Raw genomic sequence first — 243,793 nt, 5'->3', positions numbered from 1 at the left:
TAGCCTCCTCTCCCGGTTGCTTGGAGCTGTTAACACCGCCTCCCCGCCCCCCCATTCCAGCCCCACCAACCCCCACCGTCCCCGACGTCTTCTCCAGGTCGTTAGGGAAACTGGATAGTGTGTGTAAGACGAGCACGCTGCACCTCACCAGTTTCCTTATTTAACAGCATCTCCGTCAGCAATATTTTCCGTTCATTTAAATTCTCTCCGGCAGCCTAAAGAGGACTTTCGAAAGGATAGGTGCAGCAAAAAGAAAAGTTTCCCATTGTGTTTGAAGTGGGGGGGGGGGGGGGAATAAACTTAGTGTAAGCTTCAAAAGGTGCGACGCTGTGTTCCCGGCGCGATGTGGCGAGGCGGCGGATCAAGGGGTGGGGGGGCTGTGTGGGTATATTTAAAGCGGAGATTGATAGGTTCTTGATTAGTAAGCGCTTCAAAGGTTACAGGGAGAAGGCAGGAAAATGGGGTTGTGATGGAAAATAAATCAGCCATGTTGGAATGGTGGTGCAAAATCGATTGACCAAATTGCCTAAATTTGTTCCTATGAGACAGTTTCCGAGAACAACAGGCGTCCCTGGGCTAATTAAAAATGGTTAACAATGACTTTTCTGCACGGAGTCTCGCACTTAATGTCATTATGTTTATTTGTGGTGACTTTTTTAAACTTTATGTTAACTCCTGGTCGTCGGGTACTTTTCGGCTGGTGTAAGAAGCTAATTTTCATGGTCTACCCGGGGTATATGTCTGCCCATGAAAATAAACGTGAACTTGATAAAAATAACCATATTCACCCGAGATTCTGCAGAAGCTGTAAACCCAGAGCAACACACGGAGAATGCTGGAGGAACTCTTCAGATCAGGCAGCATCTATGGAGGGGAATAAAGAGCCGTCCTTTTGGGCGAAGGCCCTTCATTAGGTCCTTTTACATTGACAAAATAACTAGCTGGGTGGCAGATTACTAAACATTACAAGCTCTTCTGAAGTAACAGGAAGGTTAAATCATGTCCCAAGCTCTCTATAGACCTGAGAGAGGCTGGATAATGTATATTCAACACCAACCTGTCCACCTGCGGTATAAGACCCTAGAGATGTACGGGACTATATTGCATTTAATCGCACATACGAATCAGATATTATACCAACGTAAGAGCGACGATTCTATATATAACGGCGTGCCTGGCCATAAAAGGGTCTCTTGGGTGAGCAGGCACGCTTCATCCGAGGACTTATTTTGTTTTTTGCCAGCCAGAAGCCTGGCGGCTGCGGAAGCTAGACCCTCCTCTCAGTCTCCGACTCGACTTTCCCAACGCTCGGTGAGTTTATTTTCCCCCTTTTTGAATTTGACGAGGGGCAAAGTGAGAGCTGCAGACCACCCCAAAGAGGTGGTCAGAAATCCGCCTCTTTCCCAAACTCGGGTTGTATTACTGGTTCTCCGCTGCTCATCGTGCTGTTTTACCGCGCCTGTTGAACCTATTGCTTGTTTAACCGTTGCATTACAAGTGTACATAGACTACCTCGGAGACAAACGCGATGTTCCTATTTTGCAACATATTTGATTTTGATGTCGGCATCATGTAAGGAGCTTTCCCCGGGGGTTTGGCCAAGTGGCTTTTCCAAGTCTCCTTGGCATTCAGAGGGCGCTAAAAATATTCCCTGAGGCTCTCCATCTCTTGCGCCGTGCCCATGAGAGGCGAACTGGGGCGGCTCCGATTCACTGGTGGAGCCCTGTCAATTCTAGATCGGGGTGGGGGGGGGGGGATTGGGGTCGCGAGTTTGGCCGTGGCGGGGGCATGAGCAGGTAACCGGGGGCCAGGACTCTGGACAGCATTCCTTTATTACCTACCCATTGAAACCTCATTACCGCGACAATCCCGAGACACATTGCATTGGAACGGGGTCTGTACAAAGGCGACTCAGGTGGTCTAAAGGACGGTTAGTGTTTTATGGCTGTGAATGTGTCTTCTTCTCTGGTTCCCTCCTTTGCCGTTTATCCTCCCAGTTCATCAATGACAAAGACGTTTTCTATTGTGAAAGAGTCTCAACCGAAGGGCACAACCTCGGAATCGGCCTTTAGAAAAGAGATGAGCAAGAATTTCTTTCGCCAGAGGGGGCTGAATCTGTGGAATTCGTTGCACAAACGGCCATGGAGGCCAAATCATGGGGTATTTTTAAGTCGGAAGTTGATCATTTCTTGATTAGTAAGGGCGTCAAACGTTAGGAGAAGAAGGCAGAAGAATGGGGTTGAAAGAGATAATAAAGATGATGATTGGCGGAACAGACACACTAAGCCGAATAGCCTAATTCTGGTCCTATGTCTTATGGCCTTGTGGACAGGGTGTCTCCGGGTCATGCGACCTAAGAGGGAACATCATTAGATGCATATCATATTTTTTACTGAGTTAAGTATTGTATGTAATTAGTTTTGCTACAACAAGTGTATGGGACATTGGAAAAAAGTTGAATTTCCCCATGGGGATGAATAAAGTATCTATCTATCTATCTATCTATCTATCTATCTATCTATCTATCTATCTATCTATCTATCTATCTATCTATCTATCTATCCATCCATGTTGCTCCAGAGTAATGCTTGCTTTATGCGGTCGTCTCTGGAATGGGGGGTTTGATGTTCTCAGCTTTCCTGTCACCTTGTTCCCACCTTGTCCTGGAACTGGCTGCCAAAAGCAAAGACACACCCTCCTCTCGGGGAGGAGTTCGCCCTTCCTTGTAACTTCGTGCAACTCCTCCAACCTCTCGCTGGACCATGTTCACCTCGGTTCTCCTCCATAGAAGCTGTCGGAGCAGCTGAGTACTCTGCCAATTTGCGTTGATTTCGGATTCCCCGTCGCTGCGAATTTTTCCTTTGGGCCGTCTGTGTTATACAACTCCTGTGCTCTGTATTATTTATATTTTTAATTGCACGATGTCTTCTTTTGCACATAGGTTGTTTGGCAGGCTTTGTTATTTATGATTTTTCATGAACAATATTGTATTTCTTTATTTTCTTGTGAATGCCTGCAGAAAATGAATATCAGGGTAGTAAGTGGTGACAAATATGTACTTTGATGATAAACTTACATTGACTTTGAAAGCAAACAGTCAAGAGATCCAAACCTCTGCATTTCACTGTTGTGGGGAAATGGCCTGATGTGTATCAGAAATAGGAATGTGGGCCAAACAAGGACAAATAGAATTAGCTCAGATGGGAAATCCATAAGACATAGGAGCAGAATTAGGCCATTCAGCCTATCGAGCTTGATCTGCAATTCCATCATGGCTGAATTATTATCCCTTTCAACCACGTTCTCCTGCCTTCTCCCGATAACTTTTGACACTCTGACTGATCAAGAATCTAACATCCTCCCCTTTAAATATACCCAACAACTTGACCTCCACAGCCATCCATGGCAATGAATTCCAAAAATTCATCACTCTGTGGCTAAAGAAATTCCTCCTCATCTCTGTTCTAAAGGGGTATCTTTCTATTCTGGCCCTAGACTCTCCCATTATAGGAAACATCATCTCCACATATACTCCACGTAAATCTGCCATGATTTTCACTATTCAACAGGTTCCAATAAGATTCCCCCTCATTCTTCTAAACTCCAGTGGGTGTAGGCTCAAAACCATTAAGCACACCTCATACCTTGCATTCCCAGAACAATTATCTTGAACCTCCTCTGGACCCTCACTCCTTCTCTTTCTGCAAAATCTGGTCACCATGGATGAGTTGGGCTGAATGTTCTTGTGCTGTATGAATCCAAATCAATGCCAATCACCCATCTACACCAACTATTCATTTACACCAATCACCCAACCACCCACCCTCCCTGATTCAATCAACTTTCCCATCAACTTTCCCAAATTGCATCCTCATTCACACACTGGAGACAACTTACAGTGGCCAGTTAACCTTTCCAAGCTGCACAGAAACTTGGGGAATCGATGGGATAACAGCAAGAACATGTGAACTCTTAACGTACAGTGAATAAACTCTTCTCAAACTTCCAGCCAGGTTCAGGTGTCGATTATAACCAATGTTTTGATGACAAACTCTGCCATCTTCATCAGTGATGATGCCTGGGCATGTCCAGTTCAGTTATATTTATAAACCTTCCTGATAGGTTAGTCCTCATCCAGTCAGGTTTCAGCTCCCCAACCTTGTTTACAATCAAATTCCAATTCTTACTTAGAGCAAGACCTTTGTTTTTGTTAAAACGCAGACAGCATTTGAGGTCAGGATCAAACTAGGATTTCTAGAGTTGTGAGGCAGCACTATCCACTGTGTCACATGTGGGAGTCCCAGCTAAATGTTCACCATGAGATTGGCCTGTGCTTCATCTCATCCCATTTGACAGTGGCCTTACTTACCTATGGTGGTACCTGTGATGGGATCCTTGCATAGAATCGAATGGACTCCAGTGACTGGTTGCTGGGATTGGCTGGAACCAAGAATGCTCTGTCCAAGGAGGTGGTGGGAAGACATTCCCACAGCGGGTCAGAAACTCATAGACCAGCACTCAAGGCCTGGTGTCCTATTGTGTTTTAAACATTGTAATTGTACCTAGTTCAACCACCTACTGTGGCAGCTTGTTCTGTACAAACACCTCCCTCACTGTGGAAAAAGTTGCGCCTCAGGTCCCCTTTAAATATTTACCCTCTCACCCTGAACCTGTGCCCTCTGGGTTTAGACTCCCTTACACAGTGGAAAAGACTGTGGCCATGTACTCATCTATGTCCCTTATGATTTTGTAAACCTCTATCAGGTGATCACTCAGCCTCCTACACTCTAGGGAAAACAGTCCCAGCCTGTCCAGTCTCTCCTTATAACTCAAACCCTCCAATCCTGGTGGCATCCTTGTGAATCTGTTCTGCACCTTTTCCAGCTTAAATCCTTCCTATTAGAATGGTGACGAGAAATATACACACAATGCTCTTAGTGCATTCTCACCAATGACTTGTACAGCTGTAACATGACATACCAACTCTTGTACTTAGTGCCTTAACTGCTGAAGGCCTGCCTGCCACACTGTCTAATGTATCACCACTTACGTGGTACTATGTATCTACTCCTAGGTGCCTGTGTTTCCAGGGCCTCACCATTTACTCCGTAAGTCTTGTCCTGGCCAAAATGCAATGCCTCACACTCGTCTGAGTTAAATTCCATCTGCCACTTCTTGGCTCACTTTCCCAGTTCATCCAGCTCTTTTGTAATGTTAGATAACAGTCTTCACTGTCCATCACATCACCAACTTTTCTCACAAACCTGCGAATCGTTAACAATGTGGTTATCCAAATTTTTAATTTCGATGACGAATGACAGGCGACCCAACACTGATCACTGCAGCACCCAATTCAGGCCTTCAGTTTGATAAACAACTCTTCACTGATTCCTCTGATTCCTTCCACCAAGACAATTTTGTGTCCTTTCAGCCAGTTCACCCAGATTCAATGTGTCCTACTTTCTACACTAGCCTGCCATACAGAACCTTGTAGAAGGCCTTTCTAAAGTCCATGCAGACTTGATTACACCCTGCATTTGTCAGTACTCTTTATCAGCTAACATATTTTGTGCCTACATACCTACAAGAAGGATATCAATAAGGTTGCAAGAGTACAGAGAAAATTTACAAGGATGTTGCTGGGACTGGAGGACCTGAGTTATGCAAGGTTAGGACATAATTCCCTGGAGTGTAGAAGAATGAGAAGAGATTTGACAAAGGTATACAAAATTATGAGGGATATAGATAGGGTAAATGTATGCAGGCTTTTTTGCCATTGAGTTTGGACGAAACTAGAATTGGAGGCCATAGGTTAGGGGTCAAAGATGAAACATTTAAGTGACACTGTCATTCAGAGGATGATTTGAGTATGGAGCAAGCTGCTAGTGGAAGTGATGGATATGGGTTTACTTTAAGGGAAACTGTGGAATAGGTGCAGGTTGATGAGACTAGGCAGAATAACAGTTCAACATGAACTGGATGGGCTGAAGAGTCTTTTTCTGTGCTGTAGTATTCCATGACTATGATCTCTGAAAAATACTCAATCAAATTAATTCTCATTTGAGTGACATTCATCATCCCACCCACAAGTAAGGAAAATGATTGATACAGTAGAGTTTTGTGAATTTTTTTAACTCTTTGATGCTGATAATACTGGGGGAACATGTACCTCAAGAAATTCTTGAAGGAGACAAGGATTGTAGTTTTCACCGAAGTGAAGGAAGTAAGTATATGTGCCCCTATTAGTTAGTATAAATGTTAATTCAAATGCAATTTGTGTGTGACTGTGGCTGGGTTTGGAAGCAATGACTTAATTTAGATAATGATCTGAAGCTAGATAGATTGAATAAATTGACTTGTTAAGTTAATTGGGAATAGGTGTGTGTAGGGAAACTGTGTAGTGAGCTGGTATACTGGGGCAGCACTCTGAATGTTTGACCTTTGAAATGGAATGTTATTAGGGTAGTTCTGTCTCTGACCAATAATTGTGAGGATGGTGTTACCAATGAGAGGAGGGCCTGAGAGCTTAATCACTGTGTGTCTTCCAAGAAGTTGTTCCAGGCTGCTGACTTTGACTGATTTCTGGATGGTGGTAATTAGAGGTACACACTATCCTAGTGTGTGAAAAGTTTTGGAGCAGAGTGTGAGGCCTTAATCACATGAGGCTGCTTCTGAAACTCCTGACTTGTCTCTCCTAGGTAAGTTCGATTAATGGTCTTGAATAGTTGAGTACTGATAGGTACCTCTATCACAATAGAAGTGAGTGTTGTAAATGTGAACCCTCTTGTCCATGTTGGAAACATTGAGGAAGGAATTGGTGTAACCATAAATATGAGGCTGATAGACTGGGAATGAAGGAAAAAGCAATATCTTTTTCAAAGGGCTGAGATGTCTAATACTGGAGGGCATGCATTTAAGGAGAGGGAGTAATTTCAAAGGAGATGTGAGTGGTAACTTTTTTTTACATGGAGTGGTGGGTGCTTGGAATGTGCTGCCTGGGGTGATGGTAGAGTCAGATACATTAGTGACTTCTAAGATGTTTAGCTAGGTACATGAATGTGAAGAAAATGGAAGGATATAGATGTTGTGTAGGTAGAAAAGTTTAGTTAACCATTTGATTACTAATTTAACTGGCTTGGAATAACATAGTGAGCTGTAAGGTGTGTTCCTGTGCTGCAATGTTCTATGTTCTGTTTGAAGTGTTAACCTGTAAATTTCATTCTGTGAAGCTGGTGGGACAAGATGCTGCTTGTCTCCTCTCTGGACTGGCATATACTCTTTCCTCCCCTCCCCTTAAATCACTTAGCCTTGTTTAGTTGTTTTCTCCCTAGTGGGGGCAGCTCAGACAATTCCCTTTAGCCTGTTGCGCATCTCCCACTGTTCCAGCTCCCTGCAAACTGAAATTCAGCTCTTTCTCTGCCAGTAGTTATGAGTCTACCTGGACTGCTTTGGTTTAAATACAACAATTTTGAAATGAAGTTTCTCTGTGGAGAAGTTGCTGTGATGTTAATGCATTCAGAATGTTTCTGCAGCCACTTGTTTGGCCCAATCACTGGTTGTTCTGTTTCCTCACCCCTGCATTGCCAGTAAACATCTGTCTGAACTGCTGAGGCTTTGATGTTGAGCTGCCTTGTTTTCTTTAAAATAAGAATTGTGCAAGCTGGATGAAAAGACAGATGCTGTAGGTAATTCCTGAAGCTAGTGATGAAGACCTTATGGAGGTCACTTAGATTCCCATATAGTTGTCATAGCCTTGAAGAACATTTGGGGTGATGAGAAACCCATGGAGGTTGCTGCAGATGGTTTATTATTGTCACATGTATTGTACTGGTGGCTCCTTTAAATTCCTGGGTGTCACTATCTCAGAGGACCTGTCCTGGACCCATCATATAAATATTATTTGGAAGAAAGCATGACAGTGCCTCTACTTCCTCTGAAGCCTGTGGAAGCTTGGCATGGCATTGAAAAAGTTGGAAAACTTCTATGGATGTGTGGTGGAAAGTGTGTTGACTGGTGGCATCACACCTGATATGGTAACACCAATGCCTTTTGTGTGGAAAATCCTATGAAAGGTAGTGGATTTGGCCCAGTACATCATGGGTAAAACAGTCCCAACTATTGTGCACATCTACAGAAAATGTTGCTGTAGAAAAGCAGCATCCATCATCAAAGATCCTCACCACACAGGAAGGTTGAAATATCCATGGTCAATCCTGCCCAATGGAAGGCCTTGGCAACTAATGGTAGAAAGCTTTCAGACAGATCACTTCAAAACATACAATGTTAGTATGTCTGGTGCAGCACCTCCATTCCCTCCTGTAACTAGGTGAGTCTCTTTCACATCTAATCATTTTGGCATAAGATGTAGGGGCAGAATTAGGCTATTCCTTCATGACTGATTTGCCTCTCAACCTCATTCTCCAGCCACCTTCCCATAACCTTTGATACCCTGACTACTCAAGAACCAGTCAACTTTTGCCTTAAATATATCCAATGACTTGGCTTCTACAGCTAACTGTGACAATCAGTTCCACCTAATCTGTTTCCACCTAAAGAGGTGTCTTTCTATCAAGGCTGTGCCCTCTGGTCTTTGACACTCCCCATTATAGGAAACATCCTGTCCACATCCTTTTAATACTGGACCAATTTCAATGAGATCCCCCAAGCTCCTGATTCTTCTGCGCTCTAGTGAGTACAGTCTCAGAGTCCTCAATGCTACTCAAACATGAACCTTTAATTCCTGGGATCATTCTGGTATCCATGCTATATCTCAGGGAGTCCATCCTTGTCCAGGCTATGCATTTCTGAGATAACAGGAATATTCCTTACTCTGGTTCCCTGCTGTATTCACCACACCCCCTCTCCCACCAGTACAACAATGATGAGGATGTTTCTTGTAATGGAAAAGTCTAGGAACAAGAGGGCAAGCACTCAGAATAGAAGGATGTCCACTTGGAAGAAATGTGGCGGTATTTCTGTAGCTCCAAAAGATGGTGAATCTGTAGAATTCATTGCCACAGACTGCTATGGTGACCAAGTAATTTCTGTATATTTAAAGCAGAGGTTGATAATTGGTAAGTGTGTCATATTATGGGGAGAAGACAAGAGAATGGGATTGAGAGAAAATATGAATTATCCATTATAGAATGGTGGTGCAGACTTGATGGGCCAAATGGCCTCATTCTGCTCATGATTTATGGACTTATGAAGGGCACCAGGGCTCCTTCCTGTCTCCTGAAACATTTTGTCAACTGTGCTGTCAATCCTACTTTCACCCAGACCACCTCATCCATTCACTTTTGGGCACAGCTACTTTCCTGCAACCATCAAATTATGTTTCAGATGTCATTCACCTCCGCTTGTTCACATCTCCCTCTACCTGCCTCTGGCGCACCCCGCCCCCAGGCTGGTGATACTACTTTAGTCAGTTAACCCCTCCGGTTTCCACCCAAAAATTGAGCTTCCTCTTCTCTTTCTGATGCTTGCCCCTCTCTCTGTAATGTGAAACGTGTTTCCTTTGTATTTCTTCCAGCTCAGAAAGATTATCAAAATGAAAACATAACTTGGTTTTTCTCTCTCCTCAGATGCTGTCTGATTTGCTGAACATTTCCCACAATTTCTATTTACCTTTAAGCTTTAAACAATGTAGGAAAGGAACACTTTGCATCCATGTCAACCAGAACAATTTGTACATAAATGTGGAAGAATTATTGTTTAAATGATAGGGATCTTTGTTGCAAATATTGCATTCAACAGCAGAGAATCTTGTGAATTTTAGATGAAGTTCGAAAGAGTACAAAGATGCTGAGACTGGAGGACCTGGGTTATAAAGAAAGGTTAAATAGGACTTTATTCCTTGGAACATAGGAGATTGAGGAGATCTGATAGAGGTACAAAATTGAGGGATATAGATGGGGTAAATGCAAGCAGACTTTTGTCCACAGATGTCAGGTGGGACTTCAACTAGGGGTCATGGATTATGATGGATAGATATTTTATTGGTTCCAAAGGAATTAGTGTTACAGTAGCATTACAAGCTGCACAGATACAAATGTTAGAAGAGAAATAAGAAAGAATAAAAAATAAGTTACCTCATTTCCCTGGCTATAGGTTGACTCATTATAGAACCTAATGGTCAAGGGTATGAATGACCTCGTAGTGCTCTTTGGAGCAGCGCAGTTGTCTTAGTCTATTACTAAACTAGCTCCTCCGTTCAGCCAAGGTGGCATGCAGAGGGTGAGAAACATTGTCCAGAATTGCCAGGATTTTCCATAGGATCCTTTGTTCTATTGTAGCCTTCAGTGTATCCAATTTGACTCCTAGAACAGAGCTAGCCTTTCTAATCAGAATATTGAGCTTGTTGGTGTCACCCCATGTTGATGCCATTGCCCCAGCACACCAATGCATAGAAGATTGGACTGGTGATATATGAAGGAGAGGCCAAAGGACCTCGGTCTCCACAGGAATTAGAGGGTGAAAGGTGAGATGTTTAGGGGGAACATCAGGGAAAGCAACTGCACTCAGCAGGTCATGAGAGTGTGGAAGTGGTGCATGCAAGCTCAATTACAACATGTAAGAAGTTCAGATAGGTACATGGATGGTAGGGATATGGTCTGGCTGCAGGTCGATGGGAGTAGGCAGTTTAAATGATTTGGCACAGACTGGATGGCTGAAGGGCTTGTTCCTTGTACTGTATTTTTTGAGGACTCTAATATATGGATAACAGAGGAAAATGTAATCCTCAGATCTTTTGTTTTAAATTTATTGATTTTTCTCATTATTTCCATTTTCCTCCAGTGGAGAAGAGGCAATAGACTAGTGTTAACACTCTTCACAGCTTATCACAAGTAAAAAATGTACTTATCCATTTTATGTAGTAATGTAGCACAGTATCAAACCCTTCCAGCCCAAAGTACCCATGCCACCCATATGACCAATTAACCCACTAAACTTCATAGTTCAAGTTCAAAATAAATTTATCAAACCACAAGTCATTATTTATAACCCTGAAATCAATTTTCTTGGTCAGTCACAGTAACTACAAAGAAAAAGTGTACATTTTTGAAATACATGAGGAAGTTGGAACATGGGGAGAAGAAACACATTTATGAGATTTCCTACATCAATATTTGTTTTATTTTAAATTTTTTTATTAGTTTTTCAAAACATTTTTACAAAATTAAAAACCCCAAATCCCAGTGGGGACCATTAATACAGTGCAAGATTAAGCATACAATAACAATATGCTACAAACGAAGAGAATTTAACAAAAAAGCACCTAAATTAAAGACAAGTGAGCTTAGTGTCCTCCCCAATCCCCACAACACAAGAAAAAAACAACAACAACTCCAGACCAACCACCACACAGTATAAAGAGTATAAGTCCGGACAGTCAAACTCCCAGACTGTGAATACACTTAGTAACAGAGGATAATAATGCCTACTACCAGAAAAAGGGAGCTGAAAGCAAGGGACCGAAAAGAAGAAAAAAAAACCCTAGTCAAGAGGAAGGTTATGAAAGTATTCGATAAAAGGTCCCCAGACCTTATAGAATTTTAGATCCGAATTAAGAACTGAATAATGAATTTTTTCGAGGTCCAAGCAGGCCATAATGTCGTTAAGCCATTGTGCATGAGTGGGCGGGGCAACATCTCTCCAGCTGAGGAGGATCAAGCGTCTCACTAGGAGAGAGGCAAAGGATAGTATTCGGCATTTGGTCGGACCCAGACATAAATCTGTCTCGCCCCAAAAACCAAACAGAGCAATTAAGGGGTTAGGTTCTAGGTGCTGATTCAGAATACCCGATAATGTAGTGAAGACATCTTTCCAGAATTTCTCCAAGCTAGGACAGAACCAGTACATGTGGATGAGAGGGGCCACGCCCCTCTTGCATTTATCACAGAGCGGACTAATGCCAGGGTAGAATCGAGATAGTTTAGATTTAGACATATGGGCTCTATGTACAATCTTAAACTGTAAGAGGCAATGGCGAGCACAAAAGGAGGTTGAGTTAACCGATTTGAGAACTGAGTCCCAGCTCTCCTCGGATAAGGAGATATTTAAATCCTGCTCCCAGGCCATTTTAATTTTATCCACAGGGGCCCGTCGTAAGGCTGCTAGTTTATCTCGGATAATTGAAATTAAACCTTTACCTAGTGGATTAATGGAAAGAAATAGGTCCATAGCATTTTTCGCAGGCATTTCAGGAAAGTTAGGAATTAAAGGAGCAGTAAAGTGTCGGATTTGGAGATATCTGAAAAAGTGAGCGTTAGGCAGGTTGAACTTAACGGAGAGCTGCTGAAAAGAAGCGAAGCGATTATCAATGAAGAGATCTTCAAAATGTCTAATGCCCTTCCTGTACCAAACATGGAATGCTGAATCGTACGTAGTAGGTAAAAAAAGGTGATTATGTGCGACAGGGCTAGAAACGGAAAACCCCTGGAAACCATAGCATTTCCTGAACTGAGCCCATATACGCAAAGTGTGTCTGACCAGAGGATTAGCTATTGATCTGGGCAGACTGCTAGGGAGTGCAGAGCCAAGAAGTGCAGAGATAGATAATTCTTTAGTGGAGCTCAACTCCATTGCCACCCAGTTAGGGCACTCGGGTTGACCGTGGAAGAAAGACCAGAAGGCAGCACAACGTATATTAGCTGCCCAGTAATACTACATCAATATTAAAACTTAATATTTCACTTAATGTTGCATTATCTAGCTTTTTTATTTTTACAGCTCTTTTTCTGGTGTATTTTCACACTCCTTTTTCTCATGTTTCATTTCAAATTGTCACTGAAATTCTTCAGTTCTTTTTCAGCAATTAACCTTTACCTCTTCTCAAATCTCAAAGTTTCTTACTTTATTCCTTCCCCTCACATTGCCTTCCAGCTTGTCGTTGTCCTCCTCTTTCTTCCACCCCCCCCTCATCATTTGTCCTTTTCCTTTGCAATTCTAGTCTTTAGCTGGAATGCTGAGGGTGTTCTGGGTCACAGAAAATCCTGGAGTATGTTTTAAGTTGCCCTCAAGGAACTTACTGTTTTGGGTTCCTGTCTAAATCCTTCTGACTCAGAAGAAACTTTGCAGGAGATTGGGGTTGAGGAGGATAATAAATTATCCATCATGGAATGGTGGAGCAGACTCAATGAACTGAATTGCATGATTCTGCTCCTATGTCGTATGGCCACATGGTCTAAACTGCAGCTGACACTGTTTAAATGATTAACTGCAAAAGTACAATGACTTGTTTCAATAAATGTTAACAGCATGGAACAAGTGTTGAAAGATGAATTAAATATCCAGTATGTGTACCAGAATTTTCTATTACAATGTTTTCAATATCTTAATTTCAATAATTTAATTTTATTCCCTTTGTAGAATTGATTAAAGACACCTGATCACCATGGCAACAACGATCTTGCCTTTTTACCAGAAGAGGCATAAACATTATGGCTATGACTACCGCAGCACTGACAGAAGCCTCGTCACGCAGTACACTAGCAAAAGCAGCACAACTAAAAGGTGAGGAAGCAGGCTGCCATTCCCCTCTGGGACGGGACAGTGAAGGGGAGGGAGCAGGCTGCCATTCCCCTCTGGGACGGGACAGTGAAGGGGAGGGAGCAGGCTGCCATTCCCCTCTGGGATGGGACAGTGAAGGGGAGGGAGCAGGCTGCCATTCCCCTCTGGGACGGGACAGTGAAGGGGAGGGAGCAGGCTGCCATTCCCCTCTGGGATGGGACAGTGAAGGGGAGGGAGCAGGCTGCCATTCCCCTCTGGGACGGGACAGTGAAGGGGAGGGAGCAGGCTGCCATTCCCCTCTGGGATGGGACAGTGAAGGGGAGGGAGCAGGCTGCCATTCCCCTCTGGGACGGGACAGTGAAGGGGAGGGAGCAGGCTGCCATTCCCCTCTGGGACGGGACAGTGAAGGGGAGGGAGCAGGCTGCCATTCCCCTCTGGTATGGGACAGTGAAGGGGAGGGAGCAGGCTGCCATTCCCCTCTGGGACGGGACAGTGAAGGGGAGGGAGCAGGCTGCCATTCCCCTCTGGGACGGGACAGTGAAGGGGAGGGAGCAGGCTGCCATTCCCCTCTGGTATGGGACAGTGAAGGGGAGGGAGCAGGCTGCCATTCCCCTCTGGGACGGGACAGTGAAGGGGAGGGAGCAGGCTGCCATTCCCCTCTGGGACGGGACAGTGAAGGGGAGGGAGCAGGCTGCCATTCCCCTCTGGGACGGGACAGTGAAGGGGAGGGAGCAGGCTGCCATTCCCCTCTGGGACGGGACAGTGAAGGGGAGGGAGCAGGCTGCCATTCCCCTCTGGGACGGGACAGTGAAGGGGAGGGAGCAGGCTGCCATTCCCCTCTGGGACGGGACAGTGAAGGGGAGGGAGCAGGCTGCCATTCCCCTCTGGGATGGGACAGTGAAGGGGAGGGAGCAGGCTGCCATTCCCCTCTGGGACGGGACAGTGAAGGGGAGGGAGCAGGCTGCCATTCCCCTCTGGGATGGGACAGTAAAGGGGAGGGAGCAGGGTGACATTCCCCTCTGGGATGGGACAGTGAAGGGGAGGGAGCAGGCTGCCATTCCCCTCTGGGATGGGACAGTGAAGGGGAGGGAGCAGGCTGCCATTCCCCTCTGGGACGGGACAGTGAAGGGGAGGGAGCAGGCTGCCATTCCCCTCTGGAATGGGACAGTGAAGGGGAGGGAGCAGGCTGCCATTCCCCTCTGGGACGGGACAGTGAAGGGGAGGGAGCAGGCTGCCATTCCCCTCTGGAATGGGACAGTGAAGGGGAGGGAGCAGGCTGCCATTCCCCTCTGGGATGGGACAGTAAAGGGGAGGGAGCAGGGTGACATTCCCCTCTGGGATGGGACAGTGAAGGGGAGGGAGCAGGCTGCCATTCCCCTCTGGGATGGGACAGTGAAGGGGAGGGAGCAGGCTGCCATTCCCCTCTGGGACGGGACAGTGAAGGGGAGGGAGCAGGCTGCCATTCCCCTCTGGGACGGGACAGTGAAGGGGAGGGAGCAGGCTGCCATTCCCCTCTGGGACGGGACAGTGAAGGGGAGGGAGCAGGCTGCCATTCCCCTCTGGGATGGGACAGTGAAGGGGAGGGAGCAGGCTGCCATTCCCCTCTGGGACGGGACAGTGAAGGGGAGGGAGCAGGCTGCCATTCCCCTCTGGGATGGGACAGTGAAGGGGAGGGAGCAGGCTGCCATTCCCCTCTGGGACGGGACAGTGAAGGGGAGGGAGCAGGCTGCCATTCCCCTCTGGGACGGGACAGTGAAGGGGAGGGAGCAGGCTGCCATTCCCCTCTGGGACGGGACAGTGAAGGGGAGGGAGCAGGCTGCCATTCCCCTCTGGGATGGGACAGTGAAGGGGAGGGAGCAGGCTGCCATTCCCCTCTGGGACGGGACAGTGAAGGGGAGGGAGCAGGCTGCCATTCCCCTCTGGGATGGGACAGTGAAGGGGAGGGAGCAGGCTGCCATTCCCCTCTGGGACGGGACAGTGAAGGGGAGGGAGCAGGCTGCCATTCCCCTCTGGGACGGGACAGTGAAGGGGAGGGAGCAGGCTGCCATTCCCCTCTGGGACGGGACAGTGAAGGGGAGGGAGCAGGCTGCCATTCCCCTCTGGGATGGGACAGTGAAGGGGAGGGAGCAGGCTGCCATTCCCCTCTGGAATGGGACAGTGAAGGGGAGGGAGCAGGCTGCCATTCCCCTCTGGAATGGGACAGTGAAGGGGAGGGAGCAGGCTGCCATTCCCCTCTGGGACGGGACAGTGAAGGGGAGGGAGCAGGCTGCCATTCCCCTCTGGAATGGGACAGTGAAGGGGAGGGAGCAGGCTGCCATTCCCCTCTGGGATGAGACAGTGAAGGGGAGGGAGCAGGCTGCCATTCCCCTCTGGAATGGGACAGTGAAGGAGAGGGAACAGGGTGACATTCCCTCTGGGATGGGACAGTGAAGGGGAGGGAGCAGGCTGCCATTCCCCTCTGGAATGGGACAGTGAAGGGGAGGGAGCAGGCTACCATTCCCCTCTGGGATGGGACAGTGAAGGGGAGGGAGCAGGCTACCATTCCCCTCTGGGATGGGACAGTGAAGGGGAGGGAGCAGGCTGCCATTCCCCTCTGGGATGGGACAGTGAAGGGGAGGGAGCAGGCTGCCATTCCCCTCTGGGACGGGACAGTGAAGGGGAGGGAGCAGGCTACCATTCCCCTCTGGGACGGGACAGTGAAGGGGAGGGAGCAGGCTGCCATTCCCCTCTGGGACAGGACAGTGAAGGGGAGGGAGCAGGCTGCCATTCCCCTCTGGGATGGGACAGTGAAGGGGAGGGAGCAGGCTGCCATTCCCCTCTGGGATGGGACAGTGAAGGTGAGGGAGCAGGCTGCCATTCCCCTCTGGGATGGGACAGTGAAGGTGAGGGAGCAGGCTGCCATTCCCCTCTGGGATGGGACAGTGAAGGGGAGGGAGCAGGCTGCCATTCCCCTCTGGGACGGGACAGTGAAGGGGAGGGAGCAGGCTGCCATTCCCCTCTGGGATGAGACAGTGAAGGGGAGGGAGCAGGCTGCCATTCCCCTCTGGGACGGGACAGTGAAGGGGAGGGAGCAGGCTGCCATTCCCCTCTGGGACGGGACAGTGAAGGGGAGGGAGCAGGCTGCCATTCCCCTCTGGGACGGGACAGTGAAGGGGAGGGAGCAGGCTGCCATTCTCCTCTGGAATGGGACAATAAAGGAGAGGGAACAGGGTGACATTCCCTCTGGATGTTTCAATGAAGTCAAGGGAATGGAATGCTGTTCCCTTCAGGATGTTGCAGTAATGCAAAATATCAGCTGGTTTCAGAGCAGTTAATCTAACCAAGTTTTTGTCTGCATATAATTCATTCAGCAACAGACCTTTCAGCTCATGAAGTCTGTGCTGAACCTTTGTCTAAATTAAACAATTCCTTCTCGCTGCACATGATACATATCATCTAACAACCTCCTAAGGCTCTATCATGTCTGATTCTATTACCCTTAACAGCACATTCTAGGCATCCACAGCTCATGTAGTTTTTAAATGCATGTTGTGTACTATTAGATGCTTCCAATCTGGGAAAAGATATTGCCTGTCTACTCCACATCTTAGTCATTTGAACTTCTAACAGAACTCTCTAATTTTATAATATTCTGAATTTTTCGTGCCTGTTATTTCCTTTATTGCAGTAACATCCTCTTCTTTTGACTGTGCAGTTTTGGGATTTTACTTTTCCAGTAACTTGTTTGCTTGCATTTGTTTTTTTTTCTGCATTCTCCAATATTTATAGTCAAGAAAAATAGTTGAGAACTTTGATTTAACTGCACACGATTGTCTTGACCAAGAAATGCATTAATTCTTAATTTCCAGGCTTATGTTTGTTAGTCGTTAAAGGTTGTTGTCTGATTGAAATGTCTGAAGCACCTGTATAGGTGTAAATGATGCGTGAGTATAGTTTCAGTCCATGCAAGGCAGGTGAATTCCTCTGGACATTCCCAGAACTGTGATTGTCACCAATACAAATGTGGGACAGATATTTGCACATTGAACTTCCAAGATGTTCCCTTATTTACAGAAATTCCAAATAAAAAAAATAAAAACAAGAATTGGGTGTTGGTGCATTAGAAAGAATGAATTACAATTACATCTCCCAATTGGTAGAATCTTATCTGTGGGATGTGAGTTTTTTGTCTTGCACTATACTGAGGGCACAATAAATTTCACAACATGTATCAGGATAATAAGCTTGATTTGGGATTTGAACAATAGAATCTGTACAGGATCTATCTATTTTTCAATAATCATAACTTCAATACAAGAACAGAGAATCGCATCCTAGCTTCCAGACTACTCAAGGGTATGCGCAATCTGAACAGTGTCAATAGGATTGGAAATTATAAAAACACAACAGAGGCTGAGGGGTGACCTTGCAAAGGCTTGTAGAATCATGAGAGGCATAAATAAGGAGGATGGTTTCAGCCTATACCCCTGGGTAAGAGGGTACAGGATTAAAGTGAGATGGGAAGGAGTTAAAAGTGACCTGATGGGGAACTTCAGAAGGTAGTCAGTATGTGGACCTAGCTACCAGAGGAAGTGGTAAAGATTGGTATAATTCTGACATCAAAAAGACATTTCAACAGGCAAATGAATGGCAAAGTTTTTGAAAGCAACAAAACTGCAGATGATTGAAAATGAATCAACACCTCTGCTGGAGGAACTCGAGCATGGAATGGAGCAGCATGGAATGGGGGGGGGGGGGGGTGGTTAGAGAAGGAATTTTTAATGTTTCAAGTTGAAACCTAGTCTGGTGAGGGTTTTGACTGGGGTGATGGAATTAACAGTTCCTTTCTCCCGACATTTGCTTCTTGATCTGCATCTGGAGGGATACAGGCAATTAGTGCTAGCTTAAGTAGGCAAGTTGGGTGGAAAATCCTGTTTCTGCAGTATGACTGTTCTAAATAAGCTGGGGGGTGGGGGAATGGGTCAAATTCCCAAGTTGATCAGTATTTTCCAATGTGGACAGTTGGGTTGAGAGTTTTGGTTCACGTGAAACAATTTGAGACATACAATGGCAGAACAATGAGATGCTGATGGTCATTCCTGATGTTTGATGTCAACTGTTTTGGGGCCCCTAATCTCAAAAAGAATGTACTGTCATTGGAGGGAGTCTAAAGGACATTCACAGGGTGGAAGGGTTAACATTTGAGAAGCATTTGGCAGCTTTGGGCCTGAACTGACTGGAATTTGGAAGAATGCATGTGGTTCTCATTGAAACTAACCAAATGTTGAAAGGACTAGATAAGGTGGATGTGGAGAAGATGTTTCCTTTGGTGGGAGCATCCAGAACTGGAGGCACAGCCTCAAAATTGAGCGGTGACCTTTTAGAACTGAAGTAAAGAATTTTTTTTTAGCCAAGGGGTGGTGAAACTATGGAATGCCCTGCCACAGACTGTGGTGGAAGTTGATAGATTCCTGATTGTTGGGGCATCAAGTGAGATGGCGAGAGTGCAGGAGTAGGATCTGATATCGGCCATGATGAAATGGGGAGTGGACTCGATGAGCTGAATGGCCTAATTCTGTCCCCATGTCTAATGGTCTATGATCTTATTCTGAAACCTGTGGAGTGACAATTGCGGAAGATGTGTCAGTGTGTGGACTGGCCCCATCTGAAATGCCTTCTTCAGTTGTGCATCCCTGACCTTGAAGGATGTAATGGGCAAGAACATAACCTCGAGTGATACTGGGGTTAAATCATGAGAACATAGAGATCAATGTTGCTGCCTAAAAGATTCAAAGGGGGGAATAAATTGAAATGTAAGACTACTTAAATATTTGTGGTGGGGAGGAAGGTAGTGATAAAAGAAATGTTTGTGTTAGTGCAGACCAGATTTTCGTTGCAGTGAGTGTTCAGGAGTGAGATAAACATATTTCCTAAAGAATAGTACAGAGCAAATAAAGACCAACTTATTTCCTGAATGTCTGATAGTTAATTGAAATACTTGGAACTGCAATTTAGGAAGTTGCTGAGACTGGAGCATTAACAACATTGGACAGGTGCATGGGTAGGAAAGGTTTGGAGGGATATGGGCCAAATGCTGGCCAATAGGACTAGCTTAGATGCAAGCCTTTGACCAAATGACCTATTTTCATCTTGTATGACCTTGTAGTGACTCTGCTCCATGTCTACTCTCTGGCTTCTGTCCAAGCACCTCTGTCGTCTTCCTCATCTATCCATCAGTGTAATTTAATTTTTCTTTTTAAAAACTCCTTCCTGGGTCATCTCTTGCAGGACAGGCAGGCACATCACCACTCGGGTTGGTGGTTCCTTGAGATTCTCAGAACCTGTGCCTACTGTGCCTGAGAGATGGCTGTTTCATGCAGGGTGGTTTACCTTCACTGTTCCATTCAATCTTTGAAGTGCCATGGAGGCTTCTGCTGCCATTAATAGTACAATGGGAAACTGCTAACTTCTGTGGAATCAGTTACCCCAAAGGAGTGCATTAATGAATCTTGTAAGGGTGAAGAGGTAACTCACTCCACACTGGTGGGAAGGAGGTAGTGAGGGTGGTGGTGTGGGTGGGCACAATTACAGGATCTGCTCAGTCTCACATAAAATGCACCTTTATGGCTGTCAACAAACAGCATACTGAAGAAAAGTGCCACTGGCAATAAACTCCACTTCAAAATGAAAAGTTCAGCACATGGTATTAGAAGCACCATTCACAAGAAGGGAAGTACCCGTTCCTGAACCTGGTGGTGTGGGACTTCAGGCTTTTGTACCTCTTGCCTAATGGGAGCTGTGGGAAGAGAGCATGACCTGGATGGTGAGCATCTTTGGAAGTTGCCTCCTTGAGGCAGTGTCTCATATATATTACTGATGAATGGGATGTCCTTGTGAAGAATTGGACAGTCCACTGTGAGGGATGTTCCACCTACATTTGCTGATGTAGCTGAGATGTTGCTGCAATGTCTTTGCGGAGCAGATTGAGTGCCAGTGACAGACAGTTGAGTCACAGCCTCACAGCTCCCCAGATCCTGGTTTGATCTGACTTTTTTCTGTCTGGGTGGAGTTGGCATGTTCTTCCTGTGACCTCAGTACTTCACCCAGATGCTCCTGTTCCCTTGCACATTCCAATAACATGCAGGTTGGGTTAACTGGCTGCTGTAAACTGTCATAGAGCACTACAGCACAGAAATGGGCCTTGTGGCCCACCTAGTCTGTGCTGAGCCATTAATCTGCCTTGTCACATCAACCTGCACCCAGATCATAGTCCTCCATACCCTGCCCATCCATGTACCTATCCAAATTTCTAAGTGTTGAAATCGACCCTTCATCCACCACTTGCACTGGCAGCTCATTCCACATTCTTACCATCCACTGAGTGAAGAAGTTCACCTTCACGTTCCTCTTAAACTTTTCACCTTTCACCCTTAACCCATGACCTCTAGTTGTAGTCTCACCCAAACTCAGTGGAAAAAAATCTTGTTTCATTTACCCTATCTATACCCCTCATAATGTTGTATACCTATATCAAATCACCCTCAACTTCTACATGCTAGAGAATAAAGTGCAACCTATTTAATCTTTCCCTGTAGCTCAGGTCCTCCAAGTCCTGGCAGCATCCTTGTAAATTTTATTGATTTTTCTCTTTCAATCTTATTTACATCTTTCCTGTAGGTAGGTGACTGACACTGCACACAATACTTCAAATACTTCAAAAAATATCTTGTGCATAATGTCCCACCTCCTGTACACATACAATGATTTATGAAGGCCAATGTCCCAAAAGCTATCTTTATGACCCTGTCTGCGATGCTTCTTTTAAGGAATTATGGATTTGTATTCCCAAATCCCTCTGTTCTACAGCTCAATGTATAAGACCTACCCTGGCTGGGTGTCTCAAAGTGCAACAGCTCTCTTGTCTGCATTAAATTTCATGTAATATTTTTCAGCCCATTTTCCCAACTGATGCAGATCCCTCTGCAAGCTATGATGGCCTTCCTCACTTTCCACTACACCCCAATCTTGGTGCAATCTGCAAATTTGCTGATCCAGTTTACAACATTATCATCCAGATCATTGATATAGATGATAAACAACAATAGACCCAGCACTGATTCCTGCGGCACACCACTAGTTACAGGCCTCCAGTCAGAGCAGTTACAACTACTCTCTGGGTTCTTGTGTGAAACCAGTGTCTAATCCAATTTACTACCTCATCTTGAATGCCATGCATCTGAACCTTCTCAACCAACCTCACGTGTAGGACCTTGCTAAAGTCCATGTAGACAACATCTATTGCCATGCCTTCAACTTTTCTGGTAACTTCCTCAAAACTTTATAAGATTGGTTAGACATGACTTGCCTTCTACAAAACCATGTTAACTGTCCTTAATTGTTCTATTCAAATACTTTTATATCTGGTCCCTTAGAATACCTTCCAATAACTTCCCCACTACTGATGTCGGGTATGCTAGCCAATAAATTCCTGGCCTGTTCTTAGAGCCTTCCTTAAACAATGGTGTTACATACCCCGTAACTGGGTCACTTACCAGCAAAGATAGAGAGGTCCGTTGAAGTCTGATGGTACTATTTTTTAACAGTATTTATTGATAAAAATACACAAAATAATATCAATGCAAACATACAGATAATATACTTCATCAATACTAAATCTAAAAGCGCGGGTATAATAATAATCAATAAGAAATAGCTCTATCGTTGTCTAGGGGATAATGTATTGTCCGATGGAAATATAAAAGTCACTCAGTTCATTCAAGCTGCAGCTTTTTGGTTGGAGAGAAAGACGGGTTAAAACTTGCCCATTCCTTTTATGATATCAATCCTTTGAGAGTCATTGGGGGTTGATTTCCCCGTTGTTAGCTAAAAACCATTCTTCTGTGGTAAAGGGCCCACCGATTCCGGGGCAAATGGAAAAGGACGCATGTGGCCTTTCCACCAGTTTTTGCTATTACGGGATCGCTAGCGTTTCTTCTGGTGCGTCTAAAGGGGCTGTTCCTCAGACCCTCTTTTTATCCTGACTCACAGGGTCTCAGATGTCAATCAGGTTGGGATGATGCAATCCCTCCACCAACCCCCCCTCGGTTCATTGCCTGGGGGGGCTTCGATGCATTGTACAGTATTCGATACACTATCCCATCTCCAAGAGACAATAGCCGTTATCCATGGTTCCGCCTTTTGGAGGCCAGAACACATTCCAAACTCTGTGGATTCTGCATGTCTTTCTCTCATTTCCTGGGTTTCCTGAACTGACTTAATAGTGATCTTGCGATTCTCAAAAAGGAGGGGGCCACAGACGTAACAATGGAAAATTAGCTACTTTCCAATCCTCCAGCACCTCATGCACGGCTACGGGTGTTTGAAATATCTCTGCCAAGGCCTCACCAATTTCTCAATGAACCTCTTAACATGTTGTTAGGCCCTGTGGATTTATCCACTCCAATTTGCCTCAAGACTGCAAACACCACCTCTTCTGTCGTCTATATAGGGTCCATGATGTTGTTGCTGCTTTGCCTCAATATATAGGCTGGCTCCCAAGTATATACAGATAGGGGAGAAAATCCATTTGAGATCTTGCACAGAGCCCCCCATCTCTTTCAGCTTCATGAATAGATTAACCCTCTGATCTTCCAGAGGACCAATTTTGTCCTTTGACATCCTCTTACTCTTAATATATCTATTAAAACCCTTAGGATTCTCCTTCACCTGATAAAGCAGCTTCATGCCTTTTAGCTTTCCTGATTTCCTCTAAGTATTGCATTGCTTATACTCCTCAAGTACCTCATTTGTTCCTGCCTGCCTATACTTGCTATGCACTTCCTTTTTCTTAACCAGGGCCTCAATGTCTCTTAAACCAAGGTTCTCTACACCTATTATCCTTGCCCTTTATTCTGAGAGGAACATACAAACTCTATACTCTCAAAATTTCACTTTTGCAGGCCTCCTGTTTACCAAGATCACCTTTGCCACAAACAATCTGTCCCAATCCATTCTTGCTGTTCCTTTCTGATACCTTTCTCCAATTTAGAATCTCATCCTGAGGACCAAACCTAGCCTGTTCCATAACTACTATGAAATTAATGGTATTATGATCACAGATTCAGAGTGTTCCTCTACACAATCTTCTGTCACCTGCCCTGTTTCATTCACTAATAGAAGATCTTGTATCACACTCTCTAGTTGGGGCTGCTATGTACTGATTAAGGAAAGTTTTCCGATCACATTTGACAAACTTTCCTATCCAACCCTTTTACAATGTGGGGGTTTTAGTCAATATGTGGAAAGTTTAAAATCGCCTTCAATCACAATCTCAAATGAGCAAATCTGCAGTTGCTGGAAATCCAAGCAACACGCACAAAATGCTGGAGGAACTCAGCAGGCCAAGCAGCATCTATGGGGTGGGGTGTGGGAGTACAGTCGATGTTTTGGGCCGAAACCCTTTGGCAGATCTGGAGTAAAAAAGCTGAGAAGCAGATCAAAAGGTGGGGGGGAGAGAAACACCAGGCGGTAGGTGAAACTTGGAGGGGGAGAGATGAAGGAAAATGCTAGGAAGTTGATTGGTGAAAGACAGAAGGCCATGGAAGAAAGAAAACAGGAGAGGAGCACCAGTGAGAGGTGATCAGCAAGCAAGGAGGTAACATGAGAGAAAGACAAGGGGATGGAGGGGTTGGGAAATGGTGAAGGTGGGGAGGCATTATTGGAATTTTGAGAAATTGATGTTTGTGCCATTAGGTTGGAGGCTACCCAAACAAACATACAGTGTTGTTCCTCCAACCTAGGTGTGACTTCATCACGACAGTGGAGGAAGTCATGGATGTACATATCGGAATGGGAAGTGGAATTAAAATGGGTGCCCACTGGGAGACCCTGTTTGTTCTGGCAGACAGTGTGTAGATGCTCGGTGCAGTGGTCTCCCAATCTAAGTGGTCACACCAATATACAAGAGGCCACACCAGGAGCACCAAACACAGTACATTACCCCAACAGACTCACAGATGAAGTGTTGCCTCACCTGGAAGGACTGTTTGGGGCCCTGAATGGTGGTGAGGGAGGAGGTGTAGGGGCAGGTGTAGCACTTGTTCCATTTGCAAGTGTAAGTGCCAGGAGTGAGATCAGTGGGGACGGACGAAAGGGCAAGGGAGTTGCATAGGGTGTATCTTTGCAGAAAGCAAAGTTGGAGGGAGGGAGAGAATTATTTGCTGGATGCAGAAGCTGATCGGGTGGTAGGTGAGACCAAGAGGAAACCTATCCCTGGTAGCATGGTAGGAGGGTGGGGTAAGAGCAGACATGCATGAAATGGAAGATATGCAGTTGTGAGCAGCATTGCAGGAAGGGAAGCTTTCCTTTGTAAAAGGAGAACGTCTCCTTCGTTTTAGAATGAAAAGCCTCATTCTGAGAGCAGATGCAGTGGAGATGGAGGAATTGTGAGAAGGGGATGGCATTTTTTTCTTTTACAAGTAGCAGGGTGGGACAAGGTATAGCCCAGGTAGCTGTGAGACCATTGGTTTATAATGGATATCGGTGGATAAGCTGTCTCCAGGGGTAGAGACAGTGAGATCGGAGAAGGGAAGAATTTAAGGACAGGGTGGAAGCTGGAGGCAAAATGAATGAAATTGATGAGTTCAGCACGGGTGCAGGAAGCACCACCAATGCAGTCATCAATGTAGCGTAGGAAAAGTGGGGGATGGTCACCAGTGTAGGTTTGAAATATAGACTATTCTGCATAGCTGGGACTCGTGCAAGTACCCATAGCTACCCCTCTTGTTTGAAGGAAGTGGGAGGACCCAAAGGATAAATTATTTAAAGTGAGGACAAGCTCTCCAGTCTGTCCTGATTGAGCACTGCCATGACATTTTCCTTAACTATTAATGCCACTCCTCCCCTTTAATCCCTCCTGCTCTATCACACCTAAAACAATGGAACATTTGAGCTGCTAGTTCTGCCCCTCCTGCAGCTATCTCACTAATGGCCACAATAGCCATTAGTGCTGATCCATGGCCTAAGCTCATCTGCCTTTCCTACAGTGCTCCTTGCATTGAAATATACACTGCTCAGACATTAGTTGTGCCATGCTTGACCTTTTGATTTCTGACATTGTATATAGGCCTAATTTCATCTTTCCCCACAATCAATCCACTATCTGTTCTGGGGATTTAGTTCCCATACCCCTCCAGCTCTAGTTTTAAACCCCCTCCTGTGCAGCACTAACAAACCTTTCCACCAGGATATTAGTACACCCCCACCCCCCATTCAAGTGCAAACCATCCCTTCTGTACAGTTCTCACCTATCCTGGAAAAGAGCCCGATGATCCAAAAATCTGGAGCTCTCCCTACTGCACCATTTCCTTAGCGACATGTTAAGCTGTACGATCTTCCTGTTTTTTGCCTCACTAGCAGATGGTATGGGTAGCAATCCTGATATCAAACCCTAGAGTTCCTATCCTTTAACTTAGCAGCTAAGTCCCTGAGCTAACTTTGCAGGACCTTGTGACCCATCCTACCCATGTCATTGGTACCGATGTGGATCACAACCTCTGGCTACTCACCCTCCCACTTAAGAATGCTGTGGACTCGGTCTGAGACCTCCCTAATCCTGGTACCTAGGGGGCAACAAACCATCCAGAAATCTCACCCTCGTCCACAGGACCTACTTTGTTTCCCAATCAATGAATCCCCTATCTCTACAGCTCATCTCTTCTCCCCACTTCTCTTCTGAGCCATAGAGCCAAATTCAGTGCCAGATACCTGCTCGCTGTGACTTCTCCCTAGCACAAAGTGTACTGACTGCCCCCCGTTCCCTCATACATTTTAAACTCCCTCATACTGTCCCCAGCATGTTGATTTGGAGGGGTGAGGGAATAAAATGGGATTAAAACAGGGCAAGTGAGAATGGATGTTGATAGTCAGCACTCCCTTGATGGGCTGAAGGGCCTATTACCTTGCTCTGACTCTCCAACTCCAGTAGCCATCAGGCACACTTGTACAGTTTCACTGTGCTCTGATACCGTGTATGTGACCATAGTGTAGAAACAGAATAGGGCTATTTGGCCCATTATACCTGTTCCACTGTTCCATCTTGGCTTTTTACTCTCAATTCCATTCTCCTGCCTTCTCCATGTAACCCTTAATCCCTTTTCCAATGAAATCCCTATCAATTGTTGCTTCTGCAGGTTGTTGAGGCAATGAATTCCAAGTCCACGGCAGATTTCCTGCTTCAGTGGCACTGTCTGCAGATGGTGACCTTTAGGCAGTGGTTCATGAAGGTGCTCATTGAAGATTGCCATGAGGAAGTGGTGCTGTGGGATCTGACAAAGTAATCCTGCCTATGAGGTATCAGATGTTTTTGGCTACAGGCTACCACTGTCCTGTATCTCTGCTGTGGTTGCTGCTGGAATTGCTCAAGGCCTTCCAGCTGCACCCAGGTTCGACTGAAGCTTCTGTGAAATCTTGCATTCCACAGCCTTCCAATTCCTCAGCACATCACATGGACCCATTTACATAAATCAAAAAACAAATCCAAGCATCCCTCTAATTTGTACAATCAAAGTTTGCAAATAATTGGAGCTTTATTTGAGGAAAAACATTGGCTGCTTTGTCTCCCTTGACTGAATGATGACCAGTGTTGAACATGATAGTAAAAGTGTGAATTGGGCAAACATCTGATGTGGGAATATGGATAACCATTATGTTATTTACACTTGGTCAACATTGCACAGCAAAGAACCAGGTGCTACAGGGACATGCCTACCATCATGTGTCCATCTATACCAATCCCTTTTACCTGCACCTGTGTCTCAGTGAATCAAGTGCTGAAGTTGTGGTGGACCAGCTGCACCCACTGGTTTCACTATAAATCTATGTTATTGATCCACCATCAAAGGCATCCACCATCTAGGCCATGCTCTCTTTTCATTGCTGCCATTGAGAAGGAGGTACAGGAGCCTTGGGTCCCACACCACCCGCTTCAGGAACGGTTATTACCCCACAACCATCGGGCTCTTGAAGCAGTGTGGATATCTTCAGTCACCTCAACACTGAACTGATTCCACAACCTATGGACTGTCTCTCAAGGACTCAAACTCATATTCTCAGTATTTATTTACAATTCATTATTATTATTATTGATTTTTTTTGTATTTGTCGAGCTTGTCTTCATTTGTAAGTCTGTTGTTTGTCAGTCTTTGTGTGTAGCTTTTCATTGATCCTATTGTATAACTTATTGTGAAAGACCATGAGAAAACGAATCTCAGGGTAAAATGTGGTGATGTGCATACTTTAATAATAAATTTACTTTGAAATTAAATATGAAGTCAGCCTTTAATGTTTTATGTGCAAGGCTTCAAGAGGAGTTAAGCGCAAGAGGTCCTGTAATCGCAAATTGCAGGATTCCACTGAACAGCTACACAATTGAACCACAATGGGCTGAAAAAATGGCAGATGGAATTAATGCAGAAAAGTGTAAGATTTTGCACTTTAGCAGGACAAACCATTGTAGGACTTTCACAATGAGTGGTAGGTCATAGGGATCTGGGAATACATATCCATGATTCCTTGGAAGTGGTGTCATGGTGAGATAGGGTTATTTAGCGTATTGGCCTTCAAAAAAAAACGAAGTATTCAGTATCAGAGCTGGGATGATATGTTGAAGTTGTATGAGATGTTGCTGATGCCTAATTTGGAGTATTGTGTGCAGAATTGGTCACCTACCTATAGGAACGATGTCAATAAGATTGAAAATGTGCAGAGAAAATTGACAAGGAAGTTGTCAGGACTTGAGATATAGGGAAAGGTTGAATAAGTTAGGAGTTTACTCCTTGGTGTCGGAGAATGAGGGGAAATGTGGAGTATACAAAATTGAGGGGTATAGTTAGGGCAAATGCAAAAAGGCTTTTTCAACTGAGGTTGGTTGAGACTAGAGCTAGAGGTCATGGGTTAAGGGTGAAAAGTGAAATGTTTAAGTAGAACACAAGATGTCTGCTTCACTTAGAAGGTGATGAGTGTTAAATGACCAGCCAGTGGAAGTGGTGGATGTGGGTTCAATATCAATATTTGAGAAATTTAGATGGATACATGGATGGAAGGGGTATGAAGGGCACTGGTCTGGGAGCAAATTAATGGGACTAAGTAGATGAATAGTTTGCCACAGTCTGCATTGGCCAAATGACCTGTTTCTCCACTTTAGTGTTCTTTGACTCTAAATTGGGCCTCCAGTGATGTTGTCAAATGTCTCGGGAAAAGTCAGATGATTTTAAAGCAATGTGAAGTTAAGGAGAGTTTAATTTAACAGTTGACAAGTCTCTGGCAGAGAAAGGAATTGATGGATATGTTAGTAGGGAGAGCTGACATAAGCTGGACCATAAATGTTGTCGTTTACCAGTGGGGTTAGGATTTGGGGTTTTAGATTAGATGTTAAAGAGTATGTGATAATTTCACTATTGAATGTAATTGACTGAGAATTTACTTTCCTGAACATAATTGTACTTGGCACTATATAACCAGTGTACAATGCAGTTAGCTGCCAGAGAGAAGTTAAGGTAGTAACAATAATAATGACAATATTGACACTTGGACAGTATGTGGTAGGCAAGGTTTCTAGGTATGTGGATCAAAGTTGGGCAGATGAGACTAGCTTGGTGGGTAACTCGGTTGATATGGACCAGTTTGGCTGAAGTGTCTGTTTCTGAACTGTTAGTCTGACCTCCCAATGTGACAGATACATGACATGGAGTATGGAAGTCTAATTGGCAAGCAGTGCTTTGGAAACAACAAGATACAAGAAGTAAATAAAATAAATCTATATAATTGGTATTGTTTCATGGATGAGTGAGAAGCTGTGTCATGCATATATTGAGGTATTAAAAAGACAAGATTGAAAAAGTGTTGAAGTTAGAGTATGGTGCAGGTGGACAAGGGCCAAGGTGAGATGGATTGAGAGGTTAAGGGTTATTGATCAGGCATATGAGACCTGTTCAAGAGATAAAAGGTGTCCCTGTGTCTTGTAGAACACATTGAGAATGTGGAATCTGGGGGTGAAAAGAAAATTGGCTTCTGATTTCTTGGCATGCTTCCATTGCATAATGAACTGGGAACTGAGTGACATTCTAGAAGTACAGAAATATCAAAGCTATGTAAACTGACATAGTTTTTTTTGTAAGACATGAGTAAATAAGAGGTAGACCATATCTAGCTGTGGATAGTGACCACTATCCCTCTTGCGTCGGGAGATGCCAACTAGACTGCAAAGATAGCTTCTGAGGCTTGAGTTCTGACTTTTCTCTGAAATAGTCAAGGAATGAAATATCACAGCACTAGCCCCAGGTCAATTGTCAATGTCAGAAAGGCATCAATGATGCTTTCTTGTAGAGAATTGCTCCACTTTTCTATTCATCTGGAAAGTGAAAGATGTGGGAGCTGTGGCGGTCTGAAACTTAATTGCAGATCCAAGAATGCCTAACAGCCAATGATTGTCCTTGGAGCTCGATTAAATTCTGAAAAATTCAATTAATTTAATTTGCAGTGTAACACTTCTCAGGAATGGCACAACTGCTAGCCAATCTAATTAAATCATTCAAACTAATGAGAGCGTCATCTGATAACTGACTCCTGCATTGTGAAAGGAAGTCAGTGACATGCTGACAATGCAAACTCATCATTCAACCCATCTTCCATGCACAAGGTCCAAATACAAACAGTCTTTTCCTGAAACCCTTGTTTCTGCCTGACCTGATGAGTGTTTCCAGCATTCTTGATTGTTATTTCTGAATTCCAGTGTGTTTCTTTTTTTTCTTTTTCTTCAATCAATAAAGAGCAGTTAGGCTAAAATAATGAATAAAGATGAGATATGAAGATTGTATGTCATTGAGCTTTGTCTTCTGTGAGCTTATGGAACAGAAATATCAAACAGAATCCAGTCAACAGCAGATGTGCAATTACCATTGATGAGAACAGGAATAATTAGCGCATCACTGAAATGATTGGACAGCACGGTAGCAAAACAGCATAATGCCATTACAGCACCGGTGACCCCAGTACAATTCTCACTGCTGTCTCTAAGGAGTTTGTACGTTCTCCCAGTGACTGTATGGGTTTCCTTTGGGTGTTCCTGTTTCCTCCCATATTCCAAAGATGTATGGATTGCTAGGCTAATTGGTCACATGAATGTAATTGGGTGGTGCAGACCCATTGGACTGGAAGGGCCTGTTACCATGTTGTATCTCTCATTTAAAAAAAAGTAGATGTACCAATTCATCAGAAATAAATCACTGCAGTGAAATCAATATGCTGCAGATGTAATATTTTTGCAGCTGAGTGATACCAAAGCTAGAGTTTAAGGTATAATTAAAATTGATTACCCATGTAAAGTTTGAAGGACTATTTTAAAATAAAATGTGGGTGTTACATATATTAGTGTATTATATTGTAAGATAATGTGTAGCTTGTTATGATTGTCATAACCAGGCTGTTAGTGGAGATAATCTCCCACTACCTATTAAATGCTCCCAATGGTGTTTATCCCAAATAGCCTCTGACAACCATTTCCAGTTCTTGGTCTTCACACGTGGTTCAGCTACTAAACCCAGTGGAACAGTTTCTACTGATAGGAGAAGGGGCAAAGGCGGATTACTGGTGCCTTAAAACCGTCACTTTGGGCAGATGGGGCTCGCCAGCTATGGTTGGTAGCTCATCGAAAGGAAAAGAAAAGAGAAAGGAAACTCTGATCTCAAACCTCCACCCCCTTGCAGCTACACCCACTCATAGGGAAGGCTTCAGGGGTAAAGACAGAGGAAAAATCTGGAGCTGGAGTCCCTACAGTAGCCCTACATTGAGCTCGATGCTGACTGGCAACTCCTGCCACACTTGGTGCCAAACTATTGGTTTCTGCTGTTCCTTGGATTCATCAGCTGTGTGGAGAAGCAGCCTGCTGTATCGACAACAGCTTGCTCTCCCTATTACACTGCCCTGACTTGCATACTGGCTTGTATATCATGTAGACAGCTAGGATGTAATCCATGGTTGACCCTGGCCAATGGAGGTCCTCATAGATAACTGTAAAGCCTAAAGTTACAGGAAGTTTTAGGGGTGCATAAAACAGAACACAACCCAAGAATAGGATCTTTAACTCGTGATGTTGTACCAGACTAATAAACCATTGACTGGTGAGCAAGATGCCAATTTAAGTTAGCTCCTTCTAGCTGCACATAATTCCCATCCGTCCATTCCTTACATATTTATGTGTCTAGATGTCTCGAACAGCACTATTATACCTACCTCTGACACTGCATTCTAGACACCTACTGTATTCTTGTAAAAAAAAAAAGAAAGACCTTCCCCCCCCCCACCTCACCCCAAGTATATGCCTTTTTGTATTTTACATTTCTGCCCTTGGAATTATATTTCGAATGCCTCTTACAAACTTTGTCTGGTTTCCCCGGAGTCCCTGACATTGCTAGAGAAAGTAATCCCTTTGTCCAACCACTCCTTATATCTCGTACTTTAACCCATGCAGGAGAATCAGGTTTATTATCACTGGCATATATTGTGAATTTTTATTTTGTTTTGAGGCAACAGTACAGTGCAATACATAATAAAGAACTATAAATTACAATAAGAAATATATATTTAAAACTAAATTAAGTAAATATTGCAAAAAGAGAGCAAAAAGTTGTTTCATTTTGGTGAATCTCTTGTGCACCCTCTCCACAGCTTCCACATCATTCTGTAATGAGGCAATCAGAAATGCATGTGCACTAAGCAGAGGCTAACCTGTAATCTACAGAACTAGACAAAGACTTCAGTACTCTTGCAGTCAGCCCCCTGACAAATGAAGGCAAGCATGCTAAGGCTACCCTTGGCACCCTATCTACTTACTAGTTTAATTAACATGTGGGTGAAAGGGCCAGTTTCTGTGCTATATTGTTCTGTGTAACCAAGTGTGAATAGTAGAGGCTGAGGGTTTGAGAGAGAGGGCAATTATGGATGAGGAAGGAATGATGGAGGTAAGCAAAATTCTGAGCCACAGGTATGGTGGATAGCTGGGAACTTCTGTTACTTAAGTAATAGAGTGTCAGTGTGTGGTGAGCTTCTGTTCTCATTACTTTTCAGGGTTTGTGCATTTGTATCCAAGGTTCTGTTGCTGTTGGAATAGCACTGCACAGGATAGACCCTTTGGTCTCGGATGTTGTTCATCATTTTAGTAAAGTTAAAAACGTCAGAAGCTTAGAGGCTCCTTATTATTTTTAATGAATGTAACAGGTAGCACACATTTTTGTTGGAATTCACTTAGGAATGAATGAAAATGTATATTCACCTTGCAAGTTTAATTACTTGCAGTAGTCCTTATATGTTAACCCTTTCATTCCCAGGATTCCTGTTACCTGCACATGGTTCATATCTCTGCTCTATGTAAATTTGATGACACCACTGTTGGTAGCTTAATCAACAGTGGTGACAAATCAACACCTACAAGGGAGATTGAAAATCTGACTGAGTGGTGCCACAACAATAACCTCTCACTCAATGTTAGGAAGACCAAGGAGCTAATTATTGACTTCAGAAGGAGGGAATCAGAGGTCCGTGAGCTAGTTCTCATCAGGGGATCAGAAGTGGAGAGGATCAGCAACTTTAAGTTCCTCGGTGTTATCATTTCAGAGGATCTGTCATGGGTCTGGCATGTAACTGCCATTACGAAGAAAGCACAGCAGTGTCTCCACTTTCTTAAAAGTTTATGAAGATTCAGCATGTCATCTAAAACTTTGGCATACTTCTGTAGCTATGTGGTGGCAAGTACATTGACTGATTGCATCATGGCCTGATATGGAAACACCAGTGGCCTTTAATGGATATGGCTTAGTCCATCATGGGCAAAGTCCTCCCTACCACTGAGCTCAACTGCACAGAGCGCTCTCACAAGAAGGAGGCATCCATCCACATGGGGCTCCCCACCATCCAGGAATGCTCTCTTCTTGCTGCTGCCATCAGAAGGGAAGTTTAGGAACTTTGAACTGTTTCCACAACCTATGAACTCTCTTTCATGGACTCTTCATCTCATGTTCTTTATATTTATTTCTTATTTCTTCTTAAATTTTTTCTCTGCTCAAGCTATGTAGCCCTAATTGTTTAATGCTACTGTGTAGTAACTTTGGGATGATACCAGTTGTAGATATTACTATTGGGACAATGCATACCCTGTTTATGTTCCAAAGTCTTTCAATTTCTTCTTTTAATTCAGCATATATTTGGTGTTTTTCACTTGTTGATTTTTGTATGTCATGTGTGTTTGGAATGGCTATATCATTAAGAAAGTTGTTCCTGCTTATTTAACTTGTGATGTTATATCCGGACAGTTATTATGGACTGTCCTTCCTGTAATATTACTATATTTTTCTTTTTTGTATTTGCAGTTTGTTGTCTTTTGCAGGTTGATTGTTCGTCCATCCTGATGGGGACGGTCTCTCATTGATTCTATTGTTTTTCTTGTATTTACTGTGAATGCCAGCAAGAAAAAGAGTCTCAGGATTGTATATGGTGACATATGCGTGCAGTACTTCAAGAATAGATTTACATTGAATTATTTTTACTTTCATTTCCTGCCTAAGAGCCTCTTGAATGCCTCTTTTGTATTTGCCTTTGCCTGCACCACCACTTCCCAGGCACCCCCACATCTGTGTTTAAAAATAACTTGCTCTCATACCTACTTTAAACTTACCCCCCCCCCCCCAATTAATGTCCTCTGGTATTAGGCATTTCAATCCTGGGAAAAGATACCAAGCATTTCTACAGAAAATGCCTCACATAATTTTTATGGATTTGTCGGATCCCCCCTCAGCCTCTAGAGAAAACAACCCAACTTTGTCCAACCTCTCCTTATAGCCCATATCCTCTAATCCAGGTAGCATCATGGTGAATCTTTTCTGTACCCTTTCCAAAGCCTCCACATTCTTTTTATAATGGAGTGACCAGAACTGAATGCAGTACTCCAGATGTGGTCTAATACATTTCTGCGCATACTTGTGGTTATGATAAGATAGCAATGACATCAAGAATCTTTGATGGGTGAGTTTCTTCCACATTCCAAAGACATATATGTCAGTAGGTCACATGGTGTAACTGGGCAACATGTCCCTGTTGGGCTGGATGGGCCTGTTACTGAGCTGTATCTCAAAAGAAAAACAAATTCCTGTAGGTGGCTGTAAGGAGTTTGTACATTCTCCCATGACCGCCTTGCTTTCCTCTGGGTGCCCCGATTTCCTCTGATAGGTTGGGGTTAGTGAATTGTAGGTATACTATGTTGATGCTAGAGGTGTGGCAACACTTGCCGGCTGTCCCCAGCAAGCCTTCAGACTGTGTTGATCATTTACATAAACAACACATTTCACTGTTTTGATGTACACATGATAAATAAACTTGAATCCTCTCATAATCCTGTACCCTCTCTCACGTCACTGTCCCCTTGGCCTCCTCTGTAATAAGGAAGACAAACCCAGCCTAACCACTTCCCCTTCGTAACCAAAACACCTTCATCCCAGACAGTAGCCTGGGGATTCTGCTTTTCTGTGTGCTGGTGGACTGTGGTTTTATTAACAAAGATCAGGTTTGTTCTGTTTTAATTAAGGATGTGTTGGACCTTTATAATCCAATTCGGGATTAGATGTGTGACTTCCTACAGATCACGGAACTGTTTACCTTCTCCTTATCTTTCAGGTCTTTATCTGAACTTCGAGCATCTTCAGCTGCATCCCATACAGCCAAATTCAGTCCATGTGCCAAGAGGGTCTGCCATTACCCCATGGAAGAGGTTCCAGAATACACTGTGCCCCCATTTACAAGCAGGTACACCGGTGCATTGTAGAGACACAAGGGACTGCAGATTCTGCAATCTAGAGCAAATACATAATGTTGGAAGAACTCAAGGGGTCAAGATTAGGAGAATGGGCGAAGAAGTGGAAAATAGAACACAGTGTAGGGAAGTGTATTGTCATACACTTTGGCGGAAGGAATAAAGGAACAAAATCATGCAATTTGCACCTCTGGTTTCTGTACTCACTGCCCATTTTCTAAACGGGGAGCGAATCCATAAATCAGAGGTACAAAGGGACTTGGGAGTCCTCATGCAGGATTACCTAAAGGTTAACTTGCAGGCTGAGTTGGTGATAAGGAAGGCAAATCATCTTGAGGAGACTAGAATATAATACAAGGATATAATTCTAAGGCTTTAAAGGCATTGGTCAGACTGTATTTGGAGCATCGTGAACAGTTTTGGGCTCCTTATCTAAGAAAGGATGCACTGTTGTTGGAGAGAGTCCAGAGGAGGTTCACAAAAATTATCTTGGGATTGAAAGAGTTAATATATAAGGAACTTTTGGTGGTCCTGGGCTTGTATTCGCTGGACCTTAGAAAAATGAAGGGGATCTCATTGATACCTAGCGATTATTGCAAGGCCTGGATAGAGTGGACATAGATGTTTCCTATAGTGAGGGAATTTAGGACAAGAGGGCACAGCCAGAGAATATAAGGATGCCCCTTTAGAACAGAGATGAGAAGGAATTTCTTTTGGTAGAGGGTGGTGAATCTGCGGAATTCATTGCCACAGAGAGCTGTGGAAGCAAAGTCATTGGGTATATTTAAGGCAGGGATGGATAGGTTCCTGATTAGTAAGGGTGTTAAAGATTACGGGGGAAAGGCAGGAGAATGGGGTTTAGAAGGATAATAAATCCGCCATGGTTGAATGATGGAAAAGATTTGATGGGCTGAATGGCCTAATTCTGCTCCTATGTTTTAATGGGATCAGACATTTGGGTTAAGACCCTTCATCGGGACTGAACCCAGCTGGCTCTGATAGTGTGTTCTGTTTTGACAAGTTTGCTGTTGAAGACAACTCCACAATATCACATTGTGTCTAAGTTTGGTCTCAAAACTAGATCAATTCCTCATCTTCCATTCTTTGTACAATTTTAGAAATCTGTTTTAAGACAATGGTAGACTAATTTCTAACAAAAAGCATTTTTGGAGTGAACGTGGTTTTGTGAAGGAACTCATATTTGACAAATATTTGGAGGAATATGGATTATGTTCAGGCAGAGGGAGTTACTTTATACTGTGTCCAGCAAAGCCTCTTCCTGTGCTGTTCTATGTTGTAACTGTGTTATACTCTTGGGATTTCATTTACTGACCTGCTGAGTTCCTCCAGTATTTTGTTTTATAGTGCATTACATTAACACCCTGTGGAGATAACACACAGAACTTCCTACAATATTATTAAATGACTTAAAATGCATCCCATTCCTCACCCTGCCATGTTAGTAGACTGGTGCTCTGTTCTCCTGCACAGCCTCTTAACACATGCAAGGAAGCTCAATGACCTGCAGAGGTTGCACGAGTGCCAAGAAGTTTTCTCGGCAGCATCCTCCGCTAGGATCAACTGGGTGAAATGTTCCGGACTCATAGTGGGTCAGTGGCAGGTGGACTCCCTGCCGGAGGAAATGAGAGCTTTCGTGTAGAGCACCAGACGTCTTCTCTATCTGGGAGTCTACCTGAGTCCTTCTGGGGAGACCTGGCTGGCGAACTGGCAGGATCTGGAGACAAAAGTCATGGCCCAGCTGGGGCACTGGTCAGGCCTTCTCAGGGTGCTTTCCTATCGAGGCAGAGTGGTTGGTCATAAACCAGCTGGTGGCCTCCATGTTGTGGTACTGGATGGTCACCTTGGCCCCTCCTGCCCCTTTTGTTGCGAGAATGCAGAGGAAGTTAGTGGACGACTTCTGGGGCAATAGGAAACACTGGGTCTCCACAGTGGTCGAGTCTCCCAGTGGGAGAGGACGGACAGTCGCTGGTGTGTGTACGTACGCGACTGGCAGCTCTCTGCCTCAGGACCCTGCAGAGATTCCTGTACGCCGAGCACCCTCCCAGGTGGCACATGTTGGCGACGTTCTTCCTCTGGAGGGGCTGCTGTCTTCACGAAGATGTGCGGCTACCACCAGCAGGCGTCAGCCATGCTGCTTTGCGGAGCCTGTCCGGCTTCTCTCAGGACCTATTGAGAGTCTGGAACATGGTTGCCTCAGGCCAGGTATCCCCTCCTCTGGCAGAGGGCGGAGTCCTAGCCAGCCCTTGCCCTACCTCAACGGATGTGCGGACCAGCTCAGGCTGAGCTGCTTGTCGGGCCCAGGCCCCGCAACCTTATTCGAGAGCCAAGTCCACATAACTTGAGCCGTCTCTCCTCGACACCTACATCCCATTCAGGGATGCAAGTAGGAGGTATTTGTATGGGCTGCTGCTCCACACCCTCCACTTCCTTGCCCTTGTCCACCGTCCTGACACGCCATGGCTGTCAGTCTTTCCACCCTGGAGGTGAGGCGTGTCCCCACTGGAAGTCCCTTTATGAGGGGGTTCTTCCCATACACCTGGGGGATTTCGGCTGGAGGGTGCTGCATAGAGCGGTGCCCTGCAATAAGTTCTTTAATTTGTACATGGATCTCCCACCCACCTGTCATTTCTGCGGGCTGGAGGAGACTGTGTCCCACATGTACCTGGACTGTGCAAGGCTGCAGCCCCTTTTTGCGTATTTACGTGGGCTGCTTCTCGCCTTTTGGTTGCACTTTAGCCCACCCTATTTATATATGGTCATCCAGTAAGGAGGGGGGCATGGAGGGATGAGGATGTTAACTTGCTCCTGGGGCTGGCAAAAACAGCCATCTGTGGGTCTTGGAAATGGGTGGAGGGAGGATCTGCCCGGACAGACTGCCTGGCAATGTTTAGAGGGTATGTTCATGCTCGGGTAAATATTGAAAAGGAACACGTGCAGTCCACGGCGACCTTAGAGGCATTCCGGGACCGTTGGACTCCGCGGGGTGTAAATGCCATCATTGATAGAGATGGGAACATTTTGGTTTAATGTGTATTGTCTAGATGTAGTGAAGTCATTGTGTTAGTCACTGTCTTGTATATATTGTATAGCACCGATATTTGTAATAAATGAATTTTGTAAAAAAAAATAAGAACTTCTTTGAACCAGGACTGCAGTCAGGCACATTCCAAGCTTTGCTCACCAGTCCCCTATGGTCAGTGGGTAGTGCTCCCATGACCACATCGCCATGCTCCCATTGGGAAGAAGCACTGTGTTGTTCTGGTCACCTATCTACACAACACATATCAATAAGCTTGAAAGAGTACAGAGAAAATTTAAAGGATGTCACCAAGACTTGAGGACCTGGGTTATAGGGAAAGGTTAAATAGGTTAAGATTTTATTCCTTGGAGCGTAGGAGAATGAGGGGAGATCTTACAGAGGTATACAAAATTATGAGTGGTATAGATAGGATAAACGTAAGAAGGCTTTTTCTCATCAGGCTGGATGAGTCTTGAAGTAGGTTAAGGGTGAAATATGAAATGTTTAAGGGGAACATCTTCACTCAGAGGCTGGTGAGAGGGTGGAATGAACTGCCAGTGGAAGTGGTGGATGTGAGTTCATTTGAGAAGTTTGCGTAGGTACAGTATATGAATGGGAGAGGTATGGAGGGCTGTTATCAGGTGGTGGTGAAGTGGCAGCGTCATTGGACTTCAAGCCGTGTGGTCCCAGGTTCAAATCACTTTCCATCCATGCTGGTTGTATGTCAAACTAGCAACTTGGCCTTGTAGAACAAAACAGACAAAATGCTCAAGAAATGGCAGGGTTGCCGACCGATTGCCTCACAAGAAATGGAGAGGAATAACAAATAGAAAGCTATGTTCCAATGGGACAGTTTGATCAGCATGGGCCTAGGTGCTGTAGTGCTCCAAGACTCAATGACTCAGAAAAATAATTCTCTTTATTGTACTAGAAAGTTACTCTGCAGCAACTGCAATATTATTTCATAATTATTAAGTTCTTGCTTGAGAGTAAAAATTTCAGTTGTGTTTCTATGTTCAGTTATTTCATTAAGATCTCTGTCACTTAAGAAACTCTGTTAGGTCCACTAATCCACAGACACTGATGTGGGTCATGTTTATTTGGTTTGTATGCGACCAGTATATTTTTCTCATGTGTCAGAGAGTTCCTCTGACAAGATCCTTACATTGGCATGGCTTTGTTTTGGGCACATTACAGTTTAATCAGCTCAAAGAGATTAAGTCCTCAAGTGGCCACCTTGAGTTTGTTAGCAGAATAGAGTGACGGGTTGGTAGTGTGCCAGTTGTAAAATTAACCATAACTCACGCAGACAATACCAGACAATGGCAGTCGCAGCTTGTCAACAGCTTCAGGCTGGCTATCAGTAAAACAACAGATGAATGTTAATGGGAAAGTGTCAGGGTGATGCTCTGCTTAGGAAGCGATGCAGCTCTCGACCATTTCTGTTGAAACTGAACTTCACAAGGATTGACAAAAAGGTTCAGGAAAGTCTTGTTTGTTTTGTGATCGACAGAGAAGGTGAAGAGGAATCACCGAGGGTTAAAGCGAGATCCTTTCCATATGGCACCAAGCTCAGGGCCATGGAGGATGAGATTGCCAGGCTGAGCAGATCTGCTCATGAAAAAGTGGACATGATGGCTCTTAAAAGAATGGTGAGTCTTCCGAATGACCAGTCATTTGCAGCCTCATTTTCTGCATTGTAGTGTCGGGACAGAGATAATCCAGTTCAATATTTGGTGCCACAGTAGCATAGCAGTAAACGGGCTACTGTTACAGGTTGGGGTGTTGGAGTTAGGAGTTCATTTCCACCATCCTCTGTAAAACATTTGTATGTTCTTACCATGAGTGTATAAATTTCCTCCAGGTACTTTGGTTTCCTCCCACATTTCAAAGATTGATTAGTAGATGAATTGGTCATTGTAAATTGTCCTGTGATTACACTAGGGTTAAATCAATGGGATGCTGGACTGAGGGGCTTGTTGGGGTGGGAGGATCTGTTCTGTGTATCTCTAAAATAAAATAAAAATAACCATTACAGACATTTTAAAATATAAAATACTTCTCTTGGAATTTCTACCACAGGAAGAGGAGAGGACAGCGCTGCAGAGACACATCCGTGAGGACGTGGTATGCCGTGCTCCTGAATTCCTGGTCCGTTTACGGTCCCACACAGTCTGGGAGAACTCCTTTGTGAAATTGTTTTGTACTGTCCAAGGATTTCCGACGCCCCTGGTCAGATGGTAAGTGGTGGTGATCTTGAGTGTGGGACAAACAGATAGATGTGTCCTAACACCAGCACTGCTCTGTTCAATGCTGTAGGTGCTGGGCTGTGTGGTAGAGTGCTACACTCTCTCAGCAGATGCACCTGTACCTAAAGTGTTGTCAGCTGTAGTAAAATCAAAAGAGCAGGGAATTTCCAGAAGACAAGATTTTACAATCTGTATCCTTAAAGACATAGCTTCAAAAATATTTGGATGGAAAGTTTTTTGAGGGATATGGGGTGAATGCAGGCATGAGGGACTAGGTTAGATGGGCATCTTGGTCAGCATGGAACAGTTGGGCTGATGGGCCTGTTTCCATATTGTACAACTCTATGACTATAAAATGTCCACATTCCCTGCTGATACGTTGGCACAATAGTACAGCAGTTAGCATAACAATTTACAGCAGCAGGAATCTGGGTTTTATTCCCACTGCCATCTGGAAGGAGCTTGTTACATTCTTCCTGTGATTGCATGGGATTCCTCCAGGTGACCTGGTTTCTTCCCACATTCCAAAGACATGGGCTAGTGCTAATAAATAATAATAAGCATGCTATGTTGGAGCTGGAAGCATAGTGACACTTGCAGACTGCCTCCAACATATCCTCACACTCTGTTGCTCATTGATGCAAAAACAACACATTTCACTGTATATTTCGACATACATGTGTCAAATAAAACACCTGATCTGATCCATCTCTTTGACCATAACTCTTTTAGCCACAGTTCCCAGAACTTTCTCAGAAGGCTAAGCACACTTGCTATGTCCCCATTGACCCTAACCAGTTTTTACTCAATGCACCATCCTATCCAGATACCTCATGGTTTGGAATGACATTTGCTCTGTCCAAATTTGCAAGAAATTGCTGAGGATTATGGACACAGCTCAGTCTCTCTGCATGGGTTCCATCTACACTTCCCATTGCCTCAGGAAGGCAGCCAACATATTCCAGGACCCCTCATCTCTATCATTTCCTCCTCAACCACCCCTTCCCCATCTGGCAGAAGATAAAAAGCTTGAAAACATGTACCATCAAGGACAGCTTCTGTCCCACTGTAATCAGACTCTTGAATGGACCTCTTATATGATAAGAATGAACTCTTGACCTCACAATTTACCTCGCAGTGGCCCTTGCAACTTATTATCTGCCTGCACTGTACTTCTTCTATAACTGTAACACTTTACTCTGCATTCTGTTATTGCCTTTCCCCTTGTCTAGCGCGATATATAGTGATGTTTGGAATGACCTGTATCGATGGTATACAAAGCAAAGTTTTTCACTGTATCCCAATACCAGTTACCAGAGGAAATAATCCTGAAGGGCCTTAAATGACTGCTGGAGATAATTGTCTCAGGGTGAGAATCTCCAAAGCAATCCAGGAACAGAAATGTCAACAAAGAATGATGGATACAGTCCAGTCCATGACGGTCAAAGCACTACCTATCATTTACATGCAGTAAATCTGTATCCATCATTAAGGACCTCCACCATCAAGGCCACGCTCTCTTCTCGCTACTGCAATCAGGAAAGAGGTACAGGAGCTTTAGGTCCCATGCCACCAGGTTCAAGAACAGTTATTACCCTACAACTATCAGGCTCTGGAACCAGCATGGATAACTTCACTCACCTGATTTTGAACTGATTCTATAACCTACATGTTCACTTTCAAGGACACTACAATTCAGGTTCTGAGTATTATCTTTTTATTGGCAGCTTGTCTTCTTTGGTTGTTTGTCAGTCTTTAAGTGTAGTTCTTCACAAGTTCTGTTGTGTTTCTTTAGTTTCCTGATTGTGATAATGAAGCTGTTAAAATACTTAATGGTTCGGAATATTTATATATTTTCCAAATTGTTTTGGGTATAATGGATAAATGATTGGAAAACAAAAGGGTCTAATTTTGGGATTTTCATGTATCATGTATAGTATGTTAACTATTACAAAGACAGAAACTCTTAAAATTATCCTTAGGACAATGAATATTTTAAAGTTAATTTGAGAGTTGATTGGTGTTTTGCACAAAAAGCATTAATGGAATTAATTGCTTTTATTAATTGGCTTCCAGTGTCTATAGTACCCGGAGTTCTAAATTAATTTGTATCATGCTCTTAACCACATAATGGAAGTGTATCCCACAGAAATCTAGCTTTGTCTTTATAAACCTTCCTCAGTAGTTCAAAATGTAATGATTTTAACACCAATATTTAGTATCTGAACTCAAATAGTAAATACAAAATATTCTGTAGGTTTCTTAGAGTGTTTGGTGACTTGCCAACCCCCCTAGGAAATTAAAGACACTGGCACACCTTGGCATTCTATCCATGTATGGGGTCTTGGACAGATAATCTGAAATGTTAGCATCTAGGGAATTCAGAGCTGCTGACTCTGTCTACCCCCAATCTCTCAATGCAGACTGGTGCATGTTTCCCTTTCTGAAGAAAGCAATGTAGCTCATGTATGAATACTTAATATGTTCAGCCTGCGTTCCCACCCATGCTATTTATATGCATCAACTAAGATAATGAGGTTAACAACTACCCAAATATAACATCAACAGGCATGGCGTGTGACAGCTATCACTATTGATAAGTGATCTTTACCAATCAGAGTTTTGCCTGTGCTTTCTAATTATACAAAATAGAATTCCAAAGAGAAAAGATCAAATGCTGAGATGGATTTGTGTCACCAACAGCTCAATTCCCACGACAACTGGTGGGAGGAATTTAGACTAACTGCACACTGTCTGTTTGTCATCATGTTTGGTACAATTTAAGATTGCATTAAGGATTATAGCAGTTCGCATGGGTCCCTGAGGGAATATGTGGCTTGAGTCTCCTTATAGAACTATCCACTTCCATGGGCATGCAGGGGCATGAAAATTAATTTTCTTGCAGCAACAATAGTTATGCCATTTCAAGTTCAAGTTTATAGTAGTTTAACTGTGTACGTGTACACCTCCAAATGAAACAACATGCCACTGGACCAAGATGCACAACACAATACATATAACTCACACACAACATATAAAGTGATATTACGACAAATCAATTAACAAATAATAAATATATTCCAGAAGATTGACATTTTTGCATAAGGTTAAAAAGTAAACAGTATAACACTACTTTTACTGGGGGCTCAGCCTTGGGATCACTACCATGTGGGCCATGCCATCTTCTCACTGCTGATGGAGTGCAGGAGGTACAGAAGCCTGAAGTCCCAAGGTACCAGGTTCAGGATCCACGACATTTCAACAACCATCAAGATCTTGAACAGACCTACACTATGGTAACTATTTCAGCAAGGGAACTCTACAGACCCAGATGATAGATGCTGCCTCTTGAGACAGCACCTCACAGTAGATTCTGTCAATGCCTGTGATGGACTGGGCTGTGTCCATTCATATCCTGTGCTCTGAAATTGCCATACCAGACCATGTAGCAACAAGTCAGGGTATTTTCAACAGTGCATCTAAGATCTGCTCAGAATCAGGATCAGGTTTATTATCAGAGACATTATGTTGTGAAGTTTGTTGTTTTGCGGCAGCATTGCACTGCAATACAGTACATTAAATATGAAATATTTTTTAAAAAGTAGTGCAGAAAGAGAGCAAGCTGGTGAGATAGTGCTCATGGATTCATTATCTGTTCAGAAATCTATGGAAGAAAGCAAGAGGCTGTTTCTAAAACTTTGTTTCCCATCCATTGAACTTTGCTCACAGATCTCCCACCTCCACCCAAAACATCTGGTGTTTGGCCCACACTGATGGACTTCTCCCCACTGAAACCCCAAACCCAGCCAAGTCCCATGTAGCATACTTTCCACTATGGAACTTGACATTCCCCTCCCTGTGATGCCCAGCATGGAGAACAGTCATCAAACACACCCAGCATCTGCTTCATATCTTGTGTCCGACATCATGTCATCAGTGCTTGTGTCAGTGTGAAGTATGAGGTATTTTAATCACTATGCATTTGGGGAATATAATGAAAGCACAAAACTTAATCTAAGTGCTCCTTTGGGGATCTCCAGAAGTTGAGATCTGAACTTTGGGAGGATTGTAGCTTGAACACTGGCAGTTAAAATTAGCCGCACTCATTTTAAGAGTGTCATTGATATGAACAAGTGTTTTCTCTCACGAGACCAAATTTTCTAAAGATGAGAGGTCGTATTGCCAATAACACTTTGTAAACTGGGAGTCTGACACTGTCTGTGGTATGTCAGAGTGGAGCCGAATTGTAGACTTTACTCTGATCTCAAGCCTTGCAACATAAACCTTGTTACTGATGTGATTTACTTCGACTTCCAATTTAGAATTGGAATTAGGTTTAATATCACTAGAATATGTTGTGAAATTTGTTGTTTTGTGTCAGCAGTATATTGCAATAGAAACATAGAAAACCTACAGCACAATACAGACCCTGCAGCCCACAAAGCTGTGCCAAACGTGTCCTTACCTTAGAAATTACCTAGGGGTACCTGTAGCCCTCTATTTTTCTGAGCTCCATGTACCTGTCCAGTAGTCTCTTAAAAGACTCTCAGTGTAAAAAAACTTACCCCTGACATCTCCTCTGTACCTACTTCCAAGCACCTTAAAACTGTGTCCTCTCGTGCTAGCCATTTCAGGCCTGGGGAAAAGCCTCTGACTATCCACACAATCAATGCCTCTCATCATCTTATACAACTCTGTCAGGTCACCTCTCATCCTCCGTCGCCCCTGGGGAGAAAAGGCCGAGTTCACTCAACCTATGCTCCCTAATCCAGGCAACATCCTTGTAATTCTCTACACCCTTTCTACGGTTTCTACATTCTTCCTGTAGTGAGGTGACCAGAACTGAGCACAGTGCAAAAACAGGCATTAAAAGAAAATAATATTGATGTAGTGATCACGGGGTCATTGTACATTCAGAAATCTGATGGCCGAGGGGAATAAGTTGTTCCTAAAGTTCTTGTCTTCAGGCTCCTCTACCTCCTCGAAGATAGCAATGAGAAGTGGGCATGTCCTGGGTGATGGGAGTCCTTAATGATGGAAGTTCAAGTTCAATTTTTTTGTCATTCATCTATACACATGTATACAGCTAAATGAAACACTGTTCCTCTGGGACCATGGTGCAAAGCACAGTACATACAGTGATGCTAGAAAATTTGTAAGCCATGTAGAATTTTCTCTATTTCTACATAAATATGACCTAATATGTGATCAAATCTTCACCGATCCTAAAACTCGATGAAGAGAGCACAATTAAATAAATAAAACAAAAAATTATACTTGTTTATTTATTTAGAAAAATGATCCAATACAAATCCATAAAACCGTAAGATATAGTAGCAGAAGCAGACCTTTCCGCCCATCGAGTCTGCTCCGCTATTCAATCATGGGCTGACCCAATTCTTCCAGTCATCCCTACTCCCCTGCTTTCACCCCATACCCTTTGATGCCCTGGCTAAACAAGAACCTATCTATCTCTGCCTTAAATACACCCAATGACTTGGCCTCCACAGCCGTTCATGGCAACAAATTCCACAGATTTACCACACTCAAACTAAAGTAATCTCTCTGCACCTCTGTTCAGGCCTTTTAACATTTGGCATGTTTCTATGAGATCGCCCCTTATTCCCCTGAACTCCAGGGAATACAGCCCAAGAGCTGCCAGACATTCCTCATACAGTATCCTTTCACTCCTGGAAACATTTGCGTGAATCTTCTGTGAACCCTCTCCAATATCAGTATATTCTTTCTAAAATAAGGAGCTCAAAACTGCACACAATACTCCAAGTGTGAACTCATGTGTGCCTTATTGAGCCTCAACATCACATCCCTGCTCTTATATTCTATACCTGTAGAAATGAATACCCTTAACATTAAGGGTATCTTGCACAAGGACTCCCAAGTCCCTTTGAATCTCTGCATTTTGAATTCTCTCCCCATCTAACTAATAGACTGCCCGTTTATTTCTTCCACTAAAGTGTCTGACCATACTCTTTCAAACATTGTATTTCATTTACCATTTCTTTGCTCATTCCCCTAAACTATCTAAGTCTCTCTGCAGGTTCTCTGTTTCCTCAACATTACCCACTTCTCCACCTATCTTTGTATCATCGGCAAATTTAGCCACAAATTCATTAATCCCATAGTCCAAATCATTGACATACATCGTAAAAAGCAGCAGTCCCAACACCGACCCCTGTGGAACTCCACTGGTAACCGACAGCCAGCCAGAATGAGATCTCTTGATTCCCACTCTGTTTTCTGCTGATCAACCAATGCTCCACCCATGCTAGTGACTCCCCTGTAATTCCATGGGTTCTTATCTTGCTAAGCAGCCTCATGTGCGGCACTTTGTCAAAGGCCTTCGGAAAGTCCAAATACGCCACATCTACTACATTTCCTTTGTCTATCCTGCTTGTAATTTCCTCAAAAGATTGTAGTAGATGAGTCAGGCAGGATTTTCCTTTCAGGAAACAAAGCTGACTTTGGTCCATTTTGTCATGTACCTCCAGGTATTCAGTAATCTCATCTCTAACAATAGGTTCCAACAACTTCCCAGCCACTGATGTCAGGCTAACAGGTCTGTAGTTTCCTTTCTGCTGCCTCCCACCCTTCTTAAATAGTGGAGTAACATTTGCAATTTTCTAGTCATCCTGTACAATGCCAGAATCTATCGATTCTTGAAAGATCATTATTAATGCCTCCCCAGTAGCTACTTCCTTCAGAACCTGAGGGTGCATTCCATCAGGTCCAGGGGATTTATCCACCCTCAGACCATTAAGCTTCCTGAGCACCTTCTCAGTTGTAATTTTCACTGCACATACTTAACTTCCCTGCCACTCTTGAATGTCCAGTATACTGCAGATGTCCTCCACTGTGAAGACTGATGCAAAATACGCATTCAATTCCTCTACCATCTCTGTGTTTCTCATTACAATATCTTCAGCATCATTTTCTATTGGTCCTATATCTACCCTCAACCTTTATGTACTTAAAAATGCTTTTAGTATCTTCTTTGATATGAGTCTCCAGCTTCCTTTCATAATTCAGCTTCTCCTTCCTAATGATCTTCTTAATTTCCTTCTGCAAATTTTTAAAAGCTTCCCAATCGTCCATCATCCCATTAACTTTGGCTTCCTTGTATGCCCTCTCTTTTGCTCTTACTTTGGCTCTGACTTCACTTGTCAGCCACGGTAGTGTCCTTCTTCCATTTGATAATTTCTTCTTATTTGGAATATATCTGTCTTGCACTTCACACATTTTTCGCAGAAGCTCCAGCTATTTCTGCTCTACTGTTCTTCCTGCTAGTGTCTCTTTCCAGTCAACTTGGGCCAATTCCCCTCTCATGCCATTTTAATTTCCTTTATTCTACTGTAATGCTGACACATTATAATTGTTTCTTCTTCTCAAATTTCAAAGTGAACTCAATCATATTGTGATCACTGTTCCCTAAGGGTTCCTTAACCTTAAGCTCTTCTATCACCTCTGAATCATTGCACAACACCCAATCCAGCACAGCCATTCTCCCAGTGGGCTCAACTACAAGCTGTTCTAAAAAGCCATCCCTTAGACATTCTACAAATTCTCTCTCTTGAGGTCTAAATTGCACAACACCCAATCCAGCACAGCCATTCCCCCAGTGGGCTCAACTACAAGCTGTTCTAAAAAGCCATCCCTTAGACATTCTACAAATTCTCTCTCTTGAGGTCTAAATTGCACAACACCCAATCCAGCACAGCCATTCCCCCAGTGGGCTCAACTACAAGCTGTTCTAAAAAGCCATCCCTTAGACATTCTACAAATTCTCTCTCTTGAGGTCTAGTACTGACCTGGTTTTCCCAATCCACTTTCATGTTAAAATTCTCAACAATTATCCTAACATTGCCCTTCTGACACACCTTTTCTGTCTCCTGTTGTAATTTGTAATTCACATCCCAGTTTCTGTTTGGAGGCCTGTATACAACTGCCATTATGGTCCTTTTACCCTTGCCATTTCTTAACTCAACCTGGAGAGACTCTACACCTTCCGATCCTATGTCATCTCTTTCTAATTATCTAATATTATTTCTTATGCACAGGGCCACACCACCCTTTTTAGCCTACTAACTTATCTTTCCAATACACCATATCCTTGGACATCCAACTTCCAATGGCAGCCTCCCTTTAGCTAAGTTTCAGAGATGGCCACAACATCATACTTGCCAATCTGTTGGTGAATTTCAAGATCGTCCATTTTCTTTCTTATGCTGCATGCATTCAAATACAACATTTTCAGTCCAGTATTTGTTGCTTTCTGTTTTAACTGCACCATGCCGCTTTTGCAAATATTGCATGTATTTGTTTGCTTTCAGTAACTGCTATGTCCCCCTTGGACAGCAATAACTTCAACCAAAGATTTCTGTTAACTGTTGATCAGTCCTGCACATTGGCTTGGAGGAATTTTAGGCCATTCCTTCTTACAAAACTGTGGGATCTTGGTGGGCTCCCTTGCATGTTCTTCAGGTCCTTCCACAATATTCCTACAGTATTAAGGTCAGGACTTTGACTCAGCCATTCCAAAACATGAATTTTCTTCTTTTTAAACCATTCTGTTGTTGATTTACTCTTATCTTTTGGATCATTGTTTTGTTGCATTATCCAACTTCTATTAGGTTTCAGGTGACAGTCTGCTACCCCAATATTCTTCTGTAGAATGTCCTGATACAGTTTTGCATTCATTGTGCCCTCAATGACTGCAAGCTGTCCAGGCCCTGAGGCAGCAAAGCAGCCCCAAACCATGATACTTCTTCCACCATGCTTCACAGTTGGTATGAGAGTTTGGTGTTGATGTACAGTGCCCTTTTTCCTCCAAACATAGCAATGTGCATTTCTGCCAAAATGTTCAGCACTGTCTAAGAAGTGTTGTAGAACATTCATGTGGTCTTTTGCAAACTTGAGATGTGCAGCAATGTTTTTTTTTTGGAGAGCAGTGGTTTCCTCCATGGTGTCCTTCCATGAACACCATTCTTGTTCAGTGTTTTCCTTAGAGCGGCCACATGAACAGAGACTTTTGCAATTTCACAAGATTGCTGCAGGTCTTTTGCTGTTACCCTTTGGGGTTTTTTTTTAGCTGCTTCAGCATTTCACATTGTGCTCTTGGTCTGATCTTTGTAGGATGCCCACTCCCAGGGAGAGTAGCAACAATACTGAGTTTCCTCCATTTGTAGACAATTTCTCTGATGAATACTCAGGTCTTTAGAAATGCTTTTGTAGCTTTTTCCAGCTTCATGCATCTCTACAGTTCTTTCAAGGTCCTCTGAAAGTTTTGATTGAGGCATGGTGCACATAAACAGATTTGTCTTGAGAAGAGCGGGCTATGTCAGTAACCAGACTTTGTTTTTTTTATGAGGCAGGGCACTTCCACAACCCACACCTCCAATCTCATCTCATTGACTAGAACACCTGACTCCAAAATGCTTTTATCAAAGGCATTACCCCAGATGCTCACATACCTTTTCCAACAAATACATGCAATATTGGATCATTTTTTCTCACTGTTTTTGTTATCTATTTAATTGTGTTCTCTTTATCTAGTTTTAGGACTTAAGTGAAGATCTGATCACATTTTAGGTCATATTTATGCAGAAATAGAAAAAATACTGCAAGGTTCACAAACTTTCTAGCACCACTGTATATCACATACAGTACATAAAATAATGTGAAAATAATATTAACAGATAAAATTTTCTGTGGATGTACAGGTTTACAGGAAGTGTATATACCACATATACTTAAATATACAACAGTATAGTGCCGTTGCCATTTACTTTGCATCTTTCACGGACCTCTCCCTCTCTGTCACTCAATTTGACATTTCTTGTCATTTGCTACTTTACCCAATCCCCACACCCTGCATTCATACCACTGTGCATTCTTCTACTTCTTTTATGATTCATTATTCATAAGGCTGGAGGCCTGTCCTAGGGTTGGAAGATTGTTTGTGAGTGGGAGAGAGAATCAGGTTTGGTTTTGTTTTGTTGTTATTGTTTTCAGCTTGCTGTGTTCTGTTTTGTTCTGTTGAGCATTTTGGACGTGCTTTGTTGGTGTCAGAATGGTGGCAACATAGGCGGGCTGTCCCCAGCACATCCTTAGGGTTGTGTTGGTTGTTAATGCAAACAACAGATTTCACGTTCTGTTTTGATGTACATGTGACAAATAAATATCTAAATAAATCATACAGCAGGCACCGTAAAATCAAGTACAGTATTTGGGTGAAATTCCTGTAGTTGGGAGCAATATATATATAGTAGGCAAAAGCATGTTACACCATTTTAACTGTGTTTGTATTATTATAATTTCATCCAATATTTGGGGATGTTGGTTGGAGAACAGCCATCAAGCACACCTGGAACATCATATCTTGTGTCTAACATCATATTATCTGTGCTTGAGTCAATGTGAAGTACAAGCTTCATTAGACAGCCTTTCCCACCATTGATAGCACCTACAGGAGATGCTGCCTCAAGAAGGCAGCGTCTATCGTCAAAGATCCCCACCACTGGGCTTTTAGTGTTCTGTTGATGAGGAAGGAATAGGGTTATCTAGTACATAAAACAGTACAGTGCAGGAACAGGCCATTTGGCCCACAATGTTGTGCTGAACCAGCAAAAAAGCCAAGTAATAACACCCAAACACTAATCCCAGCATCTTCCTTACATCCACGGGCCTTTTCTAATGTCTCTTAAAATTCTATAATGTATTTGCCTCTACCACCATACTAGGCTGCACATTCCAGGCATCTATGACTCTCTGAGTGGAAAAACTTACCCCTCATTTGAACCTACCTCTCATCTTCAATGCATGCCCTCTGGTATTAGATATTTCAACCCTGAGAAACAGATACTCCTCGTCTGCTCTATCTATGCCTCTCATAATCTTAAAAGTTTCTATCAGATCTTCCCTCATTCTCTGGCAGTCTAGAGAATGTGCTGGTCAGTTCCAAAACATGATGGTTGGTGAAATGTAGGTGTTCCAGAACCTCAGATTCAGATTCAGTTTTAATTATTTATCATCTGTACATTGACATTTACAGTGAAATGCTTAGTTTGCTTTAACAACCAAGACAACATACTGTAAGGATGTGCTGGGGCAGTCCACAAATGTCACCGCATGCACTGGTGCCACAATGTTCAGCAGAACAACACAAGCAACAACAACAATACAATGGAAAAACATGCCCCTTACCTCCCAACCACCCACTAACCCAAACCTGGTGCCGTGACACTTCTGGCTTCCGGACAGCAATAACTAGAAGAGGGTAGGACCACGTGGAATCCCAAGATTGATGTACAAGTAGGTGCAAACATACTTGAGGATGTGTTTGTCTTAAAAAGAACATGAAAGTGATAGATACTTTATTCATCCCCATGGGGAAATTCAACTTTTTTCCAATGTCCTATACACTTGTTGTAGCAAAACTAATTACATACAATACTTAACTCAGTAAAAAATATGATATGCATCTAAATCACTATCTCAAAAAGCATTAATAATAGCTTTTAAAAAGTTCTTAAGTCCTGGCGGTTGAATTGTAAAGCCTAATGGCATTGGGGAGTATTGACCTCTTCATCCTGTCTGAGGAGCATTGCATCGATAGTAACCTGTCGCTGAAACTGCTTCTCTGTCTCTGGATGGTGCTATGTAGAGGATGTTCAGAGTTTTCCATAATTGACCGTAGCCTACTCAGCGCCCTTCGCTCAATCAATCTTGTTAATCAATCTAATCTATTGACAGAGAGTTTCCACAATCCCAGATGTCCCAAATGTTTATCAGCCAGGAAAAGACTGTAGGAAATCTCTACCTATTTATGATTCAGTGGGGTGACAAGGGATAAGTACTTCCCTTAACTTCCTCCTCACACGTCACCATCTGGATGAACACTGGCCATTCCCCTTGGTCGAAGAGCAATCAAACTGACCTGTTTGTATTTTGTTGGTAGGTATAAAGATGACATCTACATTGACCAGACAGGAATACCAGCCAAATACAGGATGGATAGTTATCATGGTGTCCACTCCTTGGAGATTAACAGGTGAGTTGGTATAGCAGAATAAAGAAATCCCAGGGAACCCATGGTAACCATTGGTCATTCTTCCAACATTTCCTGCAAAAATGGAGTGATGCAGCACAGAAAGTTTTAGCCAATTGTGCGTATGTGTGTGCCAGTAAAGCTCATAATGTTACCACTTATTCAGGTTTCATTACCCTTTCTGGCCATACATTCCAGATCTCAAAACTCAGGTCAAAACTTTCCTGGCTTTACCACAGCCTTGTCTCACTTACCTCACATCTGTGTCCGTCATCACCAATCATGGAGTCATAGAGCATAGAAACAAGATTTTCAGCTCAACTTGCTCACACAGACCAAGATGCCCATCTAAGTTAAACCCAATTGCCCAAGTCTGAACAATGTCCCTCTAAACCGTTCCTATCCATGTACGTTTCCAGGTGCCTTCTAAATGTTAATGTACCTGCTTCAACCACTTCTTCTAGCAAGTTCCACATAGATACCATCCTTAGTGTACAAAACATTCCCCTTCAGATTCCTCTTAACTCTTGCCCCTCTCACCTTAAAGCTATGCTCAGTAGTTCTTGATACCCCAATTCTGAGAAAAAGACTGTGCATATTCACCCTATCTATAACCCTTATGATTTTATACGCCTCCATAATTGTGTGCAGTTTTGGTCACCGAATTGTGTGCAGAATTACAGGAAGGATATTTATAAGGTTGAAAGAGTGCAGAGAAGGTTTACAAGGATGTTGCTGGGACTTGAGAAACTGAGTTACAGAGAAAGGTTGAATAGGTTAGGACTTTATTCCCTGGAGCATAGAAGAATGAGGGGAGACTTGATAGAGGTATATAAAATTATGATGGGTATAGATAGAGTGAATGCAAGCAGGCTTTTCCCACTGAGGCTAGGGGAGAAAAAAGCAAGAGGACATGGGTTAAGGGTGAAGGGGGAAAAGTTTAAAGGGAACATTGGAGGGGGGGCTTCTTCACACAGAGAGTGGTGGGAGTGTGGAATGAGCTGTCAGATGAAGTGGTAAATGCGGGCTCACTTTTAACATTTAAGAAAATCTTGGGACAGATACATGGATGAGAGGTGTTTGGAGGGATATGGGCCGGGTGCAGGTCAGTGGGACTAGGCAGAAAAATGGTTTGGCACAGCCAAGAAGGGCCAAAAGGCCTGTTTCTGTGCTGTAATGTTCTATAGTTCATAAGGTCTCCCCTCAATCTTTTGCATTCCAGCAAAGAAAATCCTAGCCAGTCCAATCTCTTCCTATAATTCAGTTCCTGGAGTCCCAGCCAAATCCTTGTAAATCTCTTGTCTCTTTCCAGCCTGGTGGCATCTTTCCTATAACAGACTGACCTGGCATGGATAACTTCACTCACCACAATTCTGAGCTGATTCCACAACTTAAAGACTCACATTCAAGGGTTCTACAACTTGTGTTCTCAAAATTATTTATTATTTTTTATTTGCATAGTCTGTCTTTTGCATATTGGCTGTCTGTTAGTCTTTGTTTATGTATAGTTTTTCATCAATTCTATTGTATTTCTTTATTTACCTGTAAATGCCTGCAGGAAAATAAGTCTCAAGATAGTATACAAGACTGTAAGACCTTAAGATATTTGAGCAGAATTAGGCTATCTGGCCCATTGAGTCTGCTTCACCATTTCATCATTGCCAATCCAATTTTCCTCTCAGCCCCAATCTCCAATATGGTAGCATGTATGTACTTTGATAATAAATTTACTTTGACTTTTACCTAAACTACATAATATATAATGTGGCCTCACCAGTGTCTGATACAACTGCAATGTAAGCCAATCTTACTGCCTCACAAAACCCCTTCTCCTTACTTTGCTTGAACAATTCACAGCCTTCACCATCCCCTAAACCTTCATCATTCTCCTACCTCAGGGTTAGAGCCTACCTTCTCTGGTCTGCCATCATTTTTGAACATAAGACCACTAGACATTGGACCAGAATTAGGCCAGTGAGTCTGCACTGCCATTGCATTATGGCTGATTTATTATCCTTCTCCACCCATTCTCCATCCTTCTCCCTGTAATCTTTGACACCCTGACTGCTTTAAATACACTCAATGTCTTGGCCTTAACAGCCATGTGACAATGAATTACATAGATTCATCACCCTCTGGCTTAAGAAATTCCTCCACATCTCTTCCACTTTGGGAAATTTCTGCTCCCTCTCTCAAGTCTTGATGCTCTTTGCTTGATGTCAAGAATTGATCACAATATCCCTGCTGGATATTACTAAAACTTTAATGAAGTTTTTACTTAGTATCCTTGCTTGAGTCCATCCATGGGTTGGATTGTGTTATTGGCCAGCTGGTGACTTTTGGAAAAACCATGTGTGTGTCAAATTGATGGGTTTGCTGTGATTTCTCACTGAGGAGTGGAATGCACTGAAATGCCTGCTGCAGTAGTGCAGCAAAATGGACCATTACTGAACTGAGGGACTGGATGTAATGTGCATCAGGCCCTCGGCACATTTACGTAGGACATTGCTGAACCTTCAGCCACACACACCTTCATTTTAATGTAGTCACATAACTTCAATAAAAAGTTTAGCAAAGCTTTATAAATTTCACTTTAATTCACAGCACAATCATATGGAGCAGTGCTATTTTGATATTTACATTTACTATATTTTTATCTGCATTAATTTTCACTTTTTATGATTGAAACTAATTCCAATGGACCAGGAGAGTTGGCGTTCTTCCTAGAGAAGACAGCAAGAACTGGAAAAACAAGAAGCCTCCTGAAATGTGTGACATCTGACCTGTGTTACATGTGTGAATTAGTGTTTTAATTTGAATACGCCCAGTATTCCTGAATCCGTTCTACCCGTTCTTTCATCTTCGAAAAGCACATTCACATCGATCAGCTGCAATTTCTCCCCCCCCCCGCCCCCCTTCAGAGAATGGAATGCTTGCCAAGATAGGAATGCAGCTCACTCCCTTTGGATTCTATGGGTGGGGACTGTTTCAGATTCTTGCTGCCAGGGTTGAAGTATACAGCGAATGGATGAGTTGATTAGCCTGAGCCTTAACTTGGTTCATTTCCTAGACTACAGACACAGGAAGATTAGCAGCAGGGAAATTCGTGTGCATATTCTGTGATTTGTCTCCTTGGACAATGATGCGATTCTTACATTGTTCATTTATGGCAGATTTAAACAGATGATGTCATCTGCTTTCCACATTTATATTGTGTCCACACCAGTGACAGCTGGTCTCACTAAAATGCTGAGCTGACTGTGACTGGATCTCCACTCTTCCCCAGCAGATTAAGTTTACTTGGCTAACACCTTGTTACCAAGGGCATGTTAAGATAGTGATATGAGATCTTTCTAATTCTGTTACATGGTCCTCAAAATATCTGGTACATAGCTTTTTATAACAACTTATCTGAAAATAGTGTTACTGCCTCTCATATACCTAATATAATTTTTAAATTAAATTCTTACAATATTAAGATAAAGATTTCTGGAAAATAATCAGCCTACCAATGTTGGAATCTGTTATTTGTATAGGTAATTCAGAACTTTGTACTGAAGAAGACCTGCTCCATCAGCAGAGTCATAAAATCACACATCGCGGAAAAAGGCCCTTTGGCCCACCTGGTCATGCTGACCAAGTTGCCCATCTCATTTGCTTGCATTTGGCCCATATCTCTCTAAACCTTACCTGCCCATCTATCTGTCCAAGTGTCTTTTAAATATTGTTATTGTAGCTGCCTTAATTACTACTTCTTGCACAACAGGAGAAAATCTGCAGAAGCTGGAAATCCAAAGCAACACACTCAAAATACTGGAGGAATTCAGCAGGCGAGGCAGCATCTATGGAAAGGAATAAACAGTCAATGTTTCAGGGCAAGACCACCTATCAGGACTTTTGATGATGACTTTTGACTATTCTCCGTAACTTCCGCCACGTCCAATGGGATCCCACTACCAAGCACATCTTTTCCTCCCCCCCCCCCCTTTTTGCTTTCCACAGGGATCGTTACCTATGTGACTCCCTTGTCCATTCATCCCCCCCCATCCCTTCCCACCGATCTCCCTCCTGGCACTTATCCTTGCAAGCAGAACAAGTGCTACACCTGCCCTTACACTTCCTCCCTCACTACCATTCAGGGCCCCAGACAGTCCTTCCAGGTGAGGCGACACTTCACCTGTGAGTCGGCTGGTGTGGTATACTGCATCTGGTGCTCCCAGTGTGGCCTTTTATATATTGGTGAGACCCGACGCAGACTGGGAGACTGTTTCGCTGAACACCTACGCTCGGTCCGCCAGAAAAAGCAGGATCTCCCAGTGGCCACACATTTTAATTCCACGTCCCATTCCCATTCTGATATGTCTATCCATGGCCTCCTCTACTGTCAAGATGAAGCCACACTCAGGTTGGAGGAACAACACCTTATATACCGGCTGGGTAGCCTCCAACCTGATGGCATGAACATTGACTTCTCTAACTTCCATTAATGCCCCTCCTTCCCTTCTTACCCCATACCTGATATATTTAGTTTTTTTTCCTTCTTTTTTTCCTCTCTGCCCAACACTCTGCCTGTTCTCCATCTCCCTCTGGTGCTCCCCTCCCCCTTTATTTCTCCCTAGGCCTCCCATCCCATGATTCTTTCCCTTCTCCAGCTCTGTATCCCTTTAGCCAATCACCTTTCCAGCTCTCAGCTTCACCCCAGCCCCTCCGGTCTTCTCCTATCATTTCGCATTTTCCCTTCCCCCACCTACTTTCAAATCTCTTACTACCTTTCCTTTCAGTTAGTCCTGACGAAGGGTCTCAGCCCAATACGTCGACAGTGCTTCTCCCTATGGATCCTGCCTGGCCTGCTATGTTCCACCAGCATTTTGTGTGTGTTGTTTTGATGAAGGGTCTCCTTTCCAAGAATGGTGCCTGACCTACTGAGTTCCTCCAGCATCTTGTGTTGACTTCTAGCAGCTCATTCCATATAGACACATGCCACCGTGTGAATAAATTGCCTCCAACTTCCCCTTTAAATCTTTCCCCTCTCACCTTAAGCCCATGTCCTCTTTGTGAATGTTGCAGTCCTCAGAAGGTATGGCATGGATATAGCACATATGGCATGGTGGGGATTCCCAAGATAAAGGAATATTGCTAGTCCTTCTTCTGAAGGTAAAGCAGCAGCATGCAATAATTCTCAATGATTATATTTGGATCAGCTTCTTGTCTCCATCAGATTTCCAAATGGACCATGAACACTACACTGATGTATTTTGCTCTCTTTTTGCACTACTAATTCTATATATTATTTTATTGTTATTTATCACATCCCACCACCTGCAGCCCTTCGCCACCTCCACCCATCACCTCTGTAATGATTCCCAACCTTCACCCTTCCTATCTCTATCTGCCTATCACCCTCCTCACTTGGATCCTGCCAATTCACCTGCCAACTCTTGCTCCAGCTCTTCTCCTCACCTCTTTACACTCACTATCTCCCCTCTGTTTAGGCACAGTGAGAATGGTTCCAGGGGCAGTGTTTTGTTCTGTGTGTGAGATGTGGGAAATCTGGGAGACCTTCAGTCTCCCAGATAAACACACCTGCACCAGGTGCCCCGAGCTGCAGCTCAGCCGAGAATGTGTTAAGGAACTGGCGCTGCAGCTCGATGGTGTACATATGATGGGAGCTACAGGGAAGTAGTCACCCCAAAGTTGCAGAAGGCAGTTGACTAGGGGCTTTGAGGAGAAGGAAGGGAAATGGGCAGCCAGTGGAGAATTGTGGGCAGGTTTGCTGGAGCTGTTTGGAAGGGTTTAAACTAATTTGGCTGGGGTGGGAACTGGAGTGATAGGGCTGAGGATGCGATAGTTGTTTTATAAACAGAGGCAGTATGCAGTGAGACTCCTAGCAAGGATAGGCTGATGATAGAGCAAAATTGCAGTCAATGGGATGAGTTGCAATGTAAAAGGGGGACAAATTTGAAAAGTGTAATGAATACAAGTCCAAAGGTGTTATATTTGAATATATGCAGTATACGGAATAAGTTAGATAAACTTGTAGCACAATTACAGATTTGCATGTATGATGTTGTGGGCATCACTGAATCATAGCTAAAAGAACATTATAGCTGTGATCTTAATATCCAAGGATACACATTGTATCAAAAGGACAGGCAGGTAGGCAGAATGGATGGAATGCCTCTGTTGGTAAAAAAAAATGAAATCAAATCATCAGAAAGAGGATTGGCAGGTGTAGTATCGTTCTGGGTAGAGCTAAGAAACTGCAAAAGACCCTGAAGGGAGTTATCTACAGACTCTGAAAGATGTGATCTGCAAATTACAATGGGAGATTGAAAATGATTGTCAAAAGCGCAATATTATGACAGTCATGGGGGATTTCAATATGCAGGTATGATTGGGAAAATCAGGTTGATTCTGAATCCAAAGAGGGGAAATTTGTAGAATGCCTACATGATGGCTGTTTAGAACAGCTTGTAGTTGAGTCAACTAGGGGATCTGTTTTTCTGGATTGGCTGTTGTGCAATGAATCATAATTCATTGAAAAATTTAAGGTAAAAGAATCGTCAGGGGCCAGCAATCATATTTTGATAGAATTCACCCTGTAATTTGAGAAGGAGAAGCTAAAGTCAGATGTATCAGTAAAGGGAATTACAGGGGCATGATAGAAAAGCTGGCCAAAATTGCTTTGAAGTAAACACCAACAGGGATGATGGCAGAGCAGCAATGGTTGGAGTTTCTGGGAGCAATTCAGAAAGAGCAGGACAGATACATCCCAAGGAAGAAGTAGTATTCTGAAGGCAAGATGATGCAACCATGGCTCACAAGAGAAATCAAGGAAATGGCATATAATAAAGCAAAAAATAGTGGAAAGTGAGACGATTGGGAAGCTTTTAAAAACCAACAGAATGCAAGAAAAAATTCATAAAGAACGAAAAGATAAAATATGAAAGTAAACTTACTTTCATATTAAAGAGGATACCAAAAGTTTCTTCAGATTTATGAAGTATAAAAGAAACATGATGCTGGAGAAGTAGTAATGGGGGCCAAGGAAATGGTAGATGACTTGAATAAGTATTTTGCATCAGTCTTCACTGTAAAAGACACTAGCAGTATGATGGAAGTTCAAGAGTGTTGGGGGCAGAAGTGAGTGCAGTTGCTATCACTGAGGAGAAGGTGCTTTGGAAACTGAAAGGTCTGAAGGTAGTTAAGTCCCCTGTACCAGATGGTGTACACCCCAGTGTTCTGAAAAAGGTGGCTGAAGAGATTGTGGAGATGTTAGTAATGATCTTTCAAGAATCAGTGGAGTGTAGCATGGTTCAAGAGTACTGGAAAATTGCAAATATCACCCCACTCTACAAGAAAGGATATTATAGGTCAGTTAGTCTGACCTCAATGGTTGGGAAGATGTTGGAGTTGATGATTAAAGAGGTGGTTTCAGGGTATTTGGAGGCACATGATAAAAGAGGCCAAAATCAGCATGGTTTCCTTGAGGGAAAATCTTGCCTGAGGTATTCTTTAAAGAAATAACAAGCAGGATAGACAAAGGAGTATCAGTGGATGTGTGTACTTGGATTTTCAGAAGGCCTCTGACAAGATCCCACACATGAGGCTGATTAACAATCTATAAGCCCATGGTATTACAGAAAAGATACTAACATGGAGAGAGTATTGGCAAATTAGCAGGTGGTAAAGAATGAGAATAAAAGGAGCCTTTTCTGATTGGCTGCCAGTGACTAGTGGTGACACATTGGAGTCTGTATTGGAACTATTTATTTTTATGTTGTATGTCAATGATTTTCATGATGGAATTGAGGGCTTTATGGTCAAGTTTGCAGACGATACGAAGATTGCTGGAGGGGCAGGTAGTGTTGAGCAAGCAGAGGGGCTACAGAAGGACTTAGATGGATTAGGAGAATGGGCAAAGAAGTGGCAGATGAATGCAGTGTTGGACAGTGTATGGTCATTCTCTTTGATAGAAGAAATAAAAATGTTAACTATTTTCTAAATGGTGAGAAATTCTAATATCTGAGGTGCAAAGGAACTTAGGAGTCCTCATACTGGATTCTCTAAAGATTAATTTGCAGGTTGAGTCAGTGGTGAGGAAGGCAAATGAGATATTCACATTCATTTCAAGAGGACTAGAATATAAAAGCAAATATGTAATGTTGGGGCTATATAAGGCACTGGTGAGGGCTCACTTGGAGTATTGTGAAGTTTTGGGCCCCCTATCTAAGAAAGCAAGTTTTGACATTGAAGAGGGTTCAAAGGAGGTTATTTGAAATGAATCATCTATTGAAACACTTATCATATGAGACACGTTTGATAGTTCTTGGCCTGTACTCAATGGAATTCAGAAGAATGAGGGAATTCTCATTGAAACCTTTTGAATATTGAAAGGCTTAGATAGAGTGGATGTGGAGAGGATCCACCTAAGGTGGGCGAATCTAGGACCAGAGAGTACAGCATTAGAATAGAAGCGCATCCATTTAGAGCCAAGATGAGGAGGAATTTCTTTAACCAGAGGGTGGTGAATCTGCGAAACTCTTTGCTACAGGCGGCTACGGAGGCCAAGTCATTAGGTATATTTAAAGCAAAGGTTGATAGATTCCTAATTAGTCAGGGAATGAAAGGGAGTAGGCAGGAGACCGGGGCTGAGAGGGAAACAGTTCAGCCATGATGAAATGGCAGAGCAGACTCAATGCGCCAAATGCCATAATTCCACTCCTATTTCCTATGGTCTCGTGGTCTCTATCTTTCAGTCCTGATGAAGGGTCTCAAACCAAAACATCAACTGTCCACTTCCTTCTGTATATGATGCTTGACCAGCTGTGTTCCACTAGCAGTTTCTACCAGTGAAGGAATTAACAGAGGTCTCTCTCCCTTTCCTGTACTCCCTGGAACCTCTTCACATAGCAGCTAGTGCAATGGTGACACCAGCCTTGGTGTGCAGTAGTTAATTCCAGCTTGCTTCTCTTTACAGATGCTCGACCAACGACACAGCACAGTACACGGCTGTGGCCTTCAACATCCACGGGGAGGCTTCGTCCTCTGCTGCCGTCATTGTCAAACGTGAGTTAGCCCATTCGGATTAACTTTCAGGTCCAGGGTGTGTGTGCTGTTTAAAGCAACCACATGTCTGAATTGTTGTCTTCCTGTAGGATTTCGAGGCGATGAAGAACCTTACCACTCGGTCCTGCTGCCAGTGAAACGTGAGTAGATCCCAGTCAATGCATCTGTTACAATGTGGACTCTGGCAAATTCCGCACTGATTGTGGCCATAGTCAGCACCTGGCATGAAGATCTGGTCAGCTTCTATCTTTCTCCTTCATTTCTAGAAGACTTAGATCTCTCTTGAAAGGCCTAGATAGAGGGGACTTGCAGAGAATGTTTCCTCTAGAGGAGTCTCGGACACGAAGCATAGCCTCAGAATGGAGGAACATCCCTTTAGAACTGAGATGAGGAAGAAATTCTTTAGCCAGAGATCTGTAAATCTGTGAAATTCATTGCCACAGACAGATGTGGAGGCTAAGTTATTGGGTATATTTAAAGTGGAGGTTGATAGATACTTGAGTAATAAGGGCAACGAAGGTTATGAAGAAATGGAGGAGAATCAGCCATTATGGAATAATGGAGCAGACTCAGTGAGCCAAATGGCCTAATTCTGCTCCTATGTCTTATGAGCAAGTAGTCTTACAGTCTGCGTAATGTTCCCTCAATGTGACTGTAAGATTACACAGATTCACCTCTCTCTGGCTAAAGAAATTGCTCCTCATCTCTGTTCTGAATGGATGTCCCTCTATTCTTAGTGAATGTGTGAAGGTATGTAGATAGAGGAATTCCTGTGCTTCAGAGTAGTTGGTATTTGTTCATCATTATCACATGTACCGAGATATCTTTGAAAGTCTTTTGTTTATGTGCCATCCAATCAGATAATTCTGTACACAAGGACTTCTTCCATCAGCAACAAGACTTTGAGAGAGGAAACTCTGGCTCGCACTGACTATCTGTGTATCCTCGATCACCAAGTGAGAGCAGGCTGCACCTTATGGCCCACCTGCACAGCACGTTCTCTGTGTCTCTACTCTGCATTCTGTTTCCCTTTTGTGTCAGAATCAGTGCTACACATAAAAATCACTAGAAGGTACAAGATAAATAAATAGTCATTTTAGTGTCTTGCTCTGTACTGCTGCCACAAAACAACAAATTCCGCAACATACCCTCAGTGGCAACTTTATTAGGTTTTCCTGTACTCCTGCTTGTTAATCAGCCAGTCATGTGGCAGCAACTCAATGCATACAAGCTTGCAGACGTGGTCAAGATGTTCAGTTGTTGTTCAGAGCAGACATAAGAATGGGGAAGAAATGTGAAATAGTTGTTTTGACTGTGGAACAGTTATTGGTGCCATATGGGGTAGTTTGAGTTTCTCAGAAGCTGATGACCACCTGGGATTTTCCTGCACAGTATACAGAGTTTACAGAGAATGATGTGAGAAACAAACAAACACCCGGCGAGCAGCAGCTCTTCTAACATGCTGTTTCTCTCTCCCAACAGTTCCACTGCTGTCACCCCCTATTTTCACACAGATAGACATCCAGTACAGTGAGAAGTTTGGGGTGAGCTTCGGAACTGAAGGGGAGACAATGATCCTGACCTGCCGAATGATCCTGACTCCGAACATCCACCGACTCCAACCGGAAGCCATTTGGTACAGGGATGGTAAGTGAATGTTCCTGGCATTCTGCCTGCTGTGTGAGAATCGGGAAGGGAGTCTGTTTTAAACTGGTTGGATAAATGAGAGGTTTTCCTTGCCCAGTCCACTGTCGGAGGAGATTCCTACTCTACTTACAGTTTTCCTTGTTTCCTGATTCTTTAATGACCTCTTTAAGAACACACACAGAACATACAACAGTACAGCACCGGAATAAGCCCTTCTGTCTGTAATGTTGAGCTGAACTAATTAAATTAGTAATCAAGTGACTGACTAACCTAATCCCTCCATTTCCTGCATATTCATGTGCCTGTCGAAGAGCAGGCAGCATCCATCATTGAGGACCCCCTAGGACATGCCCTCTTCTCATTGCTACTATCGAGTAGGATGTAGAGAAACCTGAATACGTACTCTCAGTGTTTCAGAGACAGCTTCTACCCCTCCACCATCAGATTTCTGAATGGACAGATAACTTCATTAATTTCTAAAGGTTTATAAGTAATTTTATTTACTCTTGTTCGAATTGCATTTATTGTTTTAGAAGTCTGGTCTGTTTTTAGCTGCCATGCAAGAACTTTATGTGATCTTTCACCTAGTTCATAATATCTTTGTTTAGTTCTCATAATTGCTTTTTCCGTTCGATATGTTTGGAGCGTATTATATTGTAACTTCTTGTTAATGAGTTGTCTTCGTTTTTCTTCTGTCATATTTCTTTGGGATTCTTTTTCTAATTTCGTAATCTCTTTTTCCAATTGATCTATTTCTATCATATATTCCTTCTTAATTTTAGAAGTATAACTTATTATCTGACCTCTCAAGTATGCCTTCATTGCTTCCCACACTATAAATTTATCATCAACTGAATGTGAATTTATATCTAAAAAGAACTGAATCTGTTTTTTCATAAAATCACAAAAGTCTTGACGTTTTAATAATATTGAATTAAATCTCCACCTATAAACTGATTCCTCTTTATCTGTCATTATCATTGTCATTATTAAAGGAGAATGATCTGACAGTATTCTTGCTTTATATTCCACATTTTTCACTCTATCTTGAATATTTGTTGATAATAGGAAAAAGTCTATCCTTGAGTATGTTTTATGTCTATTTGAATAAAATGAATAATCTCTTTCTTTTGGATTAATTCTTCTCCATATATCAATCAGATTTAAGTCTTTCATCAATGATAGAGTTAATTTTACTGCTTTTGATTTTGTAACAACCTTTGTTGATCTATCTAAAGCTGGATCTAGACAAAAATTAAAATCTCCACCTATTAATATTTTATCATGTGCGTTGGCCAAATTCAAAAAGACCTCCTGTATGAATTTTACATCATTTTCATTTGGTGCATAAATGTTCATAAGGGTCCATAGTTCTGAAAAAATTTGACAGTGTATAATTAGATATCTCCCCGCCGAATCAATTAATATGTTTTGTATTTTAATTGGTAGATTTTTGTTAACCAAAATTGCAACTCCTCTCGCCTTTGAATTAAATGAAGCTGCAATAACATTTCCAACCCAGTCTCTTTTTAATTTCTGGTGTTCTGTGTCTGTTAAATGAGTTTCTTGTAAAAAAGCTATATCTGTTTTCATTTTTTTAATATATGTTAAAATTCTTTTTCTTTTTACTGGCCCATTAAGCCCATTAACATTAAAACAAAAAGTTTAGTAGATTAGTCATTATTTTTTTTTATTATATTATTCCAATCTATAATAATACCTAATCTTTCCACTTTCATGGTATCTTGGGAAATCTTTATAAAAATCTCCGTGTTGCTATGTGTGTCCCCACCAATCATCCAGGCTAAAAGATAGAAGAAAATTAAAATATAAAGAAAAAAACAAAATACCCCCCTACTAATGTTGTGGAAAAATAACACAACATTACCCCCCTCTGCTGTACGGGTCATGGCAACCGCCATGATTACACACGTGAATCCCGCAATAACCGATCCAAAGCTCCCCAGCCCCCCCGCAACACAAAAACGTATATGTATAAGAAGAGGAAAAAAAAAGAAATACCATTCTCATTTAGTATTTCTAAAATTTTGCTCCCCTTTTCTATAATATCCATAAATGTCCATCAATTCTGTTCGTTGGGTCTATCTTCATAGCGAATAGATGGAAGATCTTGTACAAACTCCTCCGCTTTTCGATAATCGGGAAAAAATTTTTTTCCTTCCTCCAAAAAAATTATCAGTGTTGCTGGATGACGCATTGTAAATTTGTAACCCTTTACCCATAAGGCTGTTTTCACTGGGTTAAATTCCTTCTTCCTCTTCAACAGGTTGTGACTTATATCAGGGTAAAAAAGGACTGGTTTTCCTGCTATCATCAATGGCCCGTTTCTATTTTTGGCACTTTGGGCAGCAGCCTTCAGGATCTTTTCTTTGTCTTGGTATCGTAAGCATTTTATCAAAATTGATCGTGGGTTTTGATCAGCTCGAGGTCTTGGCCTTAAGGATCTATGAGCCCTTTCGATCTCAATTGGAATTTCTCCTTCCATTTCCAACTTTTCAGGGATCCATTTTTGAAAAAAATTTATTGGGTCTTCTCCTTCTATATCTTCTTTAAGTCCAACAATTTTAATATTATTTCGTCTACTGAAATTTTCAAGCTTATCAATTTGTTCCATAAATTGTTTTCTTTCTGATGCCCAAGCAGCATTTTCATTTTCTATTTTGTCCATTCTTTCAACCATGTCCTCCATTGTAGTTTCCAAGTCCGTAATTCTTTTTTCCATTTTTTCCTGTCTCTTTGTCATTTTATCAAGCATAATCTCCATTTTGGTCATTTTTTTTTCGAGTCTTTTTTGATTATTTTTAATTATTTTTAATGTGTCTAATTTACGCATTATTTGCCTCAAAGTCTTTTCTATATTTCTAGAAGGACTTTTAGCTTCTTCTTCATCTGATCTTTCCGAGACATTTGACTCTCCCTCCGATTCACTGTCACTTTCAGTTGCAGTGGTAGCTGGGCTTTGTAGTTCTTGTTGCTCCCGTTTGCGCATGCTCCGTCCTTCGGGTTTGCGCAATTCACGATGACCCTTCCCTTCAGGAATGGCCATTGTTGCCGCGGTCTCTTGTTCCGCCTCGCCGGTGGCACAACGTACCTGAGACCGCGGTTCCTCGGCAGACGTGGGCCCCGCTCTTGTTCCAACTTGCGTAATCTTCCCGGTATTAGTTTTCTTCATCTTCCTTCTTTGAGGCATTGCTTGACACAGTCCGGAGTAGTTTATAAGTAACTTTTAGAAGATACTGACTAACTTTTCTTCATTTAGACATTAATTTATTAACTTTTTACGGGAGAGCTGGGTTCCAGCGTCTCGATCCTACGTCATCACGTGACGTCCCCCCAATGGACAGATAACTAACCCATGAACACTGCCTCACTATTTTTAATCTCTTTTTGCACCACTTATTTAATATATTGTAAATTATAGTATCTGTATGTATTGCACTGTACTGCTGTCACAAAGCATCAAATTTCATGACACATGTCAGTGATATTAAACCTGATTTTGAACGCCACACTTAACCTCCTTAACGCCAGGGTCTCTATCGTTAACCTCCAGCGTGTTGTGATTGGCTCCTGATTCCAGCATCTGCAGTCTCTTGTATCTTTGCTTAAGTGAGAACAATCCAGTTGTCACTCCCTGACCCTTTCCCTGTGGCACTTTGGGATTTTCTCTTCAAATTTTCCATCAAAATCACATATCAATATTTACAAAACTCTAGCTCGGCCACATCTGGAATATTGCATACAATTCAGAGATGCCCCTTGATAGGAAGGATGTTGAAGCTTTGGAAAGCGTGCAGAAGAGGTTTACCAGGATGTTGCGTGGATTGGAGAGCACATTCTATAATGAGAGGTTGGACTAACTAACTTGGCTTGTTTTCTCTGGAGCAGTGGAGGCTCATGGGAGATCTGATAGAGGTTTATAAATTTATGAGGCATAGATAGAGTAGATAGAGAATATCTTTTTCCCAGGGTCGAAGCATTTAGTACCAGAGGGCATGCATTTAAAGTGAGTTGAAATAGTTTCAAAGGAAATGTGAGAGGCAAGTTTTGTTTTTTACACAGAGAGTGGTGGGTGCCTGGAGTGGTGGTAGAGGAAATTTTAAGAGGTTTTTAGATAGGCACGTGAATGTGAGGAAAATGGATGTATATAGACATTGTGTAGGCAGAAAGATTAGTTTAGTTGACCATTTGAATACTAATTTAATTGTTTGGCACAACATTGTAGGCCGAAGGGCCTTTTCCCATGCTGTACTGTTCTGTGTTCCACATTCTCCATTCCAAAGGTGAGGACCTCACTCTTTGGGTCTGTCCCACAACCATGGGACTATTCCTATAAATAATTTCCAAATCACATCCAAAGCCTTGCTGAATCCTGATGCCACTACTGAACACAATTGTCCAGCTGCAGCATGTTAAACACATTGTCCTTTCTTTTGTCCTGAACGATTCTCCTTATAATGGCCAGAAGATTCGTCATCTACATCAACTAGTCCAATGAGAATGTACAAGGTATGGTTTGTAAATTTGTAGACGACACTAAAACAGCGAAGAAGATTATCAAAAATTACACAGGGATTTCGATCAGCTGGGTAAGAGGGCTGAGGAACGGCAAATGCTTTCAATTTGAAAAAGGGCGAGGTGTTGCATTTTGAGAAGTTTTATCAGGGTAGGACATTCACAGTGAGTAGTAGGACACCGTGGAGTGTTGTGGAACAGGCAAAGCTAGAAGTACAAGTGCATGATTCACTGTAAGTGGTGTCACAGGTCGACAGTGTTTGCTACCCTGACCTTTATCAGTGTGGGCACTGAGTACAAGAGTTGAGGTGTTATGTTGTCATTGTGTAAGGCATTGTTGAGGCGATACTTGGAATACTATGCACAGTTTGGGTCATCCTATTGTAGGAAAAACATTGTCAAGCTGGAGAGGGTGCAAAGAAGATTTGCAAGAATATTGTTGGTACTCAAGGACCTGAGTTCTAGGGAGAGGATGGACAGGCTAGGAGTTTATTCCTTGGAACACTGGAGACAGAGTGGTGACCTTATAGAGATGGATTAAATCATGAGGGGCAGAGGAAGGCCAGTCTTTTTCCCAGGGTTGTGGAATCAAGAAAGAGAGGGTATAGGTTTGAAATGAGTGGAGAAAGATTTAAAGTTACCTGAGGGGTATCTTCTTCACCCAGAGGGTGGTGAGTATATGGAACAGAAGAAGTGGTTCAGGCAGGTACATTAACATTTAGAAGACACTTGAACAGGAAGATGGATAGGAAAGGTTTAAAGGGATGTGGGCCCAACACAGGAAAATGGGACTAGATTAGATGGGAATTTTGGTTAGTATTGATCAGTTGGGCCAAAGGGCCTGTGTTCATGCTGTGTGACTCTATGAATCCCCTTGCCTTCCAAATTGAACCACCAACACTGCCCCACCATTGAAACTTTGAACACCGAAGCGTGTGAACCTCTTGCAGGTTTTCCTGAGAAGTGTAATGCATTTGATTTTTATATCATTCTCATGTGTATCCACAAACAATATGATTTACCATCAAAACCTGGGGTTCTCATTTTAGGAAGAGACCATTCTTCTCAAACATGATCACACCCTGGGGAAGCAAATTCTCTCCGGATAGATCTGTTCAAACTCAAACCGTAGCACAGAAACCCTGGGACAGACTGGTAGCCCTGTTAGCCAGTGCCTTCCAATTCAGATTCAGGTTTAGTTATCACATTGTCAGATCCCAGTAATTTTCAGTCCCCAGGTTCTTTTAGGAGTTCAGGAATGAGTGAGAAACTTTGATTCATTGATTATCTGCAATTGTTTGTTTTAAAGTTTTAAACAAAGATACACAGTGTTTGAAATGAAGTGAGAAGCAAAACAGAGATTAAAGAGATTCAATAAAAAGATGACGCCTTTGAAAAATCTGTCAGTTTTATAATCGAGGTAACAGAAGATTCCTGAGATAACAGAATCCACTCGAAAGGTTATATAATTAAAACAGTTTTTACATGTAGCTAATGTGTTAACAGCCAATGAGAAAGGTATATGTAACTGGTATACCACCTTCTGCCAGTAAATGGGGATCACCACACACTGAAAAATATGAGTTTGTTAAAAATTCAATTGTTAAAAATACAAATTATGGTTTCTTTTTACTGACATGATGAAAACTATGATTTTAGTCTTACATTAATTTAACTAATATAATTTTAAAAAAATCAATTCCAACAACATGTACTTTGAAACTTGCAGCGCAAGGTGTCATTTGCATTAATAACCAACGCAACCTGAGGATGCACCAGGGACAGTTGCCACACATTCCAGCACCAGTTTCGGATGCCCACAATGTTCAGCAGAAAAATACAAGCAGCAAAACAACAGCAGCAAAAGAAGCCCCTTTTTCAACCTCCCATCCACCCACCCACCCCCTCACACACACGTACAGTCCTCCAACCCCAGGACAGGCTGCCTCCAGTCCTTGATACTTACAGAGAGCATTTTTTCTCATGCTCCTTCTGTGCTCTGCTGCTAAAAGCTCACTTTCATGGCATTTATACCCTGTGTATATGTGCCCATGACAATAAACCAGAACTTGAACTTTAAAAGCCACTACTTCTATCTACACGCTATCCATGGCTATTACTGACATCTACTGGCGAGATGCTGAACTGCTGGACACTGGTTTTTAATTTCAGTAGCATTCACTTAACATACAAGTTTCTGTTAACGAATTGTACTCATGGACTAGGTATCTGTTGTTTTGGGTTTTGTTGTAGAAAATTATAACAGTTGATAAATATATTTAGGATTGAGTCTTGATGGCAGATGGTTGACATCCTGACCACTAAGTCTTGAAACTAATGTCCAAATAAAGACCACATTTACTCATGCCAGCTTTGATAAAGAGAGTTAGGAGTGCTTTATCTTACTGACTGTATTATAATCGGGAGTTTGTGCAGTGTGCTGAGTGGCACTGAACTATTCTAGAAACGACCTGATTTCCACTTGCCTGGAAGTGAAAGTTCCAGTGGTTTCTCTGGTGAGTAATTGACCTGCAGTCCTGAGTTTCAGACTTAGGGTTGGTTTTGATTGACCATGCTCTCTTACATTTATTCTCCCTGTGATCCTTTGTAGATGTTGAGATAAAGAAGTCGAAGTGGGCCTCGATGCAGTATGCAGACGGCACTGCCATCCTCACCCTGCCTCACCTGAATAAAGATGACGAGGGCCTGTACACCTTGCGCCTGATTACCAGGGGCGGCATTTCCCAGCACAGTGCCTACCTGTTTGTGAGAGGTAAGAAATCCAACCTTGCTTGTGATGAACACTTACCCAGCCCCTTACAAATGGTTCTAGAATATTATACATAGAACAGTACAGGCCCCTCAACCCATGATGTTCCACTGACACTTCAAGTTACTCTAAGATCAGTCTACGCCAGAGTATCATTAGCACTTAGTGCAACACTATTACAGCTTGGAACGCTGGAGTTGGGAATTCAATTCCGCTGTCCTCTGTAAGCAAGTTTGTACGCTCCTCCCCGTCTGCATGTGGCTTTCCTCTGGGTGCTCCAGCTTCCTTCTGCAGTCCAAATCTCACACCCGTTAGGTTAATTGGCCATTGTAAATTGTCCTGTTCTTGGGGGGTTAAATCCAGTGGGTTACTGGGAGGTGAGGCTTGTTGGGCCAGAATGGACTGTTCTGCGTTGTATCTGTAAATAAAATAAATAACCTTACCCTCCAATATAGCCCTCCGGTTTTCTGTCATCCTCATCCCTCAGTTTTCTGTCATCCTCGTCCCTCAGTTTACCGTCATCCTCGTTCCTCAGTTTTCCGTCATCCTCGTCCCTCAGTTTTCCGTCATCCTCGTCCCTCAGTTTTCCGTCATCCACGTCCCTCAGTTTTCCGTCATCCTCGTCCCTCAGTTTTCCGTCATCCTCGTCCCTCAGTTTTCCGTCATCCTCGTCCCTCAGTTTTCCGTCATCCTCGTCCCTCAGTTTTCCGTCATCCTTGTCCCTCAGTTTTCCGTCATCCACGTCCCTCAGTTTTCCGTCATCCACGTCCCTCAGTTTTCCGTCATCCTCGTCCCTCAGTTTTCGGTCATCCTCGTCCCTCAGTTTTCTTTCCAAATCTCAGTAAGACACAGGTGAAGAAACTCATTTGCTCATTCCAATTCGAAGGTCTCAACTGTGTGAGATGAGTGCACTCCGTTGCCCCTGAAGTCATTGGTAAAATTTGGTCATATTACTCCACAGTCTGTACATGGTAAGATACAGCCATGTTCATCTGAAAGGAATACATTTTTAGCAAACAGTTTCTAAACATAGAACAGTACAGCACAGTACAGGCCATTTGGTCCATGATGTTGTGCTGACCTTTTAACCTACTCTAAGATCAATCTAACCCTTCACTTCCACATAGCCCTCCATTTTCCCTTCATCCATGTGCCCATCCATGTGCCGTGGTTTCCCTTCTGCCGTCATCAATGATGCCCTCACCTGCATCTCCACCATTTCCTGCACTTCAGCCTTCACCCCATCCTCCTGTCACCCCAACAGGGACCGTGTCCCTCTTGTCCTCACCTATCACCCCACCAGCCTCCAGATCCAGCATATTGTCCTCTGTAACTTCCACCACCTTCAACAGGACCCCACCACTAAGCACATCTTTCCCTCTCTACCCCTCTCTGCTTTTCGCAGGGATCGTTCTCTCCATGACTGCCTGGTCCGCACGTCCCTCCCCACAGATCTCCCACCTGGTACTTATCCCTGCAAGAGTAAGTGCTACACCTGTCCCTACACCTCCTCTCTTACCACCATTCAAGGCCCCAAACAGTCCTTCCAGGTGAGGCAACACTTCACTTGTGAGTCTGTTGGAGTAATCTATTGCATCCGGTGCTCCCGGTGCGACCTCCTCTACATCGGCGAGACCCGACGTAGATTGGGGGACCGCTTCGTCGAGCACCTACGCTCCGTCCGCCACAACAGACAGGATTTCCCAGTTGCCACTCACTTCAACTCTGCTTCACATTCCCATTCGGATATGTCCATACATGGCCTCCTCTACTGCCATGATGAGGCCAAACTCAGGTTGGAGGAGCAACACCTCATATACCATCTGGGTAGTCTCCAGCCCCTTGGTATGAACATTGAATTCTCCAACTTCTGGTAATTCCCTCCCTCTCCCTTCCCCCATCCCACTTTCACTCTGTCTCCTCTTCTAGCTGCCTATCACCTCTCATGACTCTGCCTTCTTCTACTACCCATAGTGCTTTCCCCTCAGATTCCTTCTTCACCTCTCCTGCCTATCCCTTCCCCCACCCCTTGATCTTTCCTCTGATTGGTTTTCCACCCTCCCCCCACCTTCTTTATAGGGCCCCTGCCCCCTCCTTCTTCAGTCCTGATGAAGGGTCTCGGCCCAAAACGTTGACTGCTTCTTTCAACGGATGCTGCCCAACCTGCTGAGTTCATCCAGCATTTTTGTATGCCCATCTAAAAGTCTCTTAAATGTCCCTAATGGATCTGCCTCTGCTATAAGCCCTGGCAGGACGTTCCACACACTTACTGTATCTTCTTGTGTAAAAAAAATTACCTCTGACATCCCCCTATGCATTCCTCCAACACCTTAAGGTTATGTGCCCTGGTATTAGCCATTTCCAGTTTGGGAAAAAGTCTCTGGCAATCCACTCTATCTATGCCTCTTATTATCTTGTACACCTCTATCAAGTCAGCTCTCATCCTCATCGCTCCAAAGAGAAAAACCCAAGCTCACTCAACTTATCTTCATATGACAAGTTCTCTAGTCCAGGTAGCATCCTGGTAAACCTCTTCCCATGCCGGCTACGTATCCCAGCCCTTCACTGCAGACTGTGCTGTAATACAGGTTGCCTGAATATATTCCCCAAGCCTGTTTCTGGAAAGTTTTGACTACCTTTAAACCAGCTATGAGTGCCTCACTGGACAGAGTGTGCAGGCTGACAGGAATGTTCCCCCCTTGTTCTTGCCTCCATAGATGCCGCCGCCCCAGTGGCTGGAGCCCCAGGAGCACCAATGGATGTCATGTACTACGATGCCAATAAGGACTACGTCATCCTCACCTGGAAACCGCCAAATGTCACCCATGAGAGCCCTGTAATTGGATATTTTGTCGATAGGTATGAACTTGTAGCAGAGAAGGAAGGGAGGAGGAGGTGGTCTTCATACCATCAGATTAAAGGAGCTTGTTGTGTAATCATTTGGTGAACATCCACCAAAATCAGCATCAGTCAAGGTACTGAGCACAGGAGTTGGGACATTATGTTGCAGACGCATAAGTCATTGGTGAGGCTGCACTTGGGGTATGGTGTACAGTTTTGATTACCTTGTTATAGGAAAGACATGGTTAGACTGAAAGGAATAAAGAAAAGATTTACAATCTAGAGGACCTAAATTATAGGGAGAGGTTGGCAGGCTAAGTCTTTATTCCTTAGAACATTAGAGGATCAGAGAGACTTCGTAGAAGTGTTTGACATTATGAGAGGCATAGATGAGGCGGATGGTAACAGCCTTTTCCCCAAAGCAGGGGATTTCAAAATGAGGAGACACAGGTTAGGGTGAGAGGGGAAAGATTTAAAAGGGACCTGAGGGGCAACTTATCAGTCACAGGGAGATGAGTTAATGGAACGAGCTGCCAGAAGAACTGGTTGAGGAAGGTACATTAGTATCATTTAAGAAGAACTTGGATAGGTACATGTAGGGGTGAGGCAAGGAGGGATATGATCCAAATGCTAGAGCTGGGTGAGCTCATTTGTAGATGCATGAGATTCTGCAGATAATGGAAAATTTGATCAACGTACATAAAACACTCAGCAGGTAAGGTCGCTTCTATGGAGAGAAATGAACAGCCAACTTTTTTGGTTGAACCTATCAGGACTAAATGAAGGGTCTCAACTCAGAATGTCAAATAGTTATCTCCCTCCATCAATACTGCCTGACCTGCTGAGTTGCTCCAGCATTTTGTGTATGGTGTTTGAGCTCACTTGTATTCTGGCCACAACCAAATTTCGATGTCAGAGTAGAACATGACTCTGCACTCGAGGTCTAATTTGGGTGAGGTTATGGTCTCCACGTCAGTGGTACAAGTGTCGACATCTTCTCACTGTTTCTGCAGGTGTGAAGCTGGGACAGACAACTGGGTCCAGTGTAACGATGCTCCGGTTAAAATCTGCAAGTATCCCGTGACTGGCTTGTTTGAAGGCCGGTCCTACATTTTCCGTGTACGAGCCGTTAATAAGAGTGGGATCAGCAAGCCTTCAAGAGTCACGGATGCTGTGACAGCTTTTGACCCCGCTGACCTCGCGAGGCTTCAGAGTGAGTACTTTTCCATTTACAAATTAATTTTGTCCTTGATCTCTTCTCCGTCAGTATTTACTTACAAAATAGTAGGGCTGTGAAGTATTGTAAACACTGGCTCTGGGATGCACTGCCAGGAGTGGTGGTTGTGGCAGATATATTAGGGACAGGTATATGGATGATAGAAACATTTGGGCTATGTAGGAGGGAAGGGTTAGATTGATCTTGGAGTAGGTTAAGGTCAGCACAACATGGTGGGCCGAAGGACATGTACTGTGCTGTAATGTTCTTGTTCCATTCGAAGTAAGGAGTGATGCCCTGAAACATCCCCCAGTACAGGTGACGAAACACCAGACATACATGCAAAATCACGTCAATCCCAGTCCTACCGCACCATCAATGCAGCCAGTGGGCAAGCTCGAAGCTCAGAACAGTTTCTGAATTTATCAGCTGTGTCAAAAACAACCCAGAGCACAATGAGCTATAAGCAGACTGGGACCGGCTGGGAATATTCTCACTGGAGTGCAGGAGACTGAGGGGTGACCTTATTAAGATTTTTTAAACCATGAGGGGCAGAGAGAGGGAAAATGCACATGGTCTCTTCCCAGGGTAGGAGAGTGGGAAACTAGAGGGCACAGGATTAAGGTGAAAATGGAAAGATTTAAAGGGATGTGAGGGGTAAATTTTCATCCAGAGGATGTTTGTTCGGTATATGGAAAGAGCTGCCGGTGAACTGGCTGAGGTGGATACAGATCTAATGTTGGACTGGTACACAGACTGGAAAGGTTCAAAGGGGATATAGAACAATGTTAGAAAAATGGCTCAAGCTCACATGGGTATCCTGGTAACATGGATGAGTTGGGCCGAAAGGTCTGTTTCTGTGGTGCAACACTCTGTGGCTCTATAATACTTCATAAAGCAGGCATACTGAAGCAGAAAGACCTGATCACGTCCAAAAGACGATGATCAGAAACTCGTAAATTCACTTCCGAGTCTCGAGCGCTGCAAGGTGCCAAGATGGGAGAGAAGATACTAAGGGGGGAGGGGGGCCCGGTTGATGGTGGAGGGGGTGTATTTATTTATTTAGAGATACAGCACGGAACAGGCCCTTCTATCCCACTGAACCGCACCGCAGAGTAACCCACCTATTTAACACTACTAATCACAGGACAATTAATCTACCAACTGGTACATCTTTGAAATGTGGGAGGAACTGGAGCACTGTAAGAAAACCCCCACAGTCACCAGGAGGATACACAAGCTCCTTACAGGCTGCATCAGAATTGAATTCTGAACTCCGATATAAAGAGGTATAATAGCATTGCGCTAACAACTACCATGATACCGCCTCATGAGGAGATGAATTGCCCAGGTGGGAGATCAGGTGCCCATGAGCCCAGGTGTAACATGGCCAGGAGAAGGAAATGAGGTGCCCAGATGGGAGTTCAGGTGCCCATGAGCCCAGGTGTAACATGGCCAGGAGAAGGAGATGAGGTGCCCAGATGGGAGTTCAGGTGCCCATGAGCCCAGGTGTAACATGCCCAGGAGAAGGAGATGAGGTGCCCAGGTGGGAGATCAGGTGCCCATGAGCCCAGGTGTAACATGGCCAGGAGAAGGAGATGAGGTGCCCAGGTGGGAGATCAGGTGCCCATGAGCCCAGGTGTAACATGGCCAGGAGAAGGAGATGAGGTGCCCAGGTGGGAGATCAGGTGCCCATGAGCCCAGGTGTAACATGCCCAGGAGAAGGAGATGAGGTGCCCAGGTGGGAGATCAGGTGCCCATGAGCCCAGGTGTAACATGCCCAGGAGAAGGAGATGAGGTGCCCAGATGGGAGTTCAGGTGCCCATGAGCCCAGGTGTAACATGCCCAGGAGAAGGAGATGAGGTGCCCAGATGGGAGATCAGGTGCCCATGAGCCCAGGTGTAACATGCCCAGGAGAAGGAGATGAGGTGCCCAGGTGGGAGATCAGGTGCCCATGAGCCCAGGTGTAACATACCCAGGAGAAGGAGATGAGGTGCCCAGATGGGAGATCAGGTGCCCATGAGCCCAGGTGTAACATGCCCAGGAGAAGGAGATGAGTTGCCCAGGTGGGAGATCAGGTGCCCATGAGCCCAGGTGTAACATGCCCAGGAGAAGGAGATGAGTTGCCCAGGTGGGAGATCAGGTGCCCATGAGCCCAGGTGTAACATGGCCAGGAGAAGGAGATGAGGTGCCCAGGTGGGAGATCAGGTGCCCATGAGCCCAGGTGTAACATGGCCAGGAGAAGGAGATGAGGTGCCCAGGTGGGAGATCAGGTGCCCATGAGCCCAGGTGTAACATGGCCAGGAGAAGGAGATGAGGTGCCCAGGTGGGAGATCAGGTGCCCATGAGCCCAGGTGTAACATGGCCAGGAGAAGGAGATGAGTTGCCCAGGTGGGAGATCAGGTGCCCATGAGCCCAGGTGTAACATGGCCAGGAGAAGGAGATGAGGTGCCCAGGTGGGAGATCAGGTGCCCATGAGCCCAGGTGTAACATGGCCAGGAGAAGGAGATGAGGTGCCCAGGTGGGAGATCAGGTGCCCATGAGCCCAGGTGTAACATGGCCAGGAGAAGGAGATGAGTTGCCCAGGTGGGAGATCAGGTGCCCATGAGCCCAGGTGTAACATGGCCAGGAGAAGGAGATGAGGTGCCCAGGTGGGAGATCAGGTGCCCATGAGCCCAGGTGTAACATGCCCAGGAGAAGGAGATGAGGTGCCCAGGTGGGAGATCAGGTGCCCATGAGCCCAGGTGTAACATGGCCAGGAGAAGGAGATGAGGTGCCCAGGTGCGAAGTGTCCGAGTGGTAAATAAAGTGACGTTCTTTGAGCATCAGAACGAGATAGGTAGAAGGGTCAGTGAGGGTGGTAAAATTGCTGGCACTGGAAGGTTAGAGTCCACTTGTGGACAGCCAGGGATGTGGTGGGGGAGGGGAAAGCAGTCTGCTAATGGGCATTTGGTTCCTCTGGCGTGGAGGAGATTGCATCCCAAGCAGAGGGTGCAGTGCACTTGATCAGCAGAGCAACTGCCTCACCGGCAGGGACTGTTTGTATTCCTGGGTGGTGGGAACTGGCAAGAGGAGAAACACATCTCCTGTGGAGGGAGCAATGTGAGAGGGAGCAGACAGTGGATTAGAAACATAGAAAATAGGTGCAGGAGTAGGCCATTTGGTCCTTTGAGCCTGCACCGCCATTCAGTATGATCATGACTGATCATCCAACTCAGAACCCTGAACCTGATAGAAACATAGAAAATAGAGAGATGTTAAAAGAAAAAATAGTTGCCATTTTGTTTAGATCTTTAATTTTTTTCAAGGATCAACTTGATTTGCCATTTACATTTACATGTACAGTATTTGGAAATTGCTGTGGTGTGTTGGTCAGGGCGTGACATGCAACAACCTTCATCAATTATACAGAATGAATATTATAAATAAATAAGGTTAAAAATACAGATGTGGAATGAAAAGTACCCCTCAACTTCTTCCCGTCAGCCATCAGATTTCAGAATGGACAATGAACCCATGAATACTACCTCAGTTTTTTATTGCTTCCTTTTTGCACTACTTATTTAATTTAATTTTGTTATATTTGTTTTTGTAATTCATAGTTTTTATTATATATTGCAATGTACTGCTGCCGCAGAACAAGTTTCATGACATATGCCAATGATACTTAGTCTCATTCTGATTCTAAATACATGAATATCAGCATGTAATTACAATATAAGCCGCATTATGAAATGTCTTTGTCTTCTCTTGCAAAGGTTTTTGATCAATTTTGTTCATATCCCTTGCTGAACACTATTTCTTTATTGTTGTTTCCTTTCTCAGCCATCCACTATGATGCAAGTAGGCAGATCGTGATTTCCCAGGATGACCTGGAAGGTTGGTTTAGTTCCAAATTTTTTCTTTGTGCATCTTAACTCTGGTTATTAAAAACATGGATATTGCAAAAAGTATTGTGTGACTAACAAATGTTTGAAATTCATATCTGCTACTCATATTGAGGATTAACCTTTCGCCTGCTAAGTGGAAGTGGATCAGAACACATTGTGATGGATTGTGGCAGCGTGTAAGTGTATAATATGGAGATTAGTCCAAGGTCAATCTTCAGCTTAGAAAGAAATGGTGTGAGAATTAGAAAATGAGCAGGTGGCTTGAACTCAGTTTCATTGACAGGAATGGAGCAGGAGAGCAGCTCAAAGGTTGTGGGTTTGAACTGGATCTCCAGCACTCTCTGCATGGAGTTTGCACGTTCTCCCTGGCACCATGTGGGTTTCATGGCAGGACCATAAAATATATGGAGCAGAATTAGGCCATTGAGCCCATTGAGTCTGCTCTGCCATTGAATTATTGCTGATTCTTTTTCATCCCAATTCCCCCTGTGACCGTTAACCAGGTTATCAATCAAAAACCTACCACTCTCTGCCTTGAATACACACAATGATTTGGCCTCCACAGCCATTTGTGAATTCCACTGATACGCCACCCTCTGGCTGAAGAGATTCCTCCTCACCTTATTACAACAGGGACGTCCCTTTACTCTGAGTCTGTGCTCTTAGATCTTACCCTTCCCAACTATTGGAAACAACCTCCATGACTATCGTATCTTAGCCTTTCAGTATTCAGTAGATTTTTATGAAATTCCACCTCATCCTTCTGAACTCTGTTGAGTACGTGTAGAGACATCAAATGCTCCTCATACATTAATTCTTGCTTTCCTCCAGCACATCTTTTCTTAGATAAGAGGCTGAAAACCATTTGCCATACACAAAAATATGGCTGATCAATGCCTTATAAAGCCTCAACATTACATCCTTGCTCTTGTATTCCAGTCCTCTTGAAACAAATGCTGACGTTGTGTTTGCCTTCCTTACCACTGACTCCACCTGCAAGTTCACATTTAGGGAATCCTGCATGAGGCCTCCCAAGTCCCTTTGCTCCTCTGATTTCTGAATTTGCTCCCTGGTTAGTGAAGAGTCCACATAATTTTCTTTATACTAATGTGCATAACCCTACATTTCACTATGCTGTATCCAGCTGTCACTTCTTTGCCCAGTTTAAACATAGTGATGGGATGATCCTGTATCCCTGGGCCAAGCACTCCTTGCCTCTAAAATTCCTTTGCAAAACTCAGACATATGGCAAATCCACATGCCCAAGCACAGCTTCTGTCACAGCTGTGATTGTTGTTCAATGTTTCTGAAGCATAAATACTTTTATTTTAAATGCAAAGTATTTTTCTACTCCTGTTAACTGTTGGGAGGGTGACAAAACCCCTCTTGTTCCTGACCTCTACCTGTATGTCCTTGTATGAAGAGCCTTCTAGGATGTCCTCCCTCAGTCGTGTGCTCCCTGACTGTCCAATGCTGCTTCCTCCTTTATATCCTCCTCTATTTATCAAGATTTCTTAAAAATATATAAGAAACTGGAATCACTTCAAAGACTTTGAGCACTTTATCAAAACATAATTTTAAAAAGTACAATACTGATGTCAATTCTTCCATTCAGGCCCACATCCCCATCCAAATGACCATGTTATACCAGGACTTGGCACAAGAGACAATTCCCAGGTGGGAATGCTGGCAGTGTTGCCAAGACTGCTCTGAGACTGGGCTGGAATGGTTGCCAGAACTTGACCAATTTGGAACATAGAACCTAGACATAGAACATTTCGGCACAGAGAAGGCCCTTTGGCCTACAATGTTGTGCCAATCTTTTAACCTACTCTAAGATAAATCTCCTACATAGCCCTCCATTATTCATTCTCACATTTACCAGCACTTACACTGACCAGTAGAGTTGGTTGCATGCAGGGTGGCTGGAATAACCCAGCAAAACCTGGTCCTGGACTCTGACTCATATGACAATTTGTTTATTATTGTCACATGTACCGAGGTGCACTGGAAAACTTTGTTTTGCATGTCGACCATGCAGATTATTTCATTACAACAGTGCATTGAGGTAGTACAAGGGAAAGCAGTAGCAATGCAAAATTACATTTACAAAGAAGCTGCAGTGCAGGGAGACAATAAGGTGCAAGGTAGATTGTGAGATGCGATGTCCATTCAATAGTCATATAACGGTGTGTAGGAGCTGTCTTTGAGCTTAGTGGTACACAATTCTCAAGGCTTTTGTATCTTTGGCCTGAAGAGAGAGGGGGTAAGAGAGAATGAATGGGGTGGGTGAGGTCTTTGACCATGTTGGCTGCTTTACAGGCAGTGAGAAGTGTAGACAGAGTCCATGGAGAAGTGCTGAATTAATTGAAGATGTCATTAATCCAGACAGATTGCTGGAATTAAGTGTAAAACGTCAACCCAGACTATTATAGAAAAGAAAGGAATAACTTACCTTACTGGGTCTCCAGTGGCGGAATTTAGTCACAGATTGGCCTGTGAATCCCAAACCAGCTTCCATTTCACTGGGTCCTGATCTGAATGACCAGCCCACCAAACTGCATCCCAAATAATTCTTATGAGGACTTACAGTCAATATCTATACACCCTTTCATGATAGCAATGTGAATCACTTCTCTTACTTCCGATCTGAATTCTTGGAGCGTCTTTTCCCAGCCAGCTCCACAGAAATGTAGAAGAGGTGCAGGTTCATTGTAGTCACACTGGAATAGAATATAGAACATTACAGCACAGTATGGGCCTTTTAGTCCCTGATGTTAAATGATAGATAATCTTGGACTAAAACAGAAAATGTTGAATCCAGTCAGGCAGCATCTACGAGGGGAGAAACAGAGTTAATGTTTCAAGTTGAGGATCTACCCAAAGATCAGGAAGTTCACCTTCATCCTCTATCATGCAGCCATCTCCAACTAAATGTGATCTTCCTCTTCAGTCTACTTGTACTGGCACAGCAATATATCTTTTTTTGGAATTGGTTCTTTAACCCACAAGCATGTGCTTGCTATGAGACCTTTAGCCATGAGAACATTAGGAACAGAGATCTTCTTCCATCCCTGGACAGGCGATGTAAAGATCCCTGGCTCACCCACGAATGTGCACGCAGCCGAGACCAACAAGAATTACATTGTGCTCAGCTGGGAACCCCCAGATCCACGGGGCAGGGATCCACTCAAGTACTACATTGAGAAGGTATTGCATCTGTACTCCTGGGATATTGTTGTGACAATTTAATTTTGTTGCCTTTGTAATTTGGTAATTTACAAATAAATTTTGAATCTTCAAGCTATAACTTCATTTTAAGATGCTGATGGGTTAACTTAAGGAAGGGTGAAGTGTGGTTCAAAGGGGCTGCAATGTTCTGGATGAGTCAAATGACCTATTTTGTGCTGTTCTCAAGATTGACGAAATTAGGCCACGGTTTTTGCAAAGGGTAAGCATCACCGTAGCTACAGTCCAGAATGTAAGAGAAAGGGTTAACAACACCAGGGGCAATACTGTCTGTTGAAATGACCCACAGTGCAGCTGTGGTGATGTGGCAATGACACACAGCCCCAATTAATGGTTCTAAACTTCTGATTATTTAGCTTAACCCACCTCCCCAATCCCCTTCCAACCCCTGCACCTTTTGGAGGTCTCTGGCTGCAACAGGCCAAGGTAAAGTTAAACAAAATGTCCATGTTATGGCACACAGTATCGTAGCACACTGACACAGTGGGTGAAGCTAATGCCTCACTGTGCCAGTGACCCATGTTCAATACCAACCTCCACTGCTGTCTGTGTGGAGTTTGCACGTTCTCACTGTGACCATGTGGGTTTCCCCTGGGTGCTCCATTTTACCTCTACATCCCAAAAATATGCAGATTTGGAGGTTAAATGGACACTGGGAATTACCCCTAGTGTGCAGGAGAATCTGGGGGAGCTGATGGGAATATGTGGAGGAATACAGTGCCTTGAAAAAGTATTCAGCCCCCAACTCTTTGTTCACATAAATGAGTATTACAGTCAATTTAACCAAGATATTTTATTTGTGAATCATATGCTCCTTTTCACAGTAGAGCTCAAAAAATAGGGAAGACTATAAAGCATGAAAAGCAACAAATTTAAAAACTGAAATGTCTGCATTTCAGAAGTATTCATCTCCCTTCGTTGAGTACTTACAGTGGTGCTAGAAAGTTTGTGAACCATGTAGAATTTTCAAGTAAGTCTTAAAACTAGATAAAGAGAATCCAATTCAACAAATAACAAAAAAATTATCCTTTTTCATTTACTTATTCAGAAAAAATGATCCAATGTTATATGTATTTGTTGGAGAAAGTATGTGAAACTTTGCTTTCAGTAACTGGTGTGACCCCCTTGTACACAATAACTTCAACCAAACATTTCCGGTGTTTGAGGATGTGTGTTCGAGGACCACAGATGGGGTGAGGTTTTTGTGCTGGAATGCAGTGTTTGCTTTTCGCCAAACATAATGGTTCTCGCTTAAGCCAAAACATTCTATTTTAGACTCGTTTATTCTTCCAGGAGCCTTCTGACTTATCCATGTTTTCTTAGCAAACTTTAGATGGGCAGCAATGTTCTTAGTGGCCTCCGCCTTGCATTTCTGCCATGCACACTGTTGATTGTTGTTCAGTGTTTGCCTGATGGTAGACTCGGGAACATGGAGATTAGCCAATGCAAGGGAGATCTGTAGCTCCTTAAATGTTACCCTGGGATTCTTTGAGACCTCCTGGAATATTACACATCTTGCTCTTGGAGTGATTTTTATTGGTCAGCCACTCCTGGGGAGATTAACAATAGTGTAGGATTTTGTCCTCTTGTACGCCATCTGCCTGACTGTGGATTGGCGGAGCCCAAACCCTTTAGAAATGGTTTTGTATCCTTTTCCAGCCTGGTGAGCAACAACTTTTTTTTCTGAGGTCCTAGAGATCTCCTTTGATTGAGGTATGGCACACTTCCAAAAACTTCTGTGGTAAAGACCAAACTTTTATAGTGAAGTCCCAGGTTTATGTTCTTTAAATAGGACAGGGCCTCCCACACTCACACCTGATTGTCATCCCATTGATTGAAACACAGGACTCTTCATTTTTCTCAATAAATAAATGAACAAGTATAATATTTTTTTTGTGTTATTCATTTAATTGAATTCTTTTTATCTAGTTTTTGGACTTGTGTGAAGATCTGATCACATTTTAGATCATATTTATAGAGATAATTCTACAAGGCTAACTAATTTTCGAGCACTATTGTAGCTGAACCACTTCTTGCAACTATTATAGCCAGTGGCATTTTTGGATAAGTCTCTATTACCTTTGCACAACATGATGGAACAAGATCTGCCCATTCCTCTTTACTAAATTGCTCAAGCTGCACCAGGTTAGTTGGGGAGCAGTGGTGAACAGCAATCTTGAGGTCTTGCCAGAGATGTTCAATCAAGTTAAGGTTAGGACTCTGACTGAGCCACTCGAGGACATCAATTTTCTTCATTTGAAGCCATTCTGTGGTTGCTCTGGCAGTGTGCTTTGTGTTGTAGTCCTGATGAAAGATTAACTTACTCTCCAGTTTAAGCTTTCTGGCAGAGGCTAGCAGGTTTTTAATCCAGGATCCAGTATTTAGCAGCTTTCATCTTACAATTAATCCTGACCAGATTTCCAGTCCCAGCTGCAGAAAAGCATCTCCATATCATGATGTCATCTCCACAGTACTTTACAGTAGGCATGGTGTTACTTGGCTGATGTGTGCAGTGTTAGATTTATGCCACCACTTTGAGTTGAGGCCAGAAAGCTCCTCTTTAGTTCATCCAACAACAAGACCTTCCGCATCTTTACAGTATCTTCTAAGTGATACTTTATGAAGTCTTAATGAGCAAGGATGTGCTTTTTTTTTAAGCAAGGTATTATTCCTTGTCACTTTTCCATAAGTACCCTTTTTGTGCAAGGCCTTGGAGACTGTGGAGCTGTGAACTTCATCTCCAATTGCAGTCACTGACTTTTACAGCTCACTCATAGTGACTGTTGGTGTCGCAGTAGATTCTCTTATGAGTGCTGTTTTTCTCCAGTGACTAAGTTTAGAGGGGTGCCCTGATCTAGGCAGTGTGGTTGTGGTTTCATATTTTTTCCATTTTTTTCATGAAGGACTGCACTGAGCTCAATAGAGCCTTTGAGGCTGTTCTGAATCCTTCCCCAGATTTATGCTTCTCTATTATCATTTTCCTGACTTGTCTTGAATGCTTTTTTGTCTTCGTTTGGTTTAGTCTAATTGTTGACAGGTTTTGGAATTTTTCTTTTGATTTGACATGATGCTCAATGTTTTGTAGGTTAGCTTAACACATCCTACTTCAGTATTTCAGATTAAGAAAATGAGACAGTAAAGTGTAAAAATAGCTGTGGGAGCTGAATACTTTTTCAAGGCACTGTGTGTGTGTGTGTATAAATAAAATTCATATATGAAAATGAGACCGTTGGGGAACACAATTAGGCCATTCAGCCCATTGAGTCAGTTCCACTACTCCATCATGGCTGGTTTATTATCCCTCTCTACCCCATTCTCCTTCCTTCTCCCTGTAACCTTTGACACTCTGATCGAAAACCTATCAACCCCCGCTTTAGATATACTCAATGATTTGTCCTCTGCAGCCATCTGTGGCAATGATATCCACAGATTCACCACCCTCTGGCTAAAGAAATTCCTCCTCATCTCTGTTCTAAATGGACATCCCTCTGTTCTGAGACTGTGCCCTCTGGTCCTGGACTCCCCCACTATAGGAAATTTCCTCTCCACATTCACTGTATCTAGGCTTTTCAATATTCGATAGGTTTTGATGAGATACCTCCTCCTCCTTCGAACGAGTATGGATGAGTACAGGCCCAGAACTCCTCAAATGTTAACCCTTTGCTTCCTGGGATCATTCTCATAAACCTCCTCTGGATCTTATCCAATGCCAGCACATCCTTTCTTAAATAGGACATCATGGTAGCACAGTGGTTAGTGTGACGCGATTACATCTTGGGGTGTTCCAGAGCTTGGAGTTCAATTCCAATGCTGGGAAGCAACCCAAAACTGCTCACAAAACTTTAAATGTGGTCTGGCCATTGCCTTATAAAGAGTCAGTATTACAAAGTGCACAAGAACCAAATGTAAAACATTGATAATTGGTGTATTCATTTACAGATCACTTACAGATCATATGAAGAGCAGAATTCTGATATTGTCGGCAGATTGTTTTAGTGGCAGAAAATGCGAATCAAACTGTTTATCCATAATGCATTGTACCGAATGTTTAAATGGGCAATTGGGCCATTCCTGCCAGTAGTTTCTCATTTCTATTTCAGACAATGGCCGGCAGCTCCTCCTGGCAAAGGGTCAACATGGAGATTGCCACGAGATCACCACGACTTGCAATCTTTGATTTGGCTGAAGGGAAGTCCTATCAATTCCGTGTCTTTGCGGTGAACAAGTCTGGTATGAGCGAACCATCGGCATCCACTGAGCCAATCCTGGTTCAGGATCACATCGGTAATGTTCCTGTTCCAAACCCAACCCATTTGATGAGAGATTGTTTACTGCAAACATAGAATGGAGACTACACAGCACAGTACAGGACTTTTAGACCACAATATTATGCTAACCCTTTAATCTACTCCAAGATCAATCTAACCCTTCCCTCAAAGTTTAAAGTAAATTTATAATCCAAGTACATATATGTCACCATATACATTGCTGAGATTCATTTTCTTGCACGCATTCACTGTAAATACAATGAAAAAATAATAATGAATAAGCAATAAATATTGAGAACATGAGATGAAGAGTCTTAGAAAGTGAGTTCAGTTCCCACATAACCCTCCATTTTTTTTCTCCTTATGCCTCAAAGTCTCCTAAATGTTTCTAATGTACCTGCCTCTACAACCACCCCTTAATCAAACATGATTTTCCTTTTGTGACTGCTACACTGGTTTTCTGTAATCATTATTACTAGTCATTACATTCAGAAACTGTAAAGATTCATAAAGATGTACAAGATAGGAGCAGGTGTGTATTCCCCCAGCCTGTTGTGATGTCAATTATCTGATTGTGGTCTCAACACTACTCTTCCCCTATTCTGTGCAATCAGTCACTTCCTCAGTCCAACATCTGCCTGCTTCATCCTTGAAGGTGCTCAGTACCTCCAGCTCTACAGTACTCTGGCCAAGAGAGTCTCAAAGCATTGCAACATTACAGACTAAAATCTTCCTCATCTCTGCCTTCAAACTGACTGATTGCATCATGGTCAGATAAGGCAATTCGATGTTCAGGAACATAAGAGGCTGCAGAGAGTAGTAGACTCAACCGAATATATCACAGCCACATCCCCCCCCCCCCAATGGTAGTATCTACAGGAGATGCTACATCCAGAAGGCAATGTCCATCATCAGAGATCCCCACCTTCCAAGCCATGCCATCTTGCAGCTACCATCAGGCAGGAGGTACGAAGCCTGAAGTCCCACCCCACCACGTTCAGCAACAGCTTCAACTATTCGGTTCTTGAACCAACTGGCACAGCCCTAGTCACTGCAGTTCAGGAACACTATAACTACACCGACCACTTTACACTAAAATGGACTTTGTTTTTGTTCTAATTGTGATTTTTATTGTAAAAATTGTGTATAGTTTATGTTTAATTAATGTTTTTCTTCTGAATATTGTGTCTCTTATGCAATAGCCTGTGTTGCACATTACACCTGTGAAGTCAGGTACCTGTGCATTTGACAATAAACTCAACTTCATTCCAAGCAAAACAATACCTAATACCTCCCACGCCCATGACCATAATATTCACTGCATTCTCAAAGAACTTGAATAAGTTAACAAACATCTTAATGTGAACAAGTTTAATTATAAGTAGCTTTATATATACAGTGGCATGCAAAAATTTGGGCACCCCCGGTCAAAATTTCTGTTACTGTGAATAGTTAAGTGAGTAGAAGATGAACTGATCTCCAAAAGCCGTAAAGTTAAAGATGAAACATTCTTTTCAATATTTTAAGCAAGATTCTTCCCTGTGGATTGTCACCTTGTTGTGTTGGAGAAGCTTGTGTGGTCCTGAAATCCCGAGAGCGATGCCGTCTGGAGCTACGCTCCTGGTAGGGTAACCCATCGCAGTAAGGTCGAGGGTGAGGTCCCTGACAAAGAACAATCCAACCAAGACCTCAACAGTGGAACAGGCGGACGAAGTTACTTCGAACTCAACAGCTGTGAAGGCAGATGTAGGCCGCAACAAATCCATCAGCTCCAATCATCATGGTGACCATGCCACTGGAATCAGCTGGTTGAATTGTGAAGTATCGTGTGCTTCTTGGAGTGCAACATCAAGCACATGTGAAACAAATACACACACAGGCGTCTTCACTCTGTGGAAACAGAATGACGACCGTCAACCTCGAGGGATAGCCACAACGACAATTTGAGAGTGAGAAAAAGGAAAGGAGCACCATGCAAGCGTTTGGGCACCCCAAGAGATTTGAGCTCTCAGAGAACTTTTACCAAGGTCTCAGACCTTAATTAACTTGTTAGGCTATGGCTTGTTCACAGTTATCATTAGGAAAGGCCAAGTGATGCAAATTTCAAAGCTTTATAAATACCCTGACTCCTCAAACCTTGTCCCAACAATCAGCAGCCATGGGCTCCTCTAAGCAGCTGCCTAGCACTCTGAAAATTAAAATAATTGATGCCCACTAAGCAGGAGAAGGCTGTAAGAAGATAACAAAGCGTTTTCAGGTAGCCGTTTCCTCTGTTCGTAATGTAATTAAGGAATGGCAGTGAACAGTAATGGGGGAGGTCAAGTTGAAGTCTGGAAGACCAAGAAAACTTTCCAAGAGATTTGCTCGTAGGATTGCTAGAAAGGCAAATCAAAACCCCGTTTGACTGCAAAAGACCTTCAGGAAGGTTTAGCAGACTCTGGAGTGGTGGTGCACTGTTCTACTGTGCAGCGACACCTGCATAAATATGACCTTCATGGAAGAGTCATCAGAAAAAAACCTTTCCTGCATCCTCTCCACAAAATTCAGCATCAGAAGTTTGCAAAGGAACATCTAAACAAGCCTGCTGCATTTGGAAACAGGTCCTGTGGACTGATGAAGTTAAAATAGAACTTTTTGGCTGCAATGAGCAAAGGCATGTTTGGAGAAAAAAGGGCGCAGAATTTCATGAAAAGAACACCTCTCCAACTGTTAAGCAGAGGGGTGAATCGATCATGCTTTGGGCTTGTGTTGCAACCAGTGGCAAGGGGAACATTTCACTGGTAGAGGGAAGAATGAATTCAATTAAATACCAGCAAATTCCGGAAGCAAACATCAAACCATCTGTAAAGAAGCTGAAGATGAAAAGAGGATGGCTTCTACAACAGGATAATGATCCTAAACACACCTGAAAATGAGGCGCAAGCTGAAGGTTTTGCCATGGCTCTCACAGTTCCCCGACCTGAACATCATCGAAAATCTGTGGATAGACCTCAAAAGAGCAGTGCATGCAAGACGGCCCAAGAATCTCACAGAACAAGAAGCCTTTTGCAAGGAAGAATGGGCAAAAATCCCCCAAACAAGAACTGAAAGACTCTTAGCTAGCTAAGGACTTGTGGAAACTGTGTGGTGGTTTCTTTTGAACTTATAGTCTTTTAACATCTTTGGACTATTTCTACTGTGCCCATGGTCCGTTTTTTTTTAATCAATTATGCTATTGTTCGCACTGTTGTAACTATGTGGTTTTGTGCAGGTCTTGTAGCTTTAGTTTTTGGTCTTGTTTTGTCTAGTGGAGTTGGAGCTCCTTTCCGGGGAACGCGCTAAGATGGTAGCACAATATTAATACGCAGTAGCCTCTCTGGACTCTGGATTGGGGATTGCCAAACATTATGTGGATCTTCTGGTGTAGTCTGTTTTGTCATGTGCTTTTGTGATATCATTCTGGAGGAACGTTGTCTCATTTTTTAACTGCATTGCATTTGTGGATTCTAAATGACAATAAACTGAATCTGAATCTGAAAAAAGCTAATAATTGCCAAAGAGGGTGTTACTAATTACTGACCATGCAGGGTGCCCAAACTTTTGCTTTGGGCCCTTTTCCTTTTTTGTTATTTTGAAACTGTAAAAGATGGAAATAAAAAAGTAATTTTGCTTAAAATATTAAAGCAATGTGTCATCTTTAACTTTATGCCTTTTGGAAATCAGGTCATCTTTTACCCGTTTAGCTATTCACAGTAACCGAAATTTTGACCAGGGGTGCCCAAACATTTGCATGCCGCTGTATGTTTTTAAGTTCATATATCTTAAGACATATATTGTATTGTATAATATATAATGTACTCTAAGCCTTCCTTCATTTGTGGGCACTTGTGTTGCTAAGCTACATCCTCCCATTGCTGCCATGTGGGAATATGGAAAATCGCTCTTCGTGCTCAAAGAGTCGATTACGTGAGCCACTTAATTCAACTGAATGCATGCATTTGATGATGCAACTCTGTTCTCCTGTAGAACTCTGCAGCCTTCTGCCAATCCCATTCTCATGATGCCAGGGTAATTCAAAGTTCAAAAATGAAAGTAAATTTCCTATCAAATTACATAAATGTCAACATATTCTACCCTGAGATTCATGTTCTTGCAGGCACTTACATTAGAACAAAGAAATATGATATAATTATTTTTTAAATACACTATATATATATATAAAACACACGGTATATCACAGTATATACAAAAATAAACTGAAAGCATGAGTAGTAGAATCCTTGAAATTAAGTTCATAATTTGTGGAATCCGTTCAGAGTTGAAGTAGTAGTTTGGAGCTGGTCCAGGAGCCTGATGGTTGTAGGAATAATAACTGCTCTTAAATCTGGAGATGTGGAACTTAATGCTCCTGTACCTCCTGTGTGATGGCAGCAGTGAGAAGACAGCATCCACTCTAGCTAGCCTTTCAATATTTGATAGCTTTCAATGAAATCCCTCTTCATTCTTCTGAACTCCAGTGAGTACAGTCCCAGAACCATCAAACATTTCTCATACAGTAATCCTTTCATTCCTGGAATCACACTGGTGAGCCTCCTCTAGACCCTTTCCAATGTCAACACATATTTTCTTAGACCAGGGGCCCCAAACCTACGCACAATTCTCCAAGTGTGGTCTCACTAAGGCCTTATGAAGCCTGAACATCACAACCTTCCTCTTATATTCTTGTCCTTTTGAAATGAATGCTAACATTGTATTTTCTTCCTGACCACTGACTCAGCCTGCAAGTTAACCTTTCCAAATCCTGCACAAGGACTCACAAGACCCTTTGTACCTCATTTTTTTAAAATTTTCTCCCCTTTTAGAAAATAGTCTACTCCTTTATCCTTCTAACAAAGCGCATGCCTATACATTTCCCTACACTATATACCATCTGCCATTTCTTTGCCCATTCTCCTCTGCAGACTGCCTGTTTGCTCAATACTACCTGCCCCTCCACCCATCTTTGTATTAAGTCCATCATCCAAATAATTTACAAACAATGTGAAAAGAAGTGGTTCCAATACCGACCCTTTCGGAACACCACTTGTCACCAATAGCCAACCTGAACAGGCCCCTTTATTCCATCTTTGCCTCCTACCAGTCAGCCAATCTTCTATCCATGTCATTATCTTTCCTGTAATACCATGGACACTTATCTTGTTAAACAACCTCATGTGTAGCACCTTGTCAAAGGCTTTCTGAAAATCCAAGTAAACAACATTCACTAATTCTCTTTTGTCTATCCTGCCTGTTATTTCCTAAAAGAATTCCAACAGATCTGTGAAACAAGATTTCTCCTTAAGGAAACCATACCGACTTTGGCTTACTTTATTATGCGCATCCAAGTACCCTGAAACCTTAATGAACTCCAACATCTTCCCAACTACTGAAGTCAGGCTAACTGGCCTATAATTTCCTCTTCTGCCCTGCTCCCTTCTTAAAGAGTGGAGTGACATTTGCAATTTTCTAGTCCTCCAGAACCATTCTAGAATCTAGTTATTCTTGACAGATCATTACTAATTCCCCCACAACCTCTTCAGCTACCTCTTTCAGAATCCTAAGGTATAGTCCATATAGCCCAGGTGAATTATCTTTCTTCAGATCTTTCACCTTTCCAAGCACCTTCTCCTTAGTAGTAGCAGCTACACTCACTTCGCTCCCTGACATTCTCTAATTTATGGCATATTGCTAGTGTCTTCCACAGTGAAGACTGACACAAAATACTTATTAAATTCATCTGCCATTTTTTATACCCTATTACTGCCTCTGCAGCGTCATTTTCCAGGGATCCGATATCTACTCCTGTCTTTCTTTTATTCTTTATATATCTGAAAGAAACTTTTGGTATCCCCTTTTATAATATTGGCCGGCTTGCTTTCATATTTCATCTCTTCTCTCCTTATGACTTTATTAGTTGCCTTCTGTTGTTTTTTTAATAGCTTCCCAATCCTCTAATTTTCAAAAATTATTGCTGTTATATGCCTTTTCCTTTTATGCTTTTTTGACTTCCCTCATCAGCCACAGTTGCCTCGACCTCCCTTTGGAAAACTTCTTCATCATTGGGATGTATATATCCTACATCTTCCAATTTCCCCCAGAACTTACAGCCGTTGTTGTTCTGCTGTCATCCCTGCTAGTGTCCTCTTCCAATCATCTTTACCCAGTTCCACACTCGTGCCTCTGCAATTACCTTTACTCCATTGTGATACTAATACATCTATATTTATCTTCTCCCTCCCAGCTGCAGGTTGAATTCTATCATTTGATCATAAGATCACTGTCTCCTAAGAGTTTCTTTACCTTAAGTTCCCTAATCAAATCTGGTTCTTTCCACAATATCCTATTAAGAATTTCCATTCACCTTGTGGGCTCAACCACAAGCTGCACTAAAAAGCCATCTTGTAGGCATTCAACAAATTCCCTCTTTGAATCCAGCACCAACCTGATTTTCCCAATTTACCTGCATATTGAAATCCCCCCATGACTATTGTTCTTGTTACCTACATTTTCTATCTCTCGTTATAATTATATTCCACATCCTGGTTATTGTTTGGAGGCCTGTATATAACTCCCATTAGGGTCTTTTAACTCTTGCACTTTCTTGACTCTACCCACAAGGATACGAACCTCTTTCTTACAAACCTCTTTCTAAGAATTTGAGTTTGTTTTTTTAAACAACAGGGCTTCTTCATCACCTCTGCCTACTTGCCCATCTTTTCAATACAATGTGTATCCTTTGATGTTAAGCTCCCAACTATGATCTTTCAGCCATGACTTAGTGATGCCCACATCATCATACCTGCCAATCTGTAACTATGCTACAAGATCTTCTACCTTATTCTGTATACTACTTGCATTCAAATATAACATCTTCAATTCTCTATTCGTCACCCATTTCAATTTTGCCCCCATGTTACACTTCAACTCATCACAGTGACTTTACTTTTACCCTATCCTCTACATGTCTTCCTCAGATTCTCATGAAACCCTGCATCTACTTATATACCAACTCTTCGGTTCTCAGCACTCACTCCGGTTACAACCAAACCAAATTAGTTTAAACACTCCACGCCAGCTCTGGCAAACCTTCCCACAAGTCTTGAGAAAGTAATCAAATAATCAAAATAATCAAAAACCCCTGCAAGGCCAGTAATTCTCTTTCCCCCTTCATCAGGCAGAAGATAGAAAACCTTGAGAACATGTACCAGCAGCTTCAATTCAGTTGTTATCGTACTCTTGAAAAGAGCTCCTGTACGATAAAGATGAATAGTTGATCTCTCAATCTACCTCACTGTACCTTATTGTCTCTGTGCACTGCACTTTCTCTATAACTGTAACATTGTATTCTACATTCTATTATTGCCTTGTCCTTCTACTAGCTCTCAATATACTTATGTTTCGAAATGATCAGTATGGATGGCGTCTAAAACAAAGCTTTACACTGGATCTCAGTGCATGTAACAGTAATAAACCAAGTAGCTAAGACGCTCAAACTCTGTTCAATCTAGGGACTGAATCCATTGCTGTGTTGTAATTGTTGAAACTCTTGCATTTTTCAGTGTGTGATTGATTTGTAGTATCTCTTCTCTTTGTACAATTACTCCTTATCCCTCCTCCATCCCTGAGCTTCAGTTTGAGATTCACATTTATGTATCACATGTATGCGGAAACATGCAGCGAAATGTGTCGTTCACATTAACAACCAACATAACTTAAGGATGTGCTAGGGGCAGCCGTCAGGGTGTCACCAAACATTTCAGCAACAACTTAGCATAGCAGTTAGTGTGATGCTATTATAGCTCAGAGCATCAGAGTTCAGTTCTGACGTTGTCTGTAAGAAGTTTGCATGTCCTTCCCCTAAGGGCATTTGTTTCCTCCAGGTGCTCCAGTTTCCTGCCACAGTCCAAAGATGTATAGGTTAGTATGTTAATTGGTCATTTTATTGTTCTGTGATTAGGCTAGTGTTAAATAGGTGGGTTGTTGGACGATTTGGCTCATGGGGCCGAAGAACATGTTCCGTGTTGTATTGCTAAATGAATAAATAAAATAGCATGCCCATGATGTTCAGCAGTACACTGAACACAATAAGCAATAAAACAACAGCAGCAGCAAAACAAGCCACATTCCTCCTCCCGCCCATGCACACACACACGGGCAGTTTTCCCACTCTAGGACATGTCTCCAGGCTTTCGTCATCAGGCTTTGATTTCCAGAAGTACGTAATGCACAAGGTTAAAGCATGTGAGTTTAATACTTCAAGCTATTTTTAAAAAACATATTATGGTGTGCATCTCTCAAAACATTTTGATTTCAGTTTCGAAGATCTTGATGCTAGTGTTAATGTTGCACTCTGACTTTTCCTTTAATGTTGTTTATTCTTCCCTCTTTCAGAGATCCCGTCTCCTCCAAGTGCTGTCCGATGTGCGAGAAACACCAGGCATTCGGTAGTCGTTCAGTGGCTGCCTCCCAAGAAGGGCAGTGAGCTGATTGGTTACTACATTGATTCCTGCCTCCTGGGAACCAATGATTGGCAGCCGTGTAACCATAAACCGGTGAAATATACCAGGTCATTCTTACAAAGCCTTGCCTTCAATTTGTACAAAGTCAAACTTGCTACATTGAGCAATCGATAATATATGTTTCTTTTAGTAATTTTATGTAGTGCACTGTGGTGGTTGTCCATTGTATCTGATGATGACAGGAAACCTGTGTGGGAGAGTTTTTAAAATGGTAAAGCCATTATACTGGGGCAGTTCCATTCTCTCAAACTCAGAAGTTTGGATCTAGTGGTACAATTAATCATCACAGTTGGGGTTTTTGTTGGTTGCAATTGGTGACCATGATTTCTTCTGTTCCTTGTCACGTCCTTCACTCTCCACAAAGCGTTGGAGAGCCGCCTTCCTGGCTGTTGGGTCTTACTGTTGATCTCATCTGCCTAGTCTGTTGGAGCTGACCTTGCAAGCTAACACAGGCGTATATCTAACTCACCAAGGTATGAGGCCCACAATCTACCCTCACCTGATTTAGCCCACCTATCAAGGCAGCATACCAGGCTGTGGCTCCTGTCATATGCAAACAGCTACTTAGAGCCACCCACAGGTAGGAGCTGAGGGTCCAGTAGGAATCAAAAGCGAGTGAGCTGCCCTAGATTGGACATGATAAGCCATTTCACCAGGGGTGCACCCCAGGACACCCCATACGAACCACCGTAATTGCTGCCACAAACAACAAATTTCAAGCCATTTGTCAGTGTTAGTAACCCTGATTCAGATTCAATGAGCAACTATTAATGTGCTCTGAGATTCCGGAGTTCCTCAGTGTCTCAGTGGGGTGGTTCAGAGCCAATCTGGAATGTTTGCCCTTGCGGGCTTGGAACTATGGTCTCTGTCCATTCCCTGTCCTGACAATGGAGGTGGAATGGACCTCCTATGGACTAGGGGACCTGTATTGGAGAAGGAGCCAACTCAACATGAGAGGACACTGCCATCTGTATGTACATTTTGGCCTGTTTCTCCATGTGGAATATTTCTACCTATTGCACAAGCTATTGTATACTGGAGTTGGCAAGCATGAACCCAATGGAACTCTGGGATGTGGGGCTTCTGGCCACTTTATTTCACTCAGCGAATACCATGTGAAATACAAACCAACAGAAAATGTCATGCAAAACCAAGAAAGGGATGAGTTTTAACAAACTGCAACCATCTCTTGCCTCAAATTCCACTATTTTCAGCCCTTTGTCATTTCCATCTGTCACCTCTCAGCCTCTCTCATTTTTTCCACCCTCCTCTCCTCCATCTCCTTATCATACCCCCACCTGAATCCACCCATCACCTCCCAGCCTCTGTCACTATTCCCACCCTCCCCTCCTCACCTGGATTAACTCATCACCAGCTAGTTCTTGCTCCACCCCTCCCCCTCACCTCTTTATACTGGCTATCTCCCCTCTATCTTTCAGTCCAGATCAAGGGTCTCAAGCAGAAACCATGTCTGCCTATTTTCCCTCCACAGATGCTGCCTGACCTACTGAGTTCCTCCTGCTTCTGTGTTGCTCCAGATTCCAACATCTGAATTCTCCCCATGTCTGCAGCTTTTTTTTCCATTTTAGATTTCATTCAGACCGGAAAAGAGCCATGAAATTCTGTTCATGCTCACAGGCATGTGAGTATTTTAATTACTTCAACACTTCATGAACATTTCTGTTCTCTCCCTGTTAGATTTGTAGTTCATGGCCTAATCAATGGACACAAGTACATCTTCCGTGTGAAAGCCGTAAACGCTGTGGGAGTCAGTGAACTCTCTCAGGAGACGGAGCCCATCGTTGTCCAATCAGCTCTAAGTGAGTGTCTAGTCAAGACTCTTGTACCTGTATCTATTATTAGAACGGGAAAAGAATGTAAATAACGACTGGAATCTAACCTCTTGCTGTGAACCAAAGGGCAGGGATGCACTATTCTGTGGAAAGGAATAAACTTAACATTGGAACATAGAGAATTACAGCACAGTACAAGCCCTTCAGCTTACAATGTTCTGACCTCTAACCTGCTCTAAGATCAATCTAATCCTCTATTTTACATCATCCATATGCTTTAGTATTTGTTCAGTGTCCATAATGCATCCGCCTCTACCACCAGCCCGGCAGCGTGTTCCATACACTCACTGCTTCTGTCCAAACAACTTGCATCTGGCATCACACTTATACTTTCCTAATACTTTGATAGGGAGGCGTGCAGAGGTAGGAACCCGCAGTGGATTGAGTTTGCATTGCTCTTCAGTTCGACTGCTCTCCTATTCTACTTTTCCATTATTCTGTGATTTGCTGATGGATTTTCTGAATTTTAGAAAGCCCGGTCATGTGGAGTGTGAGACCATCTTGGAAACGAACTATCAGATATTATCACTATTAAAATGTCCTGGGGTGAAAGTGGCTAAAACAAAAGAGCGTAATGTTAGGGTGATTGAAGGAAAGTGTGCCAGAGGTAGATTTTTTTACAAAGAGAGTAGGGGTAGTAGTAGAGGCAAATATATTAGGGACATTTAAGACATTCTTAGATAAGCACATGATTAAAGAAAAAAATGGAGGGTTATGTGGGAGGGAAGGGTTAGATTGATCTTGAAGTAGGTTAAAAGGCCAGCACAATGTTGTAGGCCAAATGATCCATACTGTGCTGTAATGTTCAATGTTCAAAAATGTTTATAGTTTCATCTTCAAAATGAGGTTGAAGAGAGCCAGAGAGCAGAGGACATGACTAAAAGGGCAATGTTTCTTTGGGGAAGGTACCAAGGATTTGTCAAAAGCATTCACAGCCTTACCTGGTTCTGGATCTTGAGGAGTATGCTGGAATATTTTTGCTAAATAATTTCAACATCACTCGGAGTCCCATTACAGGTTGGTACTTAAAGTTATCATCATTCCAAAGGATACAAATTAGAGAAATTGTCATGTCATATTCTCTGGCTTATATCTGCTGATTGTTTAATGTATAAATGGTGAATCAAGATTTTGGGGTTGTGGGTTCGGAGGAGTTCTTGAAGAAGCATTGATTACAGCTACTAATGCAAGAGGAGGCAGATGCTGGAATCTGGAGCAACACACTAGGGCAGTGAGTGGGAAGCATCTGTGGAAGGAAATGTGGCCTGTTGACATTTCCAGTTGAGACCCTTCATCAGGACTGAAAGATAGAGAGAAAATAGTCAGCAGCCACCAGCTTGTCATGTTACCCTGAGTGTTTATTTCTGTTTCAGAAGGTATCTTTGATGCCAAACTTAGTAGAAGGCAATTCACCCAGACTCATCCAGAGTATCCACTGTCCTCTCCTATCAGATTCCTCCTTCTTCAGCCCTTTGCCTCTTCCACCTATGACCTCCCAGCTTCTCACATCAGCCACCCACATTCCCCCTCATCTGGTTTCATCTTTTACCTGCCAGCTTGTATTCCTTACCCTCCCTCCAGCTTCTTAGTCTGGCTTCTTCCCCCTTCCTTTCCGGTCCTGATGAAGGGTCCCAACCTGAAACATCAACTGTTTATTCCTCTCCATAGACGCTGCCTGTTCCTCCAGCATTCTGCGTGAGTTACTCTCGATTTCCAGCATCTGCAGAATCTTGTCTATCTTCATTGAAGCAATGGACAGAAACACAACTACATTAACAAATATCAGTTATGACCAAGTAATTTCAATCCTTTTATATATTCAAGCCTTGTTAGTAATATGGGTGTTAATTATCTGCTGTATTTAAATTGTTTTCTTTATGTGACCCTTTTAGGAGGAGGGGTTCCTCACGGTAGGTACTGTGAAGCAATTAGTCACATTTGTTTTTGTCTAGCAGCACTTTGTTTAATAGATCAGATTATTAACATTCCACAGTGTTGCTAGTCATCAGCACAGTTTAATACTCACTTCTGATTAAACTTAAAGTGTCACTGTTACCTAATTACAGGACAGTTAGTTTTAAATTCTCACAGACCATCTGTAATGATTTAGGTTGGATTTTACACCTGTTTTGGAATGGTTGTAAGTCTGAACTGCTGTAGCATTTAGCTGGAATGGATATGGGGAAGATTTGTGCGGAATCTTTGGGATGGGTCTGGGAAGATGAAGTTTGGCACGGAGTAAATTGGCCAAACAGCCTGTTTCTGTGCTGTAGTGCTCTGTGACTTGAGGTTAATGCAACTGAATGGTTGGACTTATTTAGAGAGGGTGGGACTGTTTTCCCTGGAAAACAGGTTTATACTTATGGGGAGCGTAGGTAGGTGGATGGTCGCAGTCTTTTCCCCAGGGTGGAGAATCTAAACCTGGGGGGGCATAGGTTTAAGGTGAGAAGGGAACGATATAAAGGAGATCAAAAAGACAACTTTTTCACACAGTGCTGGGTGTATGGAATGAGCTGCTAGAGGAAGTGGTAGAAATTGCAATAATTACTACATTTTAAAGATATTTGGATATGGAAGGTAAGGTTTAAGAGGTTATGGACCAATCACAGGGAAGTAGGACTCTCTCAACACTGTACTTCATCAGTATGGATGAGAGGGGCCGAAAGGCCTGTTTATTTGCTGCGACTTTGAAACCTCTCTACCGTGGTGTACCTGACAATAAACAGACCCAAATCTGAATGTCAGTGTCACTGAACAGGTAGCTTCTACCAATTCAAGAGTCATTGCCTCTCTCTCTACATTATTGTCATCCACAGCCATCCCATCATCGCCCTACGGTATAACCCTCCTCGACTGTGCCAACGACTCCATGACACTGGGCTGGAAGGTGCCCAGGTTTACTGGGGGATCAGATATCACTGGGTACTTCATGGACCATCGTGAAGTTACTGATCTCAAATGGCATGAGAGTAACATTAAAGCAATCACTGGAACAGTTTATAAGGTCAGTGTTTGTATGGGAATAAATGATGTTCCATAACTGGGAATTTTGCTGTTTCCACCAAGCAGACATTGGGAAGGCTGCAAGATAACTGTTTGATAGTGTGGAATGGGACTTTACTGTGATCTTGCACAGGGGATATGGCTTTTTAATGTGAAATTTGGATCTCCAATATTCAAAACATGGTAGAGCCATATTTGGTGATAACATTGTTCAGATTTAGATGAGCATTATTTGTCACATGTCCATTGAAGCATACAGTGCAATGTGCTGTTTTCATCAAATCAGCAAAGATCAGCTGGGACCAGCCTGCACGTGTTACTGTGTTTCCTGCGGCAGTGCCCACAATTTACCAGTCCTAACCCATACATTTTTAGATGGTGGGAGGAAGCTAGGGCACCCGGAGCGAAACCATACAACCACAAGGAGAACGTTAAAACATCCTTATAGGCAGCGGCAGGAATTGAGTTGAATTGAGAGTGAGCAGCTTCAAGTTCCTGAGTGTCAAGATCTCTGAGGGTTTAACCTGGTTCCAACATATTGATGGAGTTATAAAGAAGCCAAGTCAGCGGCTATACTTCATTAGGAGTTTGAAGAGATTTGGCATGTCATCAAATACACTCAAAAATGTCTATATTTGTACTGTGGAGAGCATTCTGACAGGCTGCATTACTGTCTGGTATGGAGGGGCTACTATACAGGACCGAAAGAAGCTGCAGAAGGTTATAAATCTAGTCAGCTTCATCTTGAGTACTAACTTACAAGTACACAGGACATCTTCAGGGAGCGGTGTCTCAGAAAGGCGGCGTCCATTATTAAGGACCTCCAGCACCCAGGGCATGCCCTTTTCTCACTGTTACCATCAGGTAGAAGGTACAGAAGCCTAAAGGCCCACACTCAGTGATTCAGGAACAGCTTCTTCCCCGCTACCATCCGATTTCTAAATGGATATTGAATCTTTGGCCACTACCTCACTTTTTATTTAATATATGGTATTTCTGTTTTGGCACTTTTTAAAAAACCTATTCAATATACGCAATTGATTTACTTGTTTATTATTATTGTTATTTTTAACTTATTTATTATTATTATTTTCTCTGCTACATTTTATCTTGTTTTGAACTGCTGCTGCTACGTTAACGAATTTCATGTCACATGCCGGTGATAATAAACCTGATTCTGATTCTCAGTCTGATCAATGATTGTCGGTGTTGTAAGAACATTTGCTGACTGCTATACTACTGTGCCACTCATAACGTGATGGGAGCTTGGATTAAATACAGGGAGGAAAACAGCAGATAAACTTTCTGAAGTTTGATGGAGATAATCTGCTTTTCCTAAATAAGTTGTTGGAAATCCTCCAAAGGGTAGGCAGCATCTTTGGAGAAAGATATGGAGTTAATATTTTAGGTCTGAAAGAAATCCCCCCTTCAACTAACTGGCATAATCCTAATCACTTGGTTTACCAACAATCACTACTTTACACTAAAATCTTGTAAAAATTGCTTTGTTTCATTTAAATATTGATAATAAATTTATTTTGAATTTTGAATTTGTGAACTTATTTATTGAGATACAGCATAGAATAGGCCTTACCAGCCTTTTGAGTCACACAGCTTAGCAACTTCCAATTTAATCCTCGCCTAATCACTGGACAATTTACAATGACCAATTAACCTACTAACTGGTACATCTTTGGACTGTGGGAGGAAACCAGAGCACCTGGAGAAAACCCATGTATTCCATGTGGAGGATGTACAGATTCCTTACAGATGACATTGGAATTGAACTCCGACCTCCAACGCTCCAAGCTGTAATAGCGTCACACTAACCACTACGTTGCCATATTGTTGTATATCTAACGCTATGTGTCTGTAATACTGTTGCAAATTTTTCATTGCAGCTATGCATAAATGTACTCGTGCATATGACAGTAAAATTGACTTGACTTTCATCTCCAAGTACAGTACACAGTAGGGAGACAGTGAACGTATACTTGAAGGTCTTTCTGAGTTCAGTTCTACCACCATTGCTGGTGTTATTTACATGGTGCCAAACTTTGATCTGGACCATTGCCTCCACTCACATCAGCTGTCCAGGAGGAAACTTTGAGTTTCCTTTGTAAAATCCATGTAAGCAAGAGTCCCATATAACCAAGTTGTGACTGCCTTCTTTATGTTGACTCTGCAATTCAAGCTCCCACACATACCCAGAGAACAGGAGCAGGGTTAATACATAATGGAGCCTATTTTTTCCCAACTGTCCATCTTAACTTCAGTTGTCCTTACTGTTGGTCCAGAGCCCTCAAGCATTTTGAGCTGAAGTGATTATGGACAAAGGGAACCCCCCCCCCCCCCACCAAAACCAAAACAGGATGATATGTTAATGTATGATAGACTCTTGTATAAGGTTATGATCATGTGTTTGAGGTTTCCTGTCATGCTTGTTGGGAGAACCATATTGATAGATGCTTTCTTTGGTTCTTCAAAAGGTTGAACATCTGAAGGAAGGCTCTTTCTATGAGTTTAAGGTCAGCGCCATGAACCTTGGTGGTGTGGGTATCCCTTCAGAGTGCAGTCGATCTTTCAAATGTGAAGCTTGGACCATGGCCGAGCCAGGTAACTGACTGGAGATGTCCCAGGGCACTTATACCCACAGGATAGTCACTCTGGCAGGCATACATCTGTATAAATATAACCAGAAGACATAGGAGCAGACTTAGGTCACTTGGCCAATCGAGTCTGTTCCGCCAAGGTACCTAAAGACACTTCCATCTATGGCAATAGATTCCACAAGTTTACCACTCTCTGTATAAAGGAATTCCTCCTCATCTCTGTTTTAAATGGGTGTCCCTTGATTGACTTTGCTCTTTTTTATCATGTGCCTCCAAGTACTCTGAAACCATATCCTTACCAATTGACTCCAGCATCTTCCCAAGCCACAGAGGTCAGGCTGACTGGCCTTTCTTCTGCCTCTCTCCCTTTCTTAAAGAGTGCAATGACTTAAGCAATTTTCTAGTCCTCCAGAACCATGCCAAAATCTATTGATTCTTAAAAGATCATTACTAATGCCTCTAAAATCTCTTCAGCTCCCTCTTTCTGAATTGTATGATGTAGTCCATCTGGTTTTGGTGACTTATCTACCTTTAGTCCTTTCAGCTTCCCAGGCACCTTCTCCCTAGTAATAGCGGCTGCTGCACTCACTTCTGACCCGGCATTCTTGAACTTCCAGCTTACTGCTAGTGTCTCCCAAAGTGAAGACTGATGCAAAATACTTACCCAGTTTGTCCATGATTTCCTCGTTTCCCCCATTACACCATCAATTTCCAGTGGTCGAATATCTACCATCACCTCTCTCTTACTCTTCATATGTCGGGAAAAAAACTTTTGATATACTCATTGATATTATTGGCTTGTTTATCTTCATATTTCATCTTTTTCTTCCTTATGACATTTTAGTTGCCCTGTTGGTTTTTAAAAGCTTCCCAATTTTCTAACTTACCATTATTTTCTGCTCTATTATATGCCCTCCCTTTGGCTTTTATGGTGGCTCTGACTTCTCTTCTAGCATATGTTATCCTGCCTTTAGAATACTACTTCTACTTTGGGATGTCTCTATCCTGTGCCTTCTAAATTGTTCCCAGAAACTCCAGCCATTGCTGCTGTGCCATCACCCTTGCTAGTGTTTCCTTCCAATCAACTTTGGCCAGCTCTGCTCTCGTGGCTTTACTCCCAATTTCCTTTATTCCACTGTAATAATGATGCATTCAATGTTAGCTTCTCCCTCTCAAATTGCAGGGTGAATTCTATCATATTATGATCACTGGCTCATAACGGTTCCTTTACCTTAAGCTCTTTGATTCATTACACAACACCCAATCCAGAATAGCTAATCCCCTAGTGGGCTCATGAACTTCTCTAAATGCCATATTTAGATATTCTAAAAATTCTCTCTCAGGATCCAAACGTTGCACCAACCTGATTTTCCCAATGTACCTGCATATTGTAATCCCCCATGTCTATTGTAATACCCGGTACTTCCTTTTTGACATCTTTGCAAGATATAATACTGTTCCTGTATTCTGACACTGTTATCTAATGAAGAAGTCACTCCACTAGTGAATACTAAGATGTTCTTATCCTTGATGTCCCTCAGGACCAACTTACGACTTGACCTTCTGTGAACTGAGAAGCCACTCCCTGGTGATCCTGTGGAAGCCACCGATCTATACCGGCAGTAGTGATGTCACTGGCTACTTGGTGGACATCTGTGAACTGGGCTCAGAAGAGTGGAGAACTGTGACAGAACAGCCCGTAAGCACCCGCTACCTGAAGGTCAGTGATGAAGCATTGGGCTAAGTTTACAAAACACTTGGCACTGATACTGAAGTGTTAGTATTTGGAATTCAGTCCAGTGATCTATGAAAACTTGCTTAAATTAAGATTTTTTATTTCAATTCAGATTCATTTGTTTATCACTTATACATAAGAACATACAGTGAAAAGTGTCATTTGTGTTAACAATGACACAACCTATGGATGTACTGGGAGCAGACTGAAAGAGTCGCCACACATTCTGGCACCAACAGAGCATGTCCTATATAAACCTACCCCAGGATGAATCCAATACATCCCTTCTACACAGCCCATAACCCTCTTTTTCTTGCAGCCATGTGTCAATCTAAGAGGCTCTTGAATGTTCAGCAGAAAATCAGCAACAAAATATATCTTATCTCTGTATATTTTAAAGCAGTTTTCCAGCTAGCAATAAGAATAAATAAAATGTTTCATGGTGTTGGGAAATGATGGGATGTTGTATACATTCCATTTATTTAACTGAGTCCTGATGAAGAGTCTTGGCCCGTAACGTCGGCTGTTTATTCCTTTCTATAGATGCTGCCTGGCCTGCTGAGTTCCTCCAGCATTTTGTACATGTTGCCAATTTAATTATCGGTCCTGTTGTGGTGATTATTCAATGAAATGAGAGACCTTTAGAAAGTACACATGCAGTATGAGTTACTGTAGAAAATGGATGTTTCTGACTTGTGCGGATATCAATTTACAGACAGACCTCCGAAACAAACCCTGATATGGTCTGTATTACCATTTAAATAAAATAATTACAATATAAAATATAGAACAGAACAACACTGTACAGGTCTTTTGGTCCATGATGTTGTGCCGACCTATATAAATCTACCCCATGATGAATCTATTCCTTCCCTCCTACACAGCCCATAGAACTCTATTTTTCTTACATCCATAAGTCTCTTAAATATCCCTAATATATGCCCTCTACCCCCACCCACAGAGCTCCAACCACTCTCTGTGCAGAAAAAAACACCTATCTCTGACATCTCCACTAAACTTTCCTCCACTCAACTTCAACAGATGTCTTCTGGTTTTAGCCATTGCCACCCTGGGAAAATTGCTGGCTATCCACTCTATATATGCCTCTTGCACACCTCTGTCAAGTTGCCTCGCATCCTCCTTTGCTCCAAGAGAAAAGTCCTAGCTTACTCAAGCTTTCATCATAAGACATGCTCTCTAATCCATCCTGGTAAATCTCCTCTGTACCTTCTCTAAAGCTTCCATATTTAAGTTTGCTGATGCTATATTTAAGATTGCTGACGCCATATTTAAGTTTGCTGACGGCACCACAGCCGTAGGCCAAATCAAAGGTGGTGATGAATCGGCATATACAGTGCCTATAAAAAGTATTCACCCCCCCCCCCCTTAGAAGTTTTCATGTTTTATTGTTTTACAACATTGAATCACAATGGATTTCATTTGGCTTTTTTGACATTGATCAACAAAAAAAAAATTTTCATGTCAAAGTGAAAACAGATCTCTACAGTGATCTAATTTTTTTTTCTTTTTTTTTGGTATTTACACAGTTTGTGGTCTTTTGTACATTAGTTGTTTTTCCATCATGTTGAGTGAGGTTTTTCAGTGATTCTCTTGTGTTTACTTGTATTTACTGTGAGTGCCTGCAAGAAAATGAATCTTGGGGGTTGTAGATGGTGATGCATATGTACTTTGAAAATAAATTTACTTTTAAATTTGAATATCCCTCCAATAATGAGGCAACCAGAAATGAACACAATATTCCAAGTGTGGTCAAACCAAGCTTTTATAGAGCAACAAGATTACTTTGTGGCTCATGAACTCAAACTTCCAAATAATGAATGCTAGCACATGATACGCTTTCTTAACAATCCTATCAATTTATGTGGCAACTTTAAGTGATCTGTTGATGTGACCCCCAAGATCCCTCTGTTCTACCACACTGTTAAAAATTCTGTCACTAGCCTGTATTCTGCCTTCAGGTTCGATCTCCAGCGACCATAAGATATAGGAGCAGAAAAATGCCATTGAGCCCATTGAGTCTACTATACCATTTGATCATGATTGATTTATTTTTCATCTCAACCACATTTTTCTGCCTTTACCCCATAACCTTTGACACCCTTACTAACAAGAACCTATCTTTCCAATATTTTTATTAAATTTCATATATACAAATACAGAATTAATAAGGATACTTATTATAAATCAAAATAAGATAGCACAAGATGCACTATATATAAATCACACTGATACAATCACAGTATCCCATATTCATGATCAATCAAATAAAATGAATTGAATTATGAAATACAATAATATGGTTAATTATATTATAAAACTAATCTACACTCTCTACCAAGACAAAGCTGGTTGATAAAAAAAAAACAAGAGAAAAAAAGAGTACTTTACCATATAGTGTTTTATAATAATAGCCCAGATCCATATTTTAATAACAATAACAATTCAAAGATTTTTAAAATAGTTCAGAAAGGGTCCTCATAGCATTTGAAAATCTTGGTTAGAATCAGAAATCGAACAACGAATCTTCTCTAAATTTGATCATGACATAACATCACATAACCATTGAGCGTGTGTAGGGGGCAACCTCCTTCCATTTAAGCAAGATCGCCCTCCTAGCCATAAGAGAAATAAAAGCCAGTACCCGCAAATGAGAAAGCTCCGAAATTATAGCTCTTTCCTCAACGATACCAAATAAGGCAGTCACAAGGATTGGGCTTAAAATTAACTTCGAAAAGTACAGAAAAAGTTTGGAATACACCTTTCCAATATTTTTCAAGCCTTGAACATGACCAAAACATATGAATTAATGAAGTCTCTCCATTATTACATCTGTCACAATAAGGAGATATATCTGCAAAAAACGAAAGAGCTTGACTTTAGACATATGAGCCCTACGTACCACTTTAAGTTGTAGGAGGGAATGACGAGCACATAATGATGAAGAATTAACCATTTTGAAAATAGCCCTCCGGGTCTCATCAGATAATGAAGTCTGTAAATCCTTTCCCCAATCTTTTTTGATTTTGTCTAAAGGAGCCATTCTCAATCCCAACAACAGACCATAAATATAAGATATTGAGCCATTATCAAAAGGTTTCAAATTAAAAATTACCTCTATTATGTTCTTATCTGGGCTGGTAGGAAATATATGTAGTTTAGATCTTAAAAAATCTCTAATCTGCAGATATCGAAAAATGTGGGTATTTGATAGGTTATATTTCACTGAGAGCTGCTCAAAAGAAGAAAGTAATTCCAACAACAGATCCTGAAATCATTTAATGCCTAATCTGTCCCATTCTCTAAAAAACAGATCGGTCGTAGATGGTTTAAAAAAAAATTAGAAAAAATAAGACTAGAAATGGAAAATCTCAATAAACCAAAATGCTTTCTAAACTGTAGCCAGATCCTCAAAGTGTGTTTAGCCACCAAACTGTCAGTTAATTTATTTAAAGATAAAGGAAGAGAGGATCCAAGAAGAGAAATAATCGAAAATTTCGTAATAGAGTTGGCTTCCAAAAAGAACCTATCAACGTTAGCTTTAAATACACCCAATGACTTGGCCGCCATAGGCATCTGTGCCAATAAATTCCACAGATTCACTACCCTCTGGCTGCAGAATTTCCTCCTCATCTCTGTTCTAAAAGGAAGTCCTTGTGTTCTGAGATTGTGCCCTCTGGTTCCGGACTCTCTCACTATAGGAATCATCCTCTCAACATCCATTCTATCTAGGCTGTTCAAGAGACTTAGATAGGAAGGATGTAGAAAATATGTTTCCAACATGAGGAATAATCTCACAGACCCCATGAGATCCCTCCCCCCCCCACCCCCATCCCCATTATTCTAAACTCTAAAGTACTCACTGAAACTAATCAAATGCTCTTTATATGTTACCCAGTTGATTCCCAGGATCATTCTCGTAAACCTTCTCTGGATCACTTTATACTCTTCTGGATTTAATCCCAATAGGTTTGGTTCATTCTGTATCATTAACTGACTTCACTCTGCTGTTCTCCCAGGTTACTCAGTTGGAGGAAGGGAAGAGATATATTTTCAAAGTCCGAGCAGTGAACTCGCATGGAGCAGGGAAACCATCTGAGCCTTCAGAGCCCGTGCTGGTTCACACCAGACCAGGTACATCAACGGCCCATCGCTTGCAGCTGACAGGGTCCACACAGAGAGCACAAGAACTGGTGTCTCGATCTGTTCAAAAATAAATGTGGGCATTAGAAAGTTTAAAATGAGGGTAGTAACCATCTGGCAGTGAGATTAAAGGGTGTATGGGGAATAGGGTACCCATGTGTATAAAGAGATTACAAGAAAAGTGCTTTGTGAGGCAGGAGTTGAAATGTACAGATTTCTCAACAATTAGAATCCAGATTATAGATATTTTATTGATCCCAAAGGAAATTACTGTGTTACGGTAGCATTACAGGTGCACAAATATAAGTATTAAAAGAGGAGTAGAAAGAATAAAAAATTAGTTACCATAAACAGGAGAGGGTCATCATTTTCCTGGCTATAGTTTGACTCATTATAGAGCCTAATGGCCGAGGGTAAGAATGATCTACTTAGCACTCTTTGGAGCAGCAGTTATCTTAGTCTGTTACTAAAGGGGCTCCTCTATTCAGCCAAGGTGTATCCAGAGGGAGAGAAACATTTTCCAGAATTGCCAGGAACTTCCATAGGATCCTTTGTTCTACCACAGCCTCCGGTGTGTCCAGTTTGTCTCCCATAACAGAGCCAGCCTTTCTAATCAGTTTATTGATCCTGTTGGCATTACCTGTATTGATGCCATTGCCCCAGCACACCACCATACAGAAGATTGTACTAGCGACAACAGACTGGTAGAACATGTTAAGGAGAGGTTTACGTACTCCAAAGGATCTCAGTCTCCTCAGGAAGTAGAGGCAACTCTGGCCCTTTTTTGTACACAGCCTCTGTGCTGGTGCTCCTCTCAAGTCTGTCCTCCAGTTGCATCCTGGGAGCAATACAAGCTAAAGTCCATCACCATCTCCTTTGTCTTACTAATGTTGAGCTGCTGATGATTCAGCTTGCACCATTTGACGAAGTCCTCCACCAGGGTCCTGTATTCATCCTCCCATCCTCCCTTTATACACCATTATGGGATATTATGGGAGTCTGCCTACATTCATATATCTGAAATGTCCCAGCAGTGGAGAATCGCTGGTTAAATGTTAAACATTATTTATTTTAAGTACTGTAACTGAATGATGTTGGGAACAGCAGTGCTGGTTCCTGTACTCACAAACCTTTCTCTTAACTTGTGCACAAGGAACCAAAGAGATTTCGGCAGGTGTGGATGACAACGGCAACATCTATATGAGCTTCCAATGCTCTGACATGACTGATGCCTCCCAGTTTTCCTGGGGCCTGGCCTACGAGGACATCACTGACTTCTCCCGGGTTCACGTTGAAACAGAGGGTGACACGTAAGTCAATTCACTTTCTGCTGTCCGGGCTAGGTTAGGTTCAGCAATCTCGGTTTGGTACTGATCGAGGCTCCAATTTGATTGGGCCTGGGTTTGTCCCAACATCTCACTGGCAAGCACAATGGGTTATCAATAAACAATGACTTTCATTTGTAAAGCACCTTTCAGGGCATCCCTTAGTGCCTTTAACAACACACACAAGATGCTGGAGGAACTCAACAGGTCAAGATCACATGGTAGCTATCCATTTCAATTTGATGTGCCATTCCCATTCTGACATGTCGGTCCATGACCTCCTCTGCTGCCACAACCAGGCCACACTCAGGTTGCAGGAGCAACACCTCGTCTGGGTAGTCTCCAACCTGAGGCATGAACATCGATTTCTCTACTGGTAATTTCAACCCTTCCCCCTTCTCTCTGTTTCCATTCCCTGTTCTGGCTCCCATCTCATTTCTTCTCTTCTCCTTACCTGCTTATTGTTTCCCACTGGCTCCCCTCTTCTTTTCCTTTTCTCCATGAATCTTAACAGATTACTTTTTTTCAGCCCTTTACCTCTTCCAACTATTCTCACTTCACCCCCCTACCTATTCACCTTCCCTTTCACCTGTTCTCACCTATCACCTGCCAGCATGTACTCCCTCCCCTCACCCCACCTTTTGCACCCTTCCTTTCCAGTCCAGATGAAGCGTCTCAGCCTGAAATGTTGCCTGCTTATCCCCCTCCTTTGACAGTTTGTGTGTCTTCCTCTGGATTTTTAGCATCTGCAGAATCTCCTGTGTTTACCAAAGAGCCTTATGGTCAGAGTATTACCTCTGTCATCATTAGCAGTACTTAAGATCCATGCCATTACCATGTTAAGTCCTGGTAGATGGAGATCTGGTGTGATCTGTTTCAACACCCTGAATCCTTGATCTTACCTTAAATGGCTCTACCCATCACCTTCCAGCTTCTGTCACTATTCCTTCTCTCTCCTTCTCCATCTGCCTATCACTTCTACTCACCTGCATCCAATAGACTATAAGACAAAGGTGCAGAACTGGACCATTCAGCCCATCAATTCTACTCTGACATTCCATCATGGCTGATTAATTATCACTTTCAACTCCATTGTCCTTGCCTTCTCCCCGTAACCTTTGACATCCTGACTAATTAAGAACCTATCAACATCTGCTTTAAATATATCCAATGATTTGGACTCTGGTGCACCAATGTCTGTGACAATGAATACTGCAGATTCACCACCATCTGGCTAAAGAAGTTCCTCTCACCTCTATTCAAAAGGGAGACCTTGTATTCTGAAGCTGAACCCTCTGGTCCTAGACTCCCTCACTATTAGGTACATTGTCTCCAAGTCCACTCTATCTAGGTCTTTAGGCTTCAATGAAATCCATCTTCATTTCTCTAAACTGCAGTTGGTACAGGCTCAGACCATTCAAACGCTCCTCATACATTAACCTTTTCATTCCTGGAACCATTCCTGGAAGATCTCAGGTGCATTTCTTCTCTATCCCTCTGATCTAGCCAGTTCCTTCTCCTACCACCCATCAACCTGTTTCTTATCCCTCCTTCACCTACCACTCCATCTGCCCCTCACCCATACCCCCTTCCACTGGGTTCCCTGTCCCCACTGTTCCCAACTGGCCTCCCCTCCTCCCTTATTTCATTCCACGCTCCACCTTCCTCTCCTATCAAATTCCACCATCAGCAGCTCAGTCTCCACCTCCCAGCCTCTGTCACTATTCCAATGTTCCCCTCCTCCACCTGTCTATCACCTCCTCACCTGAATCCAACCATCACCTTCTAATGTCCCCACCCTTCCTTCCTCCATCTGCCTATCATCCCATCACCTCCTAACCTCTGTCAATGTTCCCACCCTTCCTTCCTCCATCTGCCTATCATCCCATCACCTCCTAGCCTCTGTCACTGTTCTCGCCCTCCCTTCCTCCATCTGCCTATCATCCCATCACCTCCCAACCTCTGTTACTATTGCTGTCCTCCCCTCCTTCATTTGCCTATCATCCCCTTACCTGCACCTATCACCTACTAATTCTTGATCTACCCTTCCCCTTAGCTGTTTACACTCACTAACTCCCCTTTACCTTTCAGTCTACATGAAGGGTCTCAACCCAAATTTTCGCCAGTCTATTTCACCCACAGATGCTGCCTGACTGGATGTGTTCCTTCAGCAGTTTGCCTTTTATTGTTGAGGCATTCGGTTAATTGGTCATTGACTTGCTCAGTCAATCAATGATTAGAACTGGTCATTACTATCTCAAAAGGGACAGAGCGTCAGGAAAACAGTCAGCTTACAACAACCATCATCAGGGAGGGCGGAAAAGACTGGAATTTTAAGTGCTCCTTCAGAAAAATTCCCAACTTTTATTTTCAGATCCAAGTTGATCTTTAAACACCCGGACATGTCAGACTTGGGAACATACTCTGTTGCTGTCTCAGACACGGACGGTGTCTCTTCCAGCTATGTCTTGGAGAAGGAAGGTATGGGATCCTCTGCCTGCATGAGTGGGTTCCAGCTGTGTCCTAGTCTATCTTCAGATCAACAGCTCAACCAGCATTCTCTCTAGCTCCCTGACAGGGGCCACATTTACTCCATGATGGCAGTCCGTGAAATATTTTTGAGTGATGGAGTGAGAAATATTTCTGATTTTGCCGGCTCTTGAAGACATGACTTCTAGGAAAAAGTTAAATAGGTTAGGACTTTATTACCTGGAGCGCAGGAGAGCGAGGGGAGATTTGATAGAGGTATACAAAATGACGAGTGGAATAGATAGGGTAGATACAAGCTGGCTTTTTCCACTGAGGTTGATGAGACTAGAACTAAAGTTCATAGATTAGGATGAAAGGTGAAATGTTTAAGGGGAACAAGAGGGGAAACAACTTCACTCAGAGGGCGGTGTGAGTGTGGAACAAGCTGCTAGCCGAAGTGATGGATGCAGGATCAATTTCAATGTTTGAGGGAAATTTGGATAGGTACATAGATTGGAGGGGTATCGAGGGCTATGGTCCGGATGCAGCCAATGGGACAAGACAGTATAATAGTTCAGCATGAACTAGATGGGCAGAAAGTACTTTTTTCTCTGCTGTAGTGATTTCCATCACTTCTGAAAGGAGGCCTGCATCCCATTCAAGGTTTCCATAAAGGCCTGAAAGCTCATTTGATTTCTGTGAACTCCCTACCTTCAGGCTTCCTAGATAGCTGAAGAATGTTCAAGTGTTTTGAGTCTCTGGCACTCTGCCTGTTAATTTGGAGAGAGCACTAGAAATTTAATAAGTGTTTCCTAACAACAGTGTCCCCTTGTAATCCATTCTCGCTTAACGTTAACCTTTTCATGTGACCAGGTCCCATGATCTGGGTAGAAAGCTCTGGTTCCTAACCCGGGAGGTTCTAAGTTCTCTATGTACACTTCTACAGCTGGCTGGCTAGCTGTGGTAGTCTCCACAGTATATGCTCCGGGTAACTGGGTAAGTAATCCATTTTACATTAGATTTCACAAGGTAAAAGCTGGTGGGAAAAATTCTCCCCAACAGCTTTGACTTATTCTCCAGGCAACATATACTGTGCAGATGTGTCAACAGCAAGTCTATGCTCAAAAATCTAAACTGTAGATCGAGTCTTGTTGCAAACTGTCAGGAAATAACATCATAAAATGTAATCCATGTGTCTTCTGTTTTCCAGAACTGGAACGCTTGCTGGCATTGAGTCATGTGATTAGGCATCCAAGTGAGTATCTGTACACCAAGTCACTCCCATAATTCACACTCGCAATAATCTGTGAATTTTCTCAGGGTAGTCTTTGTTCTCATTGGCATGTGAGATTAATACACTACTGATGCTCTAGATTTAAGTTTTCATGCCTTGCATTGGAACATGCGGAACATTTTAAATTAACACAGACAAGCATGGATACAGCTCTCTGCATCATTGAGGAATTTATAGGAGGTGATGTCTAAGTAAGGTTTTATTTAGAGATACAGCATGGTAACAACGGTAACATGCCCTTTTGACCCAACAAGCCCATGCTACCTAATTACAGCCAAGTGAGCAATTAACCTACCTACATATACTTTGAAATGTTGGGGGGAATTGGAATGCCGGGAGAAAACCCACACGGTCACAGGGAAAACATGCAAACTCCTTGCAGAGGCAGAATTGAACCCAGGTTACTGGCACTGTCATATCATTACGCCAACTGCTACGTTACCATGCCAGCCATCAGGCACAGAGACACATCATCAGAGATTGCCACTATATAGGCCATGCCACCTTCTCGATGCTACCATCAGGCAGAAGGTACAGAAGCCTGAGGACCACAGCTCAAGATTCAACAACAGCTCCTTCACTGCCATTAGGTTTTTGAACCCATCTGAAAATCTCTATCACAACCTCCAACAATTTTTTTTTCTATCTCTCAACTTGTACCAGTGTCATAATGTTTATTTTATTGTGTAAGTTATTTACTATTTATGTTAGTTTAAGTTTATATTATGTTTTGTTTGGTGTGTTTGTAAGGTACTGTGCTTCTGTTGCTAAAAGCTAATGATTAAGGGTAAAGCTAATGCCCTGGGTATGTGTGTTTATGACAATAAACTTAAACAAAACTGCACACAATATTCTTAATGTAGCCTCACTAGTACTTTCTACAATTGAAGTAAAACTTCCCAGTATTCTAAGTTCTTACAATAAAAGCCAGCACACCTTTAAGCCCCTGAGTATTTCCAGCATGTGTGAAAGCCTTAGTTTTTGTTTTGTGCGAGAGGACCTCTCTATCCCATGATGCTCCAGATTTATGTGGTTTCTCTTTATTTAAATAAAAAACCTTCATCATTCTTTCTTCCAAAGTTTTGAAATTCAACCCATATTCAACAACATTTGCCCCAGGAGATTCTGTAATTGCTGGAAATATGGAGCAATGCACTTAAAAAGCTGGAGGTGTCAGTGTGTGAGGCAGTATGTATAGAAATGAATAAACAATCAACAGCTTGGGCCAAGACTCTCCAACAGCACTTTAAGGCAGTAGAAACCAGAATAAGAAGTTGGGAGGAGGGAGAGGAGTATAAGCTATCGCCATGATGAAGCCACTTTCAAGTTGGAGGAGCAACACCTCATATTCTGTCTAGGTAGCCTCCAGTCTGAAGGCATGACATTGATTTCTCTAACTTCTGGTAATTTCTCCCCTTCTCTCTTCTCTCTTTTTCCATTTCCCAATCTGATTGCTGCCTTGCCCCTGCTCTTCTCACCTGCCCATTACCTCCCTCTGGTTCCCTCATTTCTTTTCTTTCATGGCCCATTCTCTATTAGATCCCTTCTTCTTTGGCCCTACACCACTTCCATCTACCATTCCCAGCTTCTTACTTCATCCCCCTCCCAACTACACCACCCACCCACCTTTTCCCTCACCTATTACCTGTCATCTTGTTTTCCTCTCCTTTCTCCACCTTTATATTCTGGCTTCTTCCCCCTTCCTTCATTTAAATAAAAAAAACTAAAAGGGCTGAAGTGTTTCTGCCCGAAACATCGACTGTTTATTCCCCTCCATTGATACTGCCTGACCTGCTGAGTTCCTCTGGATTTCCAGCATCTGCAGAATCTTTTGCACTCATACTAAATCTGTGATGATGGTAATAATATCGAATATTTACCTCTTTCAACCTTACTGATAATCTTTCCAGTAGGTACATGACCAGAATGGCAAGCAATACTCCAAATTTGGCCTCACCAAGGTTTAACACAACTTCATACTTACCCTTTCTCCTTCACCGTAACAACATCTGTAACTTCCTTGTTAACTATGTTTGCTCCATCCTTTCCTTGGAATCTTTTCCCTACATTTTGTGTATTTTTGCTCGGAGCTGTAAGCAGTCCTGGCCACTGCTTGTGTGTTGTGTGATTTGTCCATCTATTTGCCCAGTCAATAACCCTTCCCAGTTTCATTGCTTACAACCCTGCCGATTCACATAGAATCAGATTCAAATAGGGCAGTATAGTACAGGCCCTTCAGCCCGCGTGGTTGTGCCGAGCTTATAACCTGCTTTCAGATCAATCTAACCCTTCCCTCTGCTGGATTCCAATATTTTTAACCCAGGAGTCTTTCAGAAGTCAGGAAAGAGGCACAAAACCTGTCGCTTCATGATCATTTTAATAAATCTTAATAGAACAAAGAGAGCTGAAAAATAAACTGTGATAGAGGTTTACTAAGTGAAGAGAGATAGAAGCTAAAAGAGAAAAAGATAGTGCCCCAGTCATTACTTATTCTAACAATCAGCTCTTTTGATACTACATAGATAAGAAAAATTCATTCAAATTTGCAGATAAGAGCTAGCCAATCAAAAAGCCCCTATTTGAATGCAGCACCAGAGAAGCTTCTAGGGCTTTCCAGAATCATACAAATGTGACCACCAGGGGATGCACTGAACAACTGTATATACATACTCCAGCCACTAGGAAGCATACTAAACTGTTACTAGTATATAAGAAAGTTTATAAATACAAGCAATTAATTGTTAAACTGCAAAGAAAATTATAATTAAATGGTTGGATCCGATATCTCCTACAGCGCCTTCTATTCTAACATTGTATCTCCCATTTTTTTAACATTTTGTCTCCTATTTTTCTAACATTAACCATTTCTGCCATGGGAAGGTCTCGCTGTCCACTTAATCTATGCCTTTTATCATCTTATACACCTCTATCAAGACATTTATCATCCTCCCTCACTTCAAAGAGAAAAACCCCTAGCTTGCTCAACCTTTCCACATAGGACATGCTCTAATCCAGGCAGCGTCCTGGTAAAACTCCCCTGCAACCTCTCTAGCACTTCCACATCCTTCCTATAATGAGGCAACCAGAACTGAACATAATATTCCAAGTGTGGTCTAACCAGGGTTTTATAGAACAGCAAAATTACCTTGCAGCTCTTGAGCTCAATCCCCCAACTAATGAAGACCAAGGCATCATATGCCTTCTTAGCCACTCTTACCAGGAACAACTGCACAGAAAATATGCAGCTTTATATTTGTTGAAGGAATCCTATATTATATCTGCCAATTCTCTAGACTTTGCATAGATTTTGTCTTTAAAAGCACAGTTGGTTTTGGTTTACTACTGTCATGTGTAACAAGATATAGTAAAAAAAACTTGTGTTTTCCACCCAAGAAAACTTGTGTTTTCCATTCCATACACCAAGGTATTATTTATTTATTTTATTTAGCGACACCATACAGAACCGTACCACCTGGCCCAACAAGCCACATCGCTCAGCAACCCATCTATTTAACCCTACTTAATCACAAAATTTACAATGACCAATTAACCTACAAACCAGCATCTTTGGAATGTGGGAAGAAACCAGAATACCTGGAAGAAATCCATGTGTTCATGGGGAGAGCGTACAAACTTCTTAAAGACCACTGGTATCAGAACTGAACTCTGACGGCTCGTGCTGTAATAATGTCACACTAACCACTATGCTACAGCAGTGTCCTCTAGTAAAATGAAGAACAGAATGTAGAATAGTACAGTCCAGTTAGTCTGGGATTTTGGAACAACTTTAATTTTTCAACATTGAATTTCTTTGAATATTTGGATTGATCATCCTATGTAGCTTAAAGAACTCTTGTTTTCTGTTTTCCTTTAGCGATCCCATTGAAACATGAATTATCCTATGAAGTCTTCGAAAAAGGGCAAGTCCGTTTTTGGCTTCAAGCTGAGCATTTATCAACTGATGCTCGGTGCAAGTTCGTTGTCAATGATCTGGAACTGCAAGACAGCAAGGTAACAATTATGTTGTATTTGTACAAGATTTAGGAGAGACCGCAGCTGTAGGATTGTCTAGTTTCCTACTTTCTGAATAGATGACCTCCAACCTGATCTCTAGTCTGGCCCCTTACCTCTTCTGAGCACCTGCCTATCTTCTCCCACGGTACCTCTGCTCCTTCCCTTTTTACAATGGTCCACTCTCCTCTCTGATCAGATTCTTTCTTTTCTAGCCCTTCACCATTTCCATCTATCATCTCCCAGTTTCTTACTTCATTCCTCCTCCCCCACCCACCTGACTTCATCTATTACCTTCTATCTTGTACTTCTTTTCCTTCCCCACCTTATTTTGCCAACTTCCCCCTTCCTTTTCAGTTCTGATGAAGGGTCTTGGCCTGAAATCTTGAATGTTTATTCATTTTCAATAGATGCTGCCTGTCCTGCTGAGTTATTCCAGCATTTTGTGTGGGTTGATCTGAAGGATTGTGTACAGATTTTGTTGCCTTGTTATAGAAAAGACATCACTAAGCTGGAAAGAGTGCAGAGAAGACCTATGATGGAGCGGTTGGGTAGGCTAGGTCTTTATTCACCATTTCCCATTCCTGCATTTTCTGTCACTAGTACCAGGGCCCGACTATTCAACTGGCTGAGCTTGTTAGAACAGGTATGACTGGTACCTCATATTCAGCTTCTGAACTTACTTGATGTCGTCAATGAAGGAAAGTTCAGTTGCCTGGCTTGCAAAGTTCTATTAAAACAGGTTCACCAGAGTGCTGCCTGGATTAGACTATGATGTACAAGGAGAGGCTGGGAAAACTTAGGTGATTTCCACTGGAACATTGGATGCTAAGAGAAGACCTGATACGAGTTCAAAAATTATGAGAAGCATAGACAACAGACAGCAGGTATCTTTTTCCCCAGGGTTTAAATATTGAATAATAGGCAGTATCTCATCCATTTAAGGTGAGGGAGGAGACTTCAAAGGAGACGTGTGGGACAAATTTTCTTTTTGTACACAGAGACTGGTAGATGCATAGAATGTGTTGCTTGGGGTGGGTAGAAGAGGCAAATATGATAAAGGCATTTAAGATGTTCTTTGATAGTCACTTGAATATGTAGGGAATAGAGGAATATGGACCACGTGCAGGCAGAATGGATTAGTCAATCAGGCACCATTGCTCAGATTAATTCACAATATCATGGGTTAAAGGTCCTATTTCTGACCTGTATCGTTTGATGTTCTGTGTTTGAAAATCTCACTGAAACAAATTGCCTATGTCTCCTTCAAAGGGTCTGGGCTTGAAACATCGACAGTGCTTCTCCCTATAGATGCTGCCTGGCCTGCTGTGTTCCACCAGCATTTTGTTTGTGTTGAGACAGAGTTCGTTGAATTATTGTCATGGAAAAGATCCCTTTCCTTTTCTCATCCAGTTTAAGCAAGTCAGCAAGTAGATTCGTGGCCTATAAAGACTTGTTAATCCAAATGTTCACCATATTCAGAAATTACACTTTATTTCCTTCAAGGAACACAAGATAACTTTTGATAAATCTACTGGTATCATTGAGATGGTTATGGAACAGTTCACAAGAAAGAATGAAGGAACTTATACGGTTCAAATTGAGGATGGAAAGGCCAAAAACCAGTCCTCACTGGTTCTAATTGGAGATGGTAAGTTGAGCAATGGACTTCACTTCTTTCCCACCTAGTGCCAGCAAGTTTGATGACCTGCTTTAATAGGAATTGTTTTTCTTCATAGCATTTACGGCTGCTCTGGCAGAAGCAGAATTCCAAAGGAAAGAATTCCTGAGAAAACAAGGTAAGATTTTTTAAAATATGCCGCTTGTCCAGACAATGTGTCTACAAGGTTATTCCTGTTGCAATCCTAACATTTTCTAGAATATCTTGCACTGTGTAATCTGGGCTTTATTGAGGAAGTCTTCTATCATTTCAAGGAGAGCACAGGTTAATCTCTCATAACTATAGGTTTGCAGATGACTCGAAGGTTCATGCAGTTGTGGATCATGGAGAAGATTATCATCAGTTACAGCAGAATATTAACCGAATGTAGAAATTATGAGGGTAGGCTTTGTGGGTTACTGCTGTTTAAACTGTTTGCTTGTTTCCCCATTGCAGAGTAGTAGCAGATGAAGCTCAATCTAGGGAAGTATGAAGTGATTCACTTTGGGACATCCAATATGAAGGCAGACTACAGGGTTAATGGCATGTTTCTTATCAGTGTGGAAGATCATAGGGATCACAGGGTCTATGTCCATGGATCCCTCAAATTTGCCATGCAAGTCAATAGGGTTATTAAGAGGGAGTATGAGGTATTGGCCTTCATTAGTTGGGGGAAGGTGTTAAACTCTTAGATAGGCACATGGATGGCAGAAAAATGGAGAGCTACTGTATGAAGGAGGGAAGGATTAGATTTATCTTAGACTAAGTTAAATGTCAGCACAAATAGTCGTGGGACATAGGGCCTGTACTGTGCTGTATGTGGTGGTAGTTAATAGCATTTTTTCCTATGCCATGCAGTTATTACATGGGAGGAGTTCACATACTGTACAAGCAGCACTATCAATAAAGTTCTGTTGAATATCCTGCAAGGCTGGCATCTTGGTGTGCTCTGCACTATCCCGCAATATCAAACAAAACACTGTGATGTTCTATGTACTGGGAAGCAAAGTTCCATAAACTTGGTGTCCAGGGTAACCAATATCACTGAACTGAGCTTCAGGTTGTTGATTTTAAATTTGTTAATTTACTTGCCTCTTTTTAGAATCAGCATCTCCATCCTTGCTCATCTTTACTCGCATCAACTGTTATCGCATCACTAGGGTGGAGGAGTTATAGGTGTGGGTTTTGCAGGTTGCTACTCTAAACTGTTTCTGTCTGTCGCCCAGGTCCCCATTTTGCAGAGTACATGCACTGGCATGTGACAGATGAGTGTCAAGTTGAGCTGACATGCAAGGTAAAAAATTCCCATTCTCATTCTTACATGTTGATCCATGTCCTCCTCAAGTGTCATGATGAAGCCACACTCAGGATGGAGGAACAGCACCTAAGTAGACTGCATCCTGATGACATGAACATCAATTGCTCTAACTTCTGGCAATTTCTACCGCTCCCCTTCCCTCTTTTCCTATCCTATATTCTGGCTCCCCTCTGACCTCTTCTCTTTACTTGCCTATTATTTCCCTTTAGTACCTCTCCTCTTTCCCTTCCCCCATGGTCCACTCTCCTCTCATCAGATTTCTTCTTCTTCAGCCCTTTACCTATCAGCTCTCAGCTTCTTCATCTGCCTACCTACCCTCTCACCTTCCTCCTCACCTGGTCTCACCAATCACTGTCACACATTTCACTCCCCACACCTCCTTATTCTGTCTTCTTCCCTTTCCTTTCTAGTCCTGATGAATGTTCTAGGCTGGAAACGCCAACTGTTTATTCCCCTCCAGAGATGATGCCTAACCTGCTGAGTTCCTCCAGTGCTGTGTGTGTTACTATGCAAAGCAAAAGATGTCATTGATTGTTGGACAAGGGATGGAATAAACCAACCAAGATCGAGTGTGGTGAAAATCCACAGCAATGGTGATGGAAGCATGCAAGATTCTGCTTGCAATTGAGCTGGTATCTCTGCACAGCCCCAACCTGTACACACTTGTCTGAAATGTGACTCAGCAAGGTGGTAATCATTGTGTGAACAAAGGTTGCCTCCCTTCTGAACTGAGTTAATATCGGTCATGTTCTGGGACCCAGGGTTCTCCAATGTCAGCAACCCTGCAATCCTAAGTAACTGAGAATGTCAGGATAAATACAAGTAGCTTTTAAGGGGAATCTGATGGGGAACAACTTCACTCAGAGGGTGTTGAATGAGCTGCCAGTTGAAGTGGTAGATGTGGGTTCAGTGGTAATATTTAAGAGAAGTTACATGGGGGAGGTATGGAGGACTAAGGTCCAGTTGCAGGTTGATGGGGCTTGGCAAAAAACCAGGCTAGGATGATCCAGGTGGGCTGGAAGGTCTGTTTCTGAGTTGTAATGCTCTGTTACTCTATGGGGGAAACAGTCAATCATCCAATGATAGTATTACAAATAAACCATAAGACACAGGAGCAAGTATGCAGCATTCACAAAAAAGGGAATGTAATTTATAGACAACTATACTAGAAGGAATACTAAGTCCATTGTAGTAAAGAATGTTGCTGGCTGTACCCTACCTGTTTGGATGACCATAAAGGAAATATAATTTTGATGTTACTTGCAATTCTGTTGACAGCATCCTTTCTGTTCCTAGATGTGCTTTAATTTCACTAATGTGTTTTAGGTGGCAAACACAAAGAGGGAGACAGTGTTCGTTTGGTACAGGGACTCTGTGCCCATTACTGTTGAAGAGCCGCCTAATTTTGAGACAGGAGTGTGCAAGATGCCCATTCCAGAGGTAAATGGTGATTGCAGGTGACGTCTATTAGACTTTGGTCACTAAGGGGGCAAATGTTTAATGATAATTGACCAAATTGAAATGTGAAAATGAACAGTGAAATCAAATCTTTTCAAACTTTACCTTGTTTGGTCCAAAACTTTGTGAATGCATAGAACTATAACGTGAGCATTCACAAATCCGAGTGGGCAGAAGAAAATATCCCCCTGGTGTATCAGTGCCAAAAATTAAGTTGAATCTTAGATCCGAATGAAATTAATCAGAACAATTGATCATAACACTGTGATATGGGAAAGATTTATTCCTCTAGCATTCAATTTGTGTCTCTAACCTGTCCTGGGACCATCACATAAGTGCCATCTCAAAGAAAGCACAACAGCACCTCTACTTAGAAGTTTGCATAGATTCAGCATCTCATCTTCTATAGATGCACAGTGGATAGTATACTGACTAGTTGCTTCATGGAATGGTGTAGAAACACCATTGGCCAGGAATAGAAAAGGTTCCCAGGAAGTGATAGATGTGGCCCAGCCCATTTCAGTAAAGCCCTCCCACAACTGAGCACATTTACAAGGAGCGCAGCCACGAGAAAGTGATACCCATCATCAAGGACGCCCCCCCCCCCCCCCATCTAGGCCATGCCTTCTTGTCACTACTACCAACTGGCTGGAGGTACAGGAGCCTTAGATCGTACACCACCAACTTCAGGAACAGTTTACCTTACAACCATCAGGCTCCTGAACTGGCGTGGATAACGTCACTCACTTCAAATCGGAACAGATTTCACAATCAACAGACTCACTTTCAAGGACTCTACAACTCATGACCCCAGTATTATATTTTTTATTTACATAATTATCTTCTGCATATTGGTTTATGGTCAGTCTTTCTTTATGTATAATTTTCATACCTTGTGTTGTACAGTATTTCTTAATTTTCCCGTCGATGCCTGCAGGCATCTTTCATTTTTTTCTGAGGTGCACACATATGATGTGGTGGAGTAATGACGTGTCATTCACGTATTTCTTGCATACAACCCAGAATGAATTATACGCGCGCACACACGCACAATACTATATAATACAACTACTCCATAAGCATCCACAGCATAGTAAATTCCACGTTGTCCCATTCAGGCCTAAAGATTTAATCGCTGTGGAGGATTTCTTACTCTTGCGGGATAACAACCTTCCTAGCGGGGGGGGGGTGGGGGGGCGATCACTCTGCTTGGCAGGTGAGACTTATGACTATGAAACAATCTCATGTGCAAGCCATTCTCTAGGATGGAGAGGTGCTGCTGTTGTCAAATTTTGGATAGATTGGCATCCTGAAGAGTGCATAGCAAGCTGCTGGATTTGCTGAACTATCCCAGGTCACTAAAGTTTTGAACCAACACTTACATTTTGGCTATGACTGGATGACCAGTATGTAGCTCCTTCAACACTTTAGCTCTCAGCTTGGATGGTACAACTACTCCATCAAGGGCAACTTCATTCTAGTGCTGGAAAAAATGGGAGTATTGGAACGTCTGCTGCACACTCCAGCCATTTTAGGTAGACCTCAGACAGTGTGGGGTCTTTTCTAGTTTCCCTTTGGTTTATTTCTGCCGTAATATGGAGACTTTCATTTGTATTAGGGAGAATATGTCAAGAGGTGTGTCCTCTTTTGTAAGTTTTACAGGTATTTCCTTTTCCAAGGGTAAATAGGACAATCCATGGTTATTTCTCCTCTTGAATTTGATCTTGTAATTGTATCCTTCAAGAAACAAAGCCCATCTCTGCATTCGTGCTGCTGTTGTTAGTGGAACACACTTCCTTGGATGGAAAATGGTTTAAAAAGGTTCATTTATCATCAAAGTATACATGTCTGAAATTCTTCAGATAGCCACGAAACCGAGAAAAGACATGAATGGTAGCATGATCAACCCCCAAATCCCTCCTCCCCTGCACACAAAAAAGTCAAAAGTCCAAGTCCATGTCCAAGATGCAGAAACACTGGGCAACATTCTCTGGGCCCAGTGGCAGGCCTTTCCTTCTCTGTAGCAGAGCGATCCCACCAGCGATCAAAAGGCAGTTTCCTCTCTCTGTAGCAGAGCAATCCCACCAGTGATCAAAAGACAGGAACCCAGTGCTCACCTTCCACATTTGCCTTGATGTTTCAATCTTCTTCATTGTGTTAATTGGCAAACAATGGAAGTTTTAATCAGCACATTGGAGTTGACCATTGGTTTACATTCCGTCCTGCAGCCTCCTTGCCATGAGCTTCACTCACACCGCCTCTGACTCCTAAAATCCTCTCAGAGACTACAAAGTGCTGAAACACCCAAATGATCTCCAAACTACAAATCACAGGCCCCAACAATTCCAGAATCACATTCAAGATGAAAAATAAACATAAGAGGCATAAAAGAAGTGAAATATCTGGTTTCATGAACTACCTAGAAGATGTTGACTGAAAAAATGTTATACCTAGGTGCCATTTTGACCATCTTGGTCACTAATAGTTGATGATGAGTAACAAGGGTAAACTCTTTCCCATACAGATACAGGTTGAAATGTTTCACAGCTCAAACCAGACTCGAGACCTCTCTGGCAATCTGTATGTAATTTTTCTCTGCAGCACTGTCTTGAGATTTTGGAAATATTCTGTGTCATCCTCACTGGTAACAATGATGTCATCGAAGTAACACTGAGTGCCTGGGCAACCTTATAACACCTGGTCCATAGTTTTCTGCCAGAGTGCAGGTGCCGATGCTACTCCAAAAGTAAGCCTATTATAGCAATAAAGTCCTTTGTGAGTATTTATGGTGAAAAACACTTTGGACTCTGCTCCGATCTTCATCTATAGTTGAGTGAGTGAGGCCTCCTTCAGTCAGGGTCAACCATGGATGTTGCGTCCTAGCTGTCTAGATACGCAAGCTTTGGCAGTACATTATGGAGATCAAGCTGTTGCCCATGCAGCACACTCCCCCTCTTCATGCATCTGATGAACCTGAAGGAACAACAGAGACTGAAACAGTTTGGCACCAGCAATGTCGCAAGAGCTGCCAGTCAGCGTTGAATTCAACGTAGGACTACTTTAGGGACTCCAGTTCTGGATTTTTCCTTTGGGGTTTTCTACCGATTTGTTTCTCATGAGTGGGTATAGTCACAAAGCAGCAGAAGTTTTAGATCAGAGATTTCCTCCTTCCAGATGAACTGCCAACTATGGCTGATGAGCCCCATCTACCTGAAGTAGCTCGTTTTAAGCTGCAAGTACCCACCTGTGCCCCTTCTCCGGTCAGACGAAACGGTTCCTTCGGGCTTAGTAGCTAAGCCACATGTGAAGGCCAGGACTTGGTTGTCAAAGGCTATTTGAGGCACACGCCATTGGGAGCATTTAATAGGTAGTGGGATTTTGTCCCCATTACTCCTGGCTATAACAATCTTAAGGAGGTAGACCTCAGCTACGTCCACTTTGCTGAAATGTTTCCCTCCAGAAAGGTTTATAAATATATCCTTTATCCTGCGCAGAGGATATTGATCTATTTTCAGTACTGGGTTGATGGTGCCAAGATGGGAGAATGTTACCTGCCATTGATAATGAAGTCATTCTTTATTTGTTTAGTTCTCCAAGAAGGACATGGGCGAATACCAGATGACACTGAAGGATGAGAAAGGTCAAGATGTCTCCGTACTACAAGTGGCTGGGAAAGGTAGGACTACTTCTGTCCATCCCCAGTCAGGGACATTTGTCTGAGCCATTGGAGCCAGAACATTGTCCAGTCACTGGGGTACAGAAGTGTGTGAGTTTGGGATGGGAACAGACCACTGGGATACCTGTGGGGAGGAAAGAGAGTGAGATCATCTCGGCGCCCATGTGAACCACTGGGGACTCTAGCCAGGGCGAATGCTGAAATCCAGAGCAACACACTGGCAGTTACAGGAATTCAGTGGTTCAGGCTGCATCTGTGGAGCTGAATGGATGGTCAAAGTTCCATGTTTAAACCCCAGATGAAGGGACGAGTCCATCCCAGGGTTGGAGGTCTGTGAGAGTCTGGAGATTGGGGCCAAGGGGGTCAAATTCCCATGGTCAGTAAGCCCTGGGGCTAATGTCCAGGGGTCAGCGAGGTCTGAAGGTTGAAATTTAAAGGCGAATTTGAGGCCAATGACTGTGGTTGGAAGCCCAGAGGCAGCCTGTTCTGGGGTTAGAGGCTGTCTATGTATGACTGGGCGGAGGGGAAGGGCTCGTTTTTGTCTTATTACTGTTGCTGCTGCTAACTGTTGTCCTGCTGAGCATTGTGGGCATGTCATATACACAAAAAATTCTGTAGATGCTGGAAATCCAGAAGAACATGCACAAAATTCTGGAGGAACTCATTAGGTCAGGCAGCATCCATGGAGAGGAATAAAGAGTCGACATTTTGGGCTGAAATTCTGCATAGATGCTGCCTGGCCTAATGATTTCTTTCAGCATTTAGCATGTGTCATTTTGGACATGCTATGTTGATGCTGGAATATGTGGCAACACTTGTGGGCCTCCCCCAGCAAATCCTTGGTTGAATTGGATGTTAATGCAAGTGACACATTTCACTGTATGTTTTGATGTATGTGTGATTAAATGTTCATATCTGTTACTAATAGAAGAATATGTAATCCTCTCCCTCTTGCAGTGTACGAGGAGATTGTTCAGGAGATCAGCAGAATCAGTGGTAAGTGTTGCTATTTCCGACTCAGTCTGTCCGACAGTCCCATAGCCCTTCAGCCCATTGTCAGTACCCACCGTCAACCACTCACACGCATCAATCTCAGTTTATTCTTTCCACATTTCTATCAACTCCCCAAGATTTTAGCTCTCACCTATACATGTGGGTGGTTTACAGTGGCTGCTTGACTCACTGACCTTACATGGCTGGGATGTGGGAGGAAACCTGAGCACGTGGGGGAACCTACAATCCCGTTGTCAGGATTGAATCCGCGTCTCCGGAGCGGGAAGGCAGCGGCTCTACCCACTGTGCTGCAGGGGTAGAGAAGCCTGTTGAATGGGGCTTCTGGAAAGTGGGCAGGCATTTCTGCACGGCCAGCCTGCAGCATTAAACAGATGTCATAGAGTTAAAGTGCACAACAATGCAGAAGCAGGACCTTCAACACATCTGGTCTGTGCCCAAATATTATTCTGCCTCGTTCCATCAACCCGCACCTGGACTATAGCCATCCATACCCCTCCCATCCAAACTTCTCTTAAATGTTGAAATCAAACAACTCACTAACGTCTCCCTCTCAGGTTTCCTTCGGCTATTTCATCTGTCAGCCTTAGCCCATGATCTCAGGTCGAGTCTCACCCAACCTCAGTGGAAAATATCTGCTTGTATTTACTTTATCTATACTCATAATTTTATATACCTCTATGAAATCTCCCTTCATATTGCTATGCTTTAGGGATTTAAGTCTTAACCTACTCAACCTTTCCCTATAACTAAGCTCCTGAAGCTCTGGATATATCCTTGTAAATTTTCTCTGTACTCTTTCAATCTTCCCTGTAAGTAGGTAACCAGTACTACACACAGTACTCCAAATTTGGCCTCACCAATGTCTTATAGAACTTCCCAATTCCTGTCCTCAATACTTTGATTTGCCAAACGATCACCCTATCTACTTGTGATGCATCTTTCATGGAATTATGGATCTGTATACAGACCCCTCTGTTCTACCACACTCTTCAGTGACCTACCATTTGCTGTGCCTACTGAATATTTCAACATGGGATTATCTACAACACGTGTTGTGAAATTTTAGTCATATTTTTAACCTGGCATTAACTTCCTGTGAACTGAGTGAAATGATAGCATGCATCGTCAAACCGGTGTGTGGGGTCACTAATTTAAGGTGTGTTAACCTCTAGGGCTGTCTGCTTCTGAGCTGAAGATAAAGTGTACCCCAGAAGGAATAAGGATCCTGTCCTTCCTGAAGTACTACATGGAGGATATGAAGGTTTTCTGGTATCACAAGTACGTGTGCTTGGGAGCAGTAGGTCATGTATGGGAAATAAATGCTGAATGTTCTACGTTAGCATGCAAACTCGCTGTGATTCTCTGCTCACCAAGTGCAGTAATCTCTGAACTTAAACTGTTTGGAGCTGAAATTCTGAAGGCCATCGACAGTGTGCCAGTTATACAGCAGAGACAGAAGTCCTTCGTCCCAAGCAGGCCATGACAACCACAGTGCCCATCCATCAAGTCTCAATTTCCTATGTTCAGCCCATATTCCTCCAAGCTCCTCCCCTCCATGTACCTGTCCAAGTGCTTCTTTAGCGACACTTTCGTATCTGCCCCAGCCACTTCCCCGACAGCCTAGTCTACAAACTCACCACCTTCTGTCAAAAAGTTGCTTTTAAATCACACCCTAATTCTGGTCTCCCCTACCTTGAGAAAAAGACCTTTACCATCCACTTTATCTATGCCTTGCATAATTTTAAACATTTCTCTAAAGTTACCTTTCTTGTCACACATTCCAAAGAATAAAGACTTGGCTTCTCCCTGTAACTCAGGCCTCTATTCCTGGCAACGTCTTCGTACATCTTTTATGCACTCCTCATAATTTAACCACATATTTCCTGTAACATCACGCATTTCACACAGTGGGCACACAAACCTGGAACCACAAGTTTTGAGTAATTGGTTGGAGGGGAGATGAGGAAAACTCTACTGAACAAGAGGGTGGTGGGAATGTGGAACAGGCCTCCAGAGGAGGGTGTAGAGACGGGTATAATATTTAAAGGTACTTCGACGGATCCATGGATTGGAAATATTTAGAGGGATATGGGTCAAATGGGGTTGGTGTTGAAAGGCAAGACTGTCTGGCTGGATGAGTTGGCTGAAGGGCCTCTTTCCATAAAATACAACTCAATGTTGTTGTCACTGTTTTCCTCCAGAGATTCGAAGATCGCTTCATCTGAAAAGATGAGAATCGGTGGAAGTAATGACCAGGTTTGGATGCAGATCTGTGAACCCACAGAGAAAGACAAGGGAAAATACACCATGGAGATCTTTGATGGCAAAACCTCTTACAGACGGAACCTGGACCTGTCAGGAGAGGGTAAGGCATTGCTTGTGAATGTGAGTTGATAAGTGAGTGCTGGGGATTCGCCCTGCCAGGTTAAGCCGAACTCCATAAACACAAGACATTCTGCAGATGCTGGAAATCCAGAGTAACATGCAAAATGCTGGAGGAACTCAGCAGGTCAGACAGTATCTATGGAAATGAATAAGAATTTGATGTTTCTGGCAGAGACCCTTCATCAGCCCGAATTGTCATAGCTGCTGCCTGACCTGCTGAGTTCCTCCAGTATTTTGTGTGTGATACTCTGAGTTTTTTAAGTGACAAGGGTGATGGTTCACCCAGAAGATTTGGGTGCATGGGATCCATGGTGAATCGGCCATTTGGATTCAGAACTGGCTTGCCCAAAGAAGATAGGGTAGTAATCAAAGGAATTTATTCGAGCTGGAGGTCTATGATTAGTGGTGTTCCATGGGGATCTGCTGCTTGTGATGTATATAAATGACCTCGAAGAAAATATAGATGAGTAGATTAGTGAGTTTGCAGATGATATTAAGATTGATGGTGTTGTGGATACTGTAGATGACCAGCAAAATAAACAGCAGAAAATAGATCAGTTGGAGATATGGGCAGAGAAATGTCAGATGGAGTTTAACCAGGACAAATGTGAAGTGTTGCACTTTGGCAGATCAAATGTTCAGAAACAGTACACTGTTAAGAGCAAGACCCTCAATGGTGTTGAGGAGCAGAGAGATTTGGGGGTCCAAGTTCATAGCTCCCTGAAAGTGACTCCACTGATTGATCGGAGGTAATGATGCATATGACATGCTTGCTTTTATTAGTGGAGGCATTGAGTTTAAAAATCAGTCCGTTATATTGTAGCTTTATAAAACTCTAGTTAGGCTGCATCTAGGATATTGCATATAGTTCTGGTCAGTCTACTATAGGAAGGATGTCAAGGCTTTGGAGAGGATACAGAAGAGGTTTACTGTCTGGATTAGAGGGCTTGTGCTATGAGAGATTGGACAAACTTGGGTTGTTTTCTTGTGAGCGGCAGAGACTGAGGGGAGAAATGATAGAGGTTTATAAGACTACGAAGGACATAGACTGTACATTTTCCTCCGGGTTGAAATGTCTAATACCAAAGGGCCTGCATTTGAGGTTAGATGGAGTAATCTCAAAGATGTGAGCGGTGAGTTTTTTTAAAAACAGAGTGGTGAATGACTGGAATTAGTAGAGGCAGACACATTAGAGACTTTTAAGAGATGTTTAGATGGGTACATAAATGTGAGGAAAATGGAAGGATATGGACAGTGTTTAGGCAGAGGAGATTGGTTGGTATAACATTGTGGGTTGAAGGATCTGTTCCTGTGCTCTACTGTTCTATGAACTCATGGATTGTTGCTACATATCTTCTGCACTGAATGTGTACAGTTTGATACATCGGGAGAACTGTCTTGTGCTAAGACCTCTCTCTGGTTACTTTGCAGCTTACACTGAGGCGTATAATGAATTCCAGAGACTCAAGTAAGTTTCAATGTCCTAAAAATATTTCACTGCAGGACTGCCTGCTTATTTATGTTTGTGATGTTTCAGTCATGCTTGTAAAATGTTGAGTTATCAATTACACTTATTGACATATTTATTCTCATTTACAGAGCCGCAGCGTTTGCAGAAAAGAGTAAGTACTCAAAGTGTTGCTCAGTGAAATTATACAGTTCACAGAGTGAAATGGTTTCACATTGATTCTTTCTCTCCTAGATCGTGGCAAAGTTTTAGGTGGATTGCCTGATGTGGTCACCATAATGGAAGGCAAGGTATGAGGTGTGGGTCACATGGGAGGGAGGGGTGAAAGGCAGGGAGATTACTAACACAAAAGATTCTGCAGATGCTGGAAATCCAGAACAACATACACAAATTGCTGGAGGAACACAGCAGATCAGGCAGCATCTATGAAGGGAAATAAACAGTCCTAATTAAGGGTCTTGGCACACAACATCAATTGTTTATTCCCCTCCATGAATGCTGGCTGCGTGTCAGAATTTTGTGTGTGTTGCAGAAGAGAGACAAGCTGTTAAGGAGCTCAGCACATTGAGCAACATCTACAGAGGTAACGCGATGTACCTCAGTTTGTTTATTGCTCCAAGTTCTGATATCTGCTGCCTCTTGTCTTAGCTTAACCTGGTGCTCCCACACCACTGCAGCAGTAAATGTTACAAAGGCTCTTTGCAAAATCTCAGTAAATGTTCTGAAGGGTTATTGACATAAACTTACTTGTGTGCTCCAGACACTGAGCCTCACGTCCACCGTGTTCGGAGACCCAATTCCTGAGGTGACCTGGTTGAAGAATGACAAGGACCTGGAGATGAATGACCACCACTGTGCGACCCTCGAACAGGGAAAGTTTGCCTCCCTCACCATCAAATGTGTCACCACAGAGGATTCAGGGAAATACAGCATTAACGTCAGGAACAAGTACGGTGGTGAAACGATTGATGTCACTGTAAGTGTCTACAAACATGGAGAGGCAGTACCTGAGGTGAAGAGAGGGGTTGTCCTTCCACCAGACTCCAAGCCTGCAGAACCTTCAAAGAGTTCAAAGCCTGCCAGGAGAAAGTGATGACCTATTGTAAACATGGCATGAACTGCAGTGAATAATGACCCATGTAGCTTAATGTAGAATATAAACTCTAGGATTAGAAGTGTCAATCTTAATCTGCAGCATGGTATATTTATTCTTTGGATGGTGCTCAATTCTCAAATGTCAGGTCAGTTGGAGGAATTTCTCTGCTCTGGCCCTCCTGGTGGTTGTTGGCAAAAATCACTCATTTACCTGTTTTAATGTTAATCAACTGCCCTACAAAACCAGGAATACCAGAGCACAAATATTCCATTATAGTCTCCTTGCTGAATTATGCCTTTCCCTGGCTGTTTACAGAGAAATATAGTTTGTAAATGCACCATGTGGCAGCAACATTGTACCTACGGAGAAGGGAATAATATTAATCTCACACCCTTCCAAATCAATTGTTACAACAAAACCAGCTACCACCAACCCATGGCTGCAATTCACTCCCTCTGTAATCACATTACTTGACTAATCTTGTGTTTTGTTTGTCGTGCTTTGCATCAATAAAAGTTGCCTTTCATGGCGATGTTTAACCCTCACTTGTGTTTCTGGCTCCCACTGACTCAGATTTTGCTTCCAGAGTTGCACATTACCTTAACAAAAAGTGATGACATTAACAGGATCACTAAAATCACCAACAGCACAAGAACACATCTGGGTGAAAGCAGTGAGCCTGGGCATTGTACCTTCAGTAATTGTTTGAACTCTGTACCTTAGCCATTCTCACTGCAAGGATTTCCTGGGGAACTCTGAGGAAGTTCTGAATATAAAACAATCTAGAATTCTCGATAGTAACACACAAAATGCTGGAGGAATTCAGCAGGTCAGGCAGCATCTGCAGAAATAAATAGTTGATATTTCATCAGGACAAAATGGGGTGCCGGGGGGGGGGGGGGGGGGGTGGTTCTGTGGACAAAAAAGGACCAGGATGGTGTGTCCCTTGCACTCGAGGGTGTCTCTGAGCACCTGCAGAGCATCCTTAAGGGGGAGGGAGAAGAGCCAGAGGTTGTTGTGTACATTGGGACCAGTGACACAGGTACAAAAGGAATTAGGTCCTGCAGAGTGTGTACAAAGAGATAGGCAGAAGGCATTAACAGGCTGTGAAGGGCAGGCTGAAATCTCTGTATTACTCATGCTTGTAAGGGCTGGAATAAGAGGAAAATGCAGCTGAATATGTGGCTGAGGTTCAGGAGGGAAGTGTTCAGGTTTTTGGGATCTCTTCTGGGGCACAGATGACCTATACAAGAGGGAGGGGTATCGGTACCCTGCTGTGAAGATTTTTCTGTAGTCCCGGGAGGGTTTAAACTCATCTGGATCGGGGTAGATCATATGGGAGCTAGACAAAAGAGGCTTAGTGGAGGGTTGTTAACAGATTGGAGGCCTGTGACCAGAAGTGTGCACACATACTACAGCAAGATCTGGATGAACTGGGAAAGGAATGGCAGATAGAGTTTAACTTGGACACATGCAGGGTATTGGATTTTGGAAAATTAAACCAGGGCTGGACCTACACCGTAAATGGCAGGGTAAAGAGAGTGTTGTAGAACAGGGAGACAGAGGAGCACAGCAACACTGGCAGACAAGCTGATGAAGAAGGCATTTGGCACGCTTACCTTTATTGATCCAGGCAAAGAGTGTAGGAGTTGTGACGTCCTGTTACAGCTGTCCAAGCCCTCGCTGAGACCACACTGGTCACCCTGATGCCATTATGCTGGAGAGGATGTAGAAAACATTATTACTGGGACCAGAGGGCCTGGCAGATGAGTAGCGACTAGATAGGCTGGGAATGTTTTCCCTGGAGTGCAGCAGACTTGAGGGGTGACCTTATAGAGATGTAAATAATCATGAGGGGCTCAGAGATGGTGAATCACAATTGTCCTTGCCTCAGGGTAGGGAATCTTAAAACTAGAGGGCATAGATTTAGAGAAAGAGCATAAAGATTTAAAAATCCACACAGATGGGCAATACGTCCACACTGAGGGTGTCTGGTATATGGACGAACTGTGAGAGGAAGCGTGTGAGACAGATATATTAACAACATTTAACAGACTTTTGGGCAGGTAGAGTATGGATAGTAAATGCAGGCAATTTGGTTGGCAGGGACAAGTTGGGCCAAAGAGTCTGTTTCCATACTGTATGACTCCAACACTTCTACCCTGCACAAAAAAAAACACAAAATACTTGAAGCATTGTGTTCGGTTCTGGTCATTTCATTAGTGGAGACTTTACCCAGATGTATTGGAGGGCATGTCTTACGAGGAAAGGTTGAGTGAGCTCTAAACACAAGAGATTCTGCAGATGCCTGGAAATCCAGAGTAACGTAACGCACCGCACCACACTCACTCAGTGCTGGAGGAACCAGCAAGTCAGGCAGCATCTATTGAGAGGAATATTGAGCCAATGCTTTGGACCAAGATTCTTCATCAGAAGGCCTTTTCTTTTTGGAAGGAAGGAGGATGAGAAGTAACTTGAGAGAGGTGTACAAGATGATAAGAGGAATAGATCTGGTGGACAGCTGGAGACTTCTTCCCAGGGTGGAAATGGCTAATCTGAGAGGCATAACATGAAGGTGATTGGAGGAAACTCTTGCGGGGGATGTCAGAGGTAACCTTTGTTTAACATAGAGTAGCAAATGCATGGAAAGCCCTGTTAGGGGTGGTGGTAGAGGCAGATACATAAGCAGCATTTAAGAAACTCTTAGATTAGCTGCATGGATAATAGAAAAATAGAGGGCTATGTAGGAGGGAAGAATTCATTTGATAGTGTAGGTTAAAGGGTCAGCATTACTTTGTGGGCTGAACAGCCTGTACTGTATGGCAATGTTCTATGGCAGTGGAAGCTTTTACATCTGAGTTGACACAATGATTCTGAACTTCCAAGAACAGAGATAGGTTAAGAGAGTAGATCTATTTTCACCAGAAACTATTTTTCTTTCATTGCTCATAACTCATTCCTATGCCCATCATGATTTTGATATCCTGTCCCTTTAGAAGGTGGGGGTGAATCACCTTCTTCCATCACAGGAGTCCTGGTGATGGGACGTCCCTAGTACAGGGTATGGCAGGACTCTGCTGCATATGGAGCGGTATTTATGGAAACTAATGTAAAGGCCAGTACATCATGTGATTAACATTTAAACATGTGATCCATACACCATCAATGATCCCTTCATCTTACCTGAGGCTTCTTGTTTCGCCCACTGCTGTTTTCGTATGGGTGGTGCAAATGCACAGAATACTAGCTTGAACCATTGCTGGCGTCCACAGGGTCTCCGGAAACTTACTCAAAAATGAGGAGAAACCATTGAGTTAGTCACAGAACAAAACCAAACCATCTGGCTAAATTTCACAAGGACCAAGATGATCGTACTCACCAGAATCCACCTAGCCTTCCACCCTCATCTTCCCTCACCTCAGTTGTTTTACCTGAGACAGGGTGCACCTGTGACCCTTCCCCAGCCTCTCCCTCAGACTTTAAATCACAGTTTCATACAAACCACAGAAACCCCAACACACTAAAGGACTGTATAAAGTTCAGAGTCGTCAGGCCTGATGAAGGGCCTCAGCCAAAACATCAACTGGGTATTTCCCTCTGTGAATGCTGTCTGACCTACTGAGTTCCTCCAGCTTTGTGTGTGTTACAGTCTGACGGCCTCACTATATCAGCAACTAGTGGTTCACGTTGGCAAAAACCATTTCACATGCTCTTTGATACAAAGACGTTTCAATTAAGGAGTCAAATTTAATCTTTTATGCCTCATTTCTTAAATTAAATGACAGATCAATGTTCAGGTTAGCAGAGCAACCCACTAATTGTTTCATACAAAAGTTCAAGTTTAATTGTCATTCAACTATACATGAATACCCATGAATACAGCCAAACAAAAGTGTTACTCTGGTGCCAAGGAGCAAAACACCAAAACTAGAGTCATACACAACTAAAAGCACATACAAGACACCAGTAAACATACACACACACAAAAATAATATAGCCCAAGTTCCTGAGTGTCATGTCCTGTGGACTAATGGTGCATGGATGTTGTCAGCAAGAACAACATATTATTTAACGTAGCACCTTGCTAAGGGTCTGAAATGTTAAGTTTTCCCAGATTTTCTCTGGGTGAGTCCTGAATCATAGTCGATCATGAGAAGCAGGCCTACCTACAGAACTACTCCTTCAGCCTCAGTCCAGATCCTTCTCCCCATCCATCCAGCTTCCCACCACCACTGCACAGGAACCCAGGTTTGATCCTGATCTCTGGTGCTCCCTTAATCTCTGATCATAATACTCTCTAAACCAGGCAGAATCCTGGTAAATCTCCTCTGTACCCTTTCCAATGCTTCCACATCCTTCCTATAGTGAAATGACCGGAACTGGGCACAGTACTCCAAGTGTGGCCTAACCAGAGTTTTATAGAGCTGCATTATTACCTCGTGACTCTAAAACTCTATCCCTCGACTTATGAAAGCTAACACCCCATAAGCTTTCTTAACTGCCCTATCTACCTGTGAGGCAACTTTCAGGGATCTGTGGACATGTACCCCCAGATCCCTCTGCTCCTCCACACTACCAAGTATCCTGCCATTTACTTTGTACTCTGCCTTGGAATTTGTCCTTCCAAAGTGTATCAACTCACACTTCTCCAGGTTGAACTCCATCTGCCTCTTCTCAGCACACTTCTGCATCCTATCAATGTCTCTCTGCAATCTTCGATAATCCTCAACACTATCCACAACACCACCAACCTTTGTGTCGTCTGCAAACTTGCCAACCCACCCTTCTACCCCCACAACCAGGCCGTTAATAAAAATCACGAAAAGTAGAGGTCCCAGAACAGATCCTTATGGGACACCACTATTCACAACCCTCCAATCTGAATGTACTCCCTCCACCACGACCCTCTGCTTTCTGCAGGCAAGCCAATTCTGAATCCACCAGACCAAACTTCCCTAGATCCCATGCCTTCTGACTTTCTGAATAAGCCTACCGTGTGGAACCTTGTCAAATGCTTTACTAAAATCCATGTAGATCACAGCCACTGTACTACCCTCATCTATATGCCTGGTCACCTCCTCAAAGAACTCTATCAGGCTTGTCAGACACGACCTGCCCTTCACAAAGCCATGCTGACTGTCCGTGATCAGACTATGATTCTCTAAATGCCCATAGATCCTATCTCTAAGAATCTTTTCCAACAGCTTTCCCACCACAGACATAAGGCTCACTGGTCTATAATTATTCAGACTATCCCTACTACCTTTTTTGAACAAGGGGACAACATTCTCCTCCCTCCAATCCTCCGGTACCATTCCCATGGACAATGAGGACATAAAGATCCTAACCAGAGGCTCAGCAATCTCTTCCCTTGCCTCGTGGAGCAGCCTGGGTAATATTCAGGCCCCAGGGACTTATCCGTCCTAATGTATTTTAACAACTCCAACACCTCCTCTCCCTTAATATCAACATGCTCCAGAACATCAACCTCACTCATATTGTCCTCACCATCATCAAGTTCCCTCTCATTGGTGAATACCGAAGAGAAGTATTCATTGAGGATCTTGCTCACTTCCACAGCCTCCAGGCACATCTTCCCAACTTTATCTCTAATCGGTCCTACCTTCACTCCTGTCATCCTTTTGTTCTTCACATAATTGAAGAATGCCTTGGGGTTTTCCTTTACCCTACTCGCCAAGACCTTCTCATGCCCTCTTCTTGCTCTCCTCAGCCCCTTCTTAAGCTCCTTTCTTGCTACCCTATATTCTTCAATAGAGCCATCTGATCCTTGCTTCCTAAACCTCATATATGCTGCTTTCTTCCACCTGACTAGATTTTCCACCTCACTTGTCACCCATGGTTCCTTTACCCTACCATTCTTCATCTTACTCAGCGGGACAAATTTATCCCTAACATCTTGCAAGAGATCCCTAAACATTGACCACATGTACATAGTACATTTCCCTGCAAAAACATCATCCCAATTCACACCCACAAGTTCTTGCCTTATAGCCTCATAATTTGCCCTTCCCCAATGGAAAATTTTCCTGTCCTCTTTGATTCTATCCTTTTCCATGATAATGTTAAAGGCCAGGGAGTGGTGGTCACTGTTCCACAGATGCTCACCCACGGAGAGATCTGTGACCTGACCCGGTTCATTACCTCATACTAGATCTAGTATGGCATTCCCCCTAGTCGGCCTGTCAACATACTGTGACAGGAATCCATCCTGGACGCATTTGACAAACTCTGCCCCGTCTAAACCATTTGAACTAATCAGGTGCCAATCAATATTAAGGAAGTTAAAGTCACCCATTATAACAACCATGTTATTTTTACACCTTTCTAAAACCTGCCTCCCAATCTGCTTCTTGGTATCTCTGCCGCTACCAGGGGGCAAATAGAATACTCCCAGTAGAGTAACTGCTCCCTTCCTGTTCCTGACTTCTACTCATACTGACTTAAAAGAGGATCCTGCTACATTACCCACCCTTTCTGTAGCTGTAATAGTATCCCTGACCAGCAATGCCACCCCTCCTACCCTTCCCCCCACCCCCATCCCTTTTAAAGCACTGAAATCCAGGAATATTGAAAATCCATTCCTGCCCTGGTGCTAGCCAAGTCTCTGTAATGGCCACTACATCATAATTCCATGTATGTATCCAAGCTCTCAGTTCATCACCTTTGTTCCTGTTGCTTCCTGCATTAAAGTACACATACTTTAGCCCTTCTACCTTACTACCTTTACACCCTTTATTCTGCTTCTCGTTCCTCAAAGCCTCTCTATATGTTAGATCTGGCTTTAGTCCATGCTTCCACTGCTCTACCACTCTGGGTCCCAACCCCCTTGCTAATTAGTTTAAACCCTCCCGAACCATGCTAGCAAACCTACCTGCAAGGATATTGCTCCCCCTCGAGTTCAGATGCAACCCATCCAATCTTTACAGGTCCCACCACCTTCCCCAGAAGAGATCCCAATGATCCGAAAATCTAAAACCCTGCCCCCTGCACCAACTCCTCAGCCACAGATTCAACTGCCATCTCCTCCAATTCTTACCATCACTATCACGTAGCACTGGCAGCAGTCCTGAGAACACCACCCTTGAGGTCCTGTTCTTCAGCCTTCATCCTAGTTCCCGAAACTCACACTTCAGGACCTCATCCCTCGTCCTGCCTATGTCATTGGTACCAACATGTATCACGACTTCTGGGTGCTTTCCCTCTCGTACCAGGATGTCATGCACCCGGTCAGAGACATCCCGGACCCTGGCACCCGGGAGGCAACAAACCATGCGGGAGTCCTTCTCATATCCACAAAATCTCCTGTCTGCTCCCCTGACAATAGAGTCCTAATGATGACAGCTCTCCTCTTCTCTGTCCCACCCTTCTGCACCACAGGGCCAGACTCAGTGCCTGAGGCCCTGCCACCGTGGCTCACCCTTGGTCAGTTGTCCCTGCCAACAGTATCCAGGACGATACACTTACTATTCAGGCGATAAGTAAATTTCAATCATTGAGCCAAGCAACCGAAGTTCAGCTTGAATTCTTTGAAGGATACATAACACTTACCATGGAGCCATGCAACACCATAATACAGAAACAGGCCTTCCAGCCCATCTAGTCATGTTGACCTGCCTAGTCCTATCTAACCACACCCAACCATAGTCCTCCTATCCATGTACTTATCCAAACTTACTTTAAACGTTGATATTGATCCTGTGTCCACCACTTCCACTGACAGCTCATTCCACCCTCTGAGTGAAGAAATCCCCCTTAGGTGCTCCCTTTCACCCTAAACCTATGACCTCTAGTTCAAGTCTCATCGAGCCTGAGGGCAAAAGCTTCACCCTATTGACACCTCTCAATTTGTACACCTCTATCAAATCTCCCCTCCTTCTCCTACTCTCCTTGAATAGAGTCCTAACCTATTCACCTTTCCCCATAACTCAGATCCCCAAGTCCCAGCAACATCCTCGTGAATTTTCTCTGTAGTCTTTCAAGCTTTTTTTTTCAGGTAAGTGACTAGAACTGCACACAGTACTCAAAATTCAGCCTCATAAAGTCTGGTACAACTTCAACATAACATTATAACCCCTGTACTCACTGTCCTGATTCACACATCTCCACATCATTGAGGGTAAAGACTCCTTTTTAAAAAGCTCACTGTTAAAGATAATCGTCTTCTGAATCCTCATACGGGGTTTGGTGAAAAGACCCTCAGGTACAACAAGAAGAGTTTTCCTGTCACTTCAGCAGCTCTTTACTTAGTCTACAGTATTGTGCTACTAACCTTAAGATCATGATGACGGACCTCACTGCACGCACAACCTCCCCTGAACACAGCATATCAATCCTGTTATCCAGTGTGTAAGACTAAAAGAATGAGGAGGATAGACTTTTCTGGAATGAGTAAAACTTGAGAAGGTACATGCAAGGATTGTGTAAGAGAACACAAACCTATTGATAGGACAATAGGGCAAGATCTTTGTTGCCAACAGTAAATGCCAAGGTTAGATCCAATCAAAACTACAATAAACAAGATATTCTGCAGTTGCTGGAAACCCAGAGCAACACACAAAATACTGGAGGAACTCAGTAGGTCAGGCAGCATCTATAGAGGGAAATAAATAGTTGCCATTTGGGGGCCAAGATACTTCACCAGGATTGGAAAGGAAGAGAGCAGCTGTAAATCCCCTGTTTATTCCTCTTCATAGATGCTGCCTGACTTGCTGAGTTTCTCCATCATTGCCTGTATGTTACAATAAACATATAGCAGAAAAAGAAATAATCTGCTGGAGGAACTCAGCAGGTTAGGCAGCATCTGTGGTGGGAAATGCACATTCAATGGATGGACAGTCAGGCTGAGATAGAGGGGAGATATTCAGTATAAAGAGGTGAGGGGAGGGGTGGATCCAGGTGAGATAGAGCGAAGGAGGGTGGGAACAGTAACAGAGGCTGGGAGGTGATAGGCAGACGGAGAAAGGAAGGGTGAGAATAATGACAGACATAGGAAGGTAATGGTTGGATCCAGATGAGGAGGTGATACACAGATGGAGGAGAGGAACATTGGAATAGTGACAAGCTGGGAGGTAATGGGTGCAGATGTTGGAATCTGATAGGAGAGCAAGGTGGAGCATGGAATGAAATAAGGGAGGAGGGGAGGGCAGCTGAGAACAGTGGGGACAGGGGACCCAGTGGGAGGGTATGTGGCAGAGGGGCAGATGGAGTGAGTGGGTGGAGAATGGATAAGAAACAGGTTGATGGATAGTGGAAAAAGGCAGTGTGGAAGAAACTGGGTAGATCAGAGGGATATAGAAGAAATGTACCTGAGATTTTGTCCTGACCAAGTGACATTTGGCTCATTCACCTGTCCATTACAACTGTGGTACAAGTTTTCACCGCAGTGTCAGAGGAGTCACAGTTCAGTCTTCGTACATGGGACATCCTACATGATGCGGTGACCTACCACTGTTGTGCAGAAGAGAATAGACTCAGACCAAACTGGAGCACTAGTGGGACATTGGGCAGCAATGGGGTTCACCACCACCACCACTACCCAACCATGACTACAAAACCTGGAGATTATCTCCAGTTCAGTCGCGAGTGTGGGCAGCTGCGCTGGGCACTGGTTTACTTGACACAGGTACCGGGATACAGGGAAAAGCTTAGGTTTGGATGTCATCCATACAAAATCCATACACAAGTACATTGAGGTGATGAAAAGCAATAACAGAATGTAGAATATAGTTGTACATTTATGGAGAAGGTGCAGTGCAAGTGGACAATAAGGTAAAAGATCACAGTGAGATACAGCAGATTGGAAGGTCAAGACTTGGGAGACTGTCCAATAGTCTTCTAACAAGTAGGTTTATCGTCTTATAATAGTCAATATTCTTATAACAGGTAGATATGGTCATTAGATTTAGGAGCAGAATTAGGCTGTTCAAGTCTGCTCCACCATCAAGGTAGATTGGAGATCAAGAGTTCATCTTTATCATGTAAGAGGTTTATTCACAAGTCTCACAACAACAGGATAGAAGCTGCCTTTAATCCTAGTGACTTGTCATCTCAAGCAGACTCATGAACAGACCTCTTGTATAACAAAGATCTTTTGTCTACATCATCATGGTCCATCCCTGATTTACCTTTTGTCTTCTTCCCCTGCTGTTGAAACCAGTCTTAAGTAAACATAACCTGGCTTGTGTTCAGTTACAATCTAGTGGTTTAGATATCCTTTTCAATTTTCTTGTCAGTTTTTGGTCACACTTATATTTGTTCATCACTTTGTTTGGCATGTCCCTGTTAGCCCTCACCAATTTCTACAGATGCACCATAGGAATCATCCTGGCTGGATATATCACAGATTGTTATGGCAATGCTCTGCAAGTGACTACAAGAAACCATAAGAAACCAAAGAGAGTTGTGACCACAGCCCAATCTATCACAGAAACCAGCTTCCCCTTCATGGACTCTGTCTACACTTCCCACTGCCTTGGGAAAGCAGCCAATATAATTAAGGACCGGACATTCTGTCTTCTGCTTTCTCCCATAGGAAGATAGAAAAGCTTGAAAACATCATGGTCACAGAGAGCTTCAATCCCTGTTATAAGACCCTTAAAGGAACCTCGCATGATAAAGATGAACTCTTTACTATCGCAATATACTTCACGGCAGCCTTTGCATTGTATTTGTTTAAATATAAACACTATATTCTGCATACTGACTTAGTTTTCTTTTGTCCTGTCCCAATGCACTTACATTTGCAATGATCTGGCTGGATGGCACACAAACAAAAAGTTTTTAATAGTATCTCAGTAAATCGAACCTAGAACATCATAGCTTAATCCAGGTCCTTCAGCTCCAAATGTGCTGACACCTTAATTTAATCTAAGATCAGTCTAACCCTTCCCTCATACATATCCTTCCATGATTCTATCATCTAAGTACATATCTAAGAGTCTCTTAAATGCCCCTAATGTATCTGCCTCTATCACGATCCCAGGCAGCGTGTTCCACATACTCATGATTCTCTGTATAAAAAACTTAACTCAGACATCCTCCCCATAATTTCCTCCAATCGCCCAGCTTCCCTGGGAAAAAGGGACTTAATGTCCACTTTATCTGTGCCTCATCACTTTATGCACCTCTAATAACAACTATTTGTAGAGCACTTTTCATACAGACAATGTAATTCGAAGTGCTTTACAACAGGATAAATGCAAACATAAAAGTAATAGATAAAAAATGTTAGTTAAAAGCAAGGTTAAATAAATGACATGTGACAGTAATAAACCAATTACCCTCTGTGAAAAATAACTAATCTCAGTCCTACAGCATGCAACCCTTAGCTCTGGACAGTCAACAAGAGAAACAAGGCCCCCAGATACACCCTGTTGAGTCAGTCCTCTTGAAACACTGCAAACCTTCCTGCTACACTCACAGAGAATGTTCACCTGAAAGGTACACATAGATAAATAATGTTAGGATTATCTTTTTACCAGAGAATCAAACGTCCTGGAGACAGTTATGTCCATTCCCTGCTACAAGTATCCAGGCCATTAAGTATACCCAATGACTTGGCCTCCACAAGAGTCTGTGGCAATGACTTCAACAGATTCATGACACTTTGCCTAAAGAAATTCCTCATCTCTTCTTAAAAAAATGGAGTGATGTTTGTAATATTCCAGTCCTCCGGAACTATCCCAGAATCTAGTAATCCTTGAGTGATTGCTCCCCATCTCTGTTCTAAATGGATATCCCTATATTCTGAGGCTGCGATCTCTGGTCCAAGACTTCTCCACTAGAGGAAACATCCTCTCCATATCCACAATATCGACCTTCCAATTTTCAATAGGTTTCAATGGGATACACCCCCCCCATTCTTCAAAACTCAAGTGCATACACCCAGAGTCATTAAACGCTTGTCATATGTCAACCCATTCATTCCCAGAATAATTTTCATGACCCTCATCTGAGCCCTCTACAATATCAGCATAGCCTTTTAGATAAGTGGCCAAAACTGCTCAGAGAACTCCAAGTGCAGTCTGACCAATGTCTTTTAAACCTCAGCATTACATCCTTGCTTTTCCATTCCCCTCAAAATGAATGTTAACATTGCATTTGTCTTCCTCACTACCAACTCAACCTGCAAATTAATGTTTAGGAAATCTTGCTCAAGATCTCCCAGTCCCTTTATACCTCCATCTTTTAATTTTCTCTCTATTTAGAAAATAGTCCTTCTACGTAACTGCATATTCATACATTCCCCTACACTATATTCCATTTGACAATTCTTTGCCCATTCTCTCAATCTAAGTCCTTCTGCAGGCTCCCTACTTCCTCAACAAAACCTGCCTTTCAACCCATCTCTATCATCTGCAAACTTGACCACAACGTCATCAATTTTGTCATTCAAATCATTGATATATAATGTGAAAAGAAGTGGAACCAACACTGCCCTTGTGGAACACCACAAGTCACTAGCAGCCAACCAGAAAATGCTGCTGTATTCCCACTCTTTGACTCCTGCCATCAGCTATTCTTCTATCTGAACTAATAATTTTCCTGTAATATCATGTTAAGCCTCATGGTGTAGCACCTTGTCAAAAGCCTTGAAAATCCAAGTATACAACATCCATTGACTCTCCTTTGTCGGTCCCTTTTGTTATTTCCTCAAAGAATTTCAATAGATTTCTCCTTAAGAAAACCATGCTGACTTTGGCCTATTTTATCACCTGTTTCCAAGTACCCTGAAATTCATCCTTAACAATTGACTATCTTTCCACCCATTGAAGTCAGGCTAACTAGCTTATAATTTATTTTTTTCTGCCTCCCTCCCATCTTAAATTGTCCAGTCCTCCAGAGCTATTCCAAAATCTACTGATTCTTGGAAACCCCTTACCAATGCCTCCACAATCTCGAGCTGGGTTTCAGAACCCTGGGGTGGAGTCTATCTGATCCAGTTGACCTATCTACCTTCAAAGAACCTTCTCCTTAGTAATAGCAACAACACTTACTTCTGCCTCCTGACACTACAAATTTTGGCATACTGCTGATGTCTTCCACAGTGAAGATAGTGAACCTTGTCTGCCATAGTTGCCTCATCCTATCTTGAGAATATTTCTTCATGTTTGGTATGAATCTATCCTCTGCCTTCTGAAATGCCCCCAGAAACTCCAGCCATTGCTGTTCTGCCATCGTCCATGCTTGTGTCCCCTTCCAATCAACTTTAATTTGGCCAGCTCCTCTCTCATGCCTCTGTAATTCACCTAATTCTACTGTAATACTAATGCATCTGATTTTATCTTCTCCCTTTCAAATTGCAGGGAACTCACTGCTTCCTAAGGCTTCCTTTATCTTAATCTCCCTACTCAAATCTGGTTCATTACACAGCACCCTATACAGAATTGCCTTTCTGCTAGTAGGTTCAACCACAAGCTCCTCTAAAATCTAACTCATAGGAATTCTACAAATTCCATCTCTTGGAACCCAGTGCCAACCCGATTTTCCTAATCTCCATGAGTATCAAAGTCCCCCATGACTATGGTATCATTGCTCTTAGTCCATGCCTTTATCATCTTTTGTAGTAATTTGAACCCCACATCCTGAGCACTGTTTGGATGCCTGTATGTATCTCCCATCAGGGTCTTTTTACCCTTGCAGTTTCTTAACTCTAACCAAGAATTCTACAAATGCTGATACTATGTCACCTCTTAGTAAGGATTTGATTTTTTTTTACCAGAGCCACCCCACACCCCTCTACTTACCTTCCTGTGCTTTTGATACAATGTGTATCCTTGGATGTTACTCTCACAACTATGATCTTCTTTCAGCCATGACTCAGCGATGCCCAAACAAAATACCTGCCTTTCTCTAACTGTGCTACAAGACCATCTACCTTATTTCATATACTGTGTACTCAAATACACCTTCAGTCCTGTACATATCACACTTCTTTATTTTGTCCCTATGTTACATTTCAACTCATCCCACTGACTGCAATTTTGCCCTATCATCTGTCTGCTGTTCCTCACAATCTCACTACACATTGTATCGACTAGTATACTAACTGCCCCATCCTCAGCCCAATGACATCGGTTCCCACCCCCTGCCAAATTAGTTTAAATCTTCCTCAACAGTTCTAGAAAAATATGCCTGTAAGGATACTTCTCCCCACCTCAAGTTCAGGGATAACCCGTCCTTTACATGCAGGTCGTACCTTCCTCAGAAGAGATCCCAATGATCCCAGAGATCTGAAATTCTGCCCCCTGCACCATTTCCCCAGCCACTCATTCATTTGCCAAATCATCCTATTGCACGTGGCACAGGCAACAGTCCAGACATTACTACCCTTGAGGTCCTGCTTTTCAGCTTTCTACCCAACTCCTTTTCTTCTCTCCTCAGGACTGCCTCCCTTTTCCTACCTGTGTCATTGGTACCAATATGACCCACCATCTCTGGCTGCTCACTCTCCCACTTTAGATCCTATGGATCTGATCTGAGACAGTCCTAGCTCCGCCACCCAGGTGTCTCTTTCATGTCCACAGAATCTGCTGTCTGCTCCCCTAATTATGGAATCCGCTATCACTACTGCACTCTACTTCTTCCCCTTCTCTTCTGAGCCACATGGCCACACTCAATGCCGGAGATGTGACCGCTAGATCATCTCCTCCCACCACCCCCCAACAGTATCCAAAGTGGTATACCTGTTGTTGAGGGGAACATCAACAGGCCTATCCTGCACTGACTACCTATCCTTTTCCCTCCTCTTGACAGACACCCAGTTACCTTGTGTGTAACTATTTCCCTGTATGACTCATCAATCAGCCCTTCAGCCTCCTGAATGATCCAGAGTTCATCAGTTGCAGCTTTATTTCCTTAACATGGTCTGAAAGAAGTTGCAGTTTCATTTCCTTCACACAGTCTGAACGAAACCACAGCTGAGTGCACTTCTTGCAAGTGTAGTCATCAGAGACACTCGAGGTCTCCCTGCCATCCCGCATCCTGCAAGAGGAGCATTCCATTATCCTGCCTGTCATCCCCAATGCTCTAACTGTGTAAGAAATGTAAAAATACCCACCTATAGCTCTCACCTCTCCTTGCTGAATCGAAGCCCGAGCTCCCCACTCTAAAATTGGCCCATGCACACAATGTCACTCCACTTAAATCTAATTTCTTTTTATTGGCCCTTGCCAAGTGCCCAATTGTACACAATCCATTGTCTCGTCAAAAACTGTGGCGCACAGAATGTCCTGACTGCCCCTGCTCACTTCCTTTGAACTTTCTCTCCTGCTACGCAATCCATCGTCTCGTCAGAAACAGAATGGGTGAATGCATGCAGGCTATTTCCCGAGGTTGAGTGAGAATTAGAGGTCATAGGTTTAGGGTGAAAGGTAAAATATCTAAATGAGACAAGGCAGAAAACCAGGCCAGCAGTGACTAAATGGGACAAAAAACTTGTTCCTGTGCTATATTGAAGAGATTAGGTATGTCACCAAAGACTCAAGCAAATTTCTACAGATGTACCATGGGGAGCATTCTGACTGGCTGCTATCAATCTGTAGATATGGAGGCTCCAAGGCACAAGATCGAAAAAAGACTTCAGAGGGTTGGAAATTCAGTCAGGTCCATCAAGGGCATTAGATCAAGGACATCTTCAAAAGGCGATGACTTAAAAAGCCGGCATCAATCATTAAGGACCCCCACCACCCAAGACATGCTCTCTTCTCATCAAGGTGGTGGTACAGGCACATGAAGGCACATACTCAGCATCTTAGGGACAGCTTCTACCCCTCCAACATCAGAATGATGAAAAGTTCAGGAATTCATGAACACCACCTATTTTTCACAATCTATTTACTTTATTTTTATTTGTAACTTAAATCATAGTATTTATGTCTTGCACTGTACTGCAGCCACAGAACAAAAAATTTCACTATACATGACAGTGATCATAAACCTGACTCTATGACTCTATAAAGGGCAGTGCAGGTAAACAAAAAGGTGTAGTGGATCATAATGAGGTAGATTGTGAGGTCACAAGTCGGTTTTATCTTACAGACAACAACCGAGTACAGGAGTTGACACATCATGTTAGAGTTATACAAAGCACTGGTAAGGCTGTGCTTGGAGCATTGTCTGCAGTTCTGTTTGCCTAACAAAAGGAAAGATGTGATTACCATAGAGAGGATGCAGACATTTTGTCTGGAAGGCTCAAGCCATAGGCAGATATTGGACTGTTTCCTCTGGAGTGATGCAGGCTGAGGAGTGGCCTTATAGAAGCCTATAAACTACTGAGTGGCACAGATTAGGTTGATAGTTACAGCATTTTCCCAGAGTAGGGGAGTCTAAAACCAAAGGACATAGGCTTGAGGTGAGCGGGTAAAGATTTAATGGGAATCCAAGGGGCAAGCAGGTGGATTAACAACATTTGAAAGAACCTTGCAGCGCTACAGAAAAAGGAAACGTTTTGAGGGGTATGGGACAAACACTGGTAAATGGGCTTAGCAAAGACAGTCCTTTTAGTCAGTATAGACAAGTTGGGACAAAGAGCCTGGTTTTGTGCTTTAAACGCTGATTTTACTTGGAATTCAAAGTACACTATCAAAACATGCATACTACATACAATCTTGAGATTCATCTTCCTGCAGGCAGCCACAAAATGAAGAAATATAATAGAATCCAAAAATAGCAACACAAAGACCATCAAACATCCAATATGTGTAAAAGATCAAACCGTACAAACGATTTTTAAAAAGTAAACAAATATACCCCAGGCTACTGTGGGAGGTGAGGGAGGAGATTGCTGAGCCTCTAGCAATGATCTTTGTATCATGAATAGGGATGGGAGAAGTACCGGAGGATTGGAAGATTGCAAACATTGTTCCCTTGCTAAAGAATGGAGGAGGAGAGGTAACCCACGAAATTATAGACCACCGAGTCTTACTTCAGTGGTGGGCAAGTCGTTGGAGAAGATCCTTAGAGGCAGGATTTCTGAGCATTTGGAGAGACATAATCTGATTAGGCACAAACTGCCCATGCTGATTATCCCTTACGAACATGATTGAATTCTTTGAGGATGTAACAAAATACATTAATGAAGGTAGAGTAGTGGGTGTAGTGTATATAGATTTCAGTAATGCATTTGATAAAGTTTCCCATGCAAGGATCATTCAGAAAGTAAAGAGACATGTGATACAAGGGTTGTTTTGTGGATCCAGAATTGGCTTGCCCACAGAAGGCAAAGGGTGGTTGTAGATGGTTCGTATTCGGCGTGGAGGTCGGTGAACAGTGGTGTTCCGCAGGAATGCATTCTGGGACCCTTCCGCTTTGTGATTTTTATGAATGACTTGGATGAGGAAGTAGAAGGGTGGGTTCGTAAGTTTGCTGATGATACAAAAGTTGGGGGTGTTGTGGATAGTCTGGAGGGTTGTCACAGGTTACAGTAGGACATCAATAGGATACAGAACTGGGCTGAGAAGTGCCAGATGGAGTTCAACCCAGGTAAGTGTGAAGTGGTTCATTTTGGTAGATCAAATTTGAAGGTATAATATTAATGGTAAGACTCTTGGCAGCATGGAGGAGCAGTGAGATATTGGGGTCTGTGTCCATAATACACTCAAAGCTGCTGCACAGGTCGACAGTGTTAAGAAGGCACATGGAGCGTTGGCCTTCATCAACCATGGAACTGATTTCAAGAGCTGTGAGGTAGTATAACAGCTATAACATATCTTAGTTAGACACCACTTGGAGTACTGTATTCAGTTCTGGTCACCTCATTACAGGAAGGATGTGGATACTATAGAGAGCATGCAGAGGAGATTTACAAGGATGTTGCCTGGATTGGAAAGCATGCCTTATGAGAATAGGTTGAGTGAACTTGGCCTTTTCTCCTTGGAGCGACAGAGGATGAGAGGTGACCTGATAGAGGTGTACAAGATGATGAGGGACAGTGATCGTTTGGATCGCCAGAGGCTTTCTCCCAGGGCTGACATGACTAACTCAAGGGGATATAGTTTTAAGGTGCTTGGAAGTCAGGACAATGGGGATGTCAGCGGTAAGTTTTTCACACAGAGAATGGTGGGTGCGCCGAATGCACTGCCAGCGAAGGCAGTAGAGGAGGATACAATAGGGTCTTTTAAGAGACTCTTAGATAGGCACATGGAGTTTAGAAAAATATAGGGCTGTGCGGTAGGGAAATTCTAGGCAGTTTCTAGTGTAGGTTACATGGTTGGCACAACATTGTGGGCCAAAGGGCCTGTAATGTGCTGTAGATTTTTGTTTCTATGTTAATAGCACACAGTATAGTTACGTGTCAGTAACTACAGATTCTCTGTGCCTCACTGACCATTATTACAAGGGGTAGAGAATAAACCACAGATTCCCCAAAAGTGAGTCACAGAGCCAGTTCAGTGCAGCAACCTGTCCAAGAATTGGAATATTATTGTCATGTGTACCAAGATACAGCAAAAAGTTTATCTTGTACACTGTTCATACAGATCAATTCATTACAGCGTCATGAGGTTGGACAATGACAATGCAGAATATAATGTAACAGCAATGGAGAATGCACAGTGTGGTTAAACTGTAAGGAGCAAGACTACAACGAGCTAGATTGCGAGGCAAGAGTTCATCTTATCGTACTAGGGAAGCTGTAGTCGAAGCTGTCCTTCAGCCTGCTGGTACACGCTTTCAGGCTTTTGTATCTTCCACCTGACATGAAAAAGAAGACGAGAGAATTGCCAGGGTGGGTGGGCTCACTGATTACGCTGGCTGCTTTTCTGAGGCCATGGGAAGTATAAATCATGAACCTAAAGGACAAACCATTTGACCTCAAGCAGAGTGGCAGGATGATTTTTCAGTGACGCTCAGCTATTTTCCTTGCATTAAATTCAGCCATCTGAACCATTTAATAATGAAACTTTGAGATATTTTCACGACGGAATTGACTCTGCTAAAAGTGAAGTGCCTCTGTTTATTTGTGTCACACAGGTAATTGTCACAAGAAAGCTCGCTAAGTGTTGCATTACGGTCCACAAGATTGAGGGGGCCGCTGATTCAGAACCCGTGATCCAAGAGAAGAAGCCAATCAAAGGCAGACCGGACATCCGGTGATGTTCGGTGTGAAGCACTTGTGTTTAAACTCAGTATTCACGTACACGTGTGGACTGGTGCACCCTTATAATCTGAGTGCAGCACTGATACTGAAGGGGTTAATTCACTTTCACTCACCCCCTTCTCCCTTCCTTTTGTAAAATAGGCCTTAATGCACTAAATTAAAAAATAAATTTAAATTCAGATTCCCTTTTCTTAAATATAAATCAAGCCATAGAGTACAGGAGTTGGAATGGTCTATTGAAGTCGTCTAAGATGTTGGTGAGTGCAGTCCTGGTCACCTACCTACAGGAGAGATTTCATTAAGACTGAAAGAATGCAGAGAAAATTGACAAGGATGTTTCCAGGACTTGAGGATCTGCATAATAGGGAAAAATTGAATAGGTTAGGACTTAATTCCCTGGAATGTAGGAAAATGGTATAGCTTGGGTAAATGCAGACAGGCTTTTCTCCCCACAAGCTGGGAGAGACTAGAACTGAAGGTTAAGGATGAAAGGTGAAATGTTTAAGGAGAACCTGAGCAGAACTTCTTCACTCAGAGGATGATGCAAGGAAGGGAAGAGCTGCCAGTGGAAGTGGTGGATTCAGGCTCAATTTCAGAACTTAAGGGAAGTTTGGACAAGTACATGAATGGGAGAGGTATGGAGGACTATGGTTCGGGTGAAAGTAGTTGGGACCAGGCAGAAAGCCAGGATGGCATAGAGTAGATGGACTGAAGGGACAAAGCAGATAAACTGAACCTTGGACCCTACTGCAACAGTCAGGAAGGTTGAGGCTGTAGTCCTGTCTCCACTACACTTTCTACTATGTAGATTTTAAGAATCCACTTTGTAATTCGATCTAATAGAGAAAAAAATCAATAGAAGCAATTTCATCATTTTCTTCTGCATGCTTTAGATCTGTGGCAATGCAGGAATGAAGATGGTACAGAGGATTTTGTAAGCTGTAAACCATGGGACATACAAATTCATCATCCCTCTTAGAAATCTGGTTTATTCCTCAGACTATTTCCACGCTACAATACAACACACACAAAATTGAGGAACCCAGCAAGTCAGGCAGCATCTATGCAGGGGAACAGGAGCACAGAAAAAGGCCCTGTGGCCCAACTTTTCTATGCCAACTACAGCATCTTCCCTGATAGTCAACGTTTCAGTCTGAAACCCTTTATCAGGACTAGAAAGGAAGAGGGCAGAAGCCAGAATGAGAAGTGGGGGTGGTGGGGGGCAGGGAGGAAGGAATACAAGCTGGCAGGCGATACATGGAAGAGGTAAAGGCCGAAAAAGGAATCTTGGAGGAGTGGAATGTGGACCATGGAAGAAGAGGAAGGAGGAGGGCACCAGAGGGAGGAGATGAACAGGTAGGGAGAAAACAAGGGGTGAGAAGGGAACCAGAGAGACTGCCTTAATATATGTCAACGTAGACATAAGATATAGGACCAGATTAGGCCATATGGTCCATTTAGTATCCTCCACCATTTCATCATGACTGAAGCATAGAAACATAGAAATCTACAGCATATTACAGGCCCTTCAGCCCACAATGTTGTGCCAACCACGTAACCTACTCTACAGACTACCTAGAATTTCCCTACAGCACAGCCCTATATTTTTCTACGTTCTATGTACATATCTAAGAATCTCTTAAAAGACCCTATTGTATCTGCCTCTACCGGCTCCATTGGCAGTGCATTTCATGCACCCACCACTCTGTTTGAAAAAACATACCTCTGACATCCCCCTTGTACCTACTTCCAAGCACCTTAAAACTATGCCCCCTCATGAAACATTTCCCTCTCAGTTCCAATCTCCTGCCTACTCCCTGTATCCCTTTGTTTCCTGACTGATCAAGAACCTATTAACCTCTGCCTTAAATATACCCAATGACTTGACCTCAACAGCTGCCTGTGGCAACAAACTCCACAGATTCACCTGTCTCGAGCTAAAGAAATTCCTCATCTCCATTCTAAATGGACATGAGGCTGTGTCCTTTGGTCTTAGAGGACCCCACCATAGAAAACCTCCTTTCCACATCCACTCTATTGAGGCCTTTCAATTTTAGATGGGTTTCAATGAGGGATTCCCCTTCATTCTTCTGAATTCCAGTGAGTACAAGACCAGAGCCATCAAATGGTCTTGATATGATAAGCCTTTCAATCCCTGAATCATTTTTGTGAACCTCCATTGAACCCTCTCCAATGTCAGCACACCCTTTCTTAGATAAGGGGCCCAGAACTGCTCACAACACTCCAAATGAGGCCTCACCAGTGCCTTATTTAGCCTCAACATTACATCCTTGTTTTTATATTCTAGTCTTCTTGAAATGAATACTAATATTACATATTTGCTGCCTTCACCACCAACTCACCCTGCAAATTAACCATTAGGGAATCCTGTCCAAGGACTCCCAAGTCCTTTTGCACATCAGATTTTTGAATTTTCTCTCCATTTGGAAAATAGTCTGCCTTTTATTTCTTCAACCAAAGTGCATGACCATATGTTTCCCAACACTCTATTCCATCTGCCATTTCTTTGTCCATTCTGCTAATTAGTCTAAGTACTTCTTGCCTCTCTGCTTCCTCAAGGCTATCTGCCCCTTCACCTATCTTTATATCATCTTCAAACTCGGCCAGAAATCCATCAATTCCACCATCCAAATCGTTGACATATAACAAAAAAAAAATCAGTCCCAACACAGTCACCAGTGGCACATCACTAATTACTGCCAGCCAATCAGAAAGGCTCCCTTCATTTTCACTCTTTGTCTCCTGCCAATCAGCCACTGCTTTATCCATGCTAGAATATTTCCTGTAATACCATGGGCTCTTAAATTGTTAAGCAGCCTCATGTGTGTCACATTGTCAAAGGCCATCTAAAAATCCAAGTACACATCATCCAGTGATGTTCCTTTGTCTATCCTGCTTGTTATTTCTTCAAAGAGTTCCAACAGATTTGTTAGGCATGATTTTCCTTTAAGGAACCATGCTATGCTAACTTCAGCTTATTTTATCATGTGCCTCCAAAATACCCTGAAATCACATCTTTAACAATCGACTCCAACATCTTTCCAACCACTGAGGTCAGGCTAACTGGCCTATAGTTTCCTTTCTTCTGCCTTTGTCTCTTCTTCAAGAGTGTAATGACATTTGCAATTTTCCAGTCTTTCAGAACCATACTAAAATCTATTTATTCTTGAAAGATCAATACTAATGCCTCCACAATCTCTACGTCCACCTCCTTCAGAACCATGGGGTGTAGTCCATTTGGTCAGCTGACTCCCCCACCTTCAAACCTTTCTGTTACTCAAACATCTTTTCCTAGTACTGTCAGCTTCACTCACTTCTGCCCCAACACGCTCAAACTTCTGGCATACTGCTATTATCTTCCGCAGTGAAGAGTGATGCAAAAATAGTTATTCAGTTCACCTGCCATTTCCTTGTCCCCTATTACTACCTCTCCAGCATCATTTTCCAACAGTCTGATATTTACTTCACCTCTCTTTTACACTTCATATATCTGAAGAAACTTTCGGTAACCTCTTTATTATTATTGGCTAGTTTACACGTGTATTCCATCTTTTCCTTCTTTATTACTTTTTCATTGCCTTCTGTCGGTTTTTAAAAAGATCCCAGTACTCTAACTTCCCGTTAATGTTTGCTCTATAATATGCATCACTTTGGCTTTTACTTCTCATCAGCCATGTCCTGCCTTTAGAATAGTTCTTCCCCTTTGGGTTATATCTATTCTGTGCCTTCTAAATTGCTCCCAGAAACTCCAGCCATTGCTGCTCTGCCATCATCCCTGCTAGTGTTTGCTTCAAATCAATTTTGGCCAGCTCTTTTCTCATGCCTCTGTAATTCCCTTAACTTCACACCAATGATGTGAAAATAGGTCCTGATAAGAGATCTCAGCCCAAAACATTGGCTAGCAGGGAGAATGCTATGGTTGACATGGGTTAATTGGGCCAAAGGGCCTGTTTCTGTGCTGTGTAGCAGGTGAGTGGGTTTTGCAGAGACACACCAGGAGCACAGTGTCTGAGATAGGACACCACGCAATTGTTCAATTATAACATACAAGAGATGTTTGGACAATAACATGGATGAGACAGGGATGGAGGGCTATGTTCTGGGTGCAGGTGGATGGGACTAGGTAGAAGAGCAGGCTTTGAGTTTGGTGGTCCTGGCATAGATGCAATGTAGCCTCTTCCCTGATGGGAGTATGACAAAAAGTCCATGAGCAGGGTGAGTGGGTTTGCTCATGATGTTACTGGCCCCTTTCTGAACCATTCAGTGTACATGTCGTTGATGCCGGATAGAATGGTGTTGGTGATGCATTGGGCAGTTTTGACCATAGACTTTTAGAAATAGGAGCAAAATTAGGCCACTTGGCCCATCGAGTCTGCTCCGCCATTCAATCACGGCTGATCATTTTATCTCCTCCTCAGCCCCACTCCCTGGCCTTCTTCCCATAACCCCATGTCCAATCAAGAACCTATCAAGTTCTGCCTTAAATACACCAATGACCTGGCCTTCATAGCTGCCTGTGGTAATAAATTTCACAAATTCACTACTCTCTAGCTAAATAATTTCTCTGCTTTTGTTTTAAATGGAGATTGTGCCCTATTATTCAAGACTCCCCCACCATAGAAACATCCTTTCCACATCTTCTCTTTCTAGGCCTTTCAACATTCAAAAGGTTTCAATGAGATCCCCCATCATTCTAAATTCCAGTGAGTACAGACCCAGAGCCATCAAACATTCCTCGTATGATAACCCTTTCATTCCCAGAATCATCCTTCTGAACCTCCTCTGAACCCTCTCCACTGCCAGCACATTTTTTCTCAGATGAAAAGCCAAAAACTGTTCACAGTACTCTTGGTGAGGCCTCACCAGTGCCTTATAAAGCCTCAGTATCACATTGCTGTTCTTGCATTCTAGAGCTCTTGAAATGAATGTGAACAGTGCATTTGCCTTCCTCAGCACCTACTCTATCTGCAAGGTAACTTTCAGGGTGTTCTACACAAGGACTCCCAAGTCCCTTTGCATTTCAGATTTTTGGTTTTTCTCCCCGTTTAGTAAATAATCTGAACACTTATTTCTACTACCGAAGTGCATGACCATGCATTTTCCAACATTGTATTTCATTGGCCACTTTCTTGCCCATTCTCCCCTTTGTAGATCACCATTGTAGAACATTCCTGTCTGCTCCAGTGCAGCTCAAGAAAGGAAGTGGGGACAATACAGTTAACTATAGGCCAGTGAGTTTCATGTCCATGGTAGTGAGCTTATTGAAGATGATACTTAAGGTTAGGATTTATGCACAAGTAGAAAGGTATAGCCTACTTAGAAACCATCAGCATGATATTATGCAGGGCAGGTCATGCCCTACAAATGTGATCAAGAGTTTTGAAGAGGAGACAAAGGTGCTTGATGAGGGTGAGGCAGTGGATATTATCCACAGGGACTTTAGTAGGACATTTGATAAGGTCCCTCATGCCAGGTTGATTCAGAAGATAAAGATGCATGGAATCCAGGCTGAATTGTACATCTGGATTCAGAAATGGCTTGTTCATAGAAGACAAAGGACAATGGTGGATGGCCGTTATTTCTGGTTGGAGGTCTGTGACCAGTTGTATTCTGCTAGGACTGATGCTGTGATCTCTACTGTTAGTGATACATATCAATAATTTGGTTGTAAACGGATATAGGTGGATTATCAGCTTGTGATGACAGCAATATTGGCCATTATGTACAGTGTAAAAGGTCAAAGAATATAGTGAGAAATACAATAGATCAGTTATAGATATGAGTAGCGGAGTGACAGATGGAGTTTCATCTGGTTAAGTGTGAGGTGTTACACTGTGGAAGGTCAAATGTAAACTGAAAGTTTACAGTTAATGGTAGACCATTTAATCACTTTTAATATACAGTATTTCTGTTTTTGCATATTTTTAATAATCTATTCAATAACATAATTGATTTACTTGTTTATATATTATTACATTTTATTTTTTTTTCCTCTCTCTGCTAGATTATGTATTGCATTGAACTGCTGTTGCTAAGTTAACAAATTTCACGTCACGTGCCAGTGAAAATAAACCTGATTCTGACTCTGACCTTGGGGTCCAGGTCCATAGTTCACAGAAATTAGCTGCACAAGAGGATAAGGTGCTAAATAAAGTGTAGGACATGCTTTAAGAATAAGCAAGTCATGCTGCAGCTGTCTCAAACTTCAGTTAAGCCTTACTTGGAGCCCTTACCTATCTGGTCCCCCTATTATAGAAAGGATGTGGAGGCTTTGGAAATGGTGTAGATGAGGTTTACCAGGACGCCACCTGGATTAGACATTACCTACAAGGTAAGCAAGGCCTTTGACAAGGTCCCACAGGGGAGGTTGGTCAAGAATAGGTTAGGACACTATTTTCTGGAGTGTAGGAGAATGAGAGGAGTTTTCATCGAGGTATGCAAAATTAAAAGGGGTATAGATTGGGTAAATACAAGTAGGTCAAGGGTGAAAGCTGAACAGAGATCAAACAACTTTACTCAGAGGATGGTGAGAGTGGGGAACAAGCTGCCAGTGGAAATGGTGGATTCAGGTTCAATTTCAACACTTAAAAGAAATTTGGATAGAAAAACGTGGAGGGGAGGGGTATGGAAGGTTGTGGTCCAGGTAAAGGTAAATGGAATGAGCCAGATTAATAGTTCAACATGGACTGAAGGGTTTGTTTCTATGCCATAATGTTCTATGATTCCATGACTCTAAGAGTTTATAAAATTATGAGAGGCAGAGACAGGAGAGAGAGTCAGAATCTTTTCCCCAAGGGTCAAAATGTCAAACACCAGAAGATTAGAGGGGGCAAGTTTATTGTTACAATATTGCCCCTGTAATCCATTTCAGGTGTCTACTTCCCCAGGTTACCAGGGGTAGTAGTGGAAGCAGGCATTTTAGTGAGTATGAAGGAATTGGAGGGATATAGAAAATACACAAGAGGAGGATATTTAGCATAAATTAGCATCAAGATTGGTACATGGGCTGACTGGCCATTCCTGTACTGTAATGGACTATGTCCTAAATTCTGAAAAGTTTAAATTAATCTGAAAATATTCAGCAGTGGTGAGCTTGTCAATGGAAAATGAAGTGCAAAATATTTTGATAAGATTTAATATTCAATGTTAGGTATTTAACCAAACGCGAGGTTTGATCCACCTAAGCACCAGCCCAGTTTGGAAAGGTCGGATACGGGCCAATATGTGGCTGTGGAGTCCAGGCCCAGAGTGTATCGAAGTGTCAGGTCCCCGATCCTAGAGTGAAGAATGATCCGATGTTTAGGCAGGGTGTTGTGACCAGAGGTGAGGGTCGGGCTGATTCTGCTCACAGCTCCGTGACCATTACTCAGCTCTGCTGAGGCTGTGATCTGCCCCGGCTCTCCAAGGTTTGTGTCTGCCGACTCACATTCGTTCCAAATACTATTTGCTTACTTCTATTGCTTGCATGCCATGTTTTCTTTTCTCTGCACATCAGATGCTTAAGTCTTTTTTATGGGTTTCTTTGTTTTCTGGCTGCTTGTAAGGAGATGAATCTCAAGACTGTTTAATGTATACATACTTCGATAATAAATGTACTTTGAACTTCAAAATTTGAAAAAAATTTATAATAAACATGTTCTACATAATGTTGAGACACTGAGACACAGGAATGTGTGATGGTAATGGAGGGACAGGGTCCATTGTAGTGCACAGTGGCCAGGCTGAGGGGAGAGGTGAGACAGGAGCCGGTGAATGGAGAGAGGTTCATGTCAGCCAGGTAGTGCTGTGTAGGAGAGATGAGCAGGTAGAGCTCTACAGTGGTAGAGGATGACAGATGGAAGCAGAGAAAGGAGAGGAGCAGATGGAGTAGGGTGAGAGAAGGGGAGGGTGAAGATCGGTGGTGGCCACTAGAGGGAGACAGGCAGGAACACCAGGAATTACCAGAGCTGGACTCTGATCAGCAAGGTGGGGGTGGAATGTGAATTGTTGGGAGAAAGGGGAGGGGCAGCCAGAGCCAGATAGGGGAGGGTGCAGTGGGAGAAGGGTGAATGTTAAATGGATGGAGCCAGTAGAGAGAAGTGCCACCTCCCTCTGCCTCCCAACTCCAGTCCCTTCTCCTCTCCAGAACAACCTGCTCATCATCCTTCACCTCTTCTCAGTCCACCAGTCACATTGTGCTGCTGTCTCACTACTCCACCCTCCCTACACTGGCCTAAAGGTAAGTGGTCCAATAGGGGTCACTCGAGACAAGGACAGCAATTCACCGTCAGTGCAATTGAAGACTGTGGTCATCTGAACACAGAAATATCTGCTGGGTAGCTCCAACCAGAAATGAGAGCACAAGATTAGAATTCACTCGCCTCCAACACATTTCCTGCTTCTACAGAGTCAAAGCCCTCCCCACCATTAAGCCCATGTATAACAAGCACTGCCACACAACATAGGATGCAGCATAGAGGACCCTGACCCGCTAAGCCAAACTCTCTTCTCACTACTACCATCAGACAGGAAGTACAGGAGCCTGAGGTGCCACACCAGCAGGTTTCGCAACAGTTATTACCCTACAAACATCAGGCTCCCAAACCAGCATGGGTAACTTCGCTCAGCTCAACACCAAGCACATTCTATGACCTACAGACTTACTTTGAAGGACTCTTTTCATGTCATTTTCTCAGTATTAATTTTTATTTACACCATTTGTCTTTTGCACATTGTCATCATAATGTATAGTTTTTCCATAAATTTTATTTTTTTCTACAAATGTCTCCAAGAAAATGAATCTCAAAGTGATATACGGTGACCTACATGTACTTTGATAATAAATTTACTTTGATCTTATTACTTTATCACAGAAAACATGTTCACAAAATTGCAAGCCACAGGGACAGAACTGGGACCTTGCTCAAGTGTGGTCAGTCCCATTTCAGAAGAGGTCCAAGGTGAACTCACTTTGCCTGCAACATAGTCTGTTCACACCGAGGAAACAGATTAAAACAGCCAACAAGATGCTGTGACGACTTTATGGAGCAGAACCCTGTGGTGGGTACCAGGATTCACCACCAGGGAGTTGTTACAAAGTTCAATAGATGGCACTCTTTCCCTGTATAAGAAATCACGAAACATTCCATGCAAGTTCATAAATCCATTGTAATATCAATATCAGGTTTAGGTTCCATCTATAAACTGCCTGTAATTAACCTCACCCAAGATGAAGTATTGCAGGAACACTGCCCGCCATCTTTGATCAATAACTATTGCCTTTTTGCTTCTTAAATCATTGAGGCAACTGGGATGTTCAAAGAACAGTGATTCATGCTGCATTTATTAATCTTTCTTGCATGGTACTACAGGAAAGATACTAGCATGGATAGAAGACTGGTGGATTGGCGGGGGCAGAGTGGGAATAAAGGGGGACCTTTTCTGAATGGCTGCTGGTGACTAGTGGTGTTCCATAGGGGTTGGTGTTGTAGCCATTTCGTTTCATGTTATAGGTCAATGCTTTGGATGACAGAATTGATGGCTTTGTAGCCATGATTGCAGATGATCTGAGGATAAGTGGAGCAGCAGGATTGTTGAAGAAGTTGCAGGAGGATTGGAAGAATGAGCAAAGTGTCCGAAGGAATATAATGTAGGGATGTGTATGGTTTTGCACTTTGGTAGAAGGAATAAAGGCTTAGGGTATTTACTAATTGGGGAGAAAATTCAACAATCAGGAGGTGCAGAGGGTCTTGGGAGACCTTGTGCAGGATTCCCTAAAAGTGGTTGAGTCAGTTCAAAGGTAGGTAAATGCAATGTTAGCATTCACTTTGAGGGAACTAGATTACAAGAGCCAAGATGTCATTTTAAAATCGCATTGGTCGGACTGCACTTGGAATGTTAGAACATAGAATAGTACAGCACATTACAGGCCCTTCGGCCCACAATGTTGTGCCGACCCTCAAACCCTGCCTCCCATATAACCCCCCCACCTTAAATTCCTCCATATACCTGTCTAGTAGCCTCATAAACTTTACTAGTGTATCTGCCTCCACCACTGACTCAGGCAGTGCACTCAACACACCAACCACTCTCTGAGTAAAAAACCTTCCTCTAATATCCCCCTTGAACTTCCCTCCCCTTAACTTAAAGCCATGTCCTCTTGTACTGAGCAGTGGTGCCCTGAGGAAGAGGCGCTGGCTGTCCACTCTGTCTATTCCCCTTAATATCTTGTACACCTTTATCATGTCTCCACTCATCCTCCTTCTCTCCAAGAGGTAAAGCCCTAGCTACCTTAATCTCTGATCATAATCCATGCTCTCTAAACCAGGCAGCATCCTGGTAAATCTTTCCAATGTTTCCACATCCTTCCTATACTGAGGTGACCAGAACTTGTCACAGTACTCCAAGCGTGGCCTAACTAGAGTTTTATAGAGCTGCATCATTACATTGTGAGGAGTTTTGGGACCCTTATCCAAAAGATGTGCTGGCAATGGTCAGGCACAGAGGAGATTCATGAGAACGATTCCAACAATGAACACCTCCCTCCCCCATCTTGATCTCTCTGTCTCTATCTCTGGAGACAGTTTATCTACTGATGTCTATTATAAACACACAAACTCTCACAGCTACCTGGACTATATCTCTTTCCACCCTGTTACTTGCAAAAACGCCATCCCCTTCTCTCAATTTCTCCATCTCCACCACATCTGCTCTCAGAATGAGACTTTTCATTCCAGAATGAAAGGGATGCCCTCCTTCTTCAAAGAAAGGGGCTTCCCTTCCTCCACTATCAACACTGACCTCAACTGCATCACTTCCATTTCACTCACATCTGCTCTCACCCCATCCTCCTGCCACCCTACCAAGGATAGGGTTCTTCTTGTCCTCACTTACCACCCCACTAGCCTCTGCATCCAGCACATAATTCTCTGTAACTTCTGCCATCTCCAACGAGATCCCACCACCAAGCACATCTTTCCCTCCCCCCCCTCCCCCAAGCTTTCTGCAGGGATCACTCCTACACGACTCCCTTGTCCATTCATTCCTCCCCACTGATCTCCCTCCTGGCACTTATCCTTGAAAGCAGAACAAGTTTTAGACCTGCCCCTACACCTCCTCCTTCACTACCAATCAAGGCCCCAAACAATCCTTCCAGGTAAGGTGACCCAAGAGTTTATTGGGGTACATACAGTGTCCGGTGTGGCCTCCTGTATATCGGTGAGACCTGACATAGATTGGGAGACCACTTCACCAAGCACCTATCCTCCATCCACCAGAAAAAGCGGGATCTCCCAGTGGCCACCCATTTTAATTCCACTTCCCATTCCAATATATCTATCCATGGCCTCCTCTGTTCTGATGAGACCACACTCAGGTTGGAGGAACAACACCTTATATTCCGTCTGGGTAGCCTCCAACCTGGTGGCTTGAACATTGATTTCTCAAACTTCAGGTAACGCCGATCTCCCTGCCCCCCCCCCCCCCCCAATCACCAATCTCACTTTCATTTATCTCCTTGCCCACCCATCGCCACCCTCTGGCGCTCCTCCTCCCTTTTCTTTCTTCCACAGCTTTCTGTTCTCTCCCATCAGATCCCCCTTCCCCAGACCTGCATCTCTTTCACCAGTCAACTTCCCAGCTCTTAACTTCACCCCTCCCCCTTTCCTAGTTTCACCTGTAACCTTGTGTTTCTCCCTCCCATCCCCCCCCCCCCCAACTTTTAACTCTACTCATCTTTTTTTCTCCAGTCCTGCTGAAGGGTCTCAGCCCAAAACATCATCTGTTCCTTTCTCCCCCCATAGATGCTGCCTGGCCTGCTGAGTTCCACCAGCATTTTGTATGTGTTGCCCAGATAGTGGATGTGGAGAGAATGTTTCCTATAGTGGGGGCATCAAGGACCAGAGGGCATATCCTCAGAACAGATGGATGTCCATTTAAAACAGAGATGAGGAAGAATTTCTTTAGCTAGAGGACGGTGAATCTGTGTATTTTTTTTGCCATAGACAGCTATGGAGGACAAGTCATTGGGTATACTTAGAGCAGAGATCGGTAGATTCTTAATTAGTTTGTCAAAGGTTATGGGGAGAAAGCAGGAGAATGGGCTAGAGAGGGATAATAAATCAGCTGTAGAGCAGACTTTATGGGCCAAATGGCCTAATTCTGTTTCTATGCTTTATGATGTTATTGTCTGAATCACTTCTCTGCAATTTTAGAGCCCACCTTTTCAGTAGCTGGACTTCTGCACAGGTGAAGTTAAGTTCCTAACCAGCGATTACTTCAATAAAGTTTGTACTGGCCTCCAGTCAGAATCTCATCACAGGCTGCCGTTTTACTTTACAAAGACATACAAGCAATAGGGTTACAGAGCCAGCACCCATTGCCTGTCAAGGATGGATGAACAATATGGTCCTGCCAGAATGCATTTTGGTGAAACTCGTTTGTTGAACATTTCCTTTGAACTTAACCCCTCTCATTTTAAATGATTAGACATTTTGACCCTAGGAAAAAGGTTCTCTCTACTCTAACTATGCCACTCAATCTTATAAACCTCTATCAGATCTCCCTTTAGACTCTGTGGATCCAGAGAAAACGCTTTTTATCTCATGCCCTCTAATCTAGGCAGCATCCTCTTCTGCACCCTCTCCAAGTCCTCAACGTCCTTCCTGTAATATGGCAACCAGAACAGAACACAACGTTTCAAATGCAAGCTAACCAAAGTTTTATAAAGCTGCAGCATGACTTGAACTCAATGCCTTGATCGAAGAAGACAAGCATGCCACATACCTTCTTTATCAGACTTTCTACGTTTTGCCATCCCTTTCAGAGAGCTGTGGACTGGGACAGACAACCACTCTATACATTAATGTTAAGGGTCCTGCCGTTAACTTTATACTTCCCCCCCCCCTTACATTTGACCTCCCAAAGTGTAACACCTCACACATACTGGGATTAAAGTTCACCTATGGGTGAAATGTTGGAAGCCAGTTGCAAAAGCAACACCACAGCAGTGCCAGAGCACCGACTACCAGATCATTTTTGTCATTTCCACCGAGATTCAGTGGAAAGCTCCTATTTACATGCCATCTAAGACAGATCATGTCACACATTGGTACATCAATGTCATGAAAAAGAAAACAAGAATCAAAATCAGGTTTACTAACACTGTCTCAAGACATGAAATTTGGCATTCTGCAGCAGTAGTGCAGTGCAAAGACAAAATTAAAAACAAATAGAGGAAAAGTAATAATAAGGTAGTATTCATGGATCACTCAGGAGAGGGGAAAAGCTGTTTCTGAAATGTTGAGTGCAGGTCTTCAGGCTCCTGTGCCTTCATCCTGATGATAGTAACAGAAAGAGAGCACATTGTGGATGGTGAGAGTCCTTCATGGATGGGAGTGATGAGCCTGTTTCAGACCAGGCAGTGTTTACCACTGTCTGCAGGTTCTATTGGTGCAGAGCAGCTCCCGTACTAGGCTGATACACATCTCACTAGGGTACATTCAACAGCACATCAAGAGATTAGAGAGAATCATTGTGGACATGCCAGATTTTCCCAGATACCCAAGAAAGTCTTATCTGGACAGCACATCAGTATAGTGGTTAGCACAAGATCTTACAGCACCAGCTGCAAGATTGTGTTTCGATTGCCATCCGTTCTCCCCATCTGGGTTTCTTCCAGGTTCCTCCCACATTTCAAAGACCCTCTGCAGGTTATGATCAGTAAATTGTGGACATGCTATTTTGGCACCTAAAGCAACAGGGCTATCCTCAGCACAATCCTCGATGACAATTTGACACAAAAGATGCATTTCAGTGTATGTTTCAATGTACATGTGACAAAAAAGCTAATCGTTAAGTCCATACACTGATGTAGTTTCTTGATCATTGCATCAGTGTGGATCAGTAAAGCAAAGGGAAATGAACCTGTTCATCACAGAGGCCAAGAGGAATCCCGTACACACTCCTGATACCTCACCCTATGCCACTCAGCGCGTCCCACATGGAAATGCAGACAAAGCAAGTCCTCCCCTGCCCTCTGGGAAAATGGACAGAGAGAGACAAGCTGACAGGCCCAGTCTCCATCTGGATCTCACAGTGCACAAAACCACTTTCAGGTGGTGGTCACTGTCCACCCTCTCAAATGAACAGAAGTCCCAGGACACCACTCAGGAGAAACTCTTTGTATCCATCTAACAACCAACACATCACTGGCTGTAATGTACTGTGGACACCGCAAAATGGCTATGAGCTGTTCAATATTCTTCCACAGTCATTGTATAAATGCACTGAACTTTACAGCACAGTACAGGCCCTTCAGCCCACAATGTTGTAGCGACCTTTTAATCTACTCTAATATTAATCTAACCCTTTCCTCCCACATAACCCTCCTTTTTTTTCTATCACTTTAAATGCCCCCTAATATATTTGCCCCTACTGCCACTCTGGCAGGTTGTTCCATGCAGCGACCATTCTGAAAGATAATTACCTCTGACATCCCCCTTAAAATTTTCTCCAATCACCTTAAAATTATGCCCCCTCATATTAGCCATTTCCACCTTGGTAAATATTTCTGGTTATAAACTCGATCTATGCTTCTTATTATCTTTTATCCCTCTCTCAAGTCACTTTTCATCTCCCTTCTCTCCAGAGAGCAAAATTCCAGATCATTCAACTTACTTACTTAAAAGTATCTTTTATTTTCACCCAAGAGAGTGAAAAGGACTTCATTTCAGTGACACAGCCAAAAGCACTGTGATTTAGAAGCAAAAGTTAATGCCTTGAGATCCTCGGGGAATTTTTTGATAGGAGGAATTCAGAAAAAGCTTCGCTCTTCCATGCAGTGCTGGCCAGTATTATAAATTTTGAACCACAATAATCAATGATGAATAATTATTCATAGGATTAATAGCAAGCCAGTTAATTGGATTAGAAAAGAGATCAGCAATAATAAATGGGAGATGACAATGAATAGTAAATCTCAATGTGAAGAATGGTTCCATAGACCTACACCTTGACCCTGTGCTATTTCCAATCCATAAATGATATCAAAAGTAGAAATCATCATGTGTATTAATACTTTGCTGACGACTTCAAACTCTGGCACTGGGCAATGAGAACGATGAACAGCAGATAATGTAGAATACTGCAAGTCTGGTTCACTGACTCATTGTTGAGATCAATGACATCAGTTGCCCCAAAGGGTGGTGAATCTGTGGAATTCTCTGCACGATGAAGTAATGGAGGCTACCTCAGTAAATATAGTTAAAATAATGCTGAATAGATTTTTGCATAGTAGGGGAACTAAAGGTTATGGGGAAAAGGCAGATATGTGGAGATGAGTCCATGGCCAGATCAGCCAGGATCTTATTGAGTGGCAGAGCAGGCTCAATGGGCCAGACGGCCTACTCCTGCTCCTGTTTCTTACATTCTTATGTTGGTTGTTGCACAGACCAGGCCCTCAGGCCCGTGCTGGATGCGGTGTGGGAGAGAGCAGAGCCCCTGTAGATTTCAAGCTGGATTGGTGGCCATCTCCTCCCTGTGCTCTCACAGTGGAAGGCAAGTAGACCAGGACAACATTCTATGCACCATCAATCTACACGCCATGCCACACAGGGACTTTGGCTATATTAGCTTGTATCCCTGTTTCTCTGCTATTGTCACTACAAGTGTAATGTGCTATTGCTACTGTGGTTTCCAACTTGCCCCAAAGGAACACTTTTGTTTGCCCGTATTCATGTAGATGGTTGAACGACAATTAAACTCAAATTATTTTTGAGTAGTTCAGATTCAAATCAATTTAAATTCAAATCAATATGATTTGAATACCAGAAATAAAGCCAGCAGTTGGCAAGGTGCACGATTCCCTGTAAGTGGCTACACAGGTAGACAGGGTGATACTGGTGGTGTTGGCACACCGGCACTCATTGGTGAAGGCACTGAGTATTGGAGTTGGGATGTCATTTTACAGCTGTTCAAGACATTGGTAAGGCCACATTTGGAGTACTGCACTGAGTACTAATCACCATGCTATAAAAGGAATGTCATTCAACTGGAGAGGATGCAGGGTGACACTGGAACTGCAGGGCTCAAGGCTTGAAAGACTGGGACTGTTCTCCCTGGAGTGAAGGAGGCTGGGGCATGACCTTCTGGAGGTTGATAAAAATATGATGGGCAGCGACAAGGTGATTAGACATTGTCTTTCCCCAGAGTAGGTAAGTCTGAAACCAAGCTGGAGAGGGGAAAATACTAAATCCAACATAAGGGGCAACATTTTCCACCCAGAGCGGTGACTATATGGAACAAGCTGCCAGAGGAAGTGGTTGAGGTGGGTACATTTACATTTAAAAGGCATTTGGACAGATATATGAATAGAAAATGTTTGGGATATGGCCAAATGCAATGCGCAATGCATACAAATAGGACTGGCTCAGCTGGGCATATTGAACCTATTGAAAGGCCTATTTCTGTGCTTTATATTTCTGATTGGGGAGATGGTCCAAAGCATTACTGGGTATATTGTAACCTCATGTAAATGATGAGGAGATGATGGTTCAAAAAAGTAAAACAATTCACCTTCTGTCTTCAACATCTCTATCACAGCTCCAAGTACTGAACTGAAACAAGGTCCAAAGCAAATGCAATTCATTGCTGAGCCCAATGTAGGGTGATGCCCTGCACATACCCAGTGACCCTACCCACCTTCTCCCCTCACAGATGCTGAATACCCTCTGCTCCACCTTCAACAATTTTGGTATTTATAATTTCCATTTAGCCCTGAAGTTGAGTAGGTCAGCATGTCTCCAGAGACAGCATTGCATTGGAATTTGTAGTGTTACATACCCTGTGGGTATCTTGTGACTGTCTTATGACTACGATGTAATTGAGTATCTAGTGAGCATGATGTAATGGTCTTGTGATGATGGGGTGATGTAATTTCCCACCAGTGTGAGGTCACATAATGTAACTTTCCCACCAGTGAGAGGTCATGTGAAAGGTATAAAACAGGAAAGCCTTGCTGTGATGCAGATCAGTTCATTGCTTAATTCGTCAGTGACTCCGTTATGCTGCTTATTTGTCTTATGACGCAGTTTTGTTTTAAAGTGGAGTTTTACTTTCTATCTAAAGTCTCAAAGGTTATTGCCGGCAGTTTCACCACAACGCTGCCAGTTTTAGTCCAGTTGAAGAGTGAAGAATTTACTGAAGTACAGAAAACACAAAGGATCAAGAGAAGTTGGTGTTGTCGGCGGTAATACAGGATTGACCTTATTGAAACCTCGTTCAGGGAGGTAGTAACCTGCATCCAAGATAGCCCCTGCATTGTGAAAACAGAAAGGGCTGGGCAGCGTTATTCGCCAGGGAAAAGGTCAGTTCTTTAAGCCGTTTTTATTTCCTTTGTCGTAAATCTTTCAGGCAAGGCACATTTCGGCTGGGATCAGGAGTAGCGTCACATCGTCGAGGAATTCGTTACTTCAGCAAAGTCTCTCCTAATTGACTGTCTAAATCACTTGGACTTCTACATTATCGCTTTGAGAACTGTGTTCACATTTATCGCTTTAAGAACTGTTGGAGTTGCCGTTTAGCAGTGAACTTCTGGTTAAGTTAGACGTTCGTTTACTTTTCATTTATTATTGAGCTGAGTTTAAATAAATGTTTCTTTGTTTATAAAAACCTGTCTCAATTCTATATTCATTGCTGCCATATCGTAATAGTAGGAAATAAGGGAAGCTGAACTAACAAAGATATGCCTACACAATTTTATTCAGAATAAGCTTCAGAGTTTAATTAGTAAAGGGGCTCATTTCCAGGAGTGGTCAGAAGCCAAACAGAATTTGGCATCTTTTATAAAATGTAAAGCTTGCATTTTCAAAAGCAAATTTCACACAAAAGGCCAAGCTATTTCCCAACTGTGGAAGTATGGTCATATTCATCATGTTGAAACACAGCAGCTTCTCCAAAGACCATCAGCTCACAGTAATGCCAATGGGTCATTGCCTGAGCATCTGTTTCAAACTGTCCTGTTACAGTGTGTTCCCTGCATTGCATCCACTGCTTACAAAGCAAATTAATCTTGGAGTAATGTGATCAGATCACAACTCAGTAAATAAAAGGCTCAAACAGAAAACTGAAAGAGAAAGAAGCCACACTGGAGACATGAGAGGCAGATGCTGAAATCTGCATCAGCAAACCATCCCAAAGTTCAAGAAATATTTGTCATCAAAGTACATGTGCAAGACCTCGACATAGTAGATATGGAAAGGATGTTTCCTAAGGGGGGGCAGGGGGGTGGTGTCTCAGACCAGAGGACACAGCTTCAGGGAGCGAGATGTCCACTTAGAGTGGAGATGAGGTGGAACTTCTTTTGGCAGAAAGTGGTGGATCTGTGGAAGCAAAGTGTTTGGGTATATTTAAAGTAGAAGTTGATAGATGGAGCAGACTCGAAGGGCCAAATAGCCTAATTCTGCTTCTTTTATTTTTAATATTTCAATAACATTTGAAGATAAATATACCACGACACCACACAATATGCACACACCTCACTAAAAGTAAACTCAAAGTTACACCCACATTTTCAGACTCCCATGTCTTCATTTGAATTAGTTTAATGTTTTGAAGTTATAGAACATAGGATTTTTTTTTAAACCAACCAGCGAAGGCTATTGATCTGTTAAAGCAGAGTGAGGCATTCAAACTTAAAAGAAAAACACTGAGGAATTGTTGAATTTAAAAGAAACAGACGAGCACGCGCAGGGACAACCCAGACAAAAAAAACGGGAAGAGTTCACAGGTTCATAGAGTGGCTCCCAGGTGATAATAATCATTGGGAAAAAAAAAGCAAAATGGCTGGTTACATCAGAAAGATTTACGAGTTTGGTTACTCACCTGTTAATTTGCTCATGCATACTGAACTATTGGAACAGTTTTCCCCAGAGGTTGGAAGGGACTACAACTAGAGATCATGGGTCAAGGATTAAAGGTGAAAATTTTAAGGGGAGTCTTCTTCACTCAGAGTCGTGAAAGTGTGGAATGAGTAGCCAGCATGAGTGGTGCACGTGAGCTCAATTTCAATGTTTAAGATGTTATGAGTGATGAACAGACCTGATGGTCAATGGGGTGCAGAATTAACCATCCCCCCCCCCCCCCCCCCGTCCTGAGAACGTGAATTAAGAAAGGTACTGGATGATGCCACAACCGTCTCCATGCTGTACCCCATGAACCATTTCTCAACAGAAGACAAACAGGTATTTGTGCCAGCATCTGTGGCTCTGGTTCAAAGGCATGTTGGACCAAAGAATGACCACGCTGCTCAGAGGAATTGTGAAAGTGACAAAAGCGGTGGTCTGACTACAGTAGTTTTTTGTCGGCAACATGTCTGAATAAACTTACAACCTGTGGCTTGGTTTTAAGCAGGAAGAGAGTTCAAGGAGCTTCAGGAAAGTTGCAAGCATTCAGTTTTTGTGAGTGAAATGAACCAGTCTCTACTCTGCGTACATTAAGTTTATTGCATGAATTTCAAAGCAGAGGATTAAAAGCTGCTTCTAAAAGTAGACATGAAGATCAAAGCCTGGCTGGAATGAATAGAAGACCAAAAATAAAGGAGTCAATGGAGATACAAAAACAAAGGATTCATCAGATGATGTTGAGGCTGAGAAAACGAAGAGGAAATGAAAACTAATGAGAAAACTAACATCAGTTTATAAAGGGAGCAGGAGAAGGATTAATAAGAGAATACTCCAGTGAGCTAAACGCACCTTCCCAAGATCAAGGTGCACAAACTAGAAGAAAAGTGGGCACCACTTCCTGAAGTCTCAGAATCAACTCCTACATCCACCAGAAGAGACCTCAGATCCTGAAAGTTTTCCACAGCCACGTCTCACCTGCCAAGCAGATTCCCTCCCTTGTCAAGAAAGACGTCATCCTACAGGAGTAAGAAATCCTCTGGAGATTAAACCTTTAGGCCTGAATGGACAATTTAAAATTTACTATGCTGTGGATGTCTGTATATACAATAGTTGTATTATAGAATATACTGTGTATCTAATTGAGATGCATTTGATATTGTTAAGAGGTTTTTGCTAAGCAGGGAGGAGTGTTGTGTATTTAATATTTCAATAATATTTGAGTGCAATAGTTCAAGTGTTCTTGTTCATTTAATTACAGATTATATGTAAAAAAATGTTAATTGCATACATTATCACACTACCATTTTTTACACGTGCCTCGCTAAAAGTAAACCTGAAATTCCACCTGCAATTTTTGGACTTCCATGTCGTCATTTGAATTAGTTTAATGTTTTGAAGTTACAAGCCATAACACTCCTCCTATATCTTAAAGTCCAAAGAGTCCACATCTGCTTCTATGACTTAAGGCCTCATTGTCTTATGGATCCAGGTGAGTGGGGGGGTGAGGTGATAGGCAGATGGAGGTGTTGATGGTGGGAATAGTGAATGAGGCTGAGAGGTGCTGGGTGGATCCAGGTGAGAAGAGGGTTGATAGGCAGATGGAGGATCAGAGGGTGGAAATGGTGGAGACAAAGGCTGCAAAGTGATATATGGATCTAAATTTTTTGGGGGGGTGGGAAGAGAAACAGTTGGAGGGGAGAGTGGGAGTAGCGACAGAGGCTGGGGGATGAGGCTGACACAGGTCATATACCTGAGCCAACAAAGCTGAAACAGAACAGATTGATTTCATAACAAAAAGGATAAGAATGGAGGATTTATGGAGCACAAGCAACGACAACTCTATGGAAACCAACCATCACAGAAGTAGATGACATCATGTTGTTAACGTGGAGATTACTTCAGGATCAAGAGAGATGGTTGGGTTTGAGTTGTTCTCTGATCTTGGTAATTAACTTGCAATGTTTCATCACCATGCAAGGAGACATCGTCAGTGCACTCGATTGTGGTGTGCCCTCTGAATGCTTGGTCTTTATATACTTTTCAATCAGCTGATTGGGCGTCAATTCAGTAACTTAATTGTGATGTAGGGAGGAAATCTTGTCACTGATTGGCTGTGTGGTGAGCTTCAGGCATTGTGGTCAGGAATTTTGCCAGCATTAGCTCATGAATAGGATTGAGGTCTGTGTTTGTTCACAGAAAACCACAATTCTAAGAATTCTCTTACATGCCATGTGTTTGCTTGCACGACTTCCACTGATGTCCATTCGACTTTGTGCCCCTCTCGATCTTCGTGGGTAGAAGCTAGGGAGAGTTGGTCATGCCGCTTCAGAGCCAGTTCATGCTCATGGATCCTTGTGGATAGTTTTCTCCCAGTTTGACTGACGTAGTATTTGCTGCAGTCCCAACAATGGATTTTGTAGATCACATTGGTCTTGCCTAATGGCTTGATTCGTTCTTTTGGTCTGCAAAGTACTCTCCTTAATGTTGCTGTTGGTCTGTGCATGACTGAAATTCTATTCACCACACAGCCAATCAGCGACCACATTTCATCCGCACATCACAATTGACTTTCCAGATCAGCTGATTGAAGAGTACATAAAGGTTGAGCTTTCAGAGGACATATCATATTCTACAGTGCACTGATGATGTCTCCTCACATGGAAGCAACATGTTTGAACTAAGTCGCCAGGATCGGAGAACAGCACAACCCAAAGATCGACCACCCAAGCTACATCTCTTCCAAATTATTTTTTTATCAAGAGGAAGGACTCCTTTTCCTAGCTATTCCCTTTTCTATTCTTTGACTGTTCATAGAGGGTCAGGAAAACCAAGAGGGTGTCTGTGCAGAGGTACTTAGTTTTGTAAGTTCACGTGTTTGTTAGTAGCTGAGTCCATTAAGGTATTTGCCGGTTAATACAGATTGTCTCTGTGCCTGATTAATCATTATTGTTGAAGATTAATAGGTGTAACAAATACTCTCTATGCAGACTTTTGAAGTTTCAAAACTGTCTCTATGCCATTATGGTGCAAGCCATTGAGAGCTTACACTATATTTTACTTGCCGTTCTCTCAAAGAAACTGGAAGTTCTCCAGGTAAACTGGCCAACTGGTCATTTAAAAATCTTTTGTGTAACCTGGGGATCTGTGGACGGTTTTTGATTGAAAGCAGCATATTAAAAAGTTCTGTTAAAAATCAGAAGTATTGAGCCTGGTGTTTTGAGTAATTGAAGAGATGATAAAGACAATGCACTTGGAGTATTGTGTTCATTTCTAGTCACCTCCTTATAGTAAGGATGTGGAGGCCCTTAGGAGGGAGCAGAAGAGGTTTACCAGGAAGCTGCCTGGATTAGAGAGCATGTCTTATGAGGATAGGCTGATTTTCTCTTTGGAGCAAAGGGGGGGGGAGAGGTGAGTTGATAGCACTTTTACAAGATGAGAGGTATGGATAGAGTCAACAGCCATAGACTTTTCCCAGGTGGAATTAGCTAATACGAGAGTTCAAAGTAAAATTTATTATTGCAATATATGTCACCCCATACAACCTTGCGATTTTTTTTCTGCAAGCCTACCTAGCAAATCTATAGAACTGTAAACAAGTGTGCAAATGTAGATATAAATAGCAATAAATAAAGAATAATTAGCATCCATCAACTTAATATAACAGAATCCTTAAGTGAACCCTTAAATGAGTATAGCTATCCCATTTTGTTCAGGAGCCTGATGTTTGAGGAGTAGTAATATTGGAGAATAAAGTTGCATTGTTTGCTGTGTAACCAAAACTATGTATCCAACTATGTGTTTGCTATTTGCTATGTATCCAATTTATTAGCCAGAATGTAATCTCTGTATTGTCTCTGTACTATTGAACACATCAGTGCCTTGAGAATGTAGCTAACAGTGAAAGTAAGCATGTAGAGATAACGGTGGTAGATGGGATCGTGGAGTGGTGTGATGGTATGGGAACCAGTCATGGCCGAGAAGGGGAACACGTGTTCCAAGGAGTAGACTAGACAGGATTGTGCGATGGTGTGAGAACCAGTCAAGGCACTAGAGCAAGTATATGCTAATGAAACCAAGATAAGAAATTACTATAAGGAATACTGTGAACTAGGCTCGGCAGACAATTAGTGACATGCTCATTAATTGTCTCAGCTTTTGTTTGCAAATAAAGGCTTAAACTTCTCGAAGAACCTTCTGCGTCTCCTGGTTATTTCAAGAAACCACGACAAAATTGGCGACCGCGGCAGGACCGGAAAGAGACCCGCGGAAAGGAAACGGCAGATTGGGGACGCTTCCCGGTCCTCTAGGGACCCCCACAGGGCTAACAGAATTAAGGGTGCACCCAAACAAAAAGTAAGTGCTTTTTGCGACAATTTGGACTAAGAATTCTGTTGGTTTTGGGGAGGTCTCGGAGACTCAGAAGTGTGGAACCACTGCCGAAGGGTCTCTCCGGTTCAAAGAATCTGGCAGAATTGGGGGTTAACAGGAGGCTCAGAGGATTGATCGAGAACATTGCAGTGGGGGTAAGTACGAATAAGCTAATAAGTTAAGTGAAGACAAATTCCACGTGGTGTTGGTAAGTCCCTGTGGATACCGCTTCATACAAAACGAAGGTCTGAATGGGCAGGGAAAGGAAAAGTAGAAAAATCCTCCTGGATACCGCCTTAAGAGATAAGGGTCTGAATAGACGAGGTGCAAAGAGAAAATCCTCGGGGACACCGCCTTAAGAGATAAGGGTCTGAATAGACGAGGTGCAAAGAGAAAGTTCTGTATGAACAGGTTTCGAGCACAGCAAATGTTTCAGCTCCCACGGATCAGGAACAGTCACAACCTGTGGACATTACACAGAGTGTAGGGGCGCACATGTGGTCACAGACCAAGAGTGTACAGCCTAAGGAGCAGGTAGCAGGACTTAGCAATAGCCATAGAGAAAGTGAGCTACCTGATAGTACAACCCATACGCAGGTACCCCAAATAATGGTATGATATATATTATCCTTAAAACCCTTGCAGAGGTTAGGAGTATAATCAGTGACGACCTAACCCTATCAGGAAACCTATCGTATTCCATAGTTGTCCAGTAAAAACATATGGAATTTTAACCCTTTACCCAGAGATGGGCAGTGATGCCAGCGGATTGCCAATGGCAGCGCCTGATCCACCCTCAAACAACGAATCGCTGTACCCTGGGGAACAAATGGCGATTGGTCCCAAATGCAGATGGAGGTGAAGGCAACCCCAGTATACAGCCAGACATAGAACAGGCCACAGACACAATCCTAGCAGGGGCCAGTAAGTACAGTGATTTTGGGGAGTTCATGAGATGCCAAGAGAAAAAGGGTGAGCCTGTAACAGATCTCATTTTGCGGTTCAAAGATGCGTGGGAAAATATTGCAGAAATACAACTGGAACAGAATAGACGTTTAGCGGTGCAAACCTTTTAAAATTATTTGCGACTCGAAGTAACACACTCATTCAAATTGATGACGGAGATAAGAAAAAGCCAAGGCTCAGGATGGAGAGCATTATAATCTGTGCTTTATGGGCCACGTATTTTTTTAGCCCTGAATGGATAGCCATCAAAATACACTATACCCTTCTCAGATAAATAGCTTCCTGGAAGGAGAACACTGCATACCTCATGTATCCCTGGGAACAAAACTCCCTCTAAGCCTAAATATCTGGGTCCGATGGTGAAACCGTTAGAAGAGCAAACTCAGAGCACCCTTCCAACTGGCGTAACCTATTTTGCTCTGATAGTGACAAATCCTCAAGACTCTCCCTTTTAGGCACAATATTGCAAACCCAAAGCCGGACAGGCTGCATGAATGGCTGTTTGTGCAAGATTTGCAGACTCTCAGCTGGATGGTACAGGCCATTTCCCCAGTTGTACCGGACACAAATGCCATTTCGGTCTCTCTACCATCCAAATCTAATTCTTTTTACCGATGGTTCATGGTGTAAACCTGATGATTTTGAGACATGAGGTATTGGAAGTGGGTTTCCTCCCTTCAGGAACACCGCACAAGCAGCTGAGCTAATTGCTCTCACTAGAGCCTGCACCTTAGCTGAGGGTAAAAGTGTGAATATCTGTACCATTTATGAATCTGCACTTTGACTATATAGACTTTGTACATATGCCAGCAAGTGGGGGACATAAATATCCATTAGTAATAATGGACATGTTTTCCAAATGGATAGAGGCCTTTCCCAGACGAAAAGATGACACTAGGACGGTAGATAAACTACTGATGAAGGAGATTATTCCACAATTCGGAATTACTTGTAAGTTTAATAGTGATAGAGGAACGCACTATACGGGGAAATTAACTAAAGCATTGGACAAGACATGGGATTCTCCTGGGAGTAGCATGTGCCCTACCAACCACAATCATTGGGAATAGTGGAAAGGATGAATGGAGGACTGAAAGACTCTGTCCAAAGTATGCCAAAAGGCGTGTTTCAAATGGCCTGAGGCACTGCTGATTACGTACTCTGTATACCTTGAAAAATCATGTTAACAGGACCGCTATGTTGCCCCCTTTTGAAGCACTAATGGGTAGATCTAGACCACCTTAGACAAGTACCCAAATAGTGCTGAAATGGACTGATGAAAAAACCCTAGACATGGTAAATGCTCTAGTCAAAGCTATTTGAATAATTGAAGGAAAAGTGACCGCAGCCCAACCCAAACTTGGGGAGGGAGATACCAATCCATTTAAACCAGATTATTATGTAGATATTAAATCACTGGAAAAAGACTCTCTCCCTCCCTCTCTCTCTCTCCCCCCCCCCCCCCACCAGATGGAAGGGACCCTATCATATACTGCTACCCACCCAAACCGTGGTCAAAGTACAAGGCAAAGCTGACTGGCTGCACGGAATCAAGTGTAAGCTGTATCATCCCTCTCTCCTGGAATCCGATAGTGCACTGGAAAACGGAGGGAAAGTGAAGTGGCTAATGATATTCGGACTTACTTGCCTTATCGCTTTAGCGTCTAGACTCACCTGTGCTTATAATAAACATTTAGGCTTAACTGCTGGAGTAGGAGCCACTCAAACTGTGGCCTTGCAAAACAGGAGGGCTTAGATATTACTTTAGCTGAGAACAGAGGAATGGGACAGGAATGCTGGACGTATATTCCTGGTGAATCTGAAAACATTTAGTTAACCATATCCAGAGAAGTGTAAAACAGATATGTAAGATCGGAGAAAAATTCCATAACTACAACAGTCCTGGGAGCTGGGGGAGAGCGCTAGTACATTCTGGAATTAACAACGCTTTAGTAACAGTGTGTTTTGAGCACTTAACTCAGATGTGCAACCCTACCCCGTTTAACGAATTGCCCCGTTTCTATGTTCCCTTGCTGGCACTTCTGACCCAGAGTATAATGAAGAGGAACCTTTACGATGAGACCCCTTCCAGCGGGTTATCAGGTCCCATAAGCTATTTCTGACATTTATAGTTGATCTTGTGATCAAAAAGGAGGGGACTGTGGAGGAAAATATTGTGAGTTATAGGTTTTGATAGACAAAGGGTTAATATTGGCTTTAATTGTGGAAAAGCTGTTTGCAGCTTGCCTGTTATAGATTTGGCCTTGTCTTTCAGCAGAGATGATTCTTAGATTAAATATTTGCAGTTGCTTATCTTGTAAGATCCAACTCAAGGATATGAGATAAATAGTTTGTTAATACAAAGTTGTACACAGGACTGAATTTTTAATTTTTGGCTGTTGCTATGGGTATAGTTTATCACAAGGGCACTGCATGTGAATGTAGCTTACCTTGTCTAATTGACAAGGTTAGTCAAATAGCCTTTGCTTTTGCAGTTGATTTGTACAGGCATAAAAGGAGCTGTGCTCTAGTTTGAACTCACTGTTGGAGGTTCCACTCTCCGTGATATCGGGAAAAAAGCTTTCTTTACTTCGAAGATCACATCTAATTTAGTTGCAAACAACTTTAATCGAGCTTCCCTAGCTAATTAATTTCCCTAACACCAAAGCCACAACTGGGACCTCTGTGGAGATTTCTACTTATTTGTTTGGTAATAGTGTGCAGTAAGCCCTTCTAGCCCTTTGAGCCACACAACCCCAACACACCCGCTTTAACCCTAACCTAATCATGGGGCAATTTACAATGGCTAATTAACCTACTCGGTATGTCTTTGGACTACAGGACCCAGAGAAAACCATGCATTCCATGGGGATGACATACAGAGCAGCGCCGGAATTGAACTCTGAACTCTGAAACGTACAGAGCAGCGCTGGAATTGAACTCTGAACTCTGAAACGTACAGAGCAGCGCTGGAATTGAACTCCAAACTCTGAAACGTACAGAGCAGCGCTGGAATTGAACTCCGAACTCTGAAACGTACAGAGCAGCGCTGGAATTGAACTCCAAACTCTGAAATGCCTCAAGTGTAAATTGCTGCATTACCAGAGTTTGTCCTTTTACAGATACCTCTACCAGGAGAGAAAAAAAATTCCCCTTGTTTCTAGAACTCAAGAGGCTAAACCTGGTTTATTACAGCAATAGCTTCACAAAGCAGCCATGAAAATTTTGCTTAAGATGTAAAATTTAAAGATTGAACCAATCATACCCCACGTCTTAGTTCTGCCATCATCGTCCCCCAATGCTAGTGCTTCCATTACTTCTGCTCTCCGTCGATGGTAATCTGCAGGTTTCATTTCACCCCGGCAAACAGCCCTATCCATATTTTCCAGTGTCTGTTGTTTGTACCCTCCACGATTATCCAATCCATACTGCTTCTACGAGGGGAAAAAAAATCCAATTATTTCAGCTTTCAGTTAACTTTGAAATAACTTTACAATAAGTGAGAAGGCTCGGCATTTCTACAGATGTACAGTAGAGATCATTCTAACTGGTTGCATGACCGTCTCGTATGGAGGGGCCACAGCACAGGTTTGGAAAAAGTTGTAAACTCGGCCAGCTCCATCATCGGCATGAGCCTCGCCAGCATTGAGGACATCTTCAGCAAGGAGGCATCATCCATCAGTAAGGACCCCAATCACCCAGGACATGCCCTCTTCTCATTACTACAATCAAGGAGGAAGTACAGGAACCTGAAGACACACACTCAAAATTTACCAACAGCTTCTTCCCCTCTGCCATCAGATTTCTGAATGGACATTGAACCAACATAGATTAACTCAGTATTTCTTAGTCTCTTTTTGCAGTAATTATTTTATATACATTTCTTATTGTAATTTATAGTTTTTTAAATTATGTATTGCACTGTACTGCTGCAGCAATCAAAAGATTTCACAACGTTTAGCAGTAATACAGGGATATGAAACCGGATGCTGATTTTAAGAATTCTAGTCAGGCAATGTGAACTGGTATCGATTATGTGAACAGGTAATGAATGGCCAAGGAGATATGGAGCATGTGCAACATGTACAGTCAGTAGCTTACTTATTAGGTAAGCATGCTTGTTAATGCTAATATTATTGGAGAATAAAGTTGCAACATTTGCTGTGTGGCCAGCCTTGTGTTTGCTATTTGCTATGCATCCAATTTATTGGCCAGAATGTAATCTCTGTATTGCCTCTTGTACTATTGAACACATCAGTGCCTTAAGAGCAAACACGAGGAAGTCTGCGGATGCTGGAAATTCAAACAACAACACACACAAAATGCTGGTGGAACACAGCAGGCCAGGCAGCATCTATAGGGAGAAGCGCTGTTGATGTTTCGGGCCGAGATCCTTCGTCAGGAGAATGTAGCTAGCCTTAAGAATGTAGCTAACAGTGAAAAACCAGCCTTATATTTACTATGTATCCAATTTATTAGCCAGAATGTAATCTCTGTATTGTCTCTGTACTATTGAACACATCAGTGCCTTGAGAATGTAGCTAACAGTGAAAGTAAGCATGTAGAGATAACGGTGGTAGACGGGATCGTGGAGTGGTGTGATGGTATGGGGACCAGTCATGGCCGGGAAGGGGAACACGTGTTCCAAGGAGTAGACTAGACAGGATCGTGCAATGGTGTGAGAACCAGTCAAGGCACTAGAACAAGTATATGCTAATGAAACTAAGATAAGAAATTACTATAAAGAATACTGTGAACTAGGCTTGGCAGGCAATTAGTGACACGCTCATTAATTGTCTCAGCTTTTGTTTGTAAATAAAGGCTTAAATTTCTCAAAGAATCTTTTGCGTCTCCTGGTTATTTCAAGAAACCATGACAAAATTGGCGACCGCGGCAGGACTGGAAAGAGACCCGCGGAAAGGAAACGGCAGATTGGAGATGCTTCCCGGTCCTCTAGGGACCCCCGCAGGGCTGGCAGAATTAAGGGTGCACCCAAACAAAGGGTAAGCGCTTTTTGTGACAATTTGGACGAAGAACTCTGTTGGTTTTGGGGAGGTCTCAGGGACTCAGAAGTGTGGAACCACTGCCGAAGGGTCTCTCCAGTCCAAAGAATCTGGCAGAATTGGGGGTTAACAGGAGGCTCAGAGGATTGATTGAGAACACTTCAGTGGCGGTAAGTACGAATAAGCTAATAAGTTAAGTGAAGACAAATTCCACGTGGTGTTGTTAGGTCCCTGTGGATACCGCTTCATATGAAACGAAGGTCTGAATGGGCAGGGAAAGGAGAAATAGAGAAAATCCCCGTGGATACCGCCTTAAGAGATAAGGGTCTGAATAGACGAGGTGCAAAGAGAAAGTTCTATGGATACCGCTCTAGGTAGATGTCTGCACGGGCAGAATGGAATAGGAAACAAGGACAGTCCAATATATAGTTTAAAGCGCTGGTAGATAGACGATAGACTAGGCATAGAATTAGAGTAAATAGTATTATCCAGGAAACGAACTGTGAATCTCTGAAATACCTTAAAAAGAGAGAACAACATGACAGAGAAGGGAACGGCAGTAGAGATTCTGAGTAAAAAATTCCCGGTAAATGAAAGTGAGATCACAAAAACTTCAGAAAAATGGGAAAAAAGAACCAAGAACCTGGTCACAAAATGGCCAAGAGAAAGAACGTTTGATGTAAGCTTGTGTGAAGAGATGGAGGCACTAATTAAAAATTACAAACCAAAAGATAAATCTAAGAAAAGAGAGCAAAAAAGAGAACGAGAAATGGAAGTGCTAAAACTCTTCAGAACGGAGGGAGAGAGGCTGAGGAGGACAGGTAGAATATTGATTATAAGCGAGGAAGACACTTAAGGGAGGGAGGGGGAGGGGGAGAGGGAGGGAAAAAAAAGCTGGCTTCAGCTCCATACCCAGATGTGAAAGAAGCAGAAAGACCCCCTCCCTATAATGAGGAAGGAACCCCTAAGCAGTGCCCCCTGCTGATGGGTACAGTAAACATGCAGGGAGAAGTTACTGAGAGGGAATTGCCAGGAGATGTGAAAAGTACTCCAGGGGCCAACCAAGTATTGAATCAGGGCAGAAAGGAAGGACTCCACAGGGAGACCGAGGGAAGAAGAGGACCACGGAGAAATTTGTGTGGGAGGCAGTAAAGACATACCCTGAGACAGATGGGGAGTCAGGCGAGGAGGAGAGCCAGGGCAGGTGGGAAGAAGGAGGAAGAATGATGCCGTTGTTAGTAAAAGGATCAGGACAAGTGCAGTATATCCTTTGGGGATCCCAGAACCTAGAAGGGCTGAAAAACACTCTGCCCAGTCTACATGAAGGAGCAGGGAAATGGATTAGAGCCTTTGAAGAAGAAACGGCGGGACGATTATTGGCTATGGGAGATTTAAAGGCACTATTGATAAGGTTGATGGGAACATCCAAATTTAACGAACTAATGGAAATGGCTGGCATAGTAAACTCGAACGACCCGAGAACTGATGGAGACAGGTTTGACAGAGTGAGGCAGAGGGTATGGCAGGCCCTCAGGAAGCTTTATCCACCCAAAGTGGACCCCAAAGCCTTAAAGGGGGATCCACTGGGAGACACTGAAAACCCAGCAGCCTACGTAGAAAACCAGTTGAAAAAGTGGAGACTGGAGAACTGAGCAAGAGGTGGAAAATAGCTTATTTATCACCTCACTGTTCCGACATAGCATTTTGGATGCAATGCCTCCACAAGTAAAATCCAAACTGGAGGAAGTGGTTGGGCTAACGTCAATGACCCCACAAGAATTTAGAGACCACGTAGTCCATGCGGTGAGAAATACCAGAAAAACAAACGAAGGTTGGCTGAGCAGCAGGAAGAGGTGCAAAGAAAGTTAATACAAATGCAGCTCGAAGAACTCAAAAAGGAAAAAGAAAAGCAAAAAGATGCTGCCAGCAACCACCGGTCCGAGTACAGTCATCGAACTGGATGAAGCACCGCTATATGGAGGGACCGATCATACTGTAAGACAAGGGCCGGAAAACCCCATGCCAATAATCAATGTCTTTGGAGGAGCATTCCCACAAATGCCCTATCAGGAACAGACTAAATTCAAACAGCCCAGACAGGACTGGAAGTCCCAAGGAGAGGGACAGAGGAGCTATGGGCAGAGGGGACCAGTGAGGAAACAGGGGGAAACAGAGGTAGAGAGATTGTGCTGGGAATGTAATCAGCCAGGTCACATGTGAAGAGATTGTCCATTTACACCATGGCCTGTCACACACCAGCAGGAACCGATAAGAAGTGAACTAAAGTTTAGCCAAGGACCAGCCCCCACAGGCCCAAGCGGACCTGTGAACCCCTATGCGAGGTATTAGGGGTGCCCCGAGAGAGTGGGAAGGGACATTACCCAATGATAACAAGGGAGGCAGAGGAGGAACCCATTGTTCAGGTTATGTTAGAAGGGCAACTGACACCAATGATGATAGATACTGGAGCCACGTACACTTGTGTACAGCCACAGTATGCCCTTCACCTTCCCATGTCAGGAAAGTTTATTAAGACGGTAGGGTTCTCGGGGAAAACATAGTTGACACAGTGCAAGGCTCCAGTGCAGTTAAGAATGGGAAATAAAGGAATTGTTTTCCCAGTGCTAGTATCTAAAGGAACTCTGATTAATTTGTTAGGCAGAGATGCCTTATTGAAACTGGAATTAAAATTAGAATGCACCAGAAATGGGCTGAATGTGGAAAGAGCAGGGGCTCAATTGATAGTGCGAGAAGACAAGAAGGCTAATGTCTTTTGGATAGGAGACATAGCAGATCAGATTCAGGAACAAACACGAGGAAATCTGCAGATGCTGGAAATTCAAACAACACACACAAAATGCTGGTGGAACACAGCAGGCCAGGCATCCCTGACATATTTAGTTGTTTGCCTGTTCTCCATCTCCTTCTGGTGCTCCCCCGCCCCCTTTCTTTCTCCTGAGGCCTCCCGTCCCATGATCCTTTCCCTTCTCCAGCTCTGTATCACTTTCGCCAATCATCTTTCCAGTTCTTAGCTTCATCCCACCCCCTCCGGTCTTCTCCTATCATTTTGCATTTCCCCCTCCCCCCACTACTTTCAAATCTCTTACTATCTTTCCTTTCGGTTAGTCCTGACGAAGGGTCTCGGCCCGAAAAGTCGACAGTGCTTCTCCCTATAGATGCTGCCTGGCCTGCTGTGTTCCACCAGCATTTTGTGTGTGTTGTTCAGATTCAGGAAACCTGGGAAAAATGGAAAAAGGGTGTGCAGGCTATATTACCCAGGGCTGTAATGCCCAAATCTGAGCTACATTGTACAGTGATTTTTGACGAGACTCAGAACAGGGAGTTAGAGGAGAGATGGCACGTGGAGGCATGTACCCAACAGCACCTGGAAGGGGAGGCTGTGATAATTGGAAAGCAAGGGGCAGCTTTACAAGTTAAGTGGAACACCTTTTTAGAAAAATGGTACAGGATACTGGAGGCTGCGCCCCACGTAACGTTGTTGGTAAACAAGGGATATCAGTCTAAAGACTTAGGACCCTTAGTTAAGAGTGCTGAAACCATAACAGTGTGGAGGAAAATCATGCCGGAGGTGTGGATATCAGAAGACAATTGCATTAAAATAATGGCAAGTTTAGATATAGTAGGGACAATGAAAGAGGTCGAAATAACAAAATCAAAGCCCTGACAGCTGTGTGTGAAATGATGGAAGGTGAGAAAGTAGACATTTATACTGATTCGGCATATGCTCATGGAGTATGCCATTTGTTTGGGGCAGTGTGGAAACAGTTTTTAAAAATAGCAGTGGAGATCCCATACAACATCGTCAACAAATTCTAGACTTAATAAAAGTGATGATGAAACCTAAAGCATTGGCTATAGTAAAATGCCAGGCACATAAAAAGGGAAAAAGGGAAATGATGTAATAACAAAGGGAAATCAAGCTGCGGACGAGGCAGCCAGAAAAGCGTCTGGATGTACATCAGCTGTCATTGCCCCCCAGGTAAGCCTAGCTCCAGAACCTGTGGTAGAGGACCTAATTGAAATACAAGGTAAGGAAATCTTGGCAGAACAGACAATGTGGAGATGAAGGGGGGCCAAGCAGAACCCGGAAGGCTTGTGGGGCACGGAAGACGGTTTGTTGGTAGCGCCCACCCCTCTACTGACGATTCTGATTTCAGAAGCGCATGGGATTGACCATTGTGCAAGGGGGGAAGTGATAAAGAAAATAAAAGAGGATGGTTTTTGGTCACCTTATTTACAGGCTTCAGTGGACTTTTTCTTGTCACAGTGCGAGGTATGTGCACAGAATAATGTTCGGAAGGGAATTACAACCCCAATAGCTCACATTCCCGCACCTGAAGGACCATTTAAACATCTAGTGATCGATTACGTAGACATGATAAAGACAGTGAGAGGGAAAAGATACATGCTGGTAGTAATTGATCGATTTAGCAGATGGGTGGAGGCGGTACCTTTGAAAAATCAAGGGGCAAAGACAGTGGTAAAATTTCTGACAATTGAAGTGATCCCAAGGTTTGGAATACCTACAGAAGTTAGCTCAGACAATGGTTCAGCTTTTATCCAGAAAGTGGTCAAATTGGTACTACAAGCGCTGAGGATAAAGCAAAGATTTGGATGTGTATACCACCCTCAGTCGCAGGGCATGGTAGAGAGAATTAATGGAACCCTGAAAGCCAAACTGAACAAAATCTGTGCAGACACTAAACTTAATTGGGTCGATGCTTTACCGTTAGCATTGATGAGTTACCGCATGCAAACTAATCGAATGACATGCCTGACACCGCACGAGATGCTAACTGGGAGGCCCATGCCAGTGCCCCAGTGGAGAGGGCCGTATAAGGGACCTAGCTTGGAACAATTGGAAATAGAATTGAAACAATACATGCAGCAGCTAACTATGATACATAGGTCTATTTATGTACAGGAAAAACAGAAAGAACCGGAGACTGTACAAGGGGAAGGACCGATCAAACCAGGAGACCAGGTTTACGTGCGAGTTTTTCGGAGAAAGTGGAACAAGCTGAGAAGGGAAGGACCCTTTATGGTGACCAAGGCATCACCCACCGCAGTTCAGGTAGAAGGACGCTCCACCTGGTACCATCTGAACCACTGCACGAGGGCAATCCCGCAAGGACAATCAGGTGAGGAGTCCGAGGTAAGTGATGCAGAGGAACAGTTAGCAGGAGACAGACAGGAGGAACAAGCCAGACACCAGGAACAGCTTATAATGCAGTATCAGTTGAGCTATGAATGTTTTACGCAGACAGGTGCTCATCCAGTGGGTCATTTCAGAGGTAGCTGCACTCAGATGTGGAATATGACCCCAGGCGAAAGACACGTAGTAGGTTCCCCTCCACCCGAAGGTGCATTGGATGCCCAGACCATCCCCTTAGCAGACACCTGGTGGCTGTGTGGTGAGGAAGGAGGTCTGAGATCCACGCTTCCCCTCAATTGGGCAGGTACGTGTACACGTGTTATGAAGTTATAGTATCCCCTGAAGTACACTTCAACACTGATATCTCTGAACAGCAGATACTATTGCGGAAAAGGAGAAAATATCAACCTGACTCGACGATTTGGAGAGATAGTATAGGGCAGCTGAGAGGTATACCTAATGAATTTAAGGTGAGGAATGAGATTGCTGCAGGCTTCGAAGCATTTCTACCCTTGATGGGAACTATTAAGAATGTTGAATGGATAAATTATATATTACAATCAGCAAAGATTCATCAACTACACTGACGATGCATTGGAGGCCTTGGGACAACAGTTAGATGCAACTAGCAAAATGGCATGGCAGAATAGACAAGCATTGGACTGGCTGTTGGCAGAAAAAGGAGGAGTTTGTGTGATGTTTGGAGAGCAGTGCTGTACTTCTTTACCAAATAACACTAGTCCAGAAGGATCGTTTACTAAGGCAATGTATAAGTTGAAAAGTCTCAGAAAGGAAGTTAAACAGAATGCAGGGTTTGGACATCAGTTATTTGACTGGTTAGAAAGTAGACTCGGAGGATGGGGAGCATGGCTGACTAAGGTGGCAATGACTGTCGGTATTGTATTGCTGAGCTGTGCACTTGTTCTGTGCTGTTTTCTTCTTTGTCTCAAGTCTCTTGTTGTGCGTGCTGCAACCAAACAATTTCCGATGCTTGTGGCGATTACTGAACCAAGCTTAGCGGAGAAAGAAGCACCGAAGAAGTATTGTTACAGCCTACAACGCCCGCAGGATGAACAAGAGCAAAACAACAGTGTGGGAGTAGATTGTAAGAGCTTCTGAGTTTTTTTTCCCGTCTCATATACAAAGGGACAGGTTTTTGACTCAGCGGCCTAGGGTAACAGGGAGAGAATACTTTGAGGTCTTGGCGCAGAAAATTACAGTTTAACCCGAGATTTGGGAATAAGTGCTGGACTTTATTGGGGCTTTTGTGCATGGACTCAGTCTTCTTTCTCTGTGTGAGACCCTATGGGTCAATTATATTGGAGAATAAAGTTGCATTGTTTGCTGTGTAACCAAAACTATGTATCCAACTATGTGTTTGCTATTTGCTATGTATCCAATTTATTAGCCAGAATGAAATCTCTGTATTGTCTCTGTACTATTGAACACATCAATGCCTTGAGAATGTAGCTAACAGTGAAAGTAAGCATGTAGAGATAACAGTGGTAGATGGGATCGTGGAGTGGTGTGATGGTATGGGGACCAGTCATGGCCGGGAAGGGGGACACGTGTTCCAAGGAGTAGACTAGACAGGATCGTGCGATGGTGTGAGAACCAGTCAAGGCACTAGAGCAAGTATATGCTAATGAAACCAAGATAAGAAATTACTATAAGGAATACTGTGAACTAGGGCTCGGCGGACAATTAGTGACACGCTCATTAATTGTCTCAGCTTTTGTTTCAAATAAAGGCTTAAACTTCTCGAAGAACCTTCTGTGTCTCCTGGTTATTTCAAGAAACCACGACAGTAACTGGTCTTGAACCTGCTGGAGCGAGTTCAGAGGCACTTGTGCCTTCTACCTGATTGCAGCACTGAGAAAAAAGCATAACTAAGATTCTGGGAGTAAAGTACAGGGAGGATGACAGAGGCAAGTTTGGAAATCCTTTGGAAAATGTGCTGCTTGGGTGTTTGATGGTTGGGTTGAGTTGTTCTGCAGTCTTGATAATTTACTTGCAAATGTTTTATCACCATACAAGGAGACATCATCAGGATGGTGTTGATTGTAATGTGCCCTCTGAATGCTTGGCCTTTATATACCTACCTGCTGATTGGTCGCCATTTGGAAAACTCAATTGTGATGCTAGGAGGAAAGTATACAAAACGCTTGCAAGTAAATGGACAAGATCAGAACAACACAACACAACCAGAGGGAAGGTTTTATTTTGTTTTTACACACAGAGTGGTAGGTGCATGGTACGTGTTGTCAGGGAGGTGGTAGAGGCAGGTATATTAGTAATATAGAAGAAAGTCTTAGTTAGGCACATGGATGAAAGAAAAATGGAGGGCCCTGTGGGAGGGAAGGGCTCTAGATTGAAGTAGGTTGAAGGACCTGTAATGTGCTATACTATGTTCTAAGTTAAGACAGAAAATATCGAAAACAAATCAGCAAGAGCTTTATGTCATGGAATCACTTGAAGCACTTAAATCAAATTGGGGTGTCAAGGTAGCGCAGTGGCATGGGTGACACTATTACAGCTCGGGGCAACGGCATTCGGAGTTAAATGTCAGCGTCCTCTCTAAGAAAGTTTGCATGCTCTCTCCATGATCCACATGGGGTTTGTTCAGGTGCTCTGGTTTCCTCCCAAAGTCCAAAGACATATCAGTTAGTAGGTTAATTGGTCATTGTAAACTGTCCTGTGATGAGGCTAAAGTTAAACCAGTGGGTTGCTGGGCACCGCCCCTCCGTGGGCCTGAAAGGCCTGTTTGGCACTGTATCTCTAAATTCAAACTAAATAGGTAGGATCGGTGTGTCTCAGAAACTGTGCAACAGCCCTACTGTCCTCCTCCAGAAAATGGCCACTGATAGCAAGTATTTATTGACCAGCTTCAGGGCAAATAGTTAACGGTGGGAGGAATTTCCACTGTTGCTTTCATGTATTTCTGAAATTTATTTCCATCAAGTCCGATTCACTGACCACCCTTAACTTAACAACTCTTGGGAGTAACTTTTTTTAAACAAACTTTAAAGTACCGGGTACCATGAAAGTCCTGAGATCATAAAGGCTTCCTAACTCAAAGTTTTTATTTTTGTTTTGTGTTTTCAAATGCAGTAGGTGCAGTAAAATCCATGATCCTCATTTCTGAATTTCTCCAGGAAAATGGGTAAACTTCCCCCCAGCATGATTACTAGCCCCCAACACACACCTGCACAAAAAGCCATAAGCAAGGCCTTGATATTCTAGCACAGCACAGAGTTTTGATTATAGAGTCCTCTTACGACCTCTCACTGCATCTGTGACCAGACTGATCAGAGCTCAGGAGTGATTTAATTCCCGTGTCAAGATATTCCCACAAATAAATCTTTTCAAACCCAAAAGCATTGATAGCATTTGGAAAGAAACTTGGAGAGGCATGTTACAGATCTCAGCAGGACATAAAGTAGTACAACTTCAGGAAGAGGCCGCATGACACCCCAGGCAGCAGCTATAACTTCACCAGTGTCAATAATTTCTAGATTCACTCTTGTGGATTTGTAACACTGTGGATATTTCAATTAAATACAATTGGAATCGTCCACAGTATTTATCAAGGTCATTGTTTGAGATATAGTGATAAGGTTCCTTAATGTCATTGATTCAGAATTAATCCAAGTCCTCCTAAAACCTCACAGCTCGTAGGACCAGACTGAGTGTAGAGCACCAAAAGAATACAAAACATCGGAGCAGAATTAGGCCTTTCCACCCATGAAGTCTGCTCTGCCATTCTATTATGGCTGATTTATTATCCCTCTCAAACCTATTCTCCTATCTTCTCCCTGGAACCTTTACTACTCAGGAACTTATCAACCTCCACTTCAAATATACCCCATGACTTGGCCTGCACAGCTGGTTGTGGCGATGAATTCCACAGATTCTCTACCCTCTGGCTCAAGAAATTCCTCAACTTTGTTCTAAGTGGACATCCCTCTATTCTGAGGCTGTGTCCTCTGGTTCAAGAGTCCCCGACGAAAGGAAGCATCCTCTCCACATGCACTCTATCCAGGTTTTTCAATATTCGATTAGTTTTAATGAGATCCCCTCTCATTCTTTTAAACTCCAGTGAATACAGGCCCAGAAATCATGTACTAAGGAGAAGAGTGATATAATTTCAGTGTCATGAAATTGCAAGGTATTTCCGTGGAAGACTTGCCAAATTCTAAATTCCTCTGGGACTTTAAATTATTAAAATTGTTTATAATAAAAAAACTTATAGTAATAAGTTATATAACAAGCTATCCATAGTCTCTCTCAAAAGCAGAGGTGGAGGAGTATGCCTCATGATCAACTCTTCTTGGTACACAAATTCTGTCCCAATTCTGCTCACCAGACCTGGAATATCTAGCAGTAAAGTGCTGTCCTTTTTACCTACCACGGGAGTTCTCTGGGGTCATTTTGGTAGCAGTTTACATTCCACCTCAGGCCAATGTCATTCAGGCTTTAGATCAGTGGTTTCCAACGTGGGGCGTACGCCCCACAGGGGGTTAATTTGATTTTTAAGGGGGGCAATTCGAGAATGAGTTATTAACAGTGAATTTTTTTCTAGTAAGTCTGTGTGAGTATGAGTGTGTGTGCGAGTTAATACATATGTGTATATACAGTATGCATACATAAAATACTTGTGTGTATGTACGTGTAATTGCGTATGTACTGTATATATAGTGTATCACCATCATTACAACCATCAAATGGCTTTCATAATTAAATGAATGAATTGACTGATGTAGGAAGGAATGAATGAACAAGTCCAAACGCGTAAGAAACTTGTACGAGGTCGCGCCAATGCTGCTTTTTGCAGTAGCTTTCGGTTCTTGGTGGTGTGAAGGTGTGTACATTGCGTCATCTCTTTTAAACAGTGTATCTGTCTTTGTATGCTGTAGAAACGAATCGGCATTGTTTTATTTATTTATTATTATTATTATTTTAATATCACTTAATGTTCTTTTTTTTTTACAATTTCTTAGTAATTTCTTCCTCAGAACTTTAACAGTCCTTTGGGTTCTTTTATTTTTCTCTTTCATGAATGCCATGTTCTTTGGAAGCTTGTTTAAACCAAGTTAATGGTCTTTTAGGCTTCCTCCTGGTGAATAGGAGTTCACTTTTTGAATAATAAGAATTATATATCACCACAGGGGGCATCAGCATTTTAGAGGTGATTAGGTGGGGCATGGCCAAAAAAAGGTTGGGAACCACTGCTTTAGATGATCTAAGCAATGGGATCAACATGCAGAAGACAGTGCATCATAACACCTTCACCATTGTTTTGGGAGATTTTAACCAGGCCAGTCTGAAAAAAAAAATCACTAAGCAATTACCATCAACAGATCACCTGCAATGCTAGAGGAAACAACATACTGGACCATTATGCACCATCAAGAATGCCTACCGTGCTATTCCAGGCCCTCACTTTGGGAAGACTGATCACCTGGCTGTACTTCTACTCCCTGAGTACGGGCAGACCATCCATAGCACCAGTAGTGAGGACCAAGAAGGTATGGACAAGGGAAGCACAGGAGCGTCTACAGGACTGCTTTGTATCAATTGACTAGACTGGATTCATCTTTGAGTATGCAATTGTTACCAACTTAAAACCTGTTGGTAACCCTGGGAAAAGATTCACTGCTAATGTAATGGGTTTTCTGTAGAAGCAGTGGTTGGGTTATGGTTAGAGATAACGGGGGCTTTGGAATGTGCGCTGTTCAATGAAGGGAAGTGTTATTTTACTTGTGTGCCTGAGACCGAAGTGATCAGGATCTTTTGTTTGGAGGACAATGGAAAGAGAAGCTGCCTGAACTGAGAGGTCGTAGGCACGGAGTGGACTTGGAGTGCCCTACTCTCTCTATACACATGACTGAGTGGCTAGGCACAGCTCAAACACAATCTGTAAATTTGCTGATGAGACAACCATCGTTGGTAGAATCTCAGGTGGTGACATGAGGACGTACATGAGCGAGATATGCTAACTAGTGGAGTGGTGCTGCAACAACAACCTGGCACTCAGCGTCAGTAAGACGAAAGAGCTGATTGTGGACTTCTGGAAGACAAAGGAATACATATTCAGAAGTGAAGAGAGTGAGCAGTTTCAAGTTCCTGGGTGTCAAGATCAATCCTGGTCCGGTATGTCAACAAATACACTCAAACCTTTCTATAGATGCACCGTGAGCATGCTGACAGGCTGCATGACTTTCTAGTACGGCGAGGTGCTACTGCAGAGGGTTGTAGATTATGTCGACTGCATCTTTGGTACTAGCCTACAAAGTACCCAGGAGTGGTGTCTCAGAAAGGCGGCATCCATTATTATCAAGGACCTCAGGATTGTTTGTGCATGATTTTTCGTGAATTCTATTTCCTTTTTTTTTTGAGGGACCAGGAGAAACAAACGACAAGTGTTAAACTTTAATTTGCTGATTAAAGCTGACAGTCATTTTCTCCTGGTTTAGTTGCATTATCTTCTACACAGCTAATAGTGGAAAAGAAAAAGAACGGCAGACTGCCACGTGCAGTGCCTTACTTGGATGTGTCTGAAGTCTTGGAGCTTGACTTCCCTACATGATCCTACAAATGGTCTTGGAGGGTTTAGTCTAGCAGGGGAGTAGCTACGTCATATACCCAGACCGGCGGAGCGGTCCTCTTCTAGGGGGCCATCCTCTGCGACCGAGCGCTGAGCTTCGGGAGGGACGCACATGGAGCTGTGAGGGAAGGGGGACACCCGCCTAGCCAGCCAGATCAGCCGAATCGACCCTAGCGATCAATGGGGTGACAGATGTCGCAGCCAGATCGCCCTCACACCCATAGTACGAATATGTACAAACTGGTATATAAACCTCCAAAGCAGCAATCACTTCAAACGTGTGGTGAGAATATGAATATTTCCCGTCGGACTTTGCGAATAATGCAAATGATCAAATAATGCAACGGATCGATTGGTGGATCGATTGGTGCCCGCCTCCTTGCAATATATTAGTGTATCCGAGGTTGTTTCTGCACTTGTGACCGTGGAGCGCAGTTTGAGTGGACGAGGTGAGTGCTGGAACTTTGAATTTAGTTACAGATTTTCACAAGACATTTCACAAGACTTCATTTCAGTGCTGCATAGTTTGTCCGTTTTGTTGCAAACTCTTTCATTAATTCTATTACTTCTCTTTGTATTCAACTGAAGGTTCATTTCAAGATTGCTTAATGTCATTGCCAGTACACAAGTGTAAAGGAGAACAAAGTAATTGTGACTCCGGATCCGACAGAGTTAGAAACATAGAAACGGCCCACATAGCTGTTAGGACCATTTATAATTTTTAATAAATTCTAGATTATTATTTCATTTTCCTGTTAACGAAAAATAAATCAAGGAAATATAGGGTGACATATGTACTGTGTAATAAATTTACTTTGAACTTTGAGTTTCCATGCAGTAAAGCACGGAAAACACGATATTACAAAGAAACATATACATTTTGACAGTATCGTGAAGTTACAAAGATAAAGAACACAGCAATAAGTTAAAAAAATACACTATACATAAGATGGCTGTACTAGATTGAATGTCCATAAAGTGACGTCAGGCTGTACATAAGATGGCTGTGAGGAAATAATAGTTATAAAGTGAGTTACTGTGGATGCCCGCAAGAAAATGAATCTCACGGTCCTATATGGTGACAAATATTCGATTATAAATTTACCTGGAACTTTTGAGCTTTGAAATGCGTGCTGCATTTTAGCATCTGGGATACAACGATGCACATTCAATCCTCAGTATTATTTCCCTCATCGCTCAGCATAAAACTGCCTGCATGGCCGTCTGCAAGGGGAACTAATATTTGACGAGAACATTTCGCAATTTTAATAAGAAAATTCATTACGAGAGATGCGATATTATTGAAAAAGGATGCGATTCGTAACAAGTTCTCCGACAGGACGAGAACGTTCCAAAACACTCCCAACAAGCGAGGTGGCATAGAGACCTGGGATACGAAGCTCCCAAACGTGTAGAACAGGTAGAACGAGTGAATGGTAAAGGTGGCAGGCACTAAATGCCTTCTTCAATCAGGGCAGTGACAGGTCTCTACGGTTCATATTCTCGGGATTGTTCGTTCGCACGATTTGTTCTTTCTTTTTCGCACATTGGATGTATGGCCGTCTTTGTGCCGGGGAGATTTTCGTGAATTCTATTTCTTTTTTGAGGCTGCCTCTGTCGTGGTTTCTCGTGCCCCACAAACGACCAGGAGACGCAGAAGATTCTTCAAGAAGTATTAAACTTTAATTTGCAAATCAAAGCTGAGACAGTCATTGAGCTAGTCACCGATCCTTGTACATAGCATTTTTTATAGCAATCTCCTGGTTTAGTTGTATTAGCATATGCAATCGGTCTACAGTTGTCTACAACTGTAGTTGTGTACAATTGTCTACAGTACACAAGTACATCCGCCACTATTGTTTCTACCCATTGACTTAATCCTGTTCTAATCTACATCTCTTAGCTACCTCTCATTAACACCATTGTCTTCTACATTTTATTAAATTGGATACATGCATAGCAAACAGCAAGCTCAAAGCTGACTACATAGTTTTGGTTACACAGCAAACAATGCAACTTTTATACTCCAATACCTCCAAGAAGGTGAATCTCAAGGATGTACATGGTATACATACTTTGATAATAAATTTACTTTGAACTGCAGTTGGAAGTATATTATAGATATACAGGTCGTTAGCGAGACCGTACTGTGTACCGTTCAGGTCACCAAGCTATGGAATTCAGAATCAGGTTTGTTTCCACCGGCATGTGACGTGAAATTTGTTAACTTAGCAGCAGCAGTTCAATTCCATACATAATATAGAAATAATAATAAAATCAGTTACTGTATAAGTATATTGACTAGATTAAAAATCATGCTAAAAGTGTGAGATACTGTTCACGGGTTCAAAGTCCATTTAGGAATTGGATGGCAGAGGGGAAGAAACTTCCTGAATCGCTGAGTGTGTGCCTTCAGGCTTCTGTACCTCCTACCTGATGGCAACAGTGAGAAGAGGGCATGCCCTGGGTGCTGGAGGTCCTTAATAATGGATGCTGCCTTTCTGAGACACCGCTCCTTAAAACTGCCTTGGGTACTTTGTAGGCTAGTGTACCCAAGATGGCGCGGACTAAATTTATAACCCTCTGCAGCAACTTTCGGTTCCCCCCCCCCCCCCCCCCCCCCCCAATACCAGAATTTGATGCAGCCTGTCAGAATGCTCTCCACGGAAACAAAAAGGAAGCTATAGACCTATTAGCTTGACATTGGTGGTTGGGAAGTTGTTGGAGTCGATTGTCAAGGATGAGGTTACAGAGTACCTGGAGGCATATGACAAGATAGGCAGAACTCAGCATGGTTTCCTTAAAGGAAAATCCTGCCTGAGAAACCTATTGCAATTTTTTTGAGCAAATTACAAGTAGGCTAGACAAGGAAGATGCAGTGGATGTTGTGTTTAGATTTTCAGAAGGCCTTTGACAAGGTGCCGCACATGAGGCTGCTAAACAAGATAAGAGCCCATGGAATTACGGGAAAGTTACATACGTGGATAGAGCGTTGGCTGATTGGCAGGAAACAGAGTGGGAATAAAAGGATCCCATTCTGGTTGGCTGCCGGTTACCAGCGGTGTTCCACAGGGGTCTGTGTCAGGGGCCGCTTCTTTTTACATTATATATCAACGATTTGTATTATGGAATTGTGGCTAACTTTACTGATGATGGAGGGGCCAGTAGTGCTGAGGACAGACCTACAAGTATCTGGGAGTACAGTTAGACGAGAAGCTAGACTGGACTGCCAACACAGATGCCTTGTGCAGGAAGGCACAGAGTCGACTGTACTTCCTTAGAAGGTTGGCATCATTCAATGTTTGTAGTGAGATGCTGAAGATGTTCTATAGGTCAGTTGTGGAGAGCGCCCTCTTCTTTGTGGTGGCGTGTTGGGGAGGCAGCATTAAGAAGAGGGACGCCTCACGTCTTAATAAGCTGGTAAGGAAGGCGGGCTCTGTCGTGGGCAAAGTACTGGAGAGTATAACATCGGTAGCAGAGCGAAGGGCGCTGAGTAGGCTACGGTCAATTATGGAAAACCCTGTACATCCTCTACATAGCACCATCCAGAGACAGAGAAGCAGTTTCAGTGACAGGTTGCTATCGATGCAGTGCTCCTCAGACAGGATGAAGAGATCAATACTCCCCAATGCCATTCGGCTTTACAATTCAACCGCCAGGAGTAAGATATGTTAAAGTACCGGGGTTAGGACTCAATGTATTTAAGTAAACTACTTAAGAACTTTTTAAAAGCTATTATTAATGCTTTTTGAGAGGGTGATTTTAGATGCATATCATATTTTTACTGAGTTAAGTATTGTATGTAATTAGTTTTGCTACAATAAGTGTATGGGACATTGGAAAAAATGTTGAATTTCCCCATGGGGATGAATAAAGTATCTATCTATTAGGAGAATGGGCAAAGAAGTGGCAAATGAAATACAATGTTGGAAAGTGTATGGTCATGCACTTTGGTAGAAGAAATAAACCGGCAGACTATTATTGATGCAACAGGACTTGGGAGTCCTTGTGCAGGATACCCTTAAGGTTAACCTTCAGGTTGAGTCGGTGGTGAAGAAGGCGAATGCAATGTTGGCATTCATTTCTAGAGGAATAGAATATAAGAGGAGGGGTGTGATGTTGAGGCTCGATAAGGCGCTGGTAAGACCTCACTTGGAGTACTGTGTGCAGTTTTGGGCTCCTTATTTAAGAAAGGATGTGCTGACATTGGAGAGGGTTCAGAGAAGATTCACTAGAATGATTCTGGGAATGAGAGGGTTAACATATGAGGAACGTTTGACTGCTCTTGTACTCCTTGGAGTTTAGAAGAATGAGGGGGGACCTCATAGAAACATTTTGAATGTTGAAAGGCATAGACAGAGTGGATGTGGCAAAGTTGTTTCCCGTGGTGGGGGAGTCTTGTATGAGAGGACATGACTTGAGGATTGCAGGGCGCCCATTCAGAACAGAGATGCGAAAAAAAAATTTTGGCCAGAGGGTGATGAATCTGTGGAATTTGTTGCCACGGGCGGCAGTGGAGGCCAAGTCATTGGGTGTATTTAAGGCAGAGATTGATAGGTATCTGAGTAGTCAGGGCATCAAAGGTTAAGGTGAGAAGGCGGGGGAGTGGGACTAAGTGGGAGAATGGATCAGCTCATAATAAAATGGTGGAGCAGACTCAATGGGCCGAATGGCCGACTTCTATTCCTTTGTCTCATGGCATGTGTTCCTTCGTCTTACTCTTCCTGAAGTCCACCATCAACTCTTTCGTCTTACTGACGTCGAGTGCCAGGTTGTTGCTGTGGCACCACTCCACTAGTTAGCATATCTCACTGCTGTACTCCCTCTCATCACCACCTGAGATTCTACCAACAATGGTTGTATTGTCAGCAAATTTATAGATGGTATTTTAGCTATGCCCAGCCACACAGTCATGGGTATAGAGAGAGTAGAGCAGTGGGCTAAGCTGCACTCTGTTGATCCTTGGCGATGAGATATTATCACCAGTCCACACAGATCGTTGTCTTCCCATTAGGAAGCTGATGATCCAATTGCAGAGGGAGGTACAGGGGCCCAATTTCTGTAACCTCTCAATCAGGGTTGTGGGAATGATGGTTTTAAATGCTGAGCTATAGTTGATGAACAGCATTCTGACATAGCTGTTTGTATTGTCCAAGTGGTCTAAAGCTGTATGGAGAGCCATTGAGATTGCATCTGTCATTGACCTATTGTGGCGACAGGAAAATTGCAGTGGGTCCAGGTCCTTGCTGAGGCAGGAGTTCAGTCTAGTCATGACCAACCTCTCAAAGCAGTTCATCACTGTAGATGTGATTGCTACCATGGCAGCTCACATTATTCTTCTCAGGCACTGGTATAATTGTTACCTTTTTGAAGCAAGTGGGAACTTCTGCCCGTAGCAGTGAGAGGTTGAAAATGTCCTTGAGTACTCCCGCCAGTTGGTTGGCACAAGTTTTCAGAGCCTTACCAGGTATTCCATTGGGATCTGCTGCCTTGCAAGGGTTCACCCTCTTTAAAGACAGCCTAACATCAGCCTCTGACATAGACAAAAGTCTATCATATATCTCCTCAGCTCCAAAGAAAACAACCCAAGCTTGTCCAGTCTCTCACATTCCCTCTACACTCGACAGCATCCTGGTAAACCTCTTCATATCCTCAACATCATTCTTATAATGGGGCAACCAGAACTGTAAGTAATACACCACATGCTGCAAATTTATGGAATTCTGGTTAGGCCACATAGCCTCTCGACTTGAATTCAATGCCTGAACTAATAGAAGCAAGCATTCCATAGGCCTCTTAACCACCCTGTCGAGCCACTTTCATGGAGCAATGAATTGGATCCCAAGATCCCTCTGCTCAGCAGCACTTCAGCATCTTGTACTGGTGTTTTACATTTGCTCTACCAAGGTGCAACACGTCACATTTGCTCAGGTTAAACTCCATATGATATTTCTCTACCCATATCTGCAACTGATCTATATCCCACTGTACTCTTTTCCAGTCTTCTACACTATCCACAGCACAACCAATCTACAAACCTATCTACACTTACATTCAGCTCATTTACTGTATCCATCACAAGCAGCAGTGGTCCAGCACAGATCCTTGCTGAACACTGCTAAGCACAGATCTCCATCTAGAACAAGTCACTTCAACCACCACCATGTCTTCTATGGGCAAGCCAGTTCTAAATCAAAATGGCCAATTCACCATTGACCCCATGCACCTTAATCTTCTGGATTAGCCTCATGAGGGACTTTGTCAAACACTTTTCTACAATCCACAGACAACATCCACTGCCCCACCCTCACCAATCTCTCGTCACCTTGTCAAAAAACTCAGTCAAGTTAGGAAAACATGACCTATCCCACACAAAGCAATGCTTTCTGTCCCTAATTAGGTCATGGGTTTCCATATGTCTGATGTGGACTTACCAGAAAGGAGGTGTTCCCAATTAACTCTCCTTAGTTCCTTTCTAATGCCCTCAGGCTTTGTCCTACCCCTATTTAAAGCTCTTCCACAAGGACCATACCTATCTTTATCTATAGCTAACTTGAAAGTTAAGAGTTGTGGTCACTGTTCCCTAACTGCTCATACACTGAAAAGTCAGTCACCTAGCGAGGCTCATTACCCAACACCAGGTCCAGTACAGCCCCTCCTTTCATGGGACTGTACACATTGATTTAATTAACCCTCCTGGATAAGTTAACAAATTCTTTTTGTACTTCGATAACAAATTTACTTTAAACTTTAAGTTTCCATGCTGTAAAGCTCTGTTAATTAGAAAATAAGAATACTAAGCAACACTGACAATTATCCATATTATGAACAGCTTCCAAAAATCATTTTTCCTGCTCTGTTATTTCCAAAAGTAACATTTTCCCCTTTGTATTACATGAAAAATTTGCAAATGTTTCAGGAAATTGTCTGATGGTGCATTAAACCAGGTAAACCACAGAGGCCCCACATTCGGATATTTGCTCAGTTCAACTGCACTGAGTTTCTGGTGTCGATGTGTCTGTTTGCCAGAAGTTATGTTCATGAAACCAACTAAAACAAACTGGCAGATGGAGTTCAACCCAGAGAAGTATGAGGTGGTACACTTTGGAAGGACAAACTCCAAGGCAGAGCATAAAGTAAATGGCAGGATACTTGGTAGTGTGGAGTAGCAGAGAGATCTGGGGGTACATGTCCACAGATCCCTGAAAGTTGCCTCACAGGTAGATAGGGTAGTTAAGAAAGCTTATGGGGTGTTAGCTTTCATAAGTCGAGGGATAGAGTTTAAGAAACACGATGTAATGATGCAGCTCTATAAAACTCTAGTTAGGCCACACTTAGAGTACTGTGTCCAGTTCTGGTCGCCTCACAATAGGAAGGATGTGGAAGCATTGGAAAGGGTACAGAGGAGATTTACCAGGATACTGCCTGGTTTAGAGAGTATGCAGTATGAGATATTAAGGGAGCTAGGGCTTTACTCTTTGGAGAGAAGGGGGATGAGAAGAGACATAATAGAGGTATACAAGATATTAACAGGAATAGACAGAGTGGACAGCCAGCGCCTCTTCCCCAGTGCACCACTGCTCAGTACAGAGGACATGGCTTTAAGGTAAGGGGTGGGAGGTTCAAGGGGGATATTAGAGGAAGGTTTTTTACTCAAGAGAGTGGTTGGTGTGTGGAATGCACTGCCTGAGTCTGTGGTGGAGGCAGACACACTAGTGAAATTTAAGAGACTACCAGACAGATATATGGAGGAATTTAAGGTGGGGGGGGGGGGGATATATGGGAGGCAGGGTTTAAGCGTCAGCACAACATTGTGGGCCGAAGGGCCTATACTGTGCTGTACTATTCTGTGCTCTATTACAATCAACTGAACAAACTTCAGAAAGCCATGTGTAAGCGTGTCAGGGATATCCAAATAAATAAAATAACCAAGGTCCAGACTTGTACACACAGAAGGTGAGGTGGTTTTATAGAAGAATACAAGATGGTAAGAGGTATAGAGTGGACAGCCAGAGTCTTCCCCCACCCCCCAAGGTAGAAATGGCTAACTTAAGGAGGCATAATTTTAAAGTGATTGGAGGAAAGTATGGCAGGGAATAGCAGAGGTAGGCAGCCATCGATCCCAGGAGGTCATGGATTTGTGACTCTGGTGGACTGCATCATCTCCAGGGTGCAAGACTGGCCGGGAAGATTTGAAAAAACCAGCTGTTGCCTATGCAGCCTGTTCCTCCTCTCCACATCACTGATGTAGTCCAGGAGAAGGGCAAATGCCAATACAGCTTGGCACCAGTGTCGTCGCAGAGGTTGCCAGAGTGAAGTTGTAAACAACAAACTGCTTTAGGTACCCCCAGCTCCAAATCTCTTCATCAGGGTTTATTCCAGAAGCCTTTCCCACGGATGGGTACTGCCGCAAGTCAGCGGAGGTTTAAAATCAGAGTTTTCCTTTTCCTAGGTGGGCTGCTTTCCAAGGCTGATGAGCCGCAGCTGCCCAAAGCAACTGGTTTGAGGCACCAGTGGTCCGCCATTGCCCCTTCACTTGTCAGTAGAAACAGTTTTGCCAGGCCTAGTAGCTAAGCCACACGTGAAGGCCAAGAGTTGGACTTAGTTGTCAGAGGCTGTTAGAGTTGCACACCATTCGAAGCACTTTATAGGTACTGGGAGCTAATCCCCACTACCACCCCCGGCTATGTCAGAGATAGTTTCTCCATTTTAGTTACACAGAGTGGTATGTGTGTAGAACATGTTCCCAGGTTTGGTAGAAGCAGATACCCGTACATTAGATTCAGATTTATTGCATATACATTGAAACACCAGTGAAATGCATTGCTTGTTAACAACTAACATAAACCAAGGATGTACTGGGGGCAGCCCACAAGTATCACCATATATTTTGGCATCAACATAGCATTTTCACAATGCTCGTCAGAACAACACAGAGCACAACCAGCAAAACAACAACAAAACAAGCCCCTTTCCTCCCTCCCATCCACACACAGACAATCCTCCAACCTCCAGGCTTTGACCATCAGGCTTCAACTTAGGGACATTTCAGAGACTCTTTGATGAAAGAAAAATGGTGGGCTACATGGAGGGAAAGGTTAGATTGTTGTTAGAGTAGGTTAAAATATCAGCACAACATCAAGGGCCAAGTGAACTGTGCTGTAAATGTTCTCCATCACATCTGTACTGTCCAAAGGAGGTTCACAAGAATGATTCTGGGAAGGAAAAGGTGAATGCTCGAGGAGAATTTTAATGGCACTGGGTCTGATGGCTGAAAAAGCCAAGTCATTGTTTATCACTAAAGCAAAGGTTGATTAGGTTCTTGATTAGTAAAAATATCAAAGGTTACATGGAGAAGGCAGAAGAATGGATTTGAGTGGGATAATAAATCAGCCATGATGGAATGGCTCAATTCTGCTTCTATGTCTGTCTAATGGTCTACAGTTCACATGACTGATGGTGACTGGGACCTACGTTCCTTCAACACACATCTAATGGAGAGAACAGGGCATGACCTTGAAAACTTTGATAGGCTTCTATAGATGTGTAGTGAAAAGTATATTGACTGGCTGCATCATTCTAGTATGAAAACACCAATACCCTTGAATAGAAATTCCTACAAAAAGTAGTGAGTACAGCTCAGTCCATCACGAGTAAAGCCCTCCCTACCATTGAGCGCCATCTACAAAGGATGATGTCACAGGAAAGCCCCAGCACATAGGACAAGTTCGCTTCTCATTGTTGGCATCAAGAGGAGGCACAGGTGCTTCAGGATTCACATCACGAGGTTCAGGAGCAGTTATTATCCCTCAACCATCAGGCTCTTAAACTGAAAGGGATAACTTCACACATCTTCAATTGCCTCATTATTGAGATGCTCCCCCAACCCATGGACTCACTTTCAGGAACTCTTGATCCCATGTTCTTGATATTTATTATTATTACTTCATTTTGTATTTGCCCAGTCTGTTGCCTTTTGCACTCGAGTTGAACACCCAAGTTGCTGCAGTCTTTCGTTGATTCTATTACAAGTCCACAAGAAAATGAATCTCAGGGGTTAATATGGTGACATATGTATATTGATAATAAACTTGCTTTGAACTTTGATGGCACTACAGTCGATCTGATCTTACTTTCTCTTTCTAGGGGAGTGCATCACGATGTCTAAGCCCAAGCTGTATTATTTCAATGGAAGAGGAAAAATGGAGTCTATTCGCTGGCTTTTGGCAGCTGCAGGAGTAGAGGTTGTGTACTAGATATGTAGAGAAAAGTTCATTACATACATTTGTCCGGGAAGATTTGTACTCATGACTGACAAAATCTAAGTTATGAAGGATAATAAAACAGCTGCATTTTTGCCTCTCTACCATGTGGACAGAGGAATGCATGGCCCATTAAACCACCTGCTTCCATTTAAACTCCAAATTGATCAATTTCTGATTTGAATGAACTCAGTAATAAAACCACCAGGGCAGAGAATTCCAGAGACTCACCACACTGTGGGTGAGAAAGAGCTGCCCTCATCTCTGCCCTAAATGGCCAGTCACATTTTCTTCAAAGTACTCACTGGTTTCAGATTCCTCATTTACAGTTAAATATCCTTCCTACACCCACCCCAGTGGCCTTAAAAGAACATTCTAAGTTTCTGTGAGATCTCACTATTTTCCTGAACACAGGACAGTTACAAGATAGATAGATAGATACTTTATTCATCCCCATGGGGAAATTCAACATTTTTTTCCAATGTCCCATACACTTGTTGTAGCAAAAACTCATTACATACAATACTTAACTCAGTAATAATATGATATGCATCTAAATCACTAACTCAAAAAGCATTAATAATAGCTTTAAAAAAAGTTCTTAAGTCCTGGCAGTTGAATTGTAAAGCCTAATGGCATTGGGGAGTATTGACCTCTTCATCCTGTCTGAGGAGCATTGCATCGACAGTAACCTGTCGCTGAAACTGCTTCTCTGTCTCTGGATGGTGCTATGTAGAGGATGTTCAGGGTTTTCCATAATTGACCGTAGCCTACTCAGCGCCCTTCGCTCAGCTACCGATGTTAAACTCTCCAGTACTTTGCCCACGACAGAGCCCGCCTTCCTTACCAGCTTATTAAGACGTGAGGCGTCCTTCTTCTTAATGCTTCCTCCCCAACACGCCACCACAAAGAAGAGGGCGCTCTCAACAACTGACCTATAGAACATCTTCAGCATCTCACTGCAGACATTGAATGACGCCAACCTTCTAAGGAAGTACAGTCGACTCTGTGCCTTCCTGCACAAGGCATCTGTGTTGGCAGACCAGTCTAGCTTCTCGTCTAACTGTACTCCCAGATACTTGTAGGTCTTAACCTGCTCCACACATTCTCCATTAATGATCACTGGCTCCATATGAGGCCTAGATCTCCTAAAGTCCACCACCATCTCCTTGGTCTTGGTGACATTGAGACGCAGGTAGTTTGAGTTGCACCATATCACAAAGTCCTGTATCAGTTTCCTATACTCCTCCTCCTGTCCATTCCTGACACACCCCACTATGGCCGTGTCATCAGCGAACTTCTGCACATGGCAGGACTCCGAGTTATATTGGAAGTCTGATGTGTACAGGGTGAACAGGACCGGAGAGAGTACGGTTCCCTGTGGAACCCCATCAATTCAACATCACCTCACACAGCAAATCTGCCTTTCTTGGAACTAGTCCAGTAAATCTTTCACAGTACTCTCCCTGTGCTAGGACCTCCTTTAAGAGAGTTACTTGTACATAATACTCTAAGTTCAGACATACTATTACAGGACACCCACTCCTGTGCTCAGCCCTTCTAAAGGCCTATTTGCCTTCTCAATTGGTTGCTATAGCTGGTGGAGTTTCCGTGACTTGCATACCAGCACACCAGGGACTCTTTGAAGATTGTCCTCTCTCTCCACTAGTTAGCAAAGACTCTGCTTTTCTGCCACTTTCCACAGCAGATGACTTCATTCCCCTCAATCCAACACAACACATATTAGATACCATGCAAGATTTCCCACCTAGTTTATTGTGGTCAGCAAACTGGCCAAGTTCTCCCAAGCAAAACAGGGTGGATCCGAAAAGATAAGGGGAAGATTGAGAGAGGTTACAAATAAATACTGACCTCAGTCACTTACATCAATTCAGCCACCAAGCTGCATTCTCATGAAGTACAGATCCCAAATGCAGTTATTGTTCCACACAAGCTATCCATATTCTCTTTGGGCACTAGAATCATCCATGTTACTCTGAAGGAAGCAATGAAATGAACCAGAAAGTACAATCACTCTGCAGTCAGATCCTGAGTAGAATCAGCTGCTGACAGAGATGCAATTCATTTGCAAATGACTTAATTTGCAATTCATTAAGTTCAGATCCTGCTCCCCACCCCCTCATCAACACTGCCTTGAACTGTTGCAGGACAAAGATAATTCACACCAACATTGTTTAAAAACTGATAAGAATGTCAAGGTTAATGCTGAGATATCTTGGGTTATGAAAGGCTTTTCCCTTTGCAATAGAGACAGAATGTGTTTGGTATCTTGGTCTCTCATGGCTGCAAGAAGTGAGATGGGGGGGAGGGAGGGCAACTGAAATGGTGCCAGGTACTTAATGTTACATCAGATAGATTGGGGTAATTCTAAAGATATCAGCTCCCAGATCCCACCAGAACTGGCTCTCGCCATTTTAACCACATTGAATCACAGAACAGAACACCCTCTCCTTGTTTGCTATGGTTCCTGATAAAAGGAATTGCAATTCTCAAATTGCCTGACACAGTCAAAATCACCCTTTTCCGCTTCAAGCTTGCTTGGCCTGCCATGTCAGTTCCAATAGATTATTTATCACATATACATTGAAACATACAGTGAAATATTTCTGAGGGTGTTGGTTGTTAACATAACTGACAGAATGTGTTGCCACACATTCTGGCACCATCGTAGCAGCCCACAGTGTTCAGCAGAACAACAAAAGTAGTTACAACAACAGTGAAACGAACTCCTTACCCACCCTCCCACCCAACTACCTAATCACCCAAACACACACACACACAGGCGTGCCTCCAATCCCAGGAGTCCAATTCTGGACCTCCACTCTCTGCCGTAAACTTGCAGACTTGCTAACATTGGTTTCCAACCTCCAGTCCCTGGCTCAGACTCACAAACTCACAGGCAACAGGCCTCCAAACTCCAGTTCTTGGTCCAAACTCGCAGAGCTTCTCGCTTGCCCTAATTCAGGTTAATGACCCAGTACTGATGGCACGTCAGGTGGATCGTTGGTGAAAATAGATTACAAATGTTTGGCAATGTATGCTTTAGATTTGAATTCTGACCACATTCTATATCACTCAGGAAAGAGTGAATATGCCATAGCAGCAGCCATTACAGGCTCCCCCAGAGGCTGATACAGGTTCTTCCAGGGGTTTTTATAGGTTTCCCCAAGGGGTGTTTGCATTTTCTCTTAGCTCTCTGACTTTTGGTGTATGACCCTTCTGCATCTGACAACACCTTATGAACACAGAACAGCACAGCATGGTACAGCCCCTACAACCCACAGTGTTGTGCCAACCTTCTGACCTAATCTTAAAATCAATCTAACCCTTCCCTCCCACCTATCCCTGCACCTTTCTGTCATCTACATGCCTATCAAAAAGTTTCTTAAATATCTCTAATGCATCTTCCTCTATCATCACCCTGGCATGGTCTTTCACACTCCCGACCACTCTCTGTGTAAAAGCTTTGACACCCTCCTTGTCCTTGCCCCCAATCACCTTAAAATTATGCCCCACTCATATTGACCAGTTCAACTGTAGGAAAACATCGCTGGCTATCCAATCGATCTATGTCTCTTACCATCACCCAACCTCAGTAGAAAAAGCCTGCTTGCGCTAACCCTACCCATACCCCTCAAAGTTCTGTACACCTGGCTACGAGCCACAAGTCCTGTATTTGTTGACTGGGTGAGGTAAGAAAATGTTGAACTTTGGATAACATCAGATAAAATGTACATAAATCTGTAAAGGGGAAAGAAAAATGCCACACCTCCTTTCACTAGCAGCTAACTCTACAATTATAGAATTCTCCAATACCCTCTCATTACGCACTCCAGAATTAAAAAGTTTATTTGTTCTTGGGCTTGCTCTGGTTTCCTCCCACAGTTCAAAGACATACCGTAGATTCCGGATTTTAAGCCGCTACTTTTTTCCCACATTTTGAACAGCTTTGAACTTTGCGGCCAATAATCCGAAGCGGCTAATGCATGATTTTTTTCATGCCGCCTCGTAAACATTTTGCCTCGTAACAGTAGACCAATAAAATTGATGAGTAGTTCACAGAGGTCCAATGAAATTGTACGATAAATCAAGCGCACTTTCACAATTAAATTATTGTAAATCAGTCATTTGTACTCACCCTCATCAACATGGAAAACACTCGAAGCATTGTGCTGCCTACTTAGTTTAAACTATATTTGTTTTCTGTACTACATCGCGGGATGCTATGACGTCACACCCGGTTTCGCGGTGTCTTGTGGGAAAATGCCGGTTTGCGATGAAACGGGACGGAGGGAGGGAGCGCATTACGCGAGCGGCTTTGGATCTGAGCGAACTCTGCTTTTAAGTTAAAGGTATCAATAACTTTTCCTGGTAGGCTGCAATATATATATTTTTTTACCAGTCGTTAGGAGATATTGGAATGTTGTTCAGTAAAGAAGTATACGCAACGTATATTTAAAAGTAGCCGCGTACGGGCACAGTTCGAAAAAAAGCATTTGCAATATGTATTTGTTTTTGTTACCATATGGATTTAATTAAAAGTTAAAAAAATCCTCACGTGTAATATCTTTCTGTGTAAATATCTCATATTACAACGTGGGACACCTGCGGCCGAAAATCCGGTGCGGCCTAAAATCCGATGCGGCCTTTACAATTAAAAAAATGATTTTATTTCTAAAATTAGAGCCAGCGGCTTAAAATCAGGTGCGCTCTGTAGTCCGGAATCTACGGTACCTGTTAGTAGGTAAATTGATCATTGTAAAATCATTCTGTGATTAGGCTGGGGTAAATAGTGGTTGCTGGGCAGTACTGCTTGTTGCGCCAGAAAGGCCCGTCACATTCTTTATCTCGAAATAAACAAACAAAATAAAAATTTTGGTGTTAGGACAAATAAATGATTGAAATCCAGGCAATGAACAGGGAATAATTCAGAGTTAGAACAAAGTTTATTATCACTGACATATGTCTTGAAATTTGTTTTTCAGCAGCTGTACAGTGCAATACATAAAATATGCTATAAATTATAATAAGAAATATGTTAAAAAATGATATAAGTAGTGGAAAAAGAGAACAAAATGTGAGGTAGTGTTAATGGACTGTTCAGAAATGTGATGCAGAGAGGAAGAAGTTGTTCCTAGAACACTGAGTGTGTGTCTTCAGCCTCCTGTATCTCCTTGCTGATGGTAGTAATGAGAAGAAGACATGTCTTGGGTGATGGGGATCCTTTAGGAGGCATTGCATTTTGAAGGTACAGATGGAGAATTTTACCCATATGCTGTTGTATGGCTTCAGAAATGCAGGTCAAAAACACTTACCAAATAGGTTTAAATTTTGAGGGTATATTTGCCAGTTTTAGATACTTGGATTGAAAGTTCAATGTTGTCAATAAGTATCTCTGGTGGAGAAATCACTTGAAACAGGTTGGACAGAGCAATGGACAACAGCATGTTTGAGATGTTTTAACAAATGTCTTTTATTGATTATTCATTTCAGTTTGATGAAGTATTCCTCGAGACCAGGAAACAGTATGAGCAGCTGCTGAAAGGTAAATAATGAGCTTCATGGGCTGGGAATGGGTGTGCTCAGTGTCCATTTGGCATCTCTGTGGATTGTATACACAAGACTACAGAACTGTTAAGTTTGAAACATAGGAGACTGCAGATGGTGGAACTGGAGCAACACACAAGATGGTGGAGGAACTCAGGCAGCATCTCTAAAAAAACAGTCCAGATGACAGTTCTCAACCCAAAGGCTCTATCCTCCACAGATGCAGCCTGGCCCACTGAGTTTCTCCATAATTTGTGTGTTACTTCAGCTGCTGAATCTGCAGCATCCTATTTTCTCTTAGACAATTTGGGAGCCAAGCAAGATTAGCTTTTGCAGTGGCATCCAAAATTTGAACCATTTCTGGCCTTTCATTTCTACATTTGTTAGTGGACTGGAGTGAAAACCTTTCCAAAGTTCAGGAGGATATTTTGTTTTAACATTACATGAAGTGGTTTCACAATTTTGGCTGTAGCCAGACTTTTTGCAGTCTTCATTGGTGTAACACACACAAAATGCTGGAGGAACTCAGAAAGTCAGACAGCATCTGTGGAAAGAAATAACACGTTCGACGTTTCAAGACAAGACCTTTCATCAGGACAACTGAAACATTTACTCTTTATTCCTCTCCATAGATGCTGCCTAACCTGAGGAATTCCTCCATTATTTTGTTAAGATTCAAGACTGCTTAGTGTAATTTACAGTACATATCTGTCAAGGAGAATGAAATAGTTGTCACTCCAGTTCCAATGTAGCACAAGAATAACACAATAAGATAAAGAATGCGATAAATACACAAGATAGCGTATATACATATAGTAGGCACAGGAGAGTCTGTACATAAGGTGACTGACAGGAAATGATAAAGCAGTGGGGCTTTCCAGCATCTGCAGAATCACTTGTGTCTTTATTGGTGTGTCTTTTTAGTGTGAATTTGAAGTTAGTTGGTCCCAAATACATTTGTCTCTGTTCCTCTTGACAGATGGATTTCTGCTGTTCGAACAGGTCCCAATGGTTGAGGTGGATGGGATGAAGCTGGTGCAGACCAATGCAATCTTGAACTACTTTGCAGCAAAGTACAATCTCCTTGGAAAGGACATCCATGAACGAGCACTGTATGTCAATGCTGTACAATTCATTCCCTCCACTTGAGAATGTGATCATTTTCTTTCCAGTTCAGTTTCTAAACTTGCTCCAAGACACACGAGAGCTTGAGAATGCAGTGTAGGTGAATAATACTTGAGTCCGAAGGGACTACTTTGACATTAAACCTTTCTGTCATTTATTCTACCATGAAATGTGGTATCATTTATTGCCCAATTCTGAGAGGACTAGATTCTGAAAACAAGGATGTAGTGTTGAGGCTTTATAAGATATTGGTTCAAGTGCACTTGGAGTATTGTGAGCAGTTCTGGGCCCCATTTCTAAGAAAAGATGTACTGGCATTGGAGAGGACTCAAAGGAGGTTGATGAAAATTACCCCAGGAATGTAAGAGTTAATGTATGACAAGTATCTGATGGCTCTAGGCCTTTACATGCTGGAGTTTAGGAGGGATCTCACTGAAGCCTATTGAATATTGAAAGGCCTAGATAGAGTGGATGTGGAGAGGATGTTTTCTATAGTAGGGAAGTCTAGAACCAGACAGCACAGCCTCAGAATCAAGGGACGTCCCTTTAAAACAGAGATTAGGAGGAATTTCTTTAGCAAGAAGATGGTGAATCTGTTTAGGTCATTGTCGCAGATAGCGGTGGAGGCCAATTCATTGGGTATTTTTAAAGAAGAGGTAGAAAGGTTCTTGATTAGTCAGGCTGTCAAAGATTAAAGGGAGAAGGCAGTAGAATGGGGTTGAGAGGGATAATAAATCAGCTGTGATGGAATGGTGAAGTAAACTCAATCGGCCGAATGGCCTAATTCTGCTTCTATGTCATGTGATCATATGGTAATGTTCCCCCTTATGTGTCTATCACAATGAAAAAATAAATTGTGTTGAGCTGTAGGAAGTCTTCCTTGGGAATATTCCACAAAGAGCCAAACTACGTAAATTCTGTGAGAACACCATGAAGAAAGATGAGAGGGTGGACAGGCGAGGACTTTACTCCATAGAATTTAAGGAGTCTGGGGGTGGGGGGGGGGTGACCTTTTAGAAGTGTATAAAATCACAAGGAGCATAAAATGCACACTGTCTTTTTTCCCAGAGTGGTGGAGTCTAAAACTAGAGGGCATAGTTTAAGGTGAGAGGGGAGAAATGTAACAGACCCAAGGGATAAACTTTCATACAGAGGGTGGCATGTTTGTGGCACAAGCTCCTGGAGGAAGTGTTTGAGGCAGGTACATTCACATTTAAAAGGCATTTGGGCAGTTGCATGGATGGGAAGGATTTAGACAGATAAAGGCTAAATGTGACAGCCTCATGGATGATAGTAAAATGGAAAGCTAGGTAGGAGAGAAAGGTTAAAGTTATCTTAGAGTAGATTAAAAGGTTGGTACAGCATTGTAATGTTTCATGTTTTGTATTCTGTTCAAATTCATTGATAGACCTTTCAGTGAATCACCTCCAAGACTCAGGGAAAACATCGCCAACCCTTCGCAGTGAACATGAGTGTCAACATCCAAAATTTGTTTTTCACTTTCTCAGTTTTATTTTTAATTGAGCCCAGAGGGTGCACAATACTCCAGTGTTCCCACCTGGCTTCACATTGTTTAATTTCTTGTGAACTCAATGCCTCAAATTATATTCCTCAGCTTTGTGTTATTAACTGCTCAGGCAACCAGTAATGCTGGTTTTATGGTTCACCGGTACCGGTTCCAGATTTACTTGCCCTTTTACCCATTCATTTAGTATTTTGTTTAACAGTTAACCAAGTGAAAGACAATAAATGAGAGACGCCAACTCCAACCACTAATGTTCTTCTGAAAGGAATCTAAAGAGCATTCATGAATACTGATAACAAAAGCATTGGTAACTGGGAGTGCTTTACATTGTAATATGTGCTCCTCATAAGATTGAATGTGTGAGCATGTACTTAAAGAAGTTTCGCCTTGTCCTATTCAGGAGCATGTGTTGGCTTTGGAGAGGGTCCAAAGCAGGTTATGAAACTGATTCTGGGAATGAAAGTTAACACTAACCTGTATAAGAGCAAACACGAGGAAATCTGCGGATGCTGGAAATTCAAACAACACGCACACAAAATGCTGGTGGAACACAGCAGGCCAGGCAGCATCTATAAGGAGAAGCACTGATGAAGGGTCTCGGCCCGAAACGTCAACAGTGCTTCTCCTTATAGATGCTGCCTGGCCTGTTGTGTTCCACCAGCATTTTGTGTGTGTTGTTTTAACCTGTATAAGGAGTGTTTCATGGCTCTGGGGCTGTACTCGTTGAGGATTGAGGGGGATCTCATTGAAACCTGTCAAATATCGAAAGGCCCAGATAAAGAATGTTTGAATGGTTCCTATGGCGAGGGAGTCTAGGACCAGAGGGCACAGCCTCAGAATAAAAGGACATCCATTTAGAGATGAGGAGGAATTTTTTTTAGCCAGAGGGTGATAAATCTGTGGGAATTCATTGCCCCAGACAGTTGTGGAGGCCAGGTCATTGAGTGTATTTAAAGCAGAGGATGATAGGTTCTTGATTAATCAGGTCATCAAAGCTTACAGGAAGAAGGCAGGAGAATGGGGTTGAGAAGGATAATAAATCAGCCATGGTGGAATAGCAGAGCAGACTTATTCTGCTGAGTGGCCTAATGTGGCTCCTGTGTCTTATGCTCTTATGATCTTAGATGCCTTATTAAGTGGTGCGGTAGCATAGCACCTAAGGTAATTCTTTACCGTGCCAGTGACCTGGCTTCTCTGCCGTCTCTGTCTGTAAGGAGTTTGTGTGTTCTCACCATGATTCTCCAGGTGCCCCAGTTTCCTCCAATATTCAAAAGGCATACAGGTTGTGGTTAGTAAGTTATAGGCATTCTATGCTGCTGTCAGAAGCATGGTGACACTTGCGGGCTGCCCCCAGCACATCCTTGGGCCGTGTTGTTCATTGATGCAAAATGCCACTCTTCACGGATGTATATGTAACAAATCTAGAGTAGCCGTTAGTATAGCGGTTTATAGCTCCAACGACCCAGGTTCAGTTCCCACTGCTGTTTGCAAGGAGTTTGGATGTTCTCTATGCAACTGAGTAGGTTTATTTCCCGGGTGCTCCTGTTTCCTTCCACGTTCCAAAGACACGTGGGTTACTAGATTAATTGGTCACATGGATGTAATTGGGTGGCTCAGGCTCGTTCGGTCAGAAGGGCCTGTAACCACGCTGAATCTCTAATTAAAAATTATATATATAAAATTAAAAACAAACAATCTTAATCTTCATCTTTCTGGTTAGCACTCTGAAACTTCAGTACTGCGACCGGGGACTCAGGCAGTCTTAGTTGTCTCCTTCCTATTTGCAGGATTGACATGTACTCAGAAGGAGCTAAAGATCTGATGATTCTTGTGATGAAGCACCCCTTCCTTTCGGCTGCAGAGAAGGACAACAACCTCACCCAGATGGAAACAAAGGCCAAAATCAGATACTTCCCTGCATTTGAGAAGGTATTCCACTGCTTCAGCGGGGGAGCATGACATTGCTGTCAATAGTGATTGGGATGTAGTAAGAGAATGGGGAGTTTACCAAGGGATGTGACCTTGCCTCAGGTATGTGATGGGAGAATGTGGAGTTTATCAAGGGAACATGACCTTGCCTCAGTCTGTGATGGGAGAATGTGGAGTTCAGCAAGGGTATGTGAGTTTGCTATTAGTGTGTAATGGGGATGATGTGCGAAATAGGTGGGACAGCAAGCAGAGTGCACCCAGTTCAAACCCTGCAGACAGCAAAGAGGAGGGTGTAACAGGAAAAGTCTGGCCAAAGGAAGACATGATTTCAACCCTACACTCTCCAGCACCCGCCCCAGCCTCCATCACTGTTTCTGCCCTATCACCCACATATCCCTCACACTGGGCCCCTTCCCTCACTGTTCCCCTCTGCCCACCCCACCTCTCTCCATTTGAATCTTGCTTCACTTTGGTCTCCTAACAGATTCCACCACCTGCACCCATCTGTCACCTCCACCCATCACTTCCCAGTCCCTATAACTATTCACACCTTCCCCTCCTCCATCTGCTCATTATCCTCCTCACCTGGGTCCATCCATCACCTCCCAGTTCTTGCTCCACCACGTCTCACCTCTTTACACAGACTATCTCCCCTTCATCTTTAAGTCCTGATGAAGGGTGTTGACCGGAAATGTCGACGGTCTGTTTCCTCCACAGATGCTGCCTGACATACTGAGTTCCTCCAGCATCTTGCTCAATGACTGTGATTTCATTAATGTCCCAAGTTCCAGCAGACAACATGGTCTCATGAGTCCACTGTTGCCCCGATGTAGATTCAACTCCACCTCCCTATCACCACCTGCAAACTCAGCGACCAGACCCAACACCTGAATTCCAGAGGCAATTAATCTTGCATGCAGCAGAGCGAAATGATGGTGACATTTAAGAAGCCTTTAGATGGGTTCATGAATGTACAGGGATGGAGGGATATGGACCATCTGCAGGCAGAAGAGATTTAGATTAACAAGGTCCGAAGGGTCGGTTTCCGTGTTGTTCCATGTGCTATGTTAAAGCAACAAGAAACAAGCCAAAAATGTGAACAAAATAGTAACACTTCCCGACAGAGCATACCATTGATTTACATTCAGTGGTCACTTTATGAGGTACACCTATTATTTAATGCAAGTGTCTAATCAGCAAATCATGTGGCTTCAACCCAATGCAAAAAAAGCACACAGACATGGTCAAGAGGTTCAGTTGTTGTTTAGACCAAACATCAGAAAGGGGGGAAAATGTGATCTAAGTGACTTTGGCTGTGAACCACCCCATGAACACTATCTCTCTGGCACTATTTATTGGCACTATTTATTTATCTTTTGGACAACCTTTTTCTCCAGAATCCATTTCTCCCTTCAGGAACGCCTTTATGAAATGCAGTCCACTACTGGCATTATCACTGCTCCATGTGACCCTGGAATAAAGACGCATTCTACCTTGGAGAATAGCAAAGCCTGCAGGGTATTCTGAGCTGCAGTACAGATTCAGATTGATTTATTATATGTACATTGAAACATATAATGAAATGTGTTGTTTGTGTTAACAACCAAAACACCTAAGGATGTGCTGGGGGCAGCCCGCAAGTGTGGCCATTATATCATCTTTCTGGTGCCTGACAGGACAACACAGAACACAACAAAACACAAGAAGCAACAAAGCAACAGCAAAACACGCCACTTTCTTCTCCTTCATATACGCACGCGCGCGCGCACACACACTCACTCACTCCTCCAACTCTAGGACAAGGCTCTGGGCTTCCAGTCTCCAAACTGCAGACATCATTGCATTAAATAATAGGTGTACCTCATAAAGTGACCACTGAATGTAAATCAATGGTATGCTCTGTCGGGAAGTGTTACTATTTGTTCACATTTTTGGCTTGTTTCTTGTTGCTTTAACATAGCACGTGGAACAACACGGAATTCTGATCGATCTTCAGGCTTTGACACAAAGGTTGGTGGTGTTGTAGATAGTGTAGAGGATTGTCAAAGATTGCAGAGAGACATTGATAGGATGCAGAAGTGGGCTGAGAAGTGGCAGATGGAGTTCAACCCAGAGAAGTGTGAGGTGGAACACTTTGGAAGGACAAACTCCAAGGCAGAGTACAAGGTAAATGGCAGGATACTTGGTAGTGTGGAGGAGCAGAGGGATCTGGGGATACATGTCCACAGATCCCTGAAAGTTGCCTCACTGGTAGATAGGGTAGTTAAGAAAGCTTATGGGGTGTTAGCTTTCATAAGTCGAGGGATAGAGTTTAAGAGATGCAATGTAATGATGCAGCTCTATAAAACTCTAGTTAGGCCACACTTGGAGTACTGTCTTCAGTTCTGGTTGCCTCACTATAGGAAGGATGTGGAAGCATTGGAAAGGGTACAGAGGAGACATACCCAGATGCTGCCTGGTTTAGAGAATATGGATTATAATCAGAGATTAAGGGAGCTAGGGCTTTACTCTTTGGAGAGAAGGAGGATGAAAAGAGACATGATAGAGGTGTACAAGATATTAAGAGGAATAGACAGAGTGGACAACCAGCGCCTCTTCCCCAGGGCACCACTGCTCAGTACAGAGGACATGGCTTTAAGGTAAGGGGTGGGAAGTTCAAGGGGGATATTAGAGGAAGGTTTTTCACTCAGAGAGTGGTTGGTGCGTGGAATGCACTGCCTGAGTCAGTGGTGGAGGCAGATAACACTAGTGAAGTTTAAGAGACTACTAAACAGATATATGGAGGAATTTAAGGTGGGGGGTTATATGGGAGGCAGGGTTTGAGGGTCGGCACAACATTGTGGGCTGAAGGGTCTGTAATGTGCAGTACTATTCTATGTTCTATGTTGATCTTTGGTATCCACCACCAGATTATCTGAATAAAGGACCCTGAACTCAAGGCTTGAACTTCAGACATAGACTGACCAGTCTCATGTTTCCTTGATCTGTTACCAGGATCCACCAACCTGGGACAGCTCAATATCCACTAATGTTCTTTGTCACACATCCACTTCCTTGGCCTCCGAATGTGTAGTGTGTAATGTTTTATGTGAGTATTCGTAGGTCAGAGTGTGTATGATGTCAGAACACGGGGCTTTTGTAAAATGGAAGTCTGGTGAATAAACGTGTGTGTTTAATACTGCGGTGTCTGAGTCACATTAACGCTATATGGTGTCAGAAGAAAGCGAAAAGGAAAGGAAGAGAAGACACGTAAAAAGATATCACAGTTACAGCCACCGTCGAGTTTAAGCCTACGAGGTAATATTGCTGAGAATTGGAAGGTCTGGCTCCAGCAGTTTGAGCTGTTTCGCACCGTTAGTGGCGCAGATGACAAGACGGAGAAAGTGCAATGTGCTACGTTTCTGCATGTGGCTGGAGCAGAGGCAATAAAGGTTTGCGTTTGTCTTCCAAGAGGGTGAGTGAGATAAAATTTAAATGTTGAAGAAAAAGTTTCAAGATTACTGCGAGCCGAGAAAAAACCTACCGTATATTCGACACATATTTTTTACTAGGGCTCAAGGACCGACAGAGACTATAGACGCCTATGTAACAGATTTGAAGAACAAAGCAAATAACTGTGAGTTCCAACAACTGCATGATTCTGTAATACGCGACAGGATTGTATGCGGCATACGAGATGATCATGTGAGAGGCAGGCTGTTGAGAGAGGCGGAGCTTACATTGGAAAAAGCGATTGATATGTGCCGTGCTAGCGAGATCACGTCGAGTCAGGTTAAAATGCTTAATGAAGAGACTGAAGTATACAAAATAAAAGCTGTGAAAACTGACAAGAGTAGGACAAAGCCAGCTCCACAGGATAATCAAAAGGAAGTTAACTGCAACAGATGTAGTTATAAACTTGGATACAGAAAATGTCCAGCCTTTGGTAAGACATGCAAATTATGCAGAAAGAAAAATCACTTTGCAAAGACGTGCAAATCGCAGGAGCAAGCAAGGAAAATGCATGCTGTGGAACAGAGTGAGTGCAACAGTGACATGTTCATTGGAACAATTGAAGTGGAACAGGAGGTATGCATCAAGAATATTGACAATGCAGAGATGGATGTTGAAGATGAATGGACTCAAGATCTGATAATAAACAGGAGGAATGTGACATTTAAGCTTGACACTGGGGCGAAGTGCAATGTAATGTCAGCAGAAACATTCAACTCACTGGACATCAGAGGAAAACTTGGAAAATCCACCTGCAAGCTTGTTGGATATTTTGGCCACAAGACAGCATCATTGGGAAAGAAAACACTCACCTGTGTGTATAAAGGACAGAAACACAAGATAGAGTGTGAGTTTGTGCAGCAGCATGTTTCGGCAATACTAGGCAGAGCAACATGCATAGAGCTAGGCCTGGTGAAGCGAATCTATGGTGTTGAGAAAGGAAATGACTTTCTCAAAGACTTTGCTGACTTGTTTTCTGCACTAGGATGTTTACCAGGGAAACACCATATCCAGATTGATCCAACTGTTGCACCAGTCGAGCATGCTCCGAGGAAGGTTCCAGTAGCTCTCAGGGATCGAGTAGTGGAGGAGCTACACAGAATGGAACAGATGGGAGTCTGGTGAATAAACGTGTGTGGTTAATACTGTGGTGTCCGAGTCACATTAACGCTACATGGAATATACTGCTGTTAGTATTGTAAGATACAATGTAGAATACAGTATAAGAAGTTAAGATTTTTATTAGTTTATGTCATGGCTGTTGTAATGTTAGAAAGTCATACCTAGAGGCATTGTTTTAGTAATTCACAGTATTGTAAAAAAAACTTGAGAAAGGGGATGTAATGTATTATGTGAGTATTCGTAGGTCAGAGTGCATATGACGTCAGAACACGGGTTTTGTAAAATGGAAGTCTGGTGAATAAACGTGAGTGTTTAATACTGCGGTGTCTGAGTCATATTAACGCTACATAGTGGAGACCTGACCTCTAACTCTTTCCCACCCCTGTCCCTAAACCCTAGTCTGACCTCTAACTGTGTTAGATTTGAGGGTGAACATGAGGAAATCTGCAGATGCTAGAAATTCAAACAACAACACACACAAAATGCTGGTAGAACACAGCAGGCCAGGCAGCATCTATAGGGAGAAGCGCGACGAAAGGTCTCGGCCCGAAACGTCGACAGTACTTCTCCCTTTAGATGCTGCCTGGCCTGCTGTGTTCTACTAGCATTTTGTGTGTGTTGTAGATTTGAGGGTGAACTGTTTGTTGGAATAAGCTTCATGATTGTAAGCAACAGACAAAATGCTGGAAGAACTCAGTAAGTCAGTTAGTATCTGTGGAGGGTTAACATCTGGAGTTGATTGTAAGGTTGATATGCTTTAATCAATATACGGTGGAGAATATATTGACTAATTGCATGATGGCCTTGTATGGAAATACCAATATGATTGAATAGAAGAGCCTACAAAAAGTAGTGGATACAGCCCAGTCCATCACTGGTAAAGCCCTTCCCACCATTGAGCATATCTACATAGAGCGATATCACATCCATCAAGGACTCGCATCATCCAGGCCATGCTGTCTTCTCACTGCTGCCATCAGGAAGGAAGCAGAGGAGCCTCAGAACCCACCAGGTTCAGGAATAGTTATTACTCCTCACCCATCAGGCTGTTGATCAAGAGGGAATAACTTCACTCACCCCATCACTGATTTGATCTCACAAACTATGGACTCACTTTCAAGAAATATTCGTCTCATGGTCTCAATATTTATTACTTGGTTGTTTATTTATTTATTTATTATTGTTATTGATTCTTTTTGTATTTGGAGTTTGTTGTCTTTTGCATATCAGTTGTTGGTCCATCCTGTTGGGTGCCGTCTTTCATTGATTCTATTGTGTATCTTTGTATTCACTGTGAATGCCCACAAAAAAAACATATGATTACGTATATATATACTTTGATGATAAACTTACTTTGAATTTGAATGCTTTAAACTTAATATAAAACATTAACAGTTTTCATTTTTCCTGGCAGAGCATTAATCAACAGACAGGATACATGGTCGGGAATCAGCTTACCCTTGCTGATCTGCAAGTTCTGGAGGTTATCCTGATGCTGGAGGAGAAATTACCACTCATTCTGACTGATTTCCCACAGCTGAAGGTAGGGTCCACAGTCTGAGTCTGAAAGGCCGAGCACAAGGGATACGGGAGCCGAAACAACAGATGGGACATGTTGGTTCAAAACGGTTCGAGTCATAGAGTTATAGAACATTACAGCATATGAACAGTTCATCTAGACCGTGCCAAATTGTTAATCTGTCTAGTTGCATCTGTTTGCACCTGAACCATAGCTCTCCATACCCCTCTCATCCATGTTTCTGTCCAAATTTCTCTTAAATCAAACCCACATCTACTGGCAGCTCATTTCACACTCTTACCACACTCAGTGAAAATGTTCCTCCTCAGGTTTCCTTTAAACGTTTCATCCCTCATTCTTAACCCATGACCTTTAGTTAAAATCTCAATCAACTTCAGTGGAAAAAGCCTGCTTCCATTTGCCCTATCTATACCACTAACAATTTTGTATACATTTAGAATATGTTGATAACCAGGAAACTGTTCCTGAAGAAGTGAAAAATGTGAAAAAAGGTGATTATGGGAAAGTATAGGGGAGTTGTCAGAGCTAGTTTTTTTATGCAGAAAGTGGCGGGCACATGGAATGGATGACTAGGGTGATGCAGAGGCAAATGCATTAGAGGCCTTTAAGAAACACTTAGATAGATACATGGAAAATAGAAAAATGGAAGGCTTTGTGTGAGGGAAGTGTTAAATTGACCTTGAGGTAGATTCAAAGGTCGGCACAACATCGTGGGACACAGGGCCTGTGCTGTGCTGTGCAGTTCTATGCTCTAGATTCACCTGCTGTAAAGTTTATGCTTAGTGTCTCCATTTAGACTATAAGTCATAGGACCAGAATTAGGACATTCAGCCCATTGAGTCTGTTCCACCATTCCATCTTGGCTGATTTATTACCTCTCTCAACTGCATTCTCTCTGTAACCTTTGATGCCCAGTTCATTGTGTTGGCTTTCATGTCGTGTGGGCAGAAATCCCAGAATTACATCTTCATGAAGTGACTGAGTGAGGTCTAGCAGCATCACAATCACAATGGTACAATCAGCACAGAGAACGTAAATTATGTATACAAGACAGTGATAAAAAGTCTGCAAAACCAGATATTAGCACACGTAACCCCTGGGTCGCCTCAGGCATCGCTCAAACTCGTTCTTGTCTAGGGGGAGCAGCCTTCAGCCCCGCCAAACTGGGTAATCAGCTGGAGTGGATGCTGTGTGATGTCCCCGCCTCGCCCAAAAAACAGACAGTACACCTTATGCGATTAAATGAGTACAATTTATAAAGATTACTATAACTAAGCGATTACTAACGATACAGTATATATGAATAAGAGAAAAAAAGAAAAGGCGCCAAACTTATCAAAGTCCAAACCACTTCGTGCACAACCGTCGGAGCTCAATTACTGAAGTCTTCTGGCCACCATTCGATCCCCTCCGACTTCCTCGACCCGCCTCCTGGGACCCCCACGGTGGTCGACCAGACGCTCCACACTCCTCTGTCTCCGTCTTCTCTCATCACCGAAAACCTTGGGCCGGGGACCGTCGCCCAGCTTCCAGCATCCCGTCCTCTCTCTCTCACTCCATCGCGTCGACTCCCCAAAATCCCCGCCAACAATCAGTTTACAGTCTCAAACAAGTTTCCAGCACTTATCATAACAAAGACGCTAGCATTCCTACTATTAACACAGGCGCCAGCATTCCTACTTTTAACAAAACAAAGACGCCATTTTGATTACATACACAGTAACAAAAAAAAAGAAACCCCCCATTACACTCTCCCCCCACCAAATAAAAGTCATGTCCCCATGACTATTAGATAACTCATCACCTTTCCTGCCAACACACCGTAACCCAAGCACAAGCAATGAAATCTCCTCCCCACACAGTAAACCTCACGCCCTGTTCCTTAGGCGCTATATAGGCCAACTATCTGGGCGTTCCCTAACCCTTCTGAGACCTCCGTACCCCCCTCACCTAAACCCTTAGGCTAGGACACAGCTGGGGGGTACCTTGGGTCCACTACCAACTCCTCTTTCAACCTCTCACTCATGCCCCACACTGCACACAGCTAACCCTCCCCACTACACCTGACTCAGTGGAAGAAGGGCCAAAGGTCTCTTCCTCAATCGAGGGAAAGTCAGCAAAAGGCAGCATGTACCACACATCCAGCACATCACCTTTGAATCCGTATTCTTCCTCATTTCTTCGATCGGTAGCTGCTGTTTGATCTTCTCCAAACGGAAACACGTGACCTGCACTGCTCCTGCAGTCTCTTCAGCCTCCTGCAATTGAGATTATCATCTTCTCTGGCCCCTGGCTCAGCAGTTCTGACTCCTGCATCCCGGCCATCTCAATCTGGAATGCAGTTACTCCAACAGCTTCTTCCACCCCGACCTGAAAAGCAGCAGTTAAAGATTGGTCACCCTCCAGTTCAGTATTCACTGCACTTCTCTCCAGCTTTTTTTCTCCTCATGACTTCTTCCAGATCAACCTTCAGGTTTTGCACTTCATTTGAACTGTCGATGGTCATTTTCAGGTTCCCTTCAAGCTACTGCTTCCCCCTTCCGAGATTTGTCCGCAATTTCTTCACCTCCGCAAACTCCCTTCTCCAGGCTCTCAGTTTGCTGTGGCCCTCAGTCAAACAACTTTCTTCGTTCTCTCCAACTTGTAAGTCTTTCAAATGGTTCCAGATCACTCTCTCCGGTCTCTCAGTCTTCATTTCAAACTTGATTCCGTAGAGACAGACACTCACGAGCTGCGACCTTCGCCAGCCCTGGCACATGTCCAGAAAACACTTTAACTCTGTAGTTCTCAGCCGCTCCTGCAACGACCTCACTTCATATTCTCCTGAGGCAAATCCAAATACCAGGAGATCATCCACATACGTCAAAATTCCAAACGCCTCCACACCCCCATGGTCTTCCACATGCCCTGCAGGAAGGTTGCAAGGGCTCCGGAGATATCCTGTGGTATCTTTTCGGACCAGAAGACTCCTAGGGAACTTGTAACCGCCGTCTTCTCCTTGTCGGCCTCACTCATCAGGATCTGGCAACATCCACTCCTCAGATCCAGCACCTTAAACCTCTTCGCACCACTCAGATAGGCCATCGCCTCTATGGCCCAATATAATCCACACACACGCTGCCTACGTCTGCCACGCTGTAGGGGCCAGTCGCCGCAACCTCTGCCTCACCGAGGTGTCTTCAGCAGTCAACTCCCCTCCCTGGTGGTATTTCGCAGCGTCCACTAAGAGGGTCTCACCCTCAGATACTCCTCCAGGCCATACCACCACCGGCTCTTGTTTGAATTCGGTATCGGCCCAAGGCTGCTACACACGTCCGCACAAGCAGCTCGAAACTCTGGGTGCATCGATAATGCCTCCAAACAGCTCTCACCCGCCTCCTCCGGGCAGGCCCCCAAGCGCACCAACAGGATATTGGTTCTCTCCATAACCGAAACGCTGCCCGTCTCAACAGTGTCCGGACACATCAGCATTAACGATTCACGAACCTCAGTCACCTCCACATTTGCCTCTAAGAACTCCATTTTCACTGACCAACAACCGTCGTCTTTATAATCACCGGCACTGGTACCCCAAATCTCCAGTGCCGTCAATGTCATCAAGGGTAAAGGCTTCCAAAAACGGTTATAAAACAAACTGTACAGCAACTTAACTGGTGCCCCGGTGCCGAGGATGGCTTTAACTTGACCTCTATCCATCCGTAACAACACCTGAGTGCGTGGTCCCTCTAAGCCTTCAGGAATAGGGTCTGTTCCTTGCGGGAGTTCCTTGGTACATTGCTGGGAACGTGCTCCCCCAGAGACCCCAAGCCGTTCCCCCACTGGGCCTCCTCTAAGTTTCCCGACACCTCTCGGATCAACGGAACAACTGATCCCCTTGACAGATCCCCCTGGCTCCGCAAGCAATTTATCTGCCCTCCTAACCAAAAGGGATACCTTAAAAACTTCCCACCAATCTCCCGCCACGGATATGATAAGCCCCCCAGCTGCGGCATTTGACTTCCAGTCGAACCACATGCATTTTCCCACACTTTCCCAGAACTGGCAGCTGTCACTTCGAGATAATTGCGCCCGACAGTTCTAACAACGCTACCAGCCCGCCTACTCAAACTTTCAACCAATCCCTGTCGCTTTCCCTCAGCCAAGCACTGCCACTCACCCAACAACTGAGAGGTCTGCTCCGCCCACATCTCCGCCCCTTTAGGGCTGGACATTATTCCAACAACCGGGCGGAGCCCAGCATAGCTGAAACATCCCAACCTGTCACTCCTCACTCTCCAAACAGTACGGACAACCCATGGCCCCACCACCTTTTCGTCAGTGCTAGTCGGAACTCGAACAACGACCTCCGGGCTACCAACAGCAGCCACCCCACCCAACACACATGCAGAGATAACCGGCAATCGCACACCCACAAAGGCACACCAGCTCTTCGCCGCAGACATAATTTAAAGAGGGCGATCACACAGCTTCCACAGAAATCAATCCCGGACGAACACCCCCACAATGTAACCCCTGGGTCGCCTCAGGCATCGCTCAAACTCGTTCTAGTCTAGGGGGAGCAGCCTTCAGCCCCGCCAAACTGGGTAATCAGCTGGAGTGGATGCTGTGTGATGTCCCCGCCTCACCCAAAAAACAGACAGTACACCTTATGCGATTAAATGAGTACAATTTATAAAGATTACTATAACTAAGCGATTACTAACGATACAGTATATATGAATAAGAGAAAAAAAGAAAAGGTGCCAAACTTATCAAAGTCCAAACCACTTCGTGCACAACCGTTGGAGCTCAATTACTGAAGTCTTCTGGCCACCATTCGATCCCCTCCGACTTCCTCGACCCGCCTCCTGGGACCCCCATGGTGGTCGACCAGTCGCTCCACACTCCTCTGTCTCCGTCTTCTCTCATCACCGAAAACCTTGGGCCGGGGACCGTCGCCCAGCTTCCAGCATCCCGTCCTCTCTCTCTCACTCCATCGCGCCGACTCCCCAAAATCCCCGCCAACAATCAGTTTACAGTCCCAAACAAGTTTCCAGCACTTATCATAACAAAGACGCTAGCATTCCTACTATTAACACAGGCGCCAGCATTCCTACTTGTAACAAAACAAAGATGCCATTTTGATTACATACACAGTAACAAAGAAAAAGAAACCCCCCGTTACATACAAAAAACACAGACACAACCTAGGACAAATCTTCGGTAGTTCAAGAGGTGGTCTGTAGTGTTCCATGGCTGAGGTAGGGTTATGGTTTGGTGAAGAACTGGATACTTTCAGGGAAGTAGCTGTTCCTGAAGAACATAAGACCAGAAGTCATAGGAGCAGCATTAGGCCATTCAGCCCATTGGGTCTGCTCTGCCTTGGCATGGAACTTCAGGCTGATGTCAGGGTGAAGCCTGTCAGCAGCCGCACTCCACAGATGGGGGATGTTGACCTCTTTCATCCCTTCCAGAGCACTGCTGAGTAAAATCTGTCCTCTCGTAGGCTGAGACTTCGGAATCAATGAGTTCACCCGGAGAAACAAGGCGTCTGACATGGCCACCTGAAACTCTTGGTTTAATTCCTCTCCCCATTCCTGCTCTGACCTGGCTGTCCTTGGCCTCCTCCACTACTAGGGTGAAGCCAAATATAGACCAGAGGACCAGCACCTCATATTTCTCCAGGGTAGCCTACTACCCAACGGTATGAGCACTGAATTCTCCAGCTTCCAGTAACTGCTCCCCCTCTGACCCTTCTCTCTCCACCTGATCCACCCAGTTCCTCCTACACACACCCCAGCCTCCTTTTCCCCCCTTCCCCCCCACACTCTTCCCACTGGGTCCTCTCCCCAGATCTTTTATCTGGTTCCAGGTTTCATCTTGCTCCCCTATCAGATCCCACCATCTTCAGCACTTTCATGTCCACCTATAACCTGCCAGCTTCCACCAATATTTCCACCCTCCCCTCCTCCATCACCTTCCAGCCTCTGTCACTATTCCGACTCTTCACTCCTCCATCACCTTCCAGCCTCTGTCACTATTCCCACTCTTCACTCCTCCATCACCTTCCAGCCTCTGTCACTATTCCCACTCTTCACTCCTCCATCACCTTCCAGCCTCTCACTATTCCCACTCTTCACTCCTCCATCACCTTCCAGCCTCTGTCACTATTCCCACTCTTCACTCCTCCATCACCTTCCAGCCTCTGTCACTATTCCCACTCTTCACTCCTCCATCACCTTCCAGCCTCTGTCACTATTCCCACTCTTCACTCCTCCATCACCTTCCAGCCTCTGTCACTATTCCCACTCTTCACTCCTCTATCACCTTCCAGCCTCTCACTATTCCCACTCTTCACTCCTCCATCACCTTCCAGCCTCTGTCACTATTCCCACTCTTCACTCCTCCATCACCCTCCAGCCTCTGTCACTATTCCCACTCTTCACTCCTCCATCACCTTCCAGCCTCTGTCACTATTCCCACTCTTAACTCCTCCATCTGCTAATTACTCCCCTAACCTGGATTCACACATCACCTCCCCCTTCAAGATGGCGGCGCGACACAGTTTGCAACAGCCTCTCCAGAGTTGATATCTGTTATTTGTCAAGTGGGGTGCCGTGCACAATCCTAATCTGATGGAAAACAGATGTGTGAGCACGGAGGAACATCTCCAGGAAGGCCTTCTTCGTTGCTGCTGCTGCTGTGAGGTCCGGGTTTCTGCTGAGAAGAACAGGCCCCCAGTCCTCGGGGTTGCATTGCCAGTGGCCGGTGGCGGGGGCGTTGTGCACTCGGCAGAGGATGGTGCTCAGAGAGGCTGTGCCGGAGGGGATGGTCGGAGGTTCGGAGGTTCGGCAGACTCGGAGTTCACTGCAGTTGGGGTGCTTTCACTGTGTGCTGCTTCTGCGAGGCTGAGTCCGGCGGTGCCGTGCAAGTCCATAGCGAGGATATTCCCTTCTGCCGCATGCGTGGGACGACAAGTCTGTCAGGACCCTGAGGACTTGTGGAAACTGCGTGATGGTTTCTTTCGAACTTATAGTCTTTTTCTTTTTTTATCAATTATGCTATTGTTTGCACTGTTGTAACTATGTGGTTTTGTGTAGATCTTGTACCTTTAGTTTTTGGTTTGTTGGGTGGTAGAGTGGGTCTCTTGACTTGGTGTGTCTGGGTAGTCTTGTTTTGTCTGGTGGGTTTGAAGCTCCTTTCTGGGGAACGCGCTAAGATGGTAGCGTGATATTAATACATAGCAGCCTCTCCGGACTCAGGATTTGGGGATTGCCAAACGTTAGGTGGATTTTCTGGTGTAGTCTGTTTTGTCGTGTGCTTTTGTGATATCATTCTGGAGGAACGTTGTCTCATTTTTCAACCGCATTGCAGTTGTAGTTTCTAAATGACAATAAAACTGAAACTCAATTCAATTCAATTCAAACCTCCCAATCTCTATCACTATTCCCACCCTCCCCTCCTCAATCTGCCTGTCACTCCCCTAACCTGGATCCACCTATCACCTCCCAGCTTCTGTCACTATTCCCCCTCTCCTCTTCTCCATCTGCTAATTACTACCCTAACACACCACCACCCTTCACCTCTCAGTCTCTGTCACTATTCCCACCCTCCCCTCCTCCATCTGCCTATCACCCCTTCTTACCTGGATCCACCTGCCAGTTCTTGCCATACCCCTCACCCTCATCTCTTTATAATGACCCTCATCTCATTATAATGACTATCTTCCCAATCATCAATTGTCCATTTCCCTCCACAGATGTTGCCTGAGCTGCTGAGTTCCACCAGCAGTTTGTGTATTGCTCCAGATCCCAGCATCTGCAGCCTGTCGTGCCCCATAAATCAACAGGCCTTAGGCAGCTCATGGTGTCACTCAGGCAACTTCCCCACACAGAAGAATAGCAAAATGAAATCTGTACCTGATATGTTCCAGCAATATGTTGCGATGATTCCAGTAATACATCACATTGTTTCTCCAGGTAGGTTGGCAAGTCATTTGAGGTGACTAATGTATGTGTTCCAATAATTCCAGAAATTCAAGGAGAAGATCAGCAAGTTGCCGAGAATTCAGAAGTTCTTGCAGCCAGGAAGTCCCAAGAAGCCGCCACCAGATGATCATTACGTTAAAATTGCAAAAGAAGTTCTCCAATTCTGAAAAGCAAAGTTGTAGAAGTTCAAAGTAAATTGATTATCAGAGTACATAAATGTATACATTTTATACATTTTCTTCCAGGCATTCACAATGCATACAAAGAAACACAATAGAATCACTGAAAATACACATAACTAATACGGACAAACGGGTAGTGTTCAAAAAACAACAAACTGTGGAAATAAGAAAAAGAAAGTAAGCAATAAATATTAAGAAAAGTTGACAGATATTGTGCAGTTTCACTCCTGTGAGATCATTGAAAATATATCAAATGTGATTCATAATAATCTATGTGAAACCCAGGTGAAATCACTATAAACTCATCCAATTGAAATCTAATAAGCACTTTCACTCATCTGAACATTAGTTAATATCTGATGAAAGTATTATAACAATAATAATAATAATAATACAGAAAAAGTTTGATTGTCATTCTCTTGTTTGGCATCATTTTGTGACATCAGAACAAGTTATCCTGGTCTTGAATACAGTGCACCTCCTCTACCTCCCAACTTCCCCTGAAAAATACGCTGCGGTTTGAACTGCTTAATGATTTGATCTGTACGAACAATATGCATGGCAGCTGATGGCATTGTTTAGAAAGTGCATGGTGCGTTGGCCTTCATTAGTTGGTGGATAGAGTTTGAGCCACAAGGTAATGTCGCAACTTGATAAAACCCTGGTTAGACCACATTTAGAACATTATAGAAAGGATGTTAAGACTTAGGGTGTGGCATTATGGGCTAAACTATTACTTAAAGATAATAGTAAGACATCCTACTGGATTATGTGACTCTGGTAGTCCAGAGACAGTTCAGCATGTTTTACTGAATTGTAATCGATATAAAATTGAGGGAAGCATATTGTTCAAGAGGCTGTCTGACTTAAATGTATTTTGTTTTTCTGTTAAATCTGAGAACCACCATCTGATTGAAAAGTTTATTATTCTGATTCTACATGCGACTAGTGAAACTCGAACTAATTGTACATCCTGCGGAGGAGTAATACACCTAGATGCGTCTAAACTGCCAAAAATGGAAGAAGAAGAAGGATGTGAAGCTTTGGAGAGGAGGCAGAAGAGATTACCAGGATGCTGCCTGGATTAGAGACCAGGTCATATGAGGAAAGGTCAAGCAAACTAGGGCTTTTCTTGAAGGATGATGAGAGGCAACTAAATAGAGGTGTAAAAGATGATAAGAGGCATATATAGAATGGATAGCCAGAGACTTTTCCCTGTGGCTGAAATGGCTAATCAAGTTCAAGTTTATTGTCATTCAACTGTGTACATGTATATCGCCAAATGAAACAGCATTCATCTGGACCAAACTGCACAACACAGTACATACAACTCACACAACACAAAGTAATATTACCACAAATGATAAGGTGCATTTACGACATAAGTTAAAAAGTAAACAGTACAATGCCACTGGCACTTCATATGTGATGAGACAGGAGCTCTGTAGTCTTATCGCCCGGGGAAAGAAGCTGTTTACCATTCTCTCAGTGCTTGTCCTAAAGCTCCTTCCTAATGGTAGGGAGTCAGCGAGATTGTTAAACAGATGAGCGAGACCATTGACAATGATGAGAACGATAAGAGGGGACAAATTTTAAAGTGACTGGAGGGAAGTAGAGGGGAGATGTCTGAGGTAGGTCTTTTACCCAGAAAGTGGTAGGTGCATGGATCACACTGCTAGGGTTGGTGATACAGGCAAATAGATTAGGGGCATTTAAGAAACTCTAATGGGGCAACAGGAACAGTTCTCCCCATGATCACCTGGGTTCCTTCTAGGCCCTCCAGTTTCTTCTCACATTACAAAGATGTATCATTTAGGATTAGTAAGCTGTGGTCCTGCTACATTGGTGCTGGGAACATGACGACACTTAACAGGCTGTCCCCAACACATCCTCAGATTGTGTTGGGCATTAACACGAACAACACATCTCACTCTACAATCAGTGGCCACTTTATTCAGTATATCTGCTCATCGCTTAATCACCTGCTTGTAAATTATGCCTCACGCCCGGCAAGTCTTTTCGGGAGTGAGTCATAATTTGAAGTCAGCGTTCAAAGGCAGGAGCCAGTTGAAAAGAACAAGTTTCATCAGGAATGAGTTTTATTTGAGCCAAAAAGGACTGGGGGTGTCAGTGGAACAGCCATTGATGGAGTGGGCTAGTGTAAGAGTGGGTTCAACAGGCTTTGGCAAGAACAGGCAGAGGTTCTAAATAAGTTTCTAGTAAGATTTTTTCTCTTTCTTTGTCTATTAGCACATCGCTAGTGCACTGAAAATGGGTCCAGAGTAAGAAGTAGGTTCTTTGTATGAGATGTGGGAACTCTGGGAGACCTCCAGTCTCCCTGATAACTACATCCGCACCAGGTGCTTTGAGCTGCAGCATCTTACAGACCGTGTTAAGGAACTGGAGCTGCAGTTCTTTGACATTTGGCTCATATGGGAAAATGAGGAGGTGATAGATAGGAGCTGCAGGAAGGCGCGTGGCCTAGTGGATAAGGCATCAGTCTAGTGATCTGAAGGTCACTAGTTCGAGCCTCAGCTGAGGCAGCACATTGTGTCCTTGAGCAAGGCGCTTAACAACACATTGCAACAACACCGGTGCCAAATATGGGTCCTAGTGCCCTTCCCTTGGACAACATCAGTGGCATGGAGAGGGGAATCTTGCAGCACGGGCAACTGCCGGTCTCCTATACAACTGCGCCCTGGAAACCTTCCAAGGTGCAAATCCATGGTCTCACGGGACGAACGGATGCTTATTATTACTATTATTACAGGAAGGAAGTTGCAGGAGGCAGGTGTCCATGTGACTGTCAGGAGAGGAAAAGGGAACTGCCAGCTAGTGCAGAGTACCCATGGGGCCATTCCACTCAATAACAAGTAACCCGCTTTGAATACTGTTGGGGTTGGGGAACTGGAGATATTCTTGGGGAAAGCCACAGCGACGGAGCCTCTGACACTGATTCTGGCTCTGTGACTCAGGAAGGGGATTCTATAGAAAAGCAGACAAGATTCTATGGACATGAAAAAGACACCCAGGTGCTCCCTGCCATTCAGGTGCCAGAGATATCTCAGATCAGGTCCGCAACGTCCTAAAGTGGGAAGGTGAGCAGCCAGAAGTCCTGGTACATATTGGCATAAATGACATAGGTAGAAGATGGAAGGAGGTCCTGAAGAGAGATTATAGAGAGCTAGGTAGAATGCTGAAAAGCAGGGCCTCCGGGGTAGTAATCTCTGGATTGTTGCCTGTGCCATGTGCCAGTGAGGTTAAGAATATGGTGATTCAGTAGATGAATGCATGGCTGAGAATTTGGTGCTGGGGGCAGGGTTTCAGATTTCTGCATCATTGGGATCTCTTCTGGAGAAGACACAGCCTGTACAAAAAGGACAGGTTATACCTGAACATGAGGGAGACCAATATGCTCCTCAGCAGGTTTGCTAGAGCTGCTGGAGAGGGTTTAGACTAATCTGGCAGGTGAATGGGAACTGGACTGATAGGAGTGAGGATGAGGCAGTTAGTATTCAAGTAGATATAATGTGTAGGGACTCTGTAAGGAAGGACAGACAGATGACAGGGCAAAATTACAATCAGATAGGTTTGGTTGAAGTGTAATATTGTGGCAAAATTGAAAAGGGTGATGAATACAGGACTGAAGGCATTATATTGGAATGCACACAATATACAGAATAAGGCAGATAATCTAGCACAGTGAAAGCAAGGCAGGTACGACATTATGGGCATCACTGAGACATAGCTGAAAAAGATCATAGTTGGGAGTTTAACATCCAAGGATGTACATTGTATTGAAAAGACAGGCTGGTATGGAGAAGTGATGGGGTGGCTCTGGTGAAAATAAAATAAAATCCTTTGAAAGAGGTGACATAGGATGGGAAGATGTAGAATCCTTGTGGGTAGAGTTAAGAAACTGCAAAAGTAAAAAGACCCTGATAGGAGTTATATACAGGCCTCCAAACAGTAGCCCAGATGAGGGATACAAATTACAATGGGAGATTGTCAAGGCATGTTAAAAGGGCAATGTTGTGATAGTCATGGGAGGATTTCCATATGCAGGTAGATTGGGAAAATCAGTTTGGTGCTGGAACCAAAGAGACAGAATTTGTGGAATGCCTACAGGATGGCATTCTAGAGCAACTTACAGTCGAGCCCAAGAGAAGAAATGCAATTCTGAATTGGGTGTGGTGTAATGAACCAGATTTGATGAGGGAGCCTAATGAAGCAGTGATCACATGTTAGGCTTTCCCTTGAAGTTTCAGAGGGAGGAGATAATTACAGAGCCATGAGAGAAGAGTTGACCAAAGTTGATTGGAAGAAGACACCAGCAGGGAATAAGGCAGAACAGCAATGGCTGGCATTTCTGTGGACAATTTGATACATACATCCCAAAGATGAAGAAATACTCTAAAGTGGGGATCTCGCAACAGTGGCTGATAAAGGAAGTCAAATACAGCATAAAAGGAAAAGAGATGGCATATAACATAGCAAAAATTAGTGGGAAGCTAGAGGACTGAGAAGATTTTTTTAAAAAACAACAGAAGGCATCTGAAAACCATAAGAAGAGAAAAGATGAAATATGAAGGAAAGCTGTCTATTAAAATAAAAAATGACACCAGATATGTATTTAAAGAGTAAAGGAGAGCTGGGAGTGGTCACTGGACCACTGGAAAATGTTGCTGCAGAAGTAAAAATTGGGGACAAAGAAATGGTGGATGAACTTAATAAGTATTTTGCGTCAGACTTCACTGTAGAAGACACTAGCAGTATATCAAAAATTCAAGAGTGTCAGGAGGCAGAAGTGAGAGTAGTTGCAATTATTAAGGAGAAGGTGCTTGGGAAGCTGAAAGGTCTGGAAATAGACGTCACCTGGACCAAATGGACTACACCCCAGGGTTCTGAAAGAGGTAGATGAAAAGATTGTAGATGTATCAGTAACGACCTTTCAAGAATCACTTGGTTCTGGGATTGTTCCAGAGGAATGGAAAATTGCAAATATCGCTCCACTCTTTAAGAAGGGAGAGAGGCAAAAGAACGGAAATTATAGCCCACTTAGTTTAACTTCAGTGGTTGGTAAGATGTTGGAGTCCATTATTAAGGATGAAATTTCTGGGTACTTAGAGGCACATGATAAGTTAAGCCAAATTGGCAATTTCCTTAAGTGCCAAATTTGTTGAAATTCTTTGAGGAAGTGACAAGCTGGATAGACAATGGAGAGTCAGTGGATGTTGTTAACTTGGATTTTCAGAAGGCCTCTGACAAGGTGCTGCACATGAGGCCACTAAACAAGATAACAGCCTAGCATATTACCAGAAAGATACATGAATAGAACTGACTGGCAGGAGCAAAGACTGGGAATAAAGGGGGCCTTTTCTGGTTGGCTGCCGATGATTAGAGGTGTAGAGCAGGCATCAGTATTAGGAGTACATCTTTTCACGTTATATGTCAATGATTTGGATGACAGAATTGATGGCCTTATGGACAGTTTTAGGACAATACAAAGTTAGGTGGGCAGGCAGGTACTGTTGAGGAACCAGGAAAGCTGCAGAAGGACTTAGACAGATTGGGAGAATGGAATATAATGTTCTGAAGTGTATAGTTGTGTACTTTGGTAGAAGGAATAAAGGATAGTCCATTTTCTTATTGGGATAAAATTCAAAACTCAGAGGTGGAAAAGGATTTGTGTGTCCTTGTGCAGGATTTCCCAAAAGTTAACTTAGAGGTTGAGTTGGTAGTAAGGAAGGCAAATACAATGGTATCGTTCATTTCATAAGGACTAGAATATAAGACCAAGGATATCATGCTGAGGCTTTATAAGGCTTTGCACAGGTTTTGTCACCTATCTATGTGCTCGCATTGGAGAGAGTCCAGAGAAGGTTCATGAGAATGATTCTGAGAATGAAAGTGTTGATGTATTTGGATTGTTTGATTACTCTGGGCCTGTACTCACTGGAGCTTAGAAGAATGAAGGGGATCTCATTGAAACCTACCAAATATTGAAAGCCCTAGATAAAGTGGATGTGGACAAAATGTTTCCTATCGTGGGTGAGTCTAGGACCAGAGGACACAGGACCAGAGGGATGTCCATTTTGAACAGAGATGAGTAGGAATTTGTTTAGCCAAAGGGTGGTGAATCTGTGTATTTCATTGCCACAGATGGCTGTGGAGGCCAGGTTTGATAGGCTCCTGATTAGTCAGAGTGTTAAAGGTTACAGGGAGAAGGCAGGAGAATGGAGTTGAGAGGGATATTAAATCAGCCATGAAGGAATAACAGCAGTGTGATGGGCCAAATGGCCTAATTTGCTCTTATGTTTTATGGTCTTAATGCCAATATCTAATCAGCCAATCATGTAGCAGCAACTTAATGTATAAACTACTTAAGAACTTTTTAAAAGCTATTATTAATGCTTTTTGAGAGAGTGATTTAGATGCATATCATATTTTTTACTGATTTAAGTATTGTATGTAATTAGTTTTGCTACAACAAGTGTATGGGACATTGGAAAAAATGTTGAATTTCCCCATGGGGATGAATAAAGTATCTATCTATCTATCTATCTATCTATCTATCTATCTAAAAGCATGCATACATGGTCAAGGGGTACAGTTGTTCAGACCAAACATCAGAATGGGGAAGAATTGTGATCTAAGTGACTTTGACGGTGGAATGATTGTTGGTACCTGATGGGGTGGTTTCAGTATCTCACATACTGCTGATTTTCTGGGATTTTCACGCACACCACAGAGAAGCACGGGGAAAAAGATACATCCAGTGAGCAGCAGTCCGGAGGGCAAAAATGCCTTGTTAATGAGAGAGGACAGAGGAAAATGGCCAAACTAGTTCAAGCTGACAGGAAGGTAGTGATAACTTAAACAAGCATGCATCACCACACTGGAGTGCAGAAGGGCATCTCTGAACTCACACCATCTTGAACCTTGAAACAAATAGGCTACAGCAGCAGGAGACCTTGAACATACACTCAATGGCCATGCCATTAGGTAAGGATATGGCCATTGAGCATATGTTTTGATGTACACTTGATAAACAAAACTAATCTTTTTCTTTAAATCTTTCAAATCTTAATCTTTATCATTGTACTTTACATCTGCTCTCATTTACAATTATCAACAAACATTACAACTGGTTTAAAAGGAAGCAAAAAAGGTACCAGAGCCCTGTAATTTTTGGTTAGAATTATAGCTATAAAATTTGGGTTATGTACAGCTGAAGCTCAAGTTCAACAGAATCGGAATCAAGTTTAATATCACTGACGTGTGCCATGAAATTTGTTATTCCGTGGCAGCAGTACATTGCAATACATAATAATAATTATTAAAACTATGTATTACCATAAGAAATGAATATATATTTCTATTTTTATATAAATTAAATTGAATAAGTAGTGCAAAAAGAGAGGGAAAAGTAATGAGCTTGTGTTCATTGTCCTTTCAGAAATGTGATGGTGGAGGGAAAGAAGCTGTTCCAAAAATGCCAAATGTGTGTCTTCAGGCTTCTGTACCTCCTAGCAAAAAGAAGAGGGCATGTCCTGGTTGACAGGGGTCCTTAATGATGGATGCCTCCTTTTGGAGGCATTACCACAAGGGAGAGGAGGCTAGTGGCCATCACTGAGCTCAAAGTTCGAAGTAAAATTTATTATCAGAGCACATACATATCACCACATTCAACCCTGAGATCCTTTTTCTTCTGGCATTCTTAGCAATTCTATAGAACTGTAACTGTAAACAGACTGTGCAAATGCAGATATAAATAAATAGCAATAAATAATGAGTTTTAAGTAACAATATTACAGAGCCGGCTAAGTTTGCAGCTTTTTCCAATCATGTTCCTCGGCTCCTCAATACCAGACAATAATGCAACCAGTTAAAATGTTCTCCACAGAAATTTGCTGGAATCTTTGGATGATCTGTTCCAATATTTTTTACTTCTAAGCACAAAATAATACAACGAATTATTGTTGGAATATGAAAAGCTGCAACTTTGTTTCTGAATTCTCTTTTTATCATATTGCATTTGTGCATTCAATAGTTTGAATGGAGACTTGCCATCAGTACAGAAAATTGATGCCAATTATTGTCCTGGCAGCAGTTCAAGTTCAAGTTCAAGGTCAACTTAACTATTCTTCAGCAATACACATGGATACAGCTGAACAAAACGTTGTTCCTCTGGGGCTAACCTGCAAAACACAATACGTTCTATCACAAACAGCACAGTTATAATTCAGCACATGCAGTCACAAAATGATATTAGCACAAGTCCCTGAGTAGCATGGCCTGAAGATAGACAGGTTCACATACAGTGCAAGGTGCATGCTTATGTAAGACAGTATAATGTTACTGACACTATTATAATAAAACAAGCAGTATTGTAAATATATGAAACAGCAGTGATAAAAGATGAAAAATAACTAGTGCAGGATGAGAGTGTCTGTGAGTTGGGGAGAGTGGTGGTGGGGTATTTAGACAGGGTGTAATGTGTGCTAGGCAGCACCAGGCTGTTAAGAAGTCTAATATTTTGGCAAAAGAAACTGTAACCCAGCCTGGCAGCTCTGGTTCTTATGCTGTGGTACCTTCTGCCTGATGGTAGGAGGTCAAATAGGTTAAACCATCAGTTTATACTTGTCCGTAAATATTAAACAAACTGAAAGGAAGATTGCCGCAAAATAGCTCTCTTTCTGCCTTTGGAAGTTTGCGTTGGTTAATTCCGCACTTGGCTTTGAATCGGTCAATTCATTTTGTCTGTCACTCACAAAACAGCATGCACTAGCTGAGCCGAACACACTCAACAAGTCTCATTAGCGTGGTGTTCCCTGCATGTACGGAGGTCAGGGTGTTTTCACAAGTATGATGATGTAGCGGTACAGTGTAAAAGTCACTTGCAACACCACACACAGGTACATAGGTACAGCCAGCACACAGAACAAAACATTGAAGAAAAAGTTTGTGCAAAACAAGATCCAATGCAAAAAAAAAACACTAAGTCTCAGTGGTGTAAGAAGTGGTTCGTAGTGTTCTGCTGCTGAGGTAGGGTTAGGGTTGTGCAGGTCAGGTCAGGAACCGAAAGGTTAAAGGTATGTAAATATTCCTGAACCTGATGGTGCAGGACTTCAGGCTTCTGTACCTCCTCCCCAATGGATCTTTTGCACATTTGTTGTTTGGCAGTCTTTGTCTGTTTATGCATCATTTTTTTTTGTAAATTCTAATTTGTTTCTTTTTGTCCTATAAATGCCTTCAAAAAATTGAATTTAGTGAAACATGTCATTTGAGTCAAATAAAATCAGTGAAGATTGTGCCTGGCAGCCTGCAAGTGTCGCCATGTTTCATAGCATGCCCTCAACCTATCAACTCTACCCTGTACATCTTCAGAATGTGGCAAGAAACCACTGCACCAGGAGGAAACCTTTGTGGTGGCGTGTTGGGGAGGAAGCATTAAGAAGAGGGACGCCTCACGTCTTAATAAGCTGGTAAGGAAGGTGGGCTCTGTCGTGGGCAAAGTACTGGAGAGTTTAACATCGGTAGCTGAGCGAAGGGCGCTGAGTAGGCTACGGTCAATTATGGATAACTCTGAACATCCTCTACATAGCACCATCCAGAGACAGAGAAGCAGTTTCAGCGACAGGTTACTATCGATGCAATGCTCCTCAGACAGGATGAAGAGGTCAATACTCCCCAATGCCATTAGGCTTTACAATTCTACCGCCAGGACTTAAGAACTTTTTAAAAGCTATTATTAATGCTTTTTGAGATAGTGATCTAGATGCATATCATATTTTTTTTTACTGAGTTAAGTATTGTATGTAATTAGTTTTGCTACAACAAGTGTATGGGACATTGGAAAAAAGTTGAATTTCCCCATGGGGATGAATAAAGTATCTATCTATCTATCTATCTATCTATCACATGCGGAACATTCAAATTCCTAACAGACAGCAAAGGGAATCGAACCCTGGTTGCTGGCACTGGAAAAGACTACACTAACCGCTTCTCTACTGTGTCACCCTATCAGTGACAATTTAAACAAAATTACAACTAATTATATAATTCCTTGTGGGCTGCCACCAGCACAGCCTTAAGTTGTATTGGTTGTGAATGCAAAGAACATATTTCACTGTGTGTTTCGATATACATCTGATGTATAAATTAATCCAAATCTGGTGACTCTTTTATTCTTGCCACAGGTACTGATGTACGGTGATAAATGTTTTGCATGCCATCCATACAGATCATTTCAAATCATCAGAATCTTGAGGCATTACAAAGGGAAGAGCAATAACAGATTAAAGTGTTAAAGGTCAGTGCAGATAGAGTACTAAAGCGATGAGGTGGATTATGAAGTCAAGACTCTGGGGTGGGGGGCGGGGGAATGACCTATTAGAGAACAGCAAGAGCAGCCAGGTGATTCAGTAGCATTGTGGCCAGCTCTGAGGCTCAGCAGGGAAAGGTAAAGTCAGGCAGAGTGATAGGAGACTTGATAGTGAGGAGGACAGAGAGAGAATTCAGGCAAGGCTCTATTTATGGTACATCAAGTCCATTCATTTATCACATGTGCATCAAAACATTCAGCAAATTACTTTGAATTAACAGCCAACATACACAAGGGGTAGCTTGCAGATGTTGTCAACATAGCATACCCACAATGTTCAACAGAACAACACAAGGCACAGAAAAGAACAGATGTGCTTTTTTGTTGTCTGTAAATCTATTGTCCTTAATTTAGTGTAGACAGGATGGTAGTTAAGGCAGTGGAATGCTCCTCCTGGAGATATGGGATATAGGTGAACCTAAAGGTCTCCCTCATGACAACATCTGTGGAAAGTGCATCTAGCTGCAGCTTCTGACTGACAACATCAAGAAACTGGAGTTGGATGCACTCAGGACCATCCAGAAGATGAGATTCTTACACACTGAGTACAGGCTTCAGATCACCAGGAGAGGTAAAGGGTGTAAGCAATCAGTGCAGGGTTCACATATGGTCATTCCCCTCCGCAACATGTATAACCCTTCGGATTCTGCTTGGGGGGGAGGGGCGGTGGGGAGTGGGATGATATGTCAGGGAACAGCAGCAGCAGCCAGGTTAGTGGCGCTGTGGCCAGCTCTGAGACTCAGCAGGGAAGGGTAAAGTCAGGCAGAGTGATAGTGATAGGAGACTCGATAGTGAAGAGGACAGAGAGGAAATTCTGTGGTCTTAAAAGAGACACCAGGATGATGTATAGTCTCCAGGTTCTAGGATCTAGGATGTCTCGGAGCAACTGCAGTATATTCTCAAGAGGAAGGGGCAGTGGCAAGAGGTCATGGTGCACATTGGCACCAATGATATAGGTAGAAAGGAGAAAGAGGTCCTGCACAGTGAGTGTTGGGAGTAAGAAAAGAGGCTGAAGAGCAGAATCTCCAAGGTAATCATCCCTAGATTACTCCCAGTGCCATGTGCTACTCAGGGCAGGAATAGGATGATAGTACAGATGAATGAGTGGCTGAGGTACTGGTGCAAGGGGTCTGTGTTTCAGGTTCCTCAATCATTGGAACCTCTTCTGGGCAGGCTGACCTGTACAAGATGGGTGGGTTGCACTAAAACTGGAAGGGAGCCAATATCCTGGCCAAGAGACTTGCTAGTGCTACTCAGGAGGGTTTAAATGAGTTTGGTATGAGGTTGGGCACCAGCTCAGAAAGTGGAGAGACAGATAGGAATGTAGGTGTCAGGGCCAGTAAAAACAGACAGGAGCAAGGTTATAGATACGATAGGATGGATAGTTTGAAGTTACCGTAGTGTGTTTTAATGCTAGAGATATTATGGGTAAAGTTGATGAACTTAGAGCTTGGATCAGTAGATGGAAATGTTGTGGACATTGTAGAGACTTGGCTGAGTGAGGGACAGTAATGAGTGCTTAATGTCCCAGATATTTTTTGATGTTTTAGAAAAGATAAAGAAAGAGGTAAAAGGAGAGGGGAGAATTGCCTAATCAGAGACAATCGTACCTGCACTTAGAGGATTCACAATGGAGGGCTTGTCCGTTGAGACTATAGTGGGTAGAACTCAAAAATAGGAAAGGTGAAATCACTCTGATGGGATTATACTACAGACACATCCAGTAGCCACTGAGACATTGAGAACAGAAATGCTGGCATATTAAAGAATGGTGTAAAATACAATAGGGTTATTGTCATGGGGGACTTAACTTCCCTAATATAAACTGAGACCTTCTGAGTGTAAGAGATTGACATTGGACAGAATTTGATGGGTGCATCCATAATTTCTGAAATCAAAATGTAGATAGTCCAACAAGAGGAGAGGCTGTACTGGACCTGGTGTTGGGTAATGAGCCTGGCCAGGTGAGCAGTTAGGGAACAGTGACCACAACTTCTTAAGTCTTAAGATATTTATAGAAAAGCATAAGTATGGACCTTTTTAGAGATTATTAAACTGGAGCAGTGCAAATTGTGAGAGTTAATTAGGGAACAGTTAATTGGAATTAGGGAGAGTTAATTGGGAACAGTTGTTTCTGGGCAAGTCCACATCTGACATGTGGAGGGTTTTTAAAGTCCAACTGCACAGAGTACAGGACAGACACAGTATGTTCCTGTAAGAAGGAAGGACAAGGATAGCAAGGTAAGAGAACTTTGGATATTGAGAGAGATGATGAATTTAGTCAATAATAAAATGGAAAAGTATGTAAAACTTGGGAAGCTAGAATCAAACAGAGCCATTGAGGATTACAAAGAAGCCAGAAAAGAACTCAAGAAGGGAATTAGGAAAGTCAGGAGGGGCCCTGAAAAGTCCTGGGCAAAGAGAATTCCATGGCATTCTAAACATTCATCAAGAGCAAGAGGATAACTTTGAAGAGGGTAGACTACTCAAGGATAGATGCCATTGGCTTGGATGTGGGAAAGGGTCCTTAATGAATACTTCCATCAATATTTACCAAGGAGAAGGATGTGGAGGATAGGAAGATCTGTGCTGAGAGTAGTAATAGGCTTGGGCATTTTGAGATAAAGGATGAAGTAATGTTGGGTCTTTTGAAGAACATTAAGGTGGATTAGTCCTTAGGGCATGATTGGATATAACTTAGATTATTGAGAGAGGCAAGAGAAAACATTGCTTGAATTATATTTTCATTTTCATGTCCTCTCTAGCCACAGGTGATGTCCTGGAGAACTGCTAAGTAACTAATTTTGTTCCATTTATTAAAGAAGGGAACCATGGATAATTCTGGAAACATCAACTGGTGAGTCATTGGTAGGAAAGTTACAGGAGAGAATTTCTAGGGATAAGATTTATGAGCATTTGGAAAACCATGGCCATATAGGGAGATCCAGCATCACTGTGAGGGGCAAATCATATTTTACTAGCTTATCTGAGTTTTTTGACAAGGTTATATGGATGATTGATGAAGGTAGAGCTGTGGATATTGTCTACATGGATTTTAGTAAAGCATTTGTCAAGGTCTGTCATGGGAAGCTCAGTCGGAAGATTAAGATGGGTGGGATCAAAAGTGAATTTGCCATTTGCATTCAGAACTGGATTGCCCATAGAATGCAGAGAGTAGTGGTTGAAGGGACTAGTTCTAGCTGGAGAGCTGTGATTAATAGTGTTCCAAAGGGATCTGTTCTGGACCCTGTGTTGTTTGTGATGTACATAAATGACCTAGATGAAAATGTAGATGGGTGGGTTAGTAAATTTGCAGATGATACTAAGATTGATGGTGCTGTGGTTAGCATTGAAGTCTAGTAAAGAACACAGTGTGATATACTGTAGATCAGTTGTATATATGGGTGAATGATCCATAATTACAGATAGGACATAATAACCATCTGGATATAATGTTACAGGATAAAAAGCAAACTTAGATTTTGTCATTCCAAAAAAAATCAATAAGTTAAAAAAGAACAGAAATATGCTGAATTAAAAAGTGAAATTGGAACATGAACAGGGTATACAGTGTCCCAATAGAACTGTCTACAACTAGCATCATTCCAAAGACTCTACACAATAGTATTAAACGATTAGGCCTACACAGCAAAATCTTCAGAAAGCCAGAATACTATTCTCTATTAGAATAGTCCAAAGGTTCCTTGCAATTGAGAAATCAACATGCTTGACTATGCCTGTACCTCAGGTTTTACCAGCTTGAGCTGACTAAAAAATAATCATAACTTATTAAAGAGCACTTTTCATACAGATGAACATGAAAATAAAAGACAAAAAAGATTTTAGTTAAAGCAATAAATAGGTTTTGATCTAGCATTTAAAAGTGTCAAATGAGTCTGAATCCCTTGTAGTGTTAGGTACTGAATTTCACAGTTTAGGAGTGTAGTTCAAAAAAGCTGCCAGTTATCTTTTACAAATCGTTAAAAATATTCAGATAATTAAATAAAAAACAATAAATAATTATTAGTTCATAATTTATAAATAACTAACAAATGAAGTAATAAAAACTTATTACTTCTAATATCTACTTATCTAATAAATCTCCTCCATTTTTAAACAACCAATTTTTACAGTTCAGTTAACATTAAAGCCAGGAGATACAGTTTTGATCAGCACACTATTCAGTTTTTGAAAGTTCTGGCAGATTCAAACTGTAGTGGATGACAAAGGGTTAAGGCAAAATCCACAGGCTAACGACTTGTGCAACTTTTTCAATTTACATAGACTTTCACCCAAGATTAACCAATATGTTAGAAAATATGTTTAAAATTAACATCTCAAATAAACAACATTTCATAGAGGTAAAAGTAACATCCTTCAAATGTATCACATCGAAAATATTTAGTTTAAAAAAACAACTAAGTATCACTTGATATCCAGATATCTGGATCTGGTATTCTAACTGTGGTTTTTGTAAAACAAATTGGTTTGCATAGCTGAGCAAGTTTTTGTTGGCACCATGTATAACTTTTAAATACAATCCATAGTACAAGAGTAGCAGAAGCTCAAAGACCAATAATTATTACAATAGATATCCTGATAATCAGAGGTTATTTACTTTGTTTCAACTTCATACATTCACGAACTATTTTGCAGAATAATCATCATTTCAAAGACAACCACAGAATTGTTGCATTTGCAGAATTCGGAGTTACTTTGAAGTGAGTTGCTTGTAGACTTAAAACATCACGATTACAAGTTACAAAATCATAAAAGGGCTACAAGCAAAAACGAAACATTAAAGTTTGTTGCTCTTATCCCGATGTTGTGTTAGGCACCTGAATTGTAATCAATTCCACAAACTAGTTCAGATAGATTTTTGCGTGATGGGGGAATTAAGGGTTTCAAGGAAAAGGCAGTTTAGTGGAGATGAGTCCATGGCCAGATCAGCCATGATCTCATTGAATGGTGGAAATGCCCTATTGGCCAGGTGTTTGAATCCTGCTCCTAGTTCTTGTGTTCTTACGTGACTGTTGAACAAGTGGGACGAGAAGGTAATTCACAATAGACAGTAATTCTAGGACACCTGGTCTCCACTTTCAGACCACCTCTACACAGATCATTCATTTGAAAATTAAATCATTTTGTAAATTTTCTCCTCACAATATTAAGTTGCTCGCAGCTTGAGTTTCCTATCTGTTGGGGCTGCTTGAAATATTGCCATTTGATCTTTACAACTCCATTACCATTATGTGAGTGTTCCCACAATGGGTAGGGGCCTCTGTTGTACAGCTCCAGAGTTTTGGGTTTCATCCAGAACGGCTGTCTGTGTGGAGTTTGCACGTTCTCCCTGTGAGTACCTGTGTTCCTCCTACCACTGGGGAAGTGTGGGTCAGTATGTTGAGTGGAGAAGTGGAGAGGACTGGAGTCTGTCAGAGAACAAGTTGCAGGAAATTGAGTGGGGTGTAGTGGGACTGATGGGAGAGCCAGCCTAGGCTTGATGGACCAAATGTGCCCCCCCCCCCGTTGTAATAAAATATGAGAAAATGTAAAATCTAGAATATTCTCATGGGATGTTTGGCAAATCCTAATGATCATGTCACAACAGTGTGTTAACATTCCTTCTGTGAGCTTACTAAACAACCTGCAAGCTCTGCAGCTTCTATAGTCCCCTCTGCTTGTACCCATGATTTCAACAAATCCCAAGCTCTGTTATTGTACATCTCTTGGGAATGGGATTGAGATTGGAACTGGGACCAGTTTATTATGGATTGATCATTTGCCCAACATGCTGCCCACACAGGAGGCATTGTGCCACTCTGCTATTGGACTATCCTGCATAATTGGTATTTTCTTTGCAGTCTAACAATGTATGCCTGCTTGTATTTTATATGCATTTAACTGTTTAGTATGTTTCCCAGTGGTCGCAGTTTGTATATGACCCCAGTGGATACAATTCTGAATTATTCTGGAGGCTTCTTGGTATTGTATTATTTGAATAGGGGCTATCTCATTTGTTAACTTCTATCTGCAAATTTGAATGGAATGTTTCTTTCTTATGGTATAAAATGAGCTGAACATGTTCACCTGCCATCGTTATTCTGTTTTAATCTTTGCTTCTCCTTTCCCTTCTCCTACTAGATTTCTGTTACTGTCTGGTTCCAATTCTTTTTCTTCTATCAGTACTTAATAAAACGATCATGAAGCAACAAATTTGATGCCATGTTCTTGACTTCTGAAAGAACTTTGGACCAAACATTAGAATGCATCACCATCCTATGTTCAGGTTACTCTTGACTGACAGCTGAATCTCTAACACACATTGCCCTGCAGTTTCTTAAGAATAAACTTTCTTCAGGTTTGTAATCTGTCCCCATTGCCACTTGCCAATTTTTATCAATGCACCATCGAAAGCATCCTATCCTACAGACGTGTTATAGCTTGGTATGACAACTGCTCTGCACATGCCTGCAAGAAACTGCAGTGAGTTGTGGACACAGCTCAGCACATCACAGAAACCATACTCCCCTCCATGGTCTGTGTGTGTCTAGGTAGATGGGTAAGACAGCATGAAAAGGGCTTGTTTTGCCATTGTTGTTTTGTTTGGTTTGCTGTTGCTACTGCTTTTGTTGTTCTGCTGAACATGGGCATGGTATTTTGATGCCAGAATGTGTGGTGACACTTGTGGGTTGCCCGTAACATATAATTGGGTGTGTTGGTACATAACACAAATGGTGCAGTTCACCATTATGTTCTGATCTAAAGACCATAAGACATAGGAGCAGAATTAGGCCATCTGCCCCATCGAGTCTGCTTCGCCATTCAATCACGGCTGATCCTTTTTTAAAAAAAATCTCCTCCTCAACCCCAATTCCAATCAAGAAGCTATCAATCTCTGCCTTAAATACACCCAACAACCTGACCTCCACAGCTGCACGTGGCAACAAATTCCACAAATTCACCATGCTTTGGCTAAAGAAATTTCTCTGCATCTGTTTTGAAAGGGCACCCTTCTATCCTGAGTCTGTGCCCTCCTGCCCTAGACTCTCCCATCATGGGAAATGCCCTTTCCACATCTACTCTGTCTGGGCCTTTCAACATTCAAAAGGTTTCAATGAGATCCCCCCTCATCCTTTTGAACTCCAGTGAGTAAAGACACAGAGCTATCAAATGTTTCTCATATGATAACCCTTTCATTCCTGGAATCATCCTTGTGAACCTCCTCTGGACCCTCTCCAATGTCAGCACGTCTTTTCTAAGATGAGAGGCCCAAAACTGTTCACAATACTCAAGGTGA

The 243,793-nt window shown here is 43.0% G+C and overlaps 2 protein-coding genes across 2 annotated transcripts; both read left to right on the top strand.

Annotated features, from left to right (window-relative positions):
• The first annotated feature begins 1,181 nt into the window (after positions 1–1,181).
• LOC140733438 (myomesin-2-like) lies at positions 1,182–131,806 on the top strand. Its single transcript, XM_073056764.1, has 37 exons — positions 1,182–1,311; positions 13,372–13,515; positions 35,212–35,340; positions 39,901–40,039; positions 40,470–40,627; positions 52,611–52,703; positions 61,681–61,769; positions 61,859–61,909; positions 63,252–63,416; positions 70,564–70,725; positions 73,440–73,581; positions 74,577–74,776; positions 78,605–78,658; positions 81,752–81,879; positions 86,019–86,202; positions 94,596–94,770; positions 96,422–96,543; positions 99,393–99,580; positions 102,069–102,195; positions 103,733–103,911; positions 107,964–108,078; positions 109,241–109,397; positions 111,787–111,893; positions 113,092–113,136; positions 117,050–117,186; positions 118,693–118,837; positions 118,926–118,985; positions 120,073–120,140; positions 121,491–121,604; positions 125,211–125,298; positions 126,256–126,294; positions 127,485–127,590; positions 128,514–128,677; positions 130,129–130,165; positions 130,297–130,319; positions 130,400–130,455; positions 130,926–131,806. Exons 2-37 carry the CDS (start codon positions 13,397–13,399, stop codon positions 131,256–131,258), a joined length of 4,398 nt encoding a protein of 1,465 aa, XP_072912865.1. The 5' UTR covers positions 1,182–1,311; positions 13,372–13,396; the 3' UTR covers positions 131,259–131,806.
• A 59,975-nt stretch (positions 131,807–191,781) lies between these two features.
• On the top strand, positions 191,782–226,314 carry LOC140733439 (glutathione S-transferase alpha-4-like). The gene is made up of 7 exons (XM_073056765.1): positions 191,782–191,846; positions 201,544–201,641; positions 207,174–207,225; positions 208,207–208,339; positions 211,665–211,806; positions 217,835–217,963; positions 225,972–226,314. The coding sequence occupies exons 2-7, from the start codon at positions 201,558–201,560 to the stop codon at positions 226,092–226,094; spliced, it is 663 nt and encodes a 220-aa protein (XP_072912866.1). The 5' UTR covers positions 191,782–191,846; positions 201,544–201,557; the 3' UTR covers positions 226,095–226,314.
• Positions 226,315–243,793: the final 17,479 nt, after the last annotated feature.

Source organism: Hemitrygon akajei, chromosome 9 (genome assembly GCF_048418815.1).
Source record: "Hemitrygon akajei chromosome 9, sHemAka1.3, whole genome shotgun sequence".
NCBI lineage: Eukaryota > Metazoa > Chordata > Chondrichthyes > Myliobatiformes > Dasyatidae > Hemitrygon > Hemitrygon akajei.
Note: the sequence above shows the minus strand (reverse complement) of the source record. Positions and strands in the feature narration are given on the sequence as shown.

Coding starts and splice junctions, on each gene's coding strand:
- LOC140733438 (XM_073056764.1), top strand. CDS start 13,397: ATGGCAACAACGATCTTGCCTTTTTACCAGAAGAGGCATAAACATTAT. Junction 13,516..35,211: donor AAAAGCAGCACAACTAAAAG/GTGAGGAAGCAG, acceptor CTTATCTTTCAG/GTCTTTATCTGAACTTCGAG. Junction 70,726..73,439: donor TGCCTACCTGTTTGTGAGAG/GTAAGAAATCCA, acceptor TTGCCTCCATAG/ATGCCGCCGCCCCAGTGGCT.
- LOC140733439 (XM_073056765.1), top strand. CDS start 201,558: ATGTCTAAGCCCAAGCTGTATTATTTCAATGGAAGAGGAAAAATGGAG. Junction 201,642..207,173: donor TGGCAGCTGCAGGAGTAGAG/GTTGTGTACTAG, acceptor TATTCATTTCAG/TTTGATGAAGTATTCCTCGA. Junction 207,226..208,206: donor GTATGAGCAGCTGCTGAAAG/GTAAATAATGAG, acceptor TCCTCTTGACAG/ATGGATTTCTGCTGTTCGAA.